The sequence below is a fragment of the Dunckerocampus dactyliophorus genome, chromosome 6 (assembly GCF_027744805.1).
Source record: "Dunckerocampus dactyliophorus isolate RoL2022-P2 chromosome 6, RoL_Ddac_1.1, whole genome shotgun sequence".
NCBI lineage: Eukaryota > Metazoa > Chordata > Actinopteri > Syngnathiformes > Syngnathidae > Dunckerocampus > Dunckerocampus dactyliophorus.
In genome coordinates this window covers 28,571,318-28,815,110 of record NC_072824.1, presented here as the reverse complement: position 1 = coordinate 28,815,110, position 243,793 = coordinate 28,571,318, and the positions used below count along the sequence as shown (strand labels likewise).

The 243,793-nt window shown below is 42.5% G+C and overlaps 6 protein-coding genes across 10 annotated transcripts; 2 read left to right on the top strand and 4 right to left on the bottom strand.

The window, feature by feature from the left end:
* Positions 1–417: 417 nt before the first annotated feature.
* Positions 418–28,041, bottom strand: nomo (nodal modulator). Its single transcript, XM_054778935.1, has 31 exons — positions 27,833–28,041; positions 27,383–27,472; positions 27,263–27,308; positions 25,434–25,534; positions 25,107–25,213; positions 24,928–25,000; positions 22,656–22,808; positions 22,421–22,558; positions 22,244–22,333; positions 22,038–22,143; positions 21,803–21,953; positions 21,155–21,332; positions 20,832–20,973; positions 20,593–20,724; positions 18,124–18,260; positions 17,965–18,052; positions 17,735–17,798; positions 17,553–17,648; positions 16,392–16,613; positions 16,014–16,096; positions 15,709–15,868; positions 11,885–12,011; positions 10,003–10,116; positions 8,872–8,999; positions 8,637–8,778; positions 8,301–8,384; positions 6,149–6,259; positions 5,963–6,064; positions 3,644–3,763; positions 3,433–3,525; positions 418–3,355 (listed from the first exon to the last, which is right to left on the bottom strand). The coding sequence occupies exons 1-31, from the start codon at positions 27,986–27,988 to the stop codon at positions 3,224–3,226; spliced, it is 3,666 nt and encodes a 1,221-aa protein (XP_054634910.1). The 5' UTR covers positions 27,989–28,041; the 3' UTR covers positions 418–3,223.
* A 106-nt stretch (positions 28,042–28,147) lies between these two features.
* On the bottom strand, positions 28,148–42,321 carry LOC129182593 (transmembrane channel-like protein 7). Its single transcript, XM_054778936.1, has 16 exons — positions 42,170–42,321; positions 39,202–39,466; positions 38,936–39,084; positions 38,102–38,257; positions 37,080–37,165; positions 35,809–35,954; positions 35,585–35,732; positions 35,297–35,479; positions 35,081–35,226; positions 32,551–32,665; positions 32,367–32,464; positions 32,050–32,233; positions 30,375–30,505; positions 30,037–30,192; positions 29,198–29,276; positions 28,148–28,952 (listed from the first exon to the last, which is right to left on the bottom strand). Exons 1-16 carry the CDS (start codon positions 42,183–42,185, stop codon positions 28,758–28,760), a joined length of 2,253 nt encoding a protein of 750 aa, XP_054634911.1. The 5' UTR covers positions 42,186–42,321; the 3' UTR covers positions 28,148–28,757.
* A 364-nt stretch (positions 42,322–42,685) lies between these two features.
* Positions 42,686–63,981, top strand: tmc5 (transmembrane channel like 5). 3 transcript variants are annotated; one of them, XM_054779570.1, is made up of 21 exons: positions 42,686–42,739; positions 43,142–43,266; positions 45,328–45,557; positions 45,638–45,715; positions 46,922–47,035; positions 49,488–49,590; positions 50,880–50,961; positions 51,076–51,336; positions 53,008–53,150; positions 53,230–53,374; positions 54,418–54,570; positions 55,500–55,666; positions 55,820–55,895; positions 55,978–56,075; positions 56,148–56,243; positions 57,944–58,019; positions 61,120–61,253; positions 61,415–61,588; positions 61,838–61,916; positions 61,987–62,079; positions 62,149–63,981. In XM_054779570.1, exons 2-21 carry the CDS (start codon positions 43,190–43,192, stop codon positions 62,722–62,724), a joined length of 2,955 nt encoding a protein of 984 aa, XP_054635545.1. In that variant the 5' UTR covers positions 42,686–42,739; positions 43,142–43,189; the 3' UTR covers positions 62,725–63,981. The 3 variants fall into 3 exon arrangements, with proteins under 3 accessions (XP_054635545.1, XP_054635544.1, XP_054635543.1); XM_054779569.1 differs by having other exon boundaries at positions 42,737–42,829; XM_054779568.1 differs by lacking the exon at positions 42,686–42,739 and having other exon boundaries at positions 42,998–43,266.
* LOC129182913 (germ cell-specific gene 1-like protein) lies at positions 62,180–76,681 on the bottom strand. Of its 2 annotated transcripts, XM_054779572.1 has the most exons (5): positions 76,232–76,681; positions 72,509–72,556; positions 69,517–69,669; positions 65,605–65,716; positions 62,180–64,986 (listed from the first exon to the last, which is right to left on the bottom strand). In XM_054779572.1, exons 1-5 carry the CDS (start codon positions 76,518–76,520, stop codon positions 64,692–64,694), a joined length of 897 nt encoding a protein of 298 aa, XP_054635547.1. In that variant the 5' UTR covers positions 76,521–76,681; the 3' UTR covers positions 62,180–64,691. The 2 variants fall into 2 exon arrangements, with proteins under 2 accessions (XP_054635547.1, XP_054635548.1); XM_054779573.1 differs by lacking the exon at positions 72,509–72,556.
* A 2,703-nt stretch (positions 76,682–79,384) lies between these two features.
* Positions 79,385–95,108, bottom strand: sec23b (SEC23 homolog B, coat complex II component). The gene is made up of 19 exons (XM_054780175.1): positions 94,939–95,108; positions 93,256–93,483; positions 91,807–91,864; positions 91,612–91,698; positions 90,677–90,913; positions 90,466–90,548; positions 90,216–90,360; positions 87,980–88,138; positions 87,743–87,858; positions 86,580–86,703; positions 86,362–86,442; positions 86,196–86,285; positions 85,171–85,277; positions 84,792–84,945; positions 83,849–83,926; positions 82,252–82,413; positions 82,047–82,133; positions 81,614–81,835; positions 79,385–80,460 (listed from the first exon to the last, which is right to left on the bottom strand). Exons 2-19 carry the CDS (start codon positions 93,474–93,476, stop codon positions 80,371–80,373), a joined length of 2,301 nt encoding a protein of 766 aa, XP_054636150.1. The 5' UTR covers positions 93,477–93,483; positions 94,939–95,108; the 3' UTR covers positions 79,385–80,370.
* An 838-nt stretch (positions 95,109–95,946) lies between these two features.
* On the top strand, positions 95,947–133,135 carry ccdc85al (coiled-coil domain containing 85A, like). 2 transcript variants are annotated; one of them, XM_054779252.1, is made up of 5 exons: positions 95,947–96,300; positions 96,392–96,651; positions 97,474–98,548; positions 116,114–116,171; positions 123,064–133,135. In XM_054779252.1, exons 1-5 carry the CDS (start codon positions 96,231–96,233, stop codon positions 123,080–123,082), a joined length of 1,482 nt encoding a protein of 493 aa, XP_054635227.1. In that variant the 5' UTR covers positions 95,947–96,230; the 3' UTR covers positions 123,083–133,135. The 2 variants fall into 2 exon arrangements, with proteins under 2 accessions (XP_054635227.1, XP_054635228.1); XM_054779253.1 differs by lacking the exon at positions 116,114–116,171.
* The last annotated feature ends 110,658 nt before the right edge of the window (positions 133,136–243,793 follow it).

Sequence of the window (243,793 nt, the reverse complement as noted above, 5' to 3'; positions counted from 1 at the left end):
TATTGTGACCTTCTCATGAGTTAAATTCGATATTAGAAGCAAATTTTGACAAAGCTCTCACATTGGATCTCATTAGCGTGGCCAGTGAATGTACTACAGATTCGTCCGATAGTGCAGCTCCATTGTAAGAAGAGATATATTTTGGAGGGCATCCTCAGTGCCAGTGCCCTCTCCTATTTTCATGCTTATTCATTCCACTCCTGGCTGGCTGACATTTAAACTATGCTGCCGACATGCAGAACAGCCCTTGAGACACAGTGCAGAGATTATTTCATATTTACACTTCCCCTTCGCACAGACTCAGAAAAGCTGCCTCATTACAGCTTTTTATTTTTTTTTTTTACATTTTGCAAGCGTGTTTTAGTTGAACCAGACCGCTCATTATCTTTTCAAAGACAGCGCTGTTAGAAAATCAGCCCGGTTGTGTCCATTTTATTTTCAATCTAGAGAGAAAATGCAACAATATGGGAGTCTGAAAAGGAGTTGGATCACATTGCCCCCCAGAGGTGACATTACACGCGAGCCAAGTCACTTTTCTTCCATTTCAACTTTATAAAAACACATTAAACAATTACACACCACACACTTCCCCCTTTCGACCCAAACAAACCAATCAAGTCATCACAAACGTGTATTTTTTAGAACACATTTCTACAATTAGGTACACACTCAAGTGGTTTGGAACTTTCAGCAAGTCTCAGTCACGACAGTCAGCAGATGGATGCGAAAAAAAGTTCACATTAATTATGACGTCATGTGACGGAACCCAGCCTAAGGCTAATTTACTACTGAGGGTTCTCAACCTCAACATAATTATTAAAACAGCTACTATCAGAACACACAATCATGTCAATAAATTATATCAGGCCCATTTTCTCTCCAGAACCCCCTCCCCGACCCCAAAAAGAAAACAAAATCCTGGTTCCAGCATCCAGAGCTAATGAAAGGCAGCTTCTCTGTTTAAGCTTACAGGTAAATGGAGTGTATCACAATATGGCAGGTGAGTGGAATGACTCGCAATCCTATGTGGTAGGATTATTAATTAAAGGGATAGTTCAATTTTGCTCCGTGAGCCGAGCTCTGGTCGGGTTTCGGTGAGGAGGAACATAGTTCCGCCGAGCGACTGAGGGGTCTGACTTTTTTTTTTGTTAGCAACGGCTTTGTGATGCAAACGTATTACTATTTTGAACGCATACTGTTTCGAGAAGCCAAACTCTTCACGTAAGTGGCCCCGGCAACTAACCGGAACTATGTTCCTCCTCACCGAAATCAGGCCAGAACTCCGCTCACGGAGCAAAGGGAGAGGGGGGGGGGTGTTAAGTCACTGTTGAAACTTCATGTCAAAAAGTCCCAACTATCCCTTTAAGCGAAAATTCTGTTGGGTGTGGATTTAGTTGAGGGTAAATCCTATACAATATACTGTATTGTACAACATTTTATTCTAATCTGAGCGCAGTTTTCCTCCAAACAATCAATAGTGGTGCAAAATGTGAAGTCTTTCTATGCAGAGATGTGAAATGTGGGGGGAAAAAATGCTTCCAACGATCTTCACTCATTTGTTGTGGTTCATTGGCTTCTGAACAGACTGTGATAAGTAAATTTCCGCAAAGTAGGATTTAAAAAAAATTATTCATAAAGGATAAATCTGTAGTTAAGAGCATCGAAAATCTATGACCTTTTAAATGTGGTTTTTAACACTTATTAGAGCAACAACACCCCAATAGCCTTTATACTCATATTCCCCAAATAGTAGACATAATAATAGAAAATAAGACATAATTTAGACTCACACGTTAGCATTTGGAGAGTTCCTTGTTGATTTTTTACTTGCAATACTTCCTGCAGTGGCTATTGTCTCATCAGTGTACCATACTGTAACATCATTGACACCTAACTACTAGTGTGGAACACTACATACTCCAGCGTGTCTTTCAATTGCGCTTTCTGAATGTCTTATATTTGCAATTTAGTTCAATCAGTCATTTGCATGTTTGAAAATGCTTAATTTGGACCAAAATTACATAATCTTTGCTTCAACATGTGCATTTTTTTGAACTAATAGGCCGTAGTCAACCACGAAACAGTGAAGATTTATTGATATGATAGAGTGAAGCCAGGAAATTCGCAACGCAATATGGCGAGGGACGACTATGTCCAAAAAAAATCCTGAGCTTACGTTCCAGGTTTCTACAAATGTACGCACACTTTCCCACCCACCACTTTCTAAATCATTCTGTGGCTTAAAGGGATAGTTGGGATGTTTTGACATGAAGTTGTATGACATCCGCATCAGCAGTGTAGCACATCAACAGCAACTTACCCCCCAGTTCTGTTCTGGTCTGATTTTGGTGATGAAGAGCATAACTCCAGGTACTCACTGGGGTCGCAAGTAAGTAGTTTGGCTTCTCAAAACATGTGGCTTGGCCTTATATTTGTCTCCCACGGTATCCATACCCACTGTCGCCTCTCCATTCTTGTGTATGTGATGAAGACGCTCGCATATTGTTTTAAGAAGTCAATTCCTTACTTGTGTAACCTCAGCAAGTATGTTCTTCATCACCCAAATCCGACCAGAACTGGACTTAGGGGACCAAGTGGGGTGTAAGGCGCTGTTGATGGGGACTTCATACAACTTGGTGTCAAAAAAATCCCAACTATTCCTTTAAGACAAGTGAAGAAAAGTGAAACCACGAAATGTAATCTCATGTCTTTTCTTCCAAGTCCACTTTGAGGTGTCTAACCCTATAAAAAGGAGTACTGTACCAGTTTTACCACAAAAACTGGAAAGGTGTCACAGTATAAACCCACAGAATTGTGTTTTCTGTGGTGGCGAAACTGCAAAATCCTGAAAAAAAAAGTAGCATTTTGTTTGAGTGGAGCCGTTTTGCAGGTAGACTAGATGGATTCAAGTGTTTTCAAACTGGCATCAAGGATATACATTTGAGTTGACCTAGACTCATTCAGTATACATAGTAAAAATAATTCATTTGATTGCTTTTTTTTTTTTTTTTTTTTTTTACAAAAAAAGCAACTGATGAGGTGTTGGAAGTGTTTTTTTTGCGCCGGGGTGGGGGCTTCGATCAAATAAACCACATCAAGCTAAATGGGTCACTAAAATCCAGAAACAGCTGAAGACACGGTTGACAAGCGCTTCACATGCTTAGGCGGTGTGACCATGATTGCTTGTGGACTTTTCAACGCAGGACGATGTGGTCTGAGGTGATCATGTGCGCCGGGCCTTCTGCCTCTTGGCCTGACGTTTGGCCTCGTCCAAGGCAGCACCGTCACCGCTAGCCTGGGCCATGCTCCTTACACCCTGGACACGATTCCCCATCTGCAGCAGGAAGGGGATGACCTGGAAGACCGGTAGACCAGTGAGCACACGGACAAAAAGCCACTTTGAAGGTTGTGGGGAAGGTGGAGTTCAAACACCTTTTCGTGGTTGTATGCTGCTAACAGGAGCAGCAGAGTGAGGGGTAGTGCAATATAGGAGCCCTGGGCGACATCTTGGTCAGGCACTTTGCGCTTGAGGAGAACACACACACGTGACAAGAGCCTTATTTACATTTTTTTGGGGGGGGGGGAGGGGAATCACAAGCTCCACATCACACATTGGAGTGAAAAAATAAAACGTCTTGCTTACAGTGGGATTGAATGTAAGGGTGACGTGCTTATGGTAGCCCGTGGATGTGAAGGAGACCTGAGGCAGCGTGAAGTCGTATTGCGTGCGGGACAGTGTGGAGTACAGCATCAGCACGTAGCTCTGAAGAAGGCGAGGGCAACAACAGGTCATCATAAAATGAAAACATATCCTCACGCACGACAGGTCACTGACGAGAAGTGAAGAAAAACAGTTCAAAAATGTCAAATCTCACAGCGGCGCGTGCGAGTTTGTAGACGGCCACAATCAATCTGATCAGACATTCATGCATTCCAATAAAAAGGACGAAAGCGGAATTTAAGTATATTTGCTCAAGAAATGTTGGTAAATTATGTTTTGGAAACTCAACACACACAAAAATATCAAATATTTGCCAGTACTGACGAAGGAGATATACAGTAGAGCCTTTTCGCAGGGGTTACGTGCAGGGACCAGAATCGACTGGTGAAAATCCACGAGTAACTGAGACGACTATAAAAATGTCTACTTCCAGCCTTCCTTCTGGCTCCCTTTACGCAATACTGTATATCCTAGGTTCCCAAAGTAGGGCGGCATGGCTCAGGTGGGTAGAGTGGTCGTCTCCCAACCTGAAGGTTGCTGGTTCCGTCCTCAGTCCTCCCTTGATCATGTCCAAGTGGTTGGGCAAAATACTGAACCCCCAGTTGCTCCTGATGCTGCGTCATCAGTAGGTAAATCAAGTGACAGACCATTTACCATGGAGGGTAGACCACATACCCTGGGGGGGTACGCCAATTGTCATAGGTGAATAAAATTTAAAAACAATTATGAGCGCACCCGAACGCCTCACAGCACAGAGTACACCGTCCTAACAGAAAGAGTGAGTTATATGAATAAGTAAGTTTGAGGATTATGTTGTGGATTAAGAGTTTTTCATCTTGAAGGTTTAACTTATACTGGTGTTCCAATCCCCGCACTGTGAAACCCGTCAATGTATGTGCGTGTCAGGATGAGAGAGTGGAGACTTCCCCTGAAAATGAGGCTTTATCGCTGTGTTTGTATGTGCTTTTGTACTTCGGATGCTGCTTTATCAGGTTTGTTCAACTTTCCCTCTCCATTTGGTATCAAATTAATAAACAGATTGAAATCATAGCGATTGCAAGTGGACAAAAGTGAAACTCAACTTCAACCCATTCAAAAAGGGAAGGATTCATATTCTTATATATCTTATTTGTCAGTGCTCGAGTAAAACTTTTATCAAAATTGAAAATTTTTGAACCAGAATCATCTAGTATACAATTAATTAACCAATTAATCATGTTTAATATTTCAATTTAATGTTGTAAAAATGGTTTATGTTTTTTAAGTGTGCAGCAGTAGAGGGTACATGGCTTCAAAGGGTACGCGACTGTAAAAAGCTTGCTGTAAATAAATCTTTGGTTCACGGAGTACGAAGAAAATACGACACGAGCAATATGTTTTAACAAAGACACAAAAACGCCACAGCCGAACGGCGCCAGGACGAAGAGGCATGGTCACAGGAGTGAAATACGTGTGAGTCACTTAATAATTTCTTGTGTCTGACCAAGTAGGTTGATCATTAAAATCCAAACAAAAATGTAAATTAAAGTTTAAATGGGAGAAAATGTTAATGCCTGCCTGAGAAACGTGTATAAAGTGTATGGTGAGGGGTTGTACAGCCTTAAAACATATATAAATAATTGTGAAAAAAATTAAGTTGGTTACTTCGCGGATTTCACTTATTGCAGGTTATTTTGGGAACCTATCCCCCGAGGTAAACGAGGGAACACTGTATACGCATGCGCAGTAGCACTAGGTGGCAGAACTTGATGAAGGCAGATTACTCACGTCGAGGGTCACCAAAGGTGGAGATGTGAATCAGAACTAGACAGGAGTGGAGGGTGCGTGGTATAAACCGTTTACTCTCCACTGAACAACAAGCAAGAACCACTTAGCAACAGTTGCTAATAACAATCGCATGACCCGGAAACAGAAGTTTGTTTGTTTTAGTATTTATGTTGTGGCCTTTTTGAGTCAGTGACTGCATTTTGCTTTGGTTTTGTTCTTTTTTGGTCTTGTGACATAAATTGCAGGATTAGCCACAGCAGGCTGCATTAAGAACTACATTTTATTTATTACTTATTTAGAAATTATTCAGTTCTTCTTTATTTCTTCTTTTCTCCACTTCCATCATGTTCTATCATGACTGTTCAACAGTTTTTTTCCCTCTTCTGATGAAAGATGTGTTAAAACATTTGTGTTAAAGATCGAATGTGTTTGGGTTCCTCTAGTATACTACAATGCACAAGAGCAGGGTGTTACCTCTCCATCTCTGTCCAGTGGAGGGAAATGGAAGAAGAGGGACTGGCCAAGTGAAACACTATTGATGGGGTTGTCCAAGTTGTCACTCTTATACAGCTTCACCTGAGCAGAGAGGGAAAAAAAGTTGTTGCTTTCAAATGAAAAGCCAAGGAGGCTTACATAATATTAATTCAATAATTGGCCTACCGAAAGAGTTGCCAGGTGTTCAGGGGATGTGATGACATTCCCACTCAGGTCAAACTGATTGATTTGTCTGAAGGCGATGATGTTGATTCCTTCAATGTCACTGCTGCCGACCTGAATAGAAGAGCGAATGCGGTGCAGCATGTGCAGATGCAGGCTTGGACTCCAAATGCAGATAAAAGTTGTGAGCCAATCGCACAATGTGAGAGAATAACAGAGAATTAATGGGAATTAAGGCCTTTTCAGCCTCGCAAGAGAGATTAAAAGGGGCTGCACTTCTCAAAAGAGGACAAATTACAAAGTGAAAGGTTTTCATCTTGCAATGGGATTATCTGTGCTTTTGTTTCGTGTTCAGAATGGACCCATGTGATAGGTCGCACTCCATGTTCCCACACTGACGATTTAATGAGGAAAAGAACACACTTTTCCTGGCAGTAAAGCACCCAGACAACTTTAATATGACATCAAAAGCTTATTTATGGATGAACTGGAATGTAACTGGGATTGACGTCACAGCAGCACTTTGAATCTACCTCTACAGCCACTTGTACTTGCTCATTTACCACATGTGCTCATTTAGTGACCCGAGGGCATTTATTTACTGAACTGCACGGGGGGAGGGGGGCATCTATTAGTGTACACATCTATTTATTTTTAACACATTTTCAGAGTGGTAAGATTTTTTTGATGTAAAATATTTTTCCCCAATAAATAAGGATTCTTGGTCCAAATAAGTATATGTCAAGTGAAAGTAGAGTGGTGAATGCATATAGTGAGTCTACTGGAGCGCAAAATTATGGAAATTATGCCGTCTACAGCGCAAAATCATCTTGGGAACTCATTTCCAACATGCATTAAGATTTACATGACTCAGTAGGTGCTGCTTCTTTGGTTAGCAAGGAGTTGAAATGGGCTCTTTAATGTGAATGACAGCATCTATGAAGGTGAGGTAATTCCAGCTACACCACCACTCATGTTAATCGAAACATAGATTAGGCTGCTTACTAATCACCCGGTCTTCTCTGGTGATTAGACTCACATGCTCCACTGTGAGCACAAACGTGAGTACGTTCAGACTGCAGGGTTATGATGCCCAATTTGGATTTTTTGTTTCAATCCGATTTTTTGTGTGGTCATTCACATGTAGCGTTCCTTACATCTTGATGCACGGGCTCTGCAATTTTTGGGAAATTCGTTGGCCGTGGCCAGCACTAAGAGGAAATACGGTATCGGAGGGGTTGCAAGTGTGTCGTTCTCATGGAGCAAGTGATTTGTGACGCCCACGTGCTTGTCGCTCGTCCTCCATAAGAAAACTGGGAGCTTTTATATCGTGAGTGCGGCGTGCAAGTTGTGAGTGCTAGGCTGTTGTACGTTTCACTCACTCACCGGGGACGTACAGTACATGTGTGGGCATCGTACCAGGCTCGTGCAGCCCGCTCACTTTGATTGCAAGACGGGCGTACTGGCTTCCTACGGCGTGACCGTTTTTCAGGGACTATTGTGCGCTCCTTAAAGCGTTTGTGGCAATTTCAAGGATTTGGTGCAACGAGACTCAATATTTTCTCAACCAAATGATTCTGTGTAGGAGATGAAGAAGAAAGAGGGCAAGAATTTTGGCTATGGCAGTTCGCAGACAACTTGTCTGTTCCAAGGTGCGTGTGTGAGTGGATGTCTGAGGCAGGAGTGGTGATACATTGATGAGAGCTGCTTCACTAACACCTTTTAAAAATAATTAGCAGATGAGAAGAACAACTTTTTCCTACATGGGCGAGTACCTTTATCCAAGTCTTGCCCGATAAACCACACCTTTCCATGCCCGCCTACATCGAGTAACCGCGGCAATAAACGCCTTTTGATGACGTATAGGTCAGATATATGCGACCTGCCCGTTCATACTCCAGTCGCATCGCAAACATATCGGATTTATATCCACTTACGTATGAGGCCTGAGTCGCATTTGAAAAAAATCGGAATTGTGCTGTTCACACTGACATAAAAAAACCTCCAAAAACTCAGATACAGGTCACATATGAGCAAAAAAAAAAAAAAATCAGAATTGACCTGCAGCGTGACCACAGCTTCAGACAATGAACGTGTCAAAAAGTTCAGTGGTGGTGTCCCTGGAAAAAAAGCATATATTAAATATGCAGCTTACCTCTATGGCTCTTTGCTGAGGTAAAGCTCTCTCGATGTGGTCGTTGCCTTCAGCTCGCAGTTGAATCAGGTATTTGCAGTCAGGCTATAGATAAGCAGTGAATAGCCCAATCATTTTAGTGCATAACAGACGATAGACAAAATGTCCCACAGAGCCGTTTTCCCCCATTTCCCATTCATGTCATGTTGTGACACCTCAGTTTCTGTGAGGTTGTGTGTGGTGTGTCAATTTCAGTAAATTAATCATTGCAACACCATGACAATTACAAGATATCTTGTTAAAAAAAAAAAAATGAAAAAAAAGCTGATTCTAAAACCAGCTAATTGTCATCCTCACCAGCAGACCCCTGAGTCTGAAGCGACCTTCCTCATCAGTGACAGTGTCCTCGCTGTAGAGGCTACAGTCTCCTTGGCCCACCGCTTCCACGGCAACATCCCTCTCAGCATCGCCACTCAGAGACAGCACTGCTCCGTAGCAGCTGGACACAAACGTACAGTGAGACTACGATATCCTTTCTGGACCCTGCTTCACAGGGCTTGGGACAGCTGAGATGAACAGAACCTTACAGTACCTGTAGGCAGTCTTAATGCCAGTGATATCAATACTAAGGATTTGACCCTCTTCTACTGTAATCATCTGGGATGCAGGCTCAAAGCGGAATTCCTTCATCATAGGCTTGAAGTAGTACTGACCTGGACTCTGGAGAGAACGAAAACGGTCTTCATGTGACGCAGAATGCAGAAAAATCACATTCTGACTCCATTACGTGAAAAACATTAGGCCAAGATGTAATTGTAAATCAGTAGTGTTCTTGTTTGATGTTGAATGTTTACAGGAGACTGGTGAAAAGGGTGACTTTTAGCAACAGCTATGCTGACTGAGCGACTATGGATGCACAACATTTGTTTTTCAAGCCGATAAGATACTTCCTGCTTCTTAAGACCAATACCGAGTTTTTCTATCTATTATTTTTTTTACATTTAGATTTAACGGTAGTTTGTGCACACCTGGAGCTAAGACCGACTCAAACCAGGTTGGGTTTGACAAACTGTACAAGTAGATTCGTCCTTAACATCAAAATCATAACATCACTACATCACTACATCACTAAAAAAAAAAAAAAAAAAAAACAGCAGCGGCTCAGAAGCACAACCCGTGGCTCGGAGTGGTTTGCTGGGCGATGTCTGAGGACGCCGTGGCGATGGGAGCGGGTCCCAGACCTGTCTTTAAGGCAGCTTCTTTGCCGGTGCGGGCGTCTTCGTGGGCTTTTCGTGGCGCGGTTATGGCGAAGCTGGCGTTTCGGGCGGCTGGTGGGGTTTGGTGTGCTTAGGGTCAGTGTTGTTTTCTCCCGTTGCAAAGCGTTTACGGAGCATTTGGTGTGACTAGCGCACATGGTGTCTGAGGCAGTGGGGAGCATGCTTGTTTACAACACGGGTTTGCGGCACGTCACACGTAGAAGAAAAGGAGCGCTAGATTTGGTCAGCCTAACCCGCCTACAGCACAGTACGGGTAATCTCAGCTCATTGGAGCATCGGTTATCAGAGCTATTTTTTTTATGTTATCACATTTATCAGTAGGACATCATAAATCCTCATATCGGCCCGATAATTATCAGTCCAATTCTTATTAAGTAACATTTTGGGACAAGACAGTTTCACCTAGATAAGTGCAAAAATGTGAAAAACCAAAAAAAGTTCCCTACCAGGTTATTGAAGTTGAGGACGCCAGTGTCCTGAGTCAACAAGTTAGAGCGAAACTGTCCTCCACTTAGAGACAAAAGGACTCCCGACAGCGGATGACCGTCTTCTGACTTTATCTACAACACAAACACACACAAAGACAAGGAGCCCGGGGTTAATAGGCTTCACGGGTCACCTTTAAATCACACTTCTTTCAGCACAGCATGTTGCAATTTAGTGGTTCTAATCTCAGTGATCAGCACTCAGCAAAGCTAACATCAACAGAGATCAACAAGATATTCAACTACAAAAAAAATAAATTGTCACAATATCTTACTGTCATGGTCTCCATGGGCAGAGCCACCTTCTCAAATAAAAGGACGGTTTTGGGCAAGGTGAGCGGTTTGTCAGAGATGCTGTCATAACACCACTAATACACGAGACAAGTTTCAAAATATTTATCACAGTTTGACAGAGAACACTGAATAATTCACGGTCGATAATTGCAGATCCCACCAGGACACTCGATAGCAGCAGAATGCTGGTTTGGCTGTGGCCGTATTTCAAGGATTCAAGGCGTTTATTCATCATTCCAATCAAAACAAATGCTTTGAATGAAACTGATTACTTGAGGGACCAGCAATTTATTTATTTATTTATTTCCATTTTCCAAAAATCACAATAAAAATAATTTGACAAGACAGCCCATGATGATGAGGTTAGTGTTCTAGGAAAACTGCACTTTTTTTGGAATTTTGCCCATCATCCTTATGCAAGACATGAACACACGTCTCTCTTTTCTGTGTGTTTTAAATATATAAGAACAGATAAACAATAATCATCAGCTTTTTACCAGCTTAAAAACATTGCCAAAATCAAGGGAATAGTGTCTGAGCCCGATTTAGAGAGACTAATCCATGCTATTGTCTCCAGCAGGCTAGACTACTCTAACGGCCTTCTCACCGGCCTCTCTCAACGAGCAGTAAAACAGCTGCAGTACATCCACAATGCTGCTGCTAGAGTCCTGACTACAACCAGGAAATATGAGCATATTAGTCCAGTACTCAGGTCTCTGCACTGGCTTCCTGTCGCTCAGAGAATAGACTTTAAAACAGCTTTGCTTGTATACAAGTCTTTTCATGGTCTTGCGCCAAAGTACATCTCTGACATGTTAGAGCCACATGAACCATCTCGGGCTCTGAGAAGCTCAAGGGCGGGTCTCCTGTGGGTGTCCAGAGTCAGGGCTAAACACGGTGAGGCTGCGTTTCCGTTTTATGCTGCCAAAATCTGGAACAGTCTTCTAGAAGATGTACGACAATCCTCAACTTTCGCAAATTTCAAATCCAACCTGAAAACTCTTCTATTCGACCTTGAATATGACAACTCAAACTATATTATCTGCACTCTTCATTTTTATTCATTGCCCCCCTACAAAGACCACTATTAAAGCGCTACTTATATACATGCTGTAACAGGTACATTCACGATAACATTGATAATTGTGAGGAGGGGGGGGGCGATATGACCTGAGAATACAATGACCTGGATGAACGACAATATTCACAGGCATAATAGATCGATACTTGATACCTATTCTATGTAATAATAGCTGCAATAATAGCCGTTGAGGCAGCAGTGGTGTTCAAGATCCCACTGTAAGTGACGATGATGATGGCTGGGTTTACTTGAGAGATGAGGAGGGTGTCATACTGATGATTGTTCTAATTTCCAGTATCAAGCTACAACCTTTTGAAATAATGTCAAAACTGAAAAACTGGAGCATTGTTGGCGCTTTTTGGAGGCTTTTTCATTAGGCTTTACAGTATAGGCGGTGGTTCCCATACGCGCAGTAATGAGCTGTCTCTTTGTATCTGTATCTGGGGGGGAGGGACAAAACAAAAATACCTTGAAGGTGATTCCAGCCAGAGCGAAGGCCTTGAAGTCTCCCTGGCTTCCCTCCACGTGACTCAGGACAAAACCTTCTTTACTGGCGCTGATGTCGTACTGCCGGTCGCTGTGGAGTGGACCCACACTGCACGGACATGAGGAGAAAGACGGTGGTTACGACGTTCACACATTTTCACAAAGCATGTTTCAGAAGAGAGGAATAAAAGGTGGAAAGCTGGAAAAAATCTAATCAACCATGGCCTGTAAATGTAGTGCCATCCTGAATGAGATTAAATCACCCGTGTCTGACAAATGTCAAATTGGACAGATATTGGTCAGCTTCATTCCATGTTAACCCTTTCACAAATATATGCAGTTTTGATGTTACAGCTTCGAAAGGTTGCACCTTGAAGACTGTTAGAGATAAATGCATACTGTATGACCCAAGTTTGTGATGGGAGTAAATTCACTAATCTAATGTAATGCCAGCTATGACGTCACCACCACCACCATCATTTACAGCGGGATTTTGAACATCACTGCTGCCTCCTGCGCTATTATTGTATTAATGTATTTCCTGCTGCACATTCTACCGCGACTGCCGCTATTTCTGCGTTTTTTTACATTCCCGCTACCCCCCCTCCCGCTATTGGTGTTTTGACCACCAGTGCTACACGCACCGTATGTCGTCTTTTAGGAGAAACATATGAAAAACATTTTTAGACAAAATTGAAACTAAAATGAGAACCGCAAATTTGTCTTCTGAGGTGTAGAACAGCAAGCTTGGACCAGTAAAATGTTCCTCTGGGACGTGCCCTCCTGCAACCCCCAAGCTCCAAAGTGTGCTGCTTTGTGGACTGTCATAGGGGGCGGACTCCCGTGTGTGCGGGGGTTCAAACTCATTAAACTCCTAAACGTTAGAAACATGTTGCTCATATTGAATTCACAGATGTCCGCCATGAACTACATGAGGCATCACATTTGTCTCTATGTCGTGTTCAATTCAGCAATGTTGCCTGTCGCAATTTTACGATTTTGGCGCTTAAAAGGGTTAAGAACTGTGGTCGAGCAAGACTTCTACAGGTGAGGAGGATGACACCAAAATTGTTTTTAATCCCTGACTCTTTCTAGAGTTGACGTTTTTAAAATGTGACGCCCACAGTTGAAAATACCATTTAATTTAAGGCCTTTATCAGGATGACCGTTTCTTAGGATGTAAACTCTTCATGTGTGCCATCAAAACCTTGCATGTCACTGAATTCACACATTTCATCAGTCATCATTCATCAGGCTAACATTAAAGGTGGGCTGCCAGTAAGTGACCAAGGATCACTGAAGTCGCCACAACTCATCCTGGAAGGAGACATTAATGCGGGCAACAAATCTAATGAGGATCCTTTCAAACAAATGTCAGCTTCACTAACGCGATTAGGAAAGATCTTTGGACCGAGAACACGTCTGTGCAGGATGTTTACCCAATTCATCACGTAGATTCTGTCATTCAGTTCTTGCTTGCATTCTTGCGTCCAAATGAATGTATTAACAAGAAAAATGCATGGAGGGTTGAGCATCGAGTCTCCAGCATCGATGGGAACCGGAACTCGCATTCCGATTCTCCCGGGATCATTCAAATGCTTTTACAGTGTTCCTTAGTTTAGGTTAGCAAAACTTTATATTTTTATTGAAAACATTTGTTTCATTTAAAAAAGGAAAAAAAAAAAAACAACAAACACTCTTCGACTCTTCGACTTCCAGAAGTCTTATTGTCTCTGCCCCTTTCTCCCCCCCAAAAAATTTAGCCACAAAGAAAGCAATTTAAAAACAATCTAAACAAAAAAATATACGTACACCAGCCGGCCACACAACTCCTCAGTTCCTCAATTACAACTCAGCCAATGCCACTGCCCACAATTGAAATAACCAAGGTATGGCAATCAAACATAACTAACATATTTTATATTTCCTCAACATACTGGCTTTAACCGTTCTTTTAAATGCTAAGTCTGACTTGGATTCTTTACTTTCTTTATTCAGATTGTTCCATAAACTGCCTCCTTTTACAAAAACACAACCTTCCATCAGTTTAGTCCTGAATCTTGTTTGTATACTTTCTTTCTCTTTTTTCAAATCTTTTTTGAACGTTCATTGGCATAATTTTTTTTTTTTTTTTTTTAAGCTTAGCTTTCCCAGCATTATTTGCAAAATTATGCTGATTCAAAACCACTTCATGAAATTTCAACAATTCTAACTGAATAAATAATGGATTTTTTAAATCTCTATATCATTTTCTACTGATTATTCTTATTGCTCTTATAAAAAAAATAACCCACAATAAGTGAAATCCGCGAAATAGCCAACTTTGTTTCCAATTATATATGTTTTAAGGCTGTAAAACCCCTCACAATACACTTTACACACTTTTCTCAAGACAGGCAATAACATTTTGTCACATTTCTCTCGTTTGAACGCCCTCAAAGTTGAAATGTTAGAATTTTAATGATCAACCTACTAGGTTGGACACAAGAAATTATTAAGTGGCTCGTGTGTGTTTCACTCATCTGACCGTGCCGCTAACCCGGCTGCAGAGGGACTACCGTGAGTGCAGCCCGATTAAGATTGAAGATTATATTTGACTTTTTCGATATTTGTCTCAAAAACAGAATGGACTACTTTATTTCAGCAGCTATTTTCCTTTTTTTATTTTAATAAAAAAGAACTTTGCACGCATATTTGGCTTTCACTTTGCCTTTGTGGAAAAAGTAATGGGATATATATCCTATATTGATATTCAACCAAAATATATTGGGATATGAGTTTTGGTCCATATCGCCCAGCCCTAGTTCAGCGTCACACGCGGTTACCGTCGTCTGTTTCTTCTATTGTTTACAGTAATGGCGGTTAGCAAGCAGCTCACACGGTTAGCCAGTTTGCTAGCCATGACCACAACAAGAGACGGCATGGAGGAGATTGGTTGCCTTCTGCATCCTGATTGGCTAGAATAGGGGTGTCAAACTCATTTTCATTGAGGGCCACATCGCAGTTATGGCTGCCCTCAGAGGGCCACTTGTAACGGTCAGTATATATGAATCTAAATGTGAATATAACCTCCTATTATTATTATTATTATTATTATTATTATTACACAGTTGCCCATGCATTAGATTATTATATTTTTACTAACAAATTGATGGATAACTTGCTTCGAAATGAGAAGTAAAGTGAGAATGTCATGGTGACAAGCAGACATTCAAGTATTTGTTTTTGAAAAATGCTTGGAATATCTTGCTGCATGATTAGATAATACTGACGTTTAGAAGAACCGCATGCAGTACAATTTTTCTGTCAAAATGACAGATCAAATACATTTAGAAGGGCAGAGGTGAAGTGCATTATTGACATACATTATTCCAAGGGTTTCGCGGGCCGCATAAAATGATGTGGCGGGCCACATCTGGCCCCCGGGCCTTGTGCTTGACACCTGTGGGGTAGAATGTCAATGGGCGGTGCAGACAGGAGAGAGAATGGAGCGACACCGCTGCCTCCAACACTCAACTATCCACAATGCAATTCTTCTTAAAGGGCCAGGCCCAGCCTGTAACAGTGTTCATAGCTGTTTAAAAAATAAATCAATTAAAAAATTAAAAATTAAAAAATTCCTCAAAACTGTGAGTCCGCGAAAGGTGAACCGCGATGGAGTGAGGGAACATTGATTCGACGCGCACTTGGCCGACCGGAAGAAAATGCATGTTCTAACACAAACCCTGTTTACCACAAACTTCCACTTGCTTGTTTTCAAAACACTTGTATTGTTTCTTCCTCAAGTTAGGCTTTGTTTTCCATACCTGTATGCTCCCATCTCATTAGTAGCCACAGTGATGAGTGGTGCAGCAGCTCCTCTCTCACTGATGGAGATCTCTACACCTTGTAGCTCCGGTGACACTTTGCCTTCCAAGAAGAGCCCTGCACGGCCCATGATGTCCACCATGCGCCCCGGACAGGACTCTGCAAAATGAATTAAAATGTCCTGTTGCTAAATAGCAGGCAGAGGGATTTCAAAATAATTGTGAAACACATAGCCTTCAGAACTGCTTCAAAAAAATGACTTCAGACTATTGGACAGCAATTTCTATGAGGGAACATACGGTACCTCCTGTGATGGTGGCCTCGACTTCAGGGGGGTAAAAGAGCAACTCCTTGGAGGAGGGAGTCACCGTTATCTTCTCTCCAGCCCTGCAAAGTAAACCAAAAGGTTAGATGGTTTAGCATTAGTTGACATGTGAAGATCAGTTGAAGAAAAAAGTCCATGCTCATTTTCCCTTCAGGCATAAAGAGTATTTAAAATGTGCTTTGTTGGGAAAATGCAGGAAGATTACAGTTTATTACAAAGCTAAGCTATTAATTTTTTTTTTTATTAATAATAAATATTATTAAGGGTTAGAGGCAAAAATGAAAATGATATCCAATTTAACGAGAGAAGCAACATTTATTAAAAGTACTATTAACATGAGAGTTAACTGCAATTGACCTTGCCCAGTAGGAGAACTCATAGTGGAAGGGGCCTGTCAAGTCATCAGCCTTCTCTTGAACGGGAGGATTATCATCTTTGGAGGTTCCGTCCTCTTCGGCAGCTCGCCGCTCTCGTTCCTGACGCCGCAGCTGAATCTCCTGCAGCTGCTGCTCCTGTCTCTGCTCCTCCAGACTCCGCAAGGGGCCAAGAACCAGTGCCGGCTCGCTCTCGATGGACGATCTGACAGGCAATAGAAAGAAAAAAGTGTAAGATGGACATCGACACGTGCTATACTATGCATAGCGGAAATCTAGTATTCTTATTACTATGATAAGAGTCTTATGTTTATATATTATGTTTTACATGCTCCTTTTATTCCGTAAAAGCCTGTAATCAGATTTGTTCTATGTTTATCTGCGGTTATCAAAGTGTTGAATCACATTGCATTTACATATTTTAGGTACCCTGTTGATCAAATAGGTTGTTAAGATAAGATAATATAAGATAAGATATGCCTTTATTAGTCCCACAAGGGGTAGTGGTATTTCCAGGTTTACAGCAGCAAACGTTCAAGAGCACACAATAGCACAGAAAGTGCAAAAATCAAGGTAATACAGATCAGGACGTTATATACACTATTTTCAGCTGTGTGCATGTTGATCAAGCCACCAGTTTATTGCACGGTTAATGTTTTTAATTAAAAAACAGGTTATTTGTGATCCTTCACATCAAGAGGAGCCAGTTGAGGTGGCTCGGGCATCTAGTCCGGATCCCTCCCGGACGCCTCCCTGGTGGTGAGTGAGACTCTGTGGGGACGCTATTGTGGCTACGTCTGCCGTCATAAGAGAGATGCGGCTTGACAAGATGCACATGCGTTAATGACGCTAAAACTTTTAACGTAGCTAATGAATTAAATTAATTACTGCCGTTAACACGCCATTTTTGACAGCCCTAATAAAAAGGTAATAATATATTTATTATATACTATTTGTAATTATTAACTTATTAATGTATAAGTTTATGGATGCCCCCGTATTCTTATTGATACCAGTTTCATAAATCATTCTTGCTGCTAGCACTGCGCTGTACCTGACAGCACATGCAATAGATGTTTATTATTGACGACATTTTAATAACCAGTTCGATATAATGCCCCACCCCCGCGTGAATGTGCCTTACTTGATGGTGATTGTGACGTCTAGGATCTTGTCAGTGGTGATGAGCCCTGTCATGTGATGGCGCACTGCAGTCAGGGTCAGGAGGCTGGGTGCCGATCTGTTCAGACAGAAGTTAAAAAAAAAAAAAAAAGTCACGAGACAGAACCGGACGCAAGGAGACCACGTCTTGGTTGTTTTACTTACGTATCGTAAGTGTAAAAATCCTGCTCAAACTGGTGGCAGGAGCGAGGGGTGACTTTGTAAACGCCTGGGGGAGACATTTTTTTAGAAGATTCATTACTTTCCTCCGGTTTTAGATGTTGAGAACTGGTGCCTCACTCTTATTAAGCTCAGTGGAACAGCTGAATATTGCTGTCATACTTGCTAATTCATACAATTTGAACGATACAAGAATGACGGAAAATGAATCTTACCAGGTTTGGAGAGGCAGAACCGGTTGACTCCCTTGGAGAGATTGTAGATGCCCACATTCTCAGGTTTGCTGCCATCTTGGAAGAACTCCTGCAAAGAAACACACGTTAAAATGTAAATGTAGGAACGTGTCATCCACCCAGCGTGAGTTCATTACTGACCAGAGTAATGGCATGGGAGAGGGAGCAGCGTAGGATGTAGCCGATCTGTCGGAACTCCACCCCCAATATGTCAGAGTCCAGGACCTCGATTTCCATGGATTTGTGCTTCCAACACCACTCCTCGTGAGAGATGCTCACTGTAGCAGGTAGAAATTAAGACACACAAAAGACAAAAGTCAAAATGCAGCTGCAAAAGTCACACAAGCTTGGAATGAAGGAATTGAAGTTGAGTGCAGTTCAGGCCCTTTTTTTTTTTTTTTAAACACCAATCACCACATTCAATTTAGGGGTCTCAACTATAAAAGCTAAAAAACGGATTTGGAATGACTGCGGCCATCGTAGCAATGCGGTCAAGGCTCTTCAAATATGGACACCACATTCATTGACCTTTTATGGTGAAGTGGAGCTGAGTAGAGTTGCGTACGCGCACGTCGGCTCAAGGTGGAATCTACTGTATGAACCACAAACTGTGTGAATGTGTGCGTACGCCACTTTTAGAACTCTGGATATTTTTTGTCCTTACGCACATTTTGGGTTTCTGGCGTACGCAGACTTCCAGTCAGATTTCCACACACATTTTTATAGGTAGTGTAGTTTACAATGTTGAGCCATTCCATTGTCGGAAAATGTGATGAGGACTGTACCACTTTTTGACATCCTGCCATTGGGGTACTACCTTCTTTGAATGGTAGATAAAAGGGTGGATAGACACTGTTGTCACCCAAATTTGATGTCACAACGTGAGTACACCCCTCACATTTCAGCAACTATTTTATAATACAGACATCAAAGCAGGATGCTCTGAAAATGACTCCACACACAGCCATTATTGTCTAATCACTTGTTGTGGCCAACGTCAATATATTGTGTAAGCACTGCTGTTATCTAGCACTGTCTTAATCCTCCTGGGAATGCAAGGTATTCACCAGAGCTATACAGGTTGTTAGTGGAACCCTCCTCCACTCCTATGTGATGACACACGTTATTCTGGATGTGTGTTTGGGATCTTTGTCATGATGCAAAACCATGCATCCCGGTTTGGTTCCAGACCTGACCGGAAGTATGACTCAGTGTTCATGAACAGAATGTTTTGGTAGTTAGAGCAATAAAAAGCCTGTTTATGACTTTCTAAGTACGATGTTTACAATTATTAAAGCCCTCTAGACATGAAATAACACCCCTATAGTCACCTTACCATTCATATTATCCAATATAGTAAATATAATCAGAGAAAAATAGGCCATTTAAGACATAAATAAGACTTGTGGTCGTGTATTATAAATGTGTTCTAAACGTGTGGACAGGAAGTGACATAGGGGATTCAGAATTGAGTGTTGAGTGCCGCAACAGTAGCATTATCATGATGATGATTATTATTGTTATTTTTTGTGCCTGTTGTGAGATAAAATAATTATAAAATAATAAAAGCCTGGAATTGGGGACCAAGGCTGGTGCATGTTACTGGTGACACCTAGTGGGCAGTGTAGTACAGATAATCAACGTCTTGTTTTGCCTTAAATCAAAACTGCACTTTTGGAAAAAAAAAAATGTGCCCATCATCTACAATCCTCATGTGAGACATGAACATATATGGCTTTCTCTTTTCTGTATGTTCTAAAAATATCCAAACAGATAAAAAGAGGTGGCTAAAAATGAACAGAATGGGACGCACCTTTTCTGCCTTTTTAGCCTTCTGAAAAACCTCTAAAAACCACCAACAACACTCCATTTCATGACGTGAACTGCAGCGACATTGTTATTATTGTTATTAACATTGTTACGGGAAAGAACTACCTTACTGGCGTAGTGACACCTCGCCACACCACACCGGCTAGCGACTAGCTTCGCCACACGCTCACTCACTGCGCGTCAGCCCACTAGCGAAAGGTAACATATTGGAGCTGCCGCATCTGCTGCTGTGTTTTTGTTATTGCCGTGATGTGTAGCGTTCCTTTCTGTGTTATGTGATATCAATGCGCCAGGAAGGAAGTTCCGCTAATGCTTAAAAATGGCCAAAATACTGTATCATTTATTTTCTATGCCGCTTAATCCTCATTAGGATCACGGGGGGTATGCTGGACTGACTTTAGGTGGGGTACACCCTGGACTGGTAGCCAGCCAATGGCAGGGCACATATAGACAAACAACCTTACCCATTCACAACTATGGGAAATTTTGAGATGCCAATTAAATTGGCATGCATGTTTTTGAATGTGGGAGGAAGCCGGAGTACCCGGAGAAAATCCACACTTGCATAAACATGCAAACTCCACACAGAGATGTCCAACGTAGAGTCGAGTGGTTGGCCACCATGCTAACCACTAGGCCATAGTGCGGCCTATAATATGTATACTGTACAGTATATACATGTATATAAATATATGTATTTTGATTATATAAATCAATAATTCCAAGGAAAAAAATACAATGCCAGATTTCACTATACATACAAGGAAATCGATTTCTGACCTTTGTATTTCCCAGGTAGAACGTTGTCAAAGGAGAAGCTGAGGATGTCACTGCTGCCAGACAAGGGCACAATCCTTCTCTCTCCTTGTCGGCTAACTGGTTGAAGTGTTACTGACAAGTCATCACAGGACGCTGGGGGGCAGCAAGACAGCATGTGGTCAAGTAGTGTCAAAACTACAGTATAGAAGTCATGGCTTCATGTAAATAGGTGTAATAAGTATAAATTAGGCAGATTTTACCTAAACAGTAAACCTTTCCAGAGACAGAGGCCATGAACTGGGTAAAGAGTAGGTCTGTGAGGGGCTGGTCCACAACTGAAAACTCCAGAGAATGAGGCTGCAACGCCAGGCCCGCTTTCACATCAGCCTCGGGGAGAGACACCTGCGCACACAGTGGGCTTCTAACATGTGTACAACATTTGTTCAGTGTATATATGGATCACGGATGTGCAATTCTGTGAAGGTGAGCACAGTGGCACTGTCGTTTTGCATCATGAAACAGACGCCAAGTCACATGAAATATCTTTCTCAGACGTGAGTATTCATTTGAAATATTGTCGTACATGGACACTGTAGTCTCCTGGTTTAGCCTGAAAACAGAACGCTCCCTGGGTGTCAGAGTCAATGACCCGGCCCGAAGTCTTGTCTTGGGCCTGGTGTGTCAAGGTGACCTTGTAGCGACCCTGCTGCTTCATGCCCTCAGGCAGGCGGCTGATGGAGATCTGTCCGCAAACACTGAACCTGTTTAAAAACAACACAAGTTCATGAGGAACTTACAATCCATATGCACTCACCAACCGTAGGTAAACATACTATACGTAACAAGAGGTAATATTAAAAACATTGCTATTGTCAATGAAGCATGTTTGTTAAAAAAATAATATATACATAGGTTAGTTCATGTGTTAGCCAGAAGTTCTAGTGCTATTTAGAACCATGATGGCATGAATGGTACAGTCCACTCCCAGATCAAAATGGTTTACATTTTAAGCCGTCGTCTAGGAACAAGAAAGTAGCCTGTTACATAACACACAAATGAGCCTTTGTGGAAATGTGCGCTATCATTGGATCTCATGAGATTGTGCAGGTGTACATAATCAAGTGGTTCAAGGTACACCTGGAAGTGGGAGCTGAAGATGAAACAACGGAAGCTTTTCAGTATGTTCTAAATGTATTCGTAAACAATACTTCATTAAAGCAGGCGGACGCACCCTGCTGTAATGATGTCAGGAAGTTGTGGTGTGTTCGGGGCAATTTTGACCGTTATTGGCTCGAAGAACATGAGCTCCTTTTGGACACGGATGGTGTAAGTACCAGCTGTCATGTTCTCCAGCCTGTAAGAACCGTCCTCTTTGCTGACAACTGTGGAGAAAGGCAGCAGAAGCCAGAACGTCATGCACATTATGCACAATGACACTGTTGTATGTCGTCATCTCATAATGTTACCTTTGATCTGATTGTTGAGGGAGACGGTGGCATCAGCTACGCCCTCCCCAGCCACACTGTTCAGAACCCGTCCAGTCACAGAGAAACCCATAACGCGAAAGATGGGCTGTACAAAAGCCACAAAGAAGTCAACATTAGAGTGCATGATTGAATATATTTGAAAGTTAACATTACATTAAAAGTAAATACGTTATTAGACTTCATACCTCTAGTGTCAAACTGCTGTGCTCCACCTTGAAATTCATTCTGGAAGGAGCGACATCAAAAGTGATCCTTTCTCCTCTGTAGAAGGGCACCTAAAGGAGATACTATACCTTATGAGCTATAAGTGGAATTGCAAATTAAAATGCTTTAACCAGGATTGCTTCTCATGGAATGCTTACCACAGTGTACTCTCCACTTGCCAGTGAGGGGAAGTTGAAGGTGCCATCCTCCCTGGAGAGGGCACTGCACAGGTAGACAAGAGAGCTGTCCCCAGAATCGGCGCCCTCCACTGGAGAAAAATTGCAGTCCTTTACATCCTAGGGGACCCAAGGAAACATAGCACTTTAGAATTAAGTATTTAAATCTACACCTTGAGCATGAACATGGTTGTCTGGACAAATAATGTCGGTTTACCTCTCTTTTCACTGTGGCCGAGTAAAGCAGGAAGGTGACCTCTTTCATGGGCTCTCCATCACTGCGGACCTCCCCTGAGACGTCATAGCCTCCGACCACCAGATGGTCAGCGGCCGGCGCGTTGGCAGTGGAAATGTGCACTGAGGTAGCGCTCTGTGGGAAGATGGCAAAAGGTCACCAGCAGTTGCGAGGAAGGTCAGACTGATTATGTACGCCAGTGCCGACCAGGGGCCTCATTTAGAAAACTGTGCTGGGATTGCGTACTCACAAAACCAAAGAATCTACGTACGAAAGTTAAAAAAAAAAAACAAACAGACTGTTAAAAGCATGTGGTGCACACTTGTATGCTGTCTTCTCGTTATAAAGACCACCTGCCGTGAATTGTAATCACCTATAAATGGTCAATGCTAAATAAATAGCTCATGAATATGCTGATGCTTGTAAGGATCACGTTAGGCTGTCAAAAAGGGAAAGATGGAGCCACCGTCTCCTATGGAGAAGGTGACATTTGCATATTGTGTATTAGAGGTGCTGATTACATTGACCTTAGGTTGCCAACACTGCAATGTTTCTAAATATGGGACAATCCCATTTTTAAAAGGGGCAGTTGGCATTCCCGGTGGTGCTGTGTATTTCATTTGTGTTTATGAGACGAGGAGCTTTACTTTGTGGTGTGGCTGATTGCCATGTCTGAGAATCCTTGCGTGAGCTCCACGCACGGCTGAAAAATGTGTAGGAATCTGCACTTTTTTCAGTATAGAATTTTTCTACAAATCCCAACATTTACGGTGAAGACACATACACACATTTCACCCCTGCTGACCCCACTTTTTTGTACACAGCAACCTTTCTAAAAAGAAGCCCCAGAAAACTTATCAGCTGAGGTGCATAAGAATGTTTTTACACTAAACTGATGCCGAATTCAAGCCTTTAAATTCATTGACTATTTGCTGTTCAAATGGCATTAAACATTATTTGGCCGTAATTTCCGGTATATAAAAGACACACCGGTGTTTAAGTCGCACCCACTAGAGAGAAAAACAGATTTGTACACATATAAGCCACAGCGACTATAAGCCGCACATGCCCACGTCATAAAAAGACACCTTGTGGCGCGAATGAGTCCGTGAGGACCAGGCAGCTCTTTGACAGGAGCCAAGCATCAGCTATGAGAAAACTCACAAGCTCGTCAACCTATTGGAAATCGCCGGAGGTCTGACTCATGCTGTCATGTTACAAAGAACTCTAAGATCATCACACAACAACTTAACACTCAACAAACTTAAGAAATATACAAGATACGTACAATATGAGTTTAAAATAAAATAAAATTTAAAAAAATTATTTTTAACTTCTTCCCCATAATGCATTTCGTCCAGCAGAGCACATCATTGGACAGTGGTTGCTAAGGTGGGCCACCAGAGAGCGCTCATGAGGTCCCTGAGCCACCAGCAGCCATGGCAGCTACTGTCCAATGAACTGCTCTTCTGTATGAAATGGATTATGGGGAAGTAGTTAAAATCGTTGTTCTTTTATTTTAAACTGGTGTATCAGTACTTGTCTTGTATATTTCTTAGGTATACCTTTTGAGCGTTAAGTTGCTGTTTGGTGACTTTAGTGTTTGTTGCAAGATGACACCGTATGTCAGACTGTTTGAGTAAAGACCTCCTGCGATTTCCCATGGGTTGCGAGCTCGTCGTGAGTTCCCTTATAGCTCGTGATTGGCTCCTGTCAAGGAAAAAGCTACCATTTCCTCACTGGCTCGAGAGTGGCACAGTATTTAAACGATTAGTAGTAGTTCAGAAGTATAGGAGATGTCACGAGATTAGAACATGGTCATAAATTATCCTCGCCACTGTATAAACCGCAGGGTTCAAAGTTGAAGAAAAAAGTAGCGTCTTCTACACAGGAAATTACAGTATATGCTGAAATAAGTCATTTAAACAAACCTGACTGCTGCATAAAATCACCACAAATGAGGGACTTTTGAAGGGATTATCAATCCCAGGTCCTAATATAATCTCCACTGGCGTTGACCTCATCATTACATGTGAACATTTCTACCTTGAACAATCAGAAATCTAACACGGCCTTGTTTTTGGTTGCACACATTTATGTTTCTAGGTCTACTCAGCAGTGGAAATTTAGAATTTACAGCAAAACAAAATTTGATGACACCTTTAAATCACACATACATAAGACGCGGTTAAGATGTGGTGAGGCATGTTTATTCATTGAATGCATCAGATAAACACGACTGAAAGTTACCAACCTGCTCCAGGATCCAGGAAGGATGGGAAGCAATGATGTCATAAGTTCCGGGGAGGACTTTGTGAAAGGTGTATCTGTGTCGTAGGGACGGCGGCAAAACAGAAGATGACTCAGGTCCCACCAGTTCAGGGCAATCAGCGGAAAAGCATGACTGATCAAAAAAATGCTGACGGTACTTACGTTCCTCCAGGCTGTGTGATGACACTCTGGAGTTTCTCATCTGTTCCTGCTCGGCTCAACTGAACTTCTACTCCAGCTGGGCCGAGGAGATGGCCTTTACTGAGGACCTGTGAAATGAAAAGAACATCAAAAAAAATTAATTAGGATGGCATTTAAAAAGTAGTAAAATGTCATGTTGCTGTTGATTGACATGTAGCGTGCATGGAAGGTTAACACAATGTCCCATCTGATCTTATTCCACACAGTTAAAACATCACAAAATAATTCTGTATTCAAGAATGGAAATATTGTTGCAGTATGAAGAAAGAAAAGCTAAAGAAATCTCACCTTCCCAGACACTGAAAAGCCAGTGAAAACAAAATTGATGTCCTCTTCTTTTGTGCATATATCCGTGACTCCATCCACATGGAGCTCTACACTGGTAGGCTCTGGCGAATGTTAAAGAAAAAAAAATACGTTTTCAAATTAATTAATCTTGATTAATCACCATTTGCAACTATGTCTGAAATATGCCCATTTTACTGCATTTTATTAACAGACAGACGACAACACGGTTTTATGTATGCAATTGAGCCGTCAATCGATTAAAATATTTAATTGCATTTTTAATCCGTTGTTAACGCATAATTAATCACACTTAATCACAGATAGAAATAACTCGGGATGTAAATCTTTGTGGTCAACCAAATCACATTTTATGTAAAGGGATATCAATTTTGGAAATATGGGACATTATTTTATTCAAAAAAATAATATACATTTATAAATCCCCCCCCCCCCCCCCCCAGTTTTGCATGTGTAATGCAAGCTGCGTTTTGTCCCACTTTGACGCACCTTCTAACTTTGTCCCACGCTGTACAGAGACTACTATACTGTATTTTTTACCCTTTTTCCTTTCACCTCATATTTGCTCCCAAATGCTGATAATATGTGGGAATGCATAAAGGTAAGATTTGCTGACCTTATTGAGTGCTAATGTGTATATTTGTTCGGCACACAACCTCTCTGAAAAACAAGTCCAGGCTAGTACTGGTGGATGGTGGAAACAACCATTCACACTCACATCCATACCTTTGGTCAATTTAGAGTCGCCAATTAACCTGACATGCATGCTTTTTGGAATGTGGGAGGAAACCGGAGTACCTGGAGAAAACCCACGCACGTAAGGGGAAAACATGCACACTCCACACACAAAATGCCCACCGTGCATGCCTTAAATCAGTTACCAAATTATGGGTATTGTGGAAAATGAATTAGCAATGCAAAAAATACATAAAGAGATAGGTTAAATAGATTTATTTAAACCTCAATGAACAGCTACAAAAATATAATATAATAAAGACCCATCTCCTGGGCTCCTGTCGTTCATTTCAAAGAGCCGGATCTTACAAACGATTCGTTCGCAAACCTACACATCACTACTGTATTATGAGAGATGAAGTGTTGCGTTCAAATACACCACGTAATTCAAGTAGAATGCACATGTTTTGAGTCTATTTAAAGCAAATTGTACTTAATTGTTTAGTTACGCAGTGCAGCGGCGCCTGGCCAGCACGGAAGAGCACAGTTATATAATTAGGTCACGCTACACGCTGGTAGTAGACAATTACGAGGTGCAGCCTGTTTGTGCATTGTGTGAACCAATCAGCGAGTTTAATGATGATGTTTTACATCAAGAGAGAGTTACTTTCAGTGCTAACGATATGAACAGCCACGTGTTGTTTTTCTTTGTCTTTGTTTATTTACACCACGCAAACGTGCAAAATAAAGATATCGTGATGTTCGGAGCGTCCATGAATGCACCTCGCACGAGTGTCGGAAAGAATGAGGAAGGTTGCTCCAACAACAACGAACCAGGGAGAGACGTGTTTGCGAGTTGGAAATATGGTGTTGGAATTGCACTGCTGTTGATGTGTTCCAGTCAGAATAAAGTTATGTAAGAGCGTCGACGCTGTGGCTCAGTCTGCCGTCATAACAGCGGCGTGGTTTGGCGTGATGAGCATGCGTTCATTACATTAAAAATGTTAAATGGAAGTAATTTAGCTATGACGCATTCATTTTTCGACAGCCCTTTTATACAGTACATCAGAGGCAAATTAAGAGTTACAAAATGCATATTTAAAAAATAGCATAATAAGCAAAAATGCAGCTCATACCAAAGCTCCAGCCAAGGGGAGGTTCAATCTTTAAAACAAAGTCTCCCTGTACAAAGAACAAAAACTTGTGTATCATTATCAAACAGCAAACAAATAAATACATATGAGCGTGTGTCATACCTTGTCGTAAAGAGGGATCATAAAGTATCCATTGATTGGAGCACAGTCCGTCTGATATTTTAATGAGCCTTGCTTGGTATAGAGTTTAATCTGAAAAAGAAAGAAAGGATTCATGGAGCAAATTTAATGACAAACCCTGTATTCCAATGCTGGCACGATGGAGCTCTTGAAATCCAGTGTTAAAATGCGGTGACGTCTTATCGACTAACAGAAAAGGAACTGTTAAATGTTACTAATTGACCCAACAGCTAATCTTTCCGAGCCTGTGAATGAGCCGGGATTAACACTCGTGCCTCGTGCTACACATTCTCCTCACTGACACTCACACATTTAAGGCAAAAATGTTGCTGTACCGAGTGTAATACATTTTTTTCTTGCAATAATATCACTGCGATAATTTAAACAATGCCAGCTAGCGTGCAGCTCAACAGCTCAAACATTTGCACTCACCTCGATCAGCGAGTAATTGATTTCAACATCGGATTTGACGAATCCTCCACACGCCACCACTATGTCATCGGACGATACGACCAAAAACTGAGAATACGTGATCCAGAATAAGACCCAAAGGGTACTTATATCTGCCCGGATGGTGATTTTCAACATTTTGGATGAATGCTCGCCTGTCAAACCGTTGAACAGCACGCTGCATCCGGTTCCGGATCAGCTGACTTGCTGCAAATTAACTACTCGAAGTTCGTCAGCGCCTCCTGCTGACGCGGAGGCGCTTACAGCGTTAACTTCCGAAGAGAACAAAGTGCAGGATTTTCTTTAGAGGTTTATTTTCCCTTTACACATGCACAGCACCAAAAATATGAAACAAAATAAGAACATCGAGAAAAATTACCACACAAAATAATAAATAAAAGAAAACATTTACCACATTAGATAAGTTAGTGTAAGCTGTGTTGTAGTCTGTCTGTTTTCAATTGCGTAGTCAGTTATTTGCAAAACCAGTCCTATTAATGTTATCCAAATGTGGTAAAAAAAAAAATAGTGTACTTTATTTTATTAAAATACAAGAACAAATTCTGTAAACCAAATAGTGAGTCTTAATGCATGTCAAGTGCACAACATTGTAAGTATTCATGTACAATATACAGTAGTGTTTACAGTAAAGTCCTTCTTAGAAGGAACATACAATGGTAGTGTTTTTTTTTTATACAATCACTGGTTATTTGGGACAGAAAATACATAAACATTAGCTTCAATTGTTTTACAACATTTGATTGTCACTGAAACACTACAAAGGTAAGAAACAGTAAAAAAAAGAGAAAATATGTAACACAAATACAGTTTGGTTCCATCTGACCGTAGTGCATTTCAGTCCAGTGTAGTATAGTACTTTGTTCGTCTTCAACTCTTAAATCCTGCTTCACACATGAGTAGAAGTGTCTGGAGGTGGATGTGCCAAGAACAAACCTTCTGGAAAATTGTTCGAGAAGCTGGTGTGGTAACTGGGGCTGCTTCTGCTGGAGCGGCGCTGACTTTTTGACCCGGGAAATGTGATCGCTGACACCTTCTGGGCCTGGCAAAGCTTCTGGATCAGGAAATGCTTGTCTCGACCCTCCTGAACAGTTAAACACAGAACGTATTCCACTTTACATTTACTTTGATAGCAATTTGAATCAAAAAATATGTGAATGAATAATGGGTTCACTTCATTGTGAAGCGCTTAGGCTACCTTGAAAAGCACTATAAAAAAAAAAAAATCAAATCCATTATTATTATTAAATTCCTATTTCTAATTAGGCATCCAATGAGTGCATTGTAGCACCAACATGATTAATGCTCTGGAAGGTTCCATATACTCACCATGGCAAGTTGGTCCCTTAGTTGCTTAATGACCCTCTTGTGAGCTCCAGCTAGAGCAATCACATAAAACATTGCCAAACTGCAACAAAAAAGATGGAAAAAAAATGCATTTGCGTCATTGGCGATGCAATTATAATACATTTAGACTAGGGATGCTCCGATCAGGGTTTTATGCGGCTGATACATATCATTCATGAGTGAAATCGGCTACCGATCACATAGATTGTCAACTTTTGAATGTACTATTGGCCACATCACGTCACGCTGGTGACCCCATGGCTATGTGATAGAAAGGGCAACCATAAAATTCAGACAAAACATGTTTGACTTACTTTTTCAAAATCACTGGTGAAATTTAGAGTATCAGGCTCCTTCTTTAAGATGACTTTCAACGCAAGAACACACAGCTTGATGGCGCTCCAGCAGGACCCCCACCGCCGATGACGGCCGCCCACCCAGTCCGACGAATCCCAACACTTTTAGGGCTATTCGTCTTAGACCTCTGACTGCCACACGCACGTGTGGCAACATAAGTGGTGATCACCGCACCAAAATAAAGCTTTTCAACGCGCCACCCTGGCGAGACATTTTTCGCTGCATTTTTTGTAGGGTGCAGACATGCTTGTTTTTGGCTTTGTGAAGGGAAAGTGGGTGGGAAACGGTCGCTATAGGCTGGATGCTGCAATTGGGGGCGGAGGTCATCGGCGGAGGTGATCAGCCTTAAAAAAAAAAAAAAAAAAAGTATTGGCATACCGTGCTTCTCCACAGAAATCGGTGGCCGATCGATCGGAGCACCCCTAATTTAGAGACATTCCGACAAACTCACAAGACCGACATACCATGTACAAACAAAAAAGGTCACAGCAAAGGCCTCAGATGAAAGGATGAAGAGGAGAGTTTGGAGTCCACTGGGTAGCTGGGAAACGGCATTCGGCAGCACCTCCCAAGAGGTGGTGTAGTTGACAAATGGTCCACATGCCTGGGAACAGTTTATCCTGGGCAAACATGGTTGCATGGATGAACAGAAAATGAGAGTAGTAAAGATGAACTATATCATTGTTATTCATATTATGCTTGCTCCTAGGGCACATGGTGACCTTGAGTTTATTAAGCAAACTGAAGTCTGTGGGACAACCACGGCACTAACACAGATAAGAAGCAACACTTAATTACTTACTGTGCTACACTAACAATGACCGGCACACAAGCCAAACTCAGGCCGATCAGGAGAACACCCAGGAAGAAAAAGTTGGAACTGGAGGCTCTGAATGGGCGTGTAGCCGGGCGGCAATTTTTTATCAGTGACACCTGGCAGGGGAGGAAAATCAAAACAGTATCACCCCTAAAAATACAAGCTACCAAAAACATACCGTATTTTCCCAGACTATAAGTCGCACTTTTTTTCATAGTTTGGCTGATCTTGCGATTTATACTCCAGAGCAACTTATGGGTTTTTTTTTTCACACCAGCAGCCATGAGAGGGTGCTCTAGGCGTGTGTGCCAGTGTTATATCACGTATGTGTCAAAGCCCCTAGATGGCACTAATGTGTTAGGCATCTGTGGAGTAGGTTTCTTGTTGGAGGAGCTGTCAGTTGTGCTGTCGCTATGCTAGAGACGAGATGTTGACGCCCGCTCTGAAATAAAGCCACCCAAACAAGAGGTAAGTTTCTCTCTTTTTGTTGATATATGAAGATATCACAGCCAGTATCTGCTACTCCTATCACTCCTGTATCACAAAAAAATTACAACGTAAACATCAACTTATAAATACAACTGAGGGGCTATCGACACGGAAACGTTTTCAGGTAAAAAAAACGGCCAAGTATTTTATCATTTCAGCTTCTCATCCACACAGGAATGGCGTTCTGGGTGAGCTGAAACGGTGGGCGTGTATACAGGCAATACAAGAACGATGACGTCACTGACCCACCACCGCCTCGTCGCCGTCACGTGACCAGAAGTCAGCTTCGACGACAAGCCAACAATATCGTAATATTTCTACGGACGTGACTCACCTCCGTCGACATTCTCCTGATATTTTGTTGTCGTATACTCCATGACGACTCGCAGAAGTAATTCCACACTTCTCTTAAACGGAAGATGACGGACTTACGCGCATCTGTTCTTTCTTCTTCTATGGTTTGGAGTGTCGCGTGGTTCCGTCTGCGTGCCTGTTAACAGCGCCACACCTACTTGTGGCGCATATAAAAAGACAACTGAGAAAGATGGAGCACAAATACCCCCTACAGAAACTCATATTCTGCAGATTACAAGCTGCAGGTAGTGACACATTCATCTGAAAACGCTCATCGAGCATTGGAAAGAAAGTTTGGAGTGAACGAGAAACTTGTGAGGGACAGGCGAAAAGCGGAGGATACTCTAACTGCAACGAAGGAAACAAAAAAAGCTAATCACGGGCTAAAAGCAAGATGGTCACAGCTATAGAGGAACAAGTTGACAAATGGGTGCTTGAACAAGGTGCTGCCGGGAGAGGCTTGTCAACAGTGCCATGGCGATGAATACAGATGACTTTGGGGGTTGTTTTAATATGCTAGGTTAACAGATGCCTATTTATTTTATTTCTATAACTTGCCTTGCAAGATGAAATGTCTGTTTTCTTGGTCTCTGCTTTTATAAAATAAATTTCCCCACAAAAATGCGACTTACAGTCCAGTGGGACTTATACAGTGTATGTTTTTTTTTTCTCTTCATTGTGCATTTTTGGCTGGTGCGACTCATACTCCGGAGCGACTTATAGTCAGGAAAATACGGTACACTGTAATAAATGTGACAAATAAAAAACAGCTTCTGATCTGACTTAGAAAAATACAACATGTGTAGGACTTAATTACCTTCTTGATGTAAAAGATAAAGAAGTACTTAATGGTGCAGATAGCAGGCAGCATAGGGGAGTAGAATGTACCGATCCAACAGATAGTCTGGCCATAGACAATCTCAAGAACATTCTGAGGGATACCGAACTCCTGCTGACCCCACCACTTGGCAAGACCACAGTCGCAGTACTTCACTATCAGCCTGAGCACAAGTGCAAGGTATCATGAGAAACCTCCACATAAAAGGCACATATTTCATAAAAATATATCAAATTGAGCTAATCTGGAAAAAAGAAAAAAAAAATCTGTCAACTTGATTAAAATTTTGGACGCACTTTCTGGGAAACTCCACAAAGGCGGTGACTGCCACGATGATGATGAAGTCAAAGATCGTAAGTTTGTACATTTCCTGGCCGACACGCGTCTCCCAACACTGTAATGAAAGTTAAGGCACTGTGATTACCGCCGACAGCGTAACAACATTTGCAACATTTTCACTTTTGGAATGATGTGACTTACAGAGTAGAGCAAATGGTTATAGCCGCAGACACAAGGCTCCTCTTTGCATTTCGTTATCTGAGACCACAGTGAGAAGAGCAAGACGCCAATGCTGGTCAGTCGCATGAATACACACCTGGTTGGCGAAAGAACAGATAAGAAATGAAAGTACTTTGTGTCACAGGCATTCAAGGTCAACATTTCACATCGTCACACACCAATGCTGCAAATGCCCACTTGCTGATTTCTTATTTTTTGCATGTTTGTTACACTTAAATGTTTCAGATCATCAAACAAATGCAAATATTAGTCAATGACAACACAACTCAACACTTCATGCAGTTTTTAAATGAAACTTTGTATTATTTCAAAAAAAAAAAAAAAAATCCAAAGCTCCATGTAAAAAGTGATTGCCCCCTAAACCTAATAACTGCTTGGGCCACCCTTAGCAGCAACAACTGCAATCAACTAGCAAAGGGTCTCTTACAGCGCTGTGAAGGAATTTTGCAGAATTGTTGTCATTCAGCCACATTGAAGCGCATGAAGCACCTTTTTAAGGTCATACCTCAATAGTGTTTTTATTCCTGATAGACAGCGTCTATTTTTTATTGTTTTTGGTTATTACTGAGATTTTTATTTAAGTTCAATTTTTGCTCCATTTTATTTTCATTGAGTTTTTTTGTCCTTTTTTTGTTTGTTTAATTTATTATGTTGTTTGTTTAATTTATTTATTTCGAACAATTACAATGTTGAATAATCTTGAGAAATTAAAGTTTATTGCTTTTGATACGACGTACTCATTATTTTGCCATATAATTCATGAAAAAAAAACGGTCTCAAAAAATGCCAAAAATATCGATTTTCGTCAATTTGTAGGACGATTATCGTTCAGCAAAATTTGTTATCCCGAGAGGCCTACGTACGCTTTTTCAGAAAAAGCACCTCGCAACAAATCTAGCAAAGATACTTTTGGAGAGTGACATGGAAGCACGCGTTGCTCTTCTTAAAAAGCGGACAAACCACCACCGCCACAAATAGATTACAGTCCAGCGGAAAACACTAGATGCTCGATAGGATTTTGATCGGGGCTCATAGAAGGCCGCTTCAGAATGCAGTCGCCCCTTGCTACATTGTGGTTCGGACCTCATTCCCACACTATCGCGTTTTTTTGAAAATGAATGAATTAATAAGTGGCCGCTGTTTCGTGGTTGACTTTGGACTATTATTAGTAAAAAATATTATATTGAAATAAAGTTACATGTAGTATTATTGGACAAAAGGTGTCAGTAATGTTACATTGATGAGCCATGACATCACCTTCACACTGCATGTAGTCGGCCATGGCATGTTCAACATGACAGAGTGTAAAAAATGTCTCCTCACAATCCATGTGGAAGTGGTAAGTTTTTCGCTTCTTACTTTGTCCTTCTTCCCTACTCCGTTTGAAACCCTTTCTTAAGTTTAGAGTAGACTGGAGGCCAAATAGTTAGCTCAGCAGCATGCTATGTTTAAAGCGGAGGCCGTCTCTTATGTCCCTGCAGTGGCCCCGAGGCCTGCGCATTACAGTTGGGCAATGTGTTGTAAACAAAGAATAATAGGAGAGAAAAGGTGACTGTTAGGGGTGTTATTTCATGTCTACACGGCTCTAATAATGGTAAAAATTGTATTTAGGAGGTCAAAAATCAATTTTCTATGCTCGAGCCAAGAAAATATTACATTTATTATATTGAATACTACTTGGCGGAAATGTACTTATCACAGTCAGGTCTGGAACCAATGAACTCATTCAATCCCAGTCATTTTTCAAAATTCAACCCTTTCAGTACCGGCCATTTTTGACAATTTTGACTGATTTTCCAAGGCACACAGAATATTGTGTTCTATGGTTATATAAACATGTAACCTACCAAAAGAAAGATTAGACTCTTCTTTCATCACAAAAAAAAAGTTTCTACCTTTTTCTGTTCTTTAGTAAATCAGCAGTAGAACATAGGTACGTTTCAGGAAAATCTCAGTTCCCAACACGACAAGGGAGAAAAACAGCTTTTTGTGAAAAGATACATTTCAAGCGTAACTTTAACTACAGCTGAAACATGTCAACAACTATACCACAACATAAACAATACAAAAAGGGTTGTTTTACATCAAAATAACAAATTTACAAATATAACACCATGAACTATTTACTGGACAATTTTCACACGTGCGTGTGTGCGTGTGTGTGTGTGTTAAAATTTCCCTACAATACGTAACCTTCTGCACACTACACTCCCCCACGCGCTCTCATTTCCTCCTTGCTGTTGAGTGTGTATTTACATGCAAAAGATCCATGCCGCGCTCTTATCAAATGCACTCCTGCCACATTGTGGCCGTTTTTATGGCTTAAAACTGATCTAACAGTGACATCATCACCTCTTTTTGCCTCTCACGCAAAAAAAAAACTGAAAAGACGTCTTTGGGATCGGGTGTTCAGGTTCACAAAGACGTATAAATATGTCTTTGGTATTGAATGGGCACATTTTACAAACATCTGTCTTCAAGTTTTACCCACCTGATGAGAGTGAAGCGGATCTCGAAGGCAGGCGAGTAGTCCTCGTAGTTGATGATGACTGAGAAAAGGAGGGGCGTGATGAAATTAGCCAAGGTGATAACAATTGATGGCAGATACTCATAGATGAGATCCACGATGAAATTCTCCTGCAAACCAGAAAAATGGACACATGAAAAGTGCAAGATACAGTTTTGATGCGAAGTAGCATGTCTTTACCTTGACCTCATTCATCTGTGCTTGCTGGGAGAAGATGGTGGCAAGGAAAATGCTGTAGAAGCAACCAGCCAGTACAGCAATGACAAACAGGTTGAGGATGAAGCGTAGGAGGTAAATGCGACATTTCTCTTTGCGGGTGCGATCTGCTATTTTCTGTTTGATCCTCTCTTCCTCCAAATCAGTCTAAAGTCAAAAGAAGGCAACAAGTGAAGATTTCTCTCGCAACAAAGTGTCTAGGAAATTAGCCATGTTGTTGTGTCAGTTAAATAAAATATATTGCCAACTAACCTTAAGTTCATAAAGCAGACTGCTTCTCTTCAGCCGAGCAGCATTCCCATTGGTGATACAAAAGTCCCAACCGGCAAAGATCTTGTTGCAAAAACTCTGGAAGCGATCCTCATCCTGAATCAGGCTACGTTTGAAACCGGTAGCAGACCTGGAAACATAAGCCCTCCAACGTCAGCAACGCTTTGAACATTTTAAACACCAGCCTTTGAAGACCTTTTAATCACCTCTTGACAATCCAGATGAGACTGAGAAAGAGGTATGCTATGGTGACCAGCAGGTAGGCTAGAGGCAAATTATAGGTGACCTTGGGGAAGTGGATTTTGTCCGCCTTGTAATATCCATAAAAGAGATAGGTTTGCTCAAGAAAGCCCTGCAGAGAAAGCACATACGCCAATTTAAGCCACACAAACACTGATTTTTTCAAAAACGCACACTTCCAACTCTCCATTCACACCGCACACAAAAACACATTCACAGGCTGTCATGTGCATTTTGGCCAATCAGAAGCATTAAAAAGCAGCCACAGCTGACTTGGTCGTGCATTATAACGTCAATATGGTGATTGTATTAGCCGTACAATGACGTGCACGTTATCTTTAAAATCAGCGTTTGCTTCCCAGAGCCCAGGAAAACAACATGAATATTTATTTTTAAAAACATGTGTGCCCCTTATAAACACGCACGGGTCTACCGCCGCACAAAATGAAACACTCCGTATCTTTAAGTCAACATCTTCATCACTCATGTTGTTAGCCACACGAATGCGGATATTTTACAAACGCAGATTTTTCTGTGCGTTTTGGCCTCTCATCAACACTGCAAACGTAGGTTTTGGAAAACTACGGTCAGAATGGAGGTTTCAACAACTCCGGCTTCAACACGAGTGCGGATGGGTAAAAGTGAGCTTTTTGGTTTGTGTCATAAGAAATGTGCAACATGATCTCATGTTTTAAACCTCATTTAACACCACAAGATGAAGTTTGTGATTTACCAGCGTTAGTTTCATTCTGTGCAGCGGTAGACGGGCGTCTGCCTTTATACTGTAACACACGTGCGCAATTAAAAAAATATACATATAGCTCACTATATTGATGAACACAGGCATTAAAATGCACGATCAAGTCAACTGTGGTTGTCTTTGTAGGCTTTTGATTGGCCAAAATGCACATGACAGCTGGTGGATGTGATTTATGTGGACAGACATTTTGTTTCAACTCCACAGATTTTTTTAACATCGGAGTGGGGGAAATGTGTACTTTTGAAAACATGTGTGTTGGTGTGGACATAGCCTTAAATAAGGATTTTAAAAAACATAAGATATGGTTGCACATTTCAAATCACACAAACCAAAAAGGTCAGTTTTACTCGTCCACACGCAAGCACTGCGTTTTTGGAAATCTCCACACTGGCCTGACATTTTCCAAAGTTCCGTTTTTGAGCACAAAAACATACAGTGGGTTTGCTAAAACGCATTAGAGTGCTGAAAAGAACTTACTCCCCCAGACAACAGATCAGTGATGTGTTCGTGAAAGATGACAAGTCCTCGGCGAGCACTGCTTGGATAAACACTGCAAACACCACCTGTTGTAAGAAACGGTGGCCTCGATTATAACACGTTCTAGCACGCATGTGTAACAACTAGGGATGCTCCGATCAGGGCTTTATGCTGCAGATTCCGATCACCCAGGACTGAAACCGACCGATACCAAGCACATGGATTAATTATACATTTTAAAATGTATTTATGAGTCCAAAAATAGGTAATTACTAATACAATTTGTAATTAATTAAGGAGGGGACCCACAATTCCTGGATGCACATCCGGCTACTGGCTATATGATATGAAAAAAGGAACCTTAAAATCACCTTCATTTAGACAAAAACATATTTGACTTTTTCAAGACAACATGTATCACTCTGAAATTTCCAGACACGACTTTGGCGAGCCCGGTGTCTTCCCCTGCTGGGAAAGGCTGCTCATCTCGTCCGATGTACTCAATTATTTTTTAGGGTTATTAGCTTAGCCGTCTGACCATCACGCACGTACGGGCGAGTGTTAGCCACATGGCTGCATTACCTGCCGTGACCGTGAGCCTCCTAAACTCACCATACTCGGTCAAGTATTGTTCTTCAAATGCCGCATTAAAGCTTTTTAAACGTGCTGCCCCCGCCAGGTATTTTCCGTGGCATGTGTTAGCAGTTAGGTTCCACACGGCAAACATGATTGTTTTTGGTTTGAAGGAAAGTGGGAGGACGACACTGCCGAAGACGTTGGTTAGGTCAAGACACTACACTGCACTAAAGGGTCGACGCTGGCTGCGATAGTGCCAGTCACAGATGATCGGCGTTGTCGGCGTTTTATCGGCAAATGCGATTTTTTACAGAAAATCGGCTGATCGGTGGCCAATAAATCTGAGCATACCTAGTTACAACAGCAACAAACAACAGCTCAAGAGTCCTGACAGAGTGAAGGTGATGGCTGTACTCTTGGTGTAAAACAAACAAGCCTTCTCTGACCATCATCCAGGTTGTAGGTGATGTTTCCTGAAGCGTGAGGGGAAATGATGATGGGCAACAAGACGAAGCTGAACATGAGGGTAAAGATGATCAGGTTGAGCATGACAAGGAAGCGCAGGAAAGAAAAGTAGGACAGGATCCCCGTGCCAAACATCCCTAGACAAGACAAGAGAAAAAAACAATTAGAAAGGGTACGGTTGTAGTTGGACAGGATGAGTTAAAGGCTGTGGTCTAAAACTTCTGATTAGCTGATGAACAGCCTATTTCACTTCAATGGGTGTTTGCAATGAATTGCTTACACAAAACATTTTTTGTCTCACTCCCATTTCTTCTTTTTTCATTTTAAAGCTCTACTTAGAAACTAAATAAGATCCAACAGTGCAAAATTTAAATTCTTGCAATTCTTCAACTGGTCTTAAAATCTGGATCAGGAGTGTGATGCAACACTTAAAGTAAACGAAACTAACAGCTGAAGTTCAATGCAGTTTGTAAAGAGTTGACCAACACAAGATAGCCAAGGTGATAACAAGACAACAAGGCAATAACAAGATATTTCAGCACATATTAAAGTAACAATATTTCCTGATTCTCTATGTTCCATGACTGTACCCATCAGCACCAGCAATGACAAGGTAAGTTAACAATGCCAGAAAGATGGGGTCACATTCCTCATTGGATTACATTTCAGCATTTTTAAAATGCCAAGTCAAACCTTCGCAGCTTTGAGGAATGCAAAACGAGTGCAACAAGCAGGAATTTCAATCAAGGTTATTATTTTCAAATGACGGATTTGTGCAAATGTCTGGTCGGACCATATAATAACCACTCCCTCACCTTCTATCAGGTGGATGTCACTCCTCCAGAGCTGCAGGGAGGTCATCCAATCATGGACGTTATCTTGCAGCCTGCGGAGATACCTGAAGGTGCTTTGCCTCCACTGCCTCCAGCTATTGAGCTCTCCATCCTCTTGCAGGCGTAGTTCTCTAACAGCCAACAGACATGCTAGGTTGTATATACAACTTTTAAAATGAAGTGTGTGAAAGCACGTGAGCGTAGAGTACATGTTATAACAAGAGGGTAAAGAACATTGTTGGTCTTACTTGTCTCTGCGTTTCTCAGCCATGGTCTTGGCAAGCTCTCTGATTGGTCTGTGCACCATCTGGCTCTTGTGTTTCTCTTCATGTCTACTTAGAGTACCCACAGCCCATTTGCCACTGCTGGAAGAGCCAATCTGGGCTCGAGAGCTGTTCCTGCGCTTGGTGCCGCCAGTCTGCGACTTCCTGCGGTACAGCAAGGACTGGTAGCTGGGGAGCTGGTCGAGCAAGGGGTTACTGGTGACTCTTCCACTTCGATCGGTGTAGAACACTGGAAAAGGTGGGGTGTGGGGGGAATGAATGGTGAATGATGAGCTCATAACATGCTAACTGATTATAGGGCAGCGGTAGGGAACCTATGGCTCGCGAGCAAGATGTGGTTCTTTTGATGACTGAGACTGTCTCGCAGACATTTCTTACGATAAAATGTATTTCTTTTTTTTCCCGTTAACATTTTAAAGTCATTACAGAAATCAGTGTTAAGAATAACTTCCATCCATCCATTTTCTTCCAGGTCGCGGGGGCAGCAGTCTCAGTAGGAAAGTCCAGACCACCTCTTCCAGTTCCACTGGGAGGACACAAAGGAGTTTCCAGGCCAGCTGTGAGACATAATCCCTCCAGCGTGTCCTAGATCTGACTGCCCTTCACCCCGCTGGGCATGCCTGGAAGACCTCACCAGGGAGGCGTCCGGGAGACATCTGGACTAGATGCCCGAGGCGCTTGTATCCGCGATCTCGTTCTTTCGGTCACCCAAAGCTTATGCGTCTGTGTAGGCTCTCAGTCGTACAGGAGTTGTCCATCGAGGAAAAGGCTTCTTGAGACGTCATCTGTACTAAGCGACACTTCCCTTTTATCGGAGGTGTTAATAACAGGATAGGATTATACCACTACTCCGCCCAGGCTTAGTGTAACGAACCAATAGGAGGAGGGTGTTGGCACACCAATTCCGCCCACTCTTACTGTATTTAAGGCCTAAGCTGCCAGCACTTATTAGTTCGCTGACGAAGCTCTTCGGATGAGGAGCGAAACGTCCGACACCTTCTTCACAGAAGTACAGATGACGTCTCAAGAAGCCTTTTCCTCGACCCAAAGCTTATGGTCATAGGTGAGGCTGGGAGCATAGATCGACTGGTTAACAGGAGAGCTTTGCCTTCCGGCTCAGCTCTCGCTTCACCACGACGGTCCAGTAAAGCAACCGCATTGCTGCAGACGCTGCCTGTCGACCTCACGTGCCAACCTTCCCTCACCCGAGACACTTGAACTCCTCCACCTGGGGCAGGACTTCATTCCCAACACGGAGGGTGCAATCCACCCTTTTTCGACTGAGAACCATGGCCCCGGATTTGGAGGTGCTGAGTCTCATCCCAGAAGCTTCACACTCAGCTGCAACCCGCCTCAGTAAATGCTGAAGGTCACAGCCTGATGAGGCCATCAGGACCACATCCTCTGCAAATAGCGGAGACGAGATCCTAAGGCCCCCGAACTGGACTCCCTCGACACCTTGGCGGCGCCTGGAAATTCTGTCCATGAAACTTATTTACAGAATTGTTGAAAAAGGTCAGCCTTGGCAGAAGCCAATGTTCACCGGGAACAGGCTCGAAAAATAGGTTAAAAAAAAACATAAAAAATATAAAACATTCTCATGCATTTTAATCCATATATCCATTTTCTAGCACAATGCAGGTGGCCAGAGTCAATGCTAGCTGTCCTTACGATATTTTCCAGGTCAGACACCAAAGCTCGATCATTATTGGATAATACAGTCGCCTACCCGTGTCACAATGTTAATAAAAAGAATAACTTCAGAGACTTATTATATTGTAAAAGTGTTGGTCTCCTTAAAAATACATGCATTTAGTTGTAGTCAGTGTTATATGGCTCTCACAGAAATAAAGCACATTTTAAAATACGGCCCTCTTGGGTTCCCGATACCTGATCTAAGGGGACAAACGGTTGTCTGTGAAACTACTAATTACTATAATTTCCTGACTATAAGATGCTAGAGATTGTGTGTTAAAGCTGACTTTTTTTTGCAATATGTATAATCCACTCAAGACAGGAATGTTCATAAAGTTAGTGATGGAAATGTCGGCTCTCTTTAGAGAGCTGGTTCTTTTAGCTCTTTAACTCTTAGCTCTTTAACTCCCAAGTGATGTTTTTGTTGTCTTAAATTAATTTATTATCAAATTATGTGTATTGCGTAAACAGAAAAAAAGACGAGGAAAAAATAATCGTCTCCCAATTGACTCCCAAAGACGCGAGACGGCTCTTAGAGCCGATTCGTTCGGCACTGACACATCACTACAAAGAGTGGCCCAATATGCGGCACGCGGCTAAGTGTAGATTTGCTCTCGTCTCATTGTAGAAATAAAATTAAACCAAACAAAAACACCCCTGACCATACTAACCGGCCACAACATTAGGTACACCTGTCCAATCTCACGACATCCAATGCATAAACTGAATCAAAAATGCCTTTCAAGTGCATTTATCAAATAAACCATGGACGTTTGTATGCGCTTTTTAATATAATGTTGATTGACACAGTCATTAATTTCTGCTGCATTTACGGATATGACGTAAACATTTTATACTGCAATTATTATGCAATGAATATAATACAAAAAACACCGAGCAATAATTGCAACACGTTTTGAAATGTGTGCACTGGCCAGCATAGGAAAATGAATATTTTCCCTTGAGTCAATGCAAGTGAAGGCAGTGTGCTGTTTATGGCAGTCGTCCACTAACTTTAGAGACTGGGGACAGTTTGCTGTCCGTTGGTGTACTACCACCTGAAAGCAGCACATATTAGTTACATATCGGTCAGCGATTATTCACTTTGACACAGCAGCAGGCTCATTAATAACACTGCATCTCATGGCGACACTAACTAGCATTAGCCAGTTAGCTGAAGTTAAACGAAGCTAACTACAAGTACAGGAAGACACAAACCAAGTTAAATTACGTTTACCTGAATCACCCTCCATTGTCCACTTTGATGGTGTAGCAAAACCGATAAATACGGAACAGTATTAGGCGACTTTGGATAAATATAAAACTAGCGCCTATTACAAGTGTTGACGGACGGTCCTGTTTCTCAGGAAGAAAACATTCTTACTAGCAGACAACTTCCTGAACTTCTTCTTCTTGTTTTTTTATTGGCGGTTGGCAAGCAATTTATTTCCTGAAAACGCCATTAGATTTGAAATGTATTTTTTCACTTTATTTTATCATTCGATATTTAATTTGTTATATAATATTTTATCCGTATTATTGAAAAAAAATAATGCACAAAAAGTCACCAAACTTTTTGCACTACATTTCCCACAGTTCAGTGTAGTACAGTCACGTGACACAAGAGAAGGTACGCCTGCTTGTTTTCTTTTAACAACACAACTGTACAAACATGCAATACAATAAAGCCAATTTATAATTCGTGACTTCAGCACACACTTCCTGGTTGCTGGTCTGTTTTTCCTGATGTTTGTTCTTAGACTCACGGGTTTCTTTTGTCTCTTAGTTTGAGCAGCATGGATTCCTTGTGAGTGTTTTGTTTTTGTTGATTTTTTTTTTTTAAGTCAAGCTTTACCTGTAGTGTATTCTTTTTGCATTTTTACCACCAAATTACCAGGTAAGCAGGTATTATAATTATCTTAAAAATACTAGTCTACTTGTGTGATATTAAGTATTAATCAGTTGTTTTGGGGGTTGCATACACCCTGTTGGGCAACCGCGGAATTACTACACATACTGGAAGCCAAACCCCTTTTGTGAATTATTAAACAGATAGGGAAGGCACAGGTAGATTAAATGACACATGCTCGTCTCTTAAAGTGCGACTTGACGCACGCACTTGAGCCTGCGGTGGGCTCAGCCTCGTGAGAATTGTTTTCTCATTAAAACCTTGCACCCAACGTTTTCTTCACTTGGTTGTTTTCAACAGCGCTGAAGCAGGATATTGAAAAGTATCAGCATCAGTTGTAGGACGCTCATGTCAAGTCACAGCAGCGACGGAGGATTTCTCAACCCTGCCTACCATGACAGCGAGACTCTGGAAGTGGATAGAAGGTGTGTTTGGTCGTAAAAATGTGAATGACTTCATTAGGCGTTGCAATATTTGCTCATTTACTTTGCATTGCCATTTATTTGTGACCTAATGTTTGCACTTAAGGTTACTGTGTGTCCGGGCTGAAAGAGTAACAATAAGACACTTTTCTTTTGGGAACGCTAACCCCTCGGGACAATGGAAAATGAAAACAATATACTGTATGTAGATTATTAGGCCATCTAATCTAAGGCATTTGATCACAGATAATAAATAATTATGTTTCCATTGTCATCTCTGAACTAACAGCCATAGAGTCCTCTGAATCATATTTCATAATCTGTCAAATACACATATGCAATTCAATAAATATTTATTTGGTTATCTGCTGACTGTTGAAGTTTGCCACCTTACAAATACGTGAACAGTACATCATTTTCATGGAAACAGAATATCAACAAAAAATACAGAAAATAACATGAAATAAAGATAATAAATTACTTTGTATAGTGAGATAGAGTATAGAATGGGACCCTCAAGTAATATATTACTTGGTACTTGATGGAGAAACCCTTGATGGCAAGCACGATGGTCAGACGTTTCTTGTGGTTGGTCACCAGGGTTGTGTTCAGGAGGGATTTTGGTCCACTCCTCTTTTCAAATACTCTCCCAGTCCTGAAGGTTGTGATGCTGTTGCTTGGCCACTCAAAGTTTCAGCTGTCTCCACTGATTTTCTATGGAATTAAAATCCGTAGCCTTGCTAGGGCAATTCTTGAGTCGCTTGTTTGTTGTCCTACGGCGATGTTCACACTGCAGGTCACTTTTGCTCATATGTGGCCTGTGTATGATTTTTTACATGTCAGTGTGAACAGCACAATTCATTTTTTTTTCAACTGTGACTCAGGCCTCATTTGTATATGGATATAAATGATGTGTGTGCGATGCAAATAGCATCGCATGCACATCAGATGCTGCTATTTGCAGATGTTGTGGTCCTGATGGCCTCATTGGGCTGTGACCTTCAGCGCTTACTTGGGCGGTTTGCAGCTGACTGTGAAGCTTCTGGGATGAGGCTCAACACCTCCAACGCCATGGTTCTCGGTTGGAACCTGAAGGGAGAAATCCACCCTCCGGGTAGGGAATGAGGTCCTGCCCCAGGTTGAGGAGTTCAAGTATCTCGGGGCAAGTTCTCCACAAACTGCCATAGCCCAAATTTTTGCCCTCTTCCTTCTTAATCTGCTACGCAGGGTCATTTGGTTAAGAAAATATTGAGGAGCACGCACACACTGCAGCAATCTTTACTTCTGTAGACACCCGGAAACGGGTGTGACGTAAAGCTTTTGCACGTGCACGCCACACGTGCACACCACATTGACAAGTCGCATTTTTTGGTAATATGAACGACCACAGAAAAAATCGTATTTTAGCAAAAAATCCAATTTGGGTATCATACCCTGTGAGTGTGAACGTAGCCCTAGTCATATGTTTTGGGACAGTATCACAATGCAAGACCCATCCAGGACCCATCTTCTGTGCTGTTGGCCGGGAGGGTCTCATCCAAGATTTCAAATGACATGGCCTCGTTCAGACCGTTAGTGTGATGGATACTTCCTGTTCCTTTAGCAGAGAAACGAAGCCACAGCATGTTTCCTCCTCCATGTTTTTAGTGGGATTGGTGTTTTTGATGTCATATTTATCATTACTCTGCCTCAAAACACAGCGAGTCAAGTTGATGCCAAAGAGCTCACTTTTGACCACATCGCGTTCGCCAAACCTTTTCTGAATCTTCCAGCTGTTCCAGCTTCCAGCTGTGTAAGCAATGGTTTTCTTGGTGACTAGGGTCCCAGCTTCCTAGAGATCATTAACAAGCCCCTTCTGGGCTGATCCCTTATCTTTGTTCGAATCATCCTTACCCCATGAGGTGAGAGCTTGCATTTATCATAAGAAGTTATGGTCTGTACATACAGTATATTTGTAAAGGGGTAAAACGACAAAATCAGCAAGTGATCAAAAAAGCTCAAATAATTATTTTCCCCAAAGCAAATGTTTTGCAGTTCACATTATTTGTTCTGTGTGGTATTTAGGTCTTCCAGAAAACCACAGCATACTAACCCCTATGGTCGAGATGACCATGCCTGGTGGAACGACAGGACAGACACACATGAATCCACGATTGTTCAGAGTGGCGGTAATGATTCTGTCGAGAGAGAACCCTGTGGGGGCTGGCAGGAAGAGCGATGGATGGGGAGAGAAAGTATTCCCATGGGACCACAGTCAAGACACCCAGAGAGTCGTGTGTTCCAGCATGTCTTCAGTGAGTGGGCAAGAGCTAGGGCCAAAAATCCGTAACGTGTACAAGACAGTATACTGTACTACCTCACTCTTTCTATTCAGACCGCAGTCCATTCCAAATCAGCCATGACTCTCAGTACAATCGATTGCCACCCGTCCAACTTCCTTCTGCATCATCAGGTAATGGTTAAACCGTTTTTTATTACTATTGCTCGCTCTTTAACTGCTTCCACAGTAGGATTTAATGTCAAAAAGCCAAATAAATGTATAACTTCTTCACCTTGATTTTTAATTAACAGCTAGTTAATTATTAATGGATGGTAACGATATGACTCAAGATAAATGTAGAGGTAAGTTTATTGGAGGGCTACAGTAGTATTCTTTCTATCAATACTAACAACTATCAGTCAGTAATTTCAGTACATATTTTTTGATTTACTATACCTAGCATTAATATTTATGTGATAAGTGTTTTGCTGCTTATGTAGTGACCATTTTAATACTGAGGAAAGCTTGGCTATACAAGTGAAACCCCCTATTTTAATGAATTTAAATTTATAGATTACAATAATTTACAATCTAGTACAATAAATGATCACGGTTAATTGATTCCATACCTGCCCACGATAAGTGAATTTCCACCAAGTAGGATTCAAAATTAATAAACTGAATATCATCCTGTGGAGGGTCCATGCCAGCTTTGGCGAGTTCTCCCTCCCGGCCATCCCCCGGAAGGGTCCGGCTGGTTCCGCGGGGCTCACCGTCCCGGCCAACCCCACAGGGGTTCCGGGCCACATGCCTTCCCGGCCGAACCCCGGAGGGAGGCCATCTGCGACCCACCACCGGTCCTCCCACCACCCGCCTTAGTTCGGGTTTTATGCTCTTATTTTGGTAGCTCTTCCTGTTTTACCTGGTCTGTGTCTGCCTACTTTGCTTTTTCCTTTACCACTCACACATATTGCTAATTTGTGTTTTCCTTCTATTTAGTTGTGCGTCTTAGTTGTGTCGTTGCATTGTTTGTGAAAGCTTGACACGCCATTCTTTGCAATTGTAGCTATTATTAAAAAATACAATTTTACCTGGTTCCTGCTTTCTGCATCCTGGGGTCGCCGCCGCAACACCACAAGTACTCACTTTTTGCCATTTGCCCGTTGGTCCCAGATAACCCCATGAAAAGCGGGGCGCTACTGTACACCTCACAGATAGAGGCTAGCTATCGTCTAAATCGCCCAAGCATTTTCAACTCAAGACCCTAATTAGAAATTAGAAAATGTGGTCCTGTACATAAACTAACAAATACAATAAGAGCAACAGGCATACATGGATTTTTTTTTTATTATAAGCTAATCAGTTTCCATAATCTGCTTTTGTGCAATTGTCTTTCAGGCACCATGACAATGAGATTGAGGGGAGTTGGACTGAGGATGAACATATTTCCTAGTGCGGATCCTGGTCATATAGCATTTGCAGAAGAAGCCATCATGAACGAGATGGAAAAAGGTAAGAGTGAGTGTGTGGAAACATTTTAGAACACCCCATAGCATTGTACTGGAGAAAGTCATTTGTTGCTACAAAAATGGCAAGAAAAAAGGGAATGAACAATGGAAGAGAGACAGACCATCTTAACACTTCAAAGGTTTTTCAATTGGCGTGTTCTAAAACTTTTGACCAGTTGTCTATGTGTCACATCTTTAATACAGTATATAGTATGGTGGTTTCTCATGACAGACAACACAGTGCTTACCTCATCCGCTTCTTTGATGTGGAACATAATGAATGTACTCACTTTAAAGTGGTTGAATAGTTTGTGTATTTGTAGTGTTTTAACTTGTACCTTTTTTCAAGAACAGTAATCAGACCGGAATTTCCCCGAAGTAGGAAATCCTTTTTTCTAAATGAAATGCGTTCGTAGTTAGATCATAGAAGACCTGTTTACGACCTTATAAATACATTTTTTTTATTAGATTCCTATTTTTTTTGGTACCTGTTTCAACCGCTCACTTGCAGTCTTCCTCATAGTGGTCATGTGATGTCCTGTGACGTGTCTTGTCAGCTGACTTTATACGGAAGCTATCGCTGTCTTCCTGTCAGTGAAGGCAGGACGACAGCGCCATCCGCTGTCCGACGTCTTCAGGACCACATCCCAGGTGTGAGAGAGTGCAGAGGCCCCCTCGTCCCGGTTTATGGTCCTATGGGCACGTTTCCGTATTTGGTCACCTTTTACAATAAGGTACACAAAAATACAGTAGTTACTGAGAAACTAATGAGGAACTAATGACGAAGGCTCATACATTTAGACCAGTTACTGAAGAACTAATGAGGAACTAATGACTAAGGCACATCAATTTAGACTAGTTACTGAAGAACTAATGAAGAACAAATAAGGAACTAATGACTAAAACACATAAATGTAGACTAAACACATAAATGTTACTGAAGAACTAATGAGGAACTAATGACTAAGGCACATAAATGTGACTAGTTACCGAAGAACTAATGAGGAACTAATGACGGAGGCACATCAATTTAGACTAGTTACTGAAGAACTAATGAAGAGCAAATGACGAACTAATGATTAAGACATATAAATGTAGACTAGTTACTGAAGAACTAATGCGGAACTAATGACTAAGGCACTTACATTTAGACTAGTTACTGAAGAACTAATGAAGAACTAATGCGGAACTAATGACTAAGGCACATCAATTTAGACTAGTTATTGAAGAACTAATGAAGAACTAATGAATAACTAATGACTAGGGCACATCAGTTTAGACTAGTTGCTGAAGAATTAATGAAGAACTAATGAGGAACTAATGACTAAGGCACATGAATTTAAACTAGTTACTGAAGAACTAATGAGGAACTAATGACTAAGCACATGAATTTAGACTAGTTACTAAGGAACTAGGGCTGCACATTGGTCTAGTGGTTAGCACGTTGGCCAACACAGTAACAGCACGGAGATCGGGACGACCTGGGTTCGATTCTCCCTTGGGCATTTCTGTGTGGAGTTTGCATGTTCTACCATTGTGCAGGGTGTACCTGAAGTCAGCTGGGATAGGCTCCAGCATGCCGCTGCGACCCTAATGAGGAGAAGCGGTATAGAAAATGGATGGATGAACTGAGGAACTAATGAGTAGTGGTTAGGGTTAGGTAGGTTCGTTCCTCATTACTACTGTAATTTTGTATACCTTATTGTAAAGTGTTACCCCGCCCATTTTGCCTGTTTGATCCAGCGGTGGTGTGTGTGGTCCTCTGTCCCAATGATGTTTGCTCCATTCCAATCCATGATGTGGTTTTGTCTTGGGCAATGGTCCGAAATGGCGGATTTGAGTTGTGTTCTTACTACGGAGAGTTTGTGGGTAATGGGATGTTCCGATGTCCATAAAAGATACCCATCAGTGTGTTTTGGTTTCCTTTGTAGTTTTATTTTGACGCTGCCGTCCTCCTTGTGTGTTATGTTCATGTCCAGAGAGTTAATTGCGTTGTTAGTTTCTTCTTCGTGAGTAAATCGGATGTTTCCTGTGTTATCTACTGTGTTAGCTCCTGTGTGTGCCCCTTCTTTATTTTTTCCAGGATATTGTCCACGTATTGGACTACAACCCTCATTGGACTATTACAGTAACATTACTGACACCTAGTGACCAGTGGAGAATACTACATAGCATCACAACGTCTTTAAATGTGTCTTCTGAATGCCTTGTATTGAAGTTTTAGCTCATTCAGCCATTTTTATTTTGTTTTTTAACAAAAATACATCCTAATTATGGGGATCAAAAGCACAAAAGGGTGCGTTATCCCACAAAAAAAAATGTTTCTGTAAAAAATTGCGAATTCTGAACTACGAATGCGTGGGGATCCAATGAAACAGCAAAGTAAACTTTTGTACTTTTACTGACTAAACTATTTTCAACCCTTTCCAACTCTTCCTCTATTATATGTGTCACAGAGGAGCAGAGCCTGGTCAAAGAACTTGTCGCCTTGTCACCAGGAGACCGAGTCAATGCCATACGGGACCTTCCGATGAGCTTTAAAGAAAAAAAACACATCAGGTAAAGGTTGGGTTGTGCTTGACGCATGTACGTACGTGCCGCGCGGAAATGAGACGTGCGGAATCAGCCAGAGACAACTTTTGCAGCATTTATGTTCCCGCTGTTAGCCCATATTTTCCCAGATGATAGGGGGCAGTGTAGAGCGTCCATGACATTCGTACAACACTGCACCATAGCAGAAGTAGAAAGCGTTGTTTACGAGCATGAGCTTAAACGTTTCTCTGTGTTTGATAAAGGACGATAGCCAACCCATCTCTTTCAGAATTGGTGGGGCATTCTTGCCTCCTCCTGGGTCACCACTTTTCCCCTCAGCGCCCTTTCTTGCCTTCACATATCGGTCTCTTAAATTTGTCCAACTTTTTTTTTTTTTTTGCTGCCTCCTTGTCTCTTCCAAGAGTGGCAGCAATTTCTCTCCAAAAATTGATGACAATCTGTTGATCGCGGTGATTTTCATGAGCCGAATCATAAAAACATTTGTATTTTTGGGGCTCTTGCTTTGTCCGCCATGTTTTTCCGCGTGGTTAGAAAATTTCCTAGGTGCACGTTGCGGAAAAATTGGGCCGCGTGGACGCCGCGTGGAGGGGCGTGGTTGCAAAAGGGATGTAATTTGGCCACGCGTAGCCGTGCGGACCTCGCGGATGCGTCAAGCATAGACCAAGCTTAAGAGTGCTCATGGTTGCTACCTCCTTTGGGGGGGTGGCATTATGTCACTCTGTCAGGACATATATTAGCCACAGACCGGCTCTATTTGCTGGAGGAGCGATATTGTGCTTTCTGAGCGCTACAAAGGGTGAACTTTGTGAGCAGCGCCCACAACAATACGTGCTAATTAATGTCCACTAATATTTGTTCTAACCATTCAAGTTAATGTCTGTGACCTTCTAACACTTTGTCAATCATTACACTGGGCGGTTTCCTCCCACATTCCTGCCACCAGTCCGGGGTGTACCCTGCCTCTCACCCAAAGTCAGCTGGGATAGGCTCCAGCTTACCCGTGACCCTAATGAGGATCAGCGGCATCAGTGACGTCACTCACAAGCCTGTAGCGCAAGGGTGCCAAACTCGTTTGCCACATCACAGTCTGCGTACCAAATGACGTTTTTAGTGAGTCATTGGTTCAAGGTCCATACAGAATTATAATTACCAGGAAGTCCAATGTTTTCTCAGATGACAGTATCTTCTAATTGCCCCCAGACTGTGCAGTCCATCGTGAACAAATTTCCTTTTTCATGCAATTTGACCACTGTTGGCTGTGTCACACCAAATATTGTACTGAATATCGTTCACAGGAGTCAAGTGCTTGCAATTAAGTCTTCCGGGCAATCTCGGCGGTTCACATGTTTCGCCGACTGCTCCGAGAGTGCCTCAGTGGTGAGTCTCTCACGGATCACAATATTTATCAGACAGCCAATAGATGAGTCAAATTGGTTTTGTGCCATTGCATGTTAGGTATTGCCTTCTGCGTCATAAACTGTTCTCTTGCAGTCTCTTCGCAGGGTCGGCTACGGTATCCGGTCAGCTAAACAGACCTTGGAACTGTGGCAAGGCATCATGAAAGAGATAGGCGGAAAGTTTGGCACCAGTGTACTTTCCTACTTCCTGTTTCTCAAGTGGTTGCTCATGTTCAACATATTCTCCTTCCTGGTCAACTTCGGATTCATCACCATTCCGCTGCTCGTGTATGATGACTCCCCCAACCTATCCCCAAGTGTGAGCTTCAGAGGACTAGAGATACTAACAGGAGCTGTGAGTGTAGGCTCGTATTCCGTCTGAGCATCTTGATAAAATGACACCATGTAGTTTGTACAGCGCTGTGCAAAAGCCTTGGCCACCGAGGTTCCCAAAGAAGGGGTTATGCAAATTGTGAATAAAACAGCGTGACTACATTAGCATCCAACACCCGAGATTCACGCAGTTCGCTTGAACGCCTCATGTGAACAGTGCCTGCACAACACAGGTTGTACGGTGCAGAAGAAAGGAGACAGACATGAAGTTGTTCATTGTCCTGTGTGCGTGTGTGTCATATGAACCAAAAAGTGAGTGTGCTGATTATGTTGCGCATTAAAAGTGTTTAATGTAGATTTAATGGTTGCAAAGTACAAGTGTAACCCGCCCTGTTTCGCACCGCCCGCACCGGGGCTTGACACAGGACCTTCGTAATGGGAGGTGAGGGCGCTGACCACGCGACTAAAAGCCCGGACTGTCGGCCGCGTGTTCAGCGCAGCTCTTGAGGCAGAGGGAGTGAGGTTTACCAACGTACACTCGCACAGCCTCACAGGCTGGCATCCGCTACACACGGTCTGTGAAAAGTTTGGGAACCACTTGTTTGGTACATATAAGTAGAGCGTTACTGCCATAGTGACCCAAACTGGAATAATGAATGAATGCGTTAGGCCCTTTATCCAGATCCTCATATAGATTTACCGTCACTAGTTCGTCACTGGCCCCTGTGCCTGCCAAGTTTGGTGGAAAGGTTTTGCATGTTTAGTGTGATCGTGCTAACTATTTCATCATGGAAAAATGGATGCCAGAAAAAGTTCATTAAAACAACAAAATCATCCATATGGGATTGGTTTGGTCACGTGGTGGACATTTGAGACATATCCTGCCTGTAGAGGTCGCCCATCTACCACACATCCTGACTTGATGAGGGCTGAACACAAATAAATGGGATTCGCAGCGCCCCCCAAATAGAACCCCGCCCTGGGAACTTGGCCCATAGCTGGAACCGCCACTGGGTGGTGGCCTAAGACTTTAGCACAGTACTGTATATCAGTGGTCCCCAACCCCCGGGCCGCGGCCCGGTACCGGGCCGCACAGAAAAAAAATAATTTCTATTATTTAATTTTTTGTTTTATTTTGAAAAGTGTCCGGATTCTCTGTTACATCCGTCTCACTTGACGCATGTCCATTGTGCGTGTGCTAACTTTATCTCATGCCGCACAGATAGACTACTACTGTATTTTTACCATTTTTCTTTCACCTCATATTTGGTCTCAAATGCTGATACTATGTGGGAATACATAAAGGTAAGTTTTGATGACTTATTGAGTGCTAATGTGCACATTTGTCTCAAATTAATTCATGCTAGCGATGTAATAATCTTTCTGGAAAAACTTGGCTGGAACTTGAACTGGTGGATGGTGGGTCGGCATTCATTTTGTGCTTTTAATTTGATGTCATTCATGTCTTAGTATTACACAATAGATAATAAATAACATAAATTAGATCGCTATAATGTACGAACCCCCCACCCCACACACCACCCCCCTCTGGTCCGCGGGAGATTTGTGGGAACACAAGCCGGTCCGCGGGTCAAAAAAGGTTGGGGACCACTGCTGTATATTTAGCAACATCAGACATTCAAAGAAATGAATGACATTACATTCATATTGAAATTTGTTTCATCTCCTTAAGGGTTACTTCACCTACACTGTCATGTACTACGGAGGCTACAGCAATGAAACCCTCGTGGACCCCGTGGAGTACAATATGCAGCTGGCCTACTTTTTCACTATTGCCGTTTACATGGTGTTGTGTGGCATTGCACTTATCGTTAGGTCAGTCCGGGTCGCATGCCTCAAATATTGTAATCGCGTGACTGCTTACAACAAGTAACGCTGTTTCTGTTCTCTGCAGCATGGCCAACTCATTCAAGGCGAACTACGTGCTTGCGGATCAAGTGTCAAACAGCGCATGGCAGCTTTTGTGCAGCTGGGATTTCAGCATCATCAACCAGAGAGCAGTGAGGCAGCGCAAGAACAACCTCAGTGTACAACTCAAGGTGAATGCTGTCCCGCACACTTTGTCGAAATATAAAAACGTAGTGTTTCCTCTGGAGGGATGATGGACCATTTATCTGGACACAATCCCGCCTTTACAGCAGTCCCTCGTTTATCGTGGTTAATTTGGTTCCAGACTCGACCGTGATAGGTGAATTTCCACAAAGTAGGATTCCTTATTTAGAAATGGAATTTTTGTATTTAGAGCAACCTGTTTACGTCATTCTAATACGGTTTTCAACATTGTTAGCGTCCTCTAGACATGAACTAACATCATTATGCTTGTCCTCGTTACGGTCATGGGTAAGCTGGAGCCTATCCAAGCTGAATGCAGCAAAATACAAACTATGAAATTATCTTTTTGTGTCACCCTATCACCGTATGGAGATATTATCTTTATCATGAGCCATGTATCGCAAATCGCATCGTATACCCTGCGATTCCCAGCCCTACTCCCAATACTTGATGTGGCCCAGCCTCACCCACACTCTGCCTCCGGTGGCCCCCAGTCAAAGACTGGGGACAAAGAGTCCAACTCCAACACACACTCACTGCACTAAGGAGCTCCATTAACGACAGGATGAGACTCCATAATATGAACTGCTCCAAAAATCCTGTATAATAACCGTGCAATAAACTGCAATAACCTGTGGCTTGATCAACATGCCCACAGCTGTAAATAGTGTATATAACTTCTTGATTTTGCACTTTTTATGCTTTTGTCCTTTCTTGCTGTAAACCTGGAATTTCCCCTTGTGGGACAAATAAAGGCATCTTATCTCTAGTCTGATACCCAGTATTTTGGAACCAATAACATATTTGGCTGAGTCATACCTTGTGTTCTTTGACTGAATTCGAATCCAATGAATCCTTGCATTTCAGTATTCATCATTCTCATTGCGACTTCTTTCCAGCTCAGTATTTTTGCTAAACATTAATACATGCCTCTCAGGATCTATGCTGTGATACTACAATCTGATTTTATTGTTCAGATTTCATGTTTGATGGTCTTTCAGGCTCATGTTTAACCTGTTACATCTTCCAGGAGTCCATGTCAGAGAAGGCCCAAAGGGACAAGCTAACCGTCATTGAAAAGCTCAAGCACATTGGGATTCATCTGGGCTCGTGGCTCCTCTCCACCGGTCTGGCTGTGGGCTGTGGCGCCAGCATCTATTTTCTCTGCCAATACGAACAGCAGGTACTCCAGTCTGATGATAGCATGAATTTCACTACATGGCACTCAGTAGAGCGCAGACGGCTGCCGAAGTTGGACGGAGAACAAAAGCTTAAATTTGTGGAGTGCCATATTTGTTGTTTGCTGTTGCTGAATTCATGAAAGAAAAGTTAAAAAAGTATTTCATGGGTCATGAAGAATTACGTGGAACAAATGAACAGGTCCTGAAGGCCTCATCGGGCTGTGACCATCAGCGTTGACTCGGGAGGTTTGCAGCCGAGGGTGAAGCTTCTCAGATGAGACTCAGTGCCTCCAAATCCGAGGCCATCGTTCTGAGTTGGAAATGGGTGGATTGCACCCTACGGGTTGGGAATGAGTTCAAGTATCTCGGGGTCCTGTTCACGAGTGAGGGCAGGTTGGAGCGTGAGGTCGACAGGCGGATCGGCTGAGCGTCTGCGTGGGGAAGAGAGAGCTGTAGTACAATGCTGTTCAAGTGATGCTCACGAGGGTATAGTACCACAGTGCGTTCCCAACACTGTTTTTATGCAGGGTAGGAAGTACTCCTCTAGGAATGAGTTGCACCAACTGCCAAGGCTTGAACAACCTCCACCACAGCTTTAAATTGTTGACCCATTTTGTGGAAACAGTATCATTCTGAAATATACATCATTTCTCAGGTTTTGGGTAACCTTGCCTTTTTTTTAACCCTCTCGTCCTGCACCACTTACCTTTGTAGCATTTCAAGCTATTCATCGGACTTGAACCACTTGACTTTCAACAAATAACTGGACAAACTGGGCTGTTTTAAAACTTTTGACCAGTAGTGTATAACTTGTTAGCATATCTAACAAGGACAAGGACAAGGACAAGCGGCATAGAAAAAGACGGATGGCATATCTCCATATGTTGCTTTATAAAATATCAAAGTGGCCCTTGCATCCTTTCATTTGCAGAGGACAGCGGATGTTTCAAACTGGTCGCTCCTTCAGGAGGCAGAGACTCTCCTCGTCCCCTTCGTGGTGTCCTTGATGAACCTCGTGGTCCCGCTCTTCTATTCCCTCTTCAATAAGTTTGAGCGTTACTCAAGTCAACGCAGGCAGATCTACGTTCTGGTGCTCAGGTCTGATGAGGGGCTATCTGGGCCTCGTCAACATCAAGTACATGAATTGAATGTTACAATAGAGGATGAATACATGTTATTTACTTGTGAGTTATTTAACATACACACGTAACGATAGCAATTCTATTTAAATGGATGTTTTCTTATTTACAGGAATGTGTTCCTCAAGATGTTTATTCTGGGTGTCTTATGTTACTACTGGATGAATGAGGTGGCTCAGAAGTTTTTGGTATGTTGATTTAAAAAAAACAACCTTCTGAGCATTCCTGTGATCAGTTACGTCTTATACATTTTGAATTTGTTCTCCACAGTGTTGGGAATCCATGGTTGGACAGGCGTTGTACCGCTTGGTCATCTTTGACTTCTTCTTTCTGATGTTGGGGTCCCTCTTTGGAGAGTTTCTTAGCAAGTGAGTTACGTGGCTTTAAAAGTGTGTCATTCCCGCCAGATATGACTTTTCTTTATCTCTGATCTCTTGCAGTTTGATTGGAACTAAATTCTTACCGCGTCTTGGGGTCCCCGAGTTTGACGTCGCCAGGAATGTCCTGGAGCTGATCTACGCACAGACGCTGCTCTGGTAAACGCAATCATCCAATCAGCAACCGAAATGATCATGGATGTGAAAATGTTTAGTGTTTCTATCATCAGGGCTGTTTTCGACGAAGGATTTTCACAGCCAAATCTGATTCGTTAGATTTCGTCCATAGTCGACAAACACTCGAATATTACATAAACATGGGAGGTGTGCAACAACAGTACCTTTATTTATTTAGTGACACAGACAGCAGTTCACGTTGATGCACAGTCCTCCCCTTTTGGTCTTGCTGGTTTCAGCCACTGTTCTACCTGCCCGAAGTGTGTGGCGCTCAGCTAACTCAATATAGGAATGTTACAACATTTTAAAATATGTCAAATCAAGTCTGTGATTAATTCTAGTCAATAAAACTTGACGTGAACTTTGATACCTCATTCACTTTGACAGGCGGATTGGTGCGGCGTCTGCAGTCATGCGGACTCTGCATCCGTCCGTTGTGGTGAAGAGACAGCTGAGCCCAAAGGCAAAGCTCTCAATCTACTGGTCAATCTGTGTTCCTACCCTCACCTATGGTCGTGAGCTTTGGGTTGTGACCGAAAGGACAAGATCGCTGGCACAAGTGGCCGAAATGAGTTTTCTCCGTAGGGCTCTCTCCTTAGAGATAAGGCGGGAAGCACTGTGATCCGGGAAAAACTCAGAGTAGAACTACTTCTTCTCCGCATTGAGAGGAGCCAGATGAGGTGGCTTGGGCAACTGGTCAAGATGCCTCCCGGACACCTCCCTGGGGAGGTGTTCAGGTCACGTCCCACCGGTACCGGTAGGAGGCCTCTGGGAAGACCCATGACACGTTGGAGAGACTATGTCTCCCAACTGGCCTGGGAACAGCCTGGGATCCACCGGGAGGAGCTGGAATGAAGTCGCTGGGGAGAGGGAAGTCTGGGCTTTCCTGTTTAGGCTGCTGTCCCCGCGACCCGACCTCGGATAAGCGGAAGATGGATGGATGGATGGACCTCATTCACTTCTCTACCCCGAGTATTAAAGAAGTTAGAGCACATTTCATAGCAGGAAATAGTGCCTTTGGTCCCCATTGCTTTAACATTGAGTCACGACAAAAGCTGTAATCGACCCACGAACCTCGGCAAGTACAATCGTACTATAAATGATATAACAACTTAGGCTGTGACATTTGCTTTAAAGTCAACAGAGTAGTCATTTACATTTTTTTGATACTGAAAAAGTCCAGGGCAGAAAATCAAGTGTCATAATTTGTGTACAGCAGGACGGAATATTTGTTTCCACGCCGCACTACAAAATGCATTTACACAGTAATTCCGGGGCAAAAATAACATATTTCGCACCATCAAATTTGAATGAAATTTCATATCACCTGAGCTGAACACGTATTCCTTCGCGCTTTCCTCGCCTTTGTTTACATTCTCTACGGTGTGTGTAGACTACGGTACTCTGGAGAGCTCAGGGTTGAGTCGAGGATTGGTGATAAAAATGTAATATCCAAAAGCTCTTGTCGAGTATAATACGTTAAACCAAATCCGATCCAAATGTATGCACCCCCCATGTACTCAAAATGGTACAACCTTGGTCGCATGACATTTTCATATGATTCGACTGCGAGTTTGATAGCCGAATCACAGTCCTTCGAATCGGATTATCGAATAGTCGACTATTCTCCGACACCCCTACTTATCATACACTGTTCTGCTCTCTGCCTCTCTTAACTGTAGGATTGGGATTTATTTCTCTCCACTGCTGCCTGCCATCCAGATTGTCAAGTTGTTCACCTTGTTTTACATAAAAAAGGTAAACATATCCTGCATATACTGTGTGTACGGCGGTGTGAATATTTGAAATATTAGTCAATGACAACACAACTGAACAGAAATTGCAGTTTTTAAATGAAACTTTTTATTACTGAAAGGAAAAAAAATCCAAAGCTTCAAGGCCTGGTGTGAACAAGTGATTTCCCCCTAAACCTAATAACAGGTTGGGCACTTGCAATGAGTCTCTTACAGCGCTGGGGAGAAATTTTGCAGAATTGTTGTCATTCAGCCACATTGGAGGGTTTTCCAGCATGAGCACCTTTTTAAGGTCATGCCACAGCATCTTAATAGGATTCAGGTCAGGACTTTGACTAGGCCACTCCAAAGTCTTCAGCCATTTAGAGGTGGACTTGCTGGTGTGTTTTGGATCATTGTCCTGCTGCAGAACCCAAGTTGGTTTCAGCTTGAGGTCACCAACAGATGGCCTGACATTCTCCTTCAGCAGAATGCTTCCATTTATCACAGCAAGTCTTCCAGGTCCTGTTGCAGCAAAACAGCCCCAGACCATCACACTACCACCACCATATTTTTCTGTTGGTATGATGTTCTTTTTCTGAAATGCGACCAGATGTAATGGGACGCACATCAAAGTTAAACTTTTGTCTCGTCAGACCACAGAGTATTTTCCCAAAGGTCTTAAGACGTTTTTCTGGCAAAATTGAGACGAGCCTTAAAGTTGTTTTTGTTCAGCAGTGGTTTTGGTCTTGGAACTCTGCCATGCGGCTCTTTTTGCCCAGCATCTTTCTTATGGTGGAGTCATGAACACTGACCTTAACTGAGGCAAGTGAGGCCTGCAGTTCTTTGGATGTTGTTGTGGGGTCTTTTGTGACCTCTTGCAAGAGTCATCGCTGCGCTCTTGGGGTCATTTTGGTTGTTTGGCCACTTATGGGAAGGTTCACCACTGTTCCATGTTTTTACCATTTGTGGATAATGGCTCTCACTGTGGTTGGCTGGAGTCCCAAAGCTTTAGAAATGGCTTTATAATCTTTTCCACACTGATAGATCTCAATTAATCTCAGTTATGTTTTAACAGGGGGGCAATCACTTTTTCACACAGGGCCATGTAGGTTTAGAATTTTTTTTCTCCCTTAATAATAAAAAGTTTCATTTAAAAACTGCATTTTGTGTTCAGTTGTGTTGTCATTGACTAATATTTACATTTGTTTGATGATCATTCAACATATTGGATGCTGTACCAGACACAAGACCACTGCAGCGTCTATTAGCTCTCTTGTCTGACCTGACTATGTTTGTGTAGCTTGGTCAACGTCTCATAATGTTAATTCAGTCCCAGTGAAGGCTTGTGTAATGTGTAATGAAATGTTCAGCAGGGTTTGGACTTTATGGATGAATAGCCATTTTGCTGTGAGGTCAACCAATTGCACAGAATAAATGAATTCAGGATAATTGGTAATTGGACCCTGGCTTGATGTGGCCTTGCTGAATCTTTCATGAACATTGTGAAGGACCTTTGAGGTAATGCCAGGCAAAGCTCTTCATAGAAGGAACCCCTCACGTTTTCCATTACAGGATGACAATTTAATTACATTGCTTTTTTTCGGATTTTATGACATTACACATCCCTCCAGGATTTCGTGGGCCTTTTTGTGATTGTTGCGGCCTAAAATGTGCAATCTGGCGTCAGCTTTTTCGCACAGTTGCGGCAAATGGTGCCACGTTTTGAGGCGGATTTTGTCACGGTTTGTCAGGAAACGCGGTGCGGCTGTCGAATGTTTTGACCCCCGGTATGCAGAGACAGAGGCAGCGGTGTGCAAATAAAAGTCCAGAGGGAAAAAGGCTCTGTGAAAGAAGATACTCGGCAGTCTTAGGCAGTAGCAACAGGTCATGAGAACGTTCAGGTGGTAACAGATGCAATGAACCAACGCCATCCCTCAGACGACGCTGGGCTTATAAACCTAACTAATTGCACTAGCGAACAGCTGCACCCAATTACACTGGGGTAAAGCGGCCGCCTCTTACCCCCAGCAGGAAGTGCAGCATTCCATAATAAGAGCAGAAGACAGGAAGTGATAATTCCTGTCCTGCGGAACATGACAGATTTTTTTTTCAATAACATTGCATCAGCTTGATTTTATGCATTAGTTATTAATGTTTTAAGTGTTCCTTGCAACCTTAACCTTCAAAAAGCACAGGATTTCAACAAATCTAAGAAAATATGCTTTATTTTCATATTCTCAAGTGCAGAGCACATTTTTGGCCTGGTCCCCTCCAGGATCTTGCTGGCCTTGTTTGAGATGCCCAGTTTTGCTGGGGTTTTTTTCTTTTTAGGTGTTTGCTGCAATAAAACTGCAGGATAAAGTGAAAGTTACAATAAATGGATGTAATAATCATCCACATGAAGAAATTAATAAATACATTCTTGGAATATTTTACTCTGTGCATAGTGAATCTACAGAATCGAAGAATTTCACATCTTTAATTAAATTAAACCACTGAAGTGAATATTGTGGTAGATGATTCAATACGCATCTAGATTATGATTCAAACAACATATATTTGAAGCAATTAAAAACGATTTTGAGTACACGCATGTTTTGCACCATTCTAAAGCATGCTGGTAACCTCTAGCATTTTCTGGGAAAGTTGTTATTTTATTATTATTATTATTTTATTACTAATAGCAGGATACCAACAAAGTGCAGTTGTACCAAAATACTCCCACAATGCAAGGACAATGCACGCACCTGGACTAAATAGATGGGAAACTAAACGAGCCGCAGGTGCGAGAGAATAAGGAAAATGAAAACAGACACAGAACAGGGCAACGCGGGAGGAACTACAAAATAAGGGTCATGAAAACAGGAACTGAGGCATAAGACGTGAACGTAAACAACCTATCGCGCCAGCTAGCTACCAGAGTGTGACAAAAGCATTGCAATCAATAAAACAGTATGCCAAATTTTAATGTGGAACCTGTCAAAATATCAAAAAATTGAAATATTTAATTGACATCTCTGAACACAATGTTTTACCACTTTTTTTGTGTCATTTCTGACTAGCGGATACCTTTTCATGAGGTTGAAAATGTCCAAGATATGAACGAGTCTGTTTTTCTCCAGGTCAGCTTGACCCACAACTGTCAGCCTCCACGACGAACAGGCAGGGCAGCTCAGATGCAAACCATCTTCATTGCCCTCCTCTTCTTCCCATTCTTTGTGGGAGCCCTGTGCATGGTTGCATACACAGCATGGAGGTATGAGGACATCATCACGAGGACAAAATCACATTTTATTATATGGAAAGGAGATTCAGTGGCAAAAAAATCAAATTAAATACACAAATCCACATTCTGGACCAGTGAAAAGTCTGTCATTTTATTCAAATCGAGCCCTCTTATGTCCACTTTCTCTGTAGACTGACTCCCTCGCAGCAGTGTGGCCCTTTTCGGGGCCTGAACAACACCTTCAGTGTGGTTGGAATCTGGATTGATGGTCTCGAGCACATCCCTGGTTCTCACGGGGCCATCTGGATCTATGAAAATGTCATAAGAAGTGAAATTGTTTACTTTCTCTGCACACTCATAATCTTGTAAGTGCATACTGCGCAGCAGTCCTGTGTCTGTGTGTGTGTGTGTGTGTGTGTGTGTGTGTGTGTGTGTGTGTTCAACTTAAATCTCCATTTGTTTCTACGTTTTCCAATACGAATACGAACATTGTGCAGTGTATATTTGTGATGGGAAACCTGTGATGGTTTCTATGTGCATCATCTGTTGCATTTTTGTCGTTCGTTCCACTTGACTGATGTTCTCTGTCTATGATCCTACTTGTATCTTGTCAGAGTGATCATATATCTCTTCTGGCAAGTCACTCAGGGCCGCAAGCAACTCATCGGTCTACTGAGACAGCAAATTGTCAATGTGAGTGTGACTCAAGTGTGTATGTGTGTGTTGGAATTGTACATCCCTAAACTTCTATTCTTCTCACCAGGAGGGGAAGGACAAGTCTTTCTTGCTGGAAAAGCTGCAGAACCTCCAGAAATCTCATCGTAATAACAAACGCAAACAGAAGAATCAAAAGAGGGTATGTTTTTTTAAAAAAAAAAAATTTTAATACTGTAAATACAAATGAGTTAATGTTTTCCTGTGTCAGCACCGCAAACGCTTTGATGGCAGTTCTTCGGGCACTCAGTCCAACTCCAATGCCATGGTTCAGGCTTTAATCCTTCACCAACGGCTTGAGGAAGGAGAGGAGAGACGCAGCCCCGGTGGAGCCCCCGTTCCCTCGGATATCTTCCGTTCTGATGCCACACTGGCCAATCGGAGAGCTGAGGATCAAGACAGAAGAGAGCTTTACCCGATGCGCCAGTCGTCCTTCATTCCGGGGATTCTTGCCAGGCACATGGATGAGGACAATGAAAGGGATGTCAACTACAGTACAGCAGAGTTTCCTGAACCCCCTCTCAACACATCCTTGGCTGTGATGCAGGCAATGCAGGCAAGACAAAGAGAAGAAGATGCAGAGCACGAAGGAGAGGACTTGCCATCTTCCTACTCTTACGCTATGATGCAAGTCATGCAAGCAAGACGGAAAGCAGAGAGTGAGGAGAGTCTCCATTGGGGCAGCACTGCTCCTCATGAAAACCCACCTCCTGCCAGCTCCAGCGCTCTCATCCAGGCAATGTTAGCCCGGCAGCAGGCCCAGAATGAGTTTGACGATGGCTACTGAACTCAGACTTTGCAAGGAATCAATACTGAAAACAGCGAGACTGAGGGTCTTATTAAGATGAGCCGATTCAGCATCTTGACTTCTACTTCTACTTTTTCCAACAAAACTGCAGGACAAAACTAATTTGCACAAACTAGAAACATCTACAGTATTTATTTGAGAGTGCAGTTTCACTTTAAAGGGATAGTTGGGATTTTTTGACATGAAGTTGTGTGACATCCCCATCAGCAGTGTCCCAAATCAACAGAGACTCCCCCAACCACAACTGGTCCCCTAAGCCCTGGGTCCCCGGATTTCGGTGATTTCGCTGTGGAACACACACACACGTAAACACACGTCAGCGATCGGTGATGTCTGATTTTTTCGAGGAGGCATTTTTGTGCTCAAATGTAGTACTCTTTCGAACGCATACTGTTTTGAGAAGCCGAACACCTTACTTGAGTAACCCCAGCGACTACCTGGAACTACATTCTTCATCACTGAAATCTGAGGATGTCATACAACTTCATGTCAAAAAACCTTCATATACCCTATTAGTATATTTTCATTAAAAAAAAATGATATGACAAATATATATGCCAGGGGTCGGGAACCTTTTTGGCAGAGAGAGCCACATATGTTAAAATGCATTTCTGTGAGAGCCATATCATATCTTTTTTTAACATTGAATACAACTAAATGCATGCATTTTTAAGCAAGACCAACAATTTTAGAATTCACTAAGTCTCTAAATGTATGTTCGATCCCAACAACATAATTATATGTCTTTTTTTGCGCGAGAGGCTAAACGAGGTGCTGATGCAACTCCTTATCAAAGGATTAGACTTCAGGGCAATTGAAATGCCATAAAAACAGCCGCTAGATGGCGGAAGTGCATGTTTTTAATAGCATTGTTAAACTGAAGCTCACAAATGAATAAGTAAATATTTGTTGCCATGAATGTGACTTCAGGTGCTGCAGGTACCATACCCTTGTGAACATCAGTTGAACAGCACTGTACTGCAGAAAGTCATTTGTTGCTCCAAAAATGGCAAGAAAAAAAGGGGAATTCCATCTCAACACTTCAAAATGTACCGGTAGCTTTTTCTGCCAGAGAAATTGGAGTGTTCTACAAGTATTCACCGGGTGTGTACTTTGGATTGGTTTTAATGCACAAACTGTACAAAAGTGGCCCCGCATCCTTTCTGTATGCGACCCTCAACGGAAAAAGTTAGGACACTCTTGCTCTAATAAACCTGACTGACGACGGGTACTTCACAGCAAAGGTTTCTGCCCATTTTTTTTGTTTCATGACACAACACCGCCCTCTATGGGTGCAATGTCAAATCACCGCAAGGCCTTTTGGTCAAACCAATTTGAAAATGACACATTTGGTCAACTTGGGATTTATTGCCTTCAAATTGAAGCAGAAAACATCAAACATAAAAATGAGAAAAAAAATGTAAATCCTTCACAAAGTGCAAGACGACACATTCTGGCATCCTTCACAAGGGCATGCGATGCGTTTGCCCGTGTGGGGGTTACACGAGTGAGCGTTTGTCCTTGCAAACACCCAGATGGTAAATTACACATCATTTCCTACAACAACCTGTTAAAAAAAACAACAAAAAAACCACACACACACACACACTTACAATCCACTGCTTACTTACGTCACAACTTTGTCTGTAGGCACAAGATTAGCTGCACGCTTTTGTGGCTTTATTTGCAAGTTGAAAAGCATTTTCTCTCCCTTTACGGTTAGACAGTCATTTGCATTTTATAAAACCTGTTCAATAAGGCGAGAAGCATCCAAGAGACCTTCACTGCAATAATGGGAATTTACTTTCTTTCAAATCTACGTCATTCACAACTCACACCCGCTGGGGCAAGATTCAATTAAGGCAGAGTTGAAATGTTTCCCGTGGAGTTACCAGTGCGGGCTGAAGTGCTTGTCAGGCTTGTAGACCACCGACCCCCCCCCCCTCTCAGCACTGTTCTTCCCCTAGAGAGCCTCGAATGTCACTCAGGTCTAAGGAGTCCGCCGGTATGGGAGTTATCCTGCCACTCTTCAGCGTCTGGCTGGAATAAACCTCCACAGATTTGGAGATGGAGTGTACAGAGGGTTCTCTGAAATATTCGAAAGCCTCCCTTGCGTGCTCCTCCCGAATGCTCTGCTCGAAAGTCTTGCGTTTGTGCCTGAACTCGATGACGGTCTTGGTGTAGGAGTTGAGCGTGGTGACCGACGCGCCCATGCAGCAGGTGAAGGACGCCCAGGCCATGCTGAAATCACACAACACACACGCTCGGGTTTGGTTACTCGGGACTCACTTTGAGAGGGAAAAAGTGGCGCTCAATCCAAACTGCGTTTTGATAGCCCCCCCTCGTTATCGTCGCCGCATGTTTGCCTAGATTAGTGTCAATCCCTTTAAGTCCCTCTGCTCTCCTCAAGTAAAGCGGGTCGCGTGTGAGGTCAGACAATCAAATCATCATCTCGTGTACTTAGCGCTCAGGTTGGTCAATGCTCCTAAAAGGTCAAGAATTGTTTAGCCTCACAGATGAATTTTCCACACACTGCGCATATTGTAAAGGGGTGAAATATCATCCCCTTATGCAATCCCAATCACGCCTGTATCGGGGCTTTGCCACCAAAGCCTAATCCTGCATAACATGAGAGCTTTGGGGGGGTTTTCATTAGTGACAGCGATGCTGGGGAGAGGTGAGAGTCCAGCTACACAACTATTTCAGGCGGCCACATGGAAATGTTGGAATTCCTCTGTGGGTTGGACTTTCTTAAAAAGGTATCGGGTCATAATAACGGGTTGGATTAAATTGCTGGTGGATTTTAAATGTTGTCTTTCACGTCGCTAAGTCAATGTCAATAACAGACTTGAATCATACCAGAAGGACCAGCCGTAGTCCCAGTTGTAGGGCCTCCAGTCAGGGGGGCCCAGACTGACGGTGACCTGGAAGACCTGTGTGTACATCACATGAGCCACCATGCCCAGGAGACCTGAATTCAAATGGACAAGGTCAGAAAATGTACCAACATGACGGTCCACGGTGCGACTCGGAGTGTTGGTTATGGGAGGTGCCTGTTTCGACTATGAAGCCCTCTGAAAAAAAACCTAACAACGTTTTGCTGTGATGATGCATTAACAGGTACATTGATGACACGTGTAATACTTACAGCATCTTGCCGTATTTTGATGATTTAAGACATTACTGGAACTTTTTACCTCGGCGCATTGGTTTGACGTAACCCATTGGAGCGAGCGCGACTTCCGTCAACAACGGTGGCATAGAAACAGCGACGACACTTCCCATGTCGGCTCTCATTGGGGTGGCGGCGTCTTCCCGCACGAGACACAACACTCTTCCGTCTGTTGTGAGTGACGCTAAGATGAGTATAGATTTTCTTGCTAGCTGCTACAATAACAACATCGCTGTAGCTTGGCTAATATACACGTCAGTTACGGAAATGGAACACTGTTGGCGTTTTTTTCTTGAGGGCTTTTTGTTAGCGCTTCAGCGTCAAAATAGGCGCCTCTCATGACGTCCATTGTTAGCTGACTCGTACTAACTTGTTTTCTCTCGTTAGAACGCACAGAAAAGGGAAAGGAATATGTGTTCATGTTTCACATAAGGATTGCGGTTGATGGGCAAAATTCCCCCCAAAAAAGTGCAGTTTTCCTTGAACTGGCAGTACCAGTGACGTGCGGTGAGGTTCGTGGCTGGTGAGGCACTGCCTCCTTCGGCATTATTTTTAATTTTGTTCAAACATTTTGCTTCAAATACTTATTTGTCCCATTTGGTCATTTTTGTGATTAACAGACAAAACTTGTATTTGTACAGTAGAACCTTGGTTAGCGTGATGGATGCCCCGATCTGATTGATGAGAATTGTAAAACTATAAAAAGACTTGAGTCAGCCGCTGATGACATCATCGATGGGCAACTAGCTGACTTCCAGTTCTGGCTGCCATTTTGTTAGCAAAATATGCTAACAAGGACGTTTGTGATAGAGAACACAGTTGGAATCACACAGTATATTAACTCATTCAATACCAAAGATGTATTTATACGTTTTTATAAACGTGAACGCACGATCCCCAAGGATTATTTATACATCTTTTACGTTTTTTTGTGCGAGAGGCAAAAAGAGGTGATGACGCAACTGCACACTCATAGAAGTCACTTTTTGAGCAGTTTTGAGCCACAAAAAGGGCCACAAGGTGGCAGAAGTGCATTCTGATAAGCGCTCGGCACGGCTCATTTGCATGTACAAACACGCTCGACAGCAAGGAGGAAGTGAGGGAGCGTGGAGGCGTGTGGCGTGCAGAAGGTTACGCATTGTAGGGGAATTTTAACGCATGCACACGGGTGCACACACACGTTCGTTCAAAAATGTGAAAATTGTAAATACTTCTTGGTGTTGTATTTGTAAATAAATTGTTATTTTGATGTGAAAGAAGCCTTTTTTTAGTTGTTTATGTTGCGGTATAGTTGTTTAGATATTTGAGCTGTCACAAAAGCAAACATTTGTGTCAAAGTGAAAGTTATGCTTGAAATTTGTCTTTACACAAAAAGCTGCATTTCTCCCTTTTCTAGTTGGGAACTGATATTTTCCTGAAACTTACCTATGTTCTACTGCTGATTACTAAAGAACGAAAAAAGGTAGAAACAAGCTTTTTTTTCCTGATAAAAGACGAGAGTCTAATCTTTCTTTTGGTGGGTTCCATGTTTATATAGCCACAGAACACAATATTCCGTCTACCTTGAAAGATCAGTCAAAATCGTCTAAAATGGCCGGTACTGAAGGGGTGGTCTTTTGAAAAATGGCTGGGGTTGAATGAATTAATAACACCACAAGTGCGCCATATTGTATGTACAAAAATCGAGACCAAATTTTTGCACAAATTTCCCACGTTAACCCCCCAAAAAACAGGGCAGACGCTAACTGAGGTTCCACTGTATATGAAGTACATGCACCCTATCCTTCTCCAGGAAAAGCTCTGTGACTTTGTTGTAAAAGTCTGATCATCTTCTGTTGAGCCTGGATATATAATCCTCCATGTTGGCAATCAAATGAATTTGTCCAGCAGAGCATAAAAATATCTTGAGTGCATCTGATCTGATTTTACAAAAGCTAAAATAACAACAACCTTTCTCTCTGTAGGATGGCAGCGACAAGCACCTTCCGGCTCATGCACGTCCACACCTTGCACAGCAGTGCGGCTAATTTATGGCAAAATTCTGATCCCGTAACATCTCCTTTACTTCAGAATAACTACTAATTGTTTAAATACTGTGCCGCTGGCGAGACAGTGAGGAAACAGTAGCTCTTTCTCTGGCTATCAGCTAGCAGTGCACTCACACCAGCTTGTCAACCCACTGGATGTCAGCAGAGGGCAGTACATATACACATTACTAACAACACTAAATTCATCACACAGCAACTTAACACTCACAGGTGTACCTGACAAATTTACAAACATACCAATATGAGTTTACAATGGGGGAAAAAACATTTTGCGCTGCAATGACGTCAGCTTCCCTTTGGGCTCCGGGCACTCTGGCTCCCTCTGGTGGACAGAGGCTGCATTGCAGCGCCATCTACCATTTTCTATGCTTTCCATGCTCCTCCAACAAAAAGGTTCTCTCAAACAAAATGCATTATGGAAAAACATTGTAAATGTTTTTTTCCATATTAAACTCATATTGGTACATGTTTCTATATTTATGGAGGTATATTTATTGAGTGTTAAGTTGCTGTGTGATGAGTTTAATGTTGTTTATAAGATGAAACCGTGACTGTTACATTAGGTATTGACCTCCTGCAATTTCCAGTGGGTTGCCAAGCTCGTCGTGATTGCTTCCTGCCAGATAAAAAGCTGACGGACTCACGGACTCATGCGCGTCACAATATGCCACCTTATGACGTGTACACGTGCGGCTTATACACCGGAATTTATGGTAATATAGTTTCTACTATGTAACACTCTTCTGCACTCTGTGCGGATGCTACCGGCCCCGCCTCCACCCACAGAGAAAGAGATTGTATGAGCTGAGAGCAAGGATTCTACGTGAGATCGGAGAGTGCTGTGTGTTCGCGGAGGCCTGGCTGGATGGAGGATTTACCGGACTCGGCGGTCTGGTTGGGGACATTTGCCGCTTGCCGGGGAGATCGGACTTTGGCGTATTGTGGACACAGAGCCTCGGGACTGTTCTCCCCAAATGTTACCAGCATGTAAGCTTTCCCATGAGGGCAAATAGCATCCTGTACCAAGTCTACAGCAAGATGAAAGGTGCTTTGAAGGCTCTTCCAAGTCCCCATTTTGGAAAAGCTAATGTCTCTTCTGTTGTTGTTGCTTAATTTATTGTTATTACTTTATTACTTATTCATTTTCTTGTGTTTTTCTTTCTTTCTTTCTGCTGGGAGAATGAACAGAACAAGAATTTCATTGCATAGCAGAACTACCTGTTACTGTGCATATGACAATAAAACTCTTGAATCTTAAATCTTGACAAACGGGCTCACTCCGTTCATGCCGTTGTTAAATGCCGTGGGGGATGGGAAAAACAGACATGCATCCACATGGCAATATATTGACGCCGGCAAAATTATCGATCTCATTTTCATTTATTGTGTGATTAATTAATGAATTCATAATTTATTCATCCCAGGCCTAGTGCCCACAAGACCGTTTTTTTCTGGCACCCCTACGGGACAGCAGACAATTATCTGTGTTAGGAATAAAACGGACATATCAAAAATACAAACTCACAACAGATAGAAATACAACGTGACAACCTGAGAGCACGGTGAAGACCGCGGCGAAGGCGTTGAGCTTGAGTCCGTCGATGACGTTGCTGGAGTGGACGAGCTCCAAACACATGAGGCTGAAGCCCACCACCAGTAAAACTATGTAGAGCATCTCAGACACCAGCGACAGCCACAGCATCCCTGATGAGAAGGATTGCAATCGCTAATTACGGTAAATACAATGAATATGGGATTACATATTTCCATCACACATTACTCCTTACATCTAAGGAGACTTTATGATATGGGGCTTTGTGTCTATCGGTGGTTTTGAAACAGATTTCTTAAAGATTGATTGTACAAACTCAGCAGTGTTTCCCATGCATTCAACGACTAGCGACAAATCGACAGACTTTCTGGTCTTACTGGACACTTTTGGAGCCTCTAGCATGAAAGCATACGTCGCTCTTCTCAACGAGCAGCCGACGCTGCTGCTGTGCGATGTAAAACAAAAAAAAACAACATGAAAAGAAGTGACATTTGTATTTATATATACATGTGTTGTATTTGTCATGTTTTTTGCTCACTTTTTGGTTCCCGCAGTGTCAATAAAAAATCTATGCACAAGCGTCATGTTCAATGATGCAAATGAAATGATGTCAACACTGACTATTTCACTATAAGGCTTTTTTTTTGTCCATTTTTTGTCAATTCAGCATCAATCAGACTAGCCATTGCCTATTGTAGTTCAATATTCAAGTTACAATGCATGCTACGTTCGGCATTACAGTTTGGACGTCTCTGTTCTGCCATTTTTTCCTATGGGGTGCTTTTATTTTGTATTTTTTTTACTCGTACCTGCATGCATCTTCATAGGTTTTATTTTTCTTCTCCTGGGACCATCGTTATCTATGTGTTGGATGTATTGTTAGCTGTTTTCTTGTTCCGTTTGACCGCATGCTTGTTTCCACCTTTGATGGTGAGTTTATGTTAGCCCGAGCTGTGCCTGCTAACCTGCTTTGTCATTTTATTATGCGCCACTTCGCTCTGTGTTCGGGAAGAACCTCGAGTGTGAAGGAAATGCGCTCATCTTGAGGAGAAGGAATGTTTATTTCTCCACTCTGCCCCTGCTCATTCATAGCGGCATGTCCTCATAAACACAAAACAGCCCCCTCCTGAACTGAACATGTCGACACGGCTGCCCGAAACACTGGCTAAGTGTGCGAAAAAACGTCAAAACTCGCAAAACAAGGTGCTGATGCAACTCCTCATCAAAGGATTAGACTTCAGGGCAATTGAAATGCCATAAAAGCAGCCACTAGATGGCGGGCGTGCATTTGATAAGATTTGAGAAAGGAGACACGTGACATGACAGGAAGCCCTTGCATGAAAGCAGCTGCTACATTGCCCACCACAAGAAAAAAAATGACGCATTGTAGGGAAATTTTAAGTGCACACACACACACACACACACACACACACACACACACACACATAGTTCAGTTCCAGCTCAAATAGTTCAGTTCCAAATGTGAACATTGTAAATAGTTCATGGTGTTATATTTGTAAATAAATTGTTACTTTGATGTTAAAAAAAATTGTGTTATGTTGTGGTATAGTTATTTCAGCTGCCACAAATGCAAAAAATATTTGTGTCAAATGCTTGAAATGTTCACAAAAAGCTGTTTTTCTCCCTTTTTTTTTTTTTTTTTTTTTAGTCGGGAACTGATATTTTCCTGAAACTTACCTATGTTCTACTGCTGATTACTACAGAACGGAAAAAGGTAGAAACAACATCTTTTATTTGATGAAAGACGAGAGTCTAATCTTTTTTTTGGTAGGTTCCATGTTTATATAACCATAGAACACAATATTGTGTGTGCCTTGAAAGGTCAGCCAAAATCATCTAAAACGGCCGCTAGTGAAGGGCTTGTCTTTTGAAAAATGGCTGGGATTGAACGAGTTAATAAAGTGACTGCCACAAGATCGGGCCGATCCAGTCGGTTGCCATATAACGTTCGTAACTCTGGGCCACACTCCAACACGGTAGGTGAGGCAATGTGCCTCAAAGCTGGTTGCCACTCAACTCCCGCCACTTGCAAGAAGACAAAAACGCAACACCGCCATGCAGACATGTCTGCGGTGTACGGTGGGTGAAGTTAGTTTCACGTTGGACGTTGGATATTTGGTTCCGCAGCTACAGCGGTAGTTCCCTCTCACTGTGCCCGGACTGCTGTGTCATGGTGCGGGGAGCTCGCACGGGAAGTGCTGCTCTAACCGCTTGTTGTTTACACTAGGGACTATTGGATGGACTTTTATTGGATTAGGGACCTGACTCACAGAAGTTTGTTACAAAAGCCAAACAATGCTGTCGGTCATGCTGTGGAATAAAAAAGTAAATTCAGCAATACTTTGGTTGTATTATTTTTAATGCTCTGAAGAGATATTATTATAGGCGTATTCAATTCTACAAATGAATGATTGTAACATAAGATTATTATTTAAAAAAAAAAAAAAAAAGGATCGGTACCGGATGGGCGAGACTATAAGAAAAATTGAATCAGAAGCCAAAAAATGTGGATCGGGACATGCGAGTCACTGACGCAAAAGAACTCCATGCTGGTAACATACGTGTAAAAGGTAAAAAATATATATATATATATATATATATATATATTTCAGAACATTTAAGAACATTTAAATGGAAAAAAGCAAAATTTAGGAAAAAATAAGAGATTCAAGATTAAAGATTAAAGAGATTCAAGATTAAAGCCATACTGTGTGAGAGGATCTTTTGTTCAATAAAATACGTTACTGAAGCTTCCTGCCACCGTGTCTCCGCACTGTGGCGTAACACCACACACAATCTTAGCAGCACGTGACACGATAGAGTGAATCAGTAACACTCGGTCATTTGGAAACAAGTGGAAAAGCTTGAACCGTAGCCGGACGTGTGACATCAGCAGGGAAATAACAACCTTTCATTTTCACCCTCATGTTAATAAGCTTTTTAGTTCGGTGGGGCTCAGCGGACGCTCACCTTTCTCTGACGCAGGAGCCAAGTCGATGAAGCTTCTGCATCTCTCACCTGGCATCACAGCAAAAATGTCATTATTATTGTGATTATTATCATATTGAGCATATTCCAGCACAAAACACCAACATTCTATTGCATAATAACAACACATTTCAAACAGATTGATACATTCTCGGGCCAGTAATTGACTTCCAACAGATGGTCGGTCAGTTGCCAAGCCCTCTTAACATCTGCTTCTTGCCGCGCTGCATTATAGTGACTCTGCACAGAACCGCAAACAATACAAACATATATTGTCCAAAAAAGCAAAACACCAAAACAAACAGGTGTAAACGCATGAAGCTTAGTGAACGTCCCGTCGCGTCGTCTGTCAAATGGAGACTGTTGCTGGATTTGTGGTAAAAGGAACTCTTTAATCAGGTAGACGGAGGTTGGCAACAGCTGTTTTGAGGAAAAACTCATCAAGGCCGCTGTTACATAATCCTTATTAACTCAAGCTGTCTCAGCCCCCCCCCGCTTGGTGAGACACAACACGTGCCAGCCGTTCCCTCCCGAATGATATCATTTGCGCGTCGTTTTTGTTGCCACGGCACATGAGGTAACCGGACGTGCGGCTCAGTTCCAGTATGTCGGAAGGGCCTTTAACACATTTGGGAAAACGAGCGCCACGGTACGTCCGGATTTCGCCACAGGAGAGTAATCCGGTCAGATAACAGCTTTGACCTCCGCTTGACATGACCTTACGCACACTTTAGCTTTACAATCATCTCCTCCCACAAGTCACTTGTTCTTTAATTACTCGCCCGGTGTTTAGAAACTCCTTTTGCATTCCTCTTTTTAACAGATGTTATACTCATCCCTATGTTATCCTGCTCAGAGTCAAGGGCGAGCTGGAGCCTATCCCAGCCGGCACCCTGCACTGGTTTCAGGGCACACGTGGAGACACGCAACCATTCACGGCGTCACAGAGTGGGAAAGGAAGTCAGGCGAGTGAACCGGTACACCGGGGATATCCAAAGCGTGGGCCGGGGGCCATTTGCATCCCATGACTCGCTTTTCATTGGCCCCTGGCACATTGTAGAAGTCAAATAAAACACAAAAAAACAGCAAAAAGAGAAAAAGCTGACATGAAACAACTTTAAATATAAAGTCATCCCTCGTTTAAAGCGGTTAATTGGTTCCAGACCCCACCTTGATAAGTACATTTCCCCAATATAGGATTCAATGTTAGAAATTGAATATTTTCGTAGTTAGAGCTAAATTCCCTGTTTAACATTATCAGAGCCCCTCTAGACACGAAATAACACGCCTATATTCACCTTGACATTACCATTATTCATTGCTTACAACACATCGCACAACCCTTATGCTGCATGGACTCGAGACGGCCACTGGCTAGCGAGCTAACCAGTTAGCCTCAAATGTATTTCTTCTAAACTTACGAAGCCAAAAACTTACCACTTCCACACGGAATGGAAGGAGATGACTCTATCACTCTATCATGTCGGACACACCATGGCGGTCTTCATGCAGTGTTAAGGTAATCTAATGTAAGCTAATGTAAGCTAATGTCTCAGTGGTTTGTGTCTTTACTGCTGCCTAGTGACCACAACACTACATAGCACTTGTATTTCAACATGTTTTGACTAATAATAGACCGTAGTCCATCATTTATTAATTCATTGTCCATACATCCATCTTCCGCTTATCCGAGGTGGAGTCGCGAGGGCAGCAGCCTAAGCAGGGAAGCCCAGACTTCCCTCTCGCCGGTCACTTCGTCCAGCTCCTCCTGGCGGATCCTGAGGCATTCCCAGGCCAGTTGGGACATATTCTCTCCAAAAGTGTCCTAGGTCTTCCCGAAGGTCTTCTACCGGTCGGACGTACCCTGAACGTCACCCCAGGGAGGTGTCTTGGAGGCATCTTGACCGGATGCCCAAGCCACCTCATCTGGGGTCACGGCTTGATGAAGCCAGCAGGACCACATCATCTGCAAAAAAGCAGAGACCCAATCCTGCGGCCACCAAACAGAACTCCTCAATGCCTTGAACAGAAGCGGTGACAAAGGGCAGCCCTGGCGGAGTCCAACCCTCACTGGAAACGAGTCCGACTTATTGCCGACATTATATGCCAACCAAACTGAATTAGCTGTTCCAATCTCCCATACTCCTGGAGTACTCCCCACAGAATTCCTTGAGGAACACGGTTCAATGCCCTCTCCAAGTTTTAAAACACATTATTAGTTTATTCATTTTTTGGAAAAAAACGCTACATAGTGAGGGAGCAATAATAGAACCGCGATACTGCGAGGGACGACTGTACAGTAGACTCGTTTATTTTCCACATCGGTTAGCGTTTTTTTTTGGTTAACGTACAAAATGTATGATAGAATTTTGCCTCAGCTTTTGTCCACTTTCCGGTTAGGGTCCAATATGACACGCACCTTGTCGTTGTATTAATACACTGCGTGTGTCCAACTGTGCTCTTTTTTTTACCACAAAGCGTACTTGTTAGCATCCAAAGCTTGCTAACAGAATGGCAACCGTAACCGGAGGTCAGCTACGTCGCCCGTCTCTGTTATCAGCGGTTGACTCTCAAGAGTGTGAACACAAAACAGGATTTTATAGTGTTACAACTGTAGTTTTAAACGTACATCATATACATGACAAATGAAAGGGACAAACGAACAGGTGAGGTTACGTTTAGCTTCAACTAACAAAGATAACAACGATATGGCAGCGAGCTCAACACCTTCCTCTTTAACACCACCTTCCTGTTTTGTCATGATTTATTTCTTCAACAGTGTTTCGCACCTTCTTTATCAAACCGCTTGCAACTTTCTTTGGCTCCATTTTGACGTCACCGCGTTTGCCGCCACGTTAACCGTAACAACTTACGTAAGTACGCCCGCAAACTGCCTTTGTGATACGGAAATGTTATTATTATACTTCCCATTCACTTTTAATGGTCACCAGGTGCGCCATTTGGTGATGGCCGCTATGGTGGGTTCAAGGACCGCCAAAGAAAGTGCGACATCTCAACGCTCGGTGGAAAAACATTATCGTTGAATCTTAAAAATCGCGTGCTGTCCATTTTACTGTCACATATTTATAAAATATTTATAAAATGGTGCCAACGGAACATTTTTTGACCAAACATCTGTGAATTTCAAATGCTTGAATGCTAAATCGCTACTGAGCTGTGATCCGCTGCATACAACCAACACGTGAAATACACTGAAGCACAAAAGTGAAGTCATTCGCAAAACTTTTGCCCATTAATGTATGTAACTTTTTTTTTTTTAAGCTTTTTTACAAAATTAAAAACATCGATTAAAATACACGATCAGTGACTGATTCGGCACTTTTAGCAGCACAACTGAAGAGATTCGAGAGATGAATCACAAATATGTGAGGTGTTGATTTAGCTAAATGTTTAGCAAAGCAGTTTGTAATATTCGAACAACCTTCAGTTGATATACAAGAGAGGGACACCTTCTTAATATGGCGCAATACAGCCCCACAATCACTTACCGTTTTATCAGTTGTTAGCTTTTTAAGCAACTTTTGCACTGGATTTCATGAGATTGTGCGGGTGTGGCTCGTGTTCATATATTTTTTTGGGGGGAAAAGTAACACCACGTCATAGTTATACACACACACACACACACACACACACACACACACACACACACACACACACACACACACACACACCTGCTGTTCTTACTTTCATCGTGGATATTCTCCTCACAAGAAAACCAGATGCCGGTGTGGAACTGGCGGAAGAGGAAGCGGTCGTCCCCGGTCTCCCAGCTGTAAACCACCTTGTTGGGGTCCGTCTCGTTGACGCCGTAGTCGATGCACTGGTGGGTCCGCAGCTTGCTGCACTTGGGCTTGGGTACCCTCTGCGTCCCAACACACCAGTAGGTGGTGATGAAAGCCGTGATGGAGAAGAACAAGGCGAAGAAGTTCAGGCCCACCGACAGAAGAGTCCTGCATTTGCGAGTTGTCTTCATTGTCTGGGACGCAGGGAGTTCATGGGTGCAAAGTGGAAGAATGGAGGTTATATCCGCAATGCTACAAGGAGGAAGTTAGTACCATTTCCAAAAACGCTCCATTGAGGAGGAGAAGACACACACAGTCTCTCCACTCTGGGGTCACTTTAGCATCATTAGAACACCCCCCACCCCCATTTGAGCGTCGAGCCTATAGGAAGTCACGTTGTTCAAGATTTGGCTCCTCCTTGTATCAAGTGTTGGATTTTCTTATCATGCACCCGCCCCCTCTTTCTCTCCGCGTGCAGAAAAATAACAGTTCATTCAAATGTAGACTCTTCGTTCCAGCGTGTGTGAAACTTAAAGCTCATAAATGTGTTTTCTCAGTGAAAGACCCAATGAGCCCACCCAAATTGACCCGACAAATTTAGCCCCGAAATAAGATTGCAAAAAGGTTCTCGTTTACGTTCATTTTCGTCCAACCAGGGCCTTTAATTCCCCCAAACACAACACAGTAGACTTCATAATGTCATCGTTCCTTTTTTGGTGAAACTCAGAGGATGAGACGCCTTCCTTAAGGAGACTTTGGATGTGAGAGCGCACGGCTTGACGGCGCTCCAGCAGGACCCCAGTCGGCAACCCGGGTGTCCTCCATCCCCGACGAAGGCCGGCCATCCAGTCTGACGAATTCAACCACTTTTCAGGCTATCCGCCTCAAACCCGGGGGCGAGTGTCCAGCGTTTGGCCACATTAGCCGACCAACGATCGCGATCGCCAGCCTCGAAATCTCACCACACCCCGCCAGGCGCCCGTCCCCCCAAATGCCGCACCAAACTAAAGCTTTCTTAAGCGCCACCCCGGCGAGATATCTTTCGTGGCATGTTTTGCAGGGCGCAAAATTTATACCACTCTCACAAACGACAGGTAAGTCCCACACGGCAGACGTGATTGTTTAGCGGGCGATGCTCGCTGCAGGCTGCATGCTGCAATAGCGCAAGCCACAGGTGATCGGCTTTGCGCCTTTTCACGTAAATCAGACGATTTTGATCGGTGGCCGCTCAATCGGAGCACCCCTAACAGACAGACTGGGGATTACGTAACAGTTTCACTCAAAGCACATAAGTGTGGTGCGTTCAAGGACCGCCAAACAAAGTGCGGAATCTTAATGCTTGACATAAAAGTAAACAACACAAAGCTGTACACATGTAAAGATTGTGGGCTTTCTAACAGAGACTTTGACGTGACAGCGCGCATCGTTCGTCTCCAGAATAAATCGTGTACTTGTGACCCACTTCAGCCACACAAGCAACGGCAAACTACAAGAAATGTAGATGCAGTTGTACCTAATGAAGTGTCTGCAAGGTTACTCAATCAACGGCGGGCTACACAGACTTACACTATTTGTGCATCCTCTGACGACAGCATTGTGTCATAGTTAATCCGTAAGGACGCTAAGACATATTGGATATAGAATTCTTACATAATTTACCAGGGCTAGAAGCCAGAATGGGCCGATGGACGTGAACTGGTCTGATTAGGATTTGATAAGAAATACAGTTGTGAGTCACATGGACATGCTGAATGATCACTAAAGGGGGGGGCGGTCAGAAAGCAATTTTAATGCTCTTTTGTTCAACTTAATGTCAGCACAGCTGCCGTTTTTGCATGCGTCAAGATGTCCCGGCAGGAACATACAGATTAAAAAAGACGACGATGGTGTGATTGTTGTCTCACGAGAGGATCATTTTTTTGTCAACATACGGCACGGCCCCTAATGCCCCGCACTGCACCACTGGGGACAAACAAATAGACGGACACAAAATGAGCTTTTGGTATTTTGCACGAGTATCCATGTCAAACGAGCTTAAGAGTGTGCAGCGTGACCTTTTTTTTTTTTTACTTGGCCTTGAATACCTTTGGAGCATATGTGGATTCAGAGAGAAACCTTCTAGATCTAAGCTCTCGCTAGACACCGACTTCATTTGTATTTCAGTGGCAACTCACCCTCAAAGCTGCTAAGAGTAGAATTTCCTGCTAAACAGAGAGCCCCTGAGGATTAAGTCTTCATAATCTGTCGTTCACTGATCCTCGAAATCATACTGTCTGGGTGCTCTGAAATCAGCTTACAGTGACAGTAGATGGAGGTTTTATGATTGCGACTGCATGCGGATGCGGCTTTTACGTACAGCAGCACAAATGAGAAACATGACAGTTGTTCAAGGGGAGTGTCATTTTGCAATGTGCACGTAGGACACGTCTACTTGCAGCAACCTGAATGAAGACATCCCTGGTGCAAAGTGGAGGGAGGAGCGGTTCTTCTCCCTACTGGACAGGTGTGGAATGCCGCCACGACATAGATCACCACGATCACCACCTCACACAACTGAGCAGAAGGGGCACCATCATTGTTTGGTGTTATTCCCCCCCCCACGGGACCAGTAGGCACACGTGTCAAACTGCATGCATACACAAGAATTTCCTTGGAGTTCAACTACATCCATTTATTTGTGGCGGCCCGGCCCAAACCACAAATAGATTTGGCACTGTTCGCCTTAGCTCTTGAACACATAATAATGGGACTGGGTCTGTGCACGTCATACCAGCTCTGTACAATAGATGACATCGTAACGCTCTTCTTGACGCTCCTCAGATTCATCTGGCCTGCTCCAGAATAAGAAGATGTAGCAGGAGAGATCGGCATTGCCAGCTTGGCGAGAAGATGCAAAGAAAGTTGAGTTGTGTCGCTAAACATACAGTGGTGTGAACAAGTGTTTGCCCCCTTCCTGATTTCTTATTTCTAGTCACAATTAAATGTTTCAGATCAAGTAAATGTAAATATTAGTCAATGACAACACAACCGAACACGTTATACAGTTTTTAAATGAAAGTTTTTATTATTAAAAGGGAGAAAAAAATCCAAGCCAACATGGCCCTGTGTGAAAAAATGATTTTCATCCGCACTGCACAGCAAAACCACAATAATGAACCAAATTTAATGTTTCAAATTTCTTGGACTTTTTATTGGATCACACTACATTGTAGCGGTTTTGTGTCTGATAAGTGCAATTATTTATGTCCCAGTTAGCCAGTCAAATGGGTGATGGGTTACATATTAAGTATTAAACAGAAGTAAGGGTTGATTTGAGGACAGACAACTCGATAACAGATTTTTACATGGACCGCATTAGGAAATCCAGACACATCCTCAATCAAATCAGTCATTAGAGTTTGATTACAAAGATACTCAGACAGCCATTGGGTGAAAATACCAGATGGTGACCAAGACTGGATAAGTGGACTTTGGTCTACTAAGTTCCTAATAAGTTGTAATGTTCATCATTGAAAACACATGGCGTGCGCTACTTCGGTTTCTTGAGACAAAACTCCTCATTTGGAGGGAATATTCTTATAAAACCACCGACTTTTCAGCCTTTCAAGACCAAAACAAACAGTTCCATTACAATTTATTAAGGGTACATTTCCACAAGTAATTTTTTATAGTTTCAGACAAAGCACACATTTATATGCATTTTATTAAACCATAATTTCAATACCGTGTGCTGTAGTAGACAAACACAAAAAAACCCCAAACAGTTCAGTTAGCATGTGAAAAGTTCATATCAAGTAAAATAAAAAATATAAAATAGCAATTTTGATGGAGTTTAGCAGAGAAGGTTGATGAAAACGTAGTCCTGTTTCACATTGTAAAGGTCAGACATGAGTCGCCGCAGTGGGCAATAAGTGAACACTATTGGAGCAGACGCTGGGTACTTTTAAGAGGGAAAAAAACAAAAACACGTTAACAGATGAACTGGAATGTCTTAATGCAATTCCTCGTGTTTTCTCATGGTGAGGTGGGATGGAGCGATGTCTACGCAGAGCTGGACACGGCCAGCTTCTTCAAGTGGTCCATGAAGACCTGCAGGCTCACATCATCGGTGAGGATCGGCGCTCCCGTTTCCTGTGGTTGCACACCAGAAATACTGGATGAGCTGTTTTCCCCTCTCAATCTCATTCCATGCCTCTAATCCCCTGACCACTCTAATGAACTAAATGCATTTGTCACTGAGATTAGTTTATGCAAGTATTCTTGGTAATCTCATTCGGAGACTTCCGTAGACCCATTTATGGCCCCCGTTTGAAGCCCTTTATTCTGCACATCTTTGACTGAGGAAATAAGAGATTAAGTATTTTGAGCTTTCCCCACTCCTTGTTTACTAATTAGAATTTAGTTAATCCACCACCGGGTGTTAAAGGCATCTTAAATTCCATGTGCGTAAGGGCGTAGGTAACTGTTTACTAGTTACTTATGGATACATATACAGAATAATCTTTTGCCATTATCTTAAACGTACACCCATCTAATGAAAGGAACTTATCCGAAACATACTTTTGTGCCTGCGTCTAGCTGTACTGACAATTTATAGGTTAAACACAATCTTACAAACACTTAGTAAATGTCTTCACAATGCCTAATTATTATTATTAGGGATCCTGAAGATCGGATTGGGATCGGCTGCCCATCCGCTGTAATTTTGAAGCTCGGATAAAAATCGGCGTCTGCCACGAGAACAGGCCGATGCGGTTGCCGTATAACATTTGTAACTCTGGGCCACGCTCCAACGTGGTAGGTGCGCCACCCGCACACCACCATGCAGACATGGCTACGTTGTACTGTGGTGAAGATAGTTTCACGTTGGACGTTGGATATTGGGCTCCGTAGCTACAGCGGTAGTTCCCCCCTCACTGTGCCTGGACTGTTGTGTCATGGTGCGGGCAGCTTGCACGGGAAGTGCTACTCTAACTGCTGGTTCTTTATACTAGGGACCGTCAATAAATTACTACTGCGTTGAAGAGAGTTTGTTTTGTTTTTATTGTTGGTCATGCTGCGTAATAAAAAAGTAAATTCAGCAATACTTTGTTGCATTACTTTGTAATGCTTTGAAGAGCTATTTTCATTACCATATTCAATTCCACAAATTCATGTTTGTAATAAAAGCTTATTATAATTTATAGGTTAAACAAAAATCTGATCAAATCGGAAGCCAAAAAATGGTGATCAGGACATCCCTACTAAGTATATAATTCATTTACAGAAGAAGTCAAAGGTGTACCTGTCCCCAGGCGTAGAGGTTGTTGTGGGTCTGGGAAGGGTTGACCTTCGAGAGCAGGAAGCGAGCCTGTGAACCTCCGTGCTCTGTGTCAATGTAGCGTGGCATGGGGAAGCGTGTCTGCAGAATCTCCTGCGCGTCATCTAGAGGAGCCTGCAGAAGCTGTTTAAAGTTCTCATATTCAGCCATTTCTTGGTAGCCGGCCTTTCGCCACTGAGCAATGGTCTGGGGGCAAAAAGACGAGGAAATATTTCAGTGAACCCTTAAGAATATTCAGCCAAAGCTACTTTCAAAATAGTATGACTTTTGGCATCGAGTAACATGATGATTTCATTCAAAGCAAAACACAAGCGGCCTTATGCATTGTCCCTATAATTGCTGTGTCCTGCCCTAATGAATCTAAGCAGAAAGACGAGGAATAGATTCATCGGAATACCTCTCCATGGTAGATAACAAGCTGGAAGAATGTGTCCATCAACAAGATTCGATCTGGCAGGATGCTGCTACTGTCCAGCAGCACAGGCTGACAGGGGAAGAAAAAGTAAGACGTAAATGAAAACATTTGGGTGAAGCCCCACGAAGAGCAGACCGACTATGCGCCTCAGTGCAAAGATGAATGGTCTGAAAGGTGCAAGGCTGACCTCTGGTGGCCCATAAAAGGAATACGAGTAGAGGATGGGCTGGATCATGATGAGAGATTGTGTCAGGTCCTGCCTGACGAAGTGGTGCCTGTAATACGACGACTCATCCGGGCTGTTGTTAAACACCTGCAGGAAGGGCGACCGCCGCAGGTGGAACATAAACTGTAGGTGTGAAAGAGAAAACAAAATTTTTAAAAAATCTTTAAAAAAAACAAACAAAAAAACGTCATCGTTCTCGTATTGCCCCTGCGTATAAGACAAAGACAAGCCGGCGTTTTCAGATTTTCCCACTCCGGAAGCAGTTTTAGAAAAATACTGTTTCACCCGGAACGCTGTTCCCGTGTGGATGAGAGGCTGAAACCATAAAACACTTTGCTGCTTTGACCTGAAAACGTTTCCCTGCGGATAGCCTCTTATTGTAGCGTATACCAGCTACCTATTTGGTTACCTCATCATTTACCTTCACGGGAAGGATAAAATATTCAAACATTGCAGTGCCAATTGAATATGGGGTTTATCACTGAGGAAAGTAGTGCAACTCAGCTGATTGAGAGTGTCTTACCTAATTGGCCGTGACGCAAAACCCTGGCCAGAGTGCTGTTTTTAAGTGTTTATGTCTGTACTGGTAAAACTGAGCCTTTTGGCTTCTGACATAAGAAACGTGTGACATTAGCTCAAGTTTTGAACCCTTATTTACCAACAGAACATGAAGTTAGTGACTCATTTCGTGCAGCGGTAGGAGCATGTGTTTTGTAACACACATGGACTCCGTGTAGATCTAATATCACTACATTGATGAACAAATGTGTTGTCAGTCATGGTATGTGCATAAAAGGCGTGTTAAGCAGAGTTACGATACCATCTACTTAGAGTTGTAACAAGCTACACAGACAGTCCCATTATACAGGCAGGGCACTGCAACAAAATGTACACTTCCGGTGAAATGTTTTAAAAACACCCCAATTTTTCCAGTTATTTATTGAAATACAAGTGGTTCAAGTCCAATGAATAGCTTGAAATGGTACAAAAGGCAAGTGGTGAAGTGCCACAGGTTAAAAAGAAAAAGAAAAAAAAAGGTAAGGTTAGCCAAAAGTGAAAAATATTGTGTATTTCATAACAATACCGTTTCAGGGACCACAAAATGGGTCAACAATTTAAAGCTGTTGTGCAGAAAAGGAGGTTGGCAGTTGGTGCAACTCATTCCTACAGGAGTACTTACTACCTCCTCTGTCTGCATGAAAACACTGTGGGACTAAACCCTCGTGAATATCAGCTGAACAGCATTGGACTGGAGAAAATCATTTGCTACAAAAATGGCAAGAAAAAAGGGAATGAACAAAGGAAGACAGACAGACCATCTTAACACTTCAAAATGGAGCTTTTTCCTCCAGAGAAATTGGAGTGTTCGAAAACATTTGACCGGTAGTGTATATATTTAATAAATAAATAAATAAAATCTGTGTGACGGTTCAGTGTCGTGGAATTCATGCAAAACAATTGCCGGTAATTGAATTCGCTTTATGTATTGAAATGTTTACACATAAAAAAAAAAGAAGGTATTTTTAAAAGCGTCACATCCAACATGCAAACAATGTACCTGGGGGTAAAGTGACAGGGACTCTGACAGTTTGAAGGATGTAGGGTCATCTTTATTGAACTGACCAAACTTCTGGCACTGCAAAGACATGAAAGCACGTTAAAAACAAACAAACAAAACAACAACAATCGTAAAGCACATACAGTCGTCCCTCGCCGCTTTGAATTTTGCGGTTTCACTCAGTTTTTCGTGGCTGAATACAAGCTATGATTAAGTTAAAAAAATATGCATATTTAAGCAAATGCTCAGCATAAAATTAGCTAAATTAACTAACATACACAATATTAAAGATTTCAAAGATGATAAAATGTAGGATTCCACATTGGTCACTAGGTGTCAGTGGTGTTAGTCAAGTTACTGGAATGTTTGGTGAACAGACTTGATTGCCACAAGCTTTTATTTTATTTTAGGCTTGAATTATCTCATAACAGGCACAATACAGCGTTGCCTCGCTCCATCGCGGTTCACTTCTCGCGGACTCGCTGTTTGAGTGTTTTTTTTTTAACAGTATGTACTGTTACAGGCTGAGCCTGGCCCTTTAAGAAGAATTGCATTGTGGGAAGTTGAGTGTTGTAGTTCTGTGCTTTAGCAGGAGGCGGCAGTGTCTCTATTCTCTCCCTTCTGTCTGCACCGCCCATTGTCTTCCCATTCAGGTCACAGAGGGGAACACATTTAAAGTAACATACATAAACATGAGTCTTATTTTTATTATGTCTAATATATTGGGTAATACGAGTGTAAAAGTGACTATAGGGGTGTTATTTCATGTCTAGAGGGCTCGAATAATGTCAAGTGAAAATATTCAATTTATAATTAAGGAATCCTACTTTGAGCAAATTCACTTTTCACGGTCAGGTCTGGAACCAGTTAACCGCAATAAACGAGGGATTACTGTACACATGCAACGAGATCACTAATCAAGTGTTCTTCACATGCCACTCACCAGGCGAATAAGCTGCCTGTCAAGCCAACGCAAGACGTCAGGCCCTTCCTCCGACTCGGCTCGGAACACTCCCAGACGAGCCATGAGCACAGCGGCTGCTTCCTGATCAAAGGAAGACTCTATGTGCTGAATTTGAGACTGTGCATCTGCCCAGCTTGGGGAGGAGACACAAAGCATAGGAAGAACATTGTGGGTGCAGATGTACATGGGCGTGGTGCAAGTGATGCACAAGGACACGACTTTGAGCTGTCACCTTTTGACTAAGTCAACATTGGTCTCATTAGTCTAGCAAGTCTACTGCATGTTAGGACAAGCATGAAATGACGTACGTTTGCATAAGCAACAGGCTAGATCCACTGTATAACACAAGCTGTCTTACTTCCTGGCAATTGTGGTGACCCGTATCATCCTCTGCGTGTTGGAGTGCTGGTACTGGGTTACAAACTGGATTGCACCTCGGCCACCCTGCGGGACTGGTGCATTGTGCTGCACACAAAACAGGAGACGTGTGAGACTGCAGCTCCTGTTCATTACCTGCACTGGCCATATAACTATTGACTAATGAGATACAGGACCGCAACTAACAATTATTTTCTTGTTGTTTCGAGTAATCGATTAGGGCAGGCAACCTTCACCATCAAAAGAGGCATGTTGCCTCCGCTTCTGCTTAAAAAAAAAAAAATTGTCAAAACAATAAACAAAAAGACCACACTCAGCAAAGGGAGCTGCAACAATAAGGAGGTTGAAGATCCGCATGCGGGTTGCTGACCCCTGGGTTAGGGCCTAGACTCTAGACTGGGGGTCACCAACGCATCAGGTTTTCAGTTAATAAATGTGAGAACACTAGAAAGAAAAGTATTCTGAAACATAAAATGTGAGTTGTGGATCCCAGCATTTTGGGAATGTTTTGGTAAAACAAGCATATTTGATCTGTTTGGGTTGAAATAAGGTATGAAAATCATTTTTACAAAAATGAGTAGCTCGTGGCCATTTTCATTTTCTAAAAGTAGCTCTCGCAAGAAAAAACGTTGGTGACCCCTGCTCTACACAGACCAAATCAATATGAACCACACACAAGAGGCAAAAATGTCCATGACTGTCTTCCAAAGTCAAAGCTGATGTGTGCGAATATCTTGTTTTGCCAAAAACAAAAAGTAATAGGTTTGCTTTCATGGATGAATAAAGAAATTAAAAAAACTTCACATTTGAGAAGCTGAAATGAGAGGATATTTACACTTTAAAATAAAAAAAACGATTACTCGAATACCAAAATAGTTGTTAAGTGCATAATTGATGAATCATCAATTCATAGATTAATTGTTGCAGCTCTAATGAAATGTAATTTGTCCTCAGTGGTAATTAAGTAACGCCCATAAGTGTAAGACTCATGCAAATATTTTCCACCTGATTCACGACTTCAAAATATATGCCCAACGTGGTGGAAGGGTTGAGACTGCATACTTTCCACTGGCTTGTGCCACCAACGCCCATCTCCTGCACAAAACAGACAATGCATTGGAGTGAATGCCAGTGACTCCTCCTATAACGTCAATGCAGGGCTATGACTTACATTCTCTGATACACACGAGCCCTTGGAGTTGAGTGAAACACAAGGTCCAATGGTCCCACAAACCTTCAGCTCTCTTGAAGTCTACACAGGAAAAAAAAAACCAAACAAAAAAACACTCTTGACCTTTCAAATATGTGATCATGGACTGTAATTAGGTAATTGAACATTGCTAGCACAAATAGAGATACTTCAATTGTGACTCCAAATCGCCCGTTTACCTTAACCTCCAAGACGCCTCCAAAGGCCATGCGGAAGTCTCCATTGTAGTCTTTGTTGAAAACCCTCTGAAAGGTTTGCTTGAACAAGGAGGTGTTGAAAGAGTCTCCCATCACTATGTGGCCCCTGAGAATAGAGCAGAAACACAGTTCTGGTGTTGGTTTGTTTTGAATGGAAACCATTGCATTGCATCATGGTTGTATTAATTCCACTTAGCAACCAATCTGACCCTAAAAATGGGTGAAATTTACCATGTTTTGCTTGCTACCATTAAAGCATTATGAACGCTGGCCTGTTAGTTTCAATGTTTTGTAAACATGCACTCAAGGTTTCCATATAATTTTATCACTCTTTAAATTAAAAAAAAAAATTTAATTCCTAATGAATTTAGGCCAAAATGTAAGAGGTGTGAGGTATAACGCTGAACTCTAAAATTCACAGTGTATTTTGAGCCAAATTTGTAGAACTGAGAACTGACTACACTACCGGTCAAAAGTTTGAGAGCACCTCAATTTTTCCAGTTACAGTATTTATTGAAATTCAAGTGGTTCAAGTCCAATGAATAGCTTAAAATGGTACAAAAGGTAAGTGGGGAAGTGCCAGAGGTCAAAAAAAAAGAAAAAAAGTTAAGGTTGGCCAAAAGTGAAAAAAAATGTGTATTTTAGAATGATACTGTTTCAGGAACCACAAAATGGGTCAACAATTTAAAGCTGTTGTGCAGAAATGGAGGTTGATCAAGCCTTGGCTGTTTGGTGCAACTCATTCATACAGGTGTTCCACGTTCTGGAGTACTTACTACCTCATCTGTCTGCATAAAAACTGTGTTGGGAACACACTGTGGTACTATACACCCTCGTGAACATCATCAGTTGAACAGTATTGTACTGGAGAAAGTCATTTGTTGCTTCAAAAATGTCGAGAAAAAGGGAATGAACAATGGAAGAGAGACAGACCATCTTAACAATTCAAAATGTAGCTTTTTCCTCCATAGAAATTGCTTGAGTGTTCAAAAACTTTTGGCCGGTAGTGTACCTTAGATAGCTTGCTGATCAAGATTGGGTGAGCCGCAAGATAGACTGGTTGCTTGGTGTGTGCAGAACACGGTCTATGTAATACCTAAACAATCACACACCCGCGAGTGTTGAGCTGTCAGGTGGTGACGTACCCAGTGAGATTAGATAAACACTTCATCTCCAACAGTCCAGTCTGGTCCAAAGCACAGGCATAGATGTCAATACTGTGGCCATTGACGGCTGATCGATTGGCCAGGGCTTCATAGTACTGCAGAAAGAACATCCAGAAAAAAAGACAGTTAGGACAGAGTCTGTATGTTGTTTATAGAAACAAAACATTTAGTCCAAACGTGTTTTGACTGAATATCACTGGTCATCCATTTATTCACCTTGGTAGCCTTTTTCAAGTGGCGAGCGTTATCCTTCTGTATGTCATGCCAGGAGCGGATGGGGGTTTTCAGCTCGTCTCCCACCACCATGCCAGGGCCCTGGGTGGGAGGCCCTCCAATGAACATCATCACGCGAGCACCTGTGTTGGGGAATGTGCCCTAATTTGGTGGTGAGAAAAGTAAAGAGTGTTCATTAGACACTTGCCGTGTGAAAAACAACCATGCTTTTGTATGCCCTGCTTATGGTTGGAATGGTTTTTAATGATATTGCTCGATATATGTTGATGTGCTAAGGGCTAAAATCACTGCGTTTACATGCAGTCAATATCCGGGTTGAGGTTAATATTGTGGTTTCTGAAACATTTGGCATAATCCATTTACATGCGTGACGTGAAAAAATGAAACAAAAAACGCACGGACAATGTCGCGACAAATGGAAAACGTCATGTCGCAATGCACTTCATTTCTGCTTCTTGCTGTATCCTCAAAACAACAACAACAACAACAGCGCAGGGCCGGTAGCAGTCGCCTTTGTTTGCGCTTTGGTGGTGGTACGTACTGACCACCACTAGTACTTGACACTAATCTGTTCCACTTTCTTCATCAATGGCAGGCGAGAAGGTGAAGAACCAGGGAATGGAGCCGGAGCTGTGCCATCCATATTCATGCTACCCATTTCCACCAGAGCACCCGGACACTTCGAATAAAAGGTGCGTTGATACAAACCCTGCTTCGCGTAACATCTCGCTCACCTTCTGATAGGTTTGACTATGGCAGTACTTTCTACAGTCTATAAAAGACTTCATGTTCCTGTCTTTCACCACACTAACGAGGTGGCTTGTTTCCTCCTCGCTCCAAAACATGGAGCTTTGAGTGTCCTGTAGTTCCTGCCAAAGACCCAGGATTCCTTTTGAATAGAACATGCGCAGAACACAAATTAATGTTCCTTTCCATCGGGATATCCATGACCCAATATTTGGGTTAGAAAGTGAGTAACCCAGGGACATATTCAGTTTTTTTTCCAAAAGTGTTATTGGTGTTTACATGGCAGTGCACAAACGGTTTATTGCTAATATGTCGGTTATGATAGGGTTATGTGACTGCATGTAAACGTACTGAATGAGTACTTGTACAACGCGGTAATTCACAGCCTTTGCGGCAATATTTAAAACATTTTCCATTATAGAACATTTTAATTTCTGTTGCAAAGAGGACCAGCTGTCTGACAGACACATGCAAACAAATGATTTTATGTTTGACTAAGGCTAAGTCAGTGAACTCAACTCAAGCTGATAGCAGAAAACACAATTTTTTTGTTGCCGTGCTGTATCACACATCTAAAAAGGCATCCATTAACCAAAGATGCTTCTTGACAAACCATTAAGTCTGAAGTCACTGACAAATGTAATCTCACTGCAGAAGGAGAGTGCATCAGTAGAATTATTGGTTCCACTAACATTACATAATCATACAGATTAGGGGATAATGACAGCACAGGGGGGGAAGACAGAAAGAAGGCAAACAGGAACTGGCCTTTGAACTAGCAAATCACATGTAAGGTTTTTGCAGAAGATAACAGTATTGCAGTGCGCATCGCTATGAACAGCAACATGTGGAACAATCATCATGACGAGGCTAAAGTTCAGGCTACACTGATATTAATAACTGACTACTAATATGGTGATATACAAATAAAAAATGACATACTTTGCACAACTGAATATTACAAACTGACGGTTCGTCCCAAGTTAAAAACCAGTTCCTCTTGTCGAAGTGCAATGAACTGTTGTGCACTTGCTGACTCAGCCTTAATGAAATGGAAACAATGAAGCCATGGCAACACAAGTCTCCAACCTTTCACCTTATGAGAACTAATTTGGCAAATCACACAGCCAAGAGCTGTGATTCATTTGAATTAATTTATGACTGGTGCTTTATTTACTTGGCAGATCTCTTTAACAGCAAATGCAACGTCTTTTTGATATTTTGTTGTGAAGCTACTCAAAGACATCAAGTACAAAACAGTCATAATTAAGACAAGCGTTAATTGAGGCACAACAACAGGATAATAGTATACTTCTGCTGTATTATTTGGGCTCCAAGGAGTGTGAAGAATTCTTCAGCTATAGATGACATGGTGACAGTTTTTCTCTTTTCTCTCTAAAACATGTCAGTTTCTTGTTGAAGTCATGGTATTAAAATGCTGACTTTGTGAGCGTGTTTGTGGCTAATTTACCTCCAGTAGCCCCACAGCAACAGACAGAGCAACACCAGTAGAACGGAGTGGCCGTTTACCCTGAGGAACTGGCCAGGGGTCTCGTTGAAGCTCCCCCAGTAAATCAGTCAAGTTCATATCAACTTTGTGCACAGGCTGAAGGAACCTGCATTTCAAATATCCAACGTCAGCAACTTTGCTTTCTTTTAAATCCTCAAACGTCTGCCATACATGAACAAATTTTGCAAAGGAAGTGCTGATACTCCCATACCTGCAAGAGGTTGCAGCATCTTGAGGTGCAGGAGGGCGTCCTGGTTGACCTGATGCTGCTGGCTTGGTTAAACCCAACATCTCCTAAAAACACAACAGTCATTTGCTTGGCACTTTTTTTTGCTGAAGTTACTTTCATGGCCGTATGAAATCCACGTGCAATGAATGTCGCATGAAACGTCAACTAATCGACGCTCTGTTGCTCCACCCACCTGGATCTGTTTAGAGGTGAGATCCTTGGTGCCCCTGAACACATAGCTCTTGGAGATCAACTCACAGCTGAGCTCGTGAACCTGCACCATGCGTCCGAATGTGATGAGGCCCACTAAGGCATTGGGAGGCAGAAGACTTAGGGACATCTGAAGGGACTCCTTCAGAGCCTGGAGGTCCTCTTCTTCCAAACATGTGTCCACCACATAGAGGAAGATCAGGGGAGCTGGGGGTCCTCGCTGTCAAGGGCAAGATAGTTGCATACGGTTCGGTGTGGTTTCAATGTGTGCGGTATGCTGATGTCCAAATAGCCAGCACTTTCCCTAGACTAGAGGTCGGCAACCTCTATCAAATGAGCCATTTTGCCCCATCGCCCACTAGAGAAAAACTGTCTGGAGCCGCAAAACATAACAGCTTATAAACTTTTAGAAAACACAAGTGCAGTGTGCATGTTCAACAGATGCCAACTAGTGGGTTGTGACAGTACGTTGGGCAAACATCACTACCTGGCGCCTGAAGAAATGTGCAGCACAGTGAATTGACGGCATGTTCCTTCTAGCTCGCCGGATCACACTGCTCGATTTAACTATCAAATCAGGAAACGTTTGTGGTTGCTGTTTCGAGCCCGACGTGTGCAGGGCAGTACTGCAGGTATGACCACTCTTACAGGTGTAGGTTTACTTTGAAATAAGTCACTACTTTTCAGAAAATGGGTGCTTGGGGGGGGCTTATCCAGCTACCACTCAGCCATGATGCATTCAGGGTCTTACAGAAAGTCTGACATTTTTAACTCTTACAAAATGCGCATTTTCCCCACTTGGGTGTAAAAACTAAATATATATTCGAGCATTGCAAAGGGAGCCCCAAAAAGGAGGCAGAACAGCCACGGGTTGCCGACCCCTGCCGGAAGTCAAGAGCTCAAACGTGCAGTCCGGACCTGTACTATGTACTCAATGGTGGAAAACTGGGGCATGAGTTCAGCTGGCTGGTTCACTTCTGAGATTCCTGCATAAGAAGGGGGGAACTGCAAAACAAACAAACAAATAAAAAAAATAAGAACAGTGTAGATCGTCCTGATGATGTTAGAGCTTATTGCACGTTTGGCAAACATCTAGTGAGCATCAGTACTTACTGGGTTTCTCTGGAAGCAGAAGTTGCATGCCCAAATCTTTGCTCGGAAGTCAACTTGGCTGTAAAAGATGGAACAAAACAAGTGTCGGTAAAGTCAAGAGGATTGATGTTTTAAAACACACCCTTTAAAATGAATGACAGGCAATACCAACCCAGCTATTGTCATTCATGGAACATGGTTACAGCACACTACTGCAGGAGTTGAATCATTTTATTTTAGCAACTGTAATCATCCATAATAGCACACATACATTTTAGCAACTCGTGAGTTCAGAAACCCCTTCCGCTCTCCAACAGCATAGCGTTCCATTTCACCCACCTATTTGCAACATGCTAGTAAATGTTTTGGCTGCAGTAGTAAACAACGTTTAAAAACTAGGATATGAGTTGCGCAATGTGGTGTAAGCAATAAATAAGGGGAGAGAAACTGTTCTGTTTTTATTTCCAGGTATTTGCATCTGAGCCGGTGGCACAACTTAGAGGATAGCATATTTTCTTTAAACACACCCATTTATCATGTAAACCATATCTTTTCTTTAGGACATTCCAGAAGGTTGTGGTGGCTATGAGGAATGTTCCTGCAGTGGTTCTGAGTGATTTTACGTGTTCTCTCAGATTCACAGTTGCTTGTTTTTCCCCACCATTCATGTTGTTTTCACCTCTAAATGCAGTCTACAGAGGCAAAACCTATCCTACCAATCTAAACTGAGCGTAGACATTCAGTGCCATTTACTGATCGAATAAGCAATGTAACAAGACACACCTGGGCAAAAACAAACACCTCACATGCAAAACGGATGGGTTCAAACAAGAAGGTGCTCTCTTCTAACTTGTGAATCCGATCCAGATGTAAATACAAGCTGAAATGTTGCTCTCATATTCGTTTTTTGATGTTATAACCAAGTTTTCAGTCTACAGCAAAAATAAATGACTTTGCTTCACTATCCCAATACTTCTGTTGTTATGAACCTTATGATTTATTGTACTACTGAGCCTTAAAGGTTGAGCGCCCATGAAGCAGTATAATACATAATTCAATGCAATTTTTGTTTTTTTGTCTTTATGTGCAGCAGTGCTTCATGGAAAAGGGATGTTAAAAGAAGAATATAAACACAAGTCACGTGAAATGTGTGCCAAGCCTTACTGACAGCCTTTATGTCTTATTTTTAAATCAGTGCTTAACTTTTTACTCTTGAACGACATTTTTTTCCCCTCCTGATATGCACGCTCAGGGCATTCAATGGATCGCAACTGGACTGTTCTGGTTGTCTTAGAAGACGTTTCGCCTCTCATCCTAGCGGGCTTCATCAGTTCATGCTCAAAGACTAGACGGGACACACACCAGTCAGACTAGATAGGACGGCTGTCCTGAGAATATAATGACCTGGATGAAAGAGAATATTCACAGGCATATTTCTGACATGCACGGTTTCCTTTCCCTGCCACTCACCACAAAGGATTGAGCACCGCCTTGCAGTTGGCCCGGCTGCACATGACAGGCTCATACTGGACTGGAGGCAGGTCAGGCCTCTCCTTGAGCGGTGTGAAGAGACAAGAGACTGGCACCACAAGCCTGGTTGCTTCCAGTCGGCTGGAGGGCCAGAGGTTCCAGCTGAATCTCACCCCATCCCTGTCCTCATTCTGTTGGATAAACTCCTGGTAGGTGGCCATCAGCAAGCTAAAGCAGAGGAAAAACCAACAGATGTCACCGAACACTTGCTTCTGGTTCCATCTGCCCTTTAACTTGTCTTAAATCAACAGTAAACAAGTGCTCTCAACTGTGTGCTTAGAGAAATATTTGAACAATATTTTGATAGCATGACTGTGTCCCCATGAAACCTGACCAGCCTGTTATGATTAGTAAATGAAGACATTTTACTAATATTTTGGCGCCACCATTATTGGTACATCTCAGTGACGTGAAATGTTTAGCAAACAAACTTGTAGTAGCTGGAAACCTTTACTGCTAGCAGATGACAGATGCTAGCAGTCAAACCAGAACAGTCCAGGTCACTCTAGGACTGTGGCCCTTAAATCGGATCCCTTTAAAGACAAGATGAACGCTAAGGACCATTCTTCATTCATGGCTATGTTCTTAGGCAAAATTGTGAGTGGACAGGGCTTAAGTCACCTTCCAAAAGTCTTCGCTTCACTGTGCGAGCAGATGCACTCACGCCTGCCTGCTACCATCCCTGAGCAAGCGCTGCACTGGAAGTATCCCGATCCCACAGCTAAAAATCAACATTCTGAGACAGTCCAGATGCTTGCCAGAATTTCTTGGGTGCCCTGAAGCCGTATGCACAACAAGTTGGTTTAGGTGCAATCTTGCAATGATGACTGCAAGTGTTTTCTTGCAGGTAACCGTGGTTAACAGAGAAAAAACAAAGGTTACTAAACACCGTCTGTTATTCTCACTCAATCAGGATGACACAGTCAACTCCAGCCTCCGTCCTTGTCAACACTCTCACCTACAGTATGTTACCCAGAGAATCATTAACATGATGTGAGCTGGCCTTTTTGTATCAGGGCTGAAATGCAGTAGAATTGTTTTTTGGCCATTAAGTTCATTTTCATGACAAAGAGGGACTTTGCAATTAATTGGCATTCATCTTATCACTCTTCATAATAGTAGTAGTAGTAGTAGTAGTAGTATATGCCAATTGCATCATAAAAAGTGGGGCAGCCAACTTTGTCATTCTCAACATTTGACCATGACTGTAGACGTTTTGGTTGTGGGTTCCTTACATTTTGACACTCACAGCCCGTACACAGAAATAGACACCCATTCTAAGGATAGTAATATAAAAAACACTATAAATGCGCTATTTAGAGATGCAAATCGACATCAATTTTACGTTTTACTTTTTCCGTACATATTATCAGTGACCACCTTCCAAAAAAGCATTTCCTGTCATATTTCAACCAAATACAATGGCAGTACTAGACTAAAAGTCTTACTGTGAATGATGTTCGTTGAAATTAGTATAAACAACATTTTGTGTTAGCACGGTGCCGTACTAAGACAACCTGCATGCTAACGCTACGTCGAATGGTTAGCTAGCAGAATGTAGCACTAACCCACTTCCTGACCATCCAACCAGTCGTGTCTTGCAGATTAAATACAGACGCTTACCTTTAATATCAGAGTGATGTCCGAGTCGTATCAATGGAACAATTGGTTATTCTATTTAAAATAAATTATAACATGTATAGCTAAAACCGACAGACAGACACGGACAGAGCACCGACAGCGGGTATTAGACCGCTATCAGCCGGCTTCTGCTCTCCTAAAGTGACGTGTACTCCAAGTATTGAGGGCTCCAATTGGTTCTTATATTAATGACGCAAAAAGAGGCGTGTCCTTCTGCAGTCAGATAGGTGCAATGGGAAATTACGTCTACAGTTTAAGCGCTTCCGCCCACTCAACGTTGATGGTGGTGCGTTGGGGTACATCAGAATTCCTAAATTCTACTCCAAAAAGCATTCCAACATGATTCACTATTTGTTTTCTTTATCTCGTCCTGTATTTACGTAGATTGTAGAAAAACTTGGAAGTTCAAAATGCCAACCTTATACAATTACAAAAATATTTGTTACTTGTGTGACTTATTTTTTATAGGTGGGTTTAGACACTTTTTAGGGCTCTCAAGCCACCCTAAAATAGACCGAGTGACGTTCATGGTGCTGTAAAAGGAAACTGAAACAAAATCAAAGGAGAGGTTGGAGAGGGTCATGCAAGTGTATAAAAGACACGACTGCAGTGCCTACTGTGGCGCAATAGTGTTACTTTACGGGTGTGCTTTTATTTTGAAGGCCTGACTTCGCCGAAAAAAAAAATTACGCCGATGTTGGCCGACTGCTGCCGAGCGGACCGGCAGCTGCTCAGGCGAAGCCTGAGACGATTTTTTTCATGAAAGCTAAAATACCGGAAACTATTAAAACGAAAGAGCAAAATTTCCTGGTTTCCTGGTGAAAACTGGAGAGTTTAAAGGTACAACATTCTTGTACCCTGTCAAGGCAAAGGGAAATTGACTCGTTTGCATGCTGGCCAACTTTTTGACAGGTACGAACACTAGATGGCGCTGCGGCTACGCGTTATGTTTGTTGATAAGCAGCCAAAATCCCTAGAGGTAGAGATCTGCAAAGACCGGGTCGGAGAGAGAGAGAGAGAACGCTCTTCAATGCTTTACTCCAGATCACCACGGACTCTTGGTCTGCTATCCTCTCTTTGTGTGTGCAAGCCTCACACTGAAGGTTTGTTCACCGACTGCTTTGCACTATAACAACGGCTGGAACTCCATTTTGGATACCGAAGGAAAAGGAAGAGAGTTCGCGGGCTGCAGCAAGCCCATCTCGGCCGTGATGATGTTGCAGTGACAACGGAGCATCCTCCCCTCACTCAGCCGGCATCGTCAGCTGTTGCTCATGCATAGTGCAAGCAGAAATGTCGGGAGCAACAGCAAAGGCCAAAAACTATGCCACGGATCTTTAGACGGTAACGTTTAAGCACGAAAGCAGCCGGGGAGCGGATGCGAGCTGAGAGTACCAACACGCCTCTGAGTATTTTCCGCCCTTTGTCGGTACAGGAGGAGCTGTGCCAATGGAGAAAGCTACTCCTCCGCCCCAGCCTCAGGTGCAGCTGTCTATAGCCAAGACTGACAGTCCCGCAGAGGACATCTCCGGCTTGTCCGATGAGGACCTGCTCAAGTGGACCAAGGAGGACCTGGTGAGGCGTCTGAGGCGCTCCGAGGCTGACAAAATGAGCGTGATTCTGGACCACGGGAATCTCATCCGTGAGGTCAACCGCAGCCTACAGTTGCACTTGAACGAGATCAGAGGGCTGAAGGTGAGGGATGAGAGATGAGATCATGGTGTAGCTATGGAGCACACCTGAGAGTGGCAGCAGGCGGCATGCAAACATGGTGTCAGACTGGAGGGTATCACTGAAGTTCATGGTGCTGTTGTGTAGGCCTGCGTGGGCTTATTGCGATACATACTATATAATATTTAACTGCAACTGTACATGCATTTATTGTAGGCCTATATGAAGACAACTATTTGTATTGCAACACAAATTATCTCCAGTTGGTATCCTGCAAATATTACTCTAATGTGCGTTTAGAGTTAAAGCAGGGTAGCATCACATGGGAATCATTTGCCTTTTGCCGCCTCCCCGCCCATCCAAGCTGCCTAATTACAATGGAAATGACTCAAGGACGTAGCAAAGAGGGAGAGCAGGAGTTAAATTGTTGCACAGAGGAAGGGGAAGCGTTGCAAGAGCCAAGGAGGTTAAGTTTAAGGCAATAACACTGCGGTTGTAATTTCAGTACCCTATAGTTTTACTTGAGGGTTTGGCTGCTGCAGAGGTTTCTGATGTACTGTATGTAATGAAATTCACACAGTGACTCAGTGCTTTGTCAGGGAAGGCAGAGAGGATCAGGGTTTCATTTCAGTATGAAAGAGCAACGCAATAGAATTAAATTGGAAACCGCTGCTGTACTTTGGAATCCAATTAACACTGGCAAACAATGTAGCAGTATATCAAAACATAAGCACATTTGCAATGTCTTCTGGTCCTCATCAGCATTAACAATGTTGCCGGTCCTTGGGCCTAAAGGTCACGCCAATGAATCTCTCTTCTCCTCATGTTCCTATTTCTCCTCGTCAGGACATCAATCAGAAGCTGCAGGAAGACAACCGTGAACTGCGGGACTTGTGCTGCTTCCTGGATGATGACCGCCAGAAGGGAAAGCGTGTGTCCAGGGAGTGGCAGCGTCTGGGCCGTTACAGCTCGAGCATTATGCGCAAAGAGGTGACCCTCTATCTCCAGAAGCTCAAGGAACTAGAGCTGCGACAGGAGGAGGTTATCCGTGAGAACATGGAGCTAAAGGAACTCTGTCTCCTCCTGGATGAGGAGAAAGGAATAGTAAGTGGCAGCGGCGGAAGTGGCGGGAATGTTGGGATGGGAGTGGGGTCACGAAACTCCATAGACAGCCAAAACAGTTTACTGCTGGTGCCTGGGCAAGGCCTCCTTATGAGGGATGTTGGGGATGGAAGCAGTACCTCAAGTGCAGGGAGTGCCGACAGTTCAGATCACCATCAACATAAGCACCTGGCTGTTGGAGGGGGCAGCCTTGGTAGTGCTGGGGAAAAAGGGAGTCCTGAGCTGGTGCATAAACCGAGGTGTAGCAGCATTAGTGCCATAGGTGGAATGGCGGACAGGGAGGCGTCGAGCCCCGAGCACCCTGCTGGGCGCCACCGGAGTACAAGTCTGGAGTACCCGTACACTTTACCCCAACTCTGTCGACCCCGCTGTGGCTCCATATCAGTGCCTGACCACAGTCGAGTCATTCGGGGCCTGAGCCCGGAGAAATACGGGAGGAACGTGGGACGAAACAGTCCAGACCAGCACCCCAAGCACTACAGCTCAGACCTCCACTTAGGCCAGAGGCAGCACTACCTGGGCCAGGGGGGCAGCGGTGACCTCTACCAGAGGCACCACAGGGGTAGCGTTAGCAGCACCGGTTGTGAGAGCCCCGAGTCACGCCATGCACATTTAGGGACCAGTGAACATACCGAAAAGAGCTGTATGGCCCAAGGGGGAAGTCCTGAAACTCATAGGCACCAATACAGCATGAGCCCCGACCACGTGAAGTTTGGCAGCCCAGTGAGAGACGGCCAGAGGAGGTCGGCTGGGGAAGAGCTGTCACCGCATCATCGGAGCATCTATAACGGCATGAATGGTAAGTTTGTATGCTGCGTGTGAATTAGACTTTTGAATTTAAGGAAAACACATCATTTCATCTCTAAAAGCGTTCATACTAATGCTTATCTATTTTTTTCTTAGTGTAAGGCTGATTAGGTGTATGGCTTTTCTTATTTTGTCTAGAAAGTAAGGGAAGTGTATAAAGCAAGTACTGTGTGTACTACAGTATATATTTTTTCCCAACATTGAAGAGTTTCTGTTGGAAAACAATGATGTATTTCAAACATAGCAATTCATATGAAAACGTGCAAAGCTCCCAGCCATCTCAGATTGAGAAGGAATATCAAACATAGCCTACCAAATTGGCAGCTTTTAGAACACCCCACAGCGGCTCGTAATCATTCCTGGTGACCAGGGGAAAAAGGTGCTGAGTGGCACTGAGCTGGCAGATGCGAAAGGTTGTCTCAAGGTGAACTATGTGCTTGACATTGCAATATGAAGCTGCTGCGCAGAAATGATGAACAGGCCACCCAAAACAGAATGGATGCAACGCCCCCCTGTCATACGTCATCTAAGGCAGGGGGTTTCAAAGTGTGAGGCGGTTCTCCCCTGGGAGCTGCCAGAAGACTTCAGGGGAGACGCAGCAGCTTGATAAATATAAAACAACATCTTTTTCAAACCTGATAAGCTAACTTCAGTTACACTACCGGTCAAAGGTTCAAGGTAACTTTACCCAAAAGTGAAAAAGAATGTGTATTTCAGAATGATACTCTTTCAGGGACCACAAAATGGGTCAACAGTTTCAAGCTGTTGTGCAGAAATGGAAGTGGATCAAGCCTTGGCAGTTGGTGCAACTCATTCCTACAGGTGTTCTAAGTTCTGGAGTACTTACTACCTCCTCTGTCTGCATGAAAACAGTGTTGGGAACACATTGTTGTACTATACCTTCGTGAGCATCAGTTGCATTTGTTGCTACAAAAAATGGCAAGAAAAAAGGGAATTAACAATGGAAGTGAGACAGACCATCTTAATACTTAAAAATGTAGCTTTTTCCTCCAGAGAAATTGCTTGAGTGCTCTAAATCTTTTGACCGGTAGTGTATGTGAAAGGAAAAATGAATTGATGTGTATTTCCTACGGTGGGTGAGCGAGTGTCTGGGGTGGGCAGAAAACGGGTGGGTTGTCCATGATGGAGAGCAATTTGTCCAGTGTCCTCCTGTCTCTCACTTTTACAAAGGCCTCCAACCGAATGCCGATAACTTGTTCGGCTTATTTTAACTTGTGCTGCTTCCATTGTAGCCATTATCGTTAATCTATTATTGTTCAAACCATAAATCGCTGGCGTATGATTGTCTAGTAGGAAACATTCCTCCTCTTGTCATTTTGCAATCTCTGGAATGCAGCGGGCCGCACAGTGACCTAATGGTTAGCATCTTGGCCGCACATTCAGGCGATCTGGAAGATCTGGGCTCGAATCACCGTTGGGCATTTCTGTGTGGAGTTTGCATGTTCTCCCCGTGCGTGCTTGGGTTTTCTCAGGGTACTCCGGTTTCCTCCCATATTCCAAAAACATGCATGTTAGTTTAATTGGCGACTCTAAGTGGTCCTTAGATGTGAATGGTTGTTCGTCTATATGTGCCCTGTGATTAGCTGGCGACCAGTCCAGGGTGTACCCCGCCCCTCGCCGGAAGTCAGCTGGGATAAGCTCCAGCATACCCCCGCGACCCCAGTGAGGATAAGCGGCATTGAAGATGGATGGATGGATTGCAGCAGATTATTGCAAAGACGCACACAACTGTTTCTTTTGGTCATCATTTTGTATCGGTTCTGGCCGTAACAGTCGCGCACTCTCTAATGCAATTTGAAGTATCACTCTTGTTTGCAAAGGGCCTCGTCATATTATTGCTTAATTGTAAAATATAAGTGCACAGGGGCACTCACTGGCTCTCAAATTGGGTGATATGCCAACTGGCACAGCACTTGTGAATCCAGCTCAGAGAGAAACATGTGCAGCGAATAGTGTTTATCCGTGTCCATATGGACTTCATTAAGCCGCCGAGCATGACTAAGTCATTACAGTGCATGAGTTGTGATAGAGTCATATTGTATTTTGGCTACTTGTCGTTCACTATGGTGGCTTATCTACCAAGCGCATTTCCCTTCTGGGACTGCTCTGTCACCACTGACCTGACAAACACACAGCAGCAGACCATAGTAGTTTGACTCGGAACAAGACATGCAGCCGAAACTAAAAGCCAGATTAAATATTTCTCAGTGTTCTCAGTGTAAATGTTCATTTCAACATGCGCTGTAACATGAAAAGGCAGTTCAACACAAAATACATCATTTTAAAGTGAAATTTAGTGAGGCGCTTCTATTGACTGCTGCAGTGTTTGTTTCGTGTGTGTTATCCCCTGACCTATCTTTGCTGCCATGTCCTTTTTTTGGACGAAGAAGGAATTTAATTCCTATGACGTTGTAGTACACTCCACTTTCTGGGATTATCCTGTAAGCTCTTTGCACTATAGTATTTCAATTTTTATTAACTTGTGTGTGCGTGCCTGTTTTTGTGCCCCATCCCGAGTCTCTGTGGCTGTGTTGGTGTGTTGACAATTGAAAGTCTCGTGTTCATGTGGCGCTAAGCAGTGTATCGACTTAAGCCTTTAAATTCCTGCAAAAGCAGCACTCTGACCTCTGCTCTCTTGTTGCACCTTCTGTCAAGCTTATCACACATATTCTGTCGTTTTTTTTTTTTTGCATCCAAGAGAATGGAATTCCCCCAAATCACTGCACTACAACCGCTATATTGATGCTTTGTAAACATGAGGGATAATCCTATACTCTCATCTCAACACAGGAAACAGATTATTAAGAAGGCTTTTGTGAGGATTCAGGAATGACTAAAGAAGTGCATATAATATTCCGAAAACAAGCAAATGTCATGCACTTTTGTAAATGACAGTGTTTCCCACAGCACTGCAATCTATTTGTGGTGGCGGGTTTCATCGAGCTGTGTGCTAGCGATGAGACAACAGGAAACAGTTCGGCATGAAGGAGACTGACAACGGTCTACAGCCAATAAGGATGCCGCAGAACACAATCCATGGGTTCTCCCGGAGCTAATCAGTATTCAGAACACCATGCACGTTCATACGCAAACAGCGAGCCCCGCGAAAGGGGAACCGCGATGGAGCGAGAGAACTATATGACTTTTTTTTTAACAAACTCTCTTCAACATAATAATAATTTATTGACGGTCCCTAGTATAAACAACCAGCGGTTAGAGCGACACTTCCTGTGCGAGCTTCCCGCACCATGACACAGCAGTCCGGGCACAGCGAGAGGGAACTACCGCTGCAGCTACGGAGCCGAATGTCCAACGTGAAATTAACTTCACCACGGTACACCGCGGACATGTCTGCATGGTGGTGTTGCGTTTTCTTCTTTTTGAGGGAGGCGGGAGTCGAGTGGTAACCAGCTTTCAGGCGCCTACCGTGTTGGGAGTGTGGCCCAGGGTTACGAACATTATACGGCACCCGGTTCAGCCCGATCTCGTGGCGGAAGCCGATGTTATTCAATTCGCATTGTTCAGCAATTTGCAGTGGCGATGCGTGTCATTTATTTATTTATGGCACGCCTGAAAAGCATGAGGACCAGTTTGCGCAGTTTGCGTTCTATTTACGCATAAATTCCGCACTTGGCACGCAATTCGTGACCGAAAATGGTGCGCGTTGGCACGAACTGACCACGCTCACGACTTGTCAAGTAGTGTTTACGTCTAGTGCATGAAAATAGTACGCGAGGCGCGCAATGTCACCACCACTTCCCGCATCAGTGACGCAGTCGTGGCATTATTTGTGTCCAACAGCACGCATCAATCCTTAATTCCTGTATTTGCACGGGACCTACAAGGTATCGAACTCCAGAGAAGAAGCTCATGCCAAACAGAAAGGTAAGTCTATATTTTCTCGCAGCTGTAGATAAAGAATGTGCAAAGAGCAGGAAAAAGGCAATAAACTAGCAGAAAAGAGGCACTTTTTCATGCAATGCAAACAGAATGTTTAAAATGCTCTTGGGAATACCATGAGAGTATTTAGAATACCGGAAAAATATTTAGAATGCAGTCAGAGTGCAGTTAAAATACCTTTCGAATGCTGTTCAATATTATTCCACGTAAAAATCCACCTCAAAGGTTTTTAACGTGCTAAAAACGTTCGGGCCGGCCACAATAATGGGCCTTTTATTCCAAATGCACCCAGAATACAGTCAGAATTTTTTAAATTCTGACTGCATTCTTGGAATATCCAAGAATGAAAATATTCATTCTGGCTTGGTGGCTCTCTATTTTCTTTCATGCTCCTGGTGGGGGACAGAAATGTTTTGCCCCCCCCCGATTTGAAATACTATAGAGAAACTGATAATATGTATTTATTTATCTGTACTGTACAGGCTGAACTCGGAACTGAAACAAGCAAAATGCAACAAAATGGAGAGCAGAGAAGCACGCAAGCGTATTCAAGACTCAAACTGCTTGCCGAGTACGACAAATTCACACATGTTGGCAGGTCTGCAGGCCCGCCCCACTATTTGAGAAGCACTGCTCTAGTGCGACCAGGGTTTGTTGCGACTTTTGTAAAACGAAGGGCTCGCACGTGCGCAACTACCTAATTGCAGTGACTACTGACTCGTCTCCTGCCATTCTTCTAGTCGCAGCATGACTTTTACTTTTTTTGCAAGTGCTCGAGCCCGAGATAAAGTTCACCAGTCATTCTCTTTCTGCCTTCTTTCCCTCCTAATTGGTTTCCAGTTTAAAAACCAGCTGGCGGATTGAGAGAGAAAAGTCTGATTACAAAGCATTCTTTCTGGAGGATGCTGGAGGATGTACTGATTGGCAGGCTGAGCTGAGGAAAGAGGATTGAATATGTATTTGAGTGGATTACTGGCCATTTCCCCCCCCTTTCCACCCATCTTTCCATCTCCCTCACTTATTCATTTCTTCCCCCGAATCCACTCTGTTCTATTCCTCTCAACTTGTTGGATGGAAAGCCTCCCCTGATAAATTGTGGAGTATTTCATAAAAAACAAAAAAAAAACCCTCAAATGTTTGTCACAGCTGCTGGCATGAAAGGATTTGGGGAAGCATTTGGCTGCTGTAACTCAAATGGATTAGTATTATTACCAGACAGCCTCATCTGGTCCAGTGTTTGTCAGCGCTGCCATTCCCAAAAGCACGGTGAATGTGCAACAATAGCATGGTTTGTGCAGATTGGCTTTTCGGGCGTTTTTATTGCCTTAGCCTTCATTTAAAACACATCACAGCACAGTTTGTTTCAGGTCATTTCACTTTAAAATTCAGCGCGTACTCCCGTTGTGCGCAGTAAAGAGAGACCTTATATTCTCAAGGTGGATGTCTATCTAAACTTTACTTTTAACTGCTAGCTTGGCGTTTGAATTTGTAGTCACACCTGAGATTAATTATCCCAAACAACCTTGCCCGTAAGCCATTAAAGCAGCTATTAGCCAAGGAGTGCATGATTAGGCATTTTGTTAACTACTTCAGATGCAGATCGTTGTCATTTTTAATCAAGACGCTCCCAGCTTCCACCTGGGTGGCGCAACCAGTCAGACACTGCCACACTTGAGTCAACAGGAGTTCAACATTTTCTTGGCAAGAAAGCAAAATAGTTTTGTTAAGCTAGACCAGAGGTCGGGAACCTGTGGCTCGCGAGCCATCTATGGCTCTTCTGACGTCTCGCGCGTTTCTTAACGCTACGACATTTTTTACTTTTCTTTTTTGTTTTCGCTGACATTTTAAAATAAAACGTTACAGAAATCACAGTGTTTAAAAAAATACAAAATATAAAACATTACAATGTATTTTGATCTGGCTATCCATTTTCTACCGCAATGACTGTTTCCGGGTCAGACGCCAAAAGATTATTTTTTTTTCGGACTGCCACGAAAAATACACACGGCCGACATCACTCCTGCTCCTTTGTTAGCACGCTAGCACAGGCAGTTGTTGTGATCACGTGGGCTCCATCCGGCCACTGCTGGATAGACGCGCTGGTGCCAGAGTGTCAATTTCGGAGATTTTAGATGCAGGACCATATAATCTGATAATTGTTTTTTTTTGCTGATATTCGATATCAATATCGGATTGGGACACCAATAGTAAAGGTCATTACAGCCCCTGTAGTGGCAACAATTGTGTTTTCGAGGGGAAAAAGACATATGTGCTGTCGATTACAGATGGGCAAGTAGGGTTGGGCATCTTTTGAATCGGGATCGGCTGCTGATCTGCTGTATTTGTGAAGATCGGATAATATCGGCTTCCGACACGAGATTGGGCCGATCCGGTTGCTGTATCACGTTCATAACTCTGAGCCACACTCCAACATGGCAGGTGCAGTAAAGCGCCTCAAAGCTGTTTGCCAGTCGCACCTGTGTACTGTGGTGAAGTTAGTTTCACGCTGGACGTCGGACATTCGGCTCTGTAGCTACAGCGGTAGTTCCCCCTCACTGTGCCGGGACTACTGCGTCATGGTGCGGGGAGTTAGCATGGGAAGTGCTGCTTATGATAGCGACCGCACAAACACTACTAAACATGTCGAAGCGGCGGTGAAAAACCTTGGAAACTCCTCTGTTACGGAGAGTGAATGGAAGCTAGTGGGGTTTGCTTAGTTTAGCTAGTGTGTGTACGTGTGTGTGTGTGTGCGCACAAATCACTGTGTTGTGTTTTTAACGTAAGGACCATTTTACAATGCCCACTGACGACGTGCAGGTTCTGAGTGAAAAAAGACGAGGCACGTTTATTCCTGCATCAACCGTCAGTTGCCATTCGCAACACACGCAACACATTCCGGCCTTCAAAACAAGAGCGCCCTTTGTGACATTTGTCTAATTGCGTAAACAAAATAAGGGTGTCATTAAAATATCTTACATTAATAACGCGATTAACAAAGCTGTGACTACATCTTTGTTACAGTTTGTTGAGGATTTAGTAGCAATATGTGCTGAGGCTGGCATCCCATTAGAAACGTTAGCTAAGCTACAGTACATCCATTTCTCAATGACTGAGAAAAAGGGCCAAGGATGTATTGCATCAATAAATGTAAGGATTTTTGCATTCTTTTCACTAACCCAAATAGCACACACTCTATGCTGGTAAAATAAGTGGAAAAGGTAAAAAAATGAAGTCTAAAAAATTAAAATGGAAAAAACTGAATTTGGGAAAAAATACTTGGTAGGGCCCTAAGAGAGTTTGTTTAAAAAAAAAGTCATATATTCTAAATGACACCACAAATTGATCTATAACCACGTCAAATGATTAGTAGTTTGCACGCCCATTTTTTCCAGTTGTATCTTTTATTGGATTAGGGAGCTGAATCAAAGAGGTTTGTTACAAAAGGCAAACAATATTGTTGGCCATGCTGTGTAATAAAAAAGTACATTCAATACTTTGTTTGCATTATTTTCAATGCTTCAAGGAGCTATTTTCGTAACCACATTCAATTCCACAAATTCACGTTTGTAGCATAAGCTTATTATTATTAAAAAAAAAACAAGCAAACAAACAAAAAAACGATCGGTACCGGCAAGACTATAAAAAAAATCAGATCGGATCGGAAGTCAAAAATGTGGATCTAAACTAAAAATGGGAATGTGTGCTTTGATATCCGACCAGTTTGTTTTTTTTTTAGTTCTATCACAATGCGCCCCGTTCGACTGACGCTGTTGACAGCGGACTCGCCAGTCTTTCTCTCGTTATGCCCCTGCTGAGTCCTCCAAATATGATGTTTTCCGACTCAGAAGATTTCCACCTCAGTTTCGGTGAAGTTCCGCTTCTTCGTCTTCGGCTTCTCAGCAGCCGTGATTCAGACGAACAGAGCGAAATGCAATCAAGGCTCATTAAATATGGACGCCGCATTCATGAGCCACTTTGACCATTTGTGGCAAATTGAAGGCGTGGAGAGGGCGTGACGTGGGGTGGAGTTGCGTACGCACATGTGGACAGCAGGTGAGGCACAAATTACGTGAATGTTTCACTTTTTTTATGTCTGAATATTTTTGTCCGGCCACACATTTTGGGTTTCTGCCGTACGCAGACTTTTAGTCAGATTTCCACGCACAGTTTTACAGGTGAGGCCCCCGGTCCTTGCCTCAAATCAACTCCCCTCACCCCTTCCTACCTGAGCTGCATCACGGGTCCTCGGCGAAGGCTTGAGCGTCACTAACGTGCGGGTGCTCAATGAAGACTCGAGTTCCACAGACTCTCGAGTGCTCGCCGAGCATCTGGAGCTCGGCTGACGAACTTGTCGCGCATGTGAAGGTTTCTGCACGTGCACTTTGTGACGAGTGACTGGAGTGATATCGAGTAGCGGATTCACTCAAGTAAGTGACTCATAAGCGCTCGAGTCAGTGAAAGGAGTCGTGTTTCCCATCACTACCGTACATGTTTGAGTGGGTGACTCATCCAGCACGTAATTGGGGCACGTATTAGAGCTGAGGCCACTATTTAAGGAAATACGCTATTAAGTTCCACAGATGTGGAGCCACTTAAATAAAACACACTGTCCAAACATCCCCTGTAATGTAAAGATTTGCTGGGTGTCTAGAATAACATTGAAAACACACAAATAATTACTGTATTGGCTGATTAGGAATTGAAGGATGCCTCCTGATATTTCCCCCTGAAGAGCAGCTCCATAGTAGCTGTGAGGATGAGTGAGGAGACAGCTTGGTGTGTACTAGCGTCGCTCCAGCACAAACCCCTGAGGTATGTGACAAATGTTCCACAGTAACCCCAGTCATTCGGCAGACACGCAAACCCAGCGGAATGGACAGGGGTCTTTGTCCTTTTTAGACAGCGCCGTCGGGGTACGGCTCAGTGAACTGAGAGGAAGCGAGCTTGCGAGGCCAGGTAATTAACTGGAAGTTTAGACATAGCTGTCATCTAGCAGGGGCACGACAGGGCCGGAGGGAAACGTCCGTCTGTCCCAAAGTCACCAGCAGTAAGCGTATTTGTGTCTGCGTCACAGCTAGTTGAAGTTGAACGCCATCTCTAGGGCTTCTGCTCTGATGAGTGCACCAGGAAGTGTCAGCAGATTGCATGGCGCACAGTCTGCTTCAGAAAGCATCGCTGCTTTTGGGCTTCTTACCTTTCTCGTGTTCTTGTTAGAGGGAATGCCAATACCAGTTTTATGCCAGTTTATGCCAGTAAACTTTATATTCTGCTACAATTACGTACAGTCTTCATGGCATGCAGGTAAACACCGAACTGAAGCAGTTTGTAAGTGCTTTAAACTATAATAACAATGTAGCCATTTTTTGTTAATGTACATTACGTGTTCTCAGACTTATTATATTATTATTTTTTTAAATAATTATTATTATTTTCAGTTTCATATTCAACAAATTTTGCTGACAAATATGAAATAACGTACTGAAAAGTAATGCTACTTGGCTAGCAATCCAGATGTAGCTTCTACCGTACATCGCCATGTTTGTTATCACACCGCTACGGAAATTACGTCATCGGTGTCATTGTCACCGATTCTGTTCGTAATTTTCGTGGACAGAATTTCGAGGCCCAGCCAAGGCGTCGAGGGAGTCCAGTTCGGGGGCCTTAGGATCCGGTCTCTGCTGTTTGCGGGCGATGTGGTCCTGATGCCCTCATCGGGCTGTGATCTTCAGCGTTTACTGGGGAGGTTTGCGGCTGGGCGTGGAGCTTCTGGGACGCGACTCGGCACCTCCAAATCCGAGGCCATGGTTCAGGATCTCGAGTTCAAGTATCTCGGGGTCTCGTTCACGAGTGAGGGAAGGTTGGAGTGTGAGGTCGACAGGCGGATCGGTGCAGCGTCTGCAGTAACCCGGTCGCTGTGCCGGACAGTCGTTGTGACGAACGAGCTCAGCCGGAAGGCAGAGCTCTAATTTACCCCCAATCTATGTTCCCACCCTCACCTATGGTCATGGGCTTTGGGTCGTGGGAGGAAAATGGATGGATGGATGAATGTTACGTTATCATACCACCTATTCACATTATGTCAGTAGACGCCTATTTAGTCAGTTGTTCTCCATTTTATTGTTCTTACTATAACTTGCCTTTCAAGATGAAATGTCTGTTATTGGTCTCCGGAGCGACTTATAGTCCGGAAAGTAGGGTACATACTGTATATATTAGCGTATTAGTGCCAATGTGTGTGACAGAACCCCATTTTTATGACATTCCAATGCCTTGCTCTCTTGCCAGATGCATTAAAAAAGTGTTTTTTTTTTTTTTGCATCTGATGTAATACTTGTGCGGCTATTTCATTGTAACGTTACATTGTAAAACTACCACTATATGTAATCCTAATACTCCTTCAAGTCAAAACATCAAAACACGCACACACACACACACACACACACACACATGCGGAAATGCACACTCACCACCTTCCCCGTGGCATGCCCATCTGATGTTTTATTCATTAGCATTGAAGAGTGTAGTTTGGTCGCATATTAAAATAGGACAACAGTAGTTTATTTAGCAAACGTTTTCTTAAATATTTTATCACCAACTAGTTAGCCTGAGACCTGCGTCGAAGGTGGGGGGGTTTGATGTAGAGCATGAAAGCACAAGAGATTTGCTGTTGTGATGTATTTGCTCCAACAAATCTGACAGTATTTAGTTTTAGTGTCGCGCTTGCTTCGTATCTCTTGTTCAAGAATAAATCTTAGCGAGGCGGGAATCACACCCATCACAACACATTGTCGGGCCCCTCCACGCAGGTACACTAAATGACCGTTCCTGCAAACAGCACACATGCGTGAGAACGCTCACAGTTTGCGTGAGTGTGTGTTTTCCTTTTTGATGTGCGTGTGCTTGCACGCTTCCCCCAAAAACACACAAAGGCAAACAAACCGAATGTGTAAAACACACACGGTGTTGTCGAGCTTGATCAGCCTACGGGGCTCCAATTATTCAGCTCTACTTCAGTGCACTTCATGCTCGTATCTCTCTCTCATCTACTTCATCTTCACAGCGAGACAACATCTCAACTTGATGTTATTTGCACTTCTTACCTGCTGCCATCACTCTTCGTTATTGCAGCACACGCACAACACGATCACTGTATAGCTGCACAACCTTGGTTGGGCTGTTATTCCCCCGCATGCGCCACAGCCTGACAAACTGTACTTAAATGAACATTAGTCAAGATTTTAGTGAAAGTATCAGTAAAGTACCGGTACTCATAGGGCTGGGCGATATGGACCAAAACTCGTCCTGATGTATTTAGCTTGAATCTCCATATTTTTTCCACAGAGTTCAGACAAATTCAAAGCCAAATATGCGTGCAAAGTTGTTTTATTACATTTTTAAAAATGTTATAGAAAAATATTTTTTTTTTGAAAAAAATATAGAAAAAGTAAAATCTAATCTTCACTCTTAATCAGGCTGCGCTCCCGGTAGTCTTTCTGCAACACCGTTAGCTCTTCCATCTCGTCGGGGTGAGACCTCACCAACTCACGTTCCCCGAGTCGCACTAGCATGCTCTGCTAGCCCACAGTTCCACTCAGGCTAGCTGACGAGTAAGCGATGACTTTCCAAGTTTTTTTCGCCGACTTGGCTGGCGTTTCAGGTGGCTGCCTCAGGGAGGGGCAAGTTCGTGTTTGTAAGGAAATACCACCATGAAAGAGGAGTCCGCTGGGGAAATATTTCCCCTCGCGTTGACAACGTTTCATTCGCATGATGTCAATTTGAATACACTTCTAATCATTATGACGCGTGAAAGGATGTTTCAATGTCATGCGATTGAGAACAGACGCTAATTTGCAGGACTTTTCGGAAGGATATGGGGCAAATCAATTCTTAGCCATGTGGGAACTTCATAAATAGGGTTAGGGTTAGCGGTTAAGGTTAGGGTTTGGTTAGGGGTTTAGGGTTAGGGGTTAGGAGTTAGGTTTAGGGTTAAGGGTTAGGGTTAGGATGGGCTAGGGTTGGTAACCCTTCCACTTGGTGTATGCGTTATGGCCTCTTTTAAGACTCAATATTGAGGAAGTTCCCTTTCCCTTCATGGCTGCAGATAACAGCGCAGCTGCCTGAGGGATTTTAGTCCAAGTCGCCAGGCAGCACACGAGACTGACTGGCTGGAGCTACTTGGCCCAACATCCATGAGTGTCTGACTGACTCTAACTAAACGGAAGGTCACTGATCCATCCTGGATCTCCACAGGCTTTCCTGTCCGGCCGGCCTGCTGTAAATAATTTACGCGGCACTTTTTCTGAGATCTGAGGGAACGGCCGTGTGAAATGACCGTGCATTGATCGCGTACGTTGAGAGAAGGAGCCGCGACGGGTGACAGATCAAAGAGCATTGAGAGATGAACACCTTCGAGGAGAGCAGCTTCGTGTGCTTGAAGTGGACGTCGATAAGAACTTGATTAGCCAGTTTGACGAATGATTCTTACACGTCAGTCATCAGTCATTCATGGCCCTTTGAGTCAACTCCGTTTATTTTTTAATCCAACTACTGCCTTTAAATCTCTAAAAATATTACTGAATGTCTTCGGTGAATTGTTCGATTATCGCGGAGACACTGCTGATGAATAACCCTTGACTTCAGAGGTAAACAGCGATTTATTCTGCGAGGGGCCAGCACCTTCAGAGCTAATCCCATGTATCTCTTTATAGACAACTTTAGAGGCCTCGCTGGGAGAGAGCTTAAGGTCCACATTATTCTGCAGTAATCACGTTATCTGTACACTCGGGCTCTGACCCACACTGAAACCTGTTCCCGTGACACACCTCTCACATCCCATTAAATCCACTTTCGCCGTTGACGCCCCGCCAATAACTGAATCTAGTAAAACCAGTCGAGCGCAATGTTTTTCCCCCCCTGTATCACTGTGTAGCCCTCCTTGAAGGCCACATACAGTATGTTGGTAGATAACGGGCAGGTGTCGAGTTTGGTTGAAAGGGATTCCAACGCATAGTTGCATATTGTAACCTTGTGACCCGCGTGACTGGTGACCTTGAGCCAGCAAATCCATTTAAGATAATTACTCCACAGTCACGTCTGAGGTCTAAGCTCCACAATAAGAGTCAGTAATTGCAACACACTGAGGCCAATCCCGTGCAGCAGTCAGGGAGTGACATTTACTAGTCGCTGCCAAACTCTAGCAGATTGTTTGTGAACAAGAAACTAATGTTTCAAACAGCTGCCGTGTCCAACCATTCATTTAAGGCAGTGCTTCTTAATTTTTTTCTGTCCCTCGGGCCTAGGTGGGGTACGCCAATTGTCATAGGGGGTGCATGAATAAAAATGAAAAACAACACTCACAATTACGAGTGGGCCTGAACGCCTCACGGGGCGAGGAGACCACAGCAGGAAGGAGTCAGAGTGCGAAGTTGTTCATGGCTCTGTGTGCATCATGTCAACAAATAAGTACGTTTGATGATTTGTACGTGAAGAGTGTTTGTTATTGATTTTTATTGGTGTTCCAATTCATCCCCCGCACGGCGCAGCGGTGAAAACCTTCCACTGTGAGCGGGGATTCATCCGAAGATGAGGCTTTCTTGTTGTTTGTATGTGTTGCCGATGGCTGATCGGATCGGATCAGGACACCACAAGTTTATTTCTGTGATTTAAGTGAAAATCCGAATGTATTGATGACAAATTTGTGCACAAATTGAAGATATTCCAAAGGGTTCACATCCTTTTTCTTCCAACAGTGTACAACACTAAAACTGAGCACACCCATTTTGATGAAGAGATTCTCTGCAGAGGGTCGTGTGCTGGGATGAAGCACATGGCTGTGTGCTCACTCCTTTCTTACCAGCTTTAGATTTATCGTTGCATGTGCTTCCTTATCATTGATTTGAATGATAGCGGGTTCTCTACAAATGAAGCTGGCAAAAGTTATGAAATCAGACCCTTTCCATGCACTCTGACCCCCAATCGCAAATACCCTCCATCTCTCCTGACCCTTTAAAGGAGTTTTCATATCTCTTGCTGCAGTCTTGTCTCATTTCTCCGCCCCTGTGAAGGTAAACAGACAGGAGGGAAGGTGCAGGCAGCCTAGTGAAGGTGGTTAGTGGAATCTTTAGCAGGACTATGCGGTCACATGAGTGCTATGAATCTTTAATGGGAGATGTTAGCGCACCAAGGAGAGGATGTGTGCTGAAAATATGATTATAGACTCACGGGGATGAAACCACTGTAGGTCAGAGAGAGCGAGCAAGTGTAAAATATGTTTTTCCGAAGGGCAAACCACAGTAAAGAGGGATTTTTTTCTCTACTTCTTACTCATCCGGGTTCAGACCCATAAAATGACATCTGCTCTTTAATAATGAATTAAGAATGAGGCTGTCCAAATTGTCACATTAATGGCATCACAGCTCTTTAAATAGCCTGACCTGCCTCTTTTTTTTTTAAATAACTGAAAAACAACAGACAGCGTACAACTTCAATGTTCCAGTCTTATTTTGTTGAACAATACGCATGAAACAATACAAACCGCACAAGGTAACGCTTAAAGTTGAGAAAATTGCTGTCACTTCCTTTAGTCTTTTATTTCTCCCATTTTAAAAACAAACAGGCCCGACGGTGGCCGAGTGGTTAGCATGTTGGAATGCATGTGTGGGTTTTCTCCAGGTACTCCGGTTTCCTCCCACATTCCAAAAACATGCATGTCAGATTAATTGGCGACTCTAAATAGTCCATAGGTATGAATGTGAGAGTGAATGGTTGTTGGTCTATATGTGCCCTGCGATGTACCCCGCCTCTCGCCCGAAGTCAGCTGGGATAGGCTCCAGCATACCCCTAATTAGAAAAGGGATGGATGGATGGATAAAACCAAACACAACTTGCACAACAGGTTACACTGCAGACCTGATTTGAGCCTTTTATCAAAAATAAAGCGCACCGTGGCCAACAATGGCTGGTCGTCCAATGCCCTGAACTCCACCATTTACCTCATAGCTGTGTACGCAAAGTTTTATGACACACTTATTTTGTTACCACGAGTAAACAGCGCTTTTATTTTGAAGGCAGGAAGTGTGCTGTGCATGTTCAGAAGGTCTCTTGATTGTTGCTAAAGAGAAGAACTGTGTACATGAATAAACCTGCCTCCTGCAGCCACGGCCCCTGTCCTTTATTTACACCGAACTTCCATGACATCAGCGGGCATCCTGAAACGCTCGGGTACAGTAGCTTTGCCCTTTTCACGGCTCATACTCACTAACAGCGGGCTGCTGCCCGGCTGGCGGTCAGTCTGGCAGAGCAAAAGGGGGCCGTGGCTGACTTTCGGACTTTTGCAGAGGTAGAGAAGATTGGTGGATAAGATTGGTTTCATATGTGAGGATCAGCCGAAATCGGCACCGATCGATCAGCCGGTCGATCAATTGGTGCATGCATAACATACAATATGTGTATCTCCAACTCGCAAACACATCTCTGTCAGACATCGAAACAAAGCGTCCCCCTCACTACACTACCACGAGGTTCATTCACTGGCACGCCGAACTTGGAACACCACAACAGCATCTTTATGATGTGTGGTCTAAATAAACAGACAAAGAAAAACAATATGTAGATATTCGTATCGCTCACTTCATAACTCTTAATGCGGAAGTACAATTTGCTGCATTTAAGTACGCTCGGAAATCCTAGAACAGGGGTCGGGAACCTATGGCTCGCGAAGCATGTCTGCCACTATACATTTTTTAAATTTTCTTTTTTGTTTTCGCTGACATCTTAGAGTAAAACGTGACAGAAATCAGAAATCCCAGTGTTAAAAAAAACGCTCAAAATATAAAACATTAAAATGCATTTTAATCCGTCTGTCCATTTTCTACCGCAGTGCGGATGCCAGCTGTCCAATAGTTTCCGGGTCAGATGCCAAAGCACGATTAGAATTGGATAATGCGGTAGCTCACTGGGTCGTTGAAAGTTCAAGAAGTAAACTTCCCGCCTAGAAAATTCTGTAACCAGCGCAAACAATTTTAGGGAAGAAGAAAGATGAGGAGTACAGTGTTCCCTCGTTTATCGCAGGGGATAGGTTCCCAAAATAGCCTGCGATGAGTGAAATCCGCGAAGTAGCGAACATTTTATTTTATTATTTATTTATTATTATATATGTTCCAGCTGGCTAACTCAGCTGGTAGCACCGCAGATTCATGGTGCAGGCGGTCGGGGTTCAAATCCCGGTCAGGGACGCTCAACAAGTGGTGGAAACATTGGGCATCCAGCAACGTATCTGCGATTGGCTGGTGACCAGTCCAGGGTGTACCCCGCCTGTTGCCCGAAGTCAGCTGGGATAGGCTCCAGCATGCCCCTGCGACCCTAAAGAGGAGAAGCGGTATAGAAAATGGATGGATGGATATTATATACAGTATGTTTTAAGGCTGTAAAAAACCCTCGACATACACTTTATACGCATTGATCGGCATATGCCGATCATTGTTTTACCGCGGAAACCGGCTGATACTGATTGCCGGCCGATCAATCGGAGCATCCCTAATACAATCCTGTCCAGTCATTTATCTTTCTGTTAATTAAATTAATTACAGTCAAAATGGGCATGTTTCATAGATAGTTGCAAACGGTCATTAATCATAATGAATTAATTTGAAAACGGCGATTAATCTGGTTAAAAACTGCGACCATTTGACAGCCCTAATTACGAGGGAACGTTAGAACCCAACATCCCCTTGAAGAACCGCATTGTGCAGGTCACACGAACACGAGTGAGGTGATCATTTATCCAGATTATGTTGATACAAGACCAAAATGATTCATATTTAATATTTTCCAGGAAGTAGCATTGTAAAGGATCGCGCACTGGTCGTGTCTCGGTACAGCTCTTCTATCGCATTTCCTGCGTAGAGTGCAGTTGAGTACATGCAGGACTTCCTGTTAGGTTCCACACACATGCATTATTACTAACAGGATATCTGATTGCAACTTCGACTGAGACAGGATTTGTGTTTGTGTGTGTGTGTGTGTGTGTGTGTGTGTTTTCCTGTGTGTGCGCGCGTGCGCGTGTTTGTGTGCTCATCGATTTTTGAGCTCCGCCTGGGTATTTGCAACCCGTAGTGCTGGCGTGGTTTTACTGGGAATCATACGCTGCAACCTGAATCCTTTCAGGTTTAAGTTTGGACACGAAATAAATAATATCTGATGTGTTGGTAGACGGAATTTGGTTCCTTTGATGTGACTCGCTAATCACCTCGGTTGGAAACGTGCGATGCGGGAACATGAAAGCGCGTCCTTTCATCGGTTTCTTGTCAAAACAGCGAAGAAAGGTATTCCCCAAAATGTCACACCAGTTGGTTCAATCAGATTCCCGCTTGTAATTATTCTTGCCATGTTTGCTAACAAATACATTCCCAGTCTATCCCTCTACACGCGGTGAATTCAGATGGCGCACCACTGTGATTTATATATGAGACATTTTTGCTTTTCATGGCCCTCCAAGCAGACAGATGTCATCTTTAAATCAGTAGATTAATGAGGTGCAACTCCCATGTCAGAGCAATACTCTTAAACCCATCTTTTCTTCTGTCACTCCCCTTCTTGTTCCCTCTGCCGTCTTCTTTCCCCCCTCTGTTTGTCACAGCTTTGATATCAGCCGGCTGCTGCACCAGCAACTGTAGAAATGTCAAGCTATGGGACAGGTAAGAACTGTCCACCTTGTTTCCCTTCTGTCAAATGTCGTTTGAATTCAACAGAGACGGAGCCCGACCGACATGGGATTTTTGGGGCCGATACCGATAATGGGGGCTGAAAAAAAGCCGATATCCGATGTATCGGCTAACATATGAAATAAGAGCATTGATATACACAGGATATATATATACTGGTCATGAACAGAAATTCTTATAATACCCAAAATAGGAAAGAAGCAGAAGATTACTAAATGGAAATAAGGTTGTTTAATGAGTAAGACTTGTGCACACTGCACATGTTGCATCTAATGTCACGCCTCCACTCCTTACTCTTGCCCTGCGCCCTGCATTCAGTGCATTTTGGTCATTAGCCTAGAATTTGATCCTATAGTTGAGCATTTAAAACAACAAACAGGTGTCTGCATTCATCTGAAAGTGCTAATACACAGGCTAATTAGGGGTGGGGTAAATAATCGATTCTCAGATGCATCGCGATGGGATTGGCAAAAACTCATCGCCAGCGCTTAGCAAACCCTGCACACGGGTGACGACGAGCGGCCGTGACCCGCTACACCGGCGAGTGATGCGTGCACATGAACTGTACGAGTCTCCCACGGTTTTGATTGGCTGTCAGATGTGGAGGGAATTTGGGGGGGTGTCAAAGTAGTTCAGAGGAGGAATCGAGCACTCTTGCTAGTACTGCATCTCGCGAGCATTGAAGATAAACCTACATAAATGTCCGTTTAAGTGAATGCAAACGTACCCGATATGTTTACTCTGGCGCCAACGAGTTCCCACGCCGCTGCTTTAGCTGTGGGACATTCATCTGTTTCATTTTTATTTTAATGGTGGATCGTTACGAATAAGCTTTGTTTTAGTGGTACACAGTGAATCAAAATAAATTATAGATAGAAAAAATTGACAAACTATGGATGACAAAAAAGAAATGTATTGAGATGCATCGATAATCGTTTTATCATCGCATCGCGTCGCAGGCCTCTGAATCGTAATCGCATCGAATCGTGAGGTGGCCAGAGATTCCCACCCCCAAGGCTAATGTCAGGTGTTTTACACATAGAAAATGGATGGATGGATGGATGGATGGATGGACATTCCCAAAAGCATCTTACCAATATCAATTAGTCACATTTACTAGCTATTGAAAAGTTCCATCTGCAGCCACTGAGTATTTGCAAACAGCTGACAAGCAAACATTAAAAAGTGAAAAAAACGTAGTAAGAAATCATGAAAACGTGCATCACATTGCTAGACTTAGTACAAGGAACTAAACTACATTTTACAAAGGAGCTGCTTGCAAAACATGCAATATATCAAATGACAACCACGTGGAACACTTTCAAAATGACTTGAATGAAGACATTAACTTGTGAGCCCCTGGAAATCCTGCATGGAAGCAGTAAATGGAGTGCGATGCTGCTGCATATATCTTTGTTTCACGTTAGAACGCCGTATGGTCGTCTTGGATTAATGGTGGACACGTGTATTAACAACTGCTTCTGTTTATCTCACAGAGATGCTACGTGATACGCTGTAATACGCTCCCTGCCCTGACGGCGTGGCACTGAAGCGTACTGTTATATTGCTTTCCGCTGCAGTTTCCAAAGCAGTTTCTTTCCGCGTTTCGTGTCCTTCTAAGCGGACCGAGCGAGAGAGCGCGGCAGAGCGAGAGTGCGAGGGAGAGGAGCCTGGTGCAGGGAGCAAGCAGCGCAGGGAGGGAGCGACTGACGGAATCGCGGCGCAGCAAAATATACATCGATGTAAATTATATTTTGGTTACATTTTCCCCAATATTGATACATCTGTGATATGTCATAATCGGCAGGACAAGGGTCCATAATCCCCTAAGTAGATGCCATTACGCGGCGTTCTTCCATCGGTCGATTTCTTCAAAACTATTCAGCTTTGCATTCATTTGACATTCGCCGAAATCGAACCGGAAGTGGATGAAATATCTTAGTTTGCTTTTGTTTTGTGCACAATCATCGAATGATCTTTTGCAACCCTTGCCAGTGGTCTGCTAACCCAGGCGCCCGTGCCAACTGCCGAACAGTCTAATGAACGGCGTGTGAGCTATAAATCTGTGAGAGGGATTTTGTGTCGTACTGAAAATACCCCCAGGTGCACCACCACATTGGCTGTCTGACACAGCCACAGACCTGCCACCCTTGAAGAAATTCTATGAACTCTCCACCAGCCCAGGCTCAAAATGGCCCCCGGGCCTCACTTTGGACACTCCTGCTTTTATAGCTCTTCTTCAGGGCTGTTGAGCGTGTCACATGACGTCAACTGCTTTGAGAAAGTACGACTCTTGTCAACTATTTGACTTGTTTAACAAGTTAGCGTCCCACGTTGCGAGCAAATGGAAATTAAGGAGAGAAGGGCAGTGTCATTCGAGCTTGAAGTAATCAGTGTTTTTATAGCCATCCATCCATCCTGGGGGCAGCAGTCTCAGTCGGGAAGCCCAGACTTCCCGGTCCCCAGCCACCTCCTCCAGCTCCACCGGGAGGACACCAAGGCGTTCTCAGGCCGGCTGTGAGACATAATCCCTCCAGCGTGTTTTCTTAGGAACCATTTTTACTGCAAATGTTAATCCGAAATTGGAGAAGGCCTTCTGAAGGAGTTACAGGACTGTCAAAGACACAGGAAGTGATGTAAAAAAGCACACCAATCACATGGCTGCAAAAGCAGGTAGATTTTTGTTCACGCTATGCAGGGGGAGAAGTGAGCCACCTCCAGCATAATCCAGTTTCAGAGACGGAACTTCACAGCGAAACGGCCGAAATCCAACAAAATGCATTACTGGAGAGCAGCAAAGTGTTTTGAGTATTCGACGATTCCATTGGAGTCTGATTCGCCGTCGTATTGTGTGATCAAGATTGTACCATTCTGACGACGGCTGCTGCTGAGCACACATTTTTACAAAAAATGTCTTTGTTTATTTTTGCCTTTGTTATAAATAGTCTATTTTGATTCAAAAACAGCCCAATTTGTGCTCATAAAGAATTGCGGTGAGGTGAGCGCTGGCTTTGAATGCTAGGATGTCCATCAACATCGACGGACTTATCGCCTAATAACGGCTACAAAAAAAAAAATCATCCAAAGTGTCGAAGTATTTTGAAAAGGGCAAATATGACTCCAGAAAGTGAAAGGCAACATTTCAGGTATCAACGTTTTGCCACCGCTATGTGAGTAATGGTCTCACCTGAGCCACCCTGGTGAAACATGTCTGGCTCCGCCACTGCTCGCACAGGAAGTACTGCCCTCAGCGCTGGTTGTTTATACTAGGGACCGTCAATAAATGACTATTACTTGTTTGTTAAAAAAATGTCATATATTATAAATCACACCGCAAATTGAACTGATCAGTGCTACCCTAAAAGTATTTTGCATGCACATTTTTTCAATAAAAGTGTCAGTCAGTCAGTCAGTCAGTCAATCAATCAATCAATCAATCAATCAATCAATCAGTGGGCTGCACGAGCCTCGTACAATGACCGCAAAGCTACGGCAAGCACGTGGGTGTCACGAATCACTTGCTCCATAAGTACGACACACTTGCAACCCCTCTGATACCCCCTACTTCCTTCCCTGGCCACAAATTTCCCCCAAATTGCGGGGCCCGTGCGTGTGGTAGCATACGTCAGGGTGTACGGCCCGCTTTAGTTGTATTATTTTTAACGCTCTGAAGAGCTATTTTCATAACCAAATTCAATTCCGCAAATTCATGTTTTGTAACAAAAGCTTGTTATTAAAAAAACAAACAAAAAAAATCGGGATCGGATCGGCAAAACTATCAAATCGGAAGCTAAACAATGACATACCTAATCTTGATTATAGGAGACAAACTGACCCAAATGAAATAAATGTGGATTTAAATGATACATACGTGGGCGTGATAAGGCCTTTGGGTGCTCAGGCAAGCACCGTCATCTGATGCTCCAAGCATCAGAATGTGGTGCAATAGACGACGCAAATGCAAGAACCAGAGCTCTTTTGAATGACGTCTCAAGGGCTTTCCACACGGACACGCTTTCAGGTCAAAAAACGGCTTCCAGAGTGGGAAAATCTGAAAACGCAGGCTTGCCGTTTCCGTGTGGACTAGCAAATCGGCTACAATTTAAAAACGATGACGTCACCGCCCCATCGCTGTCATGTGACATCTGAATCTTTCCAGTGCCATGACTCACCGTAGCCGCTCTCCCGGTATTTTATTGTCTCGCACTCCCAAAATGACGCGCATGTAATTCCACCAGCCTCGAAAAGCTGAAGACGACGGACTTATGCGCAGCCGTTCTTTCTTCCTCTGTGGTTTGGTGTGTCACCTGGTTCCGTCTGCGTGTCTGTTCACAGCGCCAAACGTAGGTGTGCCTTGTGTATTACATCGTTTTCAGTCAGTTATCCGTTCCCGTCCGGATGCAACCATTTACTAATCCGGCACAGTGTGGACGCGACTTTTAAAAAAAAAAAAAAAATCCCAAGAAGGTTTATGACAAGTGAGGTTAAGTGAGGTTTATGACACAGTTTGTGCATTTTGGGTGTCCCAATACAACTTTTCACTTCCGATACGACACCAGCCAATATTGCAGCCTCGCGTATTGGTTGATACCAATATCGAGAAATATCTGTTGGTTTGTTTGCTTGTGTTCAAAGTAACTTGAAACGTTCCGAATGGATTTGGATGGACTTTTCATGAATGGTGTGTTTGCAGCGCACTGCACTGTATAGGCCGGGTGTAATCACAGCAGGACAGCACTGTTTAGAGGTGACCCTCTCCCGCCCCTGCGTGCAATATTCTACATTTTCCATCAGACCCCAGCCGGGGGCGGGCTGAGATTACTGTGTTAATATTTAATGAGAGGAGAGACAATAAGGCGTACCCTCCCTTAGGCTTAAATGCCCCCCTGGTTCCCCCTGTCGAAGGAACACACCCACACATAACCATATATAATTGCAAGCATGTTTCACACATTCTGTCACCTGACTTCACGCAATGTAACGAGCACACGTGTGTCCTGTTTGTTTCATGTACCCTTGCTTTTCCAAGCTCACTAGTGTCTTGCAAAAAAAAAAGAAGGAAGTGTTCTTTAAGCCAGAGGAAGATTTGTAGACTCAGAAAGGCAGCAACAATAGCGCACACTGAAGCTACGCTGCAAGCCGTCCCTCGGCTCTCTGACGTGGTGCAGGGGTGACGCAGGCAGGAACAGGAGGATCAGTCACGGACAGAAAACAAACAAAAAAGACCATTTTAGCAAGTCAGGCTGTTTATGTAATTAGTTTTTCTTGGTAGACTGTATTAATGTAGCTAACATTTATTATCAGTCCCTTGAATTTGAAGTACTGCCTTAAATAAATACAGCATTACTGTATGTGCATGCTTTAGTGCAGTATCTTATCTTATCTTTAAGGATATTGTCAGTCCATGTGTGGATAGGATCTGACACGAGGATGACTTGCATTGATAAAAAAAAACAAAACCTTGGAATCATTCCATTCTGCTGCTTTTGTCTCAGGCTCCCGGTGTTGTGCATTCTGTTCCATGTTGCACTGCCAGTGCACGCTCGCAGGACGTGCTTGAGTAGGATGAAGCCCTCGCTCATTTTTCTGCAGACAACATCACGACAAATACTTTGAGGTGGTGGCCCTGGTGGGACACGTGCTGCTGCTTTTATAGAGCAGTCGGGGCAGTGAAGCGGGGGTTTAAAGACGCCATAACGTTCAGAGTGCTTGTTTCATGATGTAGCGTACCAGTGATATATGTCTGCAAAAACAGCCATACTTGAAAGAAGCCCAAATGATATTAAAATGAGGCAACTTTTCTTATTTCAAGCAAAAAAGTCTGCCATTGGGGTCAGCAAAAGTTGCTCGGCTCGAATTCTTATAACTAGAATATCTTTCTTGTGACTTTTAAGAATATAATGAGTCGTAAAATAGGTACCGGTAAGCTGTTCTTAGTCACTTAGCTAGATTTCAGTAAAATGTTCTTCTTCCAAGCTAAGAAGTAAGCCAAATGCTCTTAGAAGATTCTTCAATTGAGACAAAATTTGCTTTTATGAGGCTCGATTTAAGCAAAAATGTTTTCACATATTCTAGATGTCGGAGTATTATTCTATTTTCTTACAATACAGTCTCCAATGAAGCTATCGTGCATATGTCCCACACAGATGTGTTCCAACAGTGATTAGAACCCAGGTTGCCTGATTGTGGGGGCTAACATACTAACCACTCGGCCACCACACAGCTAACGCCTCCACATCGGTCCCAAATTAGCAAATCTTTACACTTGTTTTCTGCGTGTGAGTCCATTCTTCTGCGATTGGCTGGCGACCAGTCCAGGGTGTGTCCCGCCTGTCGCGCGAAGTCAGCTGGGATAGGCTCCAGCGCACCCCCGCGACCCTAATGAGGAGAAGCGGTATAGAAAATGGATGGATGGATAGAAACCAGTTTTATACTTAATTTAAATATTCAAATATTCTTAAGCTGTTGTTGAAGAACAATCAAAGTAAGGTTTTTAGCTTGTTATTAGAAAAAAAAGTAATTATTGGGAAAAACTATTTTCATAACTGGCTAGGCTATACTTTCTGAATATAAGATTATTTTTCTCAAGTGAAAACTGCTAGACACCATATTTTTTCTTTTTAGGAAAAAAATAAGAAATGGTCGCTTCAAACGGGACTTTTTTTGCATTGTAGATGATAGAATACTCGGTCTTACACCTGAGAGGTACACTTTTTGTTGATACCTGAAGTGCCTTATGTCAGCAGCATATATGGAGCCGATACCTAGAGTCAGGTCTAAAATCTGAGGCATCAAATATCTATTTTTTTATTTGTTCCCCAGTGTAAAGCATGTTTCTGACGTTCTCTCTTCTTTTCCTGCCTAGCTTCGATGCCTCCTCTTGACCTCACTGTGGTCAGCTCCTCGGAGGAATGAGGATCACAGCGGAAGAGCCTTTTCGTCTCCCTGGTCTCGATTGCCACAAAGAGCCTGCGGTACCACGCTCCCAGGCTCCAGACGGTCTGCTGTCCATCCACGGCCTCATTCATGTCTACAGCCCCTGAAAACAACCTGCCTTCACGTTCTCATCTAGACATATTGAACGCTACGGAGAGGGGGGTGTTGGGGAATATGATTAGTTGCGTTGTGTGCAAAAACTCTGCTGCAGAAATATCGATTCGAGCGGATGTCTCTCCCTGTCAATTGTGACATGGCTACCTCTCGGAGAGAACCCAGAGAGAGGGATGCATGCTGGTAGATTGTTGTGGCGCATTGAGAATTTCAGAGGAAATTGTGCAAAAAGTACAGCACATGTACGCTACAAGCGGACGGTTTTCCTGACACATCAACACGAGCCCCGTGCCGTTGTACGGTTGTACGGCACAGTGGACATGCTGCACTGAACTGCTTTATTCTGCCATCGCTCTGGAGCCGTAATCGGGGTTCAAGTTTCATTTTCAGATTTGCCGTGCTTTACTTTTTGTGCAAAATCCTACAAAATTCTCATGATAACGGGAAGGGTTGGGTTACGTTCTTTGTGTTTACAAGTGTAGCTCATTGGTGGAGAAGTGCATCAAGTCAGCTTGCTTGTTCTCATTTCACATTCTTCGTTTCTCATTTCAGCGGTTCTCCTCTAGGGCTGGGCGATGTGGACCTTAGCGCGATATTTTGGGGATGCGACGATATAATTTAATCCAGAAGAGTCTTGTATGAGCAGCTACAAACCTTATCCCAAACCCAAACCCATACCATTAAAAATAATGACATTAAAAGTAACAGGGGTGTAATGATTCATTCACGACATCAATGCATCGATTTACATTCCTACGATTCAACTACATCGATATGTGTTTAGCATATATATATATCGACATATATATCGATCTAACATCATTTAAAAGGTAATCCATCGATGGAATCGATACTCGGAAATGAAGCATTGGATTCAAGCCCGGCAGGTTTTATATGAATGTGCTTTTTTCAGCACTTTAATGATAAAGACGTTAAACGTCACAGTCCGCCTGTCGGTGACGTCTTCGTCTTCCGGGTATGCGGTGGTCATGGGAGTTGTAGTGCTTAGGGACGTCATCATCCAGCGCGGCGTGTCCAGGTCCAAACACATATGTAGGAATGTCACGGATACAATCCCCGTATTTTAGCGATGCGCGCTCGATTAGGAGAGTCCGTGGGGACGTCCTTAAAAATGATGTTTTTTCATATGATATCGCGTGTATTTTCATTCGTATACGGAAACTTATTACGTCCAACTTTAAGCCTTTCAAACTCATGGATCGGAGCTTCAGGACAAGATAAAAGGCACGTAGGATAGAAATTCACTTCAATCTGCAGATGAAATCTTATTAAAGCCTGATGGTGCGAAATATGCCCCGGATTTACCGTGTACATGCACTTAGTAGTGTGGCAGCAGCATTTATGACACTTGATCTTCTTCCCTGCACTTTTTGATGATCAAAAAAAGTGTAAATGGCTACTCTGGGGACTTTTGAAAGAAATGTCACAGTCCAAGTTATGATGTATTTCGTAGTACGGTTGTGCTTTTGTGCTTGCCGAGGTCCGTGGGTCGACCACAGCTTTTGTCTTGACTCGATCTTAAAGCAATAGGAACCAAAGGCACTATCCCCCGCTATGAAATTTGCTTTAACTTCTTTAATACTTAGGGGTGGAGAAGTGAATGAGGTATGAAATTAAAGTTCAGCTCATGTTTTATCAGACAGAATTAATCACATACTTATTTTGACATATTTCAAAATGTTACCAGACCACATTCATTTGCATAATGTCCCTCATTGGGTGTGAAGTGCAGGTTTGGATTGCACGATTTAAAGTAAATAATTCATCATGGCAAGCTATACCACCCTCTGTTCATCCTGATTTTGTATTGCATTTTTAACTCATTTTTTGTACTCATTGATCATTTATTTTTCAGTATGCCAGCATTTTTAATCATTTATACCTGATTCCCTTACAAAAAACAAGGGGAATCCAGGAAACCTCACCTGCACTGTCCAGTATCCTTGCATTTATTTCACAGCCACGCTGGTTGAATTTTGGGCTAAAAAGTTGCTGAATCGATTTAAAGTCACCGAATCGTTTCGGATCGTATCCTTCTATCGTATCGGCAACCACGACTCGTGATAGGAACTGAATCGTTATGAAAACGAATCGTTACACCCCTAAAAGGTAAGCTTGCCTACGGCACCGTGTAGGGAGTGTCTATTCCAGTTGTTGTTTTCCCAACATGAGATCCTCTGTCAGTAATCACACACACTTGTTTCTTCTCATCAAAGTCCCATTCCTGGAGAAACTCCTTCAACTCACTTGCCATGTTTTCACCTGTGTGTTCCTCCGGAAAAAAACCATGGGTGGAGACAGGACGACTTCAAAGTCGCTGGTTATGTAGCGGACCGACCGAATCCACATCTATCGAGGTACCTCCGCGTTTAGCAACAATTTGTTCTTCTATTGTCTAAACTTCTCCGCCGCGTTCAGCCATGCTCATTTTCTCTCTTTTGGTTGTTTTGTTGTTTGCTCTGCTTTCTCTGCGGCCATCGCTGGCGGTAGATGCGTCAATACGGAGCGCCGCGGCGCGTTTGAAAATATCATTTCTACAGATATGCGTCGTTTTCTTGTCCTCGGAAGGATTTCTCCCGTTTTAAAAAAGCCATCGCCCAACCCTAGTCCCTTCCCTTCATCGCCCTCATTTTTTTTTGGAGCGTGTGAAATAGGACTTCTGTAATCTAATGTTCAGCCTGTCCATCTCGAATCCATCCTTTCCGATGAAGTCTCGTTTCAACTGACCGTCAAAACAAAAGACTAAAAAAAATGAAGACAAAATAACTTTTCCTGTGTCTTAAACCGAGATGGTCGTTCTAGCTGCTGAAAGATGTTGTAGTTTGATAAAAATGCAATGTTCAGGTGTCATTTTGTTTTCTATTTCTTTTCTCCTGCAAAGCGCCTATATTGAAGCTGGGAGCCATGTTTTTTTGGTTTGTTTGTTTGTTTTTTACAAGAAAGCAAAGTCCAAGTAAAATGTAGATTATTGGATTAGTTTTCTATATATATCAATATATATATATATATAAATATATATATAACTATATTATGACCATTATTTTTGACTTCCAGGTATTAGAACTAATATATCGAGATGTATAAGCTATATATCAAATAAACAGACGTCTTTATTTAAAAGGTGCATTTCTACAATTCTGATTGGTGTGTGTGTGCTTGCGTGTTAAGTCCATGCCGCACGAGACAAGGGGGGGGGTATTCTGCGGAGCGAGTTTGGTGGGTTAGTGAGTTGTGTTGAGTGGAAAGCCGGACTTGCCTGTTCAGCGAAGGTAACTCTCCTTTAAAGCAGCTGTATCGCCATGGTAACTTAGGCTAACCTCATAACCTGGTCAGGACCAGGCGTTACCATTTATTGAGAGCCTAAGGAGCCCGTGAGGGAACATGGAGAAAACGGAAAAAAAGAGCCTTCCCTGATGATAGTATATTCGTCTATGAGCGAGAGATTTTCATCTGAGGGATGACGCTAGATATGCTCACTATTTGAGGCGAGCGACAGGAATAAAATGCAATGTGAAATAGGAATAATGAGGCCGATGTTAGCAGACGTACGTTATATGTAACAGCAGTCCAGTTAGTCTTCTTATTTTACAATATTTGCTGGAGGAATAAGGACTCTGAGGCATCAACCAACTGGAAGAAAACACTTCTTTACTATAACAAGGACAAAAATTGTCACAGATTAAAAAGGTCTCTGCATGCTGGCATGCCAGCGGTCCTCCCTCGCTCCATTGACGGCGACAGTGTTGCCTTTAGCAGCCATAATCTTTTGGGAACTCCTCCTAACGCTCCATAATCCCTACTTGCTCATCTTGTGTAAAATGCACTGGCTGGGATCGCTTCACTTTTCAGCGAAAGTAGAATAATATGACGTCAAACGCCCCTCTTCGTGTGAACTTAGCGCAAAGCCGAAAAACGGACTTGACAAAGTAAGTTGATAACCACCATCGTGGGACCAATTAAGTCTGATTGCGGAGTTTAGGTTCTGTTGAGCTGCATCTTGAGCACAAAGCCTGGGTTGCCTGAGCCGCTTTCGCAGAACACCCCAGAGATCAGAGTCAGACTTACATTACTTGTAAGTTTTATTTCAGATGTTTTGAAAAATGACTCACCGTGTTCCAAAACATGTGATGTCATCATCTGAGCTTGTCTCATCCTGCCAGATGGGCGACAATAGGGTCCACTCGGACAGGATTTCCTCTGAAATCATTGAACTGGAACAGCAAGTTCCCCTTCCCGTGCAGTGAGCGCCTTCCATTACATCCTGTCCAAATAACTGTACCTCAACATCTGTGTCCTGGGATCTCAGATGCACCCACCACTTCATTAGACACACTAACAAACTAACGCAAGCCAATACTAAAATGGTAATGCTAGATAATGCATTTATTTACTCCACTGCAGAGTACAAGGAGTTTATCTGAAGTCGGGGGTGAGCTTTATTAGAGTACAGTGAAACCTCGGTTTGCTTATGACCCGGTTAACGTGTTTTTCTATTAATGTTGAAAATGTGCGCCTAAATTTTCCCTCGGTTTGTGTACATTTTCCAGTTAGCGTACAATATGTCTGCTGTGGCTCTGTATTTAGCCGACTGTTGTCTACTGTGGGTTGCTACTATGCTCCTACAGGCACATAAACTTATTTTCAACTCTCACATGAGTATACAACACCCTCTGCTGGTAGCAGTAGTAAATACAATAACAGACACATACAACAGAGCGCCGATAGATCGCTCTGATACACCACAAGGACACAGAACACAATGCGCTTTCATACGCTGTTAAAAAAAACATGCAAAATTGCACTCAAAAAAAATTCCACACTTTCCGAAAAGTTCAACTTTTGTCTTGTCAGACCACAGAGTTTTTCTCAAAGGTCTTGGGGATCATCAAGATGTTTTCTGGCAAAATGGAGACAAGCCTTAATGTTCTTTTTGTTCAGCAGTGGTTTTGGTCTTGGAACTCTGCCATGCAGGCTGTTTTTGCCCAGCGTCTTCCTTATGGTGGAGTCATGAACACTGACCTAACTGGGGCAAGTGAGGCCTGCAGTTTTTTGGATGTTGTTGTGGGGTCTTTTGAGTCGAGGCCGCGCTCTTGGGGTCATTTTGGTTGGCTGGCCACTCCTGGGATGGTTCAAAACTGTTTTATGTTTTGGCCATTTGTGGATAATGGCTCTCACTGTGGTTGGCTGGAGTCCCAAAGCTTTAGAAATGGCTTTATAACCTTTTCCACACTGATCTCAATTAATCCCAGTTATGTTTTAACAGGGGTGCAATCACTTTTCCACACAGGGCCATGTAGGTTTGGATTTTTTTCTCCCTTAATAATAAAAAGTTTCATTTAAAAACTGCATTTTGTGTTCAGCTGTGTTGCCATTGACTAATATTTGAATTTGTTTGATGATCTGAAACATTTAGATGTGACAAACGTGAAAAAACAATGTGGTTGAATATGGTCTGTTAGTCCAAAAATCTGCATTTTTAGGCAAATTGTACACGTAAATGTATCATTTTCAAGCATAAAAATGGCTAAATGAACTAAGATACAACTATAATCCGATAAGAAACGGTTCCAATTGTGACTTTAGTATTCTACACTGGTCACTATGGGTCAGCAATCGCTTGGTGAGACAAGCACCAGACTTGATTGCTGGAACAACAGGCTTTTATTGCATGTTTATCTCGAAACATGCACAATAATAATAAGAATACTAACATAATAATAATCATAATAATGACCCGGACTACTGTTGCAGCCATAACTCACAACCAGTTAAAACTCAACTCTACACCACTGATGACACTTCCTGTCCACATGTATGAATATTTCAAGGCTCTAATAATAATAAAAATACTTCTTTAGAAGATCGTAAACAGGTTTTCTATACCATAACTACAAAAATACTCAATTTATAAATCTCTGGTAAACTTTTACAGTGCGTAGCAGTAAGAAATTAGGCCATTTAAATAACCAAATCAAAGTTGTTTTCTCTTTCTGACTGGTTGTCCATTGTGTTAAAGCTGCAGTCGGCTCTGGGAAAGCAAACTCCAGCTCAACTGGTTTGATCTGTTTGCTCAAAGTGATTCGAGTTGAGAAAATCTCTTTGTGCTCAGCTGCTGTTTAATTAGACGTTGTGACTCTGTGGGGTGCCAGGCGAGGGTATCTTGCGAATCTAGTGGATGATGGAATTGAGTGATAATCATCTCGGTAAAGCAGAAATCTCATTGCTGTGAAGATTTGAACAACAGAAAAGAAATCATTTGATGATTAAACATGTCGCCCTCAGTAGGTCCGCATCCGGCCGCGACCTGCCCATTTGCGGACCCTGACCTGAATGTGAGACTCTTTCACTGTTCAGTTAGTTAAGTTAGCTGGCAAATAGAGTTTTGACCATCTAATTAAGTGAATAACTGGCATTGCTGACCACAGTGTACGGTGGAGAAGTGAATTTCATTCGCACATTTTTTATGCGATCGCTCCATTTAATTTAGTGAAAACCAGTGATGGGCAGTAAAATTCATGGCTGGAGTCCTTTGGAGGTGTTTTTTTTTTATTTGTCAATACTGGTTGCTCATTAAAAGGATAAAAAGTCCCATAAAAATGTCTTTTATGCGTTTGACTTGCTGCTCTGCTGGCTTGGAAAGAAGGCAGTGACAAGTACCTTCCAGTTTACGCACGCCCCCACCCTCTGAGGATGAGACGAGTACTGCAGTGCTTCTGTGTATTTTATTGTCCGATCAGAGTAGTCTTTTATTTGAACAGTACGCGTATTATTAGCTGTAAGTTGTTTTTTTTAATTATTGCAGTTGGCAAATTTGGCCATGAAATTGGCCAAAAATTCTGTCTGACACCGTGGCCTTCAAAATAACAGCATTTTGTGTTATTTTGGATGTTATGTTTTTGAATTCCTGATATCCTTGATTCACATTTGAACAATACATTTGTTTCCCCCCTTCCATTTGTCTGTTTTTATCTTTTTTAATATAGGACAAGGTAACACTTTACAACAAGGTGCACAAAATGACAGTAGTTAACCAGGAACGAACCTACTTAACCCTAACCACTGCTCACTAGTTACTCATTAGTTCTTCAATAGTTCCTCAGTAACTACTTTAAATTTATGTGCCTTCGTTCCTCAGTAACTACTGCACTCATTAGTTCCTCATTAGTTGTTCATTAGTTCCTCAGTAAGTAGTCTAAATGAATGTGCTTTTGTTCCTCAGTAAGTACTCTACTCATTAGTTCCTCATTAGTTCTTCATTAGTTTTTCAGTAACTAGTCTAAATTTATGTGCTTTAGTCATTAGTTCCTCGTCAGTTCTTCATTAGTTCCTCGTCAGTTCTTCATTAGTTTTTGTAACTAGTCTAAATTTATGTGCCTTAGTCATTAGTTCCTCGTCAGTTCTTCATTAGTTTTTCAGTAACTAGTCTAAATTTATGTGCCGTAGTCATTAGTTCCTCATTAGTTCTTCATTAGTTTTTCAGTAACTAATCTAAATGTATGTGCCTTAGTCATTAGTTACTCATTAGTTCTTCAATAGTTCCTCAGTAACTACTTTAAATTTATGTGCCTTCGTTCCTCAGTAACTACTGCACTCATTAGTTCCTCATTAGTTGTTCATTAGTTCCTCAGTAATTTGTCTAAATGAATGTGCTTTTGTTCCTCAGTAAGTACTCTACTCATTAGTTCCTCATTAGTTCTTCATTAGTTTTTCAGTAACTAGTCTAAATTTATGTGCTTTAGTCATTAGTTCCTCGTCAGTTCTTCATTAGTTTTTGTAACTAGTCTAAATTTATGTGCCTTAGTCATTAGTTCCTCGTCAGTTCTTCATTAGTTTTTCAGTAACTAGTCTAAATTTATGTGCCGTAGTCATTAGTTCCTCATTAGTTCTTCATTAGTTTTTCAGTAACTAATCTAAATGTATGTGCCTTAGTCATTAGTTACTCATTAGTTCTTCAATAGTTCCTCAGTAACTACTTTAAATTTATGTGCCTTCGTTCCTCAGTAACTACTGCACTCATTAGTTCCTCATTAGTTGTTCATTAGTTCCTCAGTAAGTAGTCTAAATTAATGTGCTTTTGTTCCTCAGTAAGTACTCTACTCATTAGTTCCTCGTCAGTTCTTCATTAGTTTTTCAGTAACTAGTCTAAACTTATGTGCCTTAGTCATTAGTTCCTCGTCAGTTCTTCATTAGTTTTTCAGTAACTAGTCTAAATTTATATGCCTTAGTCATTAGTTCCTTGTCAGTTCTTCATTAGTTTTTCAGTAACTAGTCTAAATTTATGTGCCTTAGTCATTAGTTCCTTGTCAGTTCATTAGTTTTCAGTAACTAATCTAAATGTATGTGCCTTAGTCATTAGTTCCTCATTAGTTTTTCAGTAACTAGTCTAAATGTATGTGCCTTAGTCATTAGTTCCTCATTAGTTCTTCATTAGTTCCTCAGTAACGACTGTATTTTTGTGTACCTTATTGTAAAGTGTGACCTAAGACAAAAAAGGAGAAAAATATTCCTTTTTTAAGTATTCTTCTGGATTTATGTCCAAATGGATACATTTTTTTCTATTTTACTGATAATTTTTGTTGTTTTACATCAAAGGCCCATTTGTTTATTACATATCCATAGCATGATGTCTGGCTTGACCAGCAATGATCACAAACGTGCCTTAGACTGTTTGAAAAATGTCTTTGTGGATGTTTGAAATTTGTATTTGCGTACCCCTGGACTGTATTATTAAATTAGGCTGGAAAAACACAGAATGATTAATTATATTAATATTACTGCATATGTATTGGTGCTCCGGTCCAAGACTAAGGTCACAAGCATGCTCATCAGGGAGATGCTTTTTGCCGATGATGCAGCAATCTTGTCTCATTCTGAGGTAGGACATGATGGACAACATGGCGAGAGCTTGGAAGGAGTTTGGTGTTACGGTAAGTATTAAGAAGACTGAGGTAAAGGGCGAGACTGCACCAAATGAACCAGTGATCACCGCAGATGAAAAGGTCAACTCCTTTAAGTACCTTGGTTCAACCATCACCAAGAGCCTAAGTCTTGCTAGAGAGTTCAACTCACTCATCCAAGCTATCAAAAAGACTGTGCACCAACAACCTTCACACTAAGCTCCAAGTTTATTTTGCATGCATCATCAGCATGCTTACATATGCGTGTGAAACATGGACCCCGTATGCTAGGCGTGAGAAGAGACAGCTTCCACCGGCGCTGCCTCAGACGCATTTTGGGTATCTCATGGGAGCAGAGGATGGTCCTGGAGCAAGCCAACACATGAAGCATGCTTGCAATGCTGAGGCGGCTGCGTTGGCCCGGTCATGTTCACAGGATGGCAACATCCCGACTCCCACGTGCGATGCTCTACGGCCAGATCAAGACCACCAGGCCGACCGCTGATGTGCTACCAAGACCTTTGGAAACAAGATCTGCAGGAGGCTGGGATTGGCATAAAGGAATGGCACACGAACGGGAAGCGTGGCGCCATCTAGTGGCCTGTGGCATGAAGGAAGCTGAAGAAAGGCGCCTTGAATCCCAGAAAGAGAAGAGACAGAAGAGAAAAGAGCGTCAAGTAACAAGTCCAAGTCCAAAGGCCATCACTCTTGGATTGGACTTTTCAGTCATAATAGGAAATAAAGATAGAAACGCATAACAACAATTAAGCAGACCATCGCCAACCCAAGGATACCAAGGAAGAAGGGATTAGTGCTGTTTAAAGATATGCAATTGTCAAAATGATACTATCTTACCTTACTGTTTGTGTGTGTGTGTGTGTGTGGCAGTGATGTGTGGTGAGGTTCATGGCTGGTGAGGTACTGACTCTTTTGGAAATTTAAAAAAAAATGTTAATACAGGTTGCTCATTAGGAGGATAAGAAAAAGAAGATAATAATTCACTTTTGTTTAAAAAAATGTCTTGAAATTGTTTTCAAATATTTTCAATATTTATTTATTCAAATTTATTTACAAATATTTTAACATTCTCCTGCCAGTCTGTGCTTGCCAGTGCTCTGTACTCTGCTGCGGTTTGTTGGGGGTAGCAGCACCAGCAAAAAGGACATAAGCCAGATGGACAAACTGATCCGGAAAACCGAACAAGTTATCGGCACTCGGTTGGAGGCGTTTGTAACAGTGAGAGACAGGAGGACAACGGACACGGACAACCCCGCCCACCCACTCCATCGGACAATAGGGGGACAGCGGAGCTCATTTTCGAACAGACTCACCCAGTTTCGTTCCCACAGTAAACGCTACAATACCTCACCTGTCTGTGAAAGATAATTCACAACATGATTGCACTGTATTGTCCCCCCTCCCTTGTAATGTCCCATTGATTACATTTTTTTATGAACTTGGAAACATTTGTGTTCTTACCTTTTATCTGTACAGGAAGTACATGCAGCCTTTTCTTCTCCAGGAAAAGTTGTGATGCTTTGCTGCAAAAGTCTCGCCCCCTGGTGAGCTTGGGTATATAACGCTCCATCTTGCCAGTTAAATTCAGTCATTCATTCAGCAGAGCATAAAAATATCTTTCATGCTTTTCACTTTCTACTAGCTCGGGCTGCTGCTGTAACAAAACAAAAACAAAAAACGCTGGCTTTTTCTCTATGGAAGGACGGCAGTGACAAGCACCGTCCAGCTCACGCACGGCTGGCAGCGCCACACGCAGGTGTGCCTTGTGTATGACATCGTTTTCACTCAGTGACGCGTTCCCGTCCGGATGCAACTATTTACTAATCCAGCACAGTGTGGACACAACTTTTTTCAACCCGCCAAAAAAAACAAAAAAAAAAATCCCAAGAACACCTCAGTGTGCAGAGTGACGGTCGGCAGGAACGCTCGCGGCAGCCTCGGGATCAAGAAACGTGGAAATTTTTACTTAAAAACGATTGGACTCATACAGAAAATACATGTAATTGTCCACTGAATACAGTTCAATGAACAAATATTAATATTTTTTTTCATTATGACTGACTGCATGTCACTGGTGTGTAGCTATTTTGCATGTGCGTGTGGCATTCAGTGTGCAGCAACAGATTTTAGAGTTGAGACACACCCCTGCATCACTAACATTGTGACAAGTGTGCGCACAGCGAGCTTGATGTGTGTTAGTGTGCGTTACATGTGTGCAAGTGCAAGTGAGCAGCAGGCTGTGTGTTCGTCTGGGCGTGAGCGCACATCGCCCCCGATCCACTCTGGTGCATTGCAGCACATCCCACATCCCGAGGTCGCTGTCGTCCTCCAACAGGGCACTCCTCCAAGGTCACAGCAGGTCAATTCTCCCCATCTGCACACCCAGCCACTGTGAGGTTAAATCCTTAACACCAACCCAAATCTGTCGGCTGCAGCAGCAACGGGACACGAGTGAGGGACTGTGCAAGAAGCAACCGGGCTTGTCACAATGATCTAAAATAATAACACGAATAAAATGATCTAAAACCTTAAAAATGATCAAAAGCTATACTTAAAACTTCCAAACTGATGAGATGCGATGACTCCCTTATTATCGTCGTCACTTCAATCATCCATCCATCTTCTATCCTCTCTAGGGTCACGGTATGCTGGAGCCTATCCCAGCTGACTTCAGGCGAGAGGCGGGGTACGCCCTCGACCGTTTCGGCGCATGTACACAAAATTAAACAGCTGTAGGTTCATAACTTCATCTGCTGTTGTGACATAAGGTTTGAAAACACAAGATAATGTCGCACATTTCTTATGACACAAACCGAAAAGCTCAGTTTTACCCGTCCACTCACACATGCGGGAGATGGAGTTTTTGAAAAATCTCCATTCTGGACGGGGTTTTCCAAAAGCTTAGTTTTTAAGGACAAAAAAACCTACGTCCAAATGTGGATGAGAGGCCAAAACGCATTGAAAAATATGTGCTTTGTGTTGACATGGTCTGAAAAATAATAATAATATTAAATATTTTGGTTTACTAGTATATTTGCCTCCAAAGTAGCTTACATGCAAAAGTTCCGTATGATTTCTCAAAAATGTAAAACAGAAGTGATTATGGAAAATCTTACCGTTTTTTCATCAAGCTGGAGCCAAAACTTTGTCATTGTGATAAATGCCTCCAACAGGGGGAACTTTACTTCCTTACCTTCATTACGCACTAAAATCTCTAAAAGCTGCAGCATTTGAATCTGTGCCAGCATTTCTCAGCCTGTATGCCATCCTTTTAGTGTCAGTGCAAATGGCCCCAAAATTGTAATCAGGTTAAAATTAAAAAAGTTAGCATAATGTCCTTGTGGAGAGGTCTGTCATGGCAGCGCAATCACAGGCTTGCTGTACTCACGACAGCGAAGCTTGTACGACCGCTGGATTTTTACAATCTTCTCCCAACAGAGCTGTGGTGCTGCAAAAATGCATGAAGCATTACGTTGCACCAGCTATTTCTCACCTATCTCGTGTGCGGCATTGTCTACTTGTGTAAACCATGGTTCTTATCAAGGGAGATTGCCGGGGTAAAATGCACATAAGATATTGTCTCCTTTGAATTTAGTCTTTGGATGGCGTTCTTGAGATACGCTAATTTCGATCAATGCATCCATGGAGGTTGAAGGTTTGCATCAGATTTCATTGTTTTCAATAGTTTCTATTGCCATTGTCAGTGAAAGCTTACACAAACTAGGAATTTTCGGCGGTGTAGTGGTGTAACATAAAAAAAAAACAAACTATAAGGACATGCAAAATAAAATAGATGAAGTTAACTTTATTCAAAATTTAACCCCTTCAGTAGCGACCATTCTAGACGATTCTGATTGATTTTTAGAAACATGGAACCTACCAAAAGAAAGATTAGACCGTCGTCTTTCATCAGAAACAAAAAGTTTGTTTCTACCTTTTTCCGTTCTTTAGTAATCAGCAGTACACCATAGGTAAGTTTCAGGAAAATACCAGTTCCCAACTAAAACAGGGAGAAATACAGTTTTTTGTGAAAAGATACTGCACCTTTCAAGCATAACCTTCACTTTGACACAAATGTTTTTGCTTTTGTCATAGCTGAAATATCTAAACAACTTTACAAACATAAACAACACAAAAAGTTTTTACATCAAAATAACTATTGACAGATACAACACCATGAACTATTTACGATTTTCACATTTGGACTTTGGACTCTTCATTTGACTTGTCATCACGCCATCATTTATTAATGAATTCATTTGTGAAAAACCGCGATAGAGTGACGGCGCGATGGACGACGCTATACTTAACTTTGTATGTGCAAAATGTACATTCCTGACATAACACAACAAGACAGATACAAAGCTGCCTCTGCGCATCGAGTGTAGAAACAATGTGAGTTATAAACGGTGGCTCCTTCACAGCATCAGCGAACTGGTTTCAATCCTATGTAGGTCGCAGTCACAAGCGGGACATCGCATCAAAGCTACAAGTTCCTCATCTGAGTACAACAGGAGTTAATTACGTTGGGTAATGACTTCACACGCTAAGGCTAATAGCCGACAGAGATAAACGATCTGTCATTACCGTTCTTCGCATATCTTGGCCGGAATGGAGGACTTATTAAACCAAGTATTCCCACTTCATCGCAGGGACACTCTGAGAAAAATCGCATTGACGTATTTGCATAATTTCATACGATCTCGGTGCTTACATCCTAATGTGATCATCTGTGTCTGTCCAACAAACAATAAACCTTTAAGAAAGTCTTCTCAGGAGAATGAAAACTGCTATAGCTGCAAAGGGGAGCCCACCTGTCCATTATCGTCCACGCACAGGAAGGTACCCTTGTGTACAGCCGTTAATTGGGTGGAATAAATGGAATATTTTCCGAATTAGAGCATAGAAAACCTTCTAAATATGTTTTTTTTAACGCTAATACAGCCCTGTAACATTAAATAACACCCATATTGTCACCTTAACACTCACGTTACCCAATATAGTAGATATAATCAGAGAAAATAAGCACTTTAAGGGATAAATAAAGCTTGAGTCGGTGTGTGTTGCAATGGACAACAATGAATGAACAACAAAATTGGGAATATTTGAAATAAAATCATTTTGACGCTTGCAGATAGAAAAAGCCAACATTCTTAAAGAATGTGAAACAGTTTTATGTTTATACATTTTCCATTCCAAAGGCGCGTGTTATCTGAAGTGTTTATACATCTGCTTGTGGTATTTGTATTTTTTTTTTACCACATCTTTTTCTTTATATTTTTTCAGTCGCGTGTACGAGTGTTCACAGCCTGCAATGTTGAAGTGAGACGTTAGCTCCTGTATGAGCTGATATGCGACGGCGGCCTTGTTAGCAGGCTGCCAATCGCTGCAATCGGAACTGAGCTCGGACTCAGGACTGATTTGTTGAGACAGGCCAGAGGAACACTTCCCTTGATGCTACTTTTTGTTTGTCTTGTGTGACAGACGTGTACCCAGCCGCCAGTGTTTGGGGTAATCGGATTACATTTGTTTGTAACACAGTAACGTAATGCACTGCAACGTCGACGTTCCTCAGGTTGTTATGGCGCGTTTCGAGTGACATTGTGTTGTATTCCAAACGTTATGTAACTAGTTGCTTTTAACATTGCGTAACTAACTGGGGTCAGGCATTTCTTATTTTTAATGTAACTAGTAATGTGTCATGGATTACTTTTCTGGAGCTTTACTATACCGTCAGTGTGCCGCGGGAGCTGACAGTGCACTGGCCGCTTGTAGAGCCGCTTTATGTAATAACGGTGCAATATGTAATAATGTAATAAATGTTCACGGCATTATTTAATAACGCCGCATTTTGTAATAAAATTTTTGAATGCATTTCATAATAAAATTGCCACATTTTGTAATAATTTATTACATATTGCAAAAGTTATTACAAAACGAGTTCGAGAATTTTATTACAAAACATTACAATACATTATATAATGATGTGAAAATGTATTACAGTATTACTAGGGATGCTCAGATCAGGTTGTTATGCTGCCGATACCGATACCGATCACATAGATTAAGTGTACATTTCTTAGCTTATTTCGACACAAAGTGAATGTTTGTTTTGCCAGAACATTAACAAAATGTTGGTAACCAGAACTCACATTTTGTATTTCAGAATGCATTTCTTTCTAGTCTTCTCACATTCTTACCTGAAAACCTGAATGAAAAGCAGGCTTGCAGGCGCCTCATGTGGTCGTGGGGGGCTCGCGTTGGTGACCCCTGCTGTATATTATCACCATAAAATTTAGACAAAAATTTGGCTTGCATTTTCAAAACCGCTGGTGAAAATTAGCGGACCAGACGCCTTCTTTAAGGAGACTTTGGATGCAAGAGCAGCTCCAGCAGGACCCCGAGCAGTCGGCAAGCCCGGTTTTCTCCACCGGCCATCCAGGCAGACGAATCCAACCATCACGGGCATGTGTCCCGCGTTTTGGCTAATTAGCTGCTGCCCGAACGACGATCACATCGCAAGCCGCAAAAACTCACCACACCCTGTCAAATGCCCACCCCCCCAAATGCCGCACCAAACTAAAGAGTTTTAAGGCGTATTTTGCAGGGTGCAAAACTCATATCACTCTTATATCACACTTATATCACTTATATCGCTATATAACTTATATCTCTCTTATATCACACCTATATCACTTATATCGCTATATAACTTATATCTCTCTTATATCACACCTATATCACTTATATCACTATACAACTTATATCTCTCTTATATCACACTTATATCACTTATATCACTATACAACTTATATCACTCTTATATCACACTTATATCACTTATATCACTATATAACTTATATCTCTCTTATATCACACTTATATCACTTATATCACTATATAACTTATATCTCTCTTATATCACACTTATATCACTTATATCACTATATAACTTATATCACTCTTATATCACACTTATATCACTTATATCACTATATAACTTATATCTCTCTTATATCACACTTATATCACTTATATCACTATATAACTTATATCTCTCTTATATCACACTTATATCACTTATATCAAGATATAACTTATATCACTCGTATATCACACGTATATCACTTATATCACTATATAACTTATATCTCTCTTATATCACACTTATATCACTTATATCACTATATAACTTATATCTTTCTTATATCACACTTATATCACTTATATCACTATATAACTTATATCTTTCTTATATCACACTTTTATCACTTATATCACTATATAACTTATATCACTCTTATATCACATTTATATCACACTTATATCACTTACAGTATATCACTATATAACTTATATCACTCGTATATCACACTTATATCACTTATATCACTATATAACTTATATCACTCTTATATCACACTTATAACACTTATATCACTATATAACTTATATCTCTCTTATATCACACTTATATCACTCTTATATCACACTTATATCACACTTATATCACTATATAACTTATATCACTCTTATATCACACTTATATCACTTAGATCACTATATAACTTATATCACTCTCACAACGACAGGAAGTCCCACACGGCAGACACGCTCGTTTTGGCTTTGTGAAGGGACCGTGGGCGGGAGACGGTCTATAGGCTGGCTGCTGCAATGAAGGCGGAGCTGATCGGTGAAAGGGATCGGCAAGTACCGTGATATAGTACCGATACTGTGCTTTTCCAAGGAAATTGGCCGATGCTGATCGGTGGCTGATCGATTGGACCACGTCTCATTATTACATATTGCACCATTGTTACATAATGCGGCTCTACGGACACCCGTACACCATACGTGCTTTCACTTTTAAGTTGCCAAATACCAGAAAACTCTCCAACGACGCTAGATTTGTCGCTAGTCGATGTTGCCAGATTTATTGACAAAATCTCCTGCTTCTTGAGGGTGAGCCGATCGCTCCTAACAGTTATTTTTGTGCGCTTCAACAGCGGTTCACAGATACTTGGCATATTTAAAGCTATAGCGACACAATATCAAACGTGGGCTAAATTACCCTGCTTTCACGCACATAACGCACTTCAAACCGCTCATCAGGGCAAAGCAGGCAGAGCGCCTCAGCTGGCTGTGAAGCTACAAGAAAATGCATCTCTTCAGTCACCGCACTGCTAGGAGGTCTGCACTGTACTTGCAGAGGCTGCACGCACAGCACCTGGTGCCACAAAGACCGCAAGTGCACATTTGGATTCTGTGATTAAGCATCAAAACCTTTGGAGGAGTGCTTCTGATTACTTGTTTAATTGCCTGCATAATCCAGGGAGCATGACAAACACCTCATCTTAGAAAAAGGTGAATTTCCAATATCCACCATTATGACTTTCAATCCATCTCTGTCAAAAACCGAATTAATCTGAGACTGCCTACACCAGAGGATCTGACACGCACACACACACACATGCACACACACACACACACACACACACACACACACACACTCCTCGAGAAAAACTAAAATAAATATTCAACTAAAATTGGCAGGATGCCTGCTGATTTGTATGAAATGAGTCATTTTAAAGGCAGTGCATTGCAATGTGACTCCATAAATCTCCCCACATAAATGAGAACTTTCAGTTGAAATGCTATAAGGTGCCATTTCACCTCTGCTTCAATCACCCTGGTGGTGCTCACAAACGCTGAGTGCACACCGAAGCAACCGGCCAGAAGATGAGGTGGAGAAATGAAGGGCCACCTTTGGTGGTTCCAATATACGAGTTTAGCTACAGGCTTGAAATAAAGGATGAGATGATCCCTTGAGGATATTTTTGATGGCTTTATCCCATTCTTTTCTTTACTGCTCTGACATTCTACATCCCCCGTTCCTGCTGGCTTTATTATATTAAAAATAGCCTGCGTGACAAAGAAGGTGAATCATATATTACATAAGTTACGAAGTTCGTAAATGCACGGGACTTGATGGAACGCGTCCTTTCTGCCAATAGATGGTAATCACGAGGCATGGATGTTGAGAGCGGCGTGGGAACTTCATCTCAGCCATGGGAAGGATGTAAATATTGGGACACATCATCGGTAGTGTACCATTCAATCAGTGGGTGTTTCGGCCTTTCACCCGGCCTTTCACCCTCCTTCATTGGTCCTGATGGACCCACGACACCTCCAGAGAGCTCATCGGCAACACCTGGCATCCCAGGTGTGACCCCCTCTACTTTGAGCCCTTGCGCTTGATCCATAGGCACTGGCTGCTTCTTTTGGCGACTTCAAGACTGATCTCATCGTCTGTCGCAGAGCCTGTTCGTGAATGCTGAGGTCTTTCATGAGCCTGATTGTAGAGGAAGCCTACAACCTCTGCATCCTACTTCAGCTAGACAGACCTTGGCCTTCCCTTCCATCCTCGCTGTTCTGCATCTGCTGCCAGGACTGTGTAGCGCAGTTTCTTTCGTTCGTTTCTCTTTCTGGCCGGGAATCAGGAACTCCAACCACTTCTGCCTGATGCTTGCCTCTTTAGGCACACCCCAACAAACACTTCCTGGGAGCCATACGTGCTAACAGTGAACATAGCAGGGCAGGAGGGCATAGGAGGGCAGGCCTACAGCGTTTGTCTGGGTATGCCCATATAAGGAAGTCCCGGTTGCATTGATGTCAATGGAACACAGTAAAACACAGTGTGCAGAGCTGTCCATGATTGGTTGGCATCGTTTACCACGAGAATACAACATTGCAACAACATTTATAGGTCAGAAAAGAGGAAACGCATAACTGGTCCCCGTTTAACCTTCTGACTGTCACGCACATACGGGCTAACGTCGTCCAGCGTCGGCTGCGTTAGCTGCAGTTTGGCTGATGATTCCACCATACGCCGTCAAGTGTTTCTTCTTCAAATGCCGTATTCAATTGCATGTTTTTCATCTTATATCACTCTCACAAATGTCAGGTAAGTTCCACCCGGCAGACATGTTTGTTGGCGTATGTCGATCTCGCGCTTTCGATATTGATCGGTGGCTGATCGATCAGAGCATGGCTGGTAAAAAGCGCTAGTAAATTAACTGTAATTGTCTTTCATCTTAAAGCCATGACTTTTTTTTTTTTTTATCTGCGTCAGAATTTGGGGGTTACAAAATGGCGTCCTCCAACTTTAAAATTGCTCATGAGGGAGTGAAAAGCGTCACACTTAATCCGTAGCTGAATTTGCTCTAAAATGTAAAGAATATCTACCATTCAAAAGGAGGATTTTTACCACTTTTGCTTGGAAATGCAGTTCTAAGCTCCATCAGCCCGACGCTTGTTTCTTCTAAAGCCTACCATGGTTTCCTAAATCCAATCAGTCATAAGCTGTCAAATGTTTAAGAAGATGTTCTGTAATTAGCTGTCATTCCAACATTGTTAACACTGTGTGACGCTGTTAAGAAGCGAAATGACACCAAACATTTTGACATTTTTTTGTACGCCGTACACGACGCACAGCATAATCAAAGTGCAGGTAAAATAAACATAACATTCATTTTCCTTTTGAGTCCATCTGTGACACTTGAGGAGGCAAGAAGCACAAGGAGGACACACTGAGGTGTGTAAAACAGCCAGGATGCTGTGAGCAGAGGCTGACATGTGAAGCGCTCAGGGACAACAACCTGACAGCCGGAAACAGACTGGAACAAGCGTACTCCTGCCCAGCTGGCCTCAGCCTCATTAGAATCAGCAGTAGTTCGGTTCTGAGTGGTTTTGTGTGCGCGTGTGCGTGTGTGGGTGTGTGTGTGTGCTTGCACTAGCTGGGAGACCCTGTGGGCAGAAGCAGATGCTCCATCCTTACACTCAAATTCCCCCAGCGGCCCGTGTGCTCTGCGTGTGTATGGATTTTAGTTTTTTTGCTTGCATTGTCTCCTTTCCTTTTATTAATTGTCCTTTGTACTTCTTGTATATGATAAATGGACACTTAGTTAGGTACACCTGCATCGTCTATTGAACCACATCAAATATTTGTCTTTCCTAAGACAACATTGACGCTGTCAGAGAGGCATCACTTTAACAATATCGCAACTATTTTTGCACACGTCACACTAGTATTTGCCCACTTTGTATCTAAATAAAGTACACCAAATATTCCAAAAATATCAAACTAAAGCATTAATTGTGTCATATCTAGCGCGTTATTTTTTTTCAATTGCAGTAATCGCATTTTTAATCTCCACTGTTTCTGCATGAGAGATGCCTTTTTTTTTTATAAAACATTTTTATTAAACAATGCACCCAAGATGAGCGAATTCAAGAAACAATACAAGCAGTTGATGTTTGCAAAATACAGAGAAGAATTTATGTTCGTCTCAATTCATTATTATTTGTTTATTATTGCACTGATTATTATATATGATTTCTATTTATTTATTATGAAATCTTAATCATTACATCATCATACTGTTACATTACCTTATCACTCTTCTATGTATGAAAACAAAATCACATATGGAATACAGGAAGGGGGAGTAGGATTAAATAAGCCTACTCCTTTTGGACACGTGCAACTGTGAATTGAATTATGTGATGTTCAAACAAAATGAAACCATTACCATTACCAATCCCTTCTTATGCGTTGAGCTTCTCGTGCTTGATTCGGTGTTGCTCAGTGACACTCTGGAGTGGACATTGATAGGCTGTCCTCGTGTTTGGGCTTGTTTAGCATCAGCTGATACGCTCCCATTGTAGTTGGGAGGGCAAGATGAGGAGGGGTGAGTAGCGGAGAGGAGCCGTGATAACGGAGGAGCATGTGAGAGTTGTCGGTTCAATCAATGGGAAATTTGCATTTCCAAAACGCTCTGACAGCAGAGTGATACGGCCGTTTTGTAGCAAGGACTTTGCTTAGCAACTACGTAAGCAGCGCAAGTTCAGCCGACCACATCAACGCAGGGGCACAGTCAGGGGAGGCAGAGCTCGCAAAACTGTCGACATTCAGCACCGTACTTCCGCTACTTCCGTGTTCAGAGCGAGTGTTCAGTCTGCCTTGAAACTTCAAATTAAGAGCAGCACATTGGCTGAGTTTCTGATATGACCGCTCACTCACAGGACAAGCAGTGCGCACAAGTGAAAGAAAGCGATTTCCTTTCCAGTACCAGTACTCAGAGAGATGTGTTCCCAGCAACACTCGCTCGGAATGGATGTTAGCATTTTATTTTTAGAAGACGAGCCGAATAACCATCACGGAATTGAAAAATCACTTTAAAGCTGTACATTTGTGCAGTAAGGGATGCACAAATGCTGAAGATGGAAATGAAATGAGCCATTTCCACTCGATTTTCGCTATGTGGAGGCAAGCTATGTGTCCTGTAGCTGCACAGTACAGTGTTCCCTCGTTTATTGCGGGACATAGGTTCCCAAAATTGCAATAAGTGAAATCCGCAAAGTAGCCAACTTTATTTGTTTTAAGGCTGTAAAACCCCCCACCGTACACTTTATACACTTTTCTCAGACAGGCATTAACATTTTCTCACATGTCTCTCTTGTTTAAACACTCTCAAAGTTCAAATTTCGTTTGAATTTTAATGATCAGTCTACTGGGTTGGACTCAAGAAATTATTAAGTTACTCGCAGATATTTCACTCCTCCGACCGTGCCTCGTCCTGGCGCTGTTAGGCTGTAGTGTTTTTGTATCCTCGTTAAAACATATTGCTCCTGCCGTGGTCGTCCTCCTCGTCGTACTCCTTGAACCGAAGATTCATTTAGTCGGTTAGCGTCTTCTTCTTCTTCTGTTGTTTATTGACCGTTAGCAAGCAGCTCACAGTTAGTTAGTTTGCTAGCCACCACTGACCACAACAGGAAACGGCACGAAGGAGACTGATTGACAGTGGTCTACAGCTAATCAGGACGCAGAACACAATGGGCAGGTTCTCCCTTAGCCAGTAAAGACTGTTGTGGCTTTATATTTAGCCGGCGATTGTCTACCGTGGGTTCCTAATGTGCTCTACAGGCAGTAAACACATACTGAGAAGAGGTGGAGCTGCACACGTCTTCAATTCTCACATGACTATACAGCACCCTCTACTGGTAGCAGTAGGAAATGCAATAACAGACACGTACAACAGAGCACCGATAGATCGCACCAACACACCAATACACCAACAGGACACAGAACACAATGCGCGTTCATACGCCATAAAAAAATAAAAATAAAAAATGTCACTTAAAAAAATCGGATAAACAGCGAATCCGCAAAAGGCGAACCACGATGAAGCGAGGGAACACTGTACTTCATTTACACATAAAAGGTAAGAATGAAAACGTTTTCCAGTTGTTAAAAAAAATTAGAAATGGGACCAAGAAGTATTTGAAAACAATTTGAAGCAAATATTAGTCAAAAATCAACACTATCGTTCAATTATTCTAGTTTGTAAAGGTGTCCCGAATAAAGCTTCAACTAGCAGTTGTCTTTCCTTATTGCTTTAAAACAATACGTCTAAAAGTCTCTAGAACTGTTGTACTCGTCAGTCATCTTGTGATATCCATCCTGTTTATTGTTTATTCACTCAACAAGCGGGCCACGCGTTTCCGTCTGCTGCTTGAATACATGAACACTTCATTACACCGCATGAGAATTCCACTGCTGCTGCCGCGTGCCACAGCCTGCCACGTTATTCCAAGTTCATCATGTTTCCCTCGCGTGCTCACAGCAAAGGCTTACTCACTGACCCTTGATAATATCTTAGATGATCCCTGCTCTCGTATGCTCATTATTTTTCAAATGCGCCACATTCATTCGCTGCCGTGCTGCAGTATATCAGTGTCACTTTTATTGTCTGTCATCTGAAAAGAGCTTGACTGTTTTCCTCATCTGCTTTCGGCTTGTCAGAGTGGTGTTTCTGACTAAGAAAACACGTGCTTTTGTGCTTCCGTTTCATATTAAAATGAAAAAAACCCAGCAAGGCTTAGTTGTGGTAACAAGCTACAACAGGTTTGTTGCATTAGTTGTTAATTTAAAGACATAAGAGTCAAAGATGCATATTTCAACACACATAAAACCACACTAGATCCATAGTTAAATAGATAAAGATTATATATGTATGTATAAATGAAACAGTAGAATTTAGTAGAGGAGTTTATATGAAAAGCAATGCACTATGTAATTTGTATTAAAACTAATGTGTGCTCTTATTTGGGCAACTTAGTTCGATTATATGTCATAAATAGCCGCTTTGAAAGCCTATTTGTGGTTAACAGGTGTGTCAGAAAAAAATTGCAGGACTTTTGATGTGGATCACTTTCTTTCATGTGAGCTGCATCGTCCACAGAGAGGTCTTGCCACATGCACGGCCAGACGCTCAACCAGCACGTCTACAAAGAGATTGTTTGTTTAGTTCGGTGCGCGAGAAAAGGTGAAAGTTGTGGCGTCACCGTGACAACGCGCCTGCTCACAAAGCTCTGGCCGAGAACAACATCCCGACTCACCTGACCTAACCTGATTTTTTTTTCTCTTTCCCCAGCTCAAATTTTGAAGGTTTGACAACAGAACTGTGGAGCATCTTGGAAGAATCCTTCCAGGAGTGCATGAAGGTGTTGCAGGGAAGAGGAAAACCTGACTGCGGATGGTTGGATGCTTTATTCATCTTCAAGAAGAATTGCAGTACATCTGCTACTGTATGTTGGTGCAGGACATACTATTATTTTTTCATGTTTGTCACACTTAAATGTTTCAGATCATCAAACAAATGTAAATAATTAGTCAATGACAACACAACTCAACACAAAACGCAGTTTTTAAATGAAGCTTTCTATTGTTGAGAGAGAAAAAAAATCGAAACCTACATGGACCTGTGTGAAAAAGTGAATCCCGCCTCATTGAAACATAACTTAACTGAGATTAATTGAGATCTATGAGTCTGGATAACGTTATAAAGCCATTCCTAAACTTTGGGACTCCAGCCAACCACAGTAAGAGACATTATCTACAAATGGAGAAAACATGGAACAGTGGTGAAACTTCTCAGGAGTGGCCGACCAAGCAAAATGACTCCAAGAGCGCAGCGACAGCTCATTCGAGAGGTCACAAAAGACCCCACAACAACATCCAAAGAATTGCAGGCCTCACTTGCCTCAGTTAAGGACAGTGTTCATGACTCCACCATAAGAAAGACACTTGGCTCGTCTCAAGACCCAAGACCTTTGGGAAAATACTCTGTGATCTAACAAGAAAAAAGTTGAACTTTTTGGAAGGTGTGTGTCCCATTACATCTGGCGTAAAAGTAACGCTGCATTTCATCATAGCAACAGTAAAATATGGTGGTGGTAGTGTGATGGTCTGGGGCTGTTTTGCTGCTTCAGGACCTGGAAGACTTGCTGTGATAAATGGAAGCATGAGAATGTCCAGCCATCTGTCAGTGACCTCAAGCTGAAACCAATTTGGGTTCTGCAGCAGGACAATGATCCAAAACACACCAGCAAGTCCACCTCTGAATGGCTGAAGACTTTAGAGTGGCCTAGTCAAAGTCCTGACCTGAATCCTATTGAGATGCTGTGGCATGACCTTAAAAAGGCGCTTCATGCTGGAAAAGCCTCCAATGTGGCTGAATGACAAAAATTCTGCAAAATTCCTCCCCAGCGCTGTAAGAGACTCATTGCAAGTTATCGCAAATGCTTGATTGCAGTTGTTGCTGCTAAGAGTGGCCCAACGAGTTATTAGGTTTACGGGGCAATCACATTGTCACACAGGGCCATGTAGCTTTGGATTGTTTTTCTTTTCTTAATGATAAAAAGTTTCATTTAAAAACTGCATTTCGTGTTCACTCGTGTTGTCATTGACTAATATTTAAATTTGTTTGACGAAATAAAACATTTAAGTGTGACAAACATGAAAAAAAAAGAAATCAGGAACTGCTTGATTGCAGTTGTTGCTGCTAAGGGTGGCCCAACCAGTTATTAGGTTTAGGGGGCAATCACTTTTTATCACCACTGCATGTGTCTTATGCGGGAAGTGTTCCATTTCACATGAAAAATACTGCTTATTTTTTTGTACAATATCCTTATGCATTTTGTGAGAAAATGTTGAAACATGTAGAACTGGTCTTACATCTCTCGTATCCTCATGGCTTATTCATGCCTCCTCAAACTACAGTAAAGTACAATCGGTGTGTTGGCCCTGCCACATCGTTCACAGATCTGATTTGTCATTTTTCGCTGTGCCCAACACCAAGACTAACTTTTACCTAATGGATGGCCCTGACTCTAGGATGGGTGAAGAAGAAAATTACATTTTGCATTACAATGCATTTCATGATGAATTGATGAAACACAGGTGGAGTAAATGAACCTAAACACAGGAAACACAAGTATAGGATACAATTTGTCAGAAAGCAGTACTGCTTTCCCCATACCTCCACCCTAAAGAGTCAGGAAGAAAAGGGAAGAAATATAATCAATGTAATTTGCATAGTCAAATGTTCTATCAACACAAAATACTGTAACTGAGCTGCTTTTCAGTTGGATGTGTTCATACCAGTGACTTACAGTCATGGAAAAAATGATGAGACCGCCCTTGTTTCTCCAGTTTACTGGGTAACACTTGACAATAAGGTACACAAAATTACAGCAGTTAATGAGGAACAACCCTAACCACTGCTCATTAGTTACTTATTAGTTCTTCATTAGTTCCTCAGTAAGCACCCTAAATGTATGTTCCTTAGTTCCTCAGTAACTACTGCACTCATTAGTTCCTCATTAGTTGTTCATTAGTTCCTCAGTAATTAGTCTACATGTATGTGCCTTAGTCATTAGTTCCTCGTTAGTTCTTCATTAGTTCCTCAGTAATTAGTCTAAATTTATGTGCCTTAGTCATTAGTTCCTCATTAGTTCTTCATTAGTTCCTCAGTAACTACTGCACCCATCAGTTCCTCATTAGTTGTTCATTAGTTCCTCAGTAATTAGTCTAAATTTATGTGCCTTAGTCATTCGTCCCTCATTAGTTCTTCATTAGTTCCTCAGTAACTACTGGACCCATTAGTTCCTCATTAGTTGTTCATTAGTTCCTCAGTAATTAGTCTAAATTTATGTGCCTTAGTCATTAGTCCCTCATTAGTTCTTAATTAGTTCCTCAGTAACTACTGCACCCATTAGTTTCTCATTAGTTGTTCATTAGTTCCTCAGTAATTAGTCTAAATTTATGTGCCTTAGTCATTAGTCCCTCATTAGTTCTTCATTAGTTCCTCAGTAACTACTGTACTCATTAGTGCCTCATTAGTTGTTCATTAGTTCCTCAGTAATTAGTCTAAATTTATGTGCCTTAGTCATTAGTTCCTCATTAGTTGTTCATTAGTTCCTCAGTAACTACTGCACTCATTAGTTCCTTATTAGTTGTTCATTAGTTCCTCAGTAATTAGTCTAAATTTATGTGCCTTAGTCATTAGTCCCTCATTAGTTTTTCATTAGTTCCTCAGTAACTACTGCACTCATTAGTTGTTCATTAGTTCCTCAGTAATTAGTCTAAATGTATGTGCCTTAGTCATAGTCCCTCATTAGTTCCTCAGTAACTACTGTACTCATTAGTGCCTCATTAGTTGTTCATTAGTTCCTCAGTAATTAGTCTAAATTTATGTGCCTTAGTCATTAGTTCCTCATTAGTTGTTCATTAGTTCCTCAGTAACTACTGCACTCATTAGTTTCTTATTAGTTGTTCATTAGTTCCTCAGTAATTAGTCTAAATTTATGTGCCTTAGTCATTAGTCCCTCATTAGTTTTTCATTAGTTCCTCAGTAACTACTGCACTCATTAGTTCCTCATTAGTTGTTCATTAGTTCCTCAGTAATTAGTCTAAATTTATGTGCCTTAGTCATTCGTCCCTCATTAGTTCTTCATTAGTTCCTCAGTAACTACTGGACCCATTAGTTCCTCATTAGTTGTTCATTAGTTCCTCAGTAATTAGTCTAAATTTATGTGCCTTAGTCATTAGTCCCTCATTAGTTCTTAATTAGTTCCTCAGTAACTACTGCACCCATTAGTTTCTCATTAGTTGTTCATTAGTTCCTCAGTAATTAGTCTAAATTTATGTGCCTTAGTCATTAGTCCCTCATTAGTTCTTCATTAGTTCCTCAGTAACTACTGTACTCATTAGTGCCTCATTAGTTGTTCATTAGTTCCTCAGTAATTAGTCTAAATTTATGTGCCTTAGTCATTAGTTCCTCATTAGTTGTTCATTAGTTCCTCAGTAACTACTGCACTCATTAGTTCCTTATTAGTTGTTCATTAGTTCCTCAGTAATTAGTCTAAATTTATGTGCCTTAGTCATTAGTCCCTCATTAGTTTTTCATTAGTTCCTCAGTAACTACTGCACTCATTAGTTGTTCATTAGTTCCTCAGTAATTAGTCTAAATGTATGTGCCTTAGTCATAGTCCCTCATTAGTTCCTCAGTAACTACTGTACTCATTAGTGCCTCATTAGTTGTTCATTAGTTCCTCAGTAATTAGTCTAAATTTATGTGCCTTAGTCATTAGTTCCTCATTAGTTGTTCATTAGTTCCTCAGTAACTACTGCACTCATTAGTTTCTTATTAGTTGTTCATTAGTTCCTCAGTAATTAGTCTAAATTTATGTGCCTTAGTCATTAGTCCCTCATTAGTTTTTCATTAGTTCCTCAGTAACTACTGCACTCATTAGTTCCTCATTAGTTGTTCATTAGTTCCTCAGTAATTAGTCTAAATGTATGTGCCTTAGTCATTAGTTCCTCATTAGTTCTTCATTAGTTCCTCAGTAACTACTGTATTTTTGTGTACCTTATTGTAAAGTGTGACCGTTTATTGATCCATTTTAATGCCCGGTACAACGAAAGGTACATATGTTTGGACAAATATAATAATGATAACAAATATAGCTCATAAGAGTTTCATTTAAGAGCTGATATCTAACAACTTCCATGGTTTTCTTGACGATAACCAAAATCACTTAAATTCTTACATGAATAGCTATAGCATTGTAATGCCAACAAATGGAACTCTTATGAGCTATTTTTGTTGCCATTGTTATATTTGTCCAAACAAAGGTACCTTTAGTTGTATCAGGCAATAAAATGAACGAGAAACTGAAGAAACAAGGGTGGTCCAATCATTTTTTCTATATCAAATGGGACGACAATGAAGTGGAACAGATCATTTCAGTTCACTGTTCCAATACTTGATCCAAAAGGTGACTACAACCAGAATTTTGCTTACATCCAATATCAAGGTAAAGTTTTAGCCCCAAACTGTAAAGAGGTACCCGCTTCGGTTACTGTACCTCCCCCATGAAAGAGGAGGACTACAACTTCCAAGTGGTGTTACTGACGTTCTACTTCTCAAATGAGACCGCTCCATCATGGTTGTCTATTGAGCAAACATAAGTACCAAATCTTCCTCTAAAAATGTACCTATATTCGCCAGACTCAAAGGCTCTGTTAAAAAAAAGACAAAAAAATCCCTTCCTGAAGAATACCATTGATGTTTAGTATGAGGCTCACCAGCATATTAGAGATACTCCTCAAATCTCTCAATTCACCCCCTTGTGGGCAAATATCAATTTTACAGCAGGAAGGGATGATGGAGATTTTGGGCAGAAAAGGGCGTTAGGAAAGTTAGTGATTTGTACTCACATTTGAAGAGCTTACTCGGAAATACCAAATACTTGCAGCTCAGACATTTTATATCTCCAAAATACATGCCTCAAAGCCCAAAAACAAACGATTAATACAAAAATGAGGTTACTACAATACAAATGGCTGATGAGGACTTATATAACACCTGTAAAGCTGAACAGCTGATCTCCTAATATACCAGTCACCTGTATTAAATGTGCAGAAGAACGAGGTACCCTATTTCACTGTGTGTGGGCATGTCCTAAATTACAAAGCTATTGGAGGGGAGTGGGCCAGACCATGTCCGAAATCGCTGGAATCAATGTGCCTCACCAAGCAGAACTTTTTGTTTTGGGGATCTACCTGAAAGATTTTATGGTTTGTTTAAATAAATCAACCTTGATTGACTTTGGACTCCTGCAGGCCAGGAGGCTGATTGCAGTATTCTGGAAAAAAAATGGATGTACCATCAGCAAATCTATGGTTAAAGGAAATGACAAGCTATGTCACATTGGTTACGCGGGGGAAGATGGAGGACTTTGAAGATACGTGGAAACCTTTACTGGACTATATTAAGCAATGGGTGCACAGTCGCCTACACTGTGTGGAGTTGTGTGATGTGTATGGTGTCATGTTTCATTTTTTTCTAAACAAAACATACTTCATAGAATTTATTGCTCGGTTATTTGCATCATGGGTGAACTCACAGTTATGCACTGACTTGGAATGTGGTAATCGAATGATGTGAATAATATAATTATAAAAATAACGCAGGGTATTGTATTGTCATATCTGGCACAGTATCAACAGACCAGCATCGAGTATCGATGTTGTGGCTGTCCGAGCAAGAAAAACCCTTGCTGGCAAGCACTGAGGTCAGACATTTCTTGATGTGGGTCACCGGGGTTGTACGCATCTCAGGACGGATTTTGGTTAATTCCTCTTTGCGCATCCCCTCCAAATCCTGAAGATTTCAAGGCTGTCAGTTGGTTGCTCCAACTCTCAGCTCCCTCCGCTGATCTTCAACGAGATTAAGGTCTGGAGACAAGCTCTCATTCAAGGTTCTACACGGCCCTGTTCATCGGCCCCTCGGTGCGATGAATTTTCCTGCATGCTTAGAAGACAAACGGCTGTTAAGAAGAATCGTTCCACTTTTATGTTCGATAGTTTTCGGGGTCACATTCAGAGTTTGTCTGCCTCTGAACACTGCAAGTCGAGCTGATACGAAACTTCGGCCTCATCAGACCACATCACTTTGTCTGAATCATTCAGGTGCTCATTGGCAAATTTCAGACAGGCTTGTACACGTGTCTTTGATATTTTGTAGAGCCTGTTGGAAAACTTGTCCTGTTTTATTTTTTAAGTCCTCTGACCATTTTATGTTGAGTTATATGCACAAATGCCAAAAATGTCGCAATGTTAAACAACAACATTGACTTTTACCTTCACTAAAAACGTGATTCTTGTCATGACTGCTCCCAAAGACCCAAGTGACTTCTTGGATTCAATCGTGTTTCTCATCTCAATAACCCCAAATGGAGCCAAAGAAACTTGCAAGTGCCAGCATTTTGATAAAGAAGGCGAGAAACACTATTGAATTGAAGAAATAAAGTTGCTGTGGAAGAGGAAGTTGTTGATAACGCTGCCACATCGTGTCTTTGGGAACAATCACATCTTCAATGAAGGTAAAAGTAACCTTAAACGTTCATGTATCCCTTTCATTCGTCATTTATATACGTTTAGAAATGTTTCATGCGTCTTGTGTCAACGTTTTTGAGAGTCAACCCCTGATGACATCACAAACGGGGGAGGACATAGCTGACTTCCGGTTCCGGCTGCCATTTTGTTAGCAAGCTAAGGATACGAACAGGACATTTTGTGTTTAAAAAATACATTAAAAACACAGTTCGACGGTTTATTGATAACATGACATGTTGTACGCTAAGCGGAAAATGTACGCACGTCCGTGTCACCAAGCTTCTTGCTGAAAGGACAGGGCTAATTTGTGAAATGCGGGGCTATTAGCTTGCGTCTTGTGTCTGTGGCTAATGGCGTCCTAAAAGAATACATAACATGTCAATTACAAATCTGTTCTGTATGTATCCTTCAAAGTTTGGGCCACAAGGGTGAACCTTTTGTGAATGGAGCCCTGGCCGCAAAGTTCTGCATATTCAACAAAGCTGGGCTGGAGGTGTGTCTGGCCTTGTTTGGCTCTCCAGGTATCGAGCAGGAACTGGCTCAAAGAAGTAAAGTAATAGTTTCTGCATGGCTGCAGGCGAGAAGAGCTGCTGACACGGCTTTAAAAAGAAACGCTTGTCAAGTCGTGATGACAAAAAGTGGGCTTTGACATGATGTTGAAAGTGATGATACATATGCACTCTCCCTCTGCTTTCTCCTCAAATCAATAGGCTAACTGAATTAGGTTGTACCCTATTTGCTCCTTGAGGGGCGTCTCTAGATTGGGTATGACAAACACAGTGTGTGTCTTTTGTGTTTGTGTTGTGTCAGAACTCGCAGTGCGCTTGCCACACAGTGAAATAAACAGGGGGGGGTCACTCGACAGAACACTGCCTACAATCACTGTGCAAACACAAAAATGACAGCACAACATACGTGAACAATAAACAACCACAGCGTTAGCGCTAAACATGTAACTTTGGCAGCTATTTACCAAACAAGTGACACGATGTAAGAGGAGGCACTGCCAGGTCTCGATGCGCTGAAAGAGGCCTCCTGTATCGATAATAATCAGCCAAAAATCTTTAGATTAATCGATTGTGCAAACTTGCACCAGGTATCGCAAGAGAAGCAATTGGACAGTTTTGTCATAAACAACGCAAGAGGATTTTGCGCATGCTCCATAACTTGCCATTGCTGAAGACGAGATTGCTAACGCTCCGGCTAGCTAGCTAGCTAGGGAGAGTGCGCCCCGGCTAGCTACCAGCGCACCGGCCGGCTAATGAAATATTATGTTTCTCCTGGAGTGTTGACAGCCCTGCTGAAAAAAACAGCATAAACCAGCATGGAAATGATGCTGGTCAGTGCTGGTCTATGCTAGTTTGGTGCTGGTCTATGCTGGTGGACCATGCTGGTCTATGCTGGTGGACCATGCTGGTCTATGGTGATCAGTGCTGGTCTATGCTGGTTTGGTGCTGGTCTATGGTGATCAGTGCTGGTCTATGCTGGTGGACCATGCTGGTCTATGGTGATCAGTGCTGGTCTATGCTGATGTACCATGCTGGTCTATCCTGGTGGACCATGCTGGTCTATGGTGATCAGTGCTGGTCTATGCTGATGTACCATGCTGGTCTATGCTGGTGGACCATGCTGGTCTATGGTGATCAGTGCTGGTCTATGCTGGTGGACCATGCTGGTCTATGCTGGTGGACCATGCTGGTCTATGGTGATCAGTGCTGCAGTGCTGGTCTGTGCTGGTGGACCATGCTGGTCTAAGGTGATCAGTGCTGGTCTATGCTGGTTTGGTGCTGGTCTATGCTGGTGGACCATGGTGGTCTCAGGTCATCCGTGCTGGTCTATGCTGGTGGACCATGCTGGTCTAAGGTGATCAGTGCTGGTCTATGGTGGTCATTGCTGGTCTATTTGAATCGAATCGTCTATCACAAAGAGATTTACATCCCTAATTGAAACCCGTTTTGTTTTTGCCACTTGATATGGCCCGGCCTCACCCAGCTGCCCCCAGGTAAGTTTGGTTTGAAACCCCTGGTCTGATGCATCTGTTATTTAGTGTTTTTATTTGCCATTTTGGTAAGATATGTTTCCAATAAATCAGTCAAGTTTAACATTTGACAAAGTTTCTGGCGAGTGCAGTGGTTTTCATACAAACCAAACGGTATACAAAGTATGGCAGAGAGAGAGTGTGTAACTGTGTGGCATTTTCATCTGTATGACGAAGCACTTTGTCCAGTGTTAGTGGAAAGGAACCTGCCAGTGTCTTGTTGGAGGTAACAACACAGCAGCAGCCAAACTGTGGCCAGAATCTCTAATGAGACATCTAGAGGGATAATTGATGCTACTCTTAAATTTGCTTTTCATTATGCATGCTTTGGACACTTATGTTTAATGAGAATTAAAGATTCAAAAGCAATGCATTTTATATGAAATGGCAGGGATGGGGAGGAAGATGGTTAAGAGTCAAGTGGAAAACAAGAAAGAAAGCAACAAACAGGGAGATCAGCAGGAATAGCTAATGTTGTTTATGGATACACCATCTCTCTTTTTTATGTGTTTTTAATTTTGTCAGTATTACCACATTAAGATGCCAATCAAGCCCTCATTATAGAGCACTTAGATTTAAATGAAGCAATAAATAATTGCATCAGGTTATTTTTTTCCTCAAACACAATTTATGATTTTCTGGAGTGTCTTTTCTTTTTTTAAGCCTTTTGTAGGTCCTAAAAAGTGGACATGTCCATGAAACATAAAGCATCAACTTCACCTTAGGCAATCTGTCAAGCTCTGGTACGTGAGACTCAAACAAGGAGGAGAGTTGATGTGGGCACAGCACACGGGGAAGAAGCGAAGGAAGTTAGACGTAAAGCGCCACAACAACCAGCACCCTGCAGACAAGGCATGCTGCCTCACCCTGTAGGGGACCAGTGATGACATCAGAGAAACGGCAGGAGCAGCCTGTTGACTCAAACTGTGCAGAGGCAGAATACGCTGTCTGCCCACCGCACTGTTCTGTTTGATAGAGCAGCAGTATTGAAGAACATGAACCACATCGGTATTTGAAATACTGCAATTTAATTTGCTGTACTGTATGTGCTTTTTGCACATAGAGTAGGGCATGAGTATTCAGGCACAAATGCATGTTAAACAATAAAACCTTTCCTGATATTTATCTAGGAACTGGAAAAATCTAATCCCATTATGTGCAGATTACTCTGCGGGATGCGTGGGTACTCTGGTTCCCTCCCACATTCCAAAATCATGCATGTTAGGTTAATTGGGGAGTCTAAATAGTCCATCGGTATGAATGTGGGTGTCTATATGTCTATATGTTTGATTGGCGGCCAGTCCAGGGCGTACCCCGCCCCTCGCCCGAAGTCAGCTGGGATAGGCTCCAGCATACCGTGACAATAGTGAGGATAAGCGGTATAGAAGATGGATGCTTTGGGGTTCAACTTTGTAACAAAACTAAATAGTACTGCTTCTTCCTACTCCTTTTCAGATATGTTGAAGTGTGCAGGTGCAAATGTAACCTTGTCAAGCATGTTTGCAGAATACTATACAGGTATATCGAATTTAGTTAATACGAATGTAACTTTAAAATATATTTTACTACCCGATGAATGTAATAACCTCAGCTTTCCACTTTTACATACATGACTCCAGTGCAGATTGTGGGCAAACCGTTTGACTCGCGGGCCACATTGGGTTACAAAATTTGGTCGAGGGGCCGTCTACATATAGGTGGTCAAACAGAACAGCAGACTCACTCACGGTGCAACGACAGAACACAACACATCCACAGCAAGTTAACGTGTCACAGAAATCAACCACTGCTACTACGTGGGTAGTAAACAACAACTAAGCGATAAACATAACATGTAACTTTAACTGCCATTTCCAAGTGCCCGCAGGGCATGCTGGGTAGTCCCGTGTCAGCAGCAATATGAACCATGAATGATAAAACATTAGACATCAGGCGAATGAGAACGCCTCTCCTTGTTTACCTCCCTAACGACCTCCTCGACATGTTTTGCAATCAAGCAAAAATGCGACAAACACAGCGATGTGTTGGAAGAGAGAGTACCACAAGCTACCCAGCATGCCTTGCGGCGGGAATATATGGGTGTAATTTTGGCACAGGTGTTGTGCGTAGACATTTATTTGTAAGCCCGCATGGTGCAGTAGGAAGGTTACATTGTGTGTCGTGTGTGCTGACGTGTTTGTACAAGCTACAGCTACAAGTGATCTGACTATTTCCTGTGTGACTCAAGCGTGCCACATTAGCACTGCAAGTCATGTTGCCAGCTACAGTTTTGTTGTTAAAAAGTAATTTGGAAACCCCCGGTGGGCCAGATTAAGATGTTTGGCGGGGTTGATGTGGCCCGCGGGCCACAGTTTGCCTACCCTGGCTTTAGTGCATGCTATGAACATCAAAAATATCCGTTTCACGCCTGGACATGTAATATCAAGTGTATGGCAACGTGTGACTCACTAGATAAGAGTGACTTCCAGTAATCCTTTGTTTGTTGTTGATGGGCTGTTTTGTAAAATATGTTCCAACTGCTTACTTAGAAATGTTTTGCTACTAGATTCTCATTAGGGATCCCACCCTTCAATATGTCGGATTTTACATTGCAACATATTTACAGTAGCCTATGTTTGGGAGGATATACAGGATGCTGCTTCATCCAGGAAAACATTTTACGGGCTAAAAGAAATCCAAATGACTCTAGTGATGTGCCTGAGCCTTTCTCTGATGGATAATTCCACTTACGTAATCTTCTTAACATGATTAATAAACACAAAGTGGAATCAGAGAGGTGACCTTTCTTAACCTTTTATGGGTATTTCCCTCCAGATGAATTCTAAGAGGCTTGACTATTGTCCACCACCGTGGCCAATAAGCTGTCAGGGTGATATACTTGGATGACGTATTGGTGCTTTCAAAGGGAGGGCAAAATGAAGTCCATAAAGTCAAACATACAGTATTTCCAAGTAAGCATATGAAAATACCTTAGACAGCCTACAGCCAGGGTCGATACATGTGCAGAAATGATGCAATTTCAAAGACACACCTGATAAATAGACCTCACATTACACATTAAACATTAGGTTTAGCGGAACAGGATGGACAACCTACTATCCATCTATTGTGTGGTGGAATTAAAATGGTCATGAGCTTTGTGTTGTGACTGAAAGAATGAAATTGCGGATACAAGCGGTTGAAATGAGTTTCCTCTGTAGGGTGGCTGGACCCTAAGAGATGGGGTGAGGAGCTCGGTCATCCGGGAGGGGCTCAGAGTAGAGCGGGCTGCTGCTTCACATGGAGAGGAGCCAATTGAGGTGGCTCGGGCATCGAGCCCGGATGCCTCCCGGAGGCCTTCCTGATGAGGTGTTCCAGGCTTCCCAGCCGGGAGAAGGCCCTGGTAAGCAAGCATAATCTTGCAAGTCAACATGTAAAAGATGGGAATGAAATATCAGTAATAGATATGGAGAAGAAAATAAACTCTGCTTCTTCCTACTTCTTATTGCACATGCTGAATTGTGTAAATGTAAACGTGATGTTTCTTAAAGGGATAGTTGGGATTTTACGACATGAAGTTGTATGACATCCCCATCAGCAGTGTAGTGCATCAACAGTGACGGCGTTAACCCTTTCATACTATTTCATACCATGAAATAGTATGACAATGAAATGAATACAACATCTGATGCTATTTTTAATATTTTGAGCTGTGTTGTAGACGTTTGTTCAGTTCGTTTGCTCAGCTGGTAATCCATTTGATCATGAGTACACACTTGAGACCAATGGAGCATTTGAAACCGCTCAGTGGGTGTGCTCACGTGTTGATAGTCATATCCCCTCTAGTGAATACAAATATACTGTAAACCAAACACTGATCCAGTACAGCCTTCCACACACACCTCACAATCAGGCAGCCACGCTAATTCAACTGGTCATCCTGGGGGGTCGGGGCTGACGCACATCTCCCGCACTCTGATGGTGATTTCCCCTGTGTACGGTTATTCACCTGCCTTTCAGAGAGCCCCCATTTTGCACACACACACACACACACACACACACACACGCAGACTAGACAAGCATTACAGGTCACCAGACAGACCTACAGTATAATTCTGCACCTGCCTATACAGTTTATTTCCAACAACCGTGGGGCAGACAATTATTTGATCCCCAAGTCACGTTTTGCTTGAAGATCAAATTATTTCATTCAATCAAATACAAATAATTTATAAACAGTTTTTAATAATACATTTCTGGATTTCTGGACTGTTAGGGTTAGCACTATAGTTCATTAAAAGTTGATGTTGTTCATGGCAGATATATTGTTGTCATGCTGCATTGAAAGTATCATATTTTGCCGTTAAAGTTTCAGATCAAAGTATTTTCTGGTTCTAATCAAGTTGTACATATGCATGTACATTTGTGGGGGGGCGTAGGGGGGTGGTAACCTCACAGCAGGGGATCAAATAATGTTTTCCCCTGTTGTATCTGCATGGTTGAGTCTCTTTGCTATTCAACTCCTAACAATTTGGAACAGTTTCAGTGGCAGATTACTATCACTGCCCTGCTCCACTGATAGAATGAGCAGATCATTCCTCCGCCAAGCCATGCGACTTTCCAAAACCACAGAGGGGGAGCGATAAAAACACACACAGGGCTGGGCCTACTACCTTATTATGTATTATTATTATTATTATGTATTATCATTATTTATTATGTATTCTTGAAATTGAAGTGATCTGTTACGTATTTATTTATTTTTATTCCATTTTCTTATTTTTCTTAAGTCTCCTATTTTACTTTGTTAGTGATTACGTTTATTAGGAAACTTTTGCAGAGCTGTGGAAATGTGAATTTCTCTTGGAGATAAATAAAGTCTCTGAATAAAGTCTCTCCCTACCTACCTATCTACCTACCTACCTACCTACCTACCTACCTATCTACCTACCTACCTACCTACCTACCTACCTACCTATCTATCATGGACTCGCTGTTTCGCAGAATTTTGTTTTGTGCTTTTTGTTTTACAGCGCATAACGTGTATTGTGTTCTGCGTCGTCCTTTGCTAAGAGAGAGCCCAGGCGTTGTGTCCGCGTCCTGATTGGCTAAGGGGCTGTAGACCATTGTCAATCAATCAGTACAGAATATGTTCGGGTTGCCAAATGTACATAAATGTTCGATCGCCAGAAGTGTGACTCTGAAGTGTTGTATGTTTGCAAGTTTTATCCCCGACAACACCCACAATGTCGACGAAACGATCTGCGGCGTCAAAGGCACCTGCGGTCGCACCCAAAGGCAGAGGAGGATACTAACCATCGTAGAAAAAGTTGGACTTCTGGACAAAATGCAACGACAGGAGCAATATGTTTTAACAAGGATACAAAAGTGCTACAGCCAAACGGCGCCAGGATGAAGATGCACGGCCAGAGGAGTGAAATACACTCGAGTCACTTTATAATTTCTTGTGTCCAACCTAGTAGGTTGATCATTAACATTCAAATGAAATTATATTTTGAGAGTGCTTAAAACAAGAGAGAAATGTGAGAAAATGTTAATGCCTGTCTGAGAAAAATCTATAAAGTGTATGGTGAGGGCTTCTACAGCCTTAAAACATATATATCATTGTAAACAAATAAAGTTGGCTACTTGGATTTCACTTATTGCGGGCTATTTTGGGAACCTGTCCCCCGCTATAAACAAGAGAACACTGTACGAATAAATAAAATGATGATACATCACCTGCTCATATCAGTGCTTACCTGTTTAGCACTTTCCTCCTCTCTCGCTCCTCTCATGACAATTTGAGTACACCCACTGGTAATATGACCCGTTAGATGACGCAGGCACATACACACACGTCTTAATAAGGAAACAACCATTTTCCTCACCGCAGGCAATTTTAGTGAGCTATAAAACACATACACACAAACACACATATGCAGGTGATGAGTCAATATTATCATGACTGTAGGGGGTTGTGTGCACTAACTTACAGAAGGAAAGTTGTTTAGTGAGTGGGCGGACGCAACTTTCTCCAAGTAATGGGTGGAGAGATCAGTTTCTGATGTATATGCCAGCAATATCCAGGCGAGGAGAAGATTTGGTTGTAGGCACAATCACGTACTGTAAATGCATCACCCCCAGCACAATGATATTATACCAACGTCTCCTCCGTTCTATTACTGCTTAGTTCACAGACAGCGTCAGTGTGCGACATGCTGTGTCTTCCTGGATGAGAGCGAAGAGATGACAAGTGACACAGGATGCCTCAAATGTCCCACTCACCATGACTCATCTCTAACTGCCCCTGGGCCTCGCAAGACTGTCACTCAAAGTGGTTTCCCATCAATGCAACTTGTGCACAGTTAGTTGATTATTGCTTTAATGAGAGAGCCCAGATTGATTTCCATTAATTTATCACAGCTCTGGATGCCACAGGGATTTGTTTAATTTCCTTGGTATCCATTTAGCCTTAAAGCTGAGCCAAACCATGCCACTTACTGGTGAATCATTGTTAGAGTTGATGAATTGGACTGACATTATTACCTGTGGTGATGTTTGCGTTGCTAAGCAATGGTGGATGTAATGTCATTTCATCGTTTATTAGAAAGCAAAATGAAGTCTCCTAGTGTTTCACTCACCGACACCTCGTCTTATGAGTTTATGCATTTACATACACATGCACACCTTTCAATCCAAGTGTGATATCATGAAGATCTTCCAATCCACATAGGTAAACTGTTAAAACTAATGAAGCAAAGTATGAAAAAGATTAATGATACCAAGCAGGATTGCATCACAGCTGTTGTGTTGATCTCCGGTCATATATCATCGACCTAATTGTTGAGGTAGTCATCAAGTGTTATCCTCACATTGCTGGTGTGTACAGTTGCTACACAGGCGGGTGAAGTTCTCTGTTCCATGGCTATTCCCTTTTCTGGGATTTAATAAAGGGTCTGGTTGGGATTTTGACACTGTCCACTATTTCAACACCTTCAATTTGTATGCATTTTTCTGTTAATTTGAGACTAATTTTTCTCTTTAGGTCCTGCCTTCTAGCGGGGTCTGTGAATGTGGAAACTGAAAGCCATGATCCTTGGCTGTTCATGCAGTCACTGTCGGACGGTACAGTGTTCCCTCATGTATCGTGGGGGATAGGTTCCCTAAATAGCCCGCAATAAGTGAAATCCACAAAGTAGCCACTTTTGTTTTTTTCTTTACAATTATATGTTTTAAGGCTGTAAAACCCCTCACCATACACTATATACACTTTTCTCAGACAGGCATGAATATTTTCATCACATTTCTCTTATGTTTAAACTCTCAAGGGTCAAACCTTCGTTTTTATGATCAACCTACTAGGCTGGATACAAGAAATTATTCAGTGACTCATGCATATTTCACTCCTCTGACCGTGCCTCTTCGTCCTGGCGCCGCTCGGCTGTAGTGTTATTGTTGTTTAGATGTTATCATGGGGTCTTTTGTGACCTCTTGGATGAGCCTATTGCTGCGCTATGGGGGAATATTGGTTGGCCGGCCGCTTCTGGGAAGATTCACCATTGTTCCATATTTTCATCATTTGTGGATAATGGCTCTCACTGTGGTTGGCTGAAGTCCCAAAGCCTTAGAAATGACGAAGAACAAACAACCTCATCAAGGACATCCACAACACTCATTCTTCACACTCCTACCGTCAGGCAGACGCTACAGGAGTTTGAAGTCCAGGACCACAAGGCTGGCAAACAGCTTTTACCCACAGGCCATCAGGCTTCTCAACGAAGCGCTCACACACGCCGCACGCAACACACGCACACACTCATAACACTATTTATTTATTTATTTATTTATTTATTGTATTAATGTCTCTTCTGTTTTTGCTTAATTTATTGTTATTAATGTTTCTTCTTTTATTGGTATTAATGTTTCTTCTGTTCTTATTCATTTTCTTGTGTTTTCTTTCTTTTTTGGGAGAATGAACACAATAAGAATTTCATTGCATAGTAAAACTACCTGTCTTAATGTAAATATGACAGTAAAACTCTTGCATCTTGAATCTTAATAACCTTTTCCACACGGATAGATCTCAATTAATGTCAGTTGTGTTTTAACCGGACACACAGGGCCATGTAATTTAGGATTTTTTTCTCCCTTAGTAATAAAAAGTTTCATTAAAAAATGCATTTTCTGTTCAGTTGTGTTGTCATTGACTAATATTTAATTTTTTCGATGATCTGAAACATTTAAGCGTGACAAATATGCAAAAATACACTGTATACATACAATATATACTCCATGCTCACTCTAATGACAGTCCGAGCAATAAGCCACACTTCATCATCATCATCACCCAAGTCCCTCCTTCCAGGCGGATTATAGCGTACTTGTGTGCTGGTTAGGTGCTATACATTGTATTTATGTGGAGCACACTCCCTGCATGGATGTGTACTTCATGCTGTATATGTGCATGCATGTGCATGCCTCCATGCTGCTGTGTGTGTATTACAAACATGGCATACTGTAGCGTCAATACCCCAACATTAAAGCAAGCGAGTGGCTTGCAGAGTTTTGGGCCTACTCCCTCCTCCTCAGTGTCCATCAGCGTCACATTGGGGGGCTGTGAATTTTTTTCCTACCTTTAGATTTATTGAAATGATATACGTACAATCTTGTCCTCCTGGCACAGATTTTTACACTACATCTAATTTAAAGTAGCTGTAAATCTTTTACAGCTGGACAGCTTGAGACTAGGTTTCCAAATGAAATGTGAGCATTCAATAGCAATGCAAGACTATCATTTAATTATGTTGTCGTCTGATGATAGTGGAGGGTTATTCAAATAATTCCAGATCAAACACTATAGAGTAAAAGCCCATGAGACTCATTTCCTGCGTCTCGAGAATGACAAGTGACCTTTTTGTGCCGTCATTTACATATAACCTTAAGCTTTACAGCTGCATCTGTGATAGGTGCTTTCTGCTTGTAGTGCAGTGGCGTCGACTGTATGATGGAGACATGCAAAAATGGAATTAAGGAGGTCGGGCTGTCAAGGTTCCACCTAAGGTTAGAGAATATTTAGATTTATCTGTCATTATTAAAACAAAACAGCCCATCGCATGGTGCCTTGAAGCAAACATATCTCCATACATCCGTTAGTTTGGATACACATCGCATTCTTTTTTCAACTTAACTCAGGGGTCAAGTATCAAGTATTCAGTCCGAAATCACGTTTCAACCAAAGACCCTAGATACATAAGACCGGTTACTCGGCATCCACTTCCGTAGTACGACCTGCGCGGGTTTGGCGAGCATGGCATACTTCCCATGATGGGAAGCAGAACATGAAAAATTGCATTGTGAACATGTACTCTGCACACTGTTCAGCCATTAACTGCGCTAATAGACGGTCCAAAAGACCAGATTTGTCATTTTTCGAGTTTCCCAAAGACAAAGACAGGTATGTGTAATAAAGACTAGGTTTAGAATGTTCCTTTTTCATGATTTCATGTAGTAGTACTAATCAAGTTCATGTAGCAGCTGAATGTAAAACATGTAATCATTTATGATTTAATAGAGATGTCTGATAATATCGGTTTACCAATATTATCGGCCCGATATTGCCATAAAAATGGCAACTTCTATGGTTTTCCTGATAACAACCACAATCGCTTAAGTTCTTACATGAATATCTATAGCATTGTACTGCCAAAAAATATAACTCTTATGAACTATTTTTGTTGTCATTGTTATATTTGTCCAAACAAAGGTACGTTTAGGTGTATCAGGCATTCAAATGAATAAGAAACTAAAGAAACAAGGGTGGTCTAATCATTTTTTCCATGACTGTACGGTACACTCCAGTTGAAAAATTTCAAGAATTCATATTTTGCACTGTTGAATTTAAGGAGGTTTTAAGTAGAGCTTCAAAATGCAAAAACAAGAAATGGGAGTGAGACAAAACAATTTTGAGTAAGCGATTTATTGCTTACAGTAGCAGTAAAATGAAATAGGCTGTTCATCAAAAAATGTTAATCACCTCAAAAATGGGTTTGACGCCCCTGCACAACCTGAAGCCCCATTGTTCAATTGGAGGATCATGATGGTGGAAAACATCTCAGGTGGGATCTCCTTGTCATGCCAGTAACGTTGGAAGCCATCAGGACCGTCAAGGTTTTTTTTTTCTCATCAGAGAATAAAACTTTCTTCCACCTTTCGATGTCCCATTTTTGGTGCTCTCGTGCAAATTCCAAATTGGCAATTTTGTGAAGAATGTGAGGGCTTTGAAGACCCTTCTCTTGCAGATGCTGTCTGATGCTTATTGGACTGCACTCGGCACCAGTAATAACCTTCATAAGCTGCCGAAGATCGTCCTGTGTCTTGACAGACAGTCAATCGGATCCTCTGGCTGGGGGCCTGTAATATTTTATGAGTCTACCATTTGAATTTTTTGTTCCATAAGCCTGAGGATCTTTTAAGAAGTTTAAAGTCTTACTGCGTCCTACGAGAGGCCTTGCTTATGCATCTCAACAATCCCACCGCCTTCAAAGAGAGAAAGCTTTTTTGCCTTTGCCATCAAGCGATCATAACCGTGTGAATACCAGACAGAAAGTCACACTGAATCCACATTTTTAACAAGATTTTGTTTTTTAAAGGCTGTGGTCTTAAACTTTTGATCAGGTAATGAACATCCTTTTTCACTGTAATGATTGTTTGCAATACATTGCTTACTCAAAGAAAAAATGGTCTCACTCCCATTTCTTCTTTTTACATTTGAATGCTCTACTTACAGTGCAAAATGTACATTCTTGCAATTTTTCAACTGGTCGTAAAATTTTGATCAGGAGTGTATTTCGTGGTTAAATGAAAAATGCATTTTGTGCAAAAAAAAACTTTACTTCAATCTTGCTCACCCCTGAGCTTGAGATGTTGAGGCTATCCTCCAGAATGTTCTCCTCCCTGTGACAGCTAAAGGAGATGACCCCGTCTGCAGCAGCCTGTCTTTGCCAATAAGAGACGAGGTTGGGCTGTGGACTACTTCCTGATAGTCTGTCCACTGCAATCAGAGACCTGACACTTGCACTCAGCCAACCTTGACCCTCCCCGTCATCCACCGCCTGCTTAGACTAGTGTGAGGACATCCTATCAGCCTGATGAAGCCTACTAAAGGGGTTGCCCTTGGGTGGGGAGAAGCAACGTTGACCATATGCCGCAATTCTTAATAGGGTAACGATGTTGGCTCCTCCTATCATTGTGAAGCAGAATTCACCAAGCGTTGGATTGTTCACCCACTGATAGGGAACGTGAGCTGGGTTACATTAAAATAAACACAAAACACAAAACGGACGGACATGCGAATTTGAGTGGCTCAGTGAACAAGCGGACTAGTGTGCTAACATTTTTTAGTGTAAAGACTTAAACTGCAGCCAGTGAAACCATTACACCACAAATACGCTCATGTACCCAAATGTAAGACAGTCTGATACAGTGAAGTCTCGGTTAGCGTATGACGCGTATTACGGCAATGTTTTGCCTCGTTTTGCGTACATTTTCCGATTAGTGTACAATATCTCTTTTCATGTTGTTAATACTGTGTAAGCCCAGCTGTGTTTGTCATGTTTTTTGTCTTTTTTTTTATCACAAAACATCCGTAGTAGCGGCAGGGGTGGACTTACCATTAGGCAAACACAGACAATTGCCTGGGGCCCCGAGATTTCCGGGGCCCCCCTCATAGAATTTTCAATTTTAAAGTACATACTAATGTTTTAGTCTTAATTCATGTGCTGAAAACGACATAAAAATTGTAATCTTTCATACGTGTTTCCACCGCTGCCCCACCCTCCTCATGCAATGGACTATTCCATTTTACCGCACATGTCCGGAAGACGGGGGTGAAGCAAGCAAACTTGTAGGCACGGAGTTACCCCAGTAGAGCGGAAAATAGGCTAAAGTGAGTAGAAAACTGTTTTTTTTCATAAAAACTACCAAAGGTGTCAACTAGAGATGTCTGATAATATCGGTCCACCAATATGATAAAATTGCCAAACGGTCAATATCGGTATAGTTTTTTTTTATATGTGATGTTACACATATCGGTATTGTAGATACTGTATGGGAATCGTAAATTGAGAGTTGGATAATATCGGCATATTGGTTTTTGGCAAAAAAGTCAATATAGACTAAATATGCCCCTGATTAGCAGCCTATTAGCTTGGAAACTCCAATCTTAAATTTGATTATGGAACAGTTTTCTTGTCCTCTACCACGTCCATGGTAAGAAACTGTGAGTTTTCACCAAAGCCTTTTTCGACTGTATTGATTTTTTTCCAGGCGGGTGAGAGTGAACTCTTACAAAATGAATGTTCAACAAAACAATGTGTGGTCTGAGGGAAAAAGGGGTGATTAAAGAACAGAGAGATTGGCCTCCAGCCTCTGTCCCTTTACTGCTGAACGAAAGCACGTCTTGTGCAATTAGAAAGTAATTCACCACAACAGACTTTACTAAAACACGTGTTCCCAAACTGTAATACAAACATTCGGCTGAAATGAAAACAGTTTGCAGTGCGACAAAAACAGCAGTGGCCATATAAAACATGAATTTGAAATCAAACAATAAATGTAGACTGTCAGTTTTATTTTATTTGAAGCCTGCTTCAGGTGGTGAGTCTGGGTCTTGCCCTCACTTACTCTGTGGCCTAGGTTCCCAAAGTGGGGTACGCGTACCCCAAGGGGTAACACGCACAATTAAAAGTGCGCCTGAACGCCTCACGGAACAAGGAGAACAGAGCAGAAAGGAGTCACAGCATGAAGTTTGTAATTGCTTTGTGTGCATCATATGAAGAAATAAGTAAGTTTGATGATTATTTTGTACATTAAGAGTGATTAATCTTGAAGATTAATTTATATTGGTGTTCCAATCCCCCTAAAGATAAAAAAGGTGTGTGTTTTCTTAAGTGTGCAGGAGTAGGGGGTGCATGGCTTCAGGTCACATGTCTGAAGGGGTACGTTACTGTGAAAAGTTTGGGTAACCACTGCACTATGGTGTTGAAATCAAGCTTATGCACGGAACCACATTCACATTTTTTTGCCTTCAAAGTCTTGAGTTGATTTTTACAGAATCCTGGTTAAGAAAAATCCCCTTCACAACATTAAAAGTCAAGAATTTGATACACAAATACATCTGTGTACATTTAACAAGTGTAAGCACTGGGGATGTCCGATAATATCGGCCCACCACTGATTACTAAATTTTCAAAAACGCATCATATGTAGTGAATTATTTGTGTTTATGTGCATTATCATGTTTTACAAGAGCAGTTTTCAAAGCGTGAAAGAAAAACCCTACTGAACTTTTGTCATGTTAACGTCAAAATAGATTTTAGTTTTTGCTCCTACAGTGAGAAAAGGAACAAAGTCTGGGGAAAACAGAAAAGTACAGAAAATAGGAAAATACACATTGCAGTATGTTAAAGGGGGCAGATAACCCAGCAAATTCATTAGAGTCAAAACCGTTTTTTCTTTTTTTGTATTAGCCTACTGTCTGGTCTTGTTCACAAGTGAGGGAAGGATGGAACGCAAGATTGACAGGCGGATTGGTGCGGCGTCTACAGTGATGCCGACTCTGCATCGGTCCGTTATGGTGAAGAGAAAGCTGAGCCGAGAGGCAAAGATCTGGGTACTGACCCGTAAGGACAAGATGGAGGGTACAAGCAGCCAAATTTGTTTTCTCCGTAGGGTGGCTGGGCTCTCCCTTAGAGATAAGGTGCAAAGTACTGTCATCCGGGAGAAACTTGGAGTAGAACCGCTGCTCCTTCGCATTGAGAGGAGCCAGATGAGGTGGCTCGGGCATCTGGTCAGGTTGCCTCCCGGACGCCTCCCGGTAGGAGGCCTCGGGGAAGACCCAGGACACGTTGGAGAGACTATGTCTCTCAACTGGCCTGGGAATGTCTCGGGATCTGCCGGGAGAAGCGGGACGAAGTGGCCGGGGATAGGGAAGTCTGGGCTTCCCTGCTTAGGCTGCTACCCCCGCAACCCGACGCGGATAAGCGGTAGAAGATGGATGGTTTACTGTCACAGTCGGGATGTGGCGGCAAGGAGAGGTGGATACAATTGCAGGGAAGCAAGGACGGCAACAGTGTACCGCTGCTTTAATTTCCAAAATACAAAGTTCCAGTTTGTGATGTCCAAAACATACAAAACATGAGGACATGCAAAAAGCGACAAAATAATCAGTAGACAAAGACGAGATACAAAACCGGGAACTAAATACACAGATGAATTAAACACACCTAGACTAGACATGATCGAAGGAAGCACAAGGGTCAGGGCAAGATTCAGGAGCAAATCATGACACAAATAAGCACACAGAGAACAAAAGACAACACAAACCAGAACATAAATTACAGACTGTGACGAGCTCAGTCAACTAGCGCAAAAGGCAGTTCACTACCATTAAATGTGGGCAGCGGGCAAAACCGCTTACAGAAACCCGCTTGCTTGTGTGTGCGCGCACGTCTGTGGTAATTAGCAGAACGTTTAGTTCATCTTTAATGTGTTCAAAAACTTCAGAAGTATAAACTCATCGGTACTTTCCTCTCTGTGTCTGCTCCTTCTCTTCTTGAAGCCGGTTCCAATACTTAAATGGAGGATAGAGTGTGCATTCCTCAGATCCGCAACACACCGATTGGTGTTGACACACACACACACACAAACATAACCGAACCGTGGCAGTCGAGAGGAGTACTTCCTCTCACCACTCCACAAGCCAGGAACCCTGCAAAGATGCAAATTCAAACGTCAGCCTCGTTTTTCCTCAAAGGCAGTGTCAGCTTGGTGAAAGAGTGGGTTCTGAGAATCAGGTAATTGTTGTTGGCAAATCCTTGTACTTAGTTGCTGTGAACATCACGGACACTGGAAGGTACAGCCCAAGGAGGAGCAAACGCACACATTAACAACAAGAACACACAAAAAAATCCTTTTGCATTGCAACCACCCCTGCGTGCAGATGGTGGGTTTGAAGTAGTAATCTATTCATTCATTTATTCCATTATGCAAACCTCTTCAGTGATACATTTTTGTTAATTACAAATCTGGAAATGTGCTTTGTTGCCATTGAGTATGTTTGCATGCAGTTAAATAACCTTATATTCACCGAAATATTAGCAATAACTTGGTTACGCACAGACATATGAACACCAATAACCCTTTTGAAACCGGAACATATTCCAGTTTTTAAAAACCTGAATATTACCCCTGGGTTACTCCTTTTCTAACCTGAAAATTGGGTCATGTATACGCCTTTCGGGACATCCCGATCGGAAGGAACATTCATTTGTGTTCTGCACATGATCTATTGGAAAGGAATCTTGTGTCTTTGGCAAGAACCGCTTGTAAACATGGCGACATGCAAAACGCCCCACTTTTGGAGCGATGGGCAAACAAGCCTCCTCGTTCGTGTGGTGAAAGACAGGAACCTTAAGTCTTTTATTGACGGTAGACAGTACCGCCATAGCCAAAACTATCAGAAGGTGAGCGAGAAGTTACGCAAAGCAGGGTTTGTTTGAAGGCACCTTCAAAAGTGTCGGGGGGGCTCTGGTGGATGGAGCATGGATACGGATGGCACACCGATGACCCATTTCCTATTTCTTCATGTTCTCGCCTTCCATTAACGAAGAAAGTGAGACAGAATAGTGTCAAGTACTGGTGGTGGGTCAGTACCAGCACCAAAGCGCAAGCAAAGGCATTCATTGTCCAGGATCCATTATCCATTACACAGGAAGAAGAAGTGGAAATTACACGCATTGCGTCATGATATTTTCCGTGCGTCGGGACGTTGTCCGTGCAGGGTTTTTTTTTTTTTTTTTTTCACGTCCCGCATGTAAATGTGTTATTTCGAATATTTCAGAAACCAAAATATTGCCGTCTGCCATCCCTTCACATGCAAAGTATCAATTTGCTCTCCCGGTTTGGTCTCATCTTTATCAAAGCTTATTATCATAAATCCACCACACCACGGTATCCTGTTCAGTGTCTCTGTTAAGCGTGTCATCAAAATGGAGGACCCATGACTGCTCTGATCAGGAGGATTGTCAGCCCAAAAAAAGCCTAGGTAAGAACGTTTCAACACCTAATTGAAGATACCATACCACATTCATTTGCATAATGTCCCTGGATCGCACTATTTAAAGTAAATAATTCATCATCGCGAGCTATACCACCCTCTGTGCATCACGATTTTGTATTTGATTTTGAACTCATTTTTTGTACTCTATCATTTATTCTTCAGTATGTCAGCATTATTAATCATTTATATCTGATTCCCAAAAAACAACGGGAATCTAGGAAACTTCACCTGCGCTGTCCAGTATCCAGGCATTTATTTCTCAGTCACGCTGGTTGAATTTTTGGCTAAAAAGTTACTGAATCGATTTAAAGTCACTGAATCATTTTGGATGGTGTCGTTCTAAATGAACCAATATCGTCCTTGAATCGTATAGGCAACCACAAATCGTGATACGAATCGAAGTCTTATTGAAACGAACCGTTACACCCCTGAAAGTAGATCTTTTATCCTCGTTACATCCAGTCACAGCCTTTGTATTTGTAAATAAATCAATCAAGACACAGGTGAACCACTGGTGTCCCTGCAGTTTTGGTCTTGACTTGACAATAAAGTCTGAGGTCCTAATGAATGAGTATGAGGCAAGACCAATGCAATGGATTTTTAAACGAGACTGAGCTCCCCCCAAAGACCGAGAGTGATATTTAGTAGAACAAATCAGGAAGGTTATAGACACAGAGAAGATGCAGAGAAAAAGCTACATAAGTATTTCATGGGCTGCGCAGAGGCGAGACAGCCTCAAGAGAAAACGAAGGTAGGCAAGAATTCCAGAAGGGCCACCAGACGACGGCAGCAAAAGATGGATGCAGAGAAAACACAGTGTGAACCAGATTACCATTATCAACGGGCAATAAGTAAATATAACGGCAACAAGATAATGGAACTAAAGTACGGACACTACCGGAACAGAACCACAAGGCATGCGGGAAGATGAGACAAAAAAGACAGGGCAGAAAAAAATGGATAATACTGCAGTCCAGGGGCGGACTGGCCATCGGGAGTCCCGGGAATTTTCCCGGTGGGCCGGTCAATAATGGCCCGATTGATGGATGTTTGTTTATTTATTTATTCATTTATTTATTTATTCCTGCGCCTTGCCTTGGTAACTATGGTAACTAAACCTCCCAGGCCAGCCGGAGGAGCCCCTCCCTCCATGCAGAACAAGCACTGTTATGGGGCAGTGAGGCCTATTTTGTGCAAGGGGACCATATGCACAACTGATGCGCAGCGCTGCCGTGATGTGTGCATGCAGCATCAGGTCAGTCTGAGGCTCTGTCACCAATTAGACAATACAATCACAGAATTCACCCACTCTGCTGTCAGTCCCTGTTGGTGTAATGTTGCACCATTTTGCACCAAATTCCATTCGCTGGAACCTGGACTAGGGTTGTCACAAGAATCAATACTTCCATACCAAGTCGATATCAACATGCAAAGTGACGATTGCTCTAGGACTGCAAGGGGAGCTCAGCATCCCCTAAAATGTCCCAAAAAAAGTGATGAAATATGCACTGCTTTGTGTAGATTTCAGTGATGAAATATATGCACTAGAATACCTTCATCTTTTGTTCAGAATCAGCTACTTTTCACAGGTAACTGACACAACTGCCTTCTAACAATACTCTAATAATACTTTGGACTGTTTATAATCCAGTGTTTACTGCTTCACTTGCTTTATTTTAGTTTTTTGTGGAAAAATATTAATGGAAAATTCTGTCATATGGCTAAAGCCTACAGTATATACGGATTCAATGAAAACATGAAAGAAATTCTTTTTGGAAACTACATCTGAATGTCAAGGTTAATGGTTACAATTATTGTTATGGTGGATCATGGACGCTTAAAAAAAAAGTCATTCCAGTGTCCGTATCTGCTAGCGTCCCGCTATTAATCTAGATCAATGAAATTTACTCACACTTGCTATATCAGATCATACATCACCCCATCACTTTATCTCCCCTGACACTGCAGCATACAGGTGATGAAGTTTGGACTCTCTCATAATGTTGTTATAGCTGCTCTTCCCTGCTCTGGATCAAGGCCAAAACACATATTACACTAATAAAACAAGAGGCTGACAGACCGGGATGAGCGAGGTGCTGGTGCTAACCTCATGTAGCTTTGTCAAGAACACCTCCTACCGGAATGAAACGTTGTCCTTGGCGTCTTCATCTTGAAATCCAGTGGTCAAAATATGTGCAATGGCTCAGTTCCTCAGTCTCAGGTTTATTCAAAGAATGTTGCCCCAATGAATCGTAAAGAAGCATACATTTACTGTATGGTTACGGTTTAATTTATTTGAACATACGTGCAAGTTACATGGGAATACATCATGTCCAAAAGGAGTAGGAAGAAGCAAGGCTTATTATGTCCTAACCTCCATCCGTTTTACACCAATTGCAATATCCCTGTATTCCAAATGTATTCTTGCTGATTTAAAATACTGGTCTTGCTGGTTTAGAAAAATGGTACAGTGGTATTACAGTTTTTCTCCATTGGTTTGGCTCATTTCTTGAAACAGAAATTAAATTAAACCTCCAAGCCACTTGGCAGTTGTTTACAACAGAATAGAATTTCTCATTTATTTCATCAAATTGCAAATGTTTTATTACATGTCTCAATGTCAGAGTACAGCCTTGAAAATATCTAATGATTGTTCTCCCCAAAACATGTCGGCATCATTTCATTGTATAAGTCATCACATGCACAATAGTTTGTTCAATTGTCAAAGTTAGTCAACACTCTAGAATATATATTCCCATAGACACCGTATATGAATCTCACAGAACATTGGATAAATTGAATATTTGACAATCAGGCGGAGCTAAAACTTGCACCCCGATGTGAACGACAATCTGTGATCGGAAAGACAGCAGTGTGTGGACGTCCACAAAGGTGAGGACGGTGGCCAGGAGAGGGAGGTTGAGGACAGCGTCCATTGACGTGTTGGTTGTGAAACTCCAGACTTATTTACAGTCCTGTTAGCGACATACATGTATATATATTTTGTTGATGTGTTTATATTACAGTATGCTATGGTAAACACATTTTTGCATTACTCTGATGTATGGAAGTTATTTTATGTTTGTGAATAAAAATAGTACATATTTCTTTGGCAGTATGAGTGCAATGTGTGATGTCTAACCTCGGATGATATTGTAACTGTAAAATCCATTTTTTTCCCCAGTTTTATACACAATTTTATACTGTTATATAGACAAAAAATTAGTACAGTAACCAATGTCAATGAAGGACTGGGCTAAGACTGAAAGGTGGACATGAGGGATGTTTCAGTGGTCCTCCGCCACTGTGACAAAACATCGAAACATTTTAACTTGCAGTGCTTACACAATGCTAAAGGGACGATGCATTTTGGGGGCACTGACAATTTATATGGGAAATTAATGTAGCTTTGGTAAAAGAACCAAGAGTGTTGAGAAAGTCTGGTCTGTTTCAGGAAAGGAGCCAAAGCAATTGAGAAGGATCTCTGCATTTTGGTGGAACTGACTAGTCATATGTGAAAGGAATTCACTTTGAAGAATGAGTTTTGGGAGAGATATGAGCTTTTGCAAGTGAGTGTGTTGGGCACCTTTACCCTTTTCGCAATATCAGCTTTCTTGATTTTTTCTCTCTTCACGGGAACGGAACTTATTGTTTATACGGACTTCCCGTACATCCTGGCGAGATCGGCCTCGCTATCGTTGTACTTTGCAATGAGGTCTTTTTTTATAGTCATTTTAGTCGAGTATCCGTTACGGATAATGCATTTTTGCCGAGTACGAGCATGAAACGATTACAGCCCGTCGTTATCTGTAATCGTGATGAAGGACAATCCTCATTGGGTAACAACTGATGCATTCACTCTTCACGCTCTGTTATTGGCTGGTAAAATGAGGTCAGTTGGAAAACTTTGCTCGTAGTACTGAACACGGTGCTTTTGAGAAAACTACAGTGAACACGGCTGACAGATTATTTCCCTGTTTGCCATCACTGGAAGTTTGCATGAATCACCTGAAAACGTCACACAGATGATTAATAAATAAATGAAATAATAAAGTCTTACAGATACACACACACACACACACACACAGTACACGTATAGCTGAATCATAAACAATAAATACAGCAACCGCTGATCAATCTATGTCAATTTCAGACGTAAAATAATGTACCGATTTCAAGCCTCACCCATTTCTACTTCCCACTTCTCGTTTATGCCCCGCCCACTCCAAGTACAGATACAGGTACAGATAATTTCGATGGGTGAACAGATACAGATACAGATGGCGGTGCACTCGCTCATCCCTAACGGACAGTGAGTCGCCAACAGGCAGGTTACTTTGTTTGGACACTCGATTCGCTGGAATGATACAGTAGAGTTGTTTGTTGTGCGTAATATTGTACGACTACCGAGACAGCGTACAAAAACAGATTGCTGCAAAAGGCGTTGTCAAAAAGCACATTATACAAAAACTGTGACGTTCGAAAACCGAGATTTGATTGTACTAAACTAACAACCACGCCACAATCTGAATATTACTGCAGCTGTTGTATGTAACGAAAGATGCCGATGATATCAATGTAACCCTCGATTTCAGTATACATGTGAGAAGATGCGTGCATCATCCATGGATCATTTCTTCAAATCAGGATTCTGACTAGGTGCAGTCAAGTGGAGAGCAGATGGACCATCATGAGGAGAAGACAGTGAAAAACACAAACAAAGCCAGAAGGACCGTAAGAAAGATAAAAGGCGTGGGCAACTCTCGATGACGACGATCAAATATCATTCCCTGATATCATTCTCGCTGCTTTGCAAGCAGCAGCAGTCGACTGGTTTGATCACAGCTTAATCAGCCCAGGCTCGAGAAGGTGTCACTTCCAGGGACCAGCCATTTGTTATGGCGGTCTTAATGGACATCAGGGCCACGTGGCAGCCACAAATTACCATTACCCATCCCTTTCTTTTCTCACATCCATTCTCTCCCCACTTTGATCTCGTTGCTTTCATCTCGTATCTCCTCCTTCACAGTTTTATCCTAATTCTTTTCCCTTTACCACAACCGAGCATGTCCACCTCATTTCTATGTTAGTGTAGATCATTTTTATCTAAGTGTATTTTTATGTAGTGTTCTTGGAAAACCAAGCAGGTTTCTCTTTCTACGTACTCAATGTTTTAGATACGTGGTCCCCAACCTTTTTGGATCGGCTGTTGTTCACACAGAAACCTTCCTTTGGAGGGTGGTGGTGGGGTGGGGGCTGGGGGTTTGAACATCATAGCCATCAAATGCTAAACACACAGATCCACCATCCAGCACTATGAGCCTGGGGCTAGCATGAATGAACCTGAGGTTGTGCACTGTTGGACGGACAGAAGGCACTCCTTCCTGTGGCGCTGCAAACAGACAGAACGCAGACAGAACCACGTGACACCAAAACTAAAGAAGAGGGAAGAATGCATGCGCATAAAGTCGGTCGTCTTCCGCTTGGCCGGTTTGGGGAAGTGGAATTACTCCTGCGAGTCATTTTGGAGTATAAAACTAATTCAAAATAGTCAAAATATCAGAATGTTGACTGGGGCGAGTCACGCCTGTCGAAATATTCAAATGTCATGTGACGTGACGTTTGCTTATCTGCATGGAAACATTTATATGATGAAATGATGCAGTGCTGCAAAAATGAAATTTCGTATTTTCCTGAAACGTCGAAATCAAAATCATTTCTTTTTTTTCGCTTCAGAAAAACAAGCTTATATTAAGAAAGTATAGCTAGCTAATTCTTATGAAGATATTTGTTGCCAGAAATGAGTTTTTTCTAATAACAAGCTAAAAACCTTATTTGGACTATTCTTCTCCAACAGATGAATATAAATTTGTCTTAAATTAAGAATAAAACTCAGTTTCTCAATTTAAGAATGGATTCACACACAGAAAATATACACTGCAAAAATTACATTTCAAGAAAGTCCCATTTTAAGCAACCATTTCTGAAAGATTTGCTAATTTCGACCAAGGTGAAGGCTGCACAGCAAATTTCATAGAGCGTACCGAGATGTATTAAATTAAATTTAGTCATAAAATCTTTGTAAATGTGTCAAATTATTCAACCTGATTCAAGAGAATATGACTCTCTTTTTATCTAGTTTATAAATGTAAAAACTAGTGAATTTACATGCAAATCATGGCAAAAAAGAGTTGATGACAATAGGTTTTCCTATTTGAAGTGAATTTTAGATGCAATCACACCTTTTTCTTTTGAAATAAAAGTTCCATCCACATAATTTGATTCCTGCTTGTTGAAAAGCTCAGACTGCTGAAGAAGTAACCGACATAACTATCATGCCGACAAGAAGAGACGTTAGGTGGCCGAGTGGTTAGCATGTTAACCCGCGTTCAAAGTTTTGTCTGAACATGTGCAGAACCCGCATGCTCTCTCCGTGGGTACTTTTTGTGTACTCTGGCTTCCTTCCACATTCCAACAACATGCACGATAGGCCAATAGGAGACTCCCAAAATTGGTATGAATGAATGAATGATGAATTATGAATGATGAACGCTCACTAAGAATGATTTCGACAGATTTGTGAACAATATTTGAGAGCGGTAGGCCTCTTGTGTACACAGAACAAGTTTTAGATCTTTAAGTTCAGCTTATGAAAAATGGGAGAGAAAACAAAAGTGTTGCGTTTATATTTTTGCTGAGCGTACGTCACGGTCTAGGAACGCAACTGGTCCGTGACCTGAGGATTACCGTCCTTCTGGCCGGGTGCCCCGATACTTTTGTCCATTTAGCATGTGTGTGCCTGACGGTCTACTCAATTTGTGACTCCTTTGAAGTATTTCAAATGAAGAACGTGCGTGCATTTGTTCAGCCTGGTTTAACTGCACCGTTGCACATGCAGTGCTGGGGTCCTGCTGAATTAGATTGTCAGTCATTGTGACTGAGTCGCTTACATTTACATGCAGCAAGGCCGACACTCTTCCACTGCGGCTGAGTCACAACCGCATACCCTGGAAGAGGTATTGTTCATTCTTTTTCGTTGGTGAACATCCCTCCAGGGATGTGACCTTAGCTTCTGACAACAAATCTGACCTTTGAATCTGATCGTCTGCTAACACAGTAAACACCACTTGGTCGTACTGCGTTGCATATTTGAATGCTAATACCTCAGCATTTGTTTCTCACCACAATAACTCAGCTCAGTGCCAATACGCTGTTCTTTCCAGCGCAGACGCACACAGGCTGTGATGCAGCAAAGAACAGAGGTGGGTGTTATGGTAGCTAAGTAAATACAGTTGGGCAGTTCTCAACTGATACTGCAGTAACTCATGTGTAAGCTGAGAACTGGATGCTGTGTATACGTTTGTTGTTGTTGACTGGAAAGGACGTACATGGCAAGAGGTTTGCTGTCGATGACGGAGTTTTGAACTATTTTGGTGCTTTCTGGACTACACTTCGGGAACACAAGATCAGAACAGATGGCGGAGACCCTCAACTTGAACTTGAACAGGCGAGAGGTATCTGACAGCTGCTCGCAAGCCAAGCTAACCGGCTAACTGCAGGAGTTCAAAGCGGTTGCCTGGCAACAATGCCAAACAAAAAGCGACATGATACCAGTCCTGGAAATCCGGGTCCAAGATCAGAAACAGTGCCATTCTGGCTGATGGATGAGGAGGATTTGGCACCTGGAAGAATTTAAACCTGGGTCCAGCATCATACTTGTGAATCACAAACATTGGACGTTATTTCGCACCTTGAGGGAGGAGCTGATAGAACTACAGGAGGAATCTGTAGCACAAATAAGAGACCTGCTAAAACAGATTGGACAACAGTCTGAGATGGATCAGAATGCACGAATGAACGATGTGATCCTCACGGGGCTCCAAAATTACACCCCGGTCAAATGACAGGGCAGTCCAGAGCAGAGAAAAACCAGACGAAATTGGTGTTGCTTTAACAAAGCAACAAATTGCCAGTGTATTAACAACACAAGACGTGTGTCATATCGTACTAACCAGAGAATGGACGCAAACTGAGGCATACATTTTGGACATTAACTGAAACACACGCTAACCGGGGCGGACGCTAACCGAGGTTCCACTGTATTAGAAAGATCTCTCAGTATAGAGTGCTGCAAACTACTGCTACAATAGTAAACATATTGTTTACCGAATCCATCTCTGGTAGTATCATCTTTTTAGTAGTAAAAATACAGCTCTCCCATTGGCCTCAATAGACCGTTTCTTACTCGTATCTCCATCTCTATTTACTAACTTAAATAACAAATGATGACAAATACATTAAGTGTCTTAATTGGGGGAAACCATTGCTCAAAAGAGAACCTTTCCTCTATTGTGAAGCATTTTGTTTTCATTCAGTTTCTCCATTCATTAATTAGCATCATTCACCCGTCTGATGTTTACAGGAAAGACAGACGAGGCAGAGTCGCTTGTGACCTGTGATTGATTGTCAGCCTCCCGGCTCACCTGCGTGTCCTCCAAAGATCTTGGTAGGTAACCAAATTTAGTGCTGCTTGTCGTGACCTTTGCACAGTCGTTAAGAAACTGAGTTCATCAAAAATGCTGCAGGAAGCTACACTGGGCTTTGGTGAGAAATGTTTGCTACCAGTGACTGGATTGGTGCGCATTTTGCTCAGGATGAGGAACAACCCGAACATGGAAAACACATTTGCTTTACAGAAATAAATCGGTCCAGATCCGCACATATCAACCAATTGTGCATATCTGAAATCTGTTAAATTGATTATAGAGGAAAAGTGGAATTTACCTCCACTGCCGCTGCTCACGCCGCTGTAACGCTTCCAGCCCTGCATGAGTGTGTTTTACACTCACGCTTTCTGACCTTTATGAGAAGCATCTAAGTGACCAAGAAACCAGGCGGAGACTTGAGCGATTGAAATCTAGTCAGTAAACATTCCCTGGACACTTTAGGGAAACCTTCACAGTCACAAATGAAAGTCAAGATTAAATAAAATGTTAATTTAAAGGAATATACTTCCCACTGCTTCTCAAATAGTGGGGTGTGGTGAGGTTACGTTACAGTTAAACAACAATATACTGTAGTCTCTTTTAAAAACACAGTGATTCAATACAATTCCATACAATTTGTACAAACAATACAATTTGATGAACAATTCCACGGTTTGTTGATGTGTGTGTATATACTGTAGTAAACACTGTATACATACACATGTACAGTGGTGTGCCTCCTTCCTGATTTCGTATTTATTTGCACGTTTGTCACACTTAAATGTTTCAGATCATCAAACATCATCAGGTCCCCAGAACAACACACTACCACCGCCATATTTTACCGTTGCTATGATGCCCTTTTTCTGAAATGCGGCGTTACTTTTACGCCAGATGTAATGGGACACACGAATTCCAAAAAGTTCATCCTTTTTTGCAGTATTTTCCTAGAAGTCTTGGGGACCATCAAGATGTTTTCTGGCAAAATTGAGATGAGCCTTAACGTTCTTTTTGTTCAGCTGTGGGTTTGGTCTTGGACCTTTTTGCCCAGTGTCTTTCTTATGGTGGAGTTATGAACACTGACCTTAACTGAGGCAAGTGAGGCCTGCAGTTCTTTGGATGTTGTTGTGGGGTCTTTTGTGACCTCTCAAATGAGTCGTGACCACAAGAGCGCAGGCCCTTGGGGGCTTTTTGGTTGGCCGGCCACTCCTGGGAAGGTTCACCACTATTCCATATTTTGGCCATTTGTGGATAATGGCTCTCACTGTGGTTTGCTGGAGTCCCAAAGCTTTAGAAATGGCTTTATAACCTTTTCCACACTGATAGTTCACAATTGAGGGAGGCCATGACTTTTTCACACAGGGCCATGCAGGTTGTATGTATTTTGTTTTCAGTTGTGTTGAACATGGCTCAAATTTAAATTTGTTTGATGACCTGAATATTTTAAATGTGACAAACATGCAAAAAAAAAAAAAGAAATCAGGAAGGGGTCAAACACTTTTTCACACCACTGTACACATATTTCCAATAAAGAAGCCGATTCTATAAAAGTGACATTCTTACAGTATTTTCAGATGTTTAAAGGTTCAAATCCCCAAGCATGCTGTAAGGCACTGGCAAAAATAAAGGCAAAAGACAAACAACAAGAGAATCACATGTCAAATGTATTTATTGTCAGACATGGACCAAAAAAAGACTTGCTGAATGAACATCTTTTTGATTGCTGGGATCAATATAAACTATATCAATAAAAAACAGAAGTGTTAGCCTTCAGTCCAACCAATAATAAGAAATAAATAAATCGTGCGAAGCCCCTCAAATATTGACACAGTTCTTAAAAAATGGCAAAAATGTGTCCAAGCAAAGATAAGTACATATTTGCCACATGGGTGCAATGAAAATGCTGTGTTAGTGTGGAAGAGTAGACAATCCCCTCCCCAAAATGTCGTAACAACAGTAAGCGTGCAACATTTCAGCTTGAGCATAGCGTTTTGAACACTCCAGGTACGTAACAAAGGTGCAAAAAAAGTAAACAAGTTACAAACCAAAAAAGGTAAGCAGCAGTCCTAGAAAAAATGGTCTCCGTTGGTCTTGCTGGTCTAGATTTGTTGTGCTGCCCGTGGACTTCATAGCTGCTCTGCATAGCTTATACATGCCGTGGGTTTCTTTTGCGGTGATTAGCTAGCGCTAGCGTGCTGCTCCTATTTACATTCTCATCTTGCGATACCTGCTGCATGTCTACAGTTGATTAATGTAAGGATTTATGGCTGATTCTCATCGATTGCGACTCAGCCGTATCTCTCGCTTGTCGCTTGATATCCGGTCGTATCAGTTTATCGTTCGCGACCCTTGTGTCGGGGGAGCAAAAGAGGCAGGGGAAACTATTCTCATGAAATTTCTTCAATATTTGCAGGTCTGTTAGCAGCTTTATTCATGCTTCAAACATATTCTTTACCAGAAACTCATACAGTTTGTACTGATTAATATTTTGAATAATAGTATTTCAAATTGGAGGAGTGAAATGTCTGTCCCCTAGAGGGGCATGACAAAAAATAATTGAGAACCACTGCTTCGCCTAAAAACATCATCTTTGAGGCCCAGATTTATGTACAACTGCATTATCTGATGAGCTGTAGCCAAAAATCTGCCTTAAAAAGATAACAATGTTTATTATTTCAGCTGTTTGTGTTGTAGAACTGGGATATATTAAACACAGTTGGAGGTCCAGCCCGTGACTTCTTTTTTATTAGCTCGCGGCGCATTGCAGAAGTAAAATTTAAAAAAAAAAGCAAAAATGGGAAAAATGTAAAAATAAGAAGCGGGATTAACTGACACAAAGCTCTGTCTTTTTTTTTTTTTAGCCTTTTTAATTTTTTTTTTAAATGCACAACAATATCAAAGTGGCCCCAAGATTTTGGGATTTTCAGTATGCAGCCCTTGGTGGAAAAACTTGGGACACCCCCGTCCTACACAATGCATATTACACCCACACAAAATAAGATGCTGTCGAAGTAATCCTTTCAAATAGTGCCAAGCCTCTATAACATAATTAATAACTGTGCTAGCACTCTGTGCTACTAATAGATTGGAGTGGGGATTGCGCGTTGGCGTGGGGGGATTCCACTTGGATCCATGCGTGTCTCGTTGGCATTTAGGATTGATTGGAAATTCAATTCAAGCCCAACATTTTGATCCTATTTCCAAACATCGCTCTGTCTGTCACTTAAATCACATTTTTACATCTGCTTGTTTCACTTCCTCACTTAAATGTAATGGAACTACAACTAATTGCCTAAAAGTGAACTACAATAATTACTACTGGGGTGCTTCTCTTTTTTTCCTTGTGGAGATTGCTGTTGTTGGGATTTGGTGCTGTATAAATCAATGGAATTGAATTGAACTAAGCAATTTGTGACTGATGTGCTCCCTCGTTATGTCTTAAGGGGCTTCCATTGGATTTCCCAAGAGACGCTGCAGTGGAAGTATGCCGTCGAGTCAATTGCTCTAAATCAGGGGTGTCAAACTCAATCGCACAGGGGGGCCAAAGCTCAAAGCCTACTTTAGGTTGTGGGCCGAGCTGGACATTGCCCCCCAACTTTGTATTATTTATCCTAAAATGTTCAACAATTGTATATTTCTGCATATTGAAAGTATTAAAAACCTTAAAACTTTCTTGTCCTTTTAAGCAAGATAATTGGTGACTGAAGCACACTCAAATACATCATCAGTGCACACACACAGGTGCTCGTTTGAAGTTGCCAGCATGACAGGACATGCCCCACTAATCCAGGCTCAAAAACTAGTAGTTATTATGGTCAAACTTTGAGAAAGGTTCTCATTAGCACTGATGACTAGATAAGTAAGCAGGCTAAACACATTTTATCCCGGTTCCCCGCGCGCAGTTCCTGGATTGGAACATACAATATAATGCACCCCTGTGGTTGCGTTTTCAGGTTGGGACAAAATACGCATGACAGCCGGTGAATGTGTCTTTTTGTGGACTTTTTTTTAACCTTCACTTTTTTGGGGTTTTTTTTTACATGGGAGTGGAAGAAATGTGTATTTTTTTGTGTCCGTTTTTTTCCTGCTTGAAATTTCTACTTTCCGATAGTCCGCGGATTTATGACCGTGGTTGATTTGGCTTAGTTGTTCGTTTCAATAAAGTGATGGTTGATCGACCACCTCTTCGTCCTTTTCTCAATGTCCGGGCAAACGCTGCAGTATTTTATATCAACACAAAAACATCACAAGTCGTGAGATGTTTGCAGCTGTGGAATGGGCACATTACGCATTTCCTTGCTTTGGTGTAGTTAAAATGATCACTTTTGACCGTATTGTGCCTCTTTAATGTGTTATTTTGTACAGACATGATGTAATAGTTAAAGAGATGCTGTTTTTAGTCATCCATCCATCCATTTTCTATGCCGCTTATCCCCAATTAGGGTCGCGGGGTGTTTTTAGTCATGTAAAGTGAAATTATTTTTGACGTTTGGTCTGAATCTGGCATCCTTATTAAGAATGGTTGTGAATTTCGTGCTATTCACAATATTGCTTCCACTTTTAAAATTAAAATTGCAAAAGGAGTAGTTTATACCGGAGGAGTTGCGTAATTACACAGATCGCAGTAGGTGCTTTGTTTGATAAGGTCCGTGAGGCAGGGCCAACTCAATGCTGTTTTCCAAACAGTTACGCAGGCCGGATAAAATTGCAGCTCGGCCGGTTTTGGCCCCCGGGCCTGAGTTTGACACATGTGCTCTAAATGGATCAAGCAAGAGGAGTTATTTTTGGTTGTTTTATTAACCGAGCTCTCTTATGCAGCAATGACGATACCTTATTGTGTACAATCACTTTAGAGTGACAATTATGCCATGCCGTTTATACGTAATGTGCGCACATTTACAGCAAATGCATGGCGACAGACTTTGCGATCAAGAACTGAGACACCATAGAACATCTGTGTAACGCTGCAGTGGACAGTTGAAGTGTTCGTTGCTAAGGAGAATGCAAATGTGGAGTTATTTGCGTCCAAACAGAACACAGACTCACCCCTCAGCCAGTGCTTTCGCGAAACATGTTAACTGCTACTCCTAGAAGGCAGTGTGATTTTCTTTGCAGGCGTTGCCTTTCCATGTGTGGTGTCTGTCTCCATCGGTGTGACTGGCAGGAAATCTGAATGTGATCGCTGGCCAGCCGGAGCTGGTGACCTTGGAGGACTACCTCCGGGCAACAGATCCACTTCCTGCATTGATTTTTATTTTCATGGCTGGGTTATTTGGGTGCCTGCCCTCCAGAAGCTTCTGGGCAAGGTCAGCTGGGGTGACGAGGAATCTGATTTAGTCCGCGTCATTCTCACACTCGGAAAAGATGTGGATATAATCTAAACGGTCTTATGTCGCTACTTCATCTGCTGTTATCACAACATCATTCATTATGCCGCCTAATTGTCACTGGGGTTTGCGGGGGTATGCTGGACACCCTGGACTAGTCGTCAGCCAATGACAGGGCGCATATAGACAAACAATCATTCACACTCACATTCATACCTATGGATATTTCAGAGTCGCAAATTAAACTAACATGCATGTTTTTGGAATGTGGGAGGAAACGGCAGTACCCGGAGAAAACCCCCGCACACACGGGGAGAACACGCAAACTCCACACAGACATGCCCAACAGAGATTGGAACCCAGACTGTGTGACCAACATGATAACCACAGGGCCACCGTGCGGCCCCTGAATTGAAATATAAATTAAATTGCATAAAAATTGTTGTAAAACTTTGTTCAGCACAAATAAAATAATTGGTGAGAGAGGGTCGGAGTCCGGAGATGTTGTGAAGATGGAAGACAGCTGTGCGTGAAATATTGTTAATGTGGGATTTGAATGAGAGTGTGCTGTCAAGGATGACTCCAAGGCTCTTGACTTGAGAAATGGTCTACAAGAACTTCACTTTTGAGGTTGAACATATTCATGGACATCCAATCAGTGACGGCCTGAAGACAGTCCGTAAGAGCAGTAGGGGGTGACGTTGAGCGGGGCTTGGAACGCCAAAATAACAAAATATATCACCGAGGGGAAGAAGATAAATTACAAAAAGTAGGGGACCGAGGACTGAACCTTGGTGGACACCGTGAACGATTGGTGAGCATGAAGATTTAACATTGTGACCTTGAATAAATTGTGAACGGTTGGACATGTAAGTATAGAACCACTGTTGACCTGTGCCAGAGACCCCAGTGGAGGCTAAAGGATCCAGGAGGACAGTGTGCGATATAGTATCAAAAGGTACAGCAACTTACTTGGATAAATGCATTTCCGCATCACTGCAGACTACAACCACAGTGATAAACTTACATATTGTGAAATGAGTTCCTCTCGAATGATACGAGTGAAACATCTTCATCAGAGGCAGCCTGTCTCCTGTACAAGTCTTCTGCTGGATGCTTAGTATGTGCATTTGTATTTGATGCTGTGGCCAGTGAGTGTATCTTCAGGACACCTTGAAGACAATCGACCCGTGCTTACTATAGTGGCCAGCATAAGGCAACATGTTCCCATCCCCCACTGATGCGATCAGTCCAATTAGGTGTAAACTCCATGTTGCACCTGAATAAAAGCTGCCTCAGGCCAAGGGTGCAGCGCTATGAACAGATCACAGAACATGCACTGTGGACATCAGTTTTAGCTCGCACCATGTGGGTATGATCATGTTTCCCACGTGAACAATATTCGATAAGGTGGAAACATAGGGCTGCACATATATAGTATGTATAATATGTGTATTGGTACGCTTATACCATCCTTAGAAATGAATGTGCTTGCACATAATTCAGTACGCCCAATTTTCACATCTTTCTTGTCACTGTCATCTGTTATCTGCTAATGCTGGTGTCTTGAACACTGCTTATTGATCCATGTTCTACACTTGAACAGGACCAATCAAAACACAATAGCCAAAGGGTTTAATCAATACTTAAACCCCCATCTATATGGTGACCTGACGTTTCTCACTGACTCACAATTAACCCGCTGAACAACACAACACCAACTTCACTCATCATATCTATGAATGTGTTAGCACGCAATTAGCATTAAAAGAGTGGCGTATGCTGAACAAGTAGTGGCTATCAAATGCCCACATTGTACATGTGTACATTTCAGGGCTCACTGTGCTGCTGTTTTCTCCACATCTGTCACAATTACCGACACAGTTGCTTTGGCAATAATGGACAATCAGTCTATGCAACACTGGACACACACAGTGCACGTGCGCATGCAGTGCCCGCAAGCATTAAATGCGGTTGCTGTGTGTGCATGTGCGAAAATGCTCAGTCAAATTTCTCATATTGTCATGTCATATACCGCGCTGGACATTCACTGTGCAGGTGTAGCTACAATCATGAGTAACACAGCCCCTTTGCATGCTACTACATAACCCTATTGTCACATGCACGACCGTACGTGGAAGAAAAAAAAAACACCACTCTGCACTGCGAATGTGGTGCTTGTGGTGTTTTCCCGATGAGAAAAGCATCCAGCTATGCGAGATCTGCCATGTCAGGCTGCTGAGGGCAGGGTCAGCTTTCTCCCACTGGACTCCAGCAACACGGTCGGTGCTGAATGTACTTACTGCCATCTAGTGGATGCCAGTTTGACAGTGCAGTCGCCTTTGTGTAAAAGGACTGAGGATGATGTAATGCTACTGAGGATGAGCATGGTGCTGATGATGCTGCGTCCTACACGTGATTGGCTACCACACGATGTTGAATTTAGTATGTTTTTTAAAGTAAATACAGTAGTTTTACTAGAAATTGGAGATTAGATTGGTTCAATAATATGATGTACTTGTGTAAATATGTGTTGGGATAATACTGTATTGTAATTCTCAGGTAGAATTAACATTAAAGGAACCAGTGGTGCATAGAAATATTCTACTACAAGTACTACTACTACTATGGACACTAGATGGCACTGCATGTGTCTTTTTATTGTGTTTCGTGGCGCTGGTCTCCATTGACTTACTAGTAGCAACAAGTATAGGTATGAAGTATACAAGTATTTTGATTTGAGAATCGATCTTAGAGCAGGAAGAGCTGGTATCGGAGGTATCGACATTTCAGTATCGATCAGCACATCACTAGTTACTACAGTCAAGATGACGTACAAGGCGCTACGGATGTAAATCTCTGTGATGCACGATTTGAATCGAATCTAGATACACAGCTAACGATGCGATTGGAAAATTATATATTTTAAAAAGAGGATGATTCGATACGGTTCGATACAGTGTGCAGATGACGCGATTTGATTCTACGGTAAATGTTTGTTGATGTACACGTGAATGTCACATTATAAAATCATGTAAACGATTCAAGGAAAATATTGGTTCATTTAGAACGATATGATTCAAAACAATTCAGTAATGTTAAATCGATTCAGTAACTTTTTCACCAAAAATTCAACCGGTCTGACTGTGAAATGAATACCTGGATACTGGACAGTGCAGGTGATGTAGCATGTATGGTATGTATATGTTTATGTATGATAGCACACTGTATTGGTTTCCACGCCACACTACTAATTGCATGCACACAGTAATTCCGGGGCAAAATTAACACATTTTGCTCCATCAGATTTTAATGAAATTCATCTGCAGATAGACTTTAAAGTGAATTTTTTCCTACATACCCCTTTATCTAGTCCTGAAGCTCCGATCCATGAGTTTGAAGTCTTCAAGTTGGACTTAACTTTTGAAGCACTCGTATGACTCGATGTGGTCCAACACTCAAGAGAAATCTCCTTGCGCCTTTGGTCGTGTTGCCGTGGTATTTTATTTGACCTCTGCATATCATACAAACAGCGAGCAACTTATTCAGAACATCTCCCTCTTTGCAAAAGCCAAAGTGTTTCCACACACTAGACCGCAATTGGGGCTTCATTATTTGCCGCTCGCCGACGATCTGCCATCCGCCATGCTATGTTGTGTTGTCTGCTGGCGCGTGGCGATGACGTCACAGGCAGGCAGACTGAATCGAGTAACGTTTAACGCCTTTATCATTAAAAGTGGTAAAAAAAAATACACACCTCCATATAAAGCCTGCCGTGCTTCCATCCAATGCTTTATTTCCTTGTGTAGCTTGATTACTTTTTAAACGATGTTACATCGATATATGTCTTCCGGAATGGCAACTTGCTGAACACAGACTAACGTAGTTGGATCAGAGGGATATAAATCGATGTAGCGGATAAATTGCTGCACCCCTAATGTGAATTGATATCAATTTTGGAAATATGGGACATTATTTTATTCCAAAAGTAATATACAGTTAGAAATACCAGTTTTGCATATCTTGTTTGTTGCAAGCGGCGACCTGTCCCACTCCCACTTTGTTCTTTCTCCCACGGTGCACACCTCATATCCCAAACGCTGATACTATGTGGGAATGCATAAAGCTAAGATTTGATCACCTTATTGAGTGCTAATGTGCACATTTGTTTGTTGGATTTCTGCACAACCTCAAGTTAATTATGCCAGCAAACAGCGACGTGTATAATCTGCGACGTGTAATCAGATTCACGGCCGAGAACAGGAATCTGGAGCCCATAGAGGTTGGTGACCACTGGTGTAGGCATACCTAATCATGCGGCTCGAGATCCCACGTGACCATGAAAGAATTGTACTTTTAGCAGCAATACAGTAGAGGGCGGTAGAGTTCTGACTACGTTTACAACATACAGCGACGCTTGCACCCCTCTGTTGAATTTGTAGTTACATGAAAATTCTACAATCGAGAGAGAAACGCTCACATTTAGGACGTTATTTTGAACATATTCATAAAATAAATGAATACCATAACATGGCACATAACATGTCCTGTAGTCATTCAATGATTTAATTGTAAACTCTCTCGCGCACTTACACACACCCCAACCCCCCCCCACACTCACATACACACTCACGGTCCCAGGACTGTTTGTTTTTTAAAATGTAATTTAATTCGATTTGTATTCTAAACTCCCAAATAAAGTAAACCCAACATCAACCTAACAATGAGCCCGATGGATCTTAATCTGCTGTCAGTAAACGTCAAACTACTGAAACGGGAAATGACATCATTTTTGCTCGTGCCTATCAATGCCCTGTAATGGTTAAGTGAAGCGAATGGGCTGCTGAGTGTTTGCGCGCACCCGGGCGCGCGCGCGTGTGGTAGTGCAGAAGGGTTGGGGAGGGCAGCGCGGTCACAGGTGACTGTCATGTTTAATAATGATTATCACCACGCACCTGCGCCCCCGCACTAATTAACTGAACGCATATGCAAATGAGTCCGGGGATTTGCAGAGAGAGGGAAAAAAACAGCTCATGGAGGAGCAGTGAGCGGTTGTTCAGCTGCTGGATTTGATTAGGGTAATGAACGGTCAGCAATGGAGGCACCGGTGGTGGTAAAAATAAGCGAGATAAAGGAAAAAGAGGATATTAGGGTGAGAGGCGAGGAAGTAAGGAGGATGAGAAGGAGGAGGAGAAGAGAGAGAGATCACCGAGGTAACATAATGGGAACAGGTGGACGAGTGGCCTGTTGACTGGGGTAATAAGAGGAGGGACAGAGGGGGGAGGGATGTTTTTGTGTGTTTAAATCCAACTCTTACAGCATGCGTCCAGCAAGCAACAATTACTCTTTTATCACATAATTCCATGTTCCTGTACAGTCTTGGACTAAAAATGTTAAGTACACCTTGAGAATCTACAGAGATACAATACAAGCAAATCTGTTTTTACAAATATATTGTGACGTAGCGAGGGAAGACTCTGTATACATACACATACAGTGTGTATACATACACATGTATACACATATACAGTGGTGTGAAAAAGTGATTGCCCCCTTCCTGATTTCCTATTTCTTTGCATGTTTGTCACACTTAAATGTTTCAGATCAAAAACAAAATTTAAATATTAGTCAATGACAACACAGCTGATCCCAAAATGAAGTTTTTAAATGAAACTTTTTATTATTAAGGGAGAAAAAAAAAATCCAAAGTCACATGTCCCTGTGTGAAAAAGTGATTGTCCCCGAAACCTAATAACTGGTTGGGCCACCAATGCAATGAGTCTCTTACAGCGCTGGGGAGGAATTTTGGCCCACTCATCTTTGCAGAATTGTTGTCATTCAGCCGCATTGGAGTGTTTTCCAGCATGAAGCGCCTTTTTAAGGTCATGCCACAGCATCTCGATAGGATTCAGGTCAGGACTTTGACTAGGCCACTCCAAAGTCTTCAGCCATTCAGGGGTGGACTTGCTGGTGTGTTTTGGATCATTGTCCTGCTGCAGAACCCAAGTTGGTTTCAGCTGTCTGCACATCCATCCATCCATCCATCCATCCATCCATCCATCCATCCATCCATCCATCCATCCATCCATCCATCCATCCATCCATCCATCCATCCATCCATCCATCCATCCATCCATCCGTGCTGCTTAGCCTAATTAGGGTCGCGGGGGTATGCTGGAGCCTATCCCAGCTGAGTTAGGGCGAGAGGCGGGGTACACCCTGGACTGGTCGCCAGCCAATCGCAGGGCAAATCCGGACATTCTCCTTCAGCAGAATTTATTAATAAAGCACATTTATAACAAACAGTTCATGCTGACCCAAAGTGCCGTACAGATCAAGAAAATAAAATGCTAAAACCAAATTAAACAGCTAAAGTAAAAACGTAATCAGTTTTAAAGTCAAATCAAAGGTGCGTCCTTAGTGCCGGTTTAAAACACTCCACAGAAGGAGCAGTTTTAATTTGCAGGAGATTCTGCGCATTCAAGTGGCTAAGATGAAAAAAAGTGTCCTGCTGTTGTTCAGTGGCAGTGCCGTGTGGTGAGGTTCATGGCTGGTGAGTCACTGACTAATATGGAGTTTTTTATGTTGATACAGCCATTTTTACTTTAAAAAAATGATTGGAATAAAATACAGTAGTCCCTCGTTTACTGCGGTTAATTGGCTCCAGAGCCAACCGCGATAAATTAATTAAGTCACACATGCGTTTTTTAATATTCTTAGAGCCCTCTTGACATGAAATAACACCTCTACAGTCACCTTTATGCTCGTATTACTCAGTATAGTGTATCTATAATCAGAAAACATAATCCATTTAAGACAAAAGACTCGCGCTCGTCTGTGTTTCAACAAACGTCAAAGTAGTTGATTCCTGCGGTGCGTTGACTTGCTGTGGATGTGTCGTGTTTTCGTTTCGTTGCACCGTGAGAAAGAGTGTCGTTCTGTTTGATGCCACCTATATATAGACGGCCCCTCCGCCAAATTTTTTACCCAATGTGGCCCGTGAGTCAAAAAGTTTGCCCACCCCTGCCTTAGGCTGTGTTTGTGTTTTAGTCATTTACTTGCTTGAAAGTACTTGCTGTAATGTAGGCCAAGAATACATAAAAATTGCTGAATATACGTATTTGACTATACGTAACAACAGGTCGTAGTGAACCACGAAACAGCGGCATTTATTAATAAGTTTTTGAAAATCGGCGATAGAGTGAGAGTCCAATGTTCAAACTGTGAAGTAGCGAGGGACGACTGTACTTTTATTCTTATGTATTTGATGTTCTCAGTATTCTTTTTTTAAAAAAAATGTTCATGATGCTCTGCCTTTTTTTTAAAAATCATTTTAAAAATCTTTAAATCTGTTTACACAAAAGCAAAGCACTTTTGCATGTTTTGTATTCTATTCCCTTATCAGACTGAAAATGAACCAAATCGTGACCTTACAACTGAAGTGCGTACCGAACTGTGGCTTCTTTATTTATTTTATTGGTAGCGTTGCTGCAAATGCACCAGAATTAGCCAGAAGGCTATTTTTCATCTGTTGTCCCTGGACAGATGTTATAAAAATGTCTCCCTAAAACAACATAAAAGGATTATAAAAACAACGACAGCACAGTTGGGATGACATGAATGAACGTATACTGTACTATTAATGTTAGTATACGTGATTACATGTACAGCACAGTGTGTTGTGCTGTGAACCACTTTTTTCGATAGCTTTTTAAGAAAGCGTATGGCGTAGCCTTGCACCCCTAGTTGCGAATCATTACATTCATCACAATAAGCCTTTGCAGGTGTTCTTAACAACGTGGCGGGAAAACATGTCCATCCTGGGAACATTCAAAGGCTGTAATCCAAAAATATTAATTGGTGAAGAAATCCGCATTATGCAGTGGCGTATTATCTTCAGTTGTGTGTGCGCCTTCCGTCACGTAACCCCAATCCCCCTCATACTCCGGATAAAACTGAGGCGTAAGAGAGAAGACGGAAGACCTTTGAACCTCATTTATTTATTCCGACGCATTCCAAACACGCATTCTATATGGCCATACTCCGACCGGGGCGTTCGTGCATATACACCTGGCTCTAACAAAGCAAATTGCAGTTCATCCAACTCGATGGCCCCAATCTTATTCGGGGGAGGCAGGCTCGTCACTCACATAGATAAGGGTGAATTAGGGTCTCACTCAGGGTTTTACATTTCAATTTAGCCTCCGGCTTCAGAGCCATTAGGGGCCTAATCTAAAGCCTCGTCCGCAGAGTTCTCCTTCCCCACCCATCACAATATTGTTGTATTAACTTGCAGCAACCTATTCTTGAACACAGCTCTAACAGATTCATTATTTGACGCTAAATTCATATTAGGGTTACTTGTAGGAAGACCTCTTGTTCAAGAATATGCAATGCTAATGCAGTGCTGCAGTAACTCCGGCTGGTTCATGTGCGCAGGTAGTACAGAGAGGCTAATTGCAAGTTGATAATGTGCCTGGGCATGCACAATGACCAAGCTGGCTCTTGGCAACCAAGCACAGAGGAGAGAGGGAACGTTCTCTCTCTCAGGTGTAATGTCAAATGGGTATTGTGTGTCCCCAAAGAAGTCCCTTAACATACGGTGAAAAGCAGTGTTGATAATGCATAATGGATAAATACAACCTGATGATGATGATGACAGGGGATGGAGGAAAACTGATATATGTTATTTTCTAGGGCTAGGCGGTGGTAAGTATACGTCTACTGTTAAACACGCGTCATTTTCTATTCTTTATTAACACAAATTAGGCTGATTTTGTGTCAAATTAGGCTATTTACAACAAAATGTAAAAATGTATGCTCAGCAGCAGCCGTGGGCACCCCCCCCCCGTGTAATCAGAAAGGCACAATCTTTATCACATGACATTTTCAGACTGTAATGACGGCTGAAAGACACAAAAGCAGGATGGCTGTAGAAATGTCAGAGTTTTATGAGAAACAAACAAACACAGGGGGTCTTGCATGCAGATGCTAAAACTCTGCATGAATGATAGTCAACGCTTCCTAGTTCTCTTATTTTATTTTATTAAGCTTGTTTGTAACCCAGCATGCAGAACCTCACTGCCATCTATAGCCCACACACTGAACAGCAGCTCAGAACTACACAGGACTGTGCACACGTCTCTACGATACGATTCGACGGCAAGATTTACAGTCAACTCTATAGTTGAATCAGAACCCCGAATCGAATTGTCCAATAGTCGGCTATTCTAAGACACCACTACTATTTTCTCACTGCCTGGCAAAAGAGAACAGAAGAAAAATACAGTATTTCTTTGCGTGTTAGGATACACTGTGGAACGTCCATCATTGCGAGACTTCAGTTACAATCAGTGAGTACTAGAGTTTACTCCACAAGTGTGTTTTGCTTCGTTGTTGGCTTTTGCCAGTGTCTGTGGTGCCATCACAGAAGGGTCGCAGAGGAAGCCTGGCAAGGAGGAAATGCGTGATGATGAGGAATGGATTCAACTTTGAGGCGTCACCCCGTCAGACCGACATTAGGCCAGAAATACATACAGTATAGCCCTGGATTTGAATGGGTATCTGACCCAAAATGGCGGGGTTAGAAACGTTTTAAGGTCAGACCACTCGGAACATGCTCATTTTCCCATGTATGGACTGATCGCAAACAGTTTTGTGGTAAAACACACACAAAAACTACAAGTTCCTTTCTCTACTCTGGTCATGCCCCATGTACCCTAAAAACGAGCCTCAACCCGTGACCCCAACCCGCTCCCATTAAATCTGCCTTTTTCATCCAAAGTCCTGCGTCAAATCGTCTTTTGAATCCTTCCGATCTGGTTTCTGGTTTCCGAACACATCAGAGGCAGCCCTCATCAAAGTAGTTAATAACCATCTGCTACCATCTGACACCGACTCCCTCATCGTCCTCATCCTCTTGCCTGAAACTGTTGCATGCTCACCAAACGCCTTGAATCCACTGTTGGCATCACTCGGACAGACCTTTCCTGGTTTAGTGCACAGCTCTCTCTCAGATTTCAATTCATATCCACGGCCAACTGTAGAGCTGCCACAGCCCTTGTCTCCCAAGGTGTCACCCATGGGTCTGTTATTGGCCCTCTCCTCTTCATTTTATATCTACGACCACTGAGGCAGATTGTCTGCTGACTGCCGTACCTTCTTCTTACCTTCTTACCAAACCCAACCAGACTGTAGCCGGGAAAAACTGGATGCAACTCAACTTACTACAACTCAAGAAGTCTGAAATCATTCTAAGCAGTCCGAACACCCTGACCATTGCCCCTTCCAATGAAGTCATGAAATAAACTGTTACCTGGAGCAGTTTTTTAGGCCTACTAAGATCTAATCTAACATATAAACATGGAGAGGATACCTGTTCATCCAATAACCGAAACAGCCTTTAAACTATCCAAGAGCAAGATGGTAATAAGATGAGAGGGCACCCTATTATGAGTTTTTATTACATTAATAATCCTACCAACTTCTAGACTGCAGCCAATTTTCCATAAGCTGGGTCACTTTACCCCAGTTTTGGACTGTTAGTGTGACTTGTGTTCCAGAGTCCACCTTCAGCAATGGTGGCAGGGGATGCTTGCCAACAACATAATGTGTGTGTGTGTGTGTGTGTGTGTGTGTGTGTGTGTGTGAAAGGGAGAAAGAAAAAGGGGGAACATGTGGAAGTAATCTGGTTGTTTTACTGTCTGGCTCTGGTGGTGAAAGTGTTGGGCAGGGGCTACGAGCGGTCTGGATCGTGTCAGAAGCCGCCAGAGTCAGGTTACTCTGACAGACCAAGTTGGACAAGAGTAAGGTTTGGATAAAGAGAACTAGAGATGAGGGGTAAACAAGAGTGTGAGGGATGGGACCGAGGGAGTGAGATGGGGAGCCAGAAACTTCTGACTTATTATGTCCTCCCGGAACGTTTTTAATGCATGTGTATGTGTGTGTATGTGTGTCTGTGAACCTGGGCCAGAGGGCTCCAAAAGACGACCACTTGAACTAGCCCCAGCTGAGAAAACAAATGGCCTCGAATTCGTCTCTCCCTCCTCGTCTCCTCTTTTCCCCTCATCCAATTTTCGTCTTCTTTTTTCCACAACGATGGGCATTTAATCAAGTAAGGGAGCTAATCAAAGCCAGAGAAAGACTCCTGAACCCTCAACTATCTCCTCCCTAATCCTAAAGCTCTGCTTCTCATTTGCCATTGACCTAGAGGACCAGACTTATCCACGGAACACACCACGGGGACATACAGGGGGAGGGAGTTGGGTACTTTCTTTTAGCGGTGAGTCAAAGGTTTGAGTTTGTGTGAGTGTGAAGTGTGTGTATGAATCCATATTCTAAGGCACAGGCAAATAAAATGTCAACAAACCCCTTCAACTGCAGTGTATAAAACCTGCAGTTCCAGAGATGGATGGGGTTATAGAATGGAAGGGTGAGGGGGAAAAGGCGGTGGAGAGGATGGTGGAGGCACATGGGGTCACAGGGGTTGAGGTGATAAGTCCCCTGCTGGGGAATTAATGGGGAGCAGATGAAGCTACCTTTACTTAATGGAAGGTTGCGGAGATTTATCAGTCTGCATGATAGTATGACGATGGCTGCTGGGACGACTCCCCCGCCTTTACATTTCAAAGCTAGGCCCTCATTACGCGGCCCACCAAAGCATTTCATTTGACCCGCCAAACATCACCTATATCATGTAAAACAGGGGTGCCCGTTACGTCAATCGCGAGGTACGGGTCGATCGCGAAGGTAGTGTGGGTTGATCGCATGTGTCGCCCACAATAAAGGTCACTTTGTACACTGCAAAAACAACCTTACTTGAAATAAGCCCAAATGATATTAAAATGAGTCCATGCTTACATTTAGAAAGTTTAGAAACCAGTTTTATTCTTAATTTAAGACAAATATATACTCATCTGTTCCTTGGCACACACATCAGCGAGGACCTCACCTGGTCTCACAACACCCAACAAATTCTGAAGAAATCCCAAAGGAGACTGTACTTCCTGAGAAGACTGAGGAAATTTGGCATGTCCACCACAATCCTGAGTTGCTTCTACAGATGCACTATCGAAAGTGTCCTTACCGCCTCCATCACTGTTTGGTACGGTAACTGTACAACACGTGATAGGAAGGCACTCCAGCGGGTGATCAAGACCTCACAGAACATTGTTGGGGCAGCCCTCCCCTCACTGCAAGACATTTATAAAACTAGAGTCCTACGCAGAACACACAACCTCATCAGGGACAGCACACATCCACAACACTCATTATTCACACTCCTACCGTCAGGCAGACGCTACAGGAGTTTGAAGTCCAGGACCACAAGGCTGGCAAACAGCTTTTACCCACAGGCCATCAGGCTTCTCAACGAAGCACTCGCACACGCCGCACGCAACACACGCACACACTCATAGCACTTTATTTATTTATTTATTTATTTATATCTGTATTAATGTCTCTTCTGTTGTTGTTGCTTAATTTATTGGTATATATGTTTATGTGTTTGTTTCTTATGTTCTTATTCTTTCTTGTGTTTTCTTTCTTTTCTTGGGAGAATGAACAGAATAAGATTTTCATTGCATGGTATAACTGCTGTTTTACCATGCACATGACAATAAAACTCTCTTGAATCTTGAATCTTGAATCTGTTGTTGAAGGATAAGCCAAATAAGGCTTTTAGCTTCATAAGAATATAAGATTTTTTTTTCTCAAGTAAAAACTGATATTTTTTATTTTTAGGAAAAAAAGGAAAAGAAATGGTTGCTTAAAATTGAACTTTTTTTTGTTTTCTTGAGATTCAGTTTTTGCAATGCCGATGTCGTATGACGTCAATCAGCTGACATTAAGCCCCCCTCCTGATACGCTGTTGCACCTCCATGGCAGAGTAGTCCAGCTCCACACGGATGTGCAGCTTTCACCTTTTAATATTCTGATTCTAACGGATTACAACAGGTAGTCATGTCGAAAACAAGTAAATTGTCTGATGGCTACACTTCACGTCCCGAATTCCACGACAGAAATGCTTGTTTCGTTTGTGAAACTGCTATTTCGGGATTAATTGGAAAGTTCATTGCTTTATCACCGCATGTTCTGACACTGCTGACAACCAGAAACGATGGAATCGCACACATCTCGAAACATTTCTGTTGGTATCTCTGTGCATTCATGCTTTTTTTAGAGAAAGAAAAAACAAATATTGAGTTATCGGCTGCTAAAAGATGTATAAATATTTTTTTTTCGGACACCCTGTATACATGCTGTATGTTTTGTAGTGAGAGGTAGGTCATTTTGAGAAAACCGCGCTCCAACCTGAGCCATGCCGGCCCACGATATACAATATATGCATTTACCAAAAAAGTGATGGGGAAGCCAATGTGTGTGTGTGTGTGTTTTTTTTAAACAAAGGTCAGACAAAACATCATCAAAAACTTTGATGCAGTCCATCTTCTTGACATGAATTGCTGCTGTGATGCACCTTATTTTTGTTTCAATTTTGCCTTTATGCTAAAACAGCTTGGTTGAAAACACCGAGTTCAGTGTTTGGGGAATGCTGTGTTTGAAAGTCGTCAGGAATGAAATCATTCAAAATGTGGTCACTCATGTCAAGTGAGCAAAATGGGAAAATCCGGAAAGTCCGGTCCTAGAGCGCTCGCATTTTTACCTCCGCCAAGCCCGCCAAGCCCAAGCGCGGAGTTTATGTTTTTGCCAACGTTTATCTGTTTGTGTTCAAAAACTCGACTTTTTGCTTTTGTTTTTTTAAGGAAAGGGGAGGAGAAAAAGAAAAGAGAAAAAAAGAAAAAAGGGAAAAACTCTTTTCATATTTAACTTATATATTCATTTTTTTTGTCTTACTGTCATCTTTTATGTATTAGTATCCTGATTATCACAGAAAACATGACATGGAACGCAGGAAGTGAATAACAATAATAGATGTGGAATAGACGGGGGGTAGGACTCCTTTTGGACATGTGGAACTGTCAAAGAATGATTCATGACATGTATTCCATTGTAACCTTCATGTTCAAATAAACTAAACCAAACTAAACCAAACCAAACCAAACCAAAATAACTTGAAAAGTTCTGAATGGATTTGGATGACATTTTCAGGAATTGTCGGAAATGGGATATGGAACTTTTTGAAAGGATTCTTTAACATTGCGAGATAGGACCGTTTTCGGCATTTGTGCATATAACTTCACAAAAAATGGTCAGAGCACTTGGGGAAAAAAATGCAGGACAAGCTTCCAACAGGTTCTACGAAATACCAAAGACTGATCCAAAAATTGTAGTGTTATTATTTTGGTGTGAATCACAATATGGGCGGAACGATGGCGGAGGTTGGCGCTCTCTAGTTCAAACTGTGGCCTATTACGTAGTCGAGTAGCCCCGATTTAGAACATTCCTGGTTCCCGGTAAACTTTGTCGTTAAACAGTGATGAAATAAGACGTAACTATGAATGGTCGACGCTGTGATTTTCAATACTCTACTTGTATGTTTACGTAATGATATCGTTCTCAAGGATAACACACAACTTAATGAAAGGTGTTTCTAATATTTTGGTTGCTTGATGGGGGTAGAATATTTGAAATGCCTCCTATGACTCTAATTGTGCAAACATGATAAAATATTCAAATGTCATGTGGCACATGACATGAATATCCATTGCTTATTGACGCAAGTCATTAATTCATATTAATAAATTGTCAGTTATGCTGAACAAGTTATTTTTTTATGAGCCATCTAACCAGGAATTAACACAATAAAAAAAAATAAATGTATAATTGGTGACTCTAAATTGTCCATAGGTGTGAACATGAGTGTGAGTGGTTGTTGGTCTATATGTGCCCTGCGATCGACGGGCGACCAGTCCAGGGTGGACCCCGCCTCTCGCCCGAACTCGGATGTTTTGCATGTGGATGACTGTAAAGAGGAAGTCCCAAATTCGATATTGCTTCTTCAATACATAAATAAATAAGTGATACGATAAACAAAAGTGACATTAAGTAATGCATATGTTTATTGCTGTGGTTTCTGGCATTTTACCCCTCATGCAGCTAAAGAAGGTCACCATAATATTAGAAACAGCTTTCTCAACAATGCAAACAACAATAGTAAAAATGTAATTAAAGGAATAGCTCTCATTGTGTCTTTCAAAACGGAGCGTTATTGTACCTTTGTGGAGACAATTTGAGTTAATATATTTTTGTCCCTGGCATCAAATCACAATAGCCAATGTAGGCTATGATATGCTGTGAATGGTTTAACTTTCCGTTTCACGTCCAATAGAATTATTAGCAGTACAAAACGTCTGACATGTTTAATCTTCTTCCCGCACAACTGACAAAATAAACTGTTTACTTGACTCAAACTCGTGCAGTAATTTTGGACCATGTCAGGCTCCTGTCAGCTTGACCCAGTGGCAGTTATTTCTATGGATACAGTCAAAGAAGCAGAGGAACATGAGTGGGCCAATCACTCTTATCACTTCACTGATAATGGCCGTCACATAAAAGATGACCCGGTGAACTCCTCAAATGCCAAAGTGGCCCAATTAGCCACTATGCATTTCATACAATTTGCAAAGGGCAAATGTTCCCAAGCTGTAATTATGTACTCACATTGCCCACCTTGAGTGACCCGCCAACCGGTCTTGATGTCCATCTGTTGCAAAGCTAGCCATGACAGCGCTGGGAGAAAAAATAGCAGCGGGGTCAATTATTTTGTCTGTAATTGGTCAAGTAGCACTTGTTACCTAGTATGCTGTATATAGGAAATGTCACTGTGGGGGACGACCATGGCCTTAAGTAGGATAGTCTTTGTTATATGGGCTCCTTTCAACATCTATAAGTGATGAAGTACATGAAAATGTCATCTTCCAGCCATGGTCACGCTTGGTTCACTTCGTGCTAGTCTGAAAACCATTCAGTATCCGGTGTGCTAACCATTTGCCTCAAATACCGGATGTGAAGCTATGATTAGGGATGTCCGATAATATCGGTCCACCATATTGGTTCCAGACCTGACCATAATAAGTGAATTTTCTGCAAATTAGGATTCCTTTTTTATAAATAGAATGTTTTCATCGTTATGGCATAGTAAATAGTAAACCTGTTTACAATCTTTTTTTTTTACATTATTAGAACCCTTTAGACATGGATTAACACTCCTGTAGTCACCTTTGCACTCATATTACCCAATATAGTAGATATAGTAAAAGTAAGCCATTCAAGACATAAATACAGCTTGTGCTCATGTGTGTAATAATAATAATAAAAATAAATATATTCCGATACTAGAAGGGGAGCAGAATGGGTGTCAGACAGGAAGTGATGTTGGGAGTTCAGAGTTGAGTTTTAGCTTGTCGTGGGATATGGCCGCAACAGTAGCCTGTGTTATTATGATTATTATGATGCAATTGTTAATGTGCCTGTTGGGGGATAAAAGCCTGTTGTTCCAGCGATCAAGTCTGGTGCTTGTCTCACCAAACAATGACTAACACTTAGCGACCAATATAGGATTCTGCATTCACAATTTGAATCATCTTCTTAACGCCTTATATTTGTATTTTAGGTCATTTAGCCATTTTTTAAACTTGAAAATACATACAGTTTGCTTAAATACGCATATTTTTTGACAAAAAGCTTCTGTTACAAACATTAATTTGTGGAATTGAATATGTTTATGAAAATAACTCTTCAAAGCATTAAAAACAATGCTACCAAACTATTGCTGAATGTACAGTTTTTTATTACACAGCATGACAAACAATATTGTTCGGCTTTTGTAACAAACCTCTGACCCTAAGCCAATAAAAGATCCAATAAAAGATCAAATTGGAAACAATGGGCGTGCAAAATACTTTTAGGGTAGGACCGATCATTTGACATGGTTATAGATCAAATTGTGGTGTGAGTTAGAATAGATTACTTTTTTTTTAACAATCGCTTTTCAGCGCAATAGTAATTTATTGACGCTCCCTAGCATAAACAACCAGCGTTTAGAGCAGCACTTCCAGTGCGAGCAGTGGCAGAGCCGGACATTTTTCATTGGGGTGGCCAAGGTGAGACCATTAGTCACATAAGGGGAGCAATAAGTTGATACCTGGAATGTCTAGATGGCCAGTGGGGTGGCCACAGCCACCATTAGCCACCACGTAGCGTCGCCACTGCGTGCGAGCTCCCCGCACCATGACGCTGCAGTCTGGGCACAGAATATCCAGCGTGACACTAACTTCTGCATGGTGGTGTTGCGTTTTCTTCTTCTTGCGGGTGGCGGGAGTCAAGTGGCAACCAATGTTACCAACGTTACAAGGCATCCGATCTTCAAAATACAGCGGATCGGCAGCCGATCCCGAAGATCGTATCGGGACATCCCTAGTTATCGTTACTACTTTGTTCATTTGTGAATGAATGAACAAGTAAACAAGTAAATAAATGAATAGTTACTAGTTACTTTCTAAAAAAAGGAAAAAGGAACTAGGACCGGAATTACTCCTCCATAAATGGAACTAATTACCAGGAAAATGATGTTACCACAGCAGTGCATAATAAAACCACCTGTGCTTTGTGTTGATGTTCAGAGATGTTCCGATGTCTGTGAATGCACCTCGTGTGCGATTGCTGGAGAACGAGGACGTGATGCTCGAAGAGGTGTGCTGATGAGATGGAAGTGAGCACTGCTGTTGACTCGTTAAGGTCGCTACGGTAACAATTCGCCGCATTTCACTGTCAGTAACGATGACGACGTAGTAACATTTGACATAATAATGAATTGGATCACCTGTTGTGCCTGGAAAACAATGATGTTAGTGATGTAATGTGTGTTCATCCAAATACACACATAATATAAACACCTGTTCCTAGATACAACATAGACGCGGAATATAAATGTCAGTCGGAAAAGGAAACACATATAGAGGTCTGCTGGTGACAGGCTTGAAAAGCGCCCTGGTTAGATGGAGCTGTGAGTCTAACAGGGAATGATTGATTGACGTTGTTTCTGCCCAGCGTACTGCCGTATATGTCAGCATGGAATCTTTGTATGTATTGTAGGAGAAGTGAAAGACCCACAAAGACGTTTTCAGATCAGTGGTTAATATTCAAATTCAGGAAAGTGAATTTTTTTATTAAAACTGGTAAATTAACAAATTCGGAAAGGAAGTTTCACCTGAGGAGCAGCTGATATCAGCGCACGCTGCTGTGAGGGAGGCCCTCGCTAATGTCTCCATTGCCTGCACCTGACCCCAGTAGCCAGTGGTGGCCAAATTTAGTTTGGAAACGTGCCACCATGGGAGAGCCGACAGACCCATTAATCAGCAGGAGTCTCCCCCCAGCCTATGGAGCAGGTCAGAGAAGGAGCACCACACAAACACACACACAATGCACAATGGTGCACGAGACACGACGACTAAACAAATGATTGCTGAAACTTAAAAAGAAGTCTGACAGCGCTGTCCGCACTTCCCTCGACACTACATATCCCAAATCCTCCATCACTGGCTTTCCACAGACACACACCTTGGCTACGGCCCTCCATCACTCCACGTCTGGTCCATTCTCATATCGTTGTCTGCGCCAGGTTGTCTGTCATCCTGGGGGCTCCTGGTCCTGGGGTAATTTACGCGCCTCCATCCTTGGCTCACGCTCTGTCCAGGAATTAAGAGCAGAGTCGAAACACAGAATCACGCAAACACTCACAGCGACGCCGATGACCGAAACATTGAAGTACGTAAACTATAATGGATTGATATGTGTGGGAGAATTTTGGCTGTGCTGGTTGGATGCATGCTTGTGGAAAAAATACTATGGATATACTGTATGTGGTGCGAGTCCAGATCGAATGTGACATTTACTATCGTGTCTGGGATGAACTCATAGTGCTCTCGCCTTCGGGAAGATTTGCAGCAAACAGCGAAGAAGTCTATCTTTTCTGCAGATTTTTCTCATCGACTGTTTTTGGATGGAAACTGAAACTGTCTGCGCGCAGCCACAGCTAATTGACTTGCAATCAGTGTTTACTATCTTGCAATTAACACTCTGAGACAAGGAGATCAGAGGATGTGACACCAGCAGAAGGCATCTCTTGGGCAATACCCCTGAGGTGAGGAAAGATGCCAGCAAGTAGGAAGACTCTATCTGATAGCTGCTCAGCATTTATATGCAATGTCACTGGTACACTTATCCTTTTGAATTTGAAACTCTGCCGGGAGATGAATGGTGGAATTGAGCTAGATTAATGAAGGTTACCAAAGTCCCAGATGTTTCTGTGGTAATTAGAGGCATTTGTTTATCAGGAAAACAAGTCACATCAAGAGCAAAGCTTTCATTATAATTTTTCATAATCTTAATAATTCAAGTGTAGCTGCTTCATTTTGTACTCAATTTATCATGCTAATGTTTTGAATACATCTACATAATTTTAACACCGATTACCGCATCGGTTGGTAACAGATGTGTTTTAACACAGCTTTGGTAATGTTAGACATTGACAGTGGTGTGCAGTCAGGGCCAGCATGGCCTTCTCTGCTGGCCTAAACACTATCAGAAGCAGTGACCTGCATTAACAACTTAAATTCTAGTATTTGTTCAATAAAGTTGCATTCATTTATTTCTAACAGTCCATATCTTGATTTTGTGAGGTGTCTTATGTTTTTGTCCAATCAGATTTCAGCTTCTGTGTGTTGCCATGTCAATGTCATCTGCCCACAGCCTTCAGAATCAGAAGTGCTGGCCCCCGGCACATCCAGTAATCCCTCGTTCATCACGGTTAACTGGTTCCAGACCCAACTGTGACAAGCGAATTTCCGCAAAGTAGGATGCTTGATTTATAAATCAAATATTTTCATAGTTAGAGGATAGGAAATTTGTTCACAACCTTCTTAATATGGCTTTTAAAATTATTAGAGCCCCCTTGACATGCAATAACACCCCTATTGTCACCTTTACACGTTATAATATAGACTCCTTTTATAATAGAGACTTCCTTTTTGTTTTTACATCTGGTTTTGTGCTTCCTGTGGTGGCTATCGTCTCATCAAGGTACCATAATGTAACATTACTGACACCTAGTGACCAGTGTAGAATACAAAATGCTACAACATGTCTTTTAATGCAGTTTCGGAATGCCTTATGTTTGTATTTTACTTTATTTAGCCATTATACTTGAAAATGCTTAAGTTCGTCCCAAAATACATGCAATTTGCTAAAATATGCAAACATTTGGCGCAATAATAGGCCTTAGTTAACCACAAAACCAATGTATTAATTCATATATTTTGAAAAACCTCGATAGAGTCAAGCCGGACTGTTTTCTGCAATGAAAACTACAACTATTCTCGATGAAATGTGCTTCCTGTTAATATTTGTTTGGAAGGGACTGACTGGATGAATTATTTCATGAGGGAAAATGTGATTTCTAGCAACCACAACACTCCAAGCTCTTTTTCAATTACGAATTAGAGTTTGATGTTCAGAAAGAATCATCATGGGCGTACCTACTGGCTCCTCGCAACCCACGCAGATACGTTAAGAGCCCAGATGTGTGAACACAACAAATTTGAAGTGACGACTTACACGTGACGGTAAAGATTCAAGATCCGATTTGAACAACCAGTCGTATCTGCCGTGTGAATGAGGGATGTGTCTGACAAAAGGATCTATTGCTCTGCTGTCTTTGTTTGCAATGCCGGCACATATCTGGACAGCTGGACAGTACATACCGATATTTTGTCTCGCCCCAATTGCCTTGTCAGAAATCAATTGCAGATCAAAATGTGGGTTTGCAGTGGGAGGTCAGTCCGCGCTACAGTGTAAATATTTCATCCCAGACTCACGTCAAGGGGCTTTTAAAGATGTGTGCTGGACCATGCTCCCCTATTGCTGCCCTCTGAAAGTGACAGGGCTTGCGTTTTAGCCCACTTAAGGGCCAGGTTAAATCAATTAAAATCTATTATTCATATGGCAGCGCCGTGACCTCACTGAAAGCCCCTTTAATTTCAGAATAGAAAGGAGAACAGGCACTGGCAGTGAACTTTGGCTTCTCCAGTTTTCAAGAGAATACAGGAAACAAGTGACCTTGTTTTAAAACTCAGAGGCCTTGGAAATAAAATTGGAGCTCGAAACATAATGTTCCAAGACACTGAGTCACAGGCCTGGGCAAATCATGAATGCAGGATTGTATTGAAAGGGCTTTGATGATCTGGACCCTGTCTGCATGTGCACCAGTGGCCCCATGCATATTTGGAAGAAAATTGGCAGCACATTTTGGATTGCAGATAAATACAGCCGCTCTTTGACTGGGGCATATCACCCAAGCTTAAAATCACCCAAGATCACTCAAAACCACTGTGGAGCTCTGAAGGCACACCTGGCAGTCCTCCCGCTTGTATGCCCTTGTGCAAAGTGCAAGTACTCTCTTTGTAAGGTCTGATCACAAGCAAAGAGGAATCTGAGGAAGTCATTAAGACCTGCTCACATATAATCATCCAATTGCCATTCCCATGTCTCTATCTGTATTTCATTCTGACCATCTCTCCCTTTTGCACCCTGTCTCCTTTTCATTTGAAAAGACCTGCTGCGGTTGCACGGAGAAAGAAAATGATGGCGAGGCTCTGAAACGATGAAAAGTGATTCTGAAGTCGTTTGCCACATTAGTGATCTTCCCCGTACTGAAGTATCTTTTTAAGGAAACGATACATTAACTCGGAGATGTGCAAGATGTACTGTTGGTGAAAACTTCCAAAAATAGGGAGATAAATGAGAACTGGAGAGTGTGAGCATAAAGAGCATGAACAACGCTTCTGTGCTAAAGAAATGTATTGTGTGTTCCTTGTACTTTGTTGTGTTTAGAGAGGCTTGCGCATTATCACCCTGGTTCATTGAGTCTATCCAATGAGCATGTGCAGTATGCTAATACAGTAACAATGCCAATATTTAGTAGGAATAAAATAATTGGGCTCACTGTTTTAAATATGCATGTTAACATGCCATGATTTGGCGTTCATTTCATCGTATTTAGTTTGTTACTCAACGGAGTGAATGTCATCATCATCAGCGATGCATTTTGCCAGGTAAGTCCTCTCCATATCATTACCTCCGCCAAGCGCAGCGCAAAGCACAAGCGCAGTTTGTTTGTGTCAAAATAACTTCAAACGTTCTGACTGGACTCGGCTGAAATTTTCAGGGATCGTTGCAAATGGGAGATGGGAGAACTGATGACATTTCAGGGGTGATCGAAACCCCCGAATTGATCGGACCATTTTCGGCATTTGTGTGTATAACTCCACAAAAAAAATGGTCAGAGCACTTGGACCAAGAATACAGGACAAGTTTCCAACAGGTTCTATGAAATATCAAAAAATGTAGGATTATTATTTTGATGTGAATCACAACATGGGGGGCGGACTACGGCGCTGGGCGCAGGTCTGCTTCTCTACATCCTTTTATGTTAAGTCAGCCAATAAACTAAGAATTACGCTGATTTCTCTTTTCTTATGTTTGTTATGTCTCATGGCTCGCCTTAAAGTGAAAGAACACGGCAGTTTGTCGGAGAAAGGGTTTAGCTTTTGCGTCTCGTAATAACACCGCATGCGTGGTGCATTCAAGGGCCGTCGAACAAAGCCGAATGTTAACGCTTGGCGAACAAACAAAGACATAAACATGTAGAAATCGTGGGCTTTCTAACAGCGACTCTGATATCAAAGCAGGTATGGCTCTTCTCAACGAGCGGCAGGCGCTGCTGCGGGTCCCTCATCCCCCATCTCGAGCCACTCACAGGCGGCTTGTCTTGATTGGGACGTTGAAAAAAAAAACTACAAACGGAAGCGAGAGCAGAAAGTGAGATTTGTGGTACTGGAAGTATTTGTTGTGCGTTTCACGTTTTTGTCTTGCACATTTTTCCGCTCTCCTCCAGCAGCCATGACAGTTACACGCAAATGTGTCATTGTACAAATTAGACAATGACCACAACCTGAACCTCGTCTTGATGCTTAAACTTCAGCTTAAATGCCCAAATTGTTTCCATAAATAAGTCATATGTAAGAGATGGACGGACTAAAAGATGAATTCTGCCATCTCTTGAGCTGCAACTGATAGCTGATAGCAGCCATGGTGTGTGTGTGTGTGTGTGTGTGCGTGCGTGTGTGTGTGTGTGTGTGTGTGTGTGAATGGCCCGAGTGTGCATACTGAAGAGTTTAACACATACAGTGCAGGTGTCTCTGCGCCCCACACACCTCCAGGGCACCTGCGGTTGATGACTGTTATAAATGGACTCTCCCTATCGTTTCAGATGGTGTAGCACATCAACCAATCACATGATTCTACGCCCCTTTATACCCTCTGGCCTCAGCTGGTGCCATGGCATTATTAGAGGAGCAAAGTACGGCAGCCATTTACACAAACACACACACACACACACACATGCTGTACATACACGGCGCCCTCATTTGGCTTCAGGGCCATCCCAGGAATGTCAAAGATGGTTTCACCCTTTGTATCTGACCTCTTTCACCAATACTGTGTGATGGTGTTTCTGTGCGCTTGGAGATTGTCATGGCCCAGAAACGCATTGTTAGCGACTGAAATATAATAAGGCCACCGACCCTCTAAGGCGGGGTAGGGAACCTACGGCTCGGGAGCCAGCTGTGGCTGCATCTGGCTCTCGGACATTTCCCAACATGATCAAATGGTTTATTTACTTTTTTTTCCACTGACATTTTAAAGCAAAACATTGCAGGAATCACATTGTTGAAAATAACGTTCAAAATAGAAAAGGCTTTTATGCATTTTAATCCATCCATATATTTTCTGCCGCGGTGCCAATCCCAGCTGTCCTGACGGTATTTCCCGGGTCAGACACCAAAACTCAATTATTACTGGAAAATGCAGTAGCCTACCTCATCCAGAGGTCAAGGAGCAAACTTCCCTCCTTTAATCAAAGTCTGCTAGCTAATTCTGCGGAGCAAACCTTTTGAAGAAGAAGTTGGCGAAAAGAAAAAAAAGGAGCATAGCGCAAAACCATGCAGCACCAGATGTGACATTAATGGTATTTTCAGGGGCAGAGCTACGGGGTGGCCACCCTCGGTCAGTCTCCGGCCACCCCAGTGGCCACCCCCAGGGCTGGGGGACAATTTTGACAAACGCGGTTATGGTGCAGAACATTAGTTCAGCTTAACTTCCGTTTCCGCTTGGACGCATTTCACTGCAGCACACAACTTTCCGTGTGTAGGAGCTGGCAATAAAAGCCATGATTACTTTGGTCGGTTCCGGTCAGCTTTTCTCACTCCGTTGGCTTTGACTTAAATTCTGAAGCGTGATTCAGCACATAAATCTGTTCGGAAGCTCTCTGCAGCAGCAGGAGCGGGCATGTAAACCAAGGAGTCTAGAGTTAAAACAGGAGCGCCGATCGGCATCCACTTTTGTATTATGCCCTACACGGGTTTGGCCGCCATGATGGTGATCAGAATCCAGAAACTACGCATTGAAAACATGTCCTCGGCACACTGCTCAGCTATTAATTGCTCTAACAGACGCTCCAAAAGCGTAGCTACGGGGTGGCCACCCCCTGTCACTCTCCAGCCACCCCAATGGCCATCTAGACCAGTGGTCCCCAACCTTTTTTGACCCACGGACCGGCTTGTGTTCCCACAAATCTCCCACGGACCGGGGGGGTTCTTACATTATAGCGATCTAATTTATCTTATTTATCATGTATTGTGTAAAACGAAGACATGAGCAACATCTGAATGCCGACCCACCATCCACCAGTTCAAGCTTGGAGTTTTTCCAGAGAGATTATGACATGGCTGTTTGACGTGTGTGGTACAAGGCAGTGTGCTAGCATGAATTAACTTGAGACAAATGTGCACATTAGCACTCAATAAGTCATCAAAACTTACCTTTATGTATTCCCACATAGTATCAGCATTTGATACCAAATATGAGGTGAAAGAAAAATGGTAAAAATACAGTAGTAGTCTATCTGTGCGGCATGAGATAAAGTTAGCACACGCACAATGGACATGCGTCAAGTGAGACGGATGGAACAGAGAGAATCCGGCCACTTTTCAAAATAAAACATCATGGACATTATTTTTTCTTTCTGTGCGGCCCGGTAGCAAATGACCCGCAGCCCGGTACCGGGGGTTGGGGATCACTGATCTAGACCTTTCAGGTATCAACTTATTGGTCTCACCTTGGCCACCCTAATAAAACATTTCTGGCTCCACCACTGAGTATTTTATTTACTATTGGTTAGCTTCAGTATAACAACATTGCTAAGAGGAATACATTCCGACACATAACATATTCTAAAGTTGTTGGTCTTGCTTAAAAATGTACGCATGTAATCGTGTCCAATGTTAAAAAATATGACCTGGCTCCCACGGAAGTACATTTTAAAATACGTGGCTTTCATGGCTCTCTCAGCCGAAAAGGTTCCTGACCCCTGCCCAAAGGGTACGATAAAATCCCAACACCTATGGCTTGCACCAATGTGAATTTGAAATTGGTAGAAAAACAAATAAAATCTAAGATATTTGAATACTTTTTAAAAAGGCATGTAGATACTGACCGGGAAAGGTATCAAATTCACAGGCGTATTTATTTGCAGTTCAAACTATTGCTTGCCTTGCCGTACTTAAAAGGTACTATCCACTTACTTCAGTAAAGTAAGCATATTGTTTCTATCTAATTGACACTAAGCTCATGGCTATTACCGTGTCAACACTGGATTACGGCTGCCTTTGAGCTTGCGGAGTGGTCGACTTGGCCCACATTCAGGCCTTGTTTTCCTTTCCACTCTTGTCCTCTGCTGCTTGCACACTTCTAGTCGGGCGAGCTCACAGGCTCATTGCACCACATGTGCACTCATAGCGAGACACACACACACTCGATGAGACACATGGAAACACTCTCTGTCTCACATTTCTGTCTTTCCACCCTTGTCTTTCTCCCTCATCTCCCTTACACAAAAACATGTTCCAGGATCGGACGAGCGTTCCAAGGCCAATTTCACCATCACTGTAAAGTCCCTCTCTTAAGAATCCTCTTGGATCAGAGATGAGTGATTGGCGGGTCACATGCAGGATTAGTTGGTGACTGGCCAGAAAAGGCCTCGGGTGACCAGTGACAGTAATTAGCACACGGCAACAATTAACAAACACAGATTAGGCCTGAACCTGCGTGGCGTGCTGCCATCATTGTAGTATATCTGTGTGTGTGTGTGTGAAAAACATATTCCCAAGAGATTATCGGAGTGAGTCTCACTTAAGCGCTTTAAAACTTTTTGTTTGGATTTCTTTTGACCCTGCGTGTGTGCCTCGTTGCCAGCGTACCTCAAAAACTACCAAACAAACCCCTAAGACAACCTTGTGGAAGGGTGTGGCAAGAAGCAGCAAAAAAAGGTTACATTTTTGGAAAGGACCCCAAAAGAGAATCTTTTCTTTTTTCGATTGCAAAAACACAGATTTACAGACGATGGCAGCCGTAGCCTTGTCGGTTTTGTTGTTTGGCAGACACACAGGAGGACGAGGAGTAAAGACGTATTTCTGTTGACATTCACTCTGTCGGATTCATGTGTGCAGGTAAAACTCGGGTGGATAAACTAGCAATTAAACTTGAATATGAGACGTACTGCGAATGCATCACTTGGATGACACTGTGAGCTTAGCAAAACCATCATTCGACCTTGCCGTACGCATTGTGACGTGCTGAAAGCCGTCCAAACTACTCATAGTGAGCCATTATTATGGGGACGTGGCACTTATGAGTAATATATTAAATATAAGCAGCATATTATTCAAAATACACATATTTTATTTATTTTTACATTTTCCATACTACTTATCCACATTAGGATCGGGGGTAAGCTGGAGCCTATCCCAGCTGTTTTCGGACGGGAGGTGGGGTACACCCTGCACTGGCCGTCAGCCAATCACAGGGCATATATAAGCACAAATCCACTCACATTTAATAATAATACATTTTATTTGGGTTAGGGCTTAGCTAAGCCTAACCCACTTTACATTTTAGCAATCTCAGAGTGATACAGAGTGGAAAAAATGATGTTTGTAAACCCACACGATATTTGAAAAAAAATGCTGTTTTAAAAAGATGGGTTTTTAGGGCCCGTTTAAAAACCTCTGCAGTCCACGGGGCCCTTTGGTGGTCAGCCTTGGAGCCGCAGAGGAGAAGGCCCGGTCGGCCATGGTGCGGAGCTTGGTTCTGGGGACTTTTGGTTGCAGACCGGAGAGTGCATAAGGAAGTCTGGGGGGTGAGGAGTTCCTTAAGGTATGAGGAGGAGAAGGAGGAGGAGGAGGAGGGTGATGTGATCCTCATCACACCAATTGGCCTAACATGCATCTTTTTTGGATTGTGGAAGGAAGCCTGAGTACTTGTAAAAAAAAACCCATGCGCACAAGGAGAACATGCAAACTCCACGACCTCGGTCCCTTGACTGTGAGGCCAACGTACAGTACGTACGACAACGTGCGACGTGGACTGATGGCTCTGAAAACGTACATCTATGCTTCCTGTGCTAAATCTGCCTCATAGAAGTCATTTGCGGTATGTTTTTATGAAATGGTTTGTTGAAAAATGTTTTTATCGTGACCCGCCACCGTTGAGGAGCCCCCGGGTAATGTGTTGAACCCCCACCTGCTTGGGGCATAACACTGCTTGCCCCTTTACTGTGGGTGTATCAATGTAAATGTGCGTGACCATTAAAATACTTTCCATATATGCACACGTGCTGTTTGTATTCATTTATGTGTGCACGTATGTTCAGCCTCATTTCCTTCGTGCCTGCTGGTCACTTTTGGCATTTGGGGGGAAAAAAAGATGCGTTTCATTCCCCAAGGCTCCTTCACTTCCAGCACTGTTAGCGATGAGGCTATGATTATGTGGAAATGATTTTTTTAACTGCCATAAATCGCTGATTCCCACCCCGTTTTCTCTCTCTCTCACTCTCTCTTTTTTTCTTTCTCACCCTTCCTACCCACCCCGCCCCCAATAGCTGGTGAATCCGCCCTGCTGTGTGCGCTTAATGAAAGATAAGAAGGGTCCTCCACCATTGACACTGAGCCACAGACCCTCTGAGGACCGCGCTAATCTGCTCGGCTCCTAATGGAGGCCACTTTGTGTCTGCCGAGGATCATTTCATATCAAACAAATTGTGTCCTGTGAAACCCATTACATTTTGGGCCCTTTAGAGATGCTTCACCCTTAGCTGACACATAGAGGACATCCTCAGCCTGACTTTTGATGCCGTAAACATTCCCTAAGATGTTCCTCTGCGGAGCAGCACTTTGCCAGTTCAAAGATGGGCTTTGTGCATGCTTAAACCTGTTCGCCCTTACATTAAATAGAGAAAAGACGCACTAAACTACTAAGAGTGAGAGTCCTTGCACAGAAACGGGGATACTTCCACAGAACACGGAGTGGGGAGCGATAATAGTGACTCAAATTTGTATTTTATGTGGCATGGTCGTGTCTACACACGATTTATAGGTCCTGTCTTGATGCTGCGAAGGAGTTCACACATCATGCAACATGTTCACACCGTATCCTTTTTAAACAGCATGTTTTTTGTTGGCGTTGGAGAGGTGGAATGGGAAGGGAGAAATCTGAAAACGCTATCACAGACAACATGTTCCTAATACGTCTCCAGTCACCCTGCAAAGCACAACTGTCACGGTAAGCAGCAGCCGCAGCGGCGAAACATGTAGAGTAAATTTCTATTTGTATTGACAATAGTGTAATCTGCTGGGACAGTGTCACCCCTTGTGCAGGTCATCACTCTTAATGTTTATGTTATGTCTGTCTGGGTGTGCGCGCGTGCGCGTGTGCGTGTGTGTGTGTTAATGTGCATGTTGTCCTGTGTGTGTGTTTCAGCGTGCGCTTGTGAGTCTATGTAGATGTGTATGCCTTCAGTTCCGAGGAGGGGGCGGAGGGAGTTGAAAATGATCCGGGGCCGATACATATGAAATAGGAGGGCTCATACATAAACATAGCACCAAGGCCCCGGGGCCAGGCAATCTACGAGGCAAATTGCTCACCAGTCAGCCATGGAGGCCGCACTGTTTACTATGCATGAGGTCTGGTGACATGCTTTAAAACCGCCCCTAAAACAGGATGACTGGGCCTGTGCTAGTGAGAAGTTGGCTTTTTCTATTGCTTTGGTACCATTTCCTGTGAAATATATGCAGCGGGTAGAGGAGGGATCAGCATATTACTCCATGGAGCTGTTACGCGGTGCACAATGCAGTGCAGGTGTTATGTCGGTTCAAACAACAATTTCCGTGATGCAGCGGGTTATTTTCGTAATTTGACTCACTGTTGAGCACTGCTTGGAGGGATTTTAATTGGTGGCAATGAAAGGCAGCGGTCAGTCTCAGCTGAACACGATTTACGTGCCACACTGTCGTGGTATCTCAGGTTCCGTTATTCATTTGTTCCAAAAGCTCAGATGAAAACTGAAAACGTGCAAAAACGAAAGCAATTTTTCCCACTGGAAATAATGTAAATAAGTGATGGAAATTTCAACTCTTTTTTTTTTTTTTTTTAGAGAGTCGTTTTTTTTGGCTCGGCTCACTAAAAAGAGCCAGCTCTTTTTGCTCCCGAGTGGCTCCTTAGATTTTTTCGTTGTCTTAAATGAATTTATTACCAAATTATGTGCGCTGTTTAAAATGAATTACTAATGTAAAAAAATACCTGAAATTCATGACATGTTTACTATTTAAATTGATTTATTTGAACCTCAATGCACAGCTACAAAAGTACAACATCATGCTAGACGAGGACAAAAATTAACCAACTGGCTCCCAACGACGCGTGCTGACTCCTGTCGTTCGTATCAAAGAGCCGATTCGTTCACGATCTGACTCATCGAGAATGTAAATCCAGTCGTTCCGTTACAGACACACAAAAATGCATTTTATAGAGGATAATTGTAGTTTTACACCCAGAAATGCAAAATAATTATCAATGACGAATTCAAATGATAAATGAACATCAATTTTACCTTTTTTGGAGACTCTTCTTAGCAAAGACAGAAGGGGGCGGAGAGAGAGGAGGCCATCCGCACCACCAGCAACTCAACATCTTCGATCACTTGTGATCTCTGCTTCGTGTTCGCCGTTACCCCTTTCACAAAATTCCTTGATTCCCAAAGGTCCCAAAAGGGTCAAATAGAACAGTTTGTTATGTGAGGTATTGTACAGTAACTGAGACAGGGTACGAAAACCGAGAACATTTTGTCGAAAACCGAATTGACTGTAGTTTGAAGATGAACATTTCTCTTCCTGTTCTGGCACACGAGGTTTCCAACAAGCCGCAATCAAAGTGCTCATAGTCTGTACAGTGTTTATTTTCAAACAAGCACATCGACTCTTTGAATTGCAACGCATCTGTAAATGAACACAAATACTCACAAAGCAGCAAGCATGACTGACCAGGAAGTGGTGTTTGCAAATACCGGACAACAGCTGCTCCAGCTTGCACTTACCAGCTCAGAATTCCAGGGGGAGCAGTCCTCAGTTCCATTCCAATCTGCATGACCTCCCCTGGGCTCCAAGTTCAAGTTCTAAGTCAGGCAACCGTGGAGCCATCAGGAGAGTTGCCCACCCACATGTCCCGTAGCGATGAGGTCAGAACAAATTGAACACGAGATCTATTATAATGTCCCTTTCTGAGAATTCTTTTTGACGAGTGTGTGTGTGTGTGTGTGCGTCTAAAGGGAGGAGTTGGGGAGGGATGACAGTCATATTGCAAACACCTTTGCTGGCCCTCTGTCTCTCTTTTTCTGTCTATCTGCATTTTCCCTCGCTCTCCCTCTCTCAGGCTATAATTATGCTAATTCTATGTATATAGCAGTGGCCCCAGAGGCTTGGGGCATATTGAAGGCTCCCAGGTCTTTCTCTCCTGTAACAGTATTAGGGCGCTACTGAAAAGCAGGCGGCGGGTGAGAAGGGGGGCAGGATAGAGAGATAGCACGGGGTGGCAAATGGGACATGACCACCATGCTCTCTGTCACGACGGCGCCCATTGTCTGGCCAAAGAAAAGGGCCTCCGTCGCCAGCGGGACGATAATAAAGAAGCTAGAATGGGCTGCGCATATTAAACAACACAACGGACCATGCAGACAAACCTGCATGGGCACGGCGACGGGGAAAGCGCATGAAAGCAGGCCGACAGAGGGGCGGGTTTAATGGGAGGGGGAGGGACCGAGGGAGGGGAGGAGAGAAAAGGTTGCGTAGTGTGGAAAAGGCACAAAGACAAACAGAGATAACTGTAAAGTCAATGATTTATATTTTTGCTCCTTTCAAGACGAGACACCTGCCGATGTCGTAGGTCTCGGTCAGTGCAGGATGGGGGCCACTCATGCGCGGGCTGCTCCAGGACGGGTTCATTTTACTGTCATTGGATTCCGCTCACTTTAAGATCAGAATTTTAGCTTGTAATCAATTGAGACAACCAGTCCGGGGGGGTACCCTGCTTCTCGTCCGTCCCTCGTGAGGATAAGCGCTATTAAAAAATGGATGAAGTTTCATAATGAAATTACAATTTACTACCATAGCGATCACATCGTATTTGAAATAATTCATTCCAGAGTCACGCTGTCACCGTAACATCCTGAGTAGCAGCACAGAGCGGGGGTCGGGAACCTTTTCGGCCAAAAGAGCCGTGAAAGCCACATATTTTAAAATGGATTTCCGCGAGATACATACAGTATCAGATTTTTTTATCAGTGAATACAACAAAATCCACGCATTTTGAAGCAAGACCAGCAATTTTAGAATATAATAAAACTAAATCTCTGCGTCTTCTTCGTCAAAAGGGTTGGACTATTTGTTTAAAGGAGCGAGGTTTACTTCTTGACATCTCAACGACTATATAAAGTATAATAATAACAATAACTATGTAACTATGTAAGTTTTGCTGTCTGACGGCATCGGCTATGGCCACCAGCATTGCGGTAGAAAATGGATGAATGTATTAAAATGCATACCAAAGTTATATTTTGAACATCATTTTTAACATTGTGATTGTAATGTTTCACTCTAAAATTGAACTGAATGCATTTTATTGTGTTAAGAAATGTCTGAGTGCCAGATGCAGCCATCAAAAGAAACACATCTGGCTCCCAAGTTTATTTATGGATCACAGCTCATACACAAGGTAATTCAAAGAAGGGTAAAATCACGTCATAAAATCATTCCATAAAAATGAAAACGATTCTAAAATCATTTCTAAAATCATAAAGTTCCATAACACAAAACAAAAAAAGATTAAAAATGAAGAGTGCAGCTGAAATGAACCATTGGTTCCCTGCTCCTGAGTACAGTGCAATCATCCATCCATACATGTACAGCACACCATACAGTAAGACGGGGGGGTAGACAGGACGGGATGACTGGGCGATAAAACGGGGGAGAGGAAAGGGAACAACGAGAGGAGAGAGGAGGAAAAAAAGACAATTCCAAACTAAGCTCCCATGGGGGAGTACAGTGTGGGACTGGCAAAAAACCTTGGCAACATAGGCACAAACATGAACTCCAGAGGAGTGGAGGTGTTTCCAGCGCAGGCCGGCAGCCAGCCACAGCATGTGGACCCCGTCCTGCCATCACTGGGGGGATGGCGGTGAAGGCGTGGGATGGGGTAAGGTATGCGTGTGAGTATGCGCATGTGGGTGTCCTTGGATGCATGTGTGTGTAGGCCTGAAGAAGTTTAGCCCGGCCCAGTGCCCAGTCTTGGTGGCTCAAGTCCGCAAGGGTGTCATGGCGATAACACGGCACGTGAGCGGGCCCCAGACAGAGACAACAAACAACAGGTGCAGGCTAGGACCAACATTGCGGCAAGCAGGAAGAGAAAGACTCTGTGCTGTACCAGGACGAGGGGTCGAGGACCCTGCCCGGCTGAATGACCCCATGAGGGTCCGGATAGAAAAGCTCTCTCTTCCACACCTGCTGTGCTGCAGGGGAAGGTTACTACGCCTCAAACCCCTGCAGGCATGTGATTTCTGGTGTTGGCATGGGTGGTGTTCTTCACCCAAGTTCAGTTTCTAGGGAGTAACCCATCAAAGGTGTTTGCACCGCCTAGGCTATCACGGGTTAGTAAGCCTTGGTGACCCCCTGTCCGGTTTAGGGATTATGTGTGGGGGATGACTTTTCTATATGTGCATTGCCATGTGCTGTATATGTTATATGTTTATGTTTACGTCTGTATATCTATATGGATGGTGTACGTGTATGTTTGTTGTTGTTGTTGGCACATGTCTGCGCTGTTCGTGTACAAATGTGGACATTTCTTTCCGTAAGGGGGGACACGTGTAACAATTTGATTTAGCGTAAGTTAGTTAAGTAATAGCGTAAGTTAGATTTAGCGTAAGCCATGCCTGGAGAGCCTAGATGACGTCATATAATCGACTGTTGCTTTGCTACGCCCTGATCACATGTTCTGTTGAATAAATGGAAACCAGCACGTCTGCTCCAGAAGAGTACAAGTTTGTGAATTTCTGTCTTGGCACAAGAGTGATTTTAGACACTAACGTCTAAAATAAAAACAAATAAAATAATAAACTAACGTCGACCGTAACGCCATCTTGACAGTTGACTCGGCGGTAAGTAAACCTCATTTTTGGCTCCTCTCAGGGCCAATACATTATTCGTGACTAATAATTTAGCATGGAAATGAAGCACCGATATCAACTTGGTTTTTCGGTCTGGTTACTACGGTTTACGTAGCCACCGGTGTCATTATGAGTTTTGGCAGGCGCCCCTAGCGAAGAGAGTGAAGAGGATACAAAACGGTTTCCGCTGCAATGTTGAAAGCCACACTAACGTAACACACACGCATGTGCATTGGTTGTGTTTGTTGACAGCTAATGATAGTGATTTGGCAAAATTTAGCTCCTAGTGTTACCAGTGAATTTATAGCTCTGCTTCGTCCTGCTCCCTGTGGACAAGTGGAATTGCCAATTTGAATGTGTGATGTACACTGTAGGTAAAACATATATGTACAGGTATGTCCATCTGGCAAAAAGCAACGCTGACATCGCCGGGAAAGCACAAGAATTGAAGAAGCAGGGAAAGATACAAAGCACCAAAGACAAAGTTTAATCCAAGCTCATATGGAGGTCCGGAAGAAGCAAAAGCTCTTGTTGTCAAAGATACATTTTAAAGATCATATCACCACGGCAACAAGAAAATGGAGGATACAACCCACAAAGAAGGAAGCATGCAGTTAGAAGGATTACATTGAATAAAATGTGACTTTTGACATCATTGTTGCAAGGGCCTGCGCTACAAAGTAGTGGAATTTGGAACCCGTGAATCTACATTCAGTGACGCTCACAGTACAGCACGAAAGATGGCAGGAAGTGGCTCCGGGTATCAACAGGGGGAAAAGGAAGAACCTTTTTCTGTTTGTTTCTTGTAAAAAAAATAGTAATGACAATAGTATTATAGTAGTATTGTATTGCTTGATTGTTGGAAGAATAAGTAAACAGTGAATTAGTGAATGCTGAATATAGGAAACGAACACACGTCTTAGCAATTGATGGAATACAGAGGGGGGGAAGATTAAATAAGCTCTGCTTCTTCTTACTGCTTTTTGGACATTTGGAATTGTGAACTGAAACATTCAATGTAAAGTGTTTGCAATCAAATAAGCCATAACCATAACCAAATCAAGTTAAACCATTAAAGCGTTAAACCATAGCCTGTCACAGCCACACCATCCAAACCATACTCCAGATTCTAGGTCACTTCTCTGAGACTACTTCTGTGTTTGTACACGAAAGCCACGCATTTTTAATTCAATGTTTGTTTATACTTTTTCAACATCAATCGTGACAATTAAAAACATTCGTATGTTCAATCAGTTCTTTTAACACTCGAACTCCCAAGGCAGTCATTTTGACTGTTTTCAAAATTTGCAATGTCATAACTTAGTTTAAAAAAAACCTATGTACCCATAGGACCCTGACTTTTCCTAAATGTGTGTATATTTTACTCTAACATTGTTTTATCATTAAAATTTCAAAACACAAAAGAGATCTGAGTGTTACTACCTCGAATGACCATAGCAGTCAAATTGACTGCCTGCTATTTACAGGGGGTGTCATATGGGTGTCATATCTATTGGCTGTTTGTTTTTTATGCTCTGTGATGCTAAAACCTAGCTGTAGCTTCACTCTAAACCCAAGAGAGACAAAAATGACAAGTAGAAAGAAGGTGACAGCTATGGAGGCTTTAGCCTTGCTTCAGAGAAAATGGTTGCAGTTTGAGTTTGCATGTGTAATTGCAGAGAAGTTATGTTGTGTCAATTCAATCAAACACCTAATCACTATAGTTTTCATTTAGTGTCCTGATGTGTTTTTTACCTATTCCACCAATTTATTTTGAGATCTTTTTAATGATAATCCAAATTATATACAAAGAGTCAAAATGACTGCTATGGTCATTCTAGTAGTTGCAGAATTCTGGTAGACTGAGTGTTAAACCACTGTTGGTAGCATCTGTTAGCTGACGGCGGTGTTCTTACATGGCTTGGTTGAAAACTGTGTAGCTTGGAGCCGAGGAAGGACAGCAACTTTCTGCAAACCATTACCAGTTTTTCTTGGTTGTGTTTGGGAAACCAGCGTTCCATGTTTTCAGGTGCAATCTGCAACACGAATGTCATATTTACATGAACAGCAAGGACAACGCTTAGAGTGAGACACAAGTTTTTTCTGATACAAATCAGGTCGTACTGTATTTGGAGTAAACATTAACCCACATTAAAACACAAGACGCTCAAGCTGTCTTAGCTTTTTACCTATAAGATCTTTTAGAGCATTTTCAAGAGTGGAGCCGCACAAATGCAAGTTCCCGTCGGTAACCTGAGTTCTTGGTATCTTTTGTTTATTTTTGGCAAGGACAACAGGGAGATCATTTGCTAAAACAAATAAACATCTTTCACAATACCATGCTTTAATCCAAGGGTGTTTAAAGTGTGGCCCCGAGGCCTTTGTTCTTTATCGGCCCTGTGCATATTTTGAAAACTAAATTCAATTAAATTGAAATGAAATTACAATTTTAAAAACTAATTAAATTAATTATCAGTAAGCTATATTAAATGGACACACAATCATACTGTAAGTACGGGTTTTGTTACCGAAAAATACGTCAATGTTTTCTTTAAATATTTGAGCATATATCGACCTACACTAGATTGGTTTTGGCATCTTCAGTGTACAAAATGTACCAAAGTGGCCCCCCCGTAGTCTTACATTTTTCTGTAAGCGACCCTTGGTGGAAAAAGTTTGGACACCCCTGTTTTTGTTAGTCGATTGGTTCGGTGACACACATCGACTGGACTCGGGTGTGCACCAACTCAGACTGTGAGGGAGGATAATTAGCTTTGCAATATTCCCTTAGAGTGTAGTCTTGCTTGCTGTCATACTGGAGTCGTTGGCGGCTGACAGGGTCAAACGCGCAGCAGCGTCCAAAAGCTCTAAACACCCAAATGATCCAAAACCGAAAACACACCAACACGCTAAAACAGACGCAACGGTAAATTGGTGCAAATTAAAAATGCTGCAACCACATAAACGGTGCAGGATGAAAAACAAACGCAAAAGAAAAATGCTGCAAATTCCAAACACACACACATAAAGGCGCATCAGGTCGAATCAGGCCAATCAGATTCGACCATGAAAATCATTAGTTGAAGACAAATAATGATTTCAGTTGTAATCGTAGTGGTATCTGTCAGAAAGCTTTTGAGAATAACAAAATAACAAAAACTGCCATATCAACAAATAACATATTTCACACTGTACCAAATGCCTTTATAAAAATGATTTCTAAAGAGTTGGAAAAAACCAAAGATCCCATCAAGTGTTTTCTATCACACCAGCTTGCTGTCTACCCGTGGATGCAAAACAACTTTCTCCATCGGAACTGAAATCATTGCCAAAAAACGGAAATCAACAAAGAAACAAAGAGAAAATGTTTGTAGCCACCTTGAGACTCTTTCTCGAGCACCTAATCATCAGGTTAGAAATCTAGGGGTAATAATGGACTCAGATCTGAACTTTAACACCAACATTAAATCAATAACATCGTCTGCTTTTTACCGCCTAAAAAATTAAAGAGTCTAAGCCAGATTTAAAGAGACTAATCCATGCCTTTGTCTGCAGCAGGCTAGACTACTCTAACGGCCTTCTCACCGGGCTCCCTAAACCATCTGTAAAACAGCTGCAGTACATCCACAATGCTGCTGCTCGAGTCCTGACTAGAACCAGGAAATATGAGCATATTAGTCCAGTACTCAGGTCTCTGCACTGGCTTCCTGTCGCTCAGAGAATAAACTTTAAAAGAGCTCTGCTTGTGTACAAGTCTTTTCGTGGTCTTGATGGCCAAAGTACATCTCTGACATGTTAGAGCCACATGAACCATCTCGGGCTCAGCCGAGTCAGGACTTAACCCGGTGAGGCTGCGTTTCAATTTCAGTCTTCCCAATGATGTGAGACAATCCTCAACTTTGCCAATGTTTAAATCCAGGCTGAAACTGTGTTTTATGGAATTTTATGTGATTATTTTAGAGTGATTTTATGTTTTATGGAATGATCTTATGAAGTGATTTTACCCTTCTGTTCCGTAAAGCACTTTGAATGACCTTGTGTGCAAATTGTGCTCTAGAAATAAACGTGCCTTGCCTGTTACCTGTTTTTCAGAGGAAATCACCAAAGTTTCTGTACACTCTTCTAATACTCACTCCTTCTGAGATGTGTGCCTAGAGACTTTGGGCTTTGGGGGATTTTTAAGAATGTTTTGAGGGCACGTGTCAGTGAATCTCTTCTCGCTCTCCTCCATGAGCGATGCCACTTCATCTTCCAGTGCACAGTGCAAGTTCCAGCATCTTGCCTATGTGCTAGCAGCCCCCACCCACCCAGTCCCATTGCCACCTTTGCCCTCCTCTGTCTTTGCCCGAGTATGTTGAGAGGTGTCAACAGGAGAGGCGTGGGTGTGGGAGGCTCCAGCATGGTTCACGGCTATCGCATGTGGCCCCGGCAGCTATGCAGCGTGGCAACCATCTGTCCACATGTCACACAGCGCGTTGCTCTCTCACTTTCTCCCTCTATTACTCCTTGCCCTCTTTTCATTCTTCCTTGTCTTCTGAAAACACGGTCGTTGCCGTAGCAAGAGGTTAGTATCCCATTAAACGAGCAAGAGTGTGATGGTGAGGAGCAGTTGGCTCCAAAGGACTGCACTTTCACCTTTGAAGAAAAAGCCTGCTGGACACCTTGGACAATTCCTTTTGCACAGAACGAAATCTCATTTTACAGTGTTCGGAGCGACTGTATTTGCACAGTATGAGGGTGACCTGCAAACACTAGGGAGAAAAGTATCAGAGCTCTATGAAAAGACTGTCCCAAAATGTCAAACACTCACTGCATTCATTTACCATCATTCCATTCGATTGTGCAGGTGACTGAATGCGTGTGGAGAGACACGGCAGGCAGCACCCTCCACAGACCAGTGAGTGGCAGTGTGCCACAGATACTGTACAGACACCACCTTCAAGCATTCCAGTGCATCTGTGTGTGTAAAGCTGCAGCTTTTTTTTTTCCAAATGGGCATTTCAGTCGACAATCAAGTGTGATCATCCTTGCATACATGTGCGTTTATGTTATGATTAGTATGACTTTATGCGACTTTATTATTGCCTAGTCTTGGGCATGCAGCGAGAATGAAAGTAGGAGAAAACCACAATATTGTCATCGAGGATTCCAGTGGATTAATGGTCCTACCATACCTGGAAATGTCCAAAGATCTAGGGTCTTGAGCTCATAATTTCCTTTCTGGGTCCTGAGCACTGAGCTTGGTGTGTTGTTCTTGGCCATCCGCAGAAGGACCAGATCATCTCATGGACAGTGATACTTTCCTCTGGGATCCATTCTGCTCTCCATCTGATGGAAGCCAAAAGGGGCCTTTTGTCTCAACAACAAAGTTCTTGAGTGAAAAAAAGCTTCTCTCAGTTCACCTTTGGAAATGACATACAGTATATCCCGATCTGCAAAGAAGGGCTTTTATGCCGTATGAATTAAAGTGAAATGTTTTGTTACTGCTCTAATTCCTTTGAGTTTAGTTACCTGTGCCACAAATCATCTTCACTGTTTACTGTACAGCAGAACCTTGGTTAGCATCATTGATTCTTTACAGAAGGTCCGACTCCAACCAAAACAGACATTAACGGACGTTTTTAATCCTGTAAATCCAATTAATCTGTTCCAGAAAGCCAAAATGTTAACACAAAACACGTTTTTGTAGCTTTACGATCAAAGGGATGCATCAAAATTCAAGGTTACTTTTGCCTTGGTTGAAGACGGGATTCTTGATGTAAGTGAAAATAGGAAGGTGGTGGTGGTTGATCTCACTGCCACATCGTGTCTTTGAAAACGTCTTCAATGAGGGCAAAAGTAACCTGAACCCTTTAAGCGCCAGAGTTTTTTTTTTTTTTCAATGCTGCCATTACTATTTCAAAAGGTTGTAGATTGAAAATGGTTAGATATGAAGGCATACTGTGAATGAGAAAAATCATCGGTATGACCCAAAGTTTGTGATGGGAGTAATTTTACTCATCAAATGTGCATATTATGATGTCACCAGGCTCAGAATTTGTCAGATCCTTGTCTCCACGATACCCGCTCATCAAAATGTCTGATCCACGTGTGATATTCTCCTCGTCTCTCAAGCAAAGCCAGCCATCGCCATTGTCATTTACGGTGGGATCCTGAACACCACTTATGCCTCAACAGCTATTATTACTGCTATTACCGGTATTCAAGTATTTAGCGAGCTATATTGCCTGTGAATATTGTCATTCATCCAGGTCATTGTACTCTCGGGTCATACGGTATCTATCTATGAGCAGTGTATTTTTTGGTACCGCATATGCCGCTATTTCAGCGTTTTTTTTACATTCCCGCCACCCCACTCACAATTAGCGGTCTTTTGACAACCCACCTCGTCCCCTCCGGACACCCGGAACATGGTTTAGCAACAGATCGGCTCAAATTATGCTGCATGTGGACTGTCATGGCGAGCGGATGCGCTGCCACACGCACAAGGGGCTTCAAAGTTTGTAAACGTCTAAACTTTGCATTGAAACACCCACAAATGTTGCTCAGATTGAAGTTACAGATGTCCACCATCTCCTGGTGTAAAGTATGAACTACATGAGGCACCATATTTGTAGGTAATGGCTTGTTAGATGCAGCAATGTCGCTTGTCGCAATTTTGCGACTGTGGCACTTAAAGGGATACCGTATATGTTCATTTATCCCTTTCAGTCATTATTTTTATGCAGTTAGAATTCTTTTATGCATGTAAAACTGTCATTGTAAAACTATAAAAACGTGTTCGTGTTTTGTGTCAATATTTTTGAGTGTCAAGCGCTGATGACATCACAGACAGGCGACGTAACTTCCGGTTCTGGTTGCCCTCTTGTTAATACATCAGGACGCAGCACACAATGGATGGGTTCTCCCTTAGCCATTAAGGACTGTTGTAGCTCTATATATAGCTGGCTATTGTCTACTATGGGTTCCTAATATGCTCGTATAGGCACCTAAGCACACTGAGACGTGGTGGTGCTGCACACATCTTCAACATGAGTATACAAGTAGTAAATACAATAATGGACACATACAACAGAGCACCGATAGATCACTTTAATACACCACGAGGACGCAGAACACAATGCGCGTTCATACGCGAGGGATAAATTTATTGTATTGTATATTGTACGCCAACCGGGGAATGCACGCAAACCGAGGCAATGTTGTGGCGTAAACACGCTAACCAGGACGGACTCTAACCGTGGTTCCACTGTATGTGTACTGTACATACTAATAATCCTAAAGTCCAGAGCCTTGTTTGCTCCCTGTCACATTCCCACCTTGTGACCTCATGGCTGCATGTATGCATTCAACAGATGTGGCTGGCTTTGAGAGGCCTGAAACAGGATAGGGCAGCCTGTAGCCTTCAGGCTGGTCTTCTCTGGCCCTGGAGCCAGGGGCCTCCAGGTCCAGAGAGCAGGATAAACAGGATAGATCAGGATAGTGCAGGGGGCGTGCATGAAAGGCAGACAGAAAGAGAGAAACACCCCTTCCCCATGTGCAACTCATAACGTTCAGGCAGGCTTCCATGTCAGCATGGTGTGAGAACAGTGAGTCCAGTTTATGCTGATGCATAGCAAAAATGCTACATTTTGGACACCTATTCCAATTTATTACAAGTGATAGGCCTCTGTAGACTTCCCTAGCCCGTTCCAATGTTTCTGAGCGTGTTCTTTTTCTTTTCAAAGCATTCACCAAGTGTCACAGTTAACTTGCAGGATCGAGGTTTAGTTGGTTCCCCACATAAAATATACTCCTTATTGCCTAGAGTTCTCACTGTCAGGGTAACTACTGTGTGGCTGTTTCCGTCTAGAATATTATATGCGAGCAGACCGCCTGGTGATTTTTCTTTCACCGATATTGTGTCAATGCCAAGCAAAGTCGTACCCGTCCGTTCTCCCGTTTTCCCCTGAGATTTCTGTATTTTGCCCTTCTTTCCCGGCGCCCTCCCATTTTTGTCAGCAGATGCTGTTAGGGCCAGATGCCACCTTTAAATAAAAAAACAAATAATGAACAAAAACATTTTTCGGGGCTGGCACCTACCATGCATCACCTGCATGGATCCAGTTTGTCATGTACAGTAGTTTTCCATCTTGCTTGGATGACTGCATAGCACTTGAATCGGCAAGTCGGCAACAATTTATGATCAATTAAAATTAATTTATAAATATGTGATAATACGAGTCAAATGCACAGCATACATGTACTGTACCACTGTTAGAAAGCCCACAGTTTATGTTTTTATGCTTCACTGATCATGTTTTTTCATTCAGCATTGACATTTCTCATTCACTTCTGCGGTCCTTGAATGCACCATAGTTGTGTGCTGACAACACCACGAGTCCTCGTGTATATTGTATATATTTTATACTTTAAATGCATTATATAAGTGTGTGAGGCGTATTTAGGGCTTGAACCCGAGTGAACCATGGCAATTAAAGAGAGAAGGGGTGATTTCTGGAGCTGAATCTGATCTAATAATCCAATCTAACAGTTACTTTTATTGCCAGTGTTGATCTGACATCGGAGTAGAAAGTCAAGGTCAAGCTAACAGGAGAGTTTGGGGGAGGGGGGGGAGCGAGTCATGTGTAAGAATATTTTTACGGGCGTATTAATTACTCACGGTTTTTCGCCAGTCACTGTAATCCCTTCGGGGGGGGGGGGGTCTACTGTATTGCAATCCTTAAAGGCCAAATGTGTTGATGACAATTATTTATATATCATGTTATTTATGACCGCCAACAAAGAAGTAGTGTTCATCATGGAGGGTGGAGGGTGGGACATTGATAAACAAAAAAACGAGACTAATGAATGCATTAAAATATTCAGCACAATTGATGGATAGCGTACCATATTGTTTGCATGTCGCAGCCACACGCTGCACCCTCGTGCAGCACCGTGCTGGACCGAGCCACCATTAGAGAGACTGACACCCACTAAGGCGCGACACTCTAACTAGCCTACAGCCTCAGACCCATCTATTCTCAAAATGCCATATTTTTATTCATTTTTCCCCAAAACCTGACACTGCAATCTGATGATGAACCTGCCCCATTATTTTTGTCCACCACTAGGAAGATACTGAGCCTCGAACATTGAGGCTTCCTGCAACCAATATTATCCCTCTATGTCAGAGCTCGGTAATATCCCAGCAGTCAGGGAATCCGGAGGTGCATACAGAATGATGTCATTAATCCTCCAAGGCAATCTCTCCCCCTGCCTTTCTTGCTGTCTTTTTACAACTAGATGCACCAAAAACAGCCACATTTGCATGCCGCTTATGTTACAAGGTGGCTCTGTGGGTGCCAGGTACAGATTTGATTTCCCCATTCTTGCTTTTGGTCTTTTTGTTTTAGATTAGGTCTCAACGGATGGATGATTGAACAAGATGTCAAGGAACAGGGCTTGTCTCTAATGAGCAGTTTTTTTTGTGTGTGCAGGCATGAAAGCCATGCGAATTACTCATATTTGTGATCCACACAGGTTACACTTTCAGTAAATAGTGACCTATTGATTGGATGGCTAGCAAGTGCAGATATTTCATGTGAAATGAAGGGCCACCAGCACTAACGCCTTGTTTCCACGACACACTGACTGAAGGATAGCACAGATGTTTTGTTGATATTCTCGAAAATGATAAAGGGTAGATTATGGTATGTTTTTCACAAGTTTGTGCATGTGAATATACAGATTGATGCAAAATGCCAAATAAATGTCATGCAGTTGCACCGGCCCAATAACTCAGCCTGTATCGATGTGACCATGAAACTGGCAACCTCGCTCTCACCTGAAGTTGGCTGGTTCTCCCATGAGTCCCCCGCAATACCGATGCTGCAAGCTGGATGTCAACTTTTTGGAATCAGTATGCAATGGGTATGCCCCGGCATGTGGGAGGGTTGCAACGCGGAGGGCATCCTGCGTAAAAACCATGCAAGTATGCATTCTGTGGAAACCTCTGACAACCACCGCAGTCACGAATGTACCAGATTGCATGCCATCCCGCCTATTGTAAAGAGTGGGACAGAGTTTACCTCTCCAAAATTGTAAGATTATTCAGCTGTAGGTTTGGAAAAGGAGAGCCTTTCATATTAAGTTTCGCACACACTGGCCAACGTCTAGCCAATCTCTATCCCCTCTGAGCCTTACAGGTAATGACATTGTTTGTGTTTGTCAACCTGGAACCAAAATGCATTTACCCAAATTGTTTACCTGAACACCGGACAGGAAAGGATGTCTCGGATTGCATTTGCATTGTTCACACTGAAACAGTCGTGACACCCAAGGCTTGATCTTTGAGAAGAATGGAATAAGGATAAGACCGTCGGATTGCACATTGGGTTCATTTGAGTGTGTCTGTGCATTCATGCAAGTGGTATCCACAAGCAGATCCTGAATGTATGGTCACCTCCTGCCTCGTTTAGCCAAAATTCAGCATTCCACCGCCATTGATCCGTCGCTTCAATTAACGCTGAGGTTTGTCCCCAATCAATTGCTATCCCACCCCCTGTCCTCTGGTTCTAAGCTATCTACCTCTGCCTTTCTTCATTTTTCACATTATCCCCTTGTGTCCCTTGATGCCCCCCCCACCACCACCACCACCACCATGCTCCTACCTCACACTCTAAGGTCTTGGGGGTCAGTGCCTCCAAGGTGATTCATAAACAGCCGCTTGTGAAAAAAATCAATACTTTATCAACAAGCCACAAGAGGCTTTTGCACTTACCCTGTATGATCTTTGTGGTAAAGGCCTGCGAGCATCCATCTCCTCCTCTCGTCCACTCTCTGAGCTCCCTTGCTAAGATAATCAGAGGGAAAGGGGTGTGGGGGGGATAAAGTGAGGAGGCAAGAAGAGAGGCAAAGTAGAAGGGATTGTGCGGGGTCTATAGGCTCGCTCTTAGAGGAGGGATTTGCTGCTCCGTTGCTTTTAGCTTGATCTGCATCTGATTAAGGAGCGAGGGCAGAGTGTTGTCCTTCACCCCGGTGCTCCCCAGCCCCACCATTACGTACCCTGGCACTGAGATCCATCATCCACCTACCACAGGCCTGCCTGCCATAGCTCGGGGACTTATTAGACCAGCCCTGCTCTATTCAACACAACCCCACTCTGCATACCATGGAGTGTGATGTTACAAGCTGTATATCAGCCATGCATCCAAATAAGTTGAGGTGTACATGAATACCGTGTATATGCACATACTGTATATGTACGCCTGCCTATCTGTGCACCATACAAAAAGTGCTGAAAGATTTGTTGGACTTGTTAGTGAGACAGTATATTCAGAGTACTTAGAGGTTAAATGACTAAACATTCAAATAATTGATGGCACTTTTCCAAAAAAATATATTTTCAAAGAGTAATCTCTGGTCTCTGAGCTGTTTTTACCTCTTGTCCAATAAGCTTTCATGCAACACGCCAAGATGAGAGTGAAAGTGGAGGAGGCCGACACGTACAAACATCAATCGTAAAGTTCCAGCCTCAGTATCGGCATGACCTTGGTTTGGAATGACATCTATTTGCTGGCTGGCTGCACACATCTCTTTGCAAATTGTATGGGCCAGGCTAATTTGTTTTTATGCACGTTTAGTCAAGAATGTGATGCCACGTTAGCTTTTGGGAGTGCTGCCAACATGGCGTGAGGTTCTGAGTGACAGACAGAAAAAGGGTGATTGAGGATGATAGTTCTGCGCGGTGTTTTGATATATGAAAAGAAAGAGCTGCCGAACGCACCCTGGAATGGGTTCATGGACAGAGAGGAGTCCTTGTGGGACCACGTAAAGCTGAATATCAGCATCTGTACACAGGAATAGGCAATGAGCCTTCCAACGCACATCCTCAGAAGATAACAGATTGTAGAGGATAGCTGCTGCACCCATGTTGCACACATCTATAAGTAAGGGGGTATCAGAGGCTAAATATGGACTTGTTAAACTTTTATGCAGTACATTCTCTTGAACCACTAGCAAAACAATTGCAGAGCCTTTGCTAAATTGAAATGTAAACACAGTTCGCACGGGAAAATATTTTGTCTTCCTCATAGCTCAATTGACACCTCCGCTGCGGGCGACCTCAAGGTGTCGTCGCATGATCTCTTCGGCTGGGAGCGCACTTCCTGAGTTGCAAATAATTAAAACGACAAAAGTGATGATGCACTTTGCATCCCAGCCAACACAAATAGATTTGTTGTTACACTTCACCCCCTCAGCCAAACACAAGTCATCTGACCGGAGTCCGTGCACTTCACCCTCATGACAAGCCACCGTCTTCATGTTACGTGACAGAAATAGTCGCCATGACCCGCACATATACATTCAGCAGGGTGGAAGTTCATACATTCGGCCATATTTCTTCCATAACCCCATATGTGTTCTTTTTCACATGCTCTGCACATACTCAAACCGGACAACGCAGAATGTTGAGGTGAAAAGGTTCTCGCACAGATACGGACCCCTGCTACCTCTCTTTCACACACACACACACACACACTTAAGGGGATTTATACACACCGCACTGACACCAGCACACACACACGCAACACACACTGCTGTACAGTACCCGGAGGATCGTGTCAGCAAAGGTTACATTCCTTAGACATAGTTCACATATGTCTTCATGATATATATGAGGGAGGTGTGTTCACCGCTCAACATACTTAAAGCTGCAGTCGCACAGCAGACAGAACAAGAATGAGAAGAGGGCAAGGAGTTTATTTATTACTGTTTACCGGGGTTTAATGTTCCTTATTTGTCTCCCAGCTTGTCAGATTGAAGGGGGAGAGAAGGGTACGACCGTTAGTCGAACCTCGGCCGCAGGAGGTGCAATGTGGTTTTCGTCCCGGTCGCGGAACACTGGACCAGCTCTGCACCCTTGCAAGGGTACTCGAGGGTACATGGGAGTTTGCCCAACTGGTCTACATGCACTTTGTGGACTTGGAAAAGGCCTTGTTCCGTGTCCCTCGCGGTGTCCTGTGGGGGTGCTTCGGGAGTACGGGATCCGTGGCGTGCTACTACGTGCCATTCGGTCCCTGTACAACCGGAGCAGGAGCCTGGTTGGCATTGCCAGCAGTAAGTCCAGCATGTCTCCTGTGAATGTTGGCCTCCGCCAAGGCTGCCCTTTCTAGGCGCAGCCAAGGTGTAAAGGGAGTCCAGTTCGGTGGCCTTAGGATCTCGTCTCTGCTATTTGCAGACGATGTGGTCCTGATGGCCTCATCGGGCTGTGACCGTCAGCGTTTACTGGGGCGGTTTGCAGCTGCATGTGAGGATTCTGGGATGAGACTCGGCACGTGGTTCTCAGTGGGAAAAGGGTGGATTGCACCCTCCGGGTTGGGAATGAGGTCCTGCCCCAGCTGGAGGAGTTCAAGTATCTTCGGGTCTTGTTCAAGAGTGAGGGAAGGTTGGAGCGTGAGGCGGATCGGCGCAGCGTCTGCAGTTTTGGCCGCTGTACCGGACCGTCATGGTGAAAAGAGAGCTGAGCCGGAAGGCAAAGATCTCAATTTAGCCCCCCATCTATGTTCTCACCCTCACCTATGGTCATGAGCTTTGGTTCGTAACCGAAAGAACAAGATGGCGATATAAGCGTCTGAAATTAATTTCCTCTGTAGGGTGGCTGGACTCACCCTAAGAGATAGGATGAGGAGCTCAGAGTAGAGCCGCTGCTCCTTCACATGGAGAGGAGCCTGTTGAGGTGGCTTGGGCATCTAGTCCGGATGCCTCCTGGACGCCTCCCTGGTGAAGATTCCGGGCATGCCCAGCCAGGAAGAGGGCCCTGGGGCAGACTTAGGACATGCTGGAGGGATGATGTCTCACAGCTGGCCTGGGAACGCCTTGGTGTCCTCCGGGTGGAACTGGAAGAGGTGGACGGGGACCGGGAAGTCTGGACTTCCCTCCTAAGACTAAGCGGAAGAAAATGTATGCACGGATGGATCAACAGGGAAAGGTTGTGATCCAGAGAAAACTTTATAAAATGTTGTCAAGCAGCACCCACTAAATTAAGTGTCCTGTTGTCCAAGTAAATGCAGATATATTTGACATATTCATTATTTGAAGGATGCAACCAAGGCTATGAAATGAATTTGTTCATTTAATCATTTTAATATATTGTCACTCACAGTCTAAGTTGGAGGTGATGTGGGCATCATGTTCAAAAGCTTGTTTCCCTTGCTTTTTCTCCAAGGATCATGATTGAAGTTGTTTACATTATTTATTCAATTTTCATTTGTCTTGGTCGCCCCGAGGTAATGAGGCTGACAGAGATGTGGTAACAAGCCCTCTTCATCTGCTGCTAACTCACTTTATGGCAGTCTAATCACATTGATCGCAGATCCGAATCTTAATGCATGTGAAACAGCCTGCTGCTGTAACACATACAGTACATGTAAAGAGGTAATGCTCAATCATTGCGCTGAAGTAACAATAGCCAAAACAAACGGAAAATGTGTTAAACAATTGGTTGCATGTGTTTTTGCATGTGCCATATAATTCTGACATGTTACAATCACTAAAAAAATATGTTAATGAGTAGTAGTACAGAATAAATTTAATAAAAAAGAAATCATTTTGCATTGTAGGATCTTAAGGAGACTAAGTTCGAAATACAAAATGAAGAAATGGGAGTGAGACAAAAAAAAAACTGAGTACGTAAGCCTTTTTTTCTCCAAACAACCGTGAAAGTCAAATCAGCTGTTCATCAGCTGATCAAAAGTTTCAGGCCACAACCCTTAAAAGCCAAAATCTTGGCAAAAATGCGGATTCAGTGTCATTTTCCGTCACATATTCACACATCATAATCTCTTGAGAGCTGCATAAGCAAGGCCTCTCGCAGCGCGCCATTGCTGCTGGGGTTGGACGCGGTAAGACAGTCATTTTAAACTTCTTGACCAGCGTTATGGAACAAAAAAGTGTCACCGGCCGTGTGCCGGAGGAGCCGACCTGCCGTCCGTCAAGACACGGGACGATCCTCGGCCCGAATGAAGGTTGTTGCTGGTGCCGAGTGCAATGATTAATGACAAATGAACACACTGCTTGAGTGGAGATCTGCTTTGTAAATAAAGTGCAATTTAAATGTTGCCAGTCACATAAAACACAAACGGCTCAGCTCTCCTTGTTGGATAAAATGTGTGATCAAGTTATTGTCTCCGACATGCATATTTTTGGGACGTGTGAGGAAGCTGCAGTATCCAGAGAAAAGCTATGCAATCACGATGAGAACATGCAAACTCCACAGAGATATGTTCCAACCGGAAATTTGAAGCCGGATCTCCTGCTGTGAGGCAGAAGTGTTAACGGTCAGCCACTGTGCTGCTCCATTTCTAAAATATGCACAGCAGTTATATGACCAAAATTCTCACCTGCCTGATTATTCACACACTGTATTTACAGAAATTCTTGACCTAATTAGACTTTCTTTTTTTTAAATTTAACAAACCTCAGCACAAACCCTAACTCAGCTTGAGACCTCATTTAAACAAAAACAACTGAATCTTTCCATCCCTGCTATGTAGCCTCAAAAAGCCTTCAGACGATACATTCGGGCCATGTAAATGTAGCCACTGTGATCCCATAAACCTTGACACAAAATATGCAACATGAATGCATTATTTAAGGGTTCAAACAAAGGTAAGGCGTCGATGGGGGCGGATATTTCATTGTCCCACAACATCCCCTGTGACAACACCAAACAGGTTTATTGCATGGTATTATGTATTTTTAGCTCACCAAAGCCCAAAACTGTATACACTACCTGTCAAAGGTTTTAGAACACCCCGATTTTTCCAGTTATTTATTGATATTTAAGTCTTTTAAGTCCAATGAATAGCTTGAGATGCTACAAAGGTAAGTGGTGAAGGATCAGAGGTTAAAAAAAAGGTAAGGTTATCCAAAAGTGAAAAATAATGTGTATTTCAGAATGATACTGTCTCAGGGACTACAATTCAAAGCTGTTCTGCAGAAATGGAGGTTGATCAAGCCCTGGCAGTTGGTGCAACTCATTCCACCAGGAGTGCTTACTACCTCCTCTGTCTGTATAAGAACAGTGTTGGGAACACACTATGGTACTGTACCCTCGTGAACATCAGTTGAACAGCTTTCTACTGGAATAAGTCATTTGTTGCTCCAAAAATGTCAAGAATAGGCCTGTCACAATTACAGATTTTGCTGGTTGATAATTGTGATACCAATTATCATCCGGGACGCCTCCCTGGGGCACGTTTTACCGGTAGAAGGCCTCGGGGAAGACCCAGGAGAAGTTGGAGAGACTGTGTCTCTCATCTGGACTGGCAACACCTCCCGCCGGGAGGAGTTGGATGAAGTAGCCAGGGAGGGGGAAGTCTGGGCTTCCCTGCTTAGGCCTCTGACCCCGCGACCCGACCTCGGATGGTGACCATTTGTTCATTGGTTGGTTAGTCCAGTGGATTGTACATAAAAATACCACAATTCCATAAGAGCTTATGTAGGGGTGGCACATGTCAAGCAAGTGGTCATTTTATTTTGGTGTGTTTGCATAAAATACGGAGAGAAGAATGTATTTTCTTTTTTTGGTGTCACAGTCACAATGGTAGCAGTATCTCCGTCCCCATAAAGTCCAAAATGGTACATTCCTCTCATCTTTACATCGCCCTCCACGAACCAGGAAGTGTCCTGTTAACATAACGGTGGAGGGGAAAAGAACAGGGTCACACAGGTCGGCACTCTGCGACACTTTAAAACTTTACCGCCGCAACTCATTTATGACAATGGAGTAAACGTGTGAACGTTGCACTGACTTGAATCAATCTCACTCCTCTTGTCTTTGCAAAACAGAATTCAACATGCTCTCGGGTTTCGAGATAATAGGTGTTCCTTCATGCACAGGAAGTCTGATTGCCGCAAACTGACCTTTCAGATGGCCTGTACCTACTCCTCGCCCACATCAAGTAAAACGCTCAACACACATTTGATTGAAAGTGGAACGAGGCAATGCAGGAGCATGTGATATGGCTTCAGGGATGGAGTGCAGTTTCGACACAATCTCGCAGTCAGAGTGTTATCAGTAATATCAAGTATGCGTGTATAGCTTCAGGTTATTCCATGGGATTAGAAAACGGCATTATCTCTCCACGCTGGGTTTCAGTGTGTCAGTCAAAGCAAAGTCACGCCTGCCGTCCGGCAAAGGCTATCAAAAATATCACATGGGCTAGTGCGCCTTCGTCAAAAGGCCTCAGACAAAAATATCATTTACATAAATATTCACTGCATGATTCACCGCCTAAATCAATATGCCTGATGAATTCCCTGACATGGTTCCTGCTTTAGGATGCTTTGTGTACAGAATGGGGGGAAATACATTTGCCTTTGTAAACAGCAGGTGAGCCACTGTAACTGCTGAGGCTGCTCGTGTGCAGATTTGCATACAAATACAAGTAAAACGCTGTGTTTATTTATTCGTTTTTTAAACAAAGATTACGAGCCACAACATCTCGAGATACCTCTGCATTTGTGTGCTCCGCCCTGAAAAAATCTAGTCCATGTGTTTACCAAAAGAATGACTTTGCTGCATCCCCATTTTGAAAGGTCAAATGTCATTGCTGCATCCAAACTCGGCTTCTAAATCATCTCACTTCCTCATTTCGCTGACCCACCGGCAACCCTTCCATCTTCTTTCCTTCAACGTTACCCACCATCTTGAAACAACTGCGCCTCTTTCTGAGTCACAGGCTGTGTCTCAATTCATGAATTTCTGAAACGCGACACGCCCCAAATGGTGAGTGTGCAGAGTGTGCAGCCACGACATCAAACAAAACAAAACAAAAATAAAACACACACTCTAAAACACACTCATGCACTAGCTGCACTAGCATGCTCTAACGCCGCTAGCTTCCATTCACGCTCTGTAAGAGAAGTGTTTCAAAGTTTTTTAGGCAACTTTTGCCGGTGTTTCAGGCCGCCGTTTCGACATGTTTAGTTCAGGAGGGGGCGGGCTAGTGTTTGCGATGAGATTCCGCCACGATTTTGCAGTCCTCCGAGGAAATACTTCCCCACACAAACTTTCCTTCTCAGCATTTCACTCACATTATGGCAATTTCCACAAGATTTAGCATTTAACAGTAGATTCTGTTTTTATTCCGTCCACGATTCAGTTAACGCAGAAATCACAGGGCCCTATTAATCCGTGCCAGAAAGCCAAAAATGTCAACACAAAACACCGTTTTTATGCTTTAACAGTTCCAATTTTACATGCAGAAAACGATTCGAAATGCGTACAAAGGCACGCAGCTGAAGACGGGTGACAGCGATTGTTATTTAGCTAGCAGTTTGGCATGAAAACCCACATTATTATTATAAGATTCGTAGTGACGCTGCAGTCAAAGACGACACTTGGGACTCATTGTTGCACGCTACAACAGATACCGCATTAGCCTCATAGCCTGTTACGGATCAACACTTGATTAGCCCAGCACCAGGCTGGCTGCTGTAGGGGATATTAGGAGAAAAAATGTGGATTGACTTACAGCCACCTTGGCACGCTTTTCCAAGCCTTCGACACAACGAGAGGGCATAATATCAAATAAATATATACACCATAACAATCGCAAACGCGCTGGAGTAAACGGTAACTTCCGGGCAGTAACTTCTGGTGTAAACGGCCTGGAAGAAGCGACGAAAAGCTACAAAACGGTGAGTATTTCAACATAACACAGGAAGCACGCCTTTCAATGTTATTTTTTACAGCAAAAATAATATTAATGTGTGTTTTAGTGATTGTATTTTTAAGCAACGTCACACACAGCATAGTCAGTATATACCCTGGATATGGATACAAATGTAGGTCAAGGGAGCCAGGGGGTAATGGGAAAAAACCTGAGGCATATCTGCCAGGCAAAGGATATCATAAAAAGATTAAAGGGAGATTTTTGCCTACTGAAGGCACCGAGAAAAAAAGTCTAGTAGTGCATTGTGGGTTTATGTATATGTGCATGCATGTACAGTATGTGTGTAGGCAGGCAGGTCTTATTCCGGCTCAACGATATCCACCCCAAGCACAACGTGGGAAGTGGAATTAAAAGACACAGTTTGGGATGAAGAGGGGATACTAAATAGGTTAAATCCGACATCCCTCTCCCACTAAAGGCTGTGAAAGGCTATAAACGTGATGTGTACTGTGGGTTCTCTATCCCACATGCTATTGTATACTCAGATGTATATTTCTCTCTTGTGAGGCAACCATAGACTATATAGGCGCCGCTCGCTACGTCACGGTTGTCACTCTGTCGCGGCTTTTTGTGGTTGAATACGGCGGCCGAGTGGTTAGCATGTTGGCCACACAGTCAGGAGATTGGGAAGATGTGGGTTCGAATCTGCGCTTGGGAATCTCTGTGTGGGGTTTGCATGTTCTCCCCGTGTGTGCGTGGGTTTTTTCCTCGGGTAAAAACATGCTTGTTAGGTTAATTGGCGACTCTAAATTGTCCATGAGTGTGAATGCTTGTTTGTCTATATGCCATTACATGCCACCCATATGCCATTGGCTGGCCGAAGTCACCTGGGATACCCCCGCGACCCTAGTGAGAATAAGTGGCATGGAAAATGGATGAATGGGTTGAGTATGGCCTAATACTAGTAAAAACAATACGAATATTTAAGCAAATTGTATGTAATTGTGGCCTAAATCAAGCTTTTTCATGCATAAAAATGGTTCAGTGAACGGAAATGCAAATATAAGGCATTCAGAAGACGTGATATGTAGTGTCATATCTGTGACTTGTTGATGCGCCTTCAAGAATCAGGGCCTGGGAAGTGACAAGACGCACGACAAGACGCACACCATGTTGTGCGCACACAAACCAGAGAATGCATGCTATTTATTTTTTGTATTTGCTGTACACTGTGGTCCAAGTTATTACGCAAATAGGATTTTAGTATCATTTGCTTTTCAATGAAATTGATGGATGGCGTTGTGTCTTGGAGCTCTTTGGATTACCGACATCAATCTCGGACAAATGTCATAATTAGTTTGCCAGGTGAGCCCAATGAAAAGAAAACCGCTTAAAAATGATGTTCCACATTATTAAGCACGCCACATATTTCAAGCAATATGGGAAAGAAAAAGGATCTGTCTGCTGACAAAAAAAGCATCAAATTTTGCAATGCAAATATTGGACAAGGCATGGAAACGTTCAATAATTCACAAAAAACCTTCGTACGGTGAAGAAATGTGTGGCTGATTCAGACGACTTTGTGCTGATGAAGGCATAATGAGAAAGGTTTCTGCTAGACAGATGTATGGAATCAAGACAGCACCTGCTAAAAAGCCATCACAAAGCAGCAAAAAGGTATTTGAAGCTGCTGGTGCCTCTGGTCCGGATGGATGAAGTAGAGCATATCTCAAAAGGCATCACTGGGAGAGACCCGGTAGGCCCTTTATGGTCATTGAAGGTGTGAAAATGACCTCAGCAAATTATGTAGAGTTTCTGACTGACCACTTACTGGCTGTCATGTGCATTTTTCCCCCTGACCTCAACCCAATTGAGAACCTATGGAGCATCGTCAAACAAAAAATCTATGAGCGTGGGAGGCAGACCACAGAAAAAAAAAACAGCAACTGCGTGAGGCTATTCTGACATCTTGCAAAGAAATTCAAGCAGAAACGCTCCCAAAGCTCTCAAGTTCAATGTAAGAATTTTGAAGGTTATACGAAAGAAGGGATCTTATGTTAACATGCAACCTGGACTGTTCAGATGTTAGCGATTGAAATAGCTTTTGCTTTCAGTAAGTATGACCTCCCGATGCTGAAAAATGCAACAAATGACCATTTTCTCTTCTTCACAAGCAGTGAAATTCTTTGAAACTCTGTTGCCCATAATGATGTGGAACAGTGCTTGTGAAGTTTTGTCATCATTGGGAGGTTTGTTCAGTAAGATTCTAAAGGTTGATCATTTGAAAATTATGATGGCCGATCAGAAAAAAATATTATTTGCATAATAATTTGGAACGCAGTGTATTTATCTTTTTCTTTTCCAATACTCTTTTGTAGTCCCGGTACAGGATTTCTGTTTCCTGTACTTGCTTTTATACATTGAGATTTTTCAAATTACGCAGTAGTTAATAGGCCTGTCTTGACATGTTACACAGGAACAAAATTTGTTCTGCCCTTTTAGCTTATCCGTAAATGTGTGTTTGGGTGCCACACGTTTGTATTGGGCCAAACACATGAACATGATTAGGTGTCACAAGTGTGATGGTGCACACTGAATCAAAATCACACTCCAGCCATGCTCTCAAACCTGGCAACCCTGAAATGATGTGACAGACGTAATTAAATGTAACATGAAACTCTAATACACGATTTCATCCATGAAAATCATCCCTGCCTCGCGTCAGATTCAGCCCTCTTTTGCCCTCTACAGTCAGCAGATTTAAATATTTCACTTATTTAACGCCTTTGATTACCTGTGGTAACGGGAGGAATGCATTCAAAATAAAGAGTTGTATTTTTTATTCATGACTCGGGGCAGAACCGCTAAAAAATACAAACAACTATTGTATTGTAAATACATTTTTCTATAAATAGTTTGGTTGTGTAAGCATGCCGCAAACAAATGCTGATTGTGTCCAAAACCGCCTCCAAACTGTTACCTTAAAGACGTCAGTGCTTCTTTTAGATCAGGGGTCGGGAACCTTTATGGCTATGAGAGCCGTGAGAGCCGCATATTTTAAAATGTATTTCCGTGTGAGCCATATCATATTTAACGATGAATACAACAAAACGCGTGCATTTTTAAGCAAAACCAACATTTTTAGAATGTAATAAGTTTCTGAATTGATCCTTATGATAACATTGTTATACTGAAGCTAATGCTCCGTACCATTAATGCGACTTTTGCACCGTACTCCGTAGTTTTCTTTCTTTTCGTCATCTTCTTTGTCAAAAGGGTTTGTGCTGCAGAATTAGCAAGCTGGAGTAGGAAAAAGGAGGAAAGTTTACCTCTTGACATCTCAGTGATCAAGTAGGCTACCGCATTATCCGGTGTCAATCGAGTTTTGGTGTCTGACCCTGAAAATATCATGAGGACAGCTGGCATTGGATGTGGCCACAGCGCACTGTTAGAAAATGGATGAATGGTTTAAAATGCATCAGAATGTTTTATATTTGTACATTATTTTTAATGCTGTAATTTCTTTAGTGTTTTGCTTTAAAATGTCAGCTAAAAAAATGTAAATATAAATTATTTATAAATATAAATAAATAATTTTATAGTGTTAAAATATATCTGAGTGCCAGATGCAGTCATCAAAAGAGACACAGGTCCCCTGCCCCTGTTTTAGATGAATCTCACCAGAGAGGTATTGATTTAACCGTCAGCAAATTGCTAAAATAAATTAAATAAATAATTTTTTAAAAAATGGCATATATTTTTGACACACGGCTCACTCCCCCTCTCCAAACCCTCATGACGTTGACGCTCTGATACAATTTTGGATCAACATTTCCAATAAAAATGACTACTACTTTATTATACTAGATTCAACTACAGAACCCTCCCCTTTTCTCTTAAGTTGCCATTGTTTACTCGCAACACAATCCAGGTTGAAGCCTCACATACTTATTAAATGCATTTAAAGTATAAAATGTATAGATAGGTACTCACCACTAATGAATGATAATGTAAGACGATCAATGAACAGATGGAATCAGACGCACCGTGTAGCCTTTAGCCTGGTTGTCAGGCTACCAAACTTAACCTAACCTAATCACGTTAGGCTAATTGGAGACTCTAAATTGTCCATAGATATGAATGTGAGTGTGAATGCTTGTTTGTCTATATATGCCCTGCCATTGGCTGGCGTCCAGTCCAGGGTGTACCCCGCCTCTCGCCCAAAGTCAGCTGGGGTAGGCTCCAGCACACTCGTGCAACCCTAGTGAGGATAAGCGGCATAGAAAACGGATGGATGGAGATATTTTTTGGACCAGAAATATGCAAATTTGCAAGGCTGCTAATGTTGTGTCGCAAATGAGCGGGACCGACTATATATGACTCACTGGTGCATTAGTGTATATTATCTTTGAAAAGAGACAATATTTAATCCAGCTCTTGTCCTGGAGGTCTTGTGATTGTGTAGGTGTACCTAATGTCATGCCGCTGAGTATGTTCGCTCTTCAAATTACAGTTGACCGGGTGCATTAGGCTACACAACGATACAAATCATGTGCATATGTCCACAAATTCTACGTACTGTGCGAAACTCAAGTCTGCTGAATTAATTCACGCGTGCAGTTTCATTTCCTGTGAGCGTGCGTATCCGTGACCACAAATTAATGTCAGTGTGAGCGCTGATGATGATCACAGTTAAATGTTGTTTTTTAAAAAAAAGATGAACATAGAATGATGGTAATCTTAAAGATTGACCTCTGCCATTACAAAATATTACCTTCAGCACTTCTTATTCCATATTAAAGCAAAAGCGCAGCATGAGCCCAACCTACGTTCACTGCTCCATTACAAAGTGCCAACAGACTCCAATAAGGCAGCATATGTGTTAATGACTGCTAGCTTAGTGTGTGAATGGAAAGGTGTTGATTAGTGCGGTTGCAAACTGCTTTAGCCGAGACAAGCCTGTAGCACCGAGATAAGTTATAGCACACCCCCTCGGTCAACAATAATAGCTAACTTCTGTCTGTTCCTCATAAACACCTTCACGCCCCTGTCCTGACAGAGGAGATGCTGTCATATGCCGAGCTCATGTTTGCCCTTGGGCTGCTTTTTGAGCTGGGAGGGGGTTGAGCTGTGAAAAAATGAGAACTTTTTGGACAGCGGTGTAGTGACCCACATGTTCTTTGGTCATCTTTCCATCTCGTCTTGTCTTCTCTTATTTTGCTCCATTTCCCCCACGGGGCATCGCTCTTTCTCTCTCTCTTCCTTTTTGCCACCGCACTAATGACAACAGCCCGCGCCATTAGTGTTGCCACGGTGACAGCAGACAGATGTTTGGTGCCACTTCTATGAGGAAGAAAAACAGGACAGGAAGTCAAGTCCCCTCATGCAAATGCGTCTTCTAACATAACACACGCGCAACAAAGTGACAGCTGCATCAGGCTGCGGGTTTCTGTGTAAAACTGCCTCTTATATGCAAAGCACTTCCACTACAATATACATCACAAACACGGACGCACGCGCGTGTAGTCCACTTCCGCTGCTCACATCAGAGGAGATCAGCTTTGTAGATGTACCTGGTGTCAAAAGATCATCCACACCACAGATGACAAACAGATGTAATCAGCTCTCCAGAGACCCATCCTGTCGCTTCCGCGTTCATTACACCCAGACTAACGCACACATCAAACAATCAGAGGCCACTGGCCACTACAGGCACTGCTACACATATGCACGCTCACACGGTGATAGACGCATAATTGCATGTACCGCCAGCACTCACTGTCATCACATCAACACATATCTCATATCAAAGGAATTGTCCCTTTGACCCTCAGTGGCACATAGACCATAATAATGGCATAATCCCCAAACTATAGAGTGATATACATATCCAAATGACTGGCTGGGCTTAGCTGTCATTCCATCAGAGTGGATTTGCATGTGTGTGATGTATTTAACACTACTTCCCATGTCTGGTCTACCACACCGCACCATAATAACACAGCATGCGTATGAAGTTGAGGCAGACCTGGAGCTGATTTATCGTCTTACGCTGGCTGGAGGCACCG

Bases quoted from the DNA above. Each gene is read 5' to 3' on its own strand.
- LOC129182593 (XM_054778936.1), bottom strand. The intron at 29,277-30,036 runs GTATGTCGGTCT...TTTTTGTTGCAG, and splicing joins ACCTTTTTTGTTTGTACATG to TTTGGCAATGTTTTATGTGA. The intron at 28,953-29,197 runs GTGAGTATATGG...TTAACTGTTCAG, and splicing joins TAAGGGACCAACTTGCCATG to GAGGGTCGAGACAAGCATTT.
- tmc5 (XM_054779570.1), top strand. From the start codon at position 43,190: ATGTCAAGTCACAGCAGCGACGGAGGATTTCTCAACCCTGCCTACCAT. The intron at 61,589-61,837 runs GTAAGTGCATAC...GTATCTTGTCAG, and splicing joins CTCTGCACACTCATAATCTT to AGTGATCATATATCTCTTCT. The intron at 62,080-62,148 runs GTATGTTTTTTT...TTCCTGTGTCAG, and splicing joins AACAGAAGAATCAAAAGAGG to CACCGCAAACGCTTTGATGG.
- nomo (XM_054778935.1), bottom strand. From the start codon at position 27,988: ATGTTGAAAATCACCATCCGGGCAGATATAAGTACCCTTTGGGTCTTA. The intron at 25,214-25,433 runs GTGAGATTTCTT...TTCATTTCACAG, and splicing joins GCTTTTCAGTGTCTGGGAAG to GTCCTCAGTAAAGGCCATCT. The intron at 6,065-6,148 runs GTAGGCCAATTA...CTCTCTGCTCAG, and splicing joins AACACCTGGCAACTCTTTCG to GTGAAGCTGTATAAGAGTGA.
- LOC129182913 (XM_054779572.1), bottom strand. From the start codon at position 76,520: ATGAAGACAACTCGCAAATGCAGGACTCTTCTGTCGGTGGGCCTGAAC. The intron at 65,717-69,516 runs GTTGTCACGTTG...ATTTGAATTCAG, and splicing joins GGTCTTCACCGTGCTCTCAG to GTCTCCTGGGCATGGTGGCT. The intron at 64,987-65,604 runs GTATGATTCAAG...GTGTGATTTCAG, and splicing joins GACTACGGCTGGTCCTTCTG to CATGGCCTGGGCGTCCTTCA.
- ccdc85al (XM_054779252.1), top strand. From the start codon at position 96,231: ATGCATAGTGCAAGCAGAAATGTCGGGAGCAACAGCAAAGGCCAAAAA. The intron at 96,301-96,391 runs GTAACGTTTAAG...TTGTCGGTACAG, and splicing joins ATGCCACGGATCTTTAGACG to GAGGAGCTGTGCCAATGGAG. The intron at 96,652-97,473 runs GTGAGGGATGAG...TCTCCTCGTCAG, and splicing joins ACGAGATCAGAGGGCTGAAG to GACATCAATCAGAAGCTGCA.
- sec23b (XM_054780175.1), bottom strand. From the start codon at position 93,476: ATGGCCACCTACCAGGAGTTTATCCAACAGAATGAGGACAGGGATGGG. The intron at 90,914-91,611 runs GTCCGGACTGCA...TGCCCTTGACAG, and splicing joins CCATTGAGTACATAGTACAG to CGAGGACCCCCAGCTCCCCT. The intron at 87,859-87,979 runs GTGAATAAATGG...TTCTTTCTGCAG, and splicing joins ACTTGAAAAAGGCTACCAAG to TACTATGAAGCCCTGGCCAA.